We start from the raw sequence: 288,358 nt of genomic DNA on the forward strand, positions 1-288,358 counted from the left end.
AATCCGCTTCATTCAATGGAGATATATTGCACCACTCTGATTAGAATCCACTGCATTCAATCACGCTGCATGGAATCCACTGCATTCAATCGGGATCCATTGGGCCACACTGCATGGAATCCACTGCATTCACTCGGGATCCATTTCACAACGCTGCATGGAATCCACTGCATTGAATCTTGATGCATGGAATCCACTGCTCAATTGGTATCAATTACACAATTCTGCAGGGAATCCACTGCATTCAATCGGTATCCATTGCCACATGCTGCATGGATTCCACTGCATGCAACCTGGATACATTGCCCCACGCTGCATGCAATCCACTGCATTCACTCTGGATGTCTTTCACAACGCTGCATGGAATCCAGTGCATTCAATCATTCCGCATGTAATTCAGTGCATCAATCAAGACCAATTGGGCCACACTGCATGGAATCCACTGCATTCAATCTGGATCCATTGGGCCATGCTGCATGGAAGCAACTGCATTCAATCGGGATACATTGCACTACGCTGCATGGAATCCACTGCATTCAATCTGGATCCATTGGGCCAAGCTGCATGCAATCCACTGCATTCACTCCGGATGCATTTCACACTGCTGCATGGAATCCAGTGCATTCAATCACACTGCATGGAATCCATTGCATTCAATCGGTATCAATTACACCAAGCTGCATGGAATCCACCTCATTCAACTGAGATATACTACAGCACTCTGCATAGAATCCACTACAGTCAATCGTGCTTCATGGAATTCACTGCATTCAATCGGGATCCGTTGGGCCACACTGCATGGAATCCACGGCATTCACTCAGTATCCATTGCAGCATGCTGCATGGATTCCACTGCATCCAACCTGGATACATTGCCCCACGCTGCATGCAATCCACTGCGTTCACTCGGGATGCATTTCACAACGCTGCATGGAATCCAGTGCATTCAAGCATGCCACATGGAATCCACAGCATTAAAACAGGATCCATTGGGCCAAGCTGCATGCAATCCACTGTATTCACTCTGGATGCATTTCACACTGCTGCATGGAATCCAGTGCATTCAGTCACACTGCATGGAATCCATTGCATTGAATCGGTATCAATTACATCAAGCGGCATCGAATACATTTCAATAATCGAGATACATTGCACCACTCTGCATCGAATCCACTGCATTCAATAATGCTGCATGGGATCCCCTGCATTCAATCAGGTACCTTTGGGCCACATTGCGTGAATCCTCTGCATTCCATCGGGATCCATTGCACAATGCTGCATGGAATATACGGCATTCAATTGGGATACATTCGCCACACTGCATGGAATCAACTGCATTCAATCACGCTGCATGGATTCCACTTCATTCACTCGGGATGCATTTCACAACGCTGCATCGGATCCAGTGCATTCAATCATGCTGCATGGAATCCACTGCATTCAATCGGGATCCATTGGGCCACACTGCAAGGAATCCACTGCAGTCACTCTGGATGCATTTCACACTGCTTCATTGAATCCACTGCATTGAATCTTGATGCATGGAATCCACTGCATTCAATTGGTATCAATTACACCAAGCTGCATGGAATCCGCTTCATTCAATGGAGATACATTGCACCACTCTGATTAGAATCCACTGCATTCAATCACGCTGCATGGAATCCACTGCATTCAATCGGGATCCATTTCACAATGCTGCATTGAATCCACTGCATTGAATCTTGATGCATGGAATCCACTGCTCAATTGGTATCAATTACACAATTCTGCAGGGAATCCACTGCATTCAATCGGTATCTGTTGCAGCATGCTGCATGGATTCCACTGCATGCAACCTGGATACATTGCCCCACGCTGCATGCAATCCACTGCATTCACTCTGGATGTATTTCACAACGCTGCATGCAATCCACTGCATTCACTCTGGATGTATTTCACAACGCTGCATGGAATCCAGTGCATTCAATCATTCCGCATGTAATTCAGTGCATCAATCAAGACCAATTGGGCCATGCTGCATGGAATCCACTGCATTCAATCAGGATCCATTGGGCCATGCTGCATGGAAGCCACTGCAGTCAATCGGGATCCATTGGGCTACACTGCATGGAATCCACTGCATTCAATCAGGATCCATTGTGCCAAGCTGCATGCAATCCACTGCATTCACTCCGGATGCATTTCACACTGCTGCATGGAGTCCAGTGCATTCAATCACACTGCATGGAATCCACTGCATTCAATCGGTATCAATTACACCAAGCTGCATGGAATCCACTTCATTCAATCCAGATACATTGCACCACTCTGCATAGAATCCACTGCATTCAATCACACTGCATGGAATCCACTCCATTCAATCGGGATCCATTGGGCCACACTGCATGGACTCCACTGCATTCACTCGGGATCCATTTCACAACGCTGGATGGAAACCACTGCATTGAATCTTGATGCATGGAATCCACGGCCTTAAATTGTTATCAATTACACAATGCTGCATGGATTCCACTGCATGCAACCTGGTATCCATTGCAGCATGCTGCATGGATTCCACTGCATGCAACCTGGATACATTACCCCCTGCTGCATGCAAATCAGTGCATTCAATTTGGATCCGTTGTGCTACGCTGCAATGAATCCACTGCATTCCATCGGGATATATTTGGCCAAGCTGCATGTAATCCACTGCATTCACTCTGGATGAATTTCGCAATGCTGCATAGAATACAGTGCATTCAATCACACTGCATGGAATCCATGCATTCAATCGATATCAATTACACCAAGCTGCATGGAATCCACTTCATTCAATCGAGATACAATGCACCACTCTGCATTGAATCCACTACATTCAATCATGCTTCATGGAATCCACTCCATTCAATCGGGATCCATTGGGCCACACTGCATGGACTCCACTGCATTCACTCGGGATCCATTTCACAACGCTGCATTGAATCCACAGCATTGATTCTTGATGCATGGAATCCACTTCTTCCAATTGGTATCAATTACACAATGCTGCAGGGAATCCAATGCATTCAATCGGTATCCATTGCAGCATGCTGCATGGATTCCACTGCATCCAACCTGAATACACTGCCCCAGGCTGCATGCAATCCACTGCATTCACGCGTGATGCATTTCACAACGCAGCATGGAATCGACTGCATTCAATCATTCCGCATGGAATCCAGTGCATTCAATCAGGATCCATTGGGCCATGCTGCATGGAGGCCACTGCATTAAATCGAGATACAATGCACCACTCTGCATAGAATCCACTGCATTCAATCATGCTTCATGGAATCCCCTGCATTCAATCGGGATCCGTTGGGCCACACTGCATGGAATCCACGGCATTCACTCAGTATCCATTGCAGCATGCTGCATGGATTCCACTGCATCCAACCTGGATACATTGCCCCACGCTGCATGCAATCCACTGCGTTCACTCGTGGTGCATTGCACAACGCTGCATGGAATCCAGTGCATTCAATCATGCCACATGGAATCCACAGCATTAAAACAGGATCCATTGGGCCAAGCTGCATGCAATCCACTGTATTCACTCTGGATGCATTTCACACTGCTGCATGGAATCCAGTGCATTCAGTCACACTGCATGGAATCCATTGCATTGAATCGGTATCAATTACATCAAGCGGCATCGAATACATTTCAATAATCGAGATACATTGCACCACTCTGCATCGAATCCACTGCATTCAATAATGCTGCATGGGATCCCCTGCATTCAATCAGGTACCTTTGGGCCACATTGCGTGAATCCTCTGCATTCCATCGGGATCCATTGCACAATGCTGCATGGAATATACGGCATTCAATTGGGATACATTCGCCACACTGCATGGAATCAACTGCATTCAATCACGCTGCATGGATTCCACTTCATTCACTCGGGATGCATTTCACAACGCTGCATCGGATCCAGTGCATTCAATCATGCTGCATGGAATCCACTGCATTCAATCGGGATCCATTGGGCCACACTGCAAGGAATCCACTGCATTCACTCTGGATGCATTTCACACTGCTTCATTGAATCCACTGCATTGAATCTTGATGCATGGAATCCACTGCATTCAATTGGTATCAATTACACCAAGCTGCATGGAATCCGCTTCATTCAATGGAGATACATTGCACCACTCTGATTAGAATCCACTGCATTCAATCACGCTGCATGGAATCCACTGCATTCAATCGGGATCCATTTCACAATGCTGCATTGAATCCACTGCATTGAATCTTGATGCATGGAATCCACTGCTCAATTGGTATCAATTACACAATTCTGCAGGGAATCCACTGCATTCAATCGGTATCTGTTGCAGCATGCTGCATGGATTCCACTGCATGCAACCTGGATACATTGCCCCACGCTGCATGCAATCCACTGCATTCACTCTGGATGTATTTCACAACGCTGCATGCAATCCACTGCATTCACTCTGGATGTATTTCACAACGCTGCATGGAATCCAGTGCATTCAATCATTCCGCATGTAATTCAGTGCATCAATCAAGACCAATTGGGCCATGCTGCATGGAATCCACTGCATTCAATCAGGATCCATTGCGCCATGCTGCATGGAAGCCACTGCATTCAATCGGGATCCATTGGGCTACAATGCATGGAATCCACTGCATTCAATCAGGATCCATTGTGCCAAGCTGCATGCAATCCACTGCATTCACTCCGGATGCATTTCACACTGCTGCATGGAGTCCAGTGCATTCAATCACACTGCATGGAATCCACTGCATTCAATCGGTATCAATTACACCAAGCTGCATGGAATCCACTTCATTCAATCGAGATACATTGCACCACTCTGCATAGAATCCACTGCATTCAATCACACTGCATGGAATCCACTCCATTCAATCGGGATCCATTGGGCCACACTGCATGGACTCCACTGCATTCACTCGGGATCCATTTCACAACGCTGGATGGAAACCACTGCATTGAATCTTGATGCATGGAATCCACGGCCTTAAATTGTTATCAATTACACAATGCTGCATGGATTCCACTGCATGCCACCTGGTATCCATTGCAGCATGCTGCATGGATTCCACTGCATGCAACCTGGATACATTACCCCCTGCTGCATGCAAATCAGTGCATTCAATCTGGATCCGTTGTGCTACGCTGCAATAAATCCACTGCATTCCATCGGGATACATTTGGCCAAGCTGCATGTAATCCACTGCATTCACTCTGGATGAATTTCGCAATGCTGCATAGAATACAGTGCATTCAATCACACTGCATGGAATCCATGCATTCAATCGATATCAATTACACCAAGCTGCATGGAATCCACTTCATTCAATCTAGATACAATGCACCACTCTGCATTGAATCCACTACATTCAATCATGCTTCATGGAATCCACTCCATTCAATCGGGATCCATTGGGCCACACTGCATTGAATCCACTGCATTCACTCGGGATCCATTTCACAACGCTGCATTGAATCCACAGCATTGATTCTTGATGCATGGAATCCACTTCTTCCAATTGGTATCAATTACACAATGCTGCAGGGAATCCAATGGATTCAATCGGTATCCATTGTAGCATGCTGCATGGATTCCACTGCATCCAACCTGAATACACTGCCCCAGGCTGCATGCAATCCACTGCATTCACGCGTGATGCATTTCACAACGCAGCATGGAATCGACTGCATTCAATCATTCCGCATGGAATCCAGTGCATTCAATCAGGATCCATTGGGCCATGCTGCATGGAGGCCACTGCATTAAATCGAGATACAATGCACCACTCTGCATAGAATCCACTGCATTCAATCATGCTTCATAGAATCCCCTGCATTCAATCGGGATCCGTTGGGCCACACTGCATGGAATCCACGGCATTCACTCAGTATCCATTGCAGCATGCTGCATGGATTCCACTGCATGCAACCTGGATACATTGCCCCACGCTGCATGCAATCCACTGCGTTCACTCGTGGTGCATTGCACAACGCTGCATGGAATCCAGTGCATTCAATCATGCCACATGGAATCCACAGCATTAAAACAGGATCCATTGGGCCAAGCTGCATGCAATCCACTGTATTCACTCTGGATGCATTTCACACTGCTGCATGGAATCCAGTGCATTCAGTCACACTGCATGGAATCCATTGCATTGAATCAGTATCAATTACATCAAGCGGCATCGAATACATTTCAATAATCGAGATACATTGCACCACTCTGCATCGAATCCACTGCATTCAATAATGCTGCATGGGATCCCCTGCATTCAATCAGGTACCTTTGGGCCACATTGCGTGAATCCTCTGCATTCCATCGGGATCCATTGCACAATGCTGCATGGAATATACGGCATTCAATTGGGATACATTCGCCACACTGCATGGAATCAACTGCATTCAATCACGCTGCATGGATTCCACTTCATTCACTCGGGATGCATTTCACAACGCTGCATGGAATCCAGTGCATTCAATCATGCTGCATGGAATCCACTGCATTCAATCGGGATCCATTGGGCCACACTGCAAGGAATCCACTGCATTCACTCTGGATGCATTTCACACTGCTTCATTGAATCCACTGCATTGAATCTTGATGCATGGAATCCACTGCATTCAATTGGTATCAATTACACCAAGCTGCATGGAATCCGCTTCATTCAATGGAGATACATTGCACCACTCTGATTAGAATCCACTGCATTCAATCACGCTGCATGGAATCCACTGCATTCAATCGGGATCCATTTCACAATGCTGCATTGAATCCACTGCATTGAATCTTGATGCATGGAATCCACTGCTCAATTGGTATCAATTACACAATTCTGCAGGGAATCCACTGCATTCAATCGGTATCTGTTGCAGCATGCTGCATGGATTCCACTGCATGCAACCTGGATACATTGCCCCACGCTGCATGCAATCCACTGCATTCACTCTGGATGTATTTCACAACGCTGCATGCAATCCACTGCATTCACTCTGGATGTATTTCACAACGCTGCATGGAATCCAGTGCATTCAATCATTCCGCATGTAATTCAGTGCATCAATCAAGACCAATTGGGCCATGCTGCATGGAATCCACTGCATTCAATCAGGATCCATTGCGCCATGCTGCATGGAAGCCACTGCATTCAATCGGGATCCATTGGGCTACACTGCATGGAATCCACTGCATTCAATCAGGATCCATTGTGCCAAGCTGCATGCAATCCACTGCATTCACTCCGGATGCATTTCACACTGCTGCATGGAGTCCAGTGCATTCAATCACACTGCATGGAATCCACTGCATTCAATCGGTATCAATTACACCAAGCTGCATGGAATCCACTTCATTCAATCGAGATACATTGCACCACTCTGCATAGAATCCACTGCATTCAATCACACTGCATGGAATCCACTCCATTCAATCGGGATCCATTGGGCCACACTGCATGGACTCCACTGCATTCACTCGGGATCCATTTCACAACGCTGCATGGAAACCACTGCATTGAATCTTGATGCATGGAATCCACGGCCTTAAATTGTTATCAATTACACAATGCTGCATGGATTCCACTGCATGCCACCTGGTATCCATTGCAGCATGCTGCATGGATTCCACTGCATGCAACCTGGATACATTACCCCCTGCTGCATGCAATCCAGTGCATTCAATCTGGATCCATTGTGCTACGCTGCAATGAATCCACTGCATTCCATCGGGATCCATTTGGCCAAGCTGCATGTAATCCACTGCATTCACTCTGGATGAATATCGCAATGCTGCATAGAATACAGTGCATTCAATCACACTGCATGGAATCCATGCATTCAATCGATATCAATTACACCAAGCTGCATGGAATCCACTTCATTCAATCTAGATACAATGCACCACTCTGCATTGAATCCACTACATTCAATCATGCTTCATGGAATCCACTGCATTCAATCGGGATCCATTGGGCCACACTGCATGGACTCCACTGCATTCACTCGGGATCCATTTCACAACGCTGCATTGAATCCACAGCATTGATTCTTGATGCATGGAATCCACTTCTTCCAATTGGTATCAATTACACAATGCTGCAGGGAATCCAATGCATTCAATCGGTATCCATTGCAGCATGCTGCATGGATTCCACTGCATCCAACCTGGATACACTGCCCCAGGCTGCATGCAATCCACTGCATTCACGCGTGATGCATTTCACAACGCAGCATGGAATCGACTGCATTCAATCATTCCGCATGGAATCCAGTGCATTCAATCAGGATCCATTGGGCCATGCTGCATGGAGGCCACTGCATTAAATCGAGATACAATGCACCACTCTGCATAGAATCCACTGCATTAAATCATGCTTCATGGAATCCCCTGCATTCAATCGGGATCCGTTGGGCCACACTGCATGGAATCCACGGCATTCACTCAGTATCCATTGCAGCATGCTGCATGGAATCCACAGCATTAAAACAGGATCCATTGGGCCAAGCTGCATGCAATCCACTGCGTTCACTCGTGGTGCATTGCACAACGCTGCATGGAATCCAGTGCATTCAATCATGCCACATGGAATCCACAGCATTAAAACAGGATCCATTGGGCCAAGCTGCATGCAATCCACTGTATTCACTCTGGATGCATTTCACACTGCTGCATGGAATCCAGTGCATTCAGTCACACTGCATGGAATCCATTGCATTGAATCGGTATCAATTACATCAAGCGGCATCGAATACATTTCAATAATCGAGATACATTGCACCACTCTGCATAGAATCCACTGCATTCAATAATGCTGCATGGGATCCCCTGCATTCAATCAGGTACCTTTGGGCCACATTGCGTGAATCTTCTGCATTCCATCAGGATCCATTGCACAATGCTGCATGGAATATACGGCATTCAATTGGGATACATTCGCCACACTGCATGGAATCAACTGCATTCAATCACGCTGCATGGATTCCACTTCATTCACTCGGGATGCATTTCACAACGCTGCATCGGATCCAGTGCATTCACTCATGCTGCATGGAATCCACTGCATTCAATCGGGATCCATTGGGCCACACTGCAAGGAATCCACTGCATTCACTCTGGATGCATTTCACACTGCTTCATTGAATCCACTGCATTGAATCTTGATGCATGGAATCCACTGCATTCAATTGGTATCAATTACACCAAGCTGCATGGAATCCGCTTCATTCAATGGAGATACATTGCACCACTCTGATTAGAATCCACTGCATTCAATCACGCTGCATGGAATGCACTGCATTCAATCGGGATCCATTGGGCCACACTGCATGGAATCCACTGCATTCACTCGGGATCCATTTCACAACGCTGCATGGAATCCACTTCATTGAATCTTGATGCATGGAATCCACTGCTCAATTGGTATCAATTACACAATTCTGCAGGGAATCCACTGCATTCAATCGGTATCCATTGCCGCATGCTGCATGGATTCCACTGCATGCAACCTGGATACATTGCCCCACGCTGCATGCAATCCACTGCATTCACTCTGGATGTATTTCACAACGCTGCATGGAATCCAGTGCATTCAATCATTCCGCATGTAATTCAGTGCATCAATCAAGACCAATTGGGCCATGCTGCATGGAATCCACTGCATTCAATCAGGATCCATTGGGCCATGCTTCATGGAAACCACTGCACTCAATCGGGATACATTGCACTACGCTGCATGGAATCCACTTCATTCAATCTGGATCCATTGGGCCAAGCTGCATGCAATCCACTGCATTCACTCCGGATGCATTTCACACTGCTGCATGGAATCCAGTGCATTCAATCAAACTGGATGGAATCCATTGCATTCAATCGGTATCAATTACACCAAACTGCATGGAATCCACCTCATTCAATTGAGATATACTACAGCACTCTGCATAGAATCCACTGCATTCAATCGTGCTTCATGGAATCCACTCCATTCAATCGGGATCCATTGGGCCACACTGCATGGAATCCACTGCATTCACTCGGGATCCATTGCACAACGCTGCATTGAATCCACAGCATTGAATCTTGATGCATGGTATCCACTGCATTCAATTGGTATCAATTTCACAATGCTGCAGGGAATCCACTGCATTCAATTTGTGTCCATTGCAGCATGCTGCATGGATTCCACTGCATCCAACCTGGATACATTGCCCCACGCTGCATGCAATCCACTGCATTCCCTCTGGATGCATTTCACACTGCTCCATGGAATCCAGTGCATTCAATCACACTGCATGGAATCCACTGCATTCAATCGGTATCAGTTACACCAAGCTGCATAGAATCCACTTCATTCAATCGAGATACATTGCACCACTCTGCATAGAATCCACTGCATTCAATCACGCTGCTTGGAATCCACTGCATTCTATCGCGATCCATGGGCCACACTGCATGGAATCCACTGCATTCACTCTGGATCCATTTCACAACGCTGCATTGAATCCACTGCATTGATTCTTGATGCATGGAATCCACTGCATTCAATTGGTATCAATTACATAAGGCTGCAGGGAATCCACTGCATTCAATCGGTATCCGTTGCAGCATGCTGCATGGATTCCACTGCATCCAACCTGGATACATTGCCCCACGCTGCATGCAATCCACTGCATTCACTCGGGATGCATTTCACAACGCTGCATGGAATCGAGTGCATTCAATCATGCCACATGGAATCCAGTGCATTCAATCAGGATCCATTGGGCCATGCTGCATGGAATCCACTGCATTCAATCAGGATCTATTAGGCCATGCTGCATGGAAGCCACTGCATTCAATCGTGTCCATTGTGGTACGCTGCATGGATTCCACTGCATTCAATCGGGATCTATTGGGCCAAGCTGCATGCAATCCACTGCAGTCACTCTGGATGCATTTCACACTGCTGAATGGAATCCAGTGCATTCAATCATACTGCATGGATCCCACTGCATTCAATCGGTATCAATTACACCAAGCTGCATTAATCCACTTCATTCAATCGAGATACAATGCACCACTCTGCCTTGAATCCACTGCATTGAAACACGCAGCATGGAATCCACTGAATTCAATCTGGTTCCATTGGGCCACACTGCATGGGATCCACTGCATTCAATCAGGTACCATTGGGCCACGTTGCATGGAACCCACAGCATTCCATTGGGATCCATTGCACCATGCTGCATGGAATATACCCCATTCAAGACGGATACATTTGCCAAAATTCATGGAATCCACTACATTCACTCGAGATGCATTTCACATCACTGCATTGAATCCACTGCATTCAATCGGGATCTATTACCCCACGCCTCATGCAATCCACTGCATTCACTCGGGATGCATTTCACACTGCTGCATGGAATCCAGTGCATTCAATCACACTGCATGGAATCCACTGCATTCAATCGGTATCAATTACACCAAGCTGCATGGAATCCGCTTCATTCAATGGAGATACATTGCACCACTCTGCATAAAATCCACTGCATTCAATCTCGCTGCATGGAATCCACTGCATTCAATCGGGATCCGTTGGGCCACACTGCATGGAATCCACTGCATTCACTCAGGATCCATTTCAAAACGCTGCATTGACTCCACTGCACTGAATCTTGATGCATGGAATCCACTGCATTCAATTGGTATCAATTACACAATGCTGCAGGGAATCCAATGCATTCAATCGGTATCCATTGCCACATGCAGCATGGATTCCACTGCATCCAACCTGGATACATTGCCCCAGGCTGCATGCAATCCACTGCATTCACTCGGGATGCATTTCACAATGCTGCATGTAATCCAGTGCATTCAATCATGCCGCATGGAATCCACAGCATTAAAACAGGATCCATTTGGCCAAGCTGCATGCAATCCACTGCATTCACTCTGCATGAATTTCACACTGCTGCATGGAATCAAGTACATTCAATCACACTGCATGGAATCCACTGCATTCAATCGGTATCAATTACACCAAGCTGCATGGAAGCCACTTCAATAATCGAGATACATTGCACCACTCTGCACAGAATCCACTGCATTCAATCCTGCCTCATGGATTCCACTGAATTCAATCGGGATCCACTGGGCCAAGCTGCATGAAATCTACTGCATTTACTCTGGATCCATTTCACAACGCTGCATTGACTCCACTGCATGGAATCTTGATGCATGGAATCCACTGCATTCAATTTGTATCAATTACACAATGCTGCTGGGAATCCACTGCATTCAATCGGTATCCATTGCAGCATGCTGCATGGATTCCACTGCATCCAACCTGGATACATTGCCCCACGCTGCATGCAATCCACTGCATTCACTCGGGATGCATTTCACAACGCTGCATGGAATCCAGTGCATTCAATCATGCCGCATGATATCCAGTACATTCAATCAGGATCCATTGGGCCATGCTGCATGGAAACCACTGCATTCAATCGGGATCCATTTGGCTACGCTGCATGGAATCCACAGCATTCAATCAGGATCCATCGGGCCAAGCTGCATGCATTCCACTGCATTCATTCTGGATGCATTTCACACTGCTGCATGGAATCCAGTGAATTCAATCACACTGCATGGAATCCTCTGCATTCAATCGGTATCAATTACACCAAGCTGCATGTAGTCCCCTTCATTCAATCGAGAAACATGTCACCACTCTGCATAGAATCCACTGCATTCAAGCACGCTGCATGTGATCCCCTGCATTCAATCAGGTACCATTGGGCCACGTTGTATGCAATCCACTGCATTCACTCGGCATCCATTGCACCATGCTGCATGGAATATACTGCATTCAATCGGGATACATTTTCCCAAATGCCTGGAATCCACTGCATTCTCTCGAGATGCATTTCACGACGCTGCATGGAATGCAGGACATTCAATCCTGCCTCATGGATTCCACTGCATTCAATCGGGATCCATTGGGCCAAGCTGCATGCAATCCACTGCATTCACTCTGGATGCATTTCACACTGCTGCATGGAATCCAGTGCATTCAATCACACTGCATGGAATCCACTGCATTCAATCGGTATCAATTACACCAAGCTGCATGGAATCTGCTTCATTCAATTGAGATACATTGCACCGCTCTCCATAGAATCCACTGCATTCAATCATGCTTCATGGAATCCACTGCATTCAATCGGGATCCATTCGGCCACACAGCATTCAATCCACTGCATTCACTGAGGATCCATTTCACAACGCTGCATTGAATCCACTTCATGGAATCTTGATGCATGGAATCCACTGCATTCAATTTGTATCAATTACACAATGCTGCAGGGAATCCACTGCATTCAATCGGGATCCATTGTGCTACGTTTCATGGAATTCACTGCATTCAATCAGGATCCATTGGGCCAAGCTGCATGCAATCCACTGCACTCACTCGGGATGCATTTCACAATGCTGCATGGAATCCAGTGCATTCAATCACACTGCATGGAATCCACTGCATTCAATCGGTATCAATTACACCAAGCTGCATGGAAGCCACTTCATTCAATCGAGATACATTGCACCAATCTGCACCGAAATCACTGCATTCAATCATGCCGCCTGGAATCCACTCCATTCAATCGGGATCCATTGGGCCAAACTACATGGAATCCACTGCATTCAATCGGGATCCATTGGGCCACACTGCATGGAATCCACTGCATTCACTCAGGATCCATTTCACAACGCTGCATGGAATCCACTGCATTGAATCTTGATGCATGGAATCCACTTCTTCCAATTGGTATCAATTACATAAGGCTGCAGGGAATCCACTGCATTCAATCGGTATCCGTTGCAGCATGCTGCATGGATTCCACTGTATCCAACCTGGATACACTGCCCCAGGCTGCATGCAATCCACTGCATTCACGCGTGATGCATTTCACAACGCAGCATGGAATCCTGTGCATTCAATCATGCCGCATGTAATCCACTGCATTCAATCAGGATCCATTGGGCCATGCTGCATGTAGGCCACTGCATTAAATCCAGATACAATGCACCACTCTGCATAGAATCCACTGCATTAAATCATGCTTCATGGAATCCACTGCATTCAATCGGGATCCATTGGGCCACACTGCATGGAATCCACGGCATTCACTCAGTATCCATTGCAGCATGCTGCATGGATTCCACTGCATCCAACCTGGATACATTGCCCCACGCTGCATGCAATCCACTGTATTCACTCTGGATGCATTTCACACTGCTGCATGGAATCCAGTGCATTCAGTCACACTGCATGGAATCCATTGCATTGAATCTGTATCAATTACATCAAGCGGCATCGCATACATTTCAATAATCGACATACATTGCACCACTCTGCATAGAATCCACTGCATTCAATAATGCTGCATGGGATCCCCTGCATTCAATCAGGTACCTTTGGGCCACATTGCGTGAATCCTCTGCATTCCATCGGGATCCATTGCACAATGCTGCATGGAATATACGGCATTCAATTGGGATACATTCGCCACACTGCATGGAATCAACTGCATTCAATCATGCTGCATGGATTCCACTTCATTCACTCGGGATGCATTTCACAACGCTGCATCGGATCCAGTGCATTCAATCATGCTTCATGGAATCCACTGCATTCAATCGGGATCCATTGGGCCACACTGCGAGGAATCCACTGCATTCACTCTGGATGCATTTCACACTGCTTCATTGAATCCACTGCATTGAATCTTGATGCATGGAATCCACTGCATTCAATTGGTATCAATTACACCAAGCTGCATGTAGTCCCCTTCATTCAATCGAGATACATGTCACCACTCTGCATAGAATCCACTGCATTCAAGCACGCTGCATGTGATCCCCTGCATTCAATCAGGTACCATTGGGCCACGTTGTATGCAATCCACTGCATTCACTCGGCATCCATTGCACCATGCTGCATGGAATATACTGCATTCAATCGGGATACATTTTCCCAAATGCCTGGAATCCACTGCATTCTCTCGAGATGCATTTCACGACGCTGCATGGAATGCAGGACATTCAATCCTGCCTCATGGATTCCACTGCATTCAATCGGGATCCATTGGGCCAAGCTGCATGCAATCCACTGCATTCACTCTGGATGCATTTCACACTGCTGCATGGAATCCAGTGCATTCAATCACACTGCATGGAATCCACTGCATTCAATCGGTATCAATTACACCAAGCTGCATGGAATCTGCTTCATTCAATTGAGATACATTGCACCGCTCTCCATAGAATCCACTGCATTCAATCATGCTTCATGGAATCCACTGCATTCAATCGGGATCCATTCGGCCACACAGCATTCAATCCACTGCATTCACTGAGGATCCATTTCACAACGCTGCATTGAATCCACTTCATGGAATCTTGATGCATGGAATCCACTGCATTCAATTTGTATCAATTACACAATGCTGCAGGGAATCCACTGCATTCAATCGGGATCCATTGTGCTACGTATCATGGAATCCACTGCATTCAATCAGGATCCATTGGGCCAAGCTGCATGCAATCCACTGCACTCACTCGGGATGCATTTCACAATGCTGCATGGAATCCAGTGCATTCAATCACACTGCATGGAATCCACTGCATTCAATCGGTATCAATTACAGCAAGCTGCATGGAAGCCACTTCATTCAATCGAGATACATTGCACCAATCTGCACCGAAATCACTGCATTCAATCATGCCGCCTGGAATCCACTCCATTCAATCGGGATCCATTGGGCCAAACTACATGGAATCCACTGCATTCAATCGGGATCCATTGGGCCACACTGCATGGAATCCACTGCATTCACTCAGGATCCATTTCACAACGCTGCATGGAATCCACTGCATTGAATCTTGATGCATGGAATCCACTGCATTAAATTGATATCAATTACATAAGGCTGCAGGGAATCCACTGCATTCAATCGGTATCCGTTGCAGCATGCTGCATGGATTCCACTGCATCCAACCTGGATACACTGCCCCAGGCTGCATGCAATCCACTGCATTCACGCGTGATGCATTTCACAACGCTGCATGGAATCCAGTGCATTCAATCATTCCGCATGTAATTCAGTGCATCAATCAAGACCAATTGGGCCATGCTGCATGGAATCCACTGCATTCAATCAGGATGCATTGGGCCATGCTTCATGGAAACCACTGCACTCAATCGGGATACATTGCACTACGCTGCATGGAATCCACTGCATTCAATCTGGATCCATTGGGCCAAGCTGCATGCAATCCACTGCATTCACTCCGGATGCATTTCACACTGCTGCATGGAATCCAGTGCATTCAATCACACTGCATGGAATCCATTGCATTCAATCGGTATCAATTACACCAAACTGCATGGAATCCACCTCATTCAATTGAGATATACTACAGCACTCTGCATAGAATCCACTGCATTCAATCGTGCTTCATGGAATTCACTGCATTCAATCGGGATCCATTGGGCCACACTGCATGGAATCCACTGCATTCACTCGGGATCCATTGCACAACGCTGCATTGAATCCACAGCATTGAATCTTGATGCATGGTATCCACTGCATTCAATTGGTATCAATTTCACAATGCTGCAGGGAATCCACTGCATTCAATTGGTATCCATTGCAGCATGCTGCATGGATTCCACTGCATCCAACCTGGATACATTGCCCCACGCTGCATGCAATCCACTGCATTCCCTCTGGATGCATTTCCCACTGCTCCATGGAATCCAGTGCATTCAATCACACTGCATGGAATCCACTGCATTCAATCGGTATCAGTTACACCAAGCTGCATAGAATCCACTTCATTCCATCGAGATACATTGCACCACTCTGCATAGAATCCACTGCATTCAATCACGCTGCTTGGAATCCACTGCATTCTATCGCGATCCATGGGCCACACTGCATGGAATCCACTGCATTCACTCTGGATCCATTTCACAACGCTGCATTGAATCCACTGCATTGAATCTTGATGCATGGAATCCACTGCATTCAATTGGTATCAATTACATAAGGCTGCAGGGAATCCACTGCATTCAATCGGTATCCGTTGCAGCATGCTGCATGGATTCCACTGCATCCAACCTGGATACATTGCCCCACGCTGCATGCAATCCACTGCATTCACTCGGGATGCATTTCACAACGCTGCATGGAATCGAGTGCATTCAATCATGCCACATGGAATCCAGTGCATTCAATCAGGATCCATTGGGCCATGCTGCATGGAATCCACTGCATTCAATCAGGATCTATTAGGCCATGCTGCATGGAAGCCACTGCATTCAATCGTGTCCATTGTGGTACGCTGCATGGATTCCACTGCATTCAATCGGGATCTATTGGGCCAAGCTGCATGCAATCCACTGCAGTCACTCTGGATGCATTTCACACTGCTGAATGGAATCCAGTGCATTCAATCATACTGCATGGATCCCACTGCATTCAATCGGTATCAATTACACCAAGCTGCATTAATCCACTTCATTCAATCGAGATACAATGCACCACTCTGCATTGAATCCACTGCATTGAAACACGCAGCATGGAATCCACTGAATTCAATCTGGTTCCATTGGGCCACACTGCATGGGATCCACTGCATTCAATCAGGTACCATTGGGCCACGTTGCATGGAACCCACAGCATTCCATTGGGATCCATTGCACCATGCTGCATGGAATATACCCCATTCAAGACGGATACATTTGCCAAAATTCATGGAATCCACTACATTCACTCGAGATGCATTTCACATCACTGCATTGAATCCACTGCATTCAATCGGGATCTATTACCCCACGCCTCATGCAATCCACTGCATTCACTCGGGATGCATTTCACACTGCTGCATGGAATCCAGTGCATTCAATCACACTGCATGGAATCCACTGCATTCAATCGGTATCAATTACACCAAGCTGCATGGAATCCGCTTCATTCAATGGAGATATTGCACCACTCTGCATAAAATCCACTGCATTCAATCTCGCTGCATGGAATCCACTGCATTCAATCGGGATCCATTGGGCCACACTGCATGGAATCCACTGCATTCACTCAGGATCCATTTCAAAACGCTGCATTGACTCCACTGCACTGAATCTTGATGCATGGAATCCACTGCATTCAATTGGTATCAATTACACAATGCTGCAGGGAATCCAATGCATTCAATCGGTATCCATTGCCACATGCAGCATGGATTCCACTGCATCCAACCTGGATACATTGCCCCAGGCTGCATGCAATCCACTGCATTCACTCGGGATGCATTTCACAATGCTGCATGTAATCCAGTGCATTCAATCATGCCGCATGGAATCCACAGCATTAAAACAGGATCCATTTGGCCAAGCTGCATGCAATCCACTGCATTCACTCTGCATGAATTTCACACTGCTGCATGGAATCAAGTACATTCAATCACACTGCATGGAATCCACTGCATTCAATCGGTATCAATTACACCAAGCTGCATGGAAGCCACTTCAATAATCGAGATACATTGCACCACTCTGCACAGAATCCACTGCATTCAATCCTGCCTCATGGATTCCACTGAATTCAATCGGGATCCACTGGGCCAAGCTGCATGAAATCTACTGCATTTACTCTGGATCCATTTCACAACGCTGCATTGACTCCACTGCATGGAATCTTGATGCATGGAATCCACTGCATTCAATTTGTATCAATTACACAATGCTGCTGGGAATCCACTGCATTCAATCGGTATCCATTGCAGCATGCTGCATGGATTCCACTGCATCCAACCTGGATACATTGCCCCACGCTGCATGCAATCCACTGCATTCACTCGGGATGCATTTCACAACGCTGCATGGAATCCAGTGCATTCAATCATGCCGCATGATATCCAGTACATTCAATCAGGATCCATTGGGCCATGCTGCATGGAAACCACTGCATTCAATCGGGATCCATTTGGCTACGCTGCATGGAATCCACAGCATTCAATCAGGATCCATCGGGCCAAGCTGCATGCATTCCACTGCATTCATTCTGGATGCATTTCACACTGCTGCATGGAATCCAGTGAATTCAATCACACTGCATGGAATCCTCTGCATTCAATCGGTATCAATTACACCAAGCTGCATGTAGTCCCCTTCATTCAATCGAGAAACATGTCACCACTCTGCATAGAATCCACTGCATTCAAGCACGCTGCATGTGATCCCCTGCATTCAATCAGGTACCATTGGGCCACGTTGTATGCAATCCACTGCATTCACTCGGCATCCATTGCACCATGCTGCATGGAATATACTGCATTCAATCGGGATACATTTTCCCAAATGCCTGGAATCCACTGCATTCTCTCGAGATGCATTTCACGACGCTGCATGGAATGCAGGACATTCAATCCTGCCTCATGGATTCCACTGCATTCAATCGGGATCCATTGGGCCAAGCTGCATGCAATCCACTGCATTCACTCTGGATGCATTTCACACTGCTGCATGGAATCCAGTGCATTCAATCACACTGCATGGAATCCACTGCATTCAATCGGTATCAATTACACCAAGCTGCATGGAATCTGCTTCATTCAATTGAGATACATTGCACCGCTCTCCATAGAATCCACTGCATTCAATCATGCTTCATGGAATCCACTGCATTCAATCGGGATCCATTCGGCCACACAGCATTCAATCCACTGCATTCACTGAGGATCCATTTCACAACGCTGCATTGAATCCACTTCATGGAATCTTGATGCATGGAATCCACTGCATTCAATTTGTATCAATTACACAATGCTGCAGGGAATCCACTGCATTCAATCGGGATCCATTGTGCTACGTATCATGGAATCCACTGCATTCAATCAGGATCCATTGGGCCAAGCTGCATGCAATCCACTGCACTCACTCGGGATGCATTTCACAATGCTGCATGGAATCCAGTGCATTCAATCACACTGCATGGAATCCACTGCATTCAATCGGTATCAATTACAGCAAGCTGCATGGAAGCCACTTCATTCAATCGAGATACATTGCACCAATCTGCACCGAAATCACTGCATTCAATCATGCCGCCTGGAATCCACTCCATTCAATCGGGATCCATTGGGCCAAACTACATGGAATCCACTGCATTCAATCGGGATCCATTGGGCCACACTGCATGGAATCCATTGCATTCACTCAGGATCCATTTCACAACGCTGCATGGAATCCACTGCATTGAATCTTGATGCATGGAATCAACTGCATTAAATTGATATCAATTACATAAGGCTGCAGGGAATCCACTGCATTCAATCGGTATCCGTTGCAGCATGCTGCATGGATTCCACTGCATCCAACCTGGATACACTGCCCCAGGCTGCATGCAATCCACTGCATTCACGCGTGATGCATTTCACAACGCTGCATGGAATCCAGTGCATTCAATCATTCCGCATGTAATTCAGTGCATCAATCAAGACCAATTGGGCCATGCTGCATGGAATCCACTGCATTCAATCAGGATCCATTGGGCCATGCTTCATGGAAACCACTGCACTCAATCGGGATACATTGCACTACGCTGCATGGAATCCACTGCATTCAATCTGGATCCATTGGGCCAAGCTGCATGCAATCCACTGCATTCACTCCGGATGCATTTCACACTGCTGCATGGAATCCAGTGCATTCAATCACACTGCATGGAATCCATTGCATTCAATCGGTATCAATTACACCAAACTGCATGGAATCCACCTCATTCAATTGAGATATGCTACAGCACTCTGCATAGAATCCACTGCATTCAATCGTGCTTCATGGAATTCACTGCATTCAATCGGGATCCATTGGGCCACACTGCATGGAATCCACTGCATTCACTCGGGATCCATTGCACAACGCTGCATTGAATCCACAGCATTGAATCTTGATGCATGGTATCCACTGCATTCAATTGGTATCAATTTCACAATGCTGCAGGGAATCCACTGCATTCAATTGGTATCCATTGCAGCATGCTGCATGGATTCCACTGCATCCAACCTGGATACATTGCCCCACGCTGCATGCAATCCACTGCATTCCCTCTGGATGCATTTCCCACTGCTCCATGGAATCCAGTGCATTCAATCACACTGCATGGAATCCACTGCATTCAATCGGTATCAGTTACACCAAGCTGCATAGAATCCACTTCATTCCATCGAGATACATTGCACCACTCTGCATAGAATCCACTGCATTCAATCACGCTGCTTGGAATCCACTGCATTCTATCGCGATCCATGGGCCACACTGCATGGAATCCACTGCATTCACTCTGGATCCATTTCACAACGCTGCATTGAATCCACTGCATTGAATCTTGATGCATGGAATCCACTGCATTCAATTGGTATCAATTACATAAGGCTGCAGGGAATCCACTGCATTCAATCGGTATCCGTTGCAGCATGCTGCATGGATTCCACTGCATCCAACCTGGATACATTGCCCCACGCTGCATGCAATCCACTGCATTCACTCGGGATGCATTTCACAACGCTGCATGGAATCGAGTGCATTCAATCATGCCACATGGAATCCAGTGCATTCAATCAGGATCCATTGGGCCATGCTGCATGGAATCCACTGCATTCAATCAGGATCTATTAGGCCATGCTGCATGGAAGCCACTGCATTCAATCGTGTCCATTGTGGTACGCTGCATGGATTCCACTGCATTCAATCGGGATCTATTGGGCCAAGCTGCATGCAATCCACTGCAGTCACTCTGGATGCATTTCACACTGCTGAATGGAATCCAGTGCATTCAATCATACTGCATGGATCCCACTGCATTCAATCGGTATCAATTACACCAAGCTGCATTAATCCACTTCATTCAATCGAGATACAATGCACCACTCTGCATTGAATCCACTGCATTGAAACACGCAGCATGGAATCCACTGAATTCAATCTGGTTCCATTGGGCCACACTGCATGGGATCCACTGCATTCAATCAGGTACCATTGGGCCACGTTGCATGGAACCCACAGCATTCCATTGGGATCCATTGCACCATGCTGCATGGAATATACCCCATTCAAGACGGATACATTTGCCAAAATTCATGGAATCCACTACATTCACTCGAGATGCATTTCACATCACTGCATTGAATCCACTGCATTCAATCGGGATCTATTACCCCACGCCTCATGCAATCCACTGCATTCACTCGGGATGCATTTCACACTGCTGCATGGAATCCAGTGCATTCAATCACACTGCATGGAATCCACTGCATTCAATCGGTATCAATTACACCAAGCTGCATGGAATCCGCTTCATTCAATGGAGATATTGCACCACTCTGCATAAAATCCACTGCATTCAATCTCGCTGCATGGAATCCACTGCATTCAATCGGGATCCATTGGGCCACACTGCATGGAATCCACTGCATTCACTCAGGATCCATTTCAAAACGCTGCATTGACTCCACTGCACTGAATCTTGATGCATGGAATCCACTGCATTCAATTGGTATCAATTACACAATGCTGCAGGGAATCCAATGCATTCAATCGGTATCCATTGCCACATGCAGCATGGATTCCACTGCATCCAACCTGGATACATTGCCCCAGGCTGCATGCAATCCACTGCATTCACTCGGGATGCATTTCACAATGCTGCATGTAATCCAGTGCATTCAATCATGCCGCATGGAATCCACAGCATTAAAACAGGATCCATTTGGCCAAGCTGCATGCAATCCACTGCATTCACTCTGCATGAATTTCACACTGCTGCATGGAATCAAGTACATTCAATCACACTGCATGGAATCCACTGCATTCAATCGGTATCAATTACACCAAGCTGCATGGAAGCCACTTCAATAATCGAGATACATTGCACCACTCTGCACAGAATCCACTGCATTCAATCCTGCCTCATGGATTCCACTGAATTCAATCGGGATCCACTGGGCCAAGCTGCATGAAATCTACTGCATTTACTCTGGATCCATTTCACAACGCTGCATTGACTCCACTGCATGGAATCTTGATGCATGGAATCCACTGCATTCAATTTGTATCAATTACACAATGCTGCTGGGAATCCACTGCATTCAATCGGTATCCATTGCAGCATGCTGCATGGATTCCACTGCATCCAACCTGGATACATTGCCCCACGCTGCATGCAATCCACTGCATTCACTCGGGATGCATTTCACAACGCTGCATGGAATCCAGTGCATTCAATCATGCCGCATGATATCCAGTACATTCAATCAGGATCCATTGGGCCATGCTGCATGGAAACCACTGCATTCAATCGGGATCCATTTGGCTACGCTGCATGGAATCCACAGCATTCAATCAGGATCCATCGGGCCAAGCTGCATGCATTCCACTGCATTCATTCTGGATGCATTTCACACTGCTGCATGGAATCCAGTGAATTCAATCACACTGCATGGAATCCTCTGCATTCAATCGGTATCAATTACACCAAGCTGCATGTAGTCCCCTTCATTCAATCGAGAAACATGTCACCACTCTGCATAGAATCCACTGCATTCAAGCACGCTGCATGTGATCCCCTGCATTCAATCAGGTACCATTGGGCCACGTTGTATGCAATCCACTGCATTCACTCGGCATCCATTGCACCATGCTGCATGGAATATACTGCATTCAATCGGGATACATTTTCCCAAATGCCTGGAATCCACTGCATTCTCTCGAGATGCATTTCACGACGCTGCATGGAATGCAGGACATTCAATCCTGCCTCATGGATTCCACTGCATTCAATCGGGATCCATTGGGCCAAGCTGCATGCAATCCACTGCATTCACTCTGGATGCATTTCACACTGCTGCATGGAATCCAGTGCATTCAATCACACTGCATGGAATCCACTGCATTCAATCGGTATCAATTACACCAAGCTGCATGGAATCTGCTTCATTCAATTGAGATACATTGCACCGCTCTCCATAGAATCCACTGCATTCAATCATGCTTCATGGAATCCACTGCATTCAATCGGGATCCATTCGGCCACACAGCATTCAATCCACTGCATTCACTGAGGATCCATTTCACAACGCTGCATTGAATCCACTTCATGGAATCTTGATGCATGGAATCCACTGCATTCAATTTGTATCAATTACACAATGCTGCAGGGAATCCACTGCATTCAATCGGGATCCATTGTGCTACGTATCATGGAATCCACTGCATTCAATCAGGATCCATTGGGCCAAGCTGCATGCAATCCACTGCACTCACTCGGGATGCATTTCACAATGCTGCATGGAATCCAGTGCATTCAATCACACTGCATGGACTCCACTGCATTCAATCGGTATCAATTACACCAAGCTGCATGGAAGCCACTTCATTCAATCGAGATACATTGCACCAATCTGCACCGAAATCACTGCATTCAATCATGCCGCCTGGAATCCACTCCATTCAATCGGGATCCATTGGGCCAAACTACATGGAATCCACTGCATTCAATCGGGATCCATTGGGCCACACTGCATGGAATCCATTGCATTCACTCAGGATCCATTTCACAACGCTGCATGGAATCCACTGCATTGAATCTTGATGCATGGAATCCACTGCATTAAATTGATATCAATTACATAAGGCTGCAGGGAATCCACTGCATTCAATCGGTATCCGTTGCAGCATGCTGCATGGATTCCACTGCATCCAACCTGGATACACTGCCCCAGGCTGCATGCAATCCACTGCATTCACGCGTGATGCATTTCACAACGCTGCATGGAATCCAGTGCATTCAATCATTCCGCATGTAATCCAGTGCATTCAATCAGGATCCATTGGGCCATGCTGCATGTAGGCCACTGCATTAAATCGAGATACAATGCACCACTCTGCATAGAATCCACTGCATTAAATCATGCTTCATGGAATCCACTGCATTCAATCGGGATCCATTGGGCCACACTGCATGGAATCCACGGCATTCACTCAGTATCCATTGCAGCATGCTGCATGGATTCCACTGCATCCAACCTGGATACATTGCCCCACGCTGCATGCAATCCACTGCGTTCACTCGGGATGCATTTCACAACGCTGCATGGAATCCAGTGCATTCAATCATGCCACATGGAATCCAGTGCATTCAATCAGGATCCATTGGGCCAAGCTGCATGCAATCCACTGTATTCACTCTGGATGCATTTCACACTGCTGCATGGAATCCAGTGCATTCAGTCACACTGCATGGAATCCATTGCATTGAATCGTTATCAATTACATCACGCGGCATCGAATACATTTCAATAATCGAGATACATTGCACCACTCTGCATCGAATCCACTGCATTCAATAATGCTGCATGGGATCCCCTGCATTCAATCAGGTACCTTTGGGCCATATTGCGTGAATCCTCTGCATTCCATCGGGATCCATTGCACAATGCTGCATGGAATATACGGCATTCAATTGGGATACATTCGCCACACTGCATGGAATCAACTGCATTCAATCACGCTGCATGGATTCCACTTCATTCACTCGGGATGCATTTCACAACGCTGCATCGGATCCAGTGCATTCAATCATGCTTCATGGAATCCACTGCATTCAATCGGGATCCATTGGGCCACACTGCGAGGAATCCACTGCATTCACTCTGGATGCATTTCACACTGCTTCATTGAATCCACTGCATTGAATCTTGATGCATGGAATCCACTGCATTCAATTGGTATCAATTACACCAAGCTGCATGGAATCCGCTTCATTCAATGGAGATACATTGCACCACTCTGATTAGAATCCACTGCATTCAATCACGCTGCATGGAATCCTCTGCATTCAATCGGTATCAATTACACCAAGCTGCATGTAGTCCCCTTCATTCAATCGAGAAACATGTCACCACTCTGCATAGAATCCACTGCATTCAAGCACGCTGCATGTGATCCCCTGCATTCAATCAGGTACCATTGGGCCACGTTGTATGCAATCCACTGCATTCACTCGGCATCCATTGCACCATGCTGCATGGAATATACTGCATTCAATCGGGATACATTTTCCCAAATGCCTGGAATCCACTGCATTCTCTCGAGATGCATTTCACGACGCTGCATGGAATGCAGGACATTCAATCCTGCCTCATGGATTCCACTGCATTCAATCGGGATCCATTGGGCCAAGCTGCATGCAATCCACTGCATTCACTCTGGATGCATTTCACACTGCTGCATGGAATCCAGTGCATTCAATCACACTGCATGGAATCCACTGCATTCAATCGGTATCAATTACACCAAGCTGCATGGAATCTGCTTCATTCAATTGAGATACATTGCACCGCTCTCCATAGAATCCACTGCATTCAATCATGCTTCATGGAATCCACTGCATTCAATCGGGATCCATTCGGCCACACAGCATTCAATCCACTGCATTCACTGAGGATCCATTTCACAACGCTGCATTGAATCCACTTCATGGAATCTTGATGCATGGAATCCACTGCATTCAATTTGTATCAATTACACAATGCTGCAGGGAATCCACTGCATTCAATCGGGATCCATTGTGCTACGTATCATGGAATCCACTGCATTCAATCAGGATCCATTGGGCCAAGCTGCATGCAATCCACTGCACTCACTCGGGATGCATTTCACAATGCTGCATGGAATCCAGTGCATTCAATCACACTGCATGGAATCCACTGCATTCAATCGGTATCAATTACACCAAGCTGCATGGAAGCCACTTCATTCAATCGAGATACATTGCACCAATCTGCACCGAAATCACTGCATTCAATCATGCCGCCTGGAATCCACTCCATTCAATCGGGATCCATTGGGCCAAACTACATGGAATCCACTGCATTCAATCGGGATCCATTGGGCCACACTGCATGGAATCCACTGCATTCACTCAGGATCCATTTCACAACGCTGCATGGAATCCACTGCATTGAATCTTGATGCATGGAATCCACTGCATTAAATTGATATCAATTACATAAGGCTGCAGGGAATCCACTGCATTCAATCGGTATCCGTTGCAGCATGCTGCATGGATTCCACTGCATCCAACCTGGATACACTGCCCCAGGCTGCATGCAATCCACTGCATTCACGCGTGATGCATTTCACTACGCTGCATGGAATCCAGTGCATTCAATCATTCCGCATGTAATTCAGTGCATCAATCAAGACCAATTGGGCCATGCTGCATGGAATCCACTGCATTCAATCAGGATCCATTGGGCCATGCTTCATGGAAACCACTGCACTCAATCGGGATACATTGCACTACGCTGCATGGAATCCACTTCATTCAATCTGGATCCATTGGGCCAAGCTGCATGCAATACACTGCATTCACTCCGGATGCATTTCACACTGCTGCATGGAATCCAGTGCATTCAATCACACTGCATGGAATCCATTGCATTCAATCGGTATCAATTACACCAAACTGCATGGAATCCACCTCATTCAATTGAGATATACTACAGCACTCTGCATAGAATCCACTGCATTCAATCGTGCTTCATGGAATTCACTGCATTCACTCGGGATCCATTGGGCCACACTGCATGGAATCCACTGCATTCACTCGGGATCCATTGCACAACGCTGCATTGAATCCACAGCATTGAATCTTGATGCATGGTAACCACTGCATTCAATTGGTATCAATTTCACAATGCTGCAGGGAATCCACTGCATTCAATTTGTGTCCATTGCAGCATGCTGCATGGATTCCACTGCATCCAACCTGGATACATTGCCCCACGCTGCATGCAATCCACTGCATTCCCTCTGGATGCATTTCCCACTGCTCCATGGAATCCAGTGCATTCAATCACACTGCATGGAATCCACTGCATTCAATCGGTATCAGTTACACCAAGCTGCATAGAATCCACTTCATTCCATCGAGATACATTGCACCACTCTGCATAGAATCCACTGCATTCAATCACGCTGCTTGGAATCCACTGCATTCAATCGCGATCCATGGGCCACACTGCATGGAATCCACTGCATTCACTCGGGATGCATTTCACAACGCTGCATCGGATCCAGTGCATTCAATCATGCTGCATGGAATCCACTGCATTCAATCGGGATCCATTGGGCCACACTGCGAGGAATCCACTGCATTCACTCTGGATGCATTTCACACTGCTTCATTGAATCCACTGCATTGAATCTTGATGCATGGAATCCACTGCATTCAATTGGTATCAATTACACCAAGCTGCATGGAATCCGCTTCATTCAATGGAGATACATTGCACCACTCTGATTAGAATCCACTGCATTCAATCACGCTGCATGGAATCCTCTGCATTCAATCGGTATCAATTACACCAAGCTGCATGTAGTCCCCTTCATTCAATCGAGATACATGTCACCACTCTGCATAGAATCCACTGCATTCAAGCACGCTGCATGAGATCCCCTGCATTCAATCAGGTACCATTGGGCCACGTTGTATGCAATCCACTGCATTCACTCGGCATCCATTGCACCATGCTGCATGGAATATACTGCATTCAATCGGGATACATTTTCCCAAATGCCTGGAATCCACTGCATTCTCTCGAGATGCATTTCACAACGCTGCATGGAATGCAGGACATTCAATCCTGCCTCATGGATTCCACTGCATTCAATCGGGATCCATTGGGCCAAGCTGCATGCAATCCACTGCATTCACTCTGGATGCATTTCACACTGCTGCATGGAATCCAGTGCATTCAATCACACTGCATGGAATCCACTGCATTCAATCGGTATCAATTACACCAAGCTGCATGGAATCTGCTTCATTCAATTGAAATACATTGCACCGCTCTCCATAGAATCCACTGCATTCAATCATGCTTCATGGAATCCACTGCATTCAATCGGGATCCATTCGGCCACACAGCATTCAATCCACTGCATTCACTGAGGATCCATTTCACAACGCTGCATTGAATCCACTTCATGGAATCTTGATGCATGGAATCCACTGCATTCAATTTGTATCAATTACACAATGCTGCAGGGAATCCACTGCATTCAATCGGGATCCATTGTGCTACGTATCATGGAATCCACTGCATTCAATCAGGATCCATTGGGCCAAGCTTCATGGAAACCACTGCACTCAATCGGGATACATTGCACTACGCTGCATGGAATCCACTTCATTCAATCTGGATCCATTGGGCCAAGCTGCATGCAATCCACTGCATTCACTCCGGATGCATTTCACACTGCTGCATGGAATCCAGTGCATTCAATCACACTGCATGGAATCCATTGCATTCACTCAGGATCCATTTCAAAACGCTGCATTGACTCCACTGCACTGAATCTTGATGCATGGAATCCACTGCATTCAATTGGTATCAATTACACAATGCTGCAGGGAATCCAATGCATTCAATCGGTATCCATTGCCACATGCAGCATGGATTCCACTGCATCCAACCTGGATACATTGCCCCAGGCTGCATGCAATCCACTGCATTCACTCGGGATGTATTTCACAATGCTGCATGTAATCCAGTGCATTCAATCATGCCGCATGGAATCCACAGCATTAAAACAGGATCCATTTGGCCAAGCTGCATGCAATCCACTGCATTCACTCTGCATGAATTTCACACTGCTGCATGGAATCAAGTACATTCAATCACACTGCATGGAATCCACTGCATTCAATCGGTATCAATTACACCAAGCTGCATGGAAGCCACTTCAATAATCGAGATACATTGCACCACTCTGCACAGAATCCACTGCATTCAATCCTGCCTCATGGATTCCACTGAATTCAATCGGGATCCACTGGGCCAAGCTGCATGAAATCTACTGCATTTACTCTGGATCCATTTCACAACGCTGCATTGACTCCACTGCATGGAATCTTGATGCATGGAATCCACTGCATTCAATTTGTATCAATTACACAATGCTGCTGGGAATCCACTGCATTCAATCGGTATCCATTGCAGCATGCTGCATGGATTCCACTGCATCCAACCTGGATACATTGCCCCACGCTGCATGCAATCCACTGCATTCACTCGGGATGCATTTCACAACGCTGCATGGAATCCAGTGCATTCAATCATGCCGCATGATATCCAGTACATTCAATCAGGATCCATTGGGCCATGCTGCATGGAAACCACTGCATTCAATCGGGATCCATTTGGCTACGCTGCATGGAATCCACAGCATTCAATCAGGATCCATCGGGCCAAGCTGCATGCATTCCACTGCATTCATTCTGGATGCATTTCACACTGCTGCATGGAATCCAGTGAATTCAATCACACTGCATGGAATCCTCTGCATTCAATCGGTATCAATTACACCAAACTGCATGTAGTCTCCTTCATTCAATCGAGAAACATGTCACCACTCTGCATAGAATCCACTGCATTCAAGCACGCTGCATGTGATCCCCTGCATTCAATCAGGTACCATTGGGCCACGTTGTATGCAATCCACTGCATTCACTCGGCATCCATTGCACCATGCTGCATGGAATATACTGCATTCAATCGGGATACATTTTCCCAAATGCCTGGAATCCACTGCATTCTCTCGAGATGCATTTCACGACGCTGCATGGAATGCAGGACATTCAATCCTGCCTCATGGATTCCACTGCATTCAATCGGGATCCATTGGGCCAAGCTGCATGCAATCCACTGCATTCACTCTGGATGCATTTCACACTGCTGCATGGAATCCAGTGCATTCAATCACACTGCATGGAATCCACTGCATTCAATCGGTATCAATTACACCAAGCTGCATGGAATCTGCTTCATTCAATTGAGATACATTGCACCGCTCTCCATAGAATCCACTGCATTCAATCATGCTTCATGGAATCCACTGCATTCAATCGGGATCCATTCGGCCACACAGCATTCAATCCACTGCATTCACTGAGGATCCATTTCACAACGCTGCATTGAATCCACTTCATGGAATCTTGATGCATGGAATCCACTGCATTCAATTTGTATCAATTACACAATGCTGCAGGGAATCCACTGCATTCAATCGGGATCCATTGTGCTACGTATCATGGAATCCACTGCATTCAATCAGGATCCATTGGGCCAAGCTGCATGCAATCCACTGCACTCACTCGGGATGCATTTCACAATGCTGCATGGAATCCAGTGCATTCAATCACACTGCATGGAATCCACTGCATTCAATCGGTATCAATTACACCAAGCTGCATGGAAGCCACTTCATTCAATCGAGATACATTGCACCAATCTGCACCGAAATCACTGCATTCAATCATGCCGCCTGGAATCCACTCCATTCAATCGGGATCCATTGGGCCAAACTACATGGAATCCACTGCATTCAATCGGGATCCATTGGGCCACACTGCATGGAATCCACTGCATTCACTCAGGATCCATTTCACAACGCTGCATGGAATCCACTGCATTGAATCTTGATGCATGGAATCCACTGCATTAAATTGATATCAATTACATAAGGCTGCAGGGAATCCACTGCATTCAATCGGTATCCGTTGCAGCATGCTGCATGGATTCCACTGCATCCAACCTGGATACACTGCCCCAGGCTGCATGCAATCCACTGCATTCACGCGTGATGCATTTCACTACGCTGCATGGAATCCAGTGCATTCAATCATTCCGCATGTAATTCAGTGCATCAATCAAGACCAATTGGGCCATGCTGCATGGAATCCACTGCATTCAATCAGGATCCATTGGGCCATGCTTCATGGAAACCACTGCACTCAATCGGGATACATTGCACTACGCTGCATGGAATCCACTTCATTCAATCTGGATCCATTGGGCCAAGCTGCATGCAATCCACTGCATTCACTCCGGATGCATTTCACACTGCTGCATGGAATCCAGTGCATTCAATCACACTGCATGGAATCCATTGCATTCAATCGGTATCAATTACACCAAACTGCATGGAATCCACCTCATTCAATTGAGATATACTACAGCACTCTGCATAGAATCCACTGCATTCAATCGTGCTTCATGGAATTCACTGCATTCACTCGGGATCCATTGGGCCACACTGCATGGAATCCACTGCATTCACTCGGGATCCATTGCACAACGCTGCATTGAATCCACAGCATTGAATCTTGATGCATGGTAACCACTGCATTCAATTGGTATCAATTTCACAATGCTGCAGGGAATCCACTGCATTCAATTTGTGTCCATTGCAGCATGCTGCATGGATTCCACTGCATCCAACCTGGATACATTGCCCCACGCTGCATGCAATCCACTGCATTCCCTCTGGATGCATTTCCCACTGCTCCATGGAATCCAGTGCATTCAATCACACTGCATGGAATCCACTGCATTCAATCGGTATCAGTTACACCAAGCTGCATAGAATCCACTTCATTCCATCGAGATACATTGCACCACTCTGCATAGAATCCACTGCATTCAATCACGCTGCTTGGAATCCACTGCATTCAATCGCGATCCATGGGCCACACTGCATGGAATCCACTGCATTCACTCGGGATGCATTTCACAACGCTGCATCGGATCCAGTGCATTCAATCATGCTGCATGGAATCCACTGCATTCAATCGGGATCCATTGGGCCACACTGCGAGGAATCCACTGCATTCACTCTGGATGCATTTCACACTGCTTCATTGAATCCACTGCATTGAATCTTGATGCATGGAATCCACTGCATTCAATTGGTATCAATTACACCAAGCTGCATGGAATCCGCTTCATTCAATGGAGATACATTGCACCACTCTGATTAGAATCCACTGCATTCAATCACGCTGCATGGAATCCTCTGCATTCAATCGGTATCAATTACACCAAGCTGCATGTAGTCCCCTTCATTCAATCGAGATACATGTCACCACTCTGCATAGAATCCACTGCATTCAAGCACGCTGCATGAGATCCCCTGCATTCAATCAGGTACCATTGGGCCACGTTGTATGCAATCCACTGCATTCACTCGGCATCCATTGCACCATGCTGCATGGAATATACTGCATTCAATCGGGATACATTTTCCCAAATGCCTGGAATCCACTGCATTCTCTCGAGATGCATTTCACAACGCTGCATGGAATGCAGGACATTCAATCCTGCCTCATGGATTCCACTGCATTCAATCGGGATCCATTGGGCCAAGCTGCATGCAATCCACTGCATTCACTCTGGATGCATTTCACACTGCTGCATGGAATCCAGTGCATTCAATCACACTGCATGGAATCCACTGCATTCAATCGGTATCAATTACACCAAGCTGCATGGAATCTGCTTCATTCAATTGAGATACATTGCACCGCTCTCCATAGAATCCACTGCATTCAATCATGCTTCATGGAATCCACTGCATTCAATCGGGATCCATTCGGCCACACAGCATTCAATCCACTGCATTCACTGAGGATCCATTTCACAACGCTGCATTGAATCCACTTCATGGAATCTTGATGCATGGAATCCACTGCATTCAATTTGTATCAATTACACAATGCTGCAGGGAATCCACTGCATTCAATCGGGATCCATTGTGCTACGTATCATGGAATCCACTGCATTCAATCAGGATCCATTGGGCCAAGCTTCATGGAAACCACTGCACTCAATCGGGATACATTGCACTACGCTGCATGGAATCCACTTCATTCAATCTGGATCCATTGGGCCAAGCTGCATGCAATCCACTGCATTCACTCCGGATGCATTTCACACTGCTGCATGGAATCCAGTGCATTCAATCACACTGCATGGAATCCATTGCATTCACTCAGGATCCATTTCAAAACGCTGCATTGACTCCACTGCACTGAATCTTGATGCATGGAATCCACTGCATTCAATTGGTATCAATTACACAATGCTGCAGGGAATCCAATGCATTCAATCGGTATCCATTGCCACATGCAGCATGGATTCCACTGCATCCAACCTGGATACATTGCCCCAGGCTGCATGCAATCCACTGCATTCACTCGGGATGTATTTCACAATGCTGCATGTAATCCAGTGCATTCAATCATGCCGCATGGAATCCACAGCATTAAAACAGGATCCATTTGGCCAAGCTGCATGCAATCCACTGCATTCACTCTGCATGAATTTCACACTGCTGCATGGAATCAAGTACATTCAATCACACTGCATGGAATCCACTGCATTCAATCGGTATCAATTACACCAAGCTGCATGGAAGCCACTTCAATAATCGAGATACATTGCACCACTCTGCACAGAATCCACTGCATTCAATCCTGCCTCATGGATTCCACTGAATTCAATCGGGATCCACTGGGCCAAGCTGCATGAAATCTACTGCATTTACTCTGGATCCATTTCACAACGCTGCATTGACTCCACTGCATGGAATCTTGATGCATGGAATCCACTGCATTCAATTTGTATCAATTACACAATGCTGCTGGGAATCCACTGCATTCAATCGGTATCCATTGCAGCATGCTGCATGGATTCCACTGCATCCAACCTGGATACATTGCCCCACGCTGCATGCAATCCACTGCATTCACTCGGGATGCATTTCACAACGCTGCATGGAATCCAGTGCATTCAATCATGCCGCATGATATCCAGTACATTCAATCAGGATCCATTGGGCCATGCTGCATGGAAACCACTGCATTCAATCGGGATCCATTTGGCTACGCTGCATGGAATCCACAGCATTCAATCAGGATCCATCGGGCCAAGCTGCATGCATTCCACTGCATTCATTCTGGATGCATTTCACACTGCTGCATGGAATCCAGTGAATTCAATCACACTGCATGGAATCCTCTGCATTCAATCGGTATCAATTACACCAAACTGCATGTAGTCTCCTTCATTCAATCGAGAAACATGTCACCACTCTGCATAGAATCCACTGCATTCAAGCACGCTGCATGTGATCCCCTGCATTCAATCAGGTACCATTGGGCCACGTTGTATGCAATCCACTGCATTCACTCGGCATCCATTGCACCATGCTGCATGGAATATACTGCATTCAATCGGGATACATTTTCCCAAATGCCTGGAATCCACTGCATTCTCTCGAGATGCATTTCACGACGCTGCATGGAATGCAGGACATTCAATCCTGCCTCATGGATTCCACTGCATTCAATCGGGATCCATTGGGCCAAGCTGCATGCAATCCACTGCATTCACTCTGGATGCATTTCACACTGCTGCATGGAATCCAGTGCATTCAATCACACTGCATGGAATCCACTGCATTCAATCGGTATCAATTACACCAAGCTGCATGGAATCTGCTTCATTCAATTGAGATACATTGCACCGCTCTCCATAGAATCCACTGCATTCAATCATGCTTCATGGAATCCACTGCATTCAATCGGGATCCATTCGGCCACACAGCATTCAATCCACTGCATTCACTGAGGATCCATTTCACAACGCTGCATTGAATCCACTTCATGGAATCTTGATGCATGGAATCCACTGCATTCAATTTGTATCAATTACACAATGCTGCAGGGAATCCACTGCATTCAATCGGGATCCATTGTGCTACGTATCATGGAATCCACTGCATTCAATCAGGATCCATTGGGCCAAGCTGCATGCAATCCACTGCACTCACTCGGGATGCATTTCACAATGCTGCATGGAATCCAGTGCATTCAATCACACTGCATGGAATCCACTGCATTCAATCGGTATCAATTACACCAAGCTGCATGGAAGCCACTTCATTCAATCGAGATACATTGCACCAATCTGCACCGAAATCACTGCATTCAATCATGCCGCCTGGAATCCACTCCATTCAATCGGGATCCATTGGGCCAAACTACATGGAATCCACTGCATTCAATCGGGATCCATTGGGCCACACTGCATGGAATCCACTGCATTCACTCAGGATCCATTTCACAACGCTGCATGGAATCCACTGCATTGAATCTTGATGCATGGAATCCACTGCATTAAATTGGTATCAATTACATAAGGCTGCAGGGAATCCACTGCATTCAATCGGTATCCGTTGCAGCATGCTGCATGGATTCCACTGCATCCAACCTGGATACACTGCCCCAGGCTGCATGCAATCCACTGCATTCACGCGTGATGCATTTCACAACGCAGCATGGAATCATGTGCATTCAATCATGCCGCATGTAATCCAGTGCATTCAATCAGGATCCATTGGGCCATGCTGCATGTAGGCCACTGCATTAAATCGAGATACAATGCACCACTCTGCATAGAATCCACTGCATTAAATCATGCTTCATGGAATCCACTGCATTCAATCGGGATCCATTGGGCCACACTGCATGGAATCCACGGCATTCACTCAGTATCCATTGCAGCATGCTGCATGGATTCCACTGCATCCAACCTGGATACATTGCCCCACGCTGCATGCAATCCACTGCGTTCACTCGGGATGCATTTCACAACGCTGCATGGAATCCAGTGCATTCAATCATGCCACATGGAATCCAGTGCATTCAATCAGGATCCATTGGGCCAAGCTGCATGCAATCCACTGTATTCACTCTGGATGCATTTCACACTGCTGCATGGAATCCAGTGCATTCAGTCACACTGCATGGAATCCATTGCATTGAATCGGTATCAATTACATCAAGCGGCATCAAAGACATTTCAATAATCGAGATACATTGCACCACTCTGCATCGAATCCACTGCATTCAATAATGCTGCATGGGATCCCCTGCATTCAATCAGGTACCTTTGGACCACATTGCGTGAATCCTCTGCATTCCATCGGGATCCATTGCACAATGCTGCATGGAATATACGGCATTCAATTGGGATACATTCGCCACACTGCATGGAATCAACTGCATTCAATCACGCTGCATGGATTCCACTTCATTCACTCGGGATGCATTTCACAACGCTGCATCGGATCCAGTGCATTCAATCATGCTTCATGGAATCCACTGCATTCAATCGGGATCCATTGGGCCACACTGCGAGGAATCCACTGCATTCACTCTGGATGCATTTCACACTGCTTCATTGAATCCACTGCATTGAATCTTGATGCATGGAATCCACTGCATTCAATTGGTATCAATTACACCAAGCTGCATGGAATCCGCTTCATTCAATGGAGATACATTGCACCACTCTGATTAGAATCCACTGCATTCAATCACGCTGCATGGAATCCTCTGCATTCAATCGGTATCAATTACACCAAGCTGCATGTAGTCCCCTTCATTCAATCGAGAAACATGTCACCACTCTGCATAGAATCCACTGCATTCAAGCACGCTGCATGTGATCCCCTGCATTCAATCAGGTACCATTGGGCCACGTTGTATGCAATCCACTGCATTCACTCGGCATCCATTGCACCATGCTGCATGGAATATACTGCATTCAATCGGGATATATTTTCCCAAATGCTTGGAATCCACTGCATTCTCTCGAGATGCATTTCACGACGCTGCATGGAAGCAGGACATTCAATCCTGCCTCATGGATTCCACTGCATTCAATCGGGATCCATTGGGCCAAGCTGCATGCAATCCACTGCATTCACTCTGGATGCATTTCACACTGCTGCATGGAATCCAGTGCATTCAATCACACTGCATGGAATCCACTGCATTCAATCGGTATCAATTACACCAAGCTGCATGGAATCTGCTTCATTCAATTGAGATACATTGCACCGCTCTCCATAGAATCCACTGCATTCAATCATGCTTCATGGAATCCACTGCATTCAATCGGGATCCATTCGGCCACACAGCATTCAATCCACTGCATTCACTGAGGATCCATTTCACAACGCTGCATTGAATCCACTTCATGGAATCTTGATGCATGGAATCCACTGCATTCAATTTGTATCAATTACACAATGCTGCAGGGAATCCACTGCATTCAATCGGGATCCATTGTGCTACGTATCATGGAATCCACTGCATTCAATCAGGATCCATTGGGCCAAGCTGCATGCAATCCACTGCACTCACTCGGGATGCATTTCACAATGCTGCATGGAATCCAGTGCATTCAATCACACTGCATGGAATCCACTGCATTCAATCGGTATCAATTACACCAAGCTGCATGGAAGCCACTTCATTCAATCGAGATACATTGCACCAATCTGCACCGAAATCGCTGCATTCAATCATGCCGCCTGGAATCCACTCCATTCAATCGGGATCCATTGGGCCAAACTACATGGAATCCACTGCATTCAATCGGGATCCATTGGGCCACACTGCATGGAATCCACTGCATTCACTCAGGATCCATTTCGCAACGCTGCATGGAAACCACTGCATTGAATCTTGATGCATGGAATCCACTGCATTAAATTGGTATCACTTACATAAGGCTGCAGGGAATCCACTGCATTCAATCGGTATCCGTTGCAGCATGCTGCATGGATTCCACTGCATCCAACCTGGATACACTGCCCCAGGCTGCATGCAATCCACTGCATTCACGCGTGATGCATTTCACAACGCTGCATGGAATCCAGTGCATTCAATCATTCCGCATGTAATTCAGTGCATCAATCAAGACCAATTGGGCCATGCTGCATGGAATCCACTGCATTCAATCAGGATCCATTGGGCCATGCTTCATGGAAACCACTGCACTCAATCGGGATACATTGCACTACGCTTCATGGAATCCACTTCATTCAATCTGGATCCATTGGGCCAAGCTGCATGCAATCCACTGCATTCACTCCGGATGCATTTCACACTGCTGCATGGAATCCAGTGCATTCAATCACACTGCATGGAATCCATTGCATTCAATCGGTATCAATTACACCAAACTGCATGGAATCCACCTCATTCAATTGAGATATACTACAGCACTCTGCATAGAATCCACTGCATTCAATCGTGCTTCATGTAGTTCACTGCATTCAATCGGGATCCATTGGGCCACACTGCATGGAATCCACTGCATTCACTCGGGATCCATTGCACAACGCTGCATTGAATCCACAGCATTGAATCTTGATGCATGGTATCCACTGCATTCAATTGGTATCAATTTCACAATGCTGCAGGGAATCCACTGCATTCAATTTGTGTCCATTGCAGCATGCTGCATGGATTCCACTGCATCCAACCTGGATACATTGCCCCACGCTGCATGCAATCCACTGCATTCCCTCTGGATGCATTTCCCACTGCTCCATGGAATCCAGTGCATTCAATCACACTGCATGGAATCCACTGCATTCAATCGGTATCAGTTACACCAAGCTGCATAGAATCCACTTCATTCCATCGAGATACATTGCACCACTCTGCATAGAATCCACTGCATTCAATCACGCTGCTTGGAATCCACTGCATTCAATTGCGATCCATGGGCCACACTGCATGGAATCCACTGCATTCACTCTGGATCCATTCCACAACGCTGCATTGAATCCACTGCATTGAATCTTGATGCATGGAATCCACTGCATTCAATTGGTATCAATTACATAAGGCTGCAGGGAATCCACTGCATTCAATCGGTATCCGTTGCAGCATGCTGCATGGATTCCACTGCATCCAACCTGGATACATTGCCCCACGCTGCATGCAATCCACTGCGTTCACTCGGGATGCATTTCACAACGCTGCATGGAATCCAGTGCATTCAATCATGCCACATGGAATCCAGTGCATTCAATCAGGATCCATTGGGCCAAGCTGCATGCAATCCACTGTATTCACTCTGGATGCATTTCACACTGCTGCATGGAATCCAGTGCATTCAGTCACACTGCATGGAATCCATTGCATTGAATCGGTATCAATTACATCAAGCGGCATCGAATACATTTCAATAATCGAGATACATTGCACCACTCTGCATCGAATCCACTGCATTCAATAATGCTGCATGGGATCCCCTGCATTCAATCAGGTACCTTTGGGCCACATTGCGTGAATCCTCTGCATTCCATCGGGATCCATTGCACAATGCTGCATGGAATATACGGCATTCAATTGGGATACATTCGCCACACTGCATGGAATCAACTGCATTCAATCACGCTGCATGGATTCCACTTCATTCACTCGGGATGCATTTCACAACGCTGCATCGGATCCAGTGCATTCAATCATGCTTCATGGAATCCACTGCATTCAATCGGGATCCATTGGGCCACACTGCGAGGAATCCACTGCATTCACTCTGGATGCATTTCACACTGCTTCATTGAATCCACTGCATTGAATCTTGATGCATGGAATCCACTGCATTCAATTGGTATCAATTACACCAAGCTGCATGGAATCCGCTTCATTCAATGGAGATACATTGCACCACTCTGATTAGAATCCACTGCATTCAATCACGCTGCATGGAATCCTCTGCATTCAATCGGTATCAATTACACCAAGCTGCATGTAGTCCCCTTCATTCAATCGAGAAACATGTCACCACTCTGGATAGAATCCACTGCATTCAAGCACGCTGCATGTGATCCCCTGCATTCAATCAGGTACCATTGGGCCACGTTGTATGCAATCCACTGCATTCACTCGGCATCCATTGCACCATGCTGCATGGAATATACTGCATTCAATCGGGATACATTTTCCCAAATGCCTGGAATCCACTGCATTCTCTCGAGATGCATTTCACGACGCTGCATGGAATGCAGGACATTCAATCCTGCCTCATGGATTCCACTGCATTCAATCGGGATCCATTGGGCCAAGCTGCATGCAATCCACTGCATTCACTCTGGATGCATTTCACACTGCTGCATGGAATCCAGTGCATTCAATCACACTGCATGGAATCCACTGCATTCAATCGGTATCAATTACACCAAGCTGCATGGAATCCACTTCATTCAATCGAGATACATTGCACCGCTCTCCATAGAATCCACTGCATTCAATCATGCTTCATGGAATCCACTGCATTCAATCGGGTTCCATTGGGCCACACTGCATGGACTCCACTGCATTCACTCGGGATCCATTTCACAACGCTGGATGGAAACCACTGCATTGAATCTTGATGCATGGAATCCACGGCCTTAAATTGTTATCAATTACACAATGCTGCATGGATTCCACTGCATGCAACCTGGTATCCATTGCAGCATGCTGCATGGATTCCACTGCATGCAACCTGGATACATTACCCCCTGCTGCATGCAATCCAGTGCATTCAATCTGGATCCATTGTGCTACGCTGCAATGAATCCACTGCATTCCATCGGGATCCATTTGGCCAAGCTGCATGTAATCCACTGCATTCACTCTGGATGAATTTCGCAATGCTGCATAGAATACAGTGCATTCAATCACACTGCATGGAATCCATGCATTCAATCGATATCAATTACACCAAGCTGCATGGAATCCACTTCATTCAATCTAGATACAATGCACCACTCTGCATTGAATCCACTACATTCAATCATGCTTCATGGAATTCACTCCATTCAATCGGGATCCATTGGGCCACACTGCATTGAATCCACTGCATTCACTCGGGATCCATTTCACAACGCTGCATTGAATCCACAGCATTGATTCTTGATGCATGGAATCCACTTCTTCCAATTGGTATAAATTACACAATGCTGCAGGGAATCCAATGCATTCAATCGGTATCCATTGCCGCATGCTGCATGGATTCCACTGCATGCAACCTGGATACACTGCCCCAGGCTGCATGCAATCCACTGCATTCACGCGTGATGCATTTCACAACGCAGCATGGAATCGACTGCATTCAATCATTCCGCATGGAATCCAGTGCATTCAATCAGGATCCATTGGGCCATGCTGCATGGAGGCCACTGCATTAAATCGAGATACAATGCACCACTCTGCATAGAATCCACTGCATTAAATCATGCTTCATGGAATCCCCTGCATTCAATCGGGATCCGTTGGGCCACACTGCATGGAATCCACGGCATTCACTCAGTATCCATTGCAGCATGCTGCATGGATTCCACTGCATCCAACCTGGATACATTGCCCCACGCTGCATGCAATCCACTGCGTTCACTCGTGGTGCATTGCACAACGCTGCATGGAATCCAGTGCATTCAATCATGCCACATGGAATCCACAGCATTAAAACAGGATCCATTGGGCCAAGCTGCATGCAATCCACTGTATTCACTCTGGATGCATTTCACACTGCTGCATGGAATCCAGTGCATTCAGTCACACTGCATGGAATCCATTGCATTGAATCGGTATCAATTACATCAAGCGGCATCAAATACATTTCAATAATCGAGATACATTGCACCACTCTGCATAGAATCCACTGCATTCAATAATGCTGCATGGGATCCCCTGCATTCAATCAGGTACCTTTGGGCCACATTGCGTGAATCCTCTGCATTCCATCAGGATCCATTGCACAATGCTGCATGGAATATACGGCATTCAATTGGGATACATTCGCCACACTGCATGGAATCAACTGCATTCAATCACGCTGCATGGATTCCACTTCATTCACTCGGGATGCATTTCACAACGCTGCATCGGATCCAGTGCATTCAATCATGCTTCATGGAATCCACTGCATTCAATCGGGATCCATTGGGCCACACTGCAAGGAATCCACTGCATTCACTCTGGATGCATTTCACACTGCTTCATTGAATCCACTGCATTGAATCTTGATGCATGGAATCCACTGCATTCAATTGGTATCAATTACACCAAGCTGCATGGAATCCGCTTCATTCAATGGAGATACATTGCACCACTCTGATTAGAATCCACTGCATTCAATCACGCTGCATGGAATCCACTGCATTCAATCGGGATCCATTGGGCCACACTGCATGGAATCCACTGCATTCACTCGGGATCCATTTCACAACGCTGCATGGAATCCACTTCATTGAATCTTGATGCATGGAATCCACTGCTCAATTGGTATCAATTACACAATTCTGCAGGGAATCCACTGCATTCAATCGGTATCCATTGCCGCATGCTGCATGGATTCCACTGCATGCAACCTGGATACATTGCCCCAGGCTGCATGCAATCCACTGCATTCACTCTGGATGTATTTCACAACGCTGCATGGAATCCAGTGCATTCAATCATTCCGCATGTAATTCAGTGCATCAATCAAGACCAATTGGGCCATGCTGCATGGAATCCACTGCATTCAATCAGGATCCATTTTGCCATGCTTCATGGAAACCACTGCACTCAATCGGGATACATTGCACTACGCTGCATGGAATCCACTTCATTCAATCTGGATCCATTGGGCCAAGCTGCATGCAATCCACTGCATTCACTCCGGATGCATTTCACACTGCTGCATGGAATCCAGTGCATTCAATCACACTGCATGGAATCCATTGCATTCAATCGGTATCAATTACACCAAACTGCATGGAATCCACCTCATTCAATTGAGATATACTACAGCACTCTGCATAGAATCCACTGCATTCAATCGTGCTTCATGTAGTTCACTGCATTCAATCGGGATCCATTGGGCCACACTGCATGGAATCCACTGCATTCACTCGGGATCCATTGCACAACGCTGCATTGAATCCACAGCATTGAATCTTGATGCATGGTATCCACTGCATTCAATTGGTATCAATTTCACAATGCTGCAGGGAATCCACTGCATTCAATTTGTGTCCATTGCAGCATGCTGCATGGATTCCACTGCATCCAACCTGGATACATTGCCCCACGCTGCATGCAATCCACTGCATTCCCTCTGGATGCATTTCCCACTGCTCCATGGAATCCAGTGCATTCAATCACACTGCATGGAATCCACTGCATTCAATCGGTATCAGTTACACCAAGCTGCATAGAATCCTCTTCATTCCATCGAGATACATTGCACCACTCTGCATAGAATCCACTGCATTCAATCACGCTGCTTGGAATCCACTGCATTCTATCGCGATCCATGGGCCACACTGCATGGAATCCACTGCATTCACTCTGGATCCATTTCACAACGCTGCATTGAATCCACTGCATTGAATCTTGATGCATGGAATCCACTGCATTCAATTGGTATCAATTACATAAGGCTGCAGGGAATCCACTGCATTCAATCGGTATCCGTTGCAGCATGCTGCATGGATTCCCCTGCATCCAACCTGGATACACTGCCCCACGCTGCATGTAATCCACTGCATTCACTCGGGATGCATTTCACAACGCTGCATGGAATCCTGTGCATTCAATCATGCCGCATGTAATCCACTGCATTCAATCAGGATCCATTGGGCCATGCTGCATGGAATCCACTGCATTCAATCAGGTACCTTTGGGCCACATTGCGTGAATCCTCTGCATTCCATCAGGATCCATTGCACAATGCTGCATGGAATATACGGCATTTAATTGGGATACATTCGCCACACTGCATGGAATCAACTGCATTCAATCACGCTGCATGGATTCCACTTCATTCACTCGGGATGCATTTCACAACGCTGCATCGGATCCAGTGCATTCAATCATGCTGCATGGAATCCACTGCATTCAATCGGGATCCATTGGGCCACACTGCAAGGAATCCACTGCATTCACTCTGGATGCATTTCACACTGCTTCATTGAATCCACTGCATTGAATCTTGATGCATGGAATCCACTGCATTCAATTGGTATCAATTACACCAAGCTGCATGGAATCCGCTTCATTCAATGGAGATACATTGCACCACTCTGATTAGAATCCACTGCATTCAATCACGCTGCATGGAATCCACTGCATTCAATCGGGATCCATTGGGCCACACTGCATGGAATCCACTGCATTCACTCGGGATCCATTTCACAACGCTGCATGGAATCCACTTCATTGAATCTTGATGCATGGAATCCACTGCTCAATTGGTATCAATTACACAATTCTGCAGGGAATCCACTGCATTCAATCGGTATCCATTGCCGCATGCTGCATGGATTCCACTGCATGCAACCTGGATACATTGCCCCAGGCTGCATGCAATCCACTGCATTCACTCTGGATGTATTTCACAACTCTGCATGGAATCCAGTGCATTCAATCATTCCGCATGTAATTCAGTGCATCAATCAAGACCAATTGGGCCATGCTGCATGGAATCCACTGCATTCAATCAGGATCCATTTTGCCATGCTTCATGGAAACCACTGCACTCAATCGGGATACATTGCACTACGCTGCATGGAATCCACTTCATTCAATCTGGATCCATTGGGCCAAGCTGCATGCAATCCACTGCATTCACTCCGGATGCATTTCACACTGCTGCATGGAATCCAGTGCATTCAATCACACTGCATGGAATCCATTGCATTCAATCGGTATCAATTACACCAAACTGCATGGAATCCACCTCATTCAATTGAGATATACTACAGCACTCTGCATAGAATCCACTGCATTCAATCGTGCTTCATGTAGTTCACTGCATTCAATCGGGATCCATTGGGCCACACTGCATGGAATCCACTGCATTCACTCGGGATCCATTGCACAACGCTGCATTGAATCCACAGCATTGAATCTTGATGCATGGTATCCACTGCATTCAATTGGTATCAATTTCACAATGCTGCAGGGAATCCACTGCATTCAATTTGTGTCCATTGCAGCATGCTGCATGGATTCCACTGCATCCAACCTGGATACATTGCCCCACGCTGCATGCAATCCACTGCATTCCCTCTGGATGCATTTCACACTGCTCCATGGAATCCAGTGCATTCAATCACACTGCATGGAATCCACTGCATTCAATCGGTATCAGTTACACCAAGCTGCATAGAATCCTCTTCATTCCATCGAGATACATTGCACCACTCTGCATAGAATCCACTGCATTCAATCACGCTGCTTGGAATCCACTGCATTCTATCGCGATCCATGGGCCACACTGCATGGAATCCACTGCATTCACTCTGGATCCATTTCACAACGCTGCATTGAATCCACTGCATTGAATCTTGATGCATGGAATCCACTGCATTCAATTGGTATCAATTACATAAGGCTGCAGGGAATCCACTGCATTCAATCGGTATCCGTTGCAGCATGCTGCATGGATTCCCCTGCATCCAACCTGGATACACTGCCCCACGCTGCATGTAATCCACTGCATTCACTCGGGATGCATTTCACAACGCTGCATGGAATCGAGTGCATTCAATCATGCCACATGGAATCCAGTGCATTCAATCAGGATTCATTGGGCCATGCTGCATGGAATCCACTGCATTCAATCAGGATCTATTAGGCCATGCTGCATGGAAGCCACTGCATTCAATCGTGTCCATTGTGGTACGCTGCATGGATTCCACTGCATTCAATCGGGATCTATTGGGCCAAGCTGCAGGCAATCCACTGCAGTCACTCTGGATGCATTTCACACTGCTGAATGGAATCCAGTGCATTCAATCATACTGCATGGATCCCACTGCATTCAATCGGTATCAATTACACCAAGCTGCATTAATCCACTTCATTCAATCGAGATACAATGCACCACTCTGCATTGAATCCACTGCATTGAAACACGCAGCATGGAATCCACTGAATTCAATCTGGTTCCATTGGGCCACACTGCATGGGATCCACTGCATTCAATCAGGTACCATTGGGCCACGTTGCATGGAACCCACAGCATTCCATTGGGATCCATTGCACCATGCTGCATGGAATATACCCCATTCAAGACGGATACATTTGCCAAAATTCATGGAATCCACTACATTCACTCGAGATGCATTTCACACTGCTGCATGGAGTCCAGTGCATTCAATCGGGATCTATTACCCCACGCCTCATGCAATCCACTGCATTCACTCGGAATGCATTTCACACTGCTGCATGGAATCCAGTGCATTCAATCACACTGCATGGAATCCACTGCATTCAATCGGTATCAATTACACCAAGCTGCATGGAATCCGCTTCATTCAATGGAGATACATTGCACCACTCTGCATAAAATCCACTGCATTCAATCTCGCTGCATGGAATCCACTGCATTCAATCAGGATCCATTGTGCCAAGCTGCATGCAGTCCACTGCATTCACTCTGCATGAATTTCACACTGCTGCATGGAATCAAGTACATTCAATCACACTGCATGGAATCCACTGCATTCAATCGGTATCAATTACACCAAGCTGCATGGAAGCCACTTCAATAATCGAGATACATTGCACCACTCTGCACAGAATCCACTGCATTCAATCCTGCCTCATGGATTCCACTGAATTCAATCGGGATCCACTGGGCCAAGCTGCATGAAATCTACTGCATTTACTCTGGATCCATTTCACAACGCTGCATTGACTCCACTGCATGGAATCTTGATGCATGGAATCCACTGCATTCAATTTGTATCAATTACACAATGCTGCTGGGAATCCACTGCATTCAATCGGTATCCATTGCAGCATGCTGCATGGATTCCACTGCATCCAACCTGGATACATTGCCCCACGCTGCATGCAATCCACTGCATTCACTCGGGATGCATTTCACAACGCTGCATGGAATCCAGTGCATTCAATCATGCCGCATGATATCCAGTACATTCAATCAGGATCCATTGGGCCATGCTGCATGGAAACCACTGCATTCAATCGGGATCCATTTGGCTACGCTGCATGGAATCCACAGCATTCAATCAGGATCCATCGGGCCAAGCTGCATGCATTCCACTGCATTCATTCTGGATGCATTTCACACTGCTGCATGGAATCCAGTGAATTCAATCACACTGCATGGAATCCTCTGCATTCAATCGGTATCAATTACACCAAGCTGCATGTAGTCCCCTTCATTCAATCGAGAAACATGTCACCACTCTGCATAGAATCCACTGCACTCAAGCACGCTGCATGTGATCCCCTGCATTCAATCAGGTACCATTGGGCCACGTTGTATGCAATCCACTGCATTCACTCGGCATCCATTGCACCATGCTGCATGGAATATACTGCATTCAATCGGGATACATTTTCCCAAATGCCTGGAATCCACTGCATTCTCTCGAGATGCATTTCACGACGCTGCATGGAATGCAGGACATTCAATCCTGCCTCATGGATTCCACTGCATTCAATCGGGATCCATTGGGCCAAGCTGCATGCAATCCACTGCATTCACTCTGGATGCATTTCACACTGCTGCATGGAATCCAGTGCATTCAATCACACTGCATGGAATCCACTGCATTCAATCGGTATCAATTACACCAAGCTGCATGGAATCTGCTTCATTCAATTGAGATACATTGCACCGCTCTCCATAGAATCCACTGCATTCAATCATGCTTCATGGAATCCACTGCATTCAATCGGGATCCATTCGGCCACACAGCATTCAATCCACTGCATTCACTGAGGATCCATTTCACAACGCTGCATTGAATCCACTTCATGGAATCTTGATGCATGGAATCCACTGCATTCAATTTGTATCAATTACACAATGCTGCAGGGAATCCACTGCATTCAATCGGGATCCATTGTGCTACGTATCATGGAATCCACTGCATTCAATCAGGATCCATTGGGCCAAGCTGCATGCAATCCACTGCACTCACTCGGGATGCATTTCACAATGCTGCATGGAATCCAGTGCATTCAATCACACTGCATGGAATCCACTGCATTCAATCGGTATCAATTACACCAAGCTGCATGGAAGCCACTTCATTCAATTGAGATACATTGCACCAATCTGCACCGAAATCGCTGCATTCAATCATGCCGCCTGGAATCCACTCCATTCAATCGGGATCCATTGGGCCAAACTACAAGGAATCCACTGCATTCACTCAGGATCCATTTCACAACGCTGCATGGAATCCACTGCATTGAATATTGATGCATGGAATCCACTGCATTAAATTGGTATCAATTACATAAAGCTGCAGGGAATCCACTGCATTCAATCGGTATCCGTTGCAGCATGCTGCATGGATTCCACTGCATCCAACCTGGATACACTGCCCCAGGCTGCATGCAATCCACTGCATTCACGCGTGATGCATTTCACAACGCAGCATGGAATCCTGTGCATTCAATCATGCCGCATGTAATCCACTGCATTCAATCAGGATCCATTGGGCCATGCTGCATGTAGGCCACTGCATTAAATCGAGATACAATGCACCACTCTGCATAGAATCCACTGCATTAAATCATGCTTCATGGAATCCATTGCATTCAATCGGGATCCATTGGGCCACACTGCATGGAATCCACGGCATTCACTCAGTATCCATTGCAGCGTGCTGCATGGATTCCACTGCATCCAACCTGGATACATTGCCCCACGCTGCATGCAATCCACTGCGTTCACTCGGGATGCATTTCACAACGCTGCATGGAATCCAGTGCATTCAATCATGCCACATGGAATCCAGTGCATTCAATCAGGATCCATTGGGCCAAGCTGCATGCAATCCACTGTATTCACTCTGGATGCATTTCACACTGCTGCATGGAATCCAGTGCATTCAGTCACACTGCATGGAATCCATTGCATTGAATCGGTATCAATTACATCAAGCGGCATCGAATACATTTCAATAATCGAGATACATTGCACCACTCTGCATCGAATCCACTGCATTCAATAATGCTGCATGGGATCCCCTGCATTCAATCAGGTACCTTTGGGCCACATTGCGTGAATCCTCTGCATTCCATCGGGATCCATTGCACAATGCTGCATGGAATATACGGCATTCAATTGGGATACATTCGCCACACTGCATGGAATCAACTGCATTCAATCACGCTGCATGGATTCCACTTCATTCACTCGGGATGCATTTCACAACGCTGCATCGGATCCAGTGCATTCAATCATGCTTCATGGAATCCACTGCATTCAATCGGGATCCATTGGGCCACACTGCGAGGAATCCACTGCATTCACTCTGGATGCATTTCACACTGCTTCATTGAATCCACTGCATTGAATCTTGATGCATGGAATCCACTGCATTCAATTGGTATCAATTACACCAAGCTGCATGGAATCCGCTTCATTCAATGGAGATACATTGCACCACTCTGATTAGAATCCACTGCATTCAATCACGCTGCATGGAATCCTCTGCATTCAATCGGTATCAATTACACCAAGCTGCATGTAGTCCCCTTCATTCAATCGAGATACATGTCACCACTCTGCATAGAATCCACTGCATTCAAGCACGCTGCATGTGATCCCCTGCATTCAATCAGGTACCATTGGGCCACGTTGTATGCAATCCACTGCATTCACTCGGCATCCATTGCACCATGCTGCATGGAATATACTGCATTCAATCGGGATACATTTTCCCAAATGCCTGGAATCCACTGCATTCTCTCGAGATGCATTTCACGACTCTGCATGGAATGCAGGACATTCAATCCTGCCTCATGGATTCCACTGCATTCAATCGGGATCCATTGGGCCAAGCTGCATGCAATCCACTGTATTCACTCTGGATGCATTTCACACTGCTGCATGGAATCCAGTGCATTCAATCACACTGCATGGAATCCACTGCATTCAATCGGTATCAATTACACCAAGCTGCATGGAATCTGCTTCATTCAATTGAAATACATTGCACCGCTCTCCATAGAATCCACTGCATTCAATCATGCTTCATGGAATCCACTGCATTCAATCGGGATCCATTCGGCCACACAGCATTCAATCCACTGCATTCACTGAGGATCCATTTCACAACGCTGCATTGAATCCACTTCATGGAATCTTGATGCATGGAATCCACTGCATTCAATTTGTATCAATTACACAATGCTGCAGGGAATCCACTGCATTCAATCGGGATCCATTGTGCTACGTATCATGGAATCCACTGCATTCAATCAGGATCCATTGGGCCAAGCTGCATGCAATCCACTGCACTCACTCGGGATGCATTTCACAATGCTGCATGGAATCCAGTGCATTCAATCACACTGCATGGAATCCACTGCATTCAATCGGTATCAATTACAGCAAGCTGCATGGAAGCCACTTCATTCAATCGAGATACATTGCACCAATCTGCACCGAAATCACTGCATTCAATCATGCCGCCTGGAATCCACTCCATTCAATCGGGATCCATTGGGCCAAACTACATGGAATCCACTGCATTCAATCGGGATCCATTGGGCCACACTGCATGGAATCCACTGCATTCACTCAGGATCCATTTCACAACGCTGCATGGAATCCACTGCATTGAATCTTGATGCATGGAATCCACTGCATTAAATTGGTATCAATTACATAAGGCTGCAGGGAATCCACTGCATTCAATCGGTATCCGTTGCAGCATGCTGCATGGATTCCACTGCATCCAACCTGGATACACTGCCCCAGGCTGCATGCAATCCACTGCATTCACGCGTGATGCATTTTACAATGCTGCATGGAATCCAGTGCATTCAATCATTCCGCATGTAATTCAGTGCATCAATCAAGACCAATTGGGCCATGCTGCATGGAATCCACTGCATTCAATCAGGATCCATTGGGCCATGCTTCATGGAAACCACTGCACTCAATCGGGATACATTGCACTACGCTGCATGGAATCCACTTCATTCAATCTGGATCGATTGGGCCAAGCTGCATGCAATCCACTGCATTCACTCCGGATGCATTTCACACTGCTGCATGGAATCCAGTGCATTCAATCACACTGCATGGAATCCATTGCATTCAATCGGTATCAATTACACCAAACTGCATGGAATCCACCTCATTCAATTGAGATATACTACAGCACTCTGCATAGAATCCACTGCATTCAATCGTGCTTCATGGAATTCACTGCATTCAATCGGGATCCATTGGGCCACACTGCATGGAATCCACTGCATTCACTCGGGATCCATTGCACAACGCTGCATTGAATCCACAGCATTGAATCTTGATGCATGGTATCCACTGCATTCAATTGGTATCAATTTCACAATGCTGCAGGGAATCCACTGCATTCAATTTGTGTCCATTGCAGCATGCTGCATGGATTCCACTGCATCCAACCTGGATATATTGCCCCACGCTGCATGCAATCCACTGCATTCCCTCTGGATGCATTTCACACTGCTCCATGGAATCCAGTGCATTCAATCACACTGCATGGAATCCACTGCATTCAATCGGTATCAGTTACACCAAGCTGCATAGAATCCACTTCATTCCATCGAGATACATTGCACCACTCTGCACAGAATCCACTGCATTCAATCACGCTGCTTGGAATCCACTGCATTCTATCGCGATCCATGGGCCACACTGCATTGAATCCACTGCATTGAATCTTGATGCATGGAATCCACTGCATTCAAATGGTATCAATTACATAAGGCTGCAGGGAATCCACTGCATTCAATCGGTATCCGTTGCAGCATGCTGCATGGATTCCACTGCATCCAACCTGGATACATTGCCCCACGCTGCATGCAATCCACTGCGTTCACTCGGGATGCATTTCACAACGCTGCATGGAATCCAGTGCATTCAATCATGCCACAAGGAATCCAGTGCATTCAATCAGGATCCATTGGGCCAAGCTGCATGCAATCCACTGTATTCACTCTGGATGCATTTCACACTGCTGCATGGAATCCAGTGCATTCAGTCACACTGCATGGAATCCATTGCATTGAATCGGTATCAATTACATCAAGCGGCATCGCATACATTTCAATAATCGAGATACATTGCACCACTCTGCATCGAATCCACTGCATTCAATAATGCTGCATGGGATCCCCTGCATTCAATCAGGTACCTTTGAGCCACATTGCGTGAATCCTCTGCATTCCATCGGGATCCATTGCACAATGCTGCATGGAATATACGGCATTCAATTGGGATACATTCGCCACACTGCATGGAATCAACTGCATTCAATCACGCTGCATGGATTCCACTTCATTCACTCGGGATGCATTTCACAACGCTGCATCGGATCCAGTGCATTCAATCATGCTTCATGGAATCCACTGCATTCAATCGGGATCCATTGGGCCACACTGCGAGGAATCCACTGCATTCACTCTGGATGCATTTCACATTGCTTCTTTGAATCCACTGCATTGAATCTTGATGCATGGAATCCACTGCATTCAATTGGTATCAATTACACCAATCTGCATGGAATCCGCTTCATTCAATGGAGATACATTGCACCACTCTGATTAGAATCCACTGCATTCAATCACGCTGCATGGAATCCTCTGCATTCAATCGGTATCAATTACACCAAGCTGCATGTAGTCCCCTTCATTCAATCGAGATACATGTCACCACTCTGCATAGAATCCACTGCATTCAAGCACGCTGCATGTGATCCCCTGCATTCAATCAGGTACCATTGGGCCACGTTGTATGCAATCCACTGCATTCACTCGGCATCCATTGCACCATGCTGCATGGAATATACTGCATTCAATCGGGATACATTTTCCCAAATGCCTGGAATCCACTGCATTCTCTCGAGATGCATTTCACAACGCTGCATGGAATGCAGGACATTCAATCCTGCCTCATGGATTCCACTGCATTCAATCGGGATCCATTGGGCCAAGCTGCATGCAATCCACTGCATTCACTCTGGATGCATTTCACACTGCTGCATGGAATCCAGTGCATTCAATCACACTGCATGGAATCCACTGCATTCAATCGGTATCAATTACACCAAGCTGCATGGAATCTGCTTCATTCAATTGAGATACATTGCACCGCTCTCCATAGAATCCACTGCATTCAATCATGCTTCATGGAATCCACTGCATTCAATCGGGATCCATTCGGCCACACAGCATTCAATCCACTGCATTCACTGAGGATCCATTTCACAACGCTGCATTGAATCCACTTCATGGAATCTTGATGCATGGAATCCACTGCATTCAATTTGTATCAATTACACAATGCTGCAGGGAATCCACTGCATTCAATCGGGATCCATTGTGCTACGTATCATGGAATCCACTGCATTCAATCAGGATCCATTGGGCCAAGCTGCATGCAATCCACTGCACTCACTCGGGATGCATTTCACAATGCTGCATGGAATCCACTGCATTCAATCAGTGTCCGTTGCAGCATGCTCCATGGATTCCACTGCATCCAACCTGGATACATTGCTCCATGCTGCATGCAATCCACTGCATTCACTCGGGATGCATTTCACAACGCTGCATGGAATCCAGTGCATTCAATCATGCCGCATGGAATCCAGTCCATTCAATCAGGACCAATTGGACCATGCTACATGGAATCCACTGCATTCAATCAGGATCCATTGGGCAATGCTGCATGGAAGCCACTGCATTCAATCGGGATCCATTGTGCTACACTGCATGGACTCCACTGCATTCAATCAGGATCCATTGGGCCGAGCTGCATACAATCCACTTCATTCACTCTGAATGCATTACACAATGCTGCATGGAATGCAGTGCATTCAATCACACTACATGGAATCCACTGCATTCAATCCGTATCAATTCTACCAAGCTGCATGGAATCAGCTTCATTCAATGGATTTACACTGCACCACCTGCATAGAATCCACTGCATTCAATAACGGTGCATGGAATCCACTGAATTCAATCGGGATCCATTGGGCCACACTGCAAGGAATCGACTGCATTTACTCTGGATGCATTTCACACTGCTTCATTGAATCCACTGCATTGAATCTTGATGCATGGAATCCACTGCATTCAATTGGTATCAATTACACCAAGCTGCATGGAATCCGCTTCATTCAATGGAGATACATTGCACCACTCTGATTAGAATCCACTGCATTCAATCACGCTGCATGGAATCCACTGCATTCAATCGGGATCCATTGGGCCACACTGCATGGAATCCACTGCATTCACTCGGGATCCATTTCACAACGCTGCATGGAATCCACTGCATTGAATCTTGATGCATGGAATCCACTGCTCAATTGGTATCAATTACACAATTCTGCAGGGAATCCACTGCATTCAATCGGTATCCATTGCCACATGCTGCATGGATTCCACTGCATGCAACCTGGATACATTGCCCCACGCTGCATGCAATCCACTGCATTCACTCTGGATGTATTTCACAACGCTGCATGGAATCCAGTGCATTCAATCATTCCGCATGTAATTCAGTGCATCAATCAAGACCAATTGGGCCATGCTGCATGGAATCCACTGCATTCAATCTGGATCCATTGGGCCATGCTGCATGGAAGCAACTGCACTCAATCGGGATACATTGCACTACGCTGCATGGAATCCACTGCATTCAATCTGGATCCATTGGGCCAAGCTGCATGCAATCCACTGCATTCACTCCGGATGCATTTCACACTGCTGCATGGAATCCAGTGCATTCAATCACACTGCATGGAATCCATTGCATTCAATCGGTATCAATTACACCAAGCTGCATGGAATCCACCTCATTCAATTGAGATATACTACAGCACTCTGCATAGAATCCACTGCATTCAATCGTGCTTCATGGAATTCACTGCATTCAATCGGGATCCATTGGGCCACACTGCATGGAATCCACTATTCACACGGGATCCATTGCACAACGCTGCATTGAATCCACAGCATTGAATCTTGATGCATGGAATCCACTGCATTCAATTGGTATCAATATCAAAATGCTGCAGGGAATCCACTGCATTCAATTGGTATCCATTGCAGCATGCTGCATGGATTCCACTGCATCCAACCTGGATACATTGCCCCACGCTGCATGCAATCCACTGCATTCACGCGTGATGCATTTCACAACGCAGCATGGAATCGACTGCATTCAATCATTCCGCATGGAATCCAGTGCATTCAATCAGGATCCATTGGGCCATGCTGCATGGAGGCCACTGCATTAAATCGAGATACAATGCACCACTCTGCATAGAATCCACTGCATTAAATCATGCTTCATGGAATCCCCTGCATTCAATCGGGATCCGTTGGGCCAAACTGCATGGAATCCACGGCATTCAATCACGCTGCATGGATTTCACTTCATTCACTCGGGATGCATTTCACAACACTGCATCGGATCCAGTGCATTCAATCATGCTGCATGTAATCCACTGCATTCAATCGGGATCCATTGGGCCACACTGCAAGGAATCCACTGCATTTACTCTGGATGCATTTCACACTGCTTCATTGAATCCACTGCATTGAATCTTGATGCATGGAATCCACTGCATTCAATTGGTATCAATTACACCAAGCTGCATGGAATCCGCTTCATTCAATGGAGATACATTGCACCACTCTGATTAGAATCCACTGCATTCAATCACGCTGCATGGAATCCACTGCATTCAATCGGGATCCATTGGGCCACACTGCATGGAATCCACTGCATTCACTCGGGATCCATTTCACAACGCTGCATGGAATCCACTGCATTGAATCTTGATGCATGGAATCCACTGCTCAATTGGTATCAATTACACAATTCTGCAGGGAATCCACTGCATTCAATCGGTATCCATTGCCGCATGCTGCATGGATTCCACTGCATGCAACCTGGATACATTGCCCCAGGCTGCATGCAATCCACTGCATTCACTCTGGATGTCTTTCACAACGCTGCATGGAATCCAGTGCATTCAATCATTCCGCATGTAATTCAGTGCATCAATCAAGACCAATTGGGCCATGCTGCATGGAATCCACTGCATTCAATCTGGATCCATTGGGCCATGCTGCATGGAAGCAACTGCACTCAATCGGGATACATTGCACTACGCTGCATGGAATCCACTTCATTCAATCTGGATCCATTGGGCCAAGCTGCATGCAATCCACTGCATTCACTCCGGATGCATTTCACACTGCTGCATGGAATCCAGTGCATTCAATCACACTGCATGGAATCCATTGCATTCAATCGGTATCAATTACACCAAGCTGCATGGAATCCACCTCATTCAATTGAGATATACTACAGCACTCTGCATAGAATCCACTGCATTCAATCGTGCTTCATGGAATTCACTGCATTCAATCGGGATCCATTGGGCCACACTGCATGGAATCCACTATTCACACGGGATCCATTGCACAACGCTGCATTGAATCCACAGCATTGAATCTTGATGCATGGAATCCACTGCATTCAATTGGTATCAATATCACAATGCTGCAGGGAATCCACTGCATTCAATTGGTATCCATTGCAGCATGCTGCATGGATTCCACTGAATCCAACCTGGATACAGTGCCCCACGCTGCATGCAATCCACTGCATTCACGCGTGATGCATTTCACAACGCAGCATGGAATCGACTGCATTCAATCATTCCGCATGGAATCCAGTGCATTCAATCAGGATCCATTGGGCCATGCTGCATGGAGGCCACTGCATTAAATCGAGATACAATGCACCACTCTGCATAGAATCCACTGCATTAAATCATGCTTCATGGAATCCCCTGCATTCAATCGGGATCCGTTGGGCCACACTGCATGGAATCCACGGCATTCACTCAGTATCCATTGCAGCATGCTGCATGGATTCCACTGCATCCAACCTGGATACATTGCCCCACGCTGCATGCAATCCACTGCGTTCACTCGGGATGCATTTCACAACGCTGCATGGAATCCAGTGCATTCAATCATGCCACATGGAATCCACAGCATTAAAACAGGATCCATTGGGCCAAGCTGCATGCAATCCACTGCATTCACTCTGGATGCATTTCACACTGCTGCATGGAATCCAGTGCATTCAGTCACACTGCATGGAATCCATTCCATTGAATCGGTATCAATTACATCAAGCGGCATCGCATACATTTCAATAATCGAGATACATTGCACCACTCTGCATAGAATCCACTGCATTCAATAATGCTGCATGGGATCCCCTGCATTCAATCAGGTACCTTTGGGCCACATTGCGTGAATCCTCTGCATTCCATCGGGATCCATTGCACAATGCTGCATGGAATATACGGCATTCAATTGGGATACATTCGCCACACTGCATGGAATCAACTGCATTCAATCACGCTGCATGGATTCCACTTCATTCACTCGGGATGCATTTCACAATGCTGCGTCGGATCCAGTGAATTCAATCATGCTTCATGGAATCCACTGCATTCAATCGGAATCCATTGGGCCACACTGCAAGGAATCCACTGCATTCACTCTGGATGCATTTCACACTGCTTCATTGAATCCACTGCATTGAATCTTGATGCATGGAATCCACTGCATTCAATTGGTATCAATTACACCAAGCTGCATGGAATCCGCTTCATTCAATGGAGATACATTGCACCACTCTGATTAGAATCCACTGCATTCAATCACGCTGCATGGAATCCACTGCATTCAATCGGGATCCATTGGGCCACACTGCATGGAATCCACTGCATTCACTCGGGATCCATTTCACAACGCTGCATGGAATCCACTGCATTGAATCTTGATGCATGGAATCCACTGCTCAATTGGTATCAATTACACAATTCTGCAGGGAATCCACTGCATTCAATCGGTATCCATTGCCACATGCTGCATGGATTCCACTGCATGCAACCTGGATACATTGCCCCACGCTGCATGCAATCCACTGCATTCACTCTGGATGTATTTCACAACGCTGCATGGAATCCAGTGCATTCAATCATTCCGCATGTAATTCAGTGCATCAATCAAGACCAATTGGGCCATGCTGCATGGAATCCACTGCATTCAATCTGGATCCATTGGGCCATGCTGCATGGAAGCAACTGCACTCAATCGGGATACATTGCACTACGCTGCATGGAATCCACTGCATTCAATCTGGATCCATTGGGCCAAGCTGCATGCAATCCACTGCATTCACTCCGGATGCATTTCACACTGCTGCATGGAATCCAGTGCATTCAATCACACTGCATGGAATCCATTGCATTCAATCGGTATCAATTACACCAAGCTGCATGGAATCCACCTCATTCAATTGAGATATACTACAGCACTCTGCATAGAATCCACTGCATTCAATCGTGCTTCATGGAATTCACTGCATTCAATCGGGATCCATTGGGCCACACTGCATGGAATCCACTATTCACACGGGATCCATTGCACAACGCTGCATTGAATCCACAGCATTGAATCTTGATGCATGGAATCCACTGCATTCAATTGGTATCAATATCAAAATGCTGCAGGGAATCCACTGCATTCAATTGGTATCCATTGCAGCATGCTGCATGGATTCCACTGCATCCAACCTGGATACATTGCCCCACGCTGCATGCAATCCACTGCATTCACGCGTGATGCATTTCACAACGCAGCATGGAATCGACTGCATTCAATCATTCCGCATGGAATCCAGTGCATTCAATCAGGATCCATTGGGCCATGCTGCATGGAGGCCACTGCATTAAATCGAGATACAATGCACCACTCTGCATAGAATCCACTGCATTAAATCATGCTTCATGGAATCCCCTGCATTCAATCGGGATCCGTTGGGCCAAACTGCATGGAATCCACGGCATTCAATCACGCTGCATGGATTTCACTTCATTCACTCGGGATGCATTTCACAACACTGCATCGGATCCAGTGCATTCAATCATGCTGCATGTAATCCACTGCATTCAATCGGGATCCATTGGGCCACACTGCAAGGAATCCACTGCATTTACTCTGGATGCATTTCACACTGCTTCATTGAATCCACTGCATTGAATCTTGATGCATGGAATCCACTGCATTCAATTGGTATCAATTACACCAAGCTGCATGGAATCCGCTTCATTCAATGGAGATACATTGCACCACTCTGATTAGAATCCACTGCATTCAATCACGCTGCATGGAATCCACTGCATTCAATCGGGATCCATTGGGCCACACTGCATGGAATCCACTGCATTCACTCGGGATCCATTTCACAACGCTGCATGGAATCCACTGCATTGAATCTTGATGCATGGAATCCACTGCTCAATTGGTATCAATTACACAATTCTGCAGGGAATCCACTGCATTCAATCGGTATCCATTGCCACATGCTGCATGGATTCCACTGCATGCAACCTGGATATATTGCCCCACGCTGCATGCAATCCACTGCATTCACTCTGGATGTCTTTCACAACGCTGCATGGAATCCAGTGCATTCAATCATTCCGCATGTAATTCAGTGCATCAATCAAGACCAATTGGGCCATGCTGCATGGAATCCACTGCATTCAATCTGGATCCATTGGGCCATGCTGCATGGAAGCAACTGCACTCAATCGGGATACATTGCACTACGCTGCATGGAATCCACTGCATTCAATCTGGATCCATTGGGCCAAGCTGCATGCAATCCACTGCATTCACTCCGGATGCATTTCACACTGCTGCATGGAATCCAGTGCATTCAATCACACTGCATGGAATCCATTGCATTCAATCGGTATCAATTACACCAAGCTGCATGGAATCCACCTCATTCAATTGAGATATACTACAGCACTCTGCATAGAATCCACTGCATTCAATCGTGCTTCATGGAATTCACTGCATTCAATCGGGATCCGTTGGGCCACACTGCATGGAATCCACTGCATTCACACGGGATTAATTGCACAACGCTGCATTGAATCCACAGCATTGAATCTTGATGCATGGAATCCACTGCATTCAATTGGTATCAATATCACAATGCTGCAGGGAATCCACTGCATTCAATTGGTATCCATTGCAGCATGCTGCATGGATTCCACTGAATCCAACCTGGATACAGTGCCCCACGCTGCATGCAATCCACTGCATTCACGCGTGATGCATTTCACAACGCAGCATGGAATCGACTGCATTCAATCATTCCGCATGGAATCCAGTGCATTCAATCAGGATCCATTGGGCCATGCTGCATGGAGGCCACTGCATTAAATCGAGATACAATGCACCACTCTGCATAGAATCCACTGCATTAAATCATGCTTCATGGAATCCCCTGCATTCAATCGGGATCCGTTGGGCCACACTGCATGGAATCCACGGCATTCACTCAGTATCCATTGCAGCATGCTGCATGGATTCCACTGCATCCAACCTGGATACATTGCCCCACGCTGCATGCAATCCACTGCGTTCACTCGGGATGCATTTCACAACGCTGCATGGAATCCAGTGCATTCAATCATGCCACATGGAATCCACAGCATTAAAACAGGATCCATTGGGCCAAGCTGCATGCAATCCACTGCATTCACTCTGGATGCATTTCACACTGCTGCATGGAATCCAGTGCATTCAGTCACACTGCATGGAATCCATTCCATTGAATCGGTATCAATTACATCAAGCGGCATCGCATACATTTCAATAATCGAGATACATTGCACCACTCTGCATAGAATCCACTGCATTCAATAATGCTGCATGGGATCCCCTGCATTCAATCAGGTACCTTTGGGCCACATTGCGTGAATCCTCTGCATTCCATCGGGATCCATTGCACAATGCTGCATGGAATATACGGCATTCAATTGGGATACATTCGCCACACTGCATGGAATCAACTGCATTCAATCACGCTGCATGGATTCCACTTCATTCACTCGGGATGCATTTCACAATGCTGCGTCGGATCCAGTGAATTCAATCATGCTTCATGGAATCCACTGCATTCAATCGGAATCCATTGGGCCACACTGCAAGGAATCCACTGCATTCACTCTGGATGCATTTCACACTGCTTCATTGAATCCACTGCATTGAATCTTGATGCATGGAATCCACTGCATTCAATTGGTATCAATTACACCAAGCTGCATGGAATCCGCTTCATTCAATGGAGATACATTGCACCACTCTGATTAGAATCCACTGCATTCAATCACGCTGCATGGAATCCACTGCATTCAATCGGGATCCATTGGGCCACACTGCATGGAATCCACTGCATTCACTCGGGATCCATTTCACAACGCTGCATGGAATCCACTGCATTGAATCTTGATGCATGGAATCCACTGCTCAATTGGTATCAATTACACAATTCTGCAGGGAATCCACTGCATTCAATCGGTATCCATTGCCACATGCTGCATGGATTCCACTGCATGCAACCTCGATACATTGCCCCACGCTGCATGCAATCCACTGCATTCACTCTGGATGTATTTCACAACGCTGCATGGAATCCAGTGCATTCAATCATTCCGCATGTAATTCAGTGCATCAATCAAGACCAATTGGGCCATGCTGCATGGAATCCACTGCATTCAATCTGGATCCATTGGGCCATGCTGCATGGAAGCAACTGCACTCAATCGGGATACATTGCACTACGCTGCATGGAATCCACTGCATTCAATCTGGATCCATTGGGCCAAGCTGCATGCAATCCACTGCATTCACTCCGGATGCATTTCACACTGCTGCATGGAATCCAGTGCATTCAATCACACTGCATGGAATCCATTGCATTCAATCGGTATCAATTACACCAAGCTGCATGGAATCCACCTCATTCAATTGAGATATACTACAGCACTCTGCATAGAATCCACTGCATTCATTCGTGCTTCATGGAATTCACTGCATTCAATCGGGATCCATTGGGCCACACTGCATGGAATCCACTGCATTCACACGGGATCCATTGCACAACGCTGCATTGAATCCACAGCATTGAATCTTGATGCATGGAATCCACTGCATTCAATTGGTATCAATATCACAATGCTGCAGGGAATCCACTGCATTCAATTGGTATCCATTGCAGCATGCTGCATGGATTCCACTGCATCCAACCTGGATACATTGCCCCACGCTGCATGCAATCCACTGCATTCCCTCTGGATGCATTTCCCACTGCTCCATGGAATCCAGTGCATTCAATCACACTGCATGGAATCCACTGCATTCAATCGGTATCAGTTACACCAAGCTGCATAGAATCCACTTCATTCCATCGAGATACATTGCACCACTCTGCATAGAATCCACTGCATTCAATCACGCTGCTTGGAATCCACTGCATTCAATCGGGATCCATTGGGCCACACTGCATGGAATCCACTGCATTCACTCTGGATCCATTTCACAACGCTTCATTGAATCCACTGCATTGAATCTTGATGCATGGAATCCACTGCATTCAATTGGTATCAATTACATAAGGCTGCAGGGAATCCACTGCATTCAATCGGTATCCGTTGCAGCATGCTGCATGGATTCCCCTGCATCCAACCTGGATACACTGCCCCAGGCTGCATGCAATCCACTGCGTTCACTCGGGATGCATTTCACAACGCTGCATGGAATTGAGTGCATTCAATCATGCCACATGGAATCCAGTGCATTCAATCAGGATCCATTGGGCCATGCTGCATGGAATCCACTGCATTCAAACAGGATCTATTAGGCCATGCTGCATGGAAGCCACTGCATTCAATCGTGTCCATTGTGGTACGCTGCATGGATTCCACTGCATTCAATCGGGATCTATTGGGCCAAGCTGCATGCAATCCACTGCAGTCACTCTGGATGCATTTCACACTGCTGAATGGAATCCAGTGCATTCAATCATACTGCATGGATCCCACTGCATTCAATCGGTATCAATTACACCAAGCTGCATTAATCCACTTCATTCAATCGAGATACAATGCACCACTCTGCATTGAATCCACTGCATTGAAACACGCAGCATGGAATCCACTGAATTCAATCTGGTTCCATTGGGCCACACTGCATGGGATCCACTGCATTCAATCAGGTACCATTGGGCCACGTTGCATGGAACCCACAGCATTCCATTGGGATCCATTGCACCATGCTGCATGGAATATACCCCATTCAAGACGGATACATTTGCCAAAACTCATGGAATCCACTACATTCACTCGAGATGCATTTCACATCACTGCATTGAATCCACTGCATTCAATCGGGATCTATTACCCCACGCCTCATGCAATCCACTGCATTCACTCGGGATGCATTTCACACTGCTTCATTGAATCCACTGCATTGAATCTTGATGCATGGATTGGTATCAATTACACCAAGCTGCATGGAATCCGCTTCATTCAATGGAGATACATTGCACCACTCTGATTAGAATCCACTGCATTCAATCACGCTGCATGGAATCCACTGCATTCAATCGGGATCCATTGGGCCACACTGCATGGAATCCACTGCATTCACTCGGGATCCATTTCACAACGCTGCATGGAATCCACTGCATTGAATCTTGATGCATGGAATCCACTGCTCAATTGGTATCAATTACACAATTCTGCAGGGAATCCACTGCATTCAATCGGTATCCATTGCCACATGCTGCATGTATTCCACTGCATGCAACCTGGATACATTGCCCCACGCTGCATGCAATCCACTGCATTCACTCTGGATGTCTTTCACAACGCTGCATGGAATCCAGTGCATTCAATCATTCCGCATGTAATTCAGTGCATCAATCAAGACCAATTGGGCCATGCTGCATGGAATCCACTGCATTCAATCAGGATCCATTGCGCCATGCTGCATGGAAGCAACTGCATTCAATTGGGATACATTGCACTACGCTGCATGGAATCCACTGCATTCAATCTGGATCCATTGGGCCAAGCTGCATGCAATCCACTGCATTCACTCCGGATGCATTTCACACTGCTGCATGGAATCCAGTGCATTCAATCACACTGCATGGAATCCATTGCATTCAATCGGTATCAATTACACCAAGCTGCATGGAATCCACCTCATTCAACTGAGATATACTACAGCACTCTGCATAGAATCCACTACATTCAATCGTGCTTCATGGAATTCACTGCATTCAATCGGGATCCGTTGGGCCACACTGCATGGAATCCACGGCATTCACTCAGTATCCATTGCAGCATGCTGCATGGATTCCACTGCATCCAACCTTGATATATTGCCCCACGCTGCATGCAATCCACTGCGTTCACTCGGGATGCATTTCACAACGCTGCATGGAATCCAGTGCATTCAATCATTCCGCATGTAATTCAGTGCATCAATCAAGACCAATTGGGCCATGCTGCATGGAATCCACTGCATTCAATCTGGATCCATTGGGCCATGCTGCATGGAAGCAACTGCACTCAATCGGGATACATTGCACTACGCTGCATGGAATCCACTGCATTCAATCTGGATCCATTGGGCCAAGCTGCATGCAATCCACTGCATTCACTCCGGATGCATTTCACACTGCTGCATGGAATCCAGTGCATTCAATCACACTGCATGGAATCCATTGCATTCAATCGGTATCAATTACACCAAGCTGCATGGAATCCACCTCATTCAATTGAGATATACTACAGCACTCTGCATAGAATCCACTGCATTCATTCGTGCTTCATGGAATTCACTGCATTCAATCGGGATCCATTGGGCCACACTGCATGGAATCCACTGCATTCACACGGGATCCATTGCACAACGCTGCATTGAATCCACAGCATTGAATCTTGATGCATGGAATCCACTGCATTCAATTGGTATCAATATCACAATGCTGCAGGGAATCCACTGCATTCAATTGGTATCCATTGCAGCATGCTGCATGGATTCCACTGCATCCAACCTGGATACATTGCCCCACGCTGCATGCAATCCACTGCATTCCCTCTGGATGCATTTCCCACTGCTCCATGGAATCCAGTGCATTCAATCACACTGCATGGAATCCACTGCATTCAATCGGTATCAGTTACACCAAGCTGCATAGAATCCACTTCATTCCATCGAGATACATTGCACCACTCTGCATAGAATCCACTGCATTCAATCACGCTGCTTGGAATCCACTGCATTCAATCGGGATCCATTGGGCCACACTGCATGGAATCCACTGCATTCACTCTGGATCCATTTCACAACGCTTCATTGAATCCACTGCATTGAATCTTGATGCATGGAATCCACTGCATTCAATTGGTATCAATTACATAAGGCTGCAGGGAATCCACTGCATTCAATCGGTATCCGTTGCAGCATGCTGCATGGATTCCCCTGCATCCAACCTGGATACACTGCCCCAGGCTGCATGCAATCCACTGCGTTCACTCGGGATGCATTTCACAACGCTGCATGGAATTGAGTGCATTCAATCATGCCACATGGAATCCAGTGCATTCAATCAGGATCCATTGGGCCATGCTGCATGGAATCCACTGCATTCAAACAGGATCTATTAGGCCATGCTGCATGGAAGCCACTGCATTCAATCGTGTCCATTGTGGTACGCTGCATGGATTCCACTGCATTCAATCGGGATCTATTGGGCCAAGCTGCATGCAATCCACTGCAGTCACTCTGGATGCATTTCACACTGCTGAATGGAATCCAGTGCATTCAATCATACTGCATGGATCCCACTGCATTCAATCGGTATCAATTACACCAAGCTGCATTAATCCACTTCATTCAATCGAGATACAATGCACCACTCTGCATTGAATCCACTGCATTGAAACACGCAGCATGGAATCCACTGAATTCAATCTGGTTCCATTGGGCCACACTGCATGGGATCCACTGCATTCAATCAGGTACCATTGGGCCACGTTGCATGGAACCCACAGCATTCCATTGGGATCCATTGCACCATGCTGCATGGAATATACCCCATTCAAGACGGATACATTTGCCAAAACTCATGGAATCCACTACATTCACTCGAGATGCATTTCACATCACTGCATTGAATCCACTGCATTCAATCGGGATCTATTACCCCACGCCTCATGCAATCCACTGCATTCACTCGGGATGCATTTCACACTGCTTCATTGAATCCACTGCATTGAATCTTGATGCATGGATTGGTATCAATTACACCAAGCTGCATGGAATCCGCTTCATTCAATGGAGATACATTGCACCACTCTGATTAGAATCCACTGCATTCAATCACGCTGCATGGAATCCACTGCATTCAATCGGGATCCATTGGGCCACACTGCATGGAATCCACTGCATTCACTCGGGATCCATTTCACAACGCTGCATGGAATCCACTGCATTGAATCTTGATGCATGGAATCCACTGCTCAATTGGTATCAATTACACAATTCTGCAGGGAATCCACTGCATTCAATCGGTATCCATTGCCACATGCTGCATGTATTCCACTGCATGCAACCTGGATACATTGCCCCACGCTGCATGCAATCCACTGCATTCACTCTGGATGTCTTTCACAACGCTGCATGGAATCCAGTGCATTCAATCATTCCGCATGTAATTCAGTGCATCAATCAAGACCAATTGGGCCATGCTGCATGGAATCCACTGCATTCAATCAGGATCCATTGCGCCATGCTGCATGGAAGCAACTGCATTCAATTGGGATACATTGCACTACGCTGCATGGAATCCACTGCATTCAATCTGGATCCATTGGGCCAAGCTGCATGCAATCCACTGCATTCACTCCGGATGCATTTCACACTGCTGCATGGAATCCAGTGCATTCAATCACACTGCATGGAATCCATTGCATTCAATCGGTATCAATTACACCAAGCTGCATGGAATCCACCTCATTCAACTGAGATATACTACAGCACTCTGCATAGAATCCACTACATTCAATCGTGCTTCATGGAATTCACTGCATTCAATCGGGATCCGTTGGGCCACACTGCATGGAATCCACGGCATTCACTCAGTATCCATTGCAGCATGCTGCATGGATTCCACTGCATCCAACCTTGATATATTGCCCCACGCTGCATGCAATCCACTGCGTTCACTCGGGATGCATTTCACAACGCTGCATGGAATCCAGTGCATTCAATCATGCCACATGGAATCCACAGCATTAAAACAGGATCCATTGGGCCAAGCTGCATGCAATCCACTGTATTCACTCTGGATGCATTTCACACTGCTGCATGGAATCCAGTGCATTCAGTCACACTGCATGGAATCCATTGCATTTAATCGGTATCAATTACATCAAGCGGCATCAAATACATTTCAATAATCGAGATACATTGCACCACTCTGCATAGAATCCACTGCATTCAATAATGCTGCATGGGATCCCCTGCATTCAATCAGGTACCTTTGGGCCACATTGCGTGAATCCTCTGCATTCCATCAGGATCCATTGCACAATGCTGCATGGAATATACGGCATTCAATTGGGATACATTCGCCACACTGCATGGAATCAACTGCATTCAATCACGCTGCATGGATTCCACTTCATTCACTCGGGATGCATTTCACAACACTGCATCGGATCCAGTGCATTCAATCATGCTTCATGGAATCCACTGCATTCAATCGGGATCCATTGGGCCACACTGCAAGGAATCCACTGCATTCACTCTGGATGCATTTCACACTGCTTCATTGAATCCACTGCATTGAATCTTGATGCATGGAATCCACTGCATTCAATTGGTATCAATTACACCAAGCTGCATGGAATCCGCTTCATTCAATGGAGATACATTGCACCACTCTGATTAGAATCCACTGCATTCAATCACGCTGCATGGAATCCACTGCATTCAATCGGGATCCATTTCACAATGCTGCATTGAATCCACTGCATTGAATCTTGATGCATGGAATCCACTGCTCAATTGGTATCAATTACACAATTCTGCAGGGAATCCACTGCATTCAATCGGTATCTGTTGCAGCATGCTGCATGGATTCCACTGCATGCAACCTGGATACATTGCCCCACGCTGCATGCAATCCACTGCATTCACTCTGGATGTATTTCACAACGCTGCATGCAATCCACTGCATTCACTCTGGATGTATTTCACAACGCTGCATGGAATCCAGTGCATTCAATCATTCCGCATGTAATTCAGTGCATCAATCAAGACCAATTGGGCCATGCTGCATGGAATCCACTGCATTCAATCAGGATCCATTGCGCCATGCTGCATGGAAGCCACTGCATTCAATCGGGATCCATTGGGCTACACTGCATGGAATCCACTGCATTCAATCAGGATCCATTGCGCCAAGCTGCATGCAATCCACTGCATTCACTCCGGATGCATTTCACACTGCTGCATGGAGTCCAGTGCATTCAATCACACTGCATGGAATCCACTGCATTCAATCGGTATCAATTACACCAAGCTGCATGGAATCCACTTCATTCAATCGAGATACATTGCACCACTCTGCATAGAATCCACTGCATTCAATCACACTGCATGGAATCCACTCCATTCAATCGGGATCCATTGGGCCACACTGCATGGACTCCACTGCATTCACTCGGGATCCATTTCACAACGCTGGATGGAAACCACTGCATTGAATCTTGATGCATGGAATCCACGGCCTTAAATTGTTATCAATTACACAATGCTGCATGGATTCCACTGCATGCAACCTGGTATCCATTGCAGCATGCTGCATGGATTCCACTGCATGCAACCTGGATACATTACCCCCTGCTGCATGCAAATCAGTGCATTCAATCTGGATCCGTTGTGCTACGCTGCATTGAATCCACTGCATTCCATCGGGATCCATTTGGCCAAGCTGCATGTAATCCACTGCATTCACTCTGGATGAATTTCGCAATGCTGCATAGAATACAGTGCATTCAATCACACTGCATGGAATCCATGCATTCAATCGATATCAATTACACCAAGCTGCATGGAATCCACTTCATTCAATCTAGATACAATGCACCACTCTGCATTGAATCCACTACATTCAATCATGCTTCATGGAATCCACTCCATTCAATCGGGATCCATTGGGCCACACTGCATTGAATCCACTGCATTCACTCGGGATCCATTTCACAACGCTGCATTGAATCCACAGCATTGATTCTTGATGCATGGAATCCACTTCTTCCAATTGGTATCAATTACACAATGCTGCAGGGAATCCAATGCATTCAATCGGTATCCATTGCCGCATGCTGCATGGATTCCACTGCATGCAACCTGGATACACTGCCCCAGGCTGCATGCAATCCACTGCATTCACGCGTGATGCATTCCACAACGCAGCATGGAATCGACTGCATTCAATCATTCCGCATGGAATCCAGTGCATTCAATCAGGATCCATTGGGCCATGCTGCATGGAGGCCACTGCATTAAATCGAGATACAATGCACCACTCTGCATAGAATCCACTGCATTCAATCATGCTTCATGGAATCCCCTGCATTCAATCGGGATCCGTTGGGCCACACTGCATGGAATCCACGGCATTCACTCAGTATCCATTGCAGCATGCTGCATGGATTCCACTGCATCCAACCTGGATACATTGCCCCACGCTGCATGCAATCCACTGCGTTCACTCGGGATGCATTTCACAACGCTGCATGGAATCCAGTGCATTCAATCATGCCACATGGAATCCACAGCATTAAAACAGGATCCATTGGGCCAAGCTGCATGCAATCCACTGTATTCACTCTGGATGCATTTCACACTGCTGCATGGAATCCAGTGCATTCAGTCACACTGCATGGAATCCATTGCATTGAATTGGTATCAATTACATCAAGCGGCATCGAATACATTTCAATAATCGAGATACATTGCACCACTCTGCATAGAATCCACTGCATTCAATAATGCTGCATGGGATCCCCTGCATTCAATCAGGTACCTTTGGGCCACATTGCGTGAATCCTCTGCATTCCATCAGGATCCATTGCACAATGCTGCATGGAATATACGGCATTCAATTGGGATACATTCGCCACACTGCATGGAATCAACTGCATTCAATCACGCTGCATGGATTCCACTTCATTCACTCGGGATGCATTTCACAACGCTGCATCGGATCCAGTGCATTCAATCATGCTGCATGGAATCCACTGCATTCAATCGGGATCCATTGGGCCACACTGCAAGGAATCCACTGCATTCACTCTGGATGCATTTCACACTGCTTCATTGAATCCACTGCATTGAATCTTGATGCATGGAATCCACTGCATTCAATTGGTATCAATTACACCAAGCTGCATGGAATCCGCTTCATTCAATGGAGATACATTGCACCACTCTGATTAGAATCCACTGCATTCAATCACGCTGCATGGAATCCACTGCATTCAATCGGGATCCATTGGGCCACACTGCATGGAATCCACTGCATTCACTCGGGATCCATTTCACAACGCTGCATGGAATCCACTTCATTGAATCTTGATGCATGGAATCCACTGCTCAATTGGTATCAATTACACAATTCTGCATGCAATCCACTGCATTCACTCTGGATGTATTTCACAACGCTGCATGGAATCCAGTGCATTCAATCATTCCGCATGTAATTCAGTGCATCAATCAAGACCAATTGGGCCATGCTGCATGGAATCCACTGCATTCAATCAGGATCCATTGGGCCATGCTTCATGGAAACCACTGCACTCAATCGGGATACATTGAACTACGCTGCATGGAATACACTTCATTCAATCTGGATCCATTGGGCCAAGCTGCATGCAATCCACTGCATTCACTCCGGATGCATTTCACACTGCTGCATGGAATCCAGTGCATTCAATCACACTGCATGGAATCCATTGCATTCAATCGGTATCAATTACACCAAACTGCATGGAATCCACCTCATTCAATTGAGATATACTACAGCACTCTGCATAGAATCCACTGCATTCAATCGTGCTTCATGGAATTCACTGCATTCAATCAGGATCCATTGGGCCACACTGCATGGAATCCACTGCATTCACTCGGGATCCATTGCACAACGCTGCATTGAATCCACAGCATTGAATCTTGATGCATGGTATCCACTGCATTCAATTGGTATCAATTTCACAATGCTGCAGGGAATCCACTGCATTCAATTTGTGTCCATTGCAGCATGCTGCATGGATTCCACTGCATCCAACCTGGATACATTGCCCCACGCTGCATGCAATCCACTGCATTCCCTCTGGATGCATTTCCCACTGCTCCATGGAATCCAGTGCATTCAATCACACTGCATGGAATCCACTGCATTCAATCGGTATCAGTTACACCAAGCTGCATAGAATCCACTTCATTCCATCGAGATACATTGCACCACTCTGCATAGAATCCACTGCATTCAATCACGCTGCTTGGAATCCACTGCATTCTATCGCGATCCATGGGCCACACTGCATGGAATCCACTGCATTCACTCTGGATCCATTTCACAACGCTGCATTGAATCCACTGCATTGAATCTTGATGCATGGAATCCACTGCATTCAATTGGTATCAATTACATAAGGCTGCAGGGAATCCACTGCATTCAATCGGTATCCGTTGCAGCATACTGCATGGATTCCACTGCATCCAACCTGGATACATTGCCCCACGCTGCATGCAATCCACTGCATTCACTCGGGATGCATTTCACAACGCTGCATGGAATCGAGTGCATTCAATCATGCCACATGGAATCCAGTGCATTCAATCAGGATCCATTGGGCCATGCTGCATGGAATCCACTGCATTCAATCAGGATCTATTAGGCCATGCTGCATGGAAGCCACTGCATTCAATCGTGTCCATTGTGGTACGCTGCATGGATTCCACTGCATTCAATCGGGATCTATTGGGCCAAGCTGCATGCAATCCACTGCAGTCACTCTGGATGCATTTCACACTGCTGAATGGAATCCAGTGCATTCAATCATACTGCATGGATCCCACTGCATTCAATCGGTATCAATTACACCAAGCTGCATTAATCCACTTCATTCAATCGAGATACAATGCACCACTCTGCATTGAATCCACTGCATTGAAACACGCAGCATGGAATCCACTGAATTCAATCTGGTTCCATTGGGCCACACTGCATGGGATCCACTGCATTCAATCAGGTACCATTGGGCCACGTTGCATGGAACCCACAGCATTCCATTGGGATCCATTGCACCATGCTGCATGGAATATACCCCATTCAAGACGGATACATTTGCCAAAATTCATGGAATCCACTACATTCACTCGAGATGCATTTCACATCACTGCATTGAATCCACTGCATTCAATCGGGATCTATTACCCCACGCCTCATGCAATCCACTGCATTCACTCGGGATGCATTTCACACTGCTGCATGGAATCCAGTGCATTCAATCACACTGCATGGAATCCACTCCATTCAATCGGGATCCATTGGGCCACACTGCATGGACTCCACTGCATTCACTCGGGATCCATTTCACAACGCTGGATGGAAACCACTGCATTGAATCTTGATGCATGGAATCCACGGCCTTAAATTGTTATCAATTACACAATGCTGCATGGATTCCACTGCATGCAACCTGGTATCCATTGCAGCATGCTGCATGGATTCCACTGCATGCAACCTGGATACATTACCCCCTGCTGCATGCAATCCAGTGCATTCAATCTGGATCCATTGTGCTACGCTGCAATGAATCCACTGCATTCCATCGGGATCCATTTGGCCAAGCTGCATGTAATCCACTGCATTCACTCTGGATGAATTTCGCAATGCTGCATAGACTACAGTGCATTCAATCACACTGCATGGAATCCATGCATTCAATCGATATCAATTACACCAAGCTGCATGGAATCCACTTCATTCAATCTAGATACAATGCACCACTCTGCATTGAATCCACTACATTCAATCATGCTTCATGGAATCCACTGCATTCAATCGGGATCCATTGGGCCACACTGCATTGAATCCACTGCATTCACTCGGGATCCATTTCACAACGCTGCATTGAATCCACTTCATGGAATCCTGATGCATGGAATCCACTGCATTCAATTTGTATCAATTACACAATGCTGCAGGGAATCCACTGCATTCAATCGGGATCCATTGTGCTACGTTTCATGGAATCCACTGCATTCAATCAGGATCCATTGGGCCAAGCTGCATGCAATCAACTGCACTCACTCGGGATGCATTTCACAATGCTGCATGGAATCCAGTGCATTCAATCACACTGCATGGAATCCACTGCATTCAATCGGTATTAATTACACCAAGCTTCATGGAAGCCACTTCATTCAATCGAGATACATTGCTCCAATCTGCACCGAAATCACTGCATTCAATCCTGCCGCCTGGAATCCACTCCATTCAATCTGGATCCATTGGGCGAAACTACATGGAATCCACTGCATTCAATCGGGATCCATTGGGCCACACTGCATGGAATCCACTGCATTCACTCGGGATCCATTTCACAACGCTGCATGGAATCCACTGCATTGAATCTAGATGCATGTAATCCACTGCATTAAATTGGTATCAATTACATAAGGCTGCAGGTAATCGACTGCATTCAATCGGTATCCGTTGCAGCATGCTGCATGGATTCCACTGCATCCAACCTGGATACACTGCCCCAGGCTGCATGCAATCCACTGCATTCACCCGTGATGCATTTCACAACGCAGCATGGAATCCTGTGCATTCAATCATGCCGCATGTAATCCACTGCATTCAATCAGGATCCATTGGGCCATGCTGCATGGAGGCCACTGCATTAAATCGAGATACAATGCACCACTCTGCATAGAATCCACTGCATTAAATCATGCTTCATGGAATCCACTGCATTCAATCGGGATCCATTGGGCCACACTGCATGGAATCCACGGCATTCACTCAGTATCCATTGCAGCATGCTGCATGGATTCCACTGCATCCAACCTGGATACATTGCCCCACGCTGCATGCAATCCACTGCGTTCACTCGGGATGCATTTCACAACGCTGCATGGAATCCAGTGCATTCAATCATACCACATGGAATCCACAGCATTAAAACAGGATCCATTGGGCCAAGCTGCATGCAATCCACTGTATTCACTCTGGATGCATTTCACACTGCTGCATGGAATCCAGTGCATTCAGTCACACTGCATGGAATCCATTGCATTGAATCGGTATCAATTACATCAAGCGGCATCGAATACATTTCAATAATCGAGATACATTGCACCACTCTGCATAGAATCCACTGCATTCAATAATGCTGCATGGGATCCCCTGAATTCAATCAGGTACCTTTGGGCCACATTGCGTGAATCCTCTGCATTCCATCGGGATCCATTGCACAATGCTGCATGGAATATACGGCATTCAATTGGGATACATTCGCCACACTGCATGGAATCAACTGCATTCAATCACGCTGCATGGATTCCACTTCATTCACTCGGGATGCATTTCACAACGCTGCATCGGATCCAGTGCATTCAATCATGCTTCATGGAATCCACTGCATTCAATCGGGATCCATTGGGCAACACTGCGAGGAATCCACTGCATTCACTCTGGATGCATTTCACACTGCTTCATTGAATCCACTGCATTGAATCTTGATGCATGGAATCCACTGCATTCAATTGGTATCAATTACACCAAGCTGCATGGAATCCGCTTCATTCAATGGAGATACATTGCACCACTCTGATTAGAATCCACTGCATTCAATCACGCTGCATGGAATCCACTGCATTCCATCGGGATCCATTGGGCCACACTGCATGGAATCCACTGCATTCACTCGGGATCCATTGCACAACGCTGCATGGAATCCACTGCATTGAATCTTGATGCATGGAATCCACACCTCAATTGGTATCAATTACACAATTCTGCAGGGAATCCACTGCATTCAATCGGTATCCATTGCCGCATGCCGCATGGATTCCACTGCATGCAACCTGGATACATTGCCCCATGCTGCATGCAATCCACTGCATTCACTCTGGATGTATTTCACAACGCTGCATGGAGTCCAGTGCATTCAATCACACTGCATGGAATCCACTGCATTCAATCGGTATCAGTTACACCAAGCTGCATGGAATCCACTTCATTCAATCGAGATACATTGCACCACTCTGCATAGAATACACTGCATTCAGTCACGCTGCTTGGAATCCACTGCATTCACTCTGGATCCATTTCACAACGCTGCATTGAATCCACTGCATTGAATCTTGATGCATGGAATCCACTGCATTCAATTGGTATCAATTACATAAGGCTGCAGGGAATCCACTGCATTCAATCGGTATCCGTTGCAGCATGCTGCATGGATTCCACTGCATGCAACCTGGATACATTACCCCCTGCTGCATGCAATCCAGTGCATTCAATCTGGATCTATTGTGCTACGCTGCATTGAATCCCCTGCATTCCATCGGGATACATTTGGCCAAGCTGCATGTAATCCACTGCATTCACTCTGGATGAATTTCGCAATGCTGCATAGAATACAGTGCATTCAATCACACTGCATGGAATCCATGCATTCAATCAATATCAATTACACCAAGCTGCATGGAATCCACTTCATTCAATCGAGATACAATGCACCACTCTGCATTGAATCCACTACATTCAATCATGCTTCATGGAATCCACTCCATTCAATCGGGATCCATTGGGCCACACTGCATTGAATCCACTGCATTCACTCGGGATCCATTTCACAACGCTGCATTGAATCCACAGCATTGATTCTTGATGCATGGAATCCACTTCTTCCAATTGGTATCAATTACACAATGCTGCAGGGAATCCAATGCATTCAATCGGTATCCATTGCAGCATGCTGCATGGATTCCACTGCATCCAACCTGGATACACTGCCCCAGGCTGCATGCAATCCACTGCATTCACGCGTGATGCATTTCACAACGCAGCATGGAATCGACTGCATTCAATCATTCCGCATGGAATCCAGTGCATTCAATCAGGATCCATTGGGCCATGCTGCATGGAGGCCACTGCATTAAATCGAGATACAATGCACCACTCTGCATAGAATCCACTGCATTCAATCATGCCACATGGAATCCACAGCATTTAAACAGGATCCATTGGGCCAAGCTGCATGCAATCCACTGTATTCTCTCTGGATGCATTTCACACTGCTGCATGGAATCCAGTGCATTCAGTCACACTGCATGGAATCCATTGCATTGAATCGGTATCAATTACATCAAGCGGCATCAAATACATTTCAATAATCGAGATACATTGCACCACTCTGCATAGAATCCACTGCATTCAATAATGCTGCATGGGATCCCCTGCATTCAATCAGGTACCTTTGGGCCACATTGCGTGAATCCTCTGCATTCCATCGGGATCCATTGCACAATGCTGCATGGAATATACGGCATTCAATTGGGATACATTCGCCACACTGCATGGAATCAACTGCATTCAATCACGCTGCATGGATTCCACTTCATTCACTCGGGATGCATTTCACAATGCTGCGTCGGATCCAGTGCATTCAATCATGCTGCATGGAATCCACTGCATTCAATCGGAATCCATTGGGCCACACTGCGAGGAATCCACTGCATTCACTCTGGATGCATTTCACACTGCTTCATTGAATCCACTGCATTGAATCTTGATGCATGGAATCCACTGCATTCAATTGGTATCAATTACACCAAGCTGCATGGAATCCGCTTCATTCAATGGAGATACATTGCACCACTCTGATTAGAATCCACTGCATTCAATCACGCTGCATGGAATCCACTGCATTCAATCGGGATCCATTGGGCCACACTGCATGGAATCCACTGCATTCACTCGGGATCCATTTCACAACGCTGCATGGAATCCACTGCATTGAATCTTGATGCATGGAATCCACTGCTCAATTGGTATCAATTACACAATTCTGCAGGGTATCCACTGCATTCAATCGGTATCCATTGCCACATGCTGCATGGATTCCACTGCATGCAACGTGGATACATTGCCCCACGATGCATGCAATCCACTGCATTCACTCTGGATGTCTTTCACAACGCTGCATGGAATGCAGTGCATTCAATCATTCCGCATGTAATTCAGTGCATCAATCAAGACCAATTGAGCCATGCTGCATGGAATCCACTGCATTCAATCAGGATCCATTGGGCCATGCTTCATGGAAACCACTGCACTCAATCGGGATACATTGCACTACGCTGCATGGAATCCACTGCATTCAATCTGGATCCATTGGGCCAAGCTGCATGCAATCCACTGCATTCACTCCGGATGCATTTCACACTGCTGCATGGAATCCAGTGCATTCAATCACACTGCATGGAATCCACTGCATTCAATCGGTATCAATTACACCAAGCTGCATAGAATCCACTTCATTCCATCGAGATACATTGCACCACTCTGCATAGAATCCACTGCATTCAATCACGCTGTTTGGAATCCACTGCATTCAATCGTGATCCACGGGCCACACTGCATGGAATCCACTGCATTCACTCTGGATCTATTTCACAATGCTGCATTGAATCCACTGCATTGAATCTTGATGCATGTATCCCACTGCATTCAATTGGTATCAATTACACCAAGCTGCATTAATCCACTTCATTCAATCGAGATACAATGCACCACTCTGCATTGAATCCACTGTTTGAAACACGCAGCATGGAATCCACTGAATTCAATCTGGTTCCATTGGGCCACACTGCATGGGATCCACTGCATTCAATCAGGAACCATTGGGCCACGTTGCATGGAACCCACAGCATTCCATTGGGATCCATTGCACCATGCTGCATGGAGTATACCCCATTCAAGACGGATAAATTTGCCAAAATTCATGGAATCCACTACATTCACTCGACATGCATTTCACATCACTGCATTGAATCCACTGCATTCAATCGGGATCTATTACCCCACGCCTCATGCAATCCACTGCATTCACTCGGGATGCATTTCACACTGCTTCATTGAATCCACTGCATTGAATCTTGATGCATGGATTGGTATCAATTACACCAAGCTGCGTGGAATCCGCTTCATTCAATGGAGATACATTGCACCACTCTGATTAGAATCCACTGCATTCAATCACGCTGCATGGAATCCACTGCATTCAATCGGGATCCATTGGGCCACACTGCATGGAATCCACTGCATTCACTCGGGATCCATTTCACAACGCTGCATGGAATCCACTGCATTGAATCTTGATGCATGAAATCCACTGCTCAATTGGTATCAATTACACAATTCTGCAGGGAATCCACTGCATTCAATCGGTATCCATTGCCACATGCTGCATGGATTCCACTGCATGCAACCTGGATACATTGCCCCACGCTGCATGCAATCCACTGCATTCACTCTGGATGTATTTCACAACGCTGCATGGAATCCAGTGCATTCAATCATTCCGCATGTAATTCAGTGCATCAATCAAGACCAATTGGGCCATGCTGCATGGAATCCACTGCATTCAATCTGGATCCATTGGGCCATGCTGCATGGAAGCAACTGCATTCAATCGGGATACATTGCACTACGCTGCATGGAATCCACTGCATTCAATCTGGATCCATTGGGCCAAGCTGCATGCAATCCACTGCATTCACTCCGGATGCATTTCACACTGCTGCATGGAATCCAGTGCATTCAATCACACTGCATGGAATCCATTGCATTCAATCGGTATCAATTACACCAAGCTGCATGGAATCCACCTCATTCAACTGAGATATACTACAGCACTCTGCATAGAATCCACTGCATTCAATCTTGCTTCATGAAATTCACTGCATTCAATCGGGATCCGTTGGGCCACACTGCATGGAATCCACGGCATTCACTCAGTATCCATTGCAGCATGCTGCATGGATTCCACTGCATCCAACCTGGATACATTGCCCCACGCTGCATTCAATCCACTGCGTTCACTCGGGATGCATTTCACAACGCTGCATGGAATCCAGTGCATTCAATCATGCCACATGGAATCCACAGCATTAAAACAGGATCCATTGGGCCAAGCTGCATGCAATCCACTGTATTCACTCTGGATGCATTTCACACTGCTGCATGGAATCCAGTGCATTCAGTCACACTGCATGGAATCCATTGCATTGAATCGGTATCAATTACATCAAGCGGCATCGCATACATTTCAATAATCGAGATACATTGCACCACTCTGCATAGAATCCACTGCATTCAATAATGCTGCATGGGATCCCCTGCATTCAATCAGGTACCTTTGGGCCACATTGCGTGAATCCTCTGCATTCCATCGGGATCCATTGCACAATGCTGCATGGAATATACGGCATTCAATTGGGATACATTCGCCACACTGCATGGAATCAACTGCATTCAATCACGCTGCATGGATTCCACTTCATTCACTCGGGATGCATTTCACAACGCTGCATCGGATCCAGTGCATTCAATCATGCTGCATGGAATCCACTGCATTCAATCGGGATCCATTGGGCCACACTGCAAGGAATCCACTGCATTCACTCTGGATGCATTTCACACTGCTTCATTGAATCCACTGCATTGAATCTTGATGCATGGAATCCACTGCATTCAATTGGTATCAATTACACCAAGCTGCATGGAATCCGCTTCATTCAATGGAGATACATTGCACCACTCTGATTAGAATCCACTGCATTCAATCACGCTGCATGGAATCCACTGCATTCAATCGGGATCCATTTCACAATGCTGCATTGAATCCACTGCATTGAATCTTGATGCATGGAATCCACTGCTCAATTGGTATCAATTACACAATTCTGCAGGGAATCCACTGCATTCAATCGGTATCTGTTGCAGCATTCTGCATGGATTCCACTGCATGCAACCTGGATACATTGCCCCACGCTGCATGCAATCCACTGCATTCACTCTGGATGTATTTCACAACGCTGCATGCAATCCACTGCATTCACTCTGGATGTATTTCACAACGCTGCATGGAATCCAGTGCATTCAATCATTCCGCATGTAATTCAGTGCATCAATCAAGACCAATTGGGCCATGCTGCATGGAATCCACTGCATTCAATCAGGATCCATTGCGCCATGCTGCATGGAAGCCACTGCATTCAATCGGGATCCATTGGGCTACACTGCATGGAATCCACTGCATTCAATCAGGATCCATTGTGCCAAGCTGCATGCAATCCACTGCATTCACTCCGGATGCATTTCACACTGCTGCATGGAGTCCAGTGCATTCAATCACACTGCATGGAATCCACTGCATTCAATCGGTATCAATTACACCAAGCTGCATGGAATCCACTTCATTCAATCGAGATACATTGCACCACTCTGCATAGAATCCACTGCATTCAATCACACTGCATGGAATCCACTCCATTCAATCGGGATCCATTGGGCCACACTGCATGGACTCCACTGCATTCACTCGGGATCCATTTCACAACGCTGGATGGAAACCACTGCATTGAATCTTGATGCATGGAATCCACGGCCTTAAATTGTTATCAATTACACAATGCTGCATGGATTCCACTGCATGCAACCTGGTATCCATTGCAGCATGCTGCATGGATTCCACTGCATGCAACCTGGATACATTACCCCCTGCTGCATGCAATCCAGTGCATTCAATCTGGATCTATTGTGCTACGCTGCAATGAATCCACTGCATTCCATCGGGATACATTTGGCCAAGCTGCATGTAATCCACTGCATTCACTCTGGATGAATTTCGCAATGCTGCATAGAATACAGTGCATTCAATCACACTGCATGGAATCCATGCATTCAATCGATATCAATTACACCAAGCTGCATGGAATCCACTTCATTCAATCTAGATACAATGCACCACTCTGCATTGAATCCACTACATTCAATCATGCTTCATGGAATCCACTCCATTCAATCGGGATCCATTGGGCCACACTGCATTGAATCCACTGCATTCACTCGGGATCCATTTCACAACGCTGCATTGAATCCACAGCATTGATTCTTGATGCATGGAATCCACTTCTTCCAATTGGTATCAATTACACAATGCTGCAGGGAATCCAATGCATTCAATCGGTATCCATTGCAGCATGCTGCATGGATTCCACTGCATCCAACCTGGATACACTGCCCCAGGCTGCATGCAATCCACTGCATTCACGCGTGATGCATTTCACAACGCAGCATGGAATCGACTGCATTCAATCATGCCACATGGAATCCAGTGCATTCAATCAGGATCCATTGGGCCATGCTGCATTGAATCCACTGCATTCAATCAGGATCTATTAGGCCATGCTGCATGGAAGCCACTGCATTCAATCGTGTCCATTGTGGTACGCTGCATAGATTCCACTGCATTCAATCGGGATCTATTGGGCCAAGCTGCATGCAATCCACTGCAGTCACTCTGGATGCATTTCACACTGCTGAATGGAATCCAGTGCATTCAATCATACTGCATGGATCCCACTGCATTCAATCGGTATCAATTACACCAAGCTGCATTAATCCACTTCATTCAATCGAGATACAATGCACCACTCTGCATTGAATCCACTGCATTGAAACACGCAGCATGGAATCCACTGAATTCAATCTGGTTCCATTGGGCCACACTGCATGGGATCCACTGCATTCAATCAGGTACCATTGGGCCACGTTGCATGGAACCCACAGCATTCCATTGGGATCCATTGCACCATGCTGCATGGAATATACCCCATTCAAGACGGATACATTTGCCAAAATTCATGGAATCCACTACATTCACTCGAGATGCATTTCACATCACTGCATTGAATCCACTGCATTCAATCGGGATCTATTACCCCACGCCTCATGCAATCCACTGCATTCACTCTGGATGCATTTCACACTGCTTCATTGAATCCACTGCATTGAATCTTGATGCATGGATTGGTATCAATTACACCAAGCTGCATGGAATCCGCTTCATTCAATGGAGATACATTGCACCACTCTGATTAGAATCCACTGCATTCAATCACGCTGCATGGAATCCACTGCATTCAATCGGGATCCATTGGGCCACACTGCATGGAATCCACTGCATTCACTCGGGATCCATTTCACAACGCTGCATGGAATCCACTGCATTGAATCTTGATGCATGGAATCCACTGCTCAATTGGTATCAATTACACAATTCTGCAGGGAATCCACTGCATTCAATCGGTATCCACTGCCACATGCTGCATGGATTCCACTGCATGCAACCTGGATACATTGCCCCACGCTGCATGCAATCCACTGCATTCACTCTGGATGTATTTCACAACGCTGCATGGAATCCAGTGCATTCAATCATTCCGCATGTAATTCAGTGCATCAATCAAGACCAATTGGGCCATGCTGCATGGAATCCACTGCATTCAATCTGGATCCATTGGGCCATGCTGCATGGAAGCAACTGCATTCAATCGGGATACATTGCACTACGCTGCATGGAATCCACTGCATTCAATCTGGATCCATTGGGCCAAGCTGCATGCAATCCACTGCATTCACTCCGGATGCATTTCACACTGCTGCATGGAATCCAGTGCATTCAATCACACTGCATGGAATCCATTGCATTCAATCGGTATCAATTACACCAAGCTGCATGGAATCCACCTCATTCAACTGAGATATACTACAGCACTCTGCATAGAATCCACTGCATTCAATCGTGCTTCATGGAATTCACTGCATTCAATCGGGATCCGTTGGGCCACACTGCATGGAATCCACGGCATTCACTCAGTATCCATTGCAGCATGCTGCATGGATTCCACTGCATCCAACCTGGATACATTGCCCCACGCTGCATGCAATCCACTGCGTTCAATCGGGATGCATTTCACAACGCTGCATGGAATCCAGTGCATTCAATCATGCCACATGGAATCCACAGCATTAAAACAGGATCCATTGGGCCAAGCTGCATGCAATCCACTGTATTCACTCTGGATGCATTTCACACTGCTGCATGGAATCCAGTGCATTCAGTCACACTGCATGGAATCCATTGCATTGAATCGGTATCAATTACATCAAGCGGCATCAAATACATTTCAATAATCGAGATACATTGCACCACTCTGCATAGAATCCACTGCATTCAATAATGCTGCATGGGATCCCCTGCATTCAATCAGGTACCTTTGGGCCACATTGCGTGAATCCTCTGCATTCCATCGGGATCCATTGCACAATGCTGCATGGAATATACGGCATTCAATTGGGATACATTCGCCACACTGCATGGAATCAACTGCATTCAATCACGCTGCATGGATTCCACTTCATTCACTCGGGATGCATTTCACAACGCTGCATCGGATCCAGTGCATTCAATCATGCTTCATGGAATCCACTGCATTCAATCACACTGCATGGAATCCACTCCATTCAATCGGGATCCATTGGGCCACACTGCATGGACTCCACTGCATTCACTCGGGATCCATTTCACAACGCTGGATGGAAACCACTGCATTGAATCTTGATGCATGGAATCCACGGCCTTAAATTGTTATCAATTACACAATGCTGCATGGATTCCACTGCATGCAACCTGGTATCCATTGCAGCATGCTGCATGGATTCCACTGCATGCAACCTGGATACATTACCCCCTGCTGCATGCAATCCAGTGCATTCAATCTGGATCTATTGTGCTACGCTGCAATGAATCCACTGCATTCCATCGGGATACATTTGGCCAAGCTGCATGTAATCCACTGCATTCACTCTGGATGAATTTCGCAATGCTGCATAGAATACAGTGCATTCAATCACACTGCATGGAATCCATGCATTCAATCGATATCAATTACACCAAGCTGCATGGAATCCACTTCATTCAATCTAGATACAATGCACCACTCTGCATTGAATCCACTACATTCAATCATGCTTCATGGAATCCACTCCATTCAATCGGGATCCATTGGGCCACACTGCATTGAATCCACTGCATTCACTCGGGATCCATTTCACAACGCTGCATTGAATCCACAGCATTGATTCTTGATGCATGGAATCCACTTCTTCCAATTGGTATCAATTACACAATGCTGCAGGGAATCCAATGCATTCAATCGGTATCCATTGCAGCATGCTGCATGGATTCCACTGCATCCAACCTGGATACACTGCCCCAGGCTGCATGCAATCCACTGCATTCACGCGTGATGCATTTCACAACGCAGCATGGAATCGACTGCATTCAATCATGCCACATGGAATCCAGTGCATTCAATCAGGATCCATTGGGCCATGCTGCATTGAATCCACTGCATTCAATCAGGATCTATTAGGCCATGCTGCATGGAAGCCACTGCATTCAATCGTGTCCATTGTGGTACGCTGCATAGATTCCACTGCATTCAATCGGGATCTATTGGGCCAAGCTGCATGCAATCCACTGCAGTCACTCTGGATGCATTTCACACTGCTGAATGGAATCCAGTGCATTCAATCATACTGCATGGATCCCACTGCATTCAATCGGTATCAATTACACCAAGCTGCATTAATCCACTTCATTCAATCGAGATACAATGCACCACTCTGCATTGAATCCACTGCATTGAAACACGCAGCATGGAATCCACTGAATTCAATCTGGTTCCATTGGGCCACACTGCATGGGATCCACTGCATTCAATCAGGTACCATTGGGCCACGTTGCATGGAACCCACAGCATTCCATTGGGATCCATTGCACCATGCTGCATGGAATATACCCCATTCAAGACGGATACATTTGCCAAAATTCATGGAATCCACTACATTCACTCGAGATGCATTTCACATCACTGCATTGAATCCACTGCATTCAATCGGGATCTATTACCCCACGCCTCATGCAATCCACTGCATTCACTCTGGATGCATTTCACACTGCTTCATTGAATCCACTGCATTGAATCTTGATGCATGGATTGGTATCAATTACACCAAGCTGCATGGAATCCGCTTCATTCAATGGAGATACATTGCACCACTCTGATTAGAATCCACTGCATTCAATCACGCTGCATGGAATCCACTGCATTCAATCGGGATCCATTGGGCCACACTGCATGGAATCCACTGCATTCACTCGGGATCCATTTCACAACGCTGCATGGAATCCACTGCATTGAATCTTGATGCATGGAATCCACTGCTCAATTGGTATCAATTACACAATTCTGCAGGGAATCCACTGCATTCAATCGGTATCCACTGCCACATGCTGCATGGATTCCACTGCATGCAACCTGGATACATTGCCCCACGCTGCATGCAATCCACTGCATTCACTCTGGATGTATTTCACAACGCTGCATGGAATCCAGTGCATTCAATCATTCCGCATGTAATTCAGTGCATCAATCAAGACCAATTGGGCCATGCTGCATGGAATCCACTGCATTCAATCTGGATCCATTGGGCCATGCTGCATGGAAGCAACTGCATTCAATCGGGATACATTGCACTACGCTGCATGGAATCCACTGCATTCAATCTGGATCCATTGGGCCAAGCTGCATGCAATCCACTGCATTCACTCCGGATGCATTTCACACTGCTGCATGGAATCCAGTGCATTCAATCACACTGCATGGAATCCATTGCATTCAATCGGTATCAATTACACCAAGCTGCATGGAATCCACCTCATTCAACTGAGATATACTACAGCACTCTGCATAGAATCCACTGCATTCAATCGTGCTTCATGGAATTCACTGCATTCAATCGGGATCCGTTGGGCCACACTGCATGGAATCCACGGCATTCACTCAGTATCCATTGCAGCATGCTGCATGGATTCCACTGCATCCAACCTGGATACATTGCCCCACGCTGCATGCAATCCACTGCGTTCAATCGGGATGCATTTCACAACGCTGCATGGAATCCAGTGCATTCAATCATGCCACATGGAATCCACAGCATTAAAACAGGATCCATTGGGCCAAGCTGCATGCAATCCACTGTATTCACTCTGGATGCATTTCACACTGCTGCATGGAATCCAGTGCATTCAGTCACACTGCATGGAATCCATTGCATTGAATCGGTATCAATTACATCAAGCGGCATCAAATACATTTCAATAATCGAGATACATTGCACCACTCTGCATAGAATCCACTGCATTCAATAATGCTGCATGGGATCCCCTGCATTCAATCAGGTACCTTTGGGCCACATTGCGTGAATCCTCTGCATTCCATCGGGATCCATTGCACAATGCTGCATGGAATATACGGCATTCAATTGGGATACATTCGCCACACTGCATGGAATCAACTGCATTCAATCACGCTGCATGGATTCCACTTCATTCACTCGGGATGCATTTCACAACGCTGCATCGGATCCAGTGCATTCAATCATGCTTCATGGAATCCACTGCATTCAATCGGGATCCATTGGGCCACACTGCAAGGAATCCACTGCATTCACTCTGGATGCATTTCACACTGCTTCATTAAATCCCCTGCATTGAATCTTGATGCATGGAATCCACTGCATTCAATCAGGATCTATTAGGCCATGCTGCATGGAAGCCACTGCATTCAATCGTGTCCATTGTGGTACGCTGCATGGAATCCACTGCATTCAATCGGGATCCATTGGGCCAAGCTGCATGCAATCCACTGCAGTCACTCTGGATGCATTTCACACTGCTGAATGGAATCCAGTGCATTCAATCATACTGCATGGATCCCACTGCATTCAATCGGTATCAATTACACCAAGCTGCATTAATCCACTTCATTCAATCGAGATACAATGCACCACTCTGCATTGAATCCACTGCATTGAAACACGCAGCATGGAATCCACTGAATTCAATCTGGTTCCATTGGGCCACACTGCATGGGATCCACTGCATTCAATCAGGTACCATTGGGCCACGTTGCATGGAACCCACAGCATTCCATTGGGATCCATTGCACCATGCTGCATGGAATATACCCCATTCAAGACGGATACATTTGCCAAAATTCATGGAATCCACTACATTCACTCGAGATGCATTTCACATCACTGCATTGAATCCACTGCATTCAATCGGGATCTATTACCCCACGCCTCATGCAATCCACTGCATTCACTCTGGATGCATTTCACACTGCTTCATTGAATCCACTGCATTGAATCTTGATGCATGGAATCCACTGCATTCAATTGGTATCAATTACACCAAGCTGCATGGAATCCGCTTCATTCAATGGAGATACATTGCACCACTCTGATTAGAATCCACTGCATTCAATCACGCTGCATGGAATCCACTGCATTCAATCGGGATCCATTGGGCCACACTGCATGGAATCCACTGCATTCACTCGGGATCCATTTCACAACGCTGCATGGAATCCACTGCATTGAATCTTGATGCATGGAATCCACTGCTCAATTGGTATCAATTACACAATTCTGCAGGGAATCCACTGCATTCAATCGGTATCCACTGCCACATGCTGCATGGATTCCACTGCATGCAACCTGGATACATTGCCCCACGCTGCATGCAATCCACTGCATTCACTCTGGATGTATTTCACAACGCTGCATGGAATCCAGTGCATTCAATCATTCCGCATGTAATTCAGTGCATCAATCAAGACCAATTGGGCCATGCTGCATGGAATCCACTGCATTCAATCTGGATCCATTGGGCCATGCTGCATGGAAGCAACTGCATTCAATCGGGATACATTGCACTACGCTGCATGGAATCCACTGCATTCAATCTGGATCCATTGGGCCAAGCTGCATGCAATCCACTGCATTCACTCCGGATGCATTTCACACTGCTGCATGGAATCCAGTGCATTCAATCACACTGCATGGAATCCATTGCATTCAATCGGTATCAATTACACCAAGCTGCATGGAATCCACCTCATTCAACTGAGATATACTACAGCACTCTGCATAGAATCCACTGCATTCAATCGTGCTTCATGGAATTCACTGCATTCAATCGGGATCCGTTGGGCCACACTGCATGGAATCCACGGCATTCACTCAGTATCCATTGCAGCATGCTGCATGGATTCCACTGCATCCAACCTGGATACATTGCCCCACGCTGCATGCAATCCACTGCGTTCAATCGGGATGCATTTCACAACGCTGCATGGAATCCAGTGCATTCAATCATGCCACATGGAATCCACAGCATTAAAACAGGATCCATTGGGCCAAGCTGCATGCAATCCACTGTATTCACTCTGGATGCATTTCACACTGCTGCATGGAATCCAGTGCATTCAGTCACACTGCATGGAATCCATTGCATTGAATCGGTATCAATTACATCAAGCGGCATCAAATACATTTCAATAATCGAGATACATTGCACCACTCTGCATAGAATCCACTGCATTCAATAATGCTGCATGGGATCCCCTGCATTCAATCAGGTACCTTTGGGCCACATTGCGTGAATCCTCTGCATTCCATCGGGATCCATTGCACAATGCTGCATGGAATATACGGCATTCAATTGGGATACATTCGCCACACTGCATGGAATCAACTGCATTCAATCACGCTGCATGGATTCCACTTCATTCACTCGGGATGCATTTCACAACGCTGCATCGGATCCAGTGCATTCAATCATGCTTCATGGAATCCACTGCATTCAATCGGGATCCATTGGGCCACACTGCAAGGAATCCACTGCATTCACTCTGGATGCATTTCACACTGCTTCATTGAATCCCCTGCATTGAATCTTGATGCATGGAATCCACTGCATTCAATTGGTATCAATTACACCAAGCTGCATGGAATCCGCTTCATTCAATGGAGATACATTGCACCACTCTGATTAGAATCCACTGCATTCAATCACGCTGCATGGAATCCACTGCATTCAATCGGGATCCATTTCACAATGCTGCATTGAATCCACTGCATTGAATCTTGATGCATGGAATCCACTGCTCAATTGGTATCAATTACACAATTCTGCAGGGAATCCACTGCATTCAATCGGTATCTGTTGCAGCATGCTGCATGGATTCCACTGCATGCAACCTGGATACATTGCCCCACGCTGCATGCAATCCACTGCATTCACTCTGGATGTATTTCACAACGCTGCATGCAATCCACTGCATTCACTCTGGATGTATTTCACAACGCTGCATGGAATCCAGTGCATTCAATCATTCCGCATGTAATTCAGTGCATCAATCAAGACCAATTGGGCCATGCTGCATGGAATCCACTGCATTCAATCAGGATCCATTGCGCCATGCTGCATGGAAGCCACTGCATTCAATCGGGATCCATTGGGCTACACTGCATGGAATCCACTGCATTCAATCAGGATCCATTGTGCCAAGCTGCATGCAATCCACTGCATTCACTCCGGATGCATTTCACACTGCTGCATGGAGTCCAGTGCATTCAATCACACTGCATGGAATCCACTGCATTCAATCGGTATCAATTACACCAAGCTGCATGGAATCCACTTCATTCAATCGAGATACATTGCACCACTCTGCATAGAATCCACTGCATTCAATCACACTGCATGGAATCCACTCCATTCAATCGGGATCCATTGGGCCACACTGCATGGACTCCACTGCATTCACTCGGGATCCATTTCACAACGCTGGATGGAAACCACTGCATTGAATCTTGATGCATGGAATCCACGGCCTTAAATTGTTATCAATTACACAATGCTGCATGGATTCCACTGCATGCAACCTGGTATCCATTGCAGCATGCTGCATGGATTCCACTGCATGCAACCTGGATACATTACCCCCTGCTGCATGCAATCCAGTGCATTCAATCTGGATCCATTGTGCTACGCTGCAATGAATCCACTGCATTCCATCGGGATCCATTTGGCCAAGCTGCATGTAATCCACTGCATTCACTCTGGATGAATTTCGCAATGCGGCATAGAATACAGTGCATTCAATCACACTGCATGGAATCCATGCATTCAATCGATATCAATTACACCAAGCTGCATGGAATCCACTTCATTCAATCTAGATACAATGCACCACTCTGCATTGAATCCACTACATTCAATCATGCTTCATGGAATCCACTCCATTCAATCGGGATCCATTGGGCCACACTGCATGGACTCCACTGCATTCACTCGGGATCCATTTCACAACGCTGCATTGAATCCACAGCATTGATTCTTGATGCATGGAATCCACTTCTTCCAATTGGTATCAATTACACAATGCTGCAGGGAATCCAATGCATTCAATCGGTATCCATTGCCGCATGCTGCATGGATTCCACTGCATGCAACCTGGATACACTGCCCCAGGCTGCATGCAATCCACTGCATTCACGCGTGATGCATTTCACAACGCAGCATGGAATCGACTGCATTCAATCATTCCGCATGGAATCCAGTGCATTCAATCAGGATCCATTGGGCCATGCTGCATGGAGGCCACTGCATTAAATCGAGATACAATGCACCACTCTGCATAGAATCCACTGCATTAAATCATGCTTCATGGAATCCCCTGCATTCAATCGGGATCCGTTGGGCCACACTGCATGGAATCCACGGCATTCACTCAGTATCCATTGCAGCATGCTGCATGGATTCCACTGCATCCAACCTGGATACATTGCCCCACGCTGCATGCAATCCACTGCGTTCACTCGGGATGCATTTCACAACGCTGCATGGAATCCAGTGCATTCAATCATGCCACATGGAATCCACAGCATTAAAACAGGATCCATTGGGCCAAGCTGCATGCAATCCACTGTATTCACTCTGGATGCATTTCACACTGCTGCATGGAATCCAGTGCATTCAGTCACACTGCATGGAATCCATTCCAATGAATCGGTATCAATTACATCAAGCGGCATCGCATACATTTCAATAATCGAGATACATTGCACCACTCTGCATAGAATACACTGCATTCAATAATGCTGCATGGGATCCCCTGCATTCAATCAGGTACCTTTGGGCCACATTGCGTGACTCCTCTGCATTCTATCGGGATCCATTTCACAACGCTGCATTGAATCCACTGCATTGAATCTTGATGCATGGAATCCACTGCTCAATTGGTATCAATTACACAATTCTGCAGGGAATCCACTGCATTCAATCGGTATCTGTTGCAGCATGCTGCATGGATTCCACTGCATGCAACCTGGATACATTGCCCCACGCTGCATGCAATCCACTGCATTCACTCTGGATGTATTTCACAACGCTGCATGCAATCCACTGCATTCACTCTGGATGTATTTCACAACGCTGCATGGAATCCAGTGCATTCAATCATTCCGCATGTAATTCAGTGCATCAATCAAGACCAATTGGGCCATGCTGCATGGAATCCACTGCATTCAATCAGGATCCATTGCGCCATGCTGCATGGAAGCCACTGCATTCAATCGGGATCCATTGGGCTACACTGCATGGAATCCACTGCATTCAATCAGGATCCATTGAGCCAAGCTGCATGCAATCCACTGCATTCACTCCGGATGCATTTCACACTGCTGCATGGAGTCCAGTGCATTCAATCACACTGCATGGAATCCACTGCATTCAACCGGTATCAATTACACCAAGCTGCATGGAATCCACTTCATTCAATCGAGATACATTGCACCACTCTGCATAGAATCCACTGCATTCAATCACACTGCATGGAATCCACTCCATTCAATCGGGATCCATTGGGCCACACTGCATGGACTCCACTGCATTCACTCGGGATCCATTTCACAACGCTGGATGGAAACCACTGCATTGAATCTTGATGCATGGAATCCACGGCCTTAAATTGTTATCAATTACACAATGCTGCATGGATTCCACTGCATGCAACCTGGTATCCATTGCAGCATGCTGCATGGATTCCACTGCATGCAACCTGGATACATTACCCCCTGCTGCATGCAATCCAGTGCATTCAATCTGGATCCATTGTGCTACGCTGCAATGAATCCACTGCATTCCATCGGGATCCATTTGGCCAAGCTGCATGTAATCCACTGCATTCACTCTGGATGAATTTCGCAATGCTGCATAGAATACAGTGCATTCAATCACACTGCATGGAATCCATGCATTCAATCGATATCAATTACACCAAGCTGCATGGAATCCACTTCATTCAATCTAGATACAATGCACCACTCTGCATTGAATCCACTACATTCAATCATGCTTCATGGAATCCACTCCATTCAATCGGGATCCATTGGGCCACACTGCATTGAATCCACTGCATTCACTCGGGATCCATTTCACAACGCTGCATTGAATCCACAGCATTGATTCTTGATGCATGGAATCCACTTCTTCCAATTGGTATCAATTACACAATGCTGCAGGGAATCCAATGCATTCAATCGGTATCCATTGCAGCATGCTGCATGGATTCCACTGCATGCAACCTGGATACACTGCCCCAGGCTGCATGCAATCCACTGCATTCACGCGTGATGCATTTCACAAAGCAGCATGGAATCGACTGCATTCAATCATTCCGCATGGAATCCAGTGCATTCAATCAGGATCCATTGGGCCATGCTGCATGGAGGCCACTGCATTAAATCGAGATACAATGCACCACTCTGCATAGAATCCACTGCATTAAATCATGCTTCATGGAATCCCCTGCATTCAATCGGGATCCGTTGGGCCACACTGCATGGAATCCACGGCATTCACTCAGTATCCATTGCAGCATGCTGCATGGATTCCACTGCATCCAACCTGGATACATTGCCCCACGCTGCATGCAATCCACTGCGTTCACTCGGGATGCATTTCACAACGCTGCATGGAATCCAGTGCATTCAATCATGCCACATGGAATCCACAGCATTAAAACAGGATCCATTGGGCCAAGCTGCATGCAATCCACTGTATTCACTCTGGATGCATTTCACACTGCTGCATGGAATCCAGTGCATTCAGTCACACTGCATGGAATCCATTGCATTGAATCGGTATCAATTACATCAAGCGGCATCAAATACATTTCAATAATCGAGATACATTGCACCACTCTGCATAGAATCCACTGCATTCAATAATGCTGCATGGGATCCCCTGCATTCAATCAGGTACCTTTGGGCCACATTGCGTGAATCCTCTGCATTCCATCAGGATCCATTGCACAATGCTGCATGGAATATACGGCATTCAATTGGGATACATTCGCCACACTGCATGGAATCAACTGCATTCAATCACGCTGCATGGATTCCACTTCATTCACTCGGGATGCATTTCACAACGCTGCATCGGATCCAGTGCATTCAATCATGCTTCATGGAATCCACTGCATTCAATCGGGATCCATTGGGCCACACTGCGAGGAATCCACTGCATTCACTCTGGATGCATTTCACACTGCTTCATTGAATCCACTGCATTGAATCTTGATGCATGGAATCCCCTGCATTCAATTGGTATCAATTACACCAAGCTGCATGGAATCCGCTTCATTCAATGGAGATACATTGCACCACTCTGATTAGAATCCACTGCATTCAATCACGCTGAATGGAATCCACAACATTCAATCGGGATCCATTTCACAATGCTGCATTGAATCCACTGCATTGAATCTTGATGCATGGAATCCACTGCTCAATTGGTATCAATTACACAATTCTGCAGGGAATCCACTGCATTCCATCGGTATCTGTTGCAGCATGCTGCATGGATTCCACTGCATGCAACCTGGATACATTGCCCCACGCTGCATGCAATCCACTGCATTCACTCTGGATGTATTTCACAACGCTGCATGCAATCCACTGCATTCACTCTGGATGTATTTCACAACGCTGCATGGAATCCAGTGCATTCAATCATTCCGCATGTAATTCAGTGCATAAATCAAGACCAATTGGGCCATGCTGCATGGAATCCACTGCATTCAATCAGGATCCATTGCGCCATGCTGCATGGAAGCCACTGCATTCAATCGGGATCCATTGGGCTACACTGCATGGAATCCACTGCATTCAATCAGGATCCATTGTGCCAAGCTGCATGCAATCCACTGCATTCACTCCGGATGCATTTCACACTGCTGCATGGAGTCCAGTGCATTCAATCACACTGCATGGAATCCACTGCATTCAATCGGTATCAATTACACCAAGCTGCATGGAATCCACTTCATTCAATCCAGATACATTGCACCACTCTGCATAGAATCCACTGCATTCAATCACACTGCATGGAATCCACTCCATTCAATCGGGATCCATTGGGCCACACTGCATGGACTCCACTGCATTCACTCGGGATCCATTTCACAACGCTGGATGGAAACCACTGCATTGAATCTTGATGCATGGAATCCACGGCCTTAAATTGTTATCAATTACACAATGCTGCATGGATTCCACTGCATGCAACCTGGTATCCATTGCAGCATGCTGCATGGATTCCACTGCATGCAACCTGGATACATTACCCCCTGCTGCATGCAATCCAGTGCATTCAATCTGGATCCATTGTGCTACGCTGCAATGAATCCACTGCATTCCATCGGGATCCATTTGGCCAAGCTGCATGTAATCCACTGCATTCACTCTGGATGAATTTCGCAATGCTGCATAGAATACAGTGCATTCAATCACACTGCATGGAATCCATGCATTCAATCGGTATCACTTACACCAAGCTGCATGGAATCCACTTCATTCAATCGAGATACAATGCACCACTCTGCATTGAATCCACTACATTCAATCATGCTTCATGGAATCCACTCCATTCAATCGGGATCCATTGGGCCACACTGCATTGAATCCACTGCATTCACTCGGGATCCATTTCACAACGCTGCATTGAATCCACAGCATTGATTCTTGATGCATGGAATCCACTTCTTCCAATTGGTATCAATTACACAATGCTGCAGGGAATCCAATGCATTCAATCGGTATCCATTGCAGCATGCTGCATGGATTCCACTGCATCCAACCTGGATACACTGCCCCAGGCTGCATGCAATCCACTGCATTCACGCGTGATGCATTTCACAACGCAACATGGAATCGACTGCATTCAATCATTCCGCATGGAATCCAGTGCATTCAATCAGGATCCATTGGGCCATGCTGCATGGAGGCCACTGCATTAAATCGAGATACAATGCACCACTCTGCATAGAATCCACTGCATTAAATCATGCTTCATGGAATCCCCTGCATTCAATCGGGATCCGTTGGGCCACACTGCATGGAATCCACGGCATTCACTCAGTATCCATTGCAGCATGCTGCATGGATTCCACTGCATCCAACCTGGATACATTGCCCCACGCTGCATGCAATCCACTGCGTTCACTCGTGGTGCATTGCACAACGCTGCATGGAATCCAGTGCATTCAATCATGCCACATGGAATCCACAGCATTAAAACAGGATCCATTGGGCCAAGCTGCATGCAATCCACTGTATTCACTCTGGATGCATTTCACACTGCTGCATGGAATCCAGTGCATTCAGTCACACTGCATGGAATCCATTGCATTGAATCCGTATCAATTACATCAAGCGGCATCGCATACATTTCAATAATCGAGATACATTGCACCACTCTGCATAGAATCCACTGCATTCAATAATGCTGCATGGGATCCCCTGCATTCAATCAGGTACCTTTGGGCCACATTGCGTGAATCCTCTGCATTCCATCAGGATCCATTGCACAATGCTGCATGGAATATACGGCATTCAATTGGGATACATTCGCCACACTGCATGGAATCAACTGCATTCAATCACGCTGCATGGATTCCACTTCATTCACTCGGGATGCATTTCACAACGCTGCATCGGATCCAGTGCATTCAATCATGCTGCATGGAATCCACTGCATTCAATCGGGATCCATTGGGCCACACTGCAAGGAATCCACTGCATTCACTCTGGATGCATTTCACACTGCTTCATTGAATCCACTGCATTGAATCTTGATGCATGGAATCCACTGCATTCAATTGGTATCAATTACACCAAGCTGCATGGAATCCGCTTCATTCAATGGAGATACATTGCACCACTCTGATTAGAATCCACTGCATTCAATCACGCTGCATGGAATCCACTGCATTCAATCGGGATCCATTTCACAACGCTGCATGGAATCCACTGCATTGAATCTTGATGCATGGAATCCACTGCTCAATTGGTATCAATTACACAATTCTGCAGGGAATCCACTGCATTCAATCGGTATCTGTTGCAGCATGCTGCATGGATTCCACTGCATGCAACCTGGATACATTGCCCCATGCTGCATGCAATCCACTGCATTCACTCTGGATGTATTTCACAACGCTGCATGCAATCCACTGCATTCACTCTGGATGTATTTCACAACGCTGCATGGAATCCAGTGCATTCAATCTTTCCGCATGTAATTCAGTGCATCAATCAAGACCAATTGGGCCATGCTGCATGGAATCCACTGCATTCAATCAGGATCCATTGCGCCATGCTGCATGGAAGTCACTGCATTCAATCGGGATCCATTGGGCTACACTGCATGGAATCCACTGCATTCAATCAGGATCCATTGTGCCAAGCTGCATGCAATCCACTGCATTCACTCCGGATGCATTTCACACTGCTGCATGGAGTCCAGTGCATTCAATCACACTGCATGGAATCCACTGCATTCAATCGGTATCAATTACACCAAGCTGCATGGAATCCACTTCATTCAATCCAGATACATTGCACCACTCTGCATAGAATCCACTGCATTCAATCACACTGCATGGAATCCACTCCATTCAATCGGGATCCATTGGGCCACACTGCATGGACTCCACTGCATTCACTCGGGATCCATTTCACAACGCTGGATGGAAACCACTGCATTGAATCTTGATGCATGGAATCCACGGCCTTAAATTTTTATCAATTACACAATGCTGCATGGATTCCACTGCATGCAACCTGGTATCCATTGCAGCATGCTGCATGGATTCCACTGCATGCAACCTGGATACATTACCCCCTGCTGCATGCAATCCAGTGCATTCCATCTGGATCCATTGTGCTACGCTGCAATGAATCCACTGCATTCCATCGGGATCCATTTGGCCAAGCTGCATGTAATCCACTGCATTCACTCTGGATGAATTTCGCAATGCTGCATGGAATACAGTGCATTCAATCACACTGCATGGAATCCATGCATTCAATCGATATCAATTACACAAAGCTGCATGGAATCCACTCCATTCAATCGGGATCCATTGGGCCACACTGCATGGACTCCACTGCATTCACTCGGGATCCATTTCACAACGCTGCATTGAATCCACAGCATTGATTCTTGATGCATGGAATCCACTTCTTCCAATTGGTATCAATTACACAATGCTGCAGGGAATCCAATGCATTCAATCGGTATCCATTGCAGCATGCTGCATGGATTCCACTGCATCCAACCTGGATACACTGCCCCAGGCTGCATGCAATCCACTGCATTCACGCGTGATGCATTTCACAAAGCAGCATGGAATCGACTGCATTCAATCATTCCGCATGGAATCCAGTGTATTCAATCAGGATCCATTGGGCCATGCTGCATGGAGGCCACTGCATTAAATCGAGATACAATGCACCACTCTGCATAGAATCCACTGCATTAAATCATGCTTCATGGAATCCCCTGCATTCAATCGGGATCCGTTGGGCCACACTGAATGGAATCCACGGCATTCACTCAGTATCCATTGCAGCATGCTGCATGGATTCCACTGCATCCAACCTGGATACATTGCCCCACGCTGCATGCAATCCACTGCGTTCACTCGGGATGCATTTCACAACGCTGCATGGAATCCAGTGCATTCAATCATGCCACATGGAATCCACAGCATTAAAACAGGATCCATTGGGCCAAGCTGCATGCAATCCACTGCATTCACTCCGGATGCATTTCACACTGCTGCATGGAGTCCAGTGCATTCAATCACACTGCATGGAATCCACTGCATTCAATCGGTATCAATTACACCAAGCTGCATGGAATCCACTTCATTCAATCGAGATACATTGCACCACTCTGCATAGAATCCACTGCATTCAATCACACTGCATGGAATCCACTCCATTCAATCGGGATCCATTGGGCCACACTGCATGGACTCCACTGCATTCACTCGGGATCCATTTCACAACGCTGGATGGAAACCACTGCATTGAATCTTGATGCATGGAATCCACGGCCTTAAATTGTTATCAATTACACAATGCTGCATGGATTCCACTGCATGCAACCTGGTATCCATTGCAGCATGCTGCATGGATTCCACTGCATGCAACCTGGATACATTACCCCCTGCTGCATGCAATCCAGTGCATTCAATCTGGATCCATTGTGCTACGCTGCAATGAATCCACTGCATTCCATCGGGATCCATTTGGCCAAGCTGCATGTAATCCACTGCATTCACTCTGGATGAATTTCGCAATGCTGCATAGAATACAGTGCATTCAATCACACTGCATGGAATCCATGCATTCAATCGATATCAATTACACCAAGCTGCATGGAATCCACTTCATTCAATCTAGATACAATGCACCACTCTGCATTGAATCCACTACATTCAATCATGCTTCATGGAATCCACTCCATTCAATCGGGATCCATTGGGCCACACTGCATTGAATCCACTGCATTCACTCGGGATCCATTTCACAACGCTGCATTGAATCCACAGCATTGATTCTTGATGCATGGAATCCACTTCTTCCAATTGGTATCAATTACACAATGCTGCAGGGAATCCAATGCATTCAATCGGTATCCATTGCAGCATGCTGCATGGATTCCACTGCATGCAACCTGGATACACTGCCCCAGGCTGCATGCAATCCACTGCATTCACGCGTGATGCATTTCACAAAGCAGCATGGAATCGACTGCATTCAATCATTCCGCATGGAATCCAGTGCATTCAATCAGGATCCATTGGGCCATGCTGCATGGAGGCCACTGCATTAAATCGAGATACAATGCACCACTCTGCATAGAATCCACTGCATTAAATCATGCTTCATGGAATCCCCTGCATTCAATCGGGATCCGTTGGGCCACACTGCATGGAATCCACGGCATTCACTCAGTATCCATTGCAGCATGCTGCATGGATTCCACTGCATCCAACCTGGATACATTGCCCCACGCTGCATGCAATCCACTGCGTTCACTCGGGATGCATTTCACAACGCTGCATGGAATCCAGTGCATTCAATCATGCCACATGGAATCCACAGCATTAAAACAGGATCCATTGGGCCAAGCTGCATGCAATCCACTGTATTCACTCTGGATGCATTTCACACTGCTGCATGGAATCCAGTGCATTCAGTCACACTGCATGGAATCCATTGCATTGAATCGGTATCAATTACATCAAGCGGCATCAAATACATTTCAATAATCGAGATACATTGCACCACTCTGCATAGAATCCACTGCATTCAATAATGCTGCATGGGATCCCCTGCATTCAATCAGGTACCTTTGGGCCACATTGCGTGAATCCTCTGCATTCCATCAGGATCCATTGCACAATGCTGCATGGAATATACGGCATTCAATTGGGATACATTCGCCACACTGCATGGAATCAACTGCATTCAATCACGCTGCATGGATTCCACTTCATTCACTCGGGATGCATTTCACAACGCTGCATCGGATCCAGTGCATTCAATCATGCTTCATGGAATCCACTGCATTCAATCGGGATCCATTGGGCCACACTGCGAGGAATCCACTGCATTCACTCTGGATGCATTTCACACTGCTTCATTGAATCCACTGCATTGAATCTTGATGCATGGAATCCCCTGCATTCAATTGGTATCAATTACACCAAGCTGCATGGAATCCGCTTCATTCAATGGAGATACATTGCACCACTCTGATTAGAATCCACTGCATTCAATCACGCTGAATGGAATCCACAACATTCAATCGGGATCCATTTCACAATGCTGCATTGAATCCACTGCATTGAATCTTGATGCATGGAATCCACTGCTCAATTGGTATCAATTACACAATTCTGCAGGGAATCCACTGCATTCCATCGGTATCTGTTGCAGCATGCTGCATGGATTCCACTGCATGCAACCTGGATACATTGCCCCACGCTGCATGCAATCCACTGCATTCACTCTGGATGTATTTCACAACGCTGCATGCAATCCACTGCATTCACTCTGGATGTATTTCACAACGCTGCATGGAATCCAGTGCATTCAATCATTCCGCATGTAATTCAGTGCATAAATCAAGACCAATTGGGCCATGCTGCATGGAATCCACTGCATTCAATCAGGATCCATTGCGCCATGCTGCATGGAAGCCACTGCATTCAATCGGGATCCATTGGGCTACACTGCATGGAATCCACTGCATTCAATCAGGATCCATTGTGCCAAGCTGCATGCAATCCACTGCATTCACTCCGGATGCATTTCACACTGCTGCATGGAGTCCAGTGCATTCAATCACACTGCATGGAATCCACTGCATTCAATCGGTATCAATTACACCAAGCTGCATGGAATCCACTTCATTCAATCGAGATACATTGCACCACTCTGCATAGAATCCACTGCATTCAATCACACTGCATGGAATCCACTCCATTCAATCGGGATCCATTGGGCCACACTGCATGGACTCCACTGCATTCACTCGGGATCCATTTCACAACGCTGGATGGAAACCACTGCATTGAATCTTGATGCATGGAATCCACGGCCTTAAATTGTTATCAATTACACAATGCTGCATGGATTCCACTGCATGCAACCTGGTATCCATTGCAGCATGCTGCATGGATTCCACTGCATGCAACCTGGATACATTACCCCCTGCTGCATGCAATCCAGTGCATTCCATCTGGATCCATTGTGCTACGCTGCAATGAATCCACTGCATTCCATCGGGATCCATTTGGCCAAGCTGCATGTAATCCACTGCATTCACTCTGGATGAATTTCGCAATGCTGCATAGAATACAGTGCATTCAATCACACTGCATGGAATCCATGCATTCAATCGGTATCACTTACACCAAGCTGCATGGAATCCACTTCATTCAATCGAGATACAATGCACCACTCTGCATTGAATCCACTACATTCAATCATGCTTCATGGAATCCACTCCATTCAATCGGGATCCATTGGGCCACACTGCATTGAATCCACTGCATTCACTCGGGATCCATTTCACAACGCTGCATTGAATCCACAGCATTGATTCTTGATGCATGGAATCCACTTCTTCCAATTGGTATCAATTACACAATGCTGCAGGGAATCCAATGCATTCAATCGGTATCCATTGCAGCATGCTGCATGGATTCCACTGCATCCAACCTGGATACACTGCCCCAGGCTGCATGCAATCCACTGCATTCACGCGTGATGCATTTCACAACGCAACATGGAATCGACTGCATTCAATCATTCCGCATGGAATCCAGTGCATTCAATCAGGATCCATTGGGCCATGCTGCATGGAGGCCACTGCATTAAATCGAGATACAATGCACCACTCTGCATAGAATCCACTGCATTAAATCATGCTTCATGGAATCCCCTGCATTCAATCGGGATCCGTTGGGCCACACTGCATGGAATCCACGGCATTCACTCAGTATCCATTGCAGCATGCTGCATGGATTCCACTGCATCCAACCTGGATACATTGCCCCACGCTGCATGCAATCCACTGCGTTCACTCGTGGTGCATTGCACAACGCTGCATGGAATCCAGTGCATTCAATCATGCCACATGGAATCCACAGCATTAAAACAGGATCCATTGGGCCAAGCTGCATGCAATCCACTGTATTCACTCTGGATGCATTTCACACTGCTGCATGGAATCCAGTGCATTCAGTCACACTGCATGGAATCCATTGCATTGAATCCGTATCAATTACATCAAGCGGCATCGCATACATTTCAATAATCGAGATACATTGCACCACTCTGCATAGAATCCACTGCATTCAATAATGCTGCATGGGATCCCCTGCATTCAATCAGGTACCTTTGGGCCACATTGCGTGAATCCTCTGCATTCCATCAGGATCCATTGCACAATGCTGCATGGAATATACGGCATTCAATTGGGATACATTCGCCACACTGCATGGAATCAACTGCATTTAATCACGCTGCATGGATTCCACTTCATTCACTCGGGATGCATTTCACAACGCTGCATCGGATCCAGTGCATTCAATCATGCTGCATGGAATCCACTGCATTCAATCGGGATCCATTGGGCCACACTGCAAGGAATCCACTGCATTCACTCTGGATGCATTTCACACTGCTTCATTGAATCCACTGCATTGAATCTTGATGCATGGAATCCACTGCATTCAATTGGTATCAATTACACCAAGCTGCATGGAATCCGCTTCATTCAATGGAGATACATTGCACCACTCTGATTAGAATCCACTGCATTCAATCACGCTGCATGGAATCCACTGCATTCAATCGGGATCCATTTCACAACGCTGCATGGAATCCACTGCATTGAATCTTGATGCATGGAATCCACTGCTCAATTGGTATCAATTACACAATTCTGCAGGGAATCCACTGCATTCAATCGGTATCTGTTGCAGCATGCTGCATGGATTCCACTGCATGCAACCTGGATACATTGCCCCACGCTGCATGCAATCCACTGCATTCACTCTGGATGTATTTCACAACGCTGCATGCAATCCACTGCATTCACTCTGGATGTATTTCACAACGCTGCATGGAATCCAGTGCATTCAATCTTTCCGCATGTAATTCAGTGCATCAATCAAGACCAATTGGGCCATGCTGCATGGAATCCACTGCATTCAATCAGGATCCATTGCGCCATGCTGCATGGAAGTCACTGCATTCAATCGGGATCCATTGGGCTACACTGCATGGAATCCACTGCATTCAATCAGGATCCATTGTGCCAAGCTGCATGCAATCCACTGCATTCACTCCGGATGCATTTCACACTGCTGCATGGAGTCCAGTGCATTCAATCACACTGCATGGAATCCACTGCATTCAATCGGTATCAATTACACCAAGCTGCATGGAATCCACTTCATTCAATCCAGATACATTGCACCACTCTGCATAGAATCCACTGCATTCAATCACACTGCATGGAATCCACTCCATTCAATCGGGATCCATTGGGCCACACTGCATGGACTCCACTGCATTCACTCGGGATCCATTTCACAACGCTGGATGGAAACCACTGCATTGAATCTTGATGCATGGAATCCACGGCCTTAAATTTTTATCAATTACACAATGCTGCATGGATTCCACTGCATGCAACCTGGTATCCATTGCAGCATGCTGCATGGATTCCACTGCATGCAACCTGGATACATTACCCCCTGCTGCATGCAATCCAGTGCATTCCATCTGGATCCATTGTGCTACGCTGCAATGAATCCACTGCATTCCATCGGGATCCATTTGGCCAAGCTGCATGTAATCCACTGCATTCACTCTGGATGAATTTCGCAATGCTGCATGGAATACAGTGCATTCAATCACACTGCATGGAATCCATGCATTCAATCGATATCAATTACACAAAGCTGCATGGAATCCACTCCATTCAATCGGGATCCATTGGGCCACACTGCATGGACTCCACTGCATTCACTCGGGATCCATTTCACAACGCTGCATTGAATCCACAGCATTGATTCTTGATGCATGGAATCCACTTCTTCCAATTGGTATCAATTACACAATGCTGCAGGGAATCCAATGCATTCAATCGGTATCCATTGCAGCATGCTGCATGGATTCCACTGCATCCAACCTGGATACACTGCCCCAGGCTGCATGCAATCCACTGCATTCACGCGTGATGCATTTCACAACGCAGCATGGAATCGACTGCATTCAATCATTCCGCATGGAATCCAGTGTATTCAATCAGGATCCATTGGGCCATGCTGCATGGAGGCCACTGCATTAAATCGAGATACAATGCACCACTCTGCATAGAATCCACTGCATTAAATCATGCTTCATGGAATCCCCTGCATTCAATCGGGATCCGTTGGGCCACACTGAATGGAATCCACGGCATTCACTCAGTATCCATTGCAGCATGCTGCATGGATTCCACTGCATCCAACCTGGATACATTGCCCCACGCTGCATGCAATCCACTGCGTTCACTCGGGATGCATTTCACAACGCTGCATGGAATCCAGTGCATTCAATCATGCCACATGGAATCCAGTGCATTCAATCAGGATCCATTGGGCCAAGCTGCATGCAATCCACTGTATTCACTCTGGATGCATTTCACACTGCTGCATGGAATCCAGTGCATTCAGTCACACTGCATGGAATCCATTGCATTGAATCGGTATCAATTACATCAAGCGGCATCGAATACATTTCAATAATCGAGATACATTGCACCACTCTGCATAGAATCCACTGCATTCAATAATGCTGCATGGGATCCCCTGCATTCAATCAGGTACCTTTGGGCCACATTGCGTGAATCCTCTGCATTCCATCGGGATCCATTGCACAATGCTGCATGGAATATACGGCATTCAATTGGGATACATTCGCCACACTGCATGGAATCAACTGCATTCAATCACGCTGCATGGATTCCACTTCATTCACTCGGGATGCATTTCACAACGCTGCATCGGATCCAGTGCATTCAATCATGCTTCATGGAATCCACTGCATTCAATCGGGATCCATTGGGCCACACTGCGAGGAATCCACTGCATTCACTCTGGATGCATTTCACACTGCTTCATTGAATCCACTGCATTGAATCTTGATGCATGGAATCCACTGCATTCAATTGGTATCAATTACACCAAGCTGCATGGAATCCGCTTCATTCAATGGAGATACATTGCACCACTCTGATTAGAATCCACTGCATTCAATCACGCTGCATGGAATCCACTGCATTCAATCGGGATCCATTGGGCCACACTGCATGGACTCCACTGCATTCACTCGGGATCCATTTCACAACGCTGCATGAAATCCACTGCATTGAATCTTGATGCATGGAATCCACCGCTCAATTGGTATCAATTACACAATTCTGCAGGGAATCCACTGCATTCAATCGGTATCCATTGCCGCATGCTGCATGGATTCCACTGCATGCAACCTGGATACATTGCCCCACGCTGCATGCAATCCACTGCATTCACTCTGGATGTATTTCACAACGCTGCATGGAATCCAGTGCATTCAATCATTCCGCATGTAATTCAGTGCATCAATCAAGACCAATTGGGCCATGCTGCATGGAATCCACTGCATTCAATCAGGATCCATTGGGCCATGCTTCATGGAAACCACTGCACTCAATCGGGATACATTGCACTACGCTGCATGGAATCCACTTCATTCAATCTGGATCCATTGGGCCAAGCTGCATGCAATCCACTGCATTCACTCCGGATGCATTTCACACTGCTGCATGGAATCCAGTGCATTCAATCACACTGCATGGAATCCATTGCATTCAATCGGTATCAATTACACCAAACTGCATGGAATCCACCTCATTCAATTGAGATATACTACAGCACTCTGCATAGAATCCACTGCATTCAATCGTGCTTCATGGAATTCACTGCATTCAATCGGGATCCATTGGGCCACACTGCATGGAATCCACTGCATTCACTCGGGATCCATTGCACAACGCTGCATTGAATCCACAGCATTGAATCTTGATGCATGGAATCCACTGCATTCAATTGGTATCAATTTCACAATGCTGCAGGGAATCCACTGCATTCAATTGGTATCCATTGCAGCATGCTGCATGGATTCCACTGCATGCAACCTGGATACATTGCCCCACGCTGCATGCAATCCACTGCATTCCCTCTGGATGCATTTCACACTGCTCCATGGAATCCAGTGCATTCAATCACACTGCATGGAATCCACTGCATTCAATCGGTATCAGTTACACCAAGCTGCATAGAATCCACTTCATTCCATTGAGATACATTGCACCACTCTGCATAGAATCCACTGCATTCAATCACGCTGCTTGGAATCCACTGCATTCTATCGCGATCCATGGGCCACACTGCATGGAATCCACTGCATTCACTCTGGATCCATTTCACAACGCTGCATTGAATCCACTGCATTGAATCTTGATGCATGGAATCCACTGCATTCAATTGGTATCAATTACATAAGGCTGCAGGGAATCCACTGCATTCAATCGGTATCCGTTGCAGCATGCTGCATGGATTCCCCTGCATCCAACCTGGATACACTGCCCCACGCTGCATGTAATCCACTGCATTCACTCGGGATGCATTTCACAACGCTGCATGGAATCGAGTGCATTCAATCATGCCACATGGAATCCAGTGCATTCAATCAGGATCCATTGGGCCATGCTGCATGGAATCCACTGCATTCAATCAGGATCTATTAGGCCATGCTGCATGGAAGCCACTGCATTCAATCGTGTCCATTGTGGTACGCTGCATGGATTCCACTGCATTCAATCGGGATCTATTGGGCCAAGCTGCATGCAATCCACTGCAGTCACTCTGGATGCATTTCACACTGCTGAATGGAATCCAGTGCATTCAATCATACTGCATGGATCCCACTGCATTCAATCGGTATCAATTACACCAAGCTGCATTAATCCACTTCATTCAATCGAGATACAATGCACCACTCTGCATTGAATCCACTGCATTGAAACACGCAGCATGGAATCCACTGAATTCAATCTGGTTCCATTGGGCCACACTGCATGGGATCCACTGCATTCAATCAGGTACCATTGGGCCACGTTGCATGGAACCCACAGCATTCCATTGGGATCCATTGCACCATGCTGCATGGAATATACCCCATTCAAGACGGATACATTTGCCAAAATTCATGGAATCCACTACATTCACTCGAGATGCATTTCACATCACTGCATTGAATCTACTGCATTCAATCGGGATCTATTACCCCACGCCTCATGCAATCCACTGCATTCACTCGGGATGCATTTCACACTGCTGCATGGAATCCAGTGCATTCAATCACACTGCATGGAATCCACTGCATTCAATCGGTATCAATTACACCAAGCTGCATGGAATCCGCTTCATTCAATGGAGATACATTGCACCACTCTGCATAAAATCCACTGCATTCAATCTCGCTGCATGGAATCCACTGCATTCAATCGGGATCCATTGGGCCACACTGCATGGAATCCACTGCATTCACTCAGGATCCATTTCAAAACGCTGCATTGACTCCACTGCACTGAATCTTGATGCATGGAATCCACTGCATTCAATTGGTATCAATTACACAATGCTGCAGGGAATCCAATGCATTCAATTGGTATCCATTGCCACATGCAGCATGGATTCCACTGCATCCAACCTGGATACATTGCCCCAGGCTGCATGCAATCCACTGCATTCACTCGGGATGCATTTCACAATGCAGCATGTAATCCAGTGCATTAAATCATGCCGCATGGAATCCACAGCATTAAAACAGGATCCATTTGGCCAAGCTGCATGCAATCCACTGCATTCACTCTGCATGAATTTCACACTGCTGCATGGAATTGAGTACATTCAATCACACTGCATGGAATCCACTGCATTCAATCGGTATCAATTACACCAAGCTGCATGGAAGCCACTTCAATAATCGAGATACATTGCACCACTCTGCACAGAATCCACTGCATTCAATCCTGCCTCATGGATTCCACTGAATTCAATCGGGATCCACTGGGCCAAGCTGCATGAAATCTACTGCATTTACTCTGGATCCATTTCACAACGCTGCATTGACTCCACTGCATGGAATCTTGATGCATGGAATCCACTGCATTCAATTGGTATCAATTACACAATGCTGCAGGGAATCCACTGCATTCAATCGGTATCCATTGCAGCATGCTGCATGGATTCCACTGCATCCAACCTGGATACATTGCCCCACGCTGCATGCAATCCACTGCATTCACTCGGGATGCATTTCACAACGCTGCATGGAATCCAGTGCATTCAATCATGCCGCATGATATCCAGTGCATTCAATCAGGATCCATTGGGCCATGCTGCATGGAAACCACTGCATTCAATCGGGATCCATTTGGCTACGCTGCATGGAATCCACAGCATTCAATCAGGATCCATCGGGCCAAGCTGCATGCATTCCACTGCATTCATTCTGGATGCATTTCACACTGCTGCATGGAATCCAGTGAATTCAATCACACTGCATGGAATCCTCTGCATTCAATCGGTATCAATTACACCAAGCTGCATGTAGTCCCCTTCATTCAATCGAGAAACATGGCACCACTCTGCATAGAATCCACTGCATTCAAGCACGCTGCATGTGATCCCCTGCATTCAATCAGGTACCATTGGGCCACGTTGTATGCAATCCACTGCATTCACTCGGCATCCATTGCACCATGCTGCATGGAATATACTGCATTCAATCGGGATACATTTTCCCAAATGCCTGGAATCCACTGCATTCACTCGAGATGCATTTCACGACGCTGCATGGAATGCAGGACATTCAATCCTGCCTCATGGATTCCACTGCATTCAATCGGGATCCATTGGGCCAAGCTGCATGCAATCCACTGCATTCACTCTGGATGCATTTCACACTGCTGCATGGAATCCAGTGCATTCAATCACACTGCATAGAATCCACTGCATTCAATCGGTATCAATTACACCAAGCTGCATGGAATCTGCTTCATTCAATTGAGATACATTGCACCGCTCTCCATAGAATCCACTGCATTCAATCATGCTTCATGGAATCCACTGCATTCAATCGGGATCCATTCGGCCACACAGCATTCAATCCACTGCATTCACTGAGGATCCATTTCACAACGCTGCATTGAATCCACTTCATGGAATCTTGATGCATGGAATCCACTGCATTCAATTTGTATCAATTACACAATGCTGCAGGGAATCCACTGCATTCAATCGGGATCCATTCTGCTACGTATCATGGAATCCACTGCATTCAATCGGGATCCATTCTGCTACGTATCATGGAATCCACTGCATTCAATCAGGATCCATTGGGCCAAGCTGCATGCAATCCACTGCACTCACTCGGGATGCATTTCACAATGCTGCATGGAATCCAGTGCATTCAATCACACTGCATGGAATCCACTGCATTCAATCGGTATCAATTACACCAAGCTGCATGGAAGCCACTTCATTCAATCGAGATACATTGCACCAATCTGCACCGAAATAACTGCATTCAATCATGCCGCCTGGAATCCACTCCATTCAATCGGGATCCATTGGGCCAAACTACATGGAATCCACTGCATTCAATCGGTATCCGTTGCAGCATGCTGCATGGATTCCACTGCATCCAACCTGGATACACTGCCCCAGGCTGCATGCAATCCACTGCTTTCACGCGTGATGCATTTCACAACGCAGCATGGAATCCTGTGCATTCAATCATGCCGCATGGAATCCACTGCATTCAATCAGGATCCATTGGGCCATGCTGCATGGAGGCCACTGCATTAAATCGAGATACAATGCACCACTCTGCATAGAATCCACTGCATTAAATCATGCTTCATGGAATCCACTGCATTCAATCGGGATCCGTTGGGCCACACTGCATGGAATCCACGGCATTCACTCAGTATCCATTGCAGCATGCTGCATGGATTCCACTGCATCCAACCTGGATACCTTGCCCCACGCTGCATGCAATCCACTGCGTTCACTCTGGATGCATTGCACAACGCTGCATGGAATCCAGTGCATTCAATCATGCCACATGGAATCCACAGCATTAAAACAGGATCCATTGGGCCAAGCTGCATGCAATCCACTGCATTCACTCTGGATGCATTTCACACTGCTGCATGGAATCCAGTGCATTCAGTCACACTGCATGGAATCCATTGCATTGAATCGGTATCAATTACATCAAGCGGCATCACATACATTTCAATAATCGAGATACATTGCACCACTCTGCATAGAATCCACTGCATTCAATAATGCTGCATGGGATCCCCTGCATTCAATCAGGTACCTTTGGGCCACATTGCGTGAATCCTCTGCATTCCATCGGGATCCATTGCACAATGCTGCATGGAATATACGGCATTCAATTGGGATACATTCGCCACACTGCATGGAATCAACTGCATTCAATCACGCTGCATGGATTCCACTTCATTCACTCGGGATGCATTTCACAACGCTGCATCGGATCCAGTGCATTCAATCATGCTTCATGGAATCCACTGCATTCAATCGCGATCCATTGGGCCACACTGCGAGGAATCCACTGCATTCACTCTGGATGCATTTCACACTGCTTCATTGAATCCACTGCATTGAATCTTGATGCATGGAATCCACTGCATTCAATTGGTATCAATTACACCAAGCTGCATGGAATCCGCTTCATTCAATGGAGATACATTGCACCACTCTGATTAGAATCCACTGCATTCAATCACGCTGCATGGAATCCACTGCATTCAATCGGGATCCATTGGGCCACACTGCATGGAATCCACTGCATTCACTCGGGATCCATTTCACAACGCTGCATGGAATCCACTGCATTGAATCTTGATGCATGGAATCCACTCCTCAATTGGTATCAATTACACAATTCTGCAGGGAATCCACTGCATTCAATCGGTATCCATTGCAGCATGCTGCATGGATTCCACTGCATCCAACCTGGATACATTGCCCCACACTGCATGCAATCCACTGCATTCACTCTGGATGTATTTCACAACGCTGCATGGAGTCCAGTGCATTCAATCACACTGCATGGAATCCACTGCATTCAATCTGTATCAGTTACACCAAGCTGCATGGAATCCACTTCATTCAATCGAGATACATTGCACCACTCTGCATAGAATACACTGCATTCAGTCACGCTGCTTGGAATCCACTGCATTCAATCGGGATCCATTTCACAACGCTGCATTGAATCCACTGCATTGAATCTTGATGCATGGAATCCACTGCATTCAATTGGTATCAATTACATAAGGCTGCAGGGAATCCACTGCATTCAATCGGTATCCGTTGCAGCATGCTGCATGGATTCCACTGCATCCAACCTGGATACACTGCCCCACGCTGCATGTAATCCACTGCATTCACTCGGGATGTTTTTCACAACGATGAATGGAATCGAGTGCATTCAATCATGCCGCATGGAATCCAGTGCATTCAATCAGGATCCATTGGGCCATGCTGCATGGAATCCACTGCATTAAATCAGGATCTATTAGGCCATGCTGCATGGAAGCCACTGCATTCAATCGGGTACATTGTGGTACCCTGCATGGATTGCACTGCATTCAATCGGGATCTATTGGGCCAAGCTGCATGCACTCCACTGCAATCACTCTGGATGCATTTCACACTGCTGAATGGAATCCAGTGCATTCAATCATACTGCATGCATTCCACTGCATTCAATCGGTATCAATTACACCAAGCTGCATTAATCCACTTCATTCAATCGAGATACAATGCACCACTCTGCATGAATCCACTGCATTGAAACACGCCTCATGGAATCCACTGAATTCAATCGGGATCCATTGGACCACACTGCATGGAATCCACTGCATTCACTCAGGATCCATTTCACAACGCTTCATTGACTCCACTGCACTGAATCTTGATGCATGGAATCCACTGCATTCAATTGGTATCAATTACACAATGCTGCATGGATTCCACTGCATGCAACCTTGATACATTGCCCCACGCTGCATGCAATCCACTGCATTCACTCGGGATGCCTTTCACAACGCTGCATGTAATCCAGTGCATTCAATCATGCCTCATAGAATCCAGTGCATTTAATAAGGATCCATTGGGCCATGCTGCATGGAATCCACTGCATTCAATCAGGATCCATTGCGTCATGCTGAATGGAAGCCACTGCATTCAATCAGGATCCATTGTGCTATGCTGCATGGATTCCAGTGCATTCAATCAGGATTCATTGGGCCAAGCTGCATGCAATCCACTGCATTCACTCTGGATGCATTTCACACTGCTGCATGGAATCCAATGCATTCAATCACACTGCATGGAATCCACTTCATTCAATCGGTATCAATTACACCAAGCTGCATGGAAGCCACTTCAATAATCGAGATACATTGCACCACTCTGCACAGAATCCACTGCATTCAATCCTTCCTCATGGATTCCACTGAATTCAATCGGGATCCACTGGGCCAAGCTGCATAAAATCTACTGCATTTACTCTGGATCCATTTCACAACGCTGCATTGACTCCACTGCATGGAATCCTGATGCATGGAATCCACTGCATTCAATTGGTATCAATTACACAATGCTGCAGGAAATCCACTGCATTCAATCGGTATCCATTGCAGCATGCTGCATGGATTCCACTGCATCCAACCTGGATACATTGCCCCACGCTGCATGCAATCCACTGCATTCACTCGGGATGCATTTCACAACGCTGCATGGAATCCAGTGCATTCAATCATGCCGCATGATATCCACTGCATTCAATCAGGATCCATTCGGCCATGCTGCATGGAATCCACAGCATTCAATCAGGATCCATCGGGCCAAGCTGCATGCATTCCACTGCATTCACTCTGGATGCATTTCACACTGCTGCATGGAATCCAGTGAATTCAATCACACTGCATGGAATCCTCTGCATTCAATCGGTATCAATTACACCAAGCAGCATGTAGTCCACTTCATTCAATCGAGAAACATGGCACCACTCTGCATAGATTCCACTGCATTCAAGCACGCTGCATGTGATCCCCTGCATTCAATCAGGTACCATTGGGCCACGTTGTATGCAATCCGCTGCATTCACTCGGCATCCATTGCACCATGCTGCATGGAATATACTGCATTCAATCGGGATACATTTTCCCAAATGCCTGGAATCCACTGCATTCACTCGAGATGCATTTCACGACGCTGCATGGAATGCAGGACATTCAATCCTGCCTCATGGATTCCACTGCATTCAATCGGGATCCATTGGGCCAAGCTGCATGCAATCCACTGCATTCACTCTGGATGCATTTCACACTGCTGCATGGAATCCAGTGCATTCAATCACACTGCATGGAATCCACTGCATTCAATCGGTATCAATTACACCAAGCTGCATGGAATCTGCTTCATTCAATTGAGATACATTGCACCGCTCTCCATAGAATCCACTGCATTCAATCATGCTTCATGGAATCCACTGCATTCAATCGGGATCCATTCGGCCACACAGCATTCAATCCACTGCATTCACTGAGGATCCATTTCACAACGCTGCATTGAATCCACTTCATGGAATCTTGATGCATGGAATCCACTGCATTCAATTTGTATCAATTACACAATGCTGCAGGGAATCCACTGCATTCAATCGGGATCCATTCTGCTACGTTTCATGGAATCCACTGCATTCAATCAGGATCCATTGGGCCAAGCTGCATGCAATCCACTGCATTCACTCTGCATGAATTTCACACTGCTGCATGGAATCCACTGCATTCAATCAGTGTCCGTTGCAGCATGCTCCATGGATTCCACTGCATCCAACCTGGATACATTGCTCCATGCTGCATGCAATCCACTGCATTCACTCGGGATGCATTTCACAACGCTGCATGGAATCCAGTGCATTCAATCATGCCGCATGGAATCCAGTCCATTCAATCAGGACCAATTGGACCATGCTACATGGAATCCACTGCATTCAATCAGGATCCATTGGGCAATGCTGCATGGAAGCCACTGCATTCAATCGGGATCCATTGTGCTACACTGCATGGACTCCTCTGCATTCAATCAGGATCCATTGGGCCGAGCTGCATGCAATCCACTTCATTCACTCTGAATGCATTACACAATGCTGCATGGAATGCAGTGCATTCAATCACACTACATGGAATCCACTGCATTCAATCCGTATCAATTCTACCAAGCTGCATGGAATCAGCTTCATTCAATGGATTTACACTGCACCACCTGCATAGAATCCACTGCATTCAATAACGCTGCGTGGAATCCACTGAATTCAATCGTGATCCATTAGGCCACACTGCATGGAATCCACTGCATTCACTCGGGATCCATTTCACAACGCTGCATTGAATCCACTGCATTGAATTTTGATGCATGGAATCCACTGCATTCAATTGGTATCAATTTCACAATGCTGCAGGGAATCCACGGCATTCAATCGGTATCCATTGCAGCATGCTGCATGACTTCCACTGCATCCAACCTGGATACATTGCCCCACGCTGATTGCAATCCACTGCATTCACTCGGGATGCATTTCACACTGCTGCATGGAATCCAGTGCATTCAATTATGCCGCATGGAATCCACTGCATTCAATCAGGATCCATTGGGCCATGCTGCGTGGAATCCAGTGCATTCAATCAGGATCCATTGGGCCATGCTGCATGGACGCCACTGCATTCAATCGAGATACAATGCACCACTCTGCATAGAATCCACTGCATTAAATCATGCTTCATGGAATCCACTGCATTCAATCGGGATCCGTTGGGCCACACTGCATGGAATCCACGGCATTCACTCAGTATCCATTGCAGTATGCTGCATGGATTCCACTGCATCCAACCTGGATACATTGCCCAACGCTGCATGCAATCCACTGCATTCACTCGTGGTGCATTGCACAACGCTGCATGGAATCCAGTGCATTCAATCATGCCACATGGAATCCACAGCATTAAAAAAGGATCCATTGGGCCAAGCTGCATGCAATCCACTGTATTCACTCTGGATGCATTTCACACTGCTGCATGGAATCCAGTGCATTCAGTCACACTGCATGGAATCCATTCCATTGAATCGGTATCAATTACATCAAGCGGCATCGAATACATTTCAATAATCGAGATACATTGCACCACTCTGCATAGAATCCACTGCATTCAATAATGCTGCATGGGATCCCCTGCATTCAATCAGGTACCTTTGGGCCACATTGCGTGAATCCTCTGCATTCCATCGGGATCCATTGCACAATGCTGCATGGAATATACGGCATTCAATTGGGATACATTCGCCACACTGCATGGAATCAACTGCATTCAATCACGCTGCATGGATTCCACTTCATTCACTCGGGATGCATTTCACAACGCTGCATCGGATCCAGTGCATTCAATCATGCTTCATGGAATCCACTGCATTTAATCGGGATCCATTGGGCCACACTGCAAGGAATCCACTGCATTCACTCTGGATGCATTTCACACTGCTTCATTGAATCCACTGCATTGAATCGAGATGCATGGAATCCACAGCATTCAATTGGTATCAATTACACCAAGCTGCATGGAATCCGCTTCATTCAATGGAGATACATTGCACCACTATTAGAATCCACTGCATTCAATCACACTGCATGGAATCCACTGCATTCAATCGGGATCCATTTCACAATGCTGCATGGAATCCACTGCATTGAATCTTGATGCATGGAATCCACTGCTCAATTGGTATCAATTACACAATTCTGCAGGGAATCCACTGCATTCAATCGGTATCTGTTGCAGCATGCTGCATGGATTCCACTGCATGCAACCTGGATACATTGCCCCACGCTGCATGCAATCCACTGCATTCACTCTGGATGTATTTCACAACGCTGCATGCAATCCACTGCATTCACTCTGGATGTATTTCACAACGCTGCATGGAATCCAGTGCATTCAATCATTCCGCATGTAATTCAGTGCATCAATCAAGACCAATTGGGCCATGCTGCATGGAATCCACTGCATTCAATCAGGATCCATTGCGCCATGCTGCATGGAAGCCACTGCATTCAATCGGGATCCATTGGGCTACACTGCATGGAATCCACTGCATTCAATCAGGATCCATTGTGCCAAGCTGCATGCAATCCACTGCATTCACTCCGGATGCATTTCACACTGCTGCATGGAGTCCAGTGCATTCAATCACACTGCATGGAATCCACTGCATTCAATCGGTATCAATTACACCAAGCTGCATGGAATCCACTTCATTCAATCGAGATACATTGCACCACTCTGCATAGAATCCACTGCATTCAATCACACTGCATGGAATCCACTCCATTCAATCGGGATCCATTGGGCCACACTGCATGGACTCCACTGCATTCACTCGGGATCCATTTCACAACGCTGGATGGAAACCACTGCATTGAATCTTGATGCATGGAATCCACGGCCTTAAATTGTTATCAATTACACAATGCTGCATGGATTCCACTGCATGCAACGTGGTATCCATTGCAGCATGCTGCATGGATTCCACTGCATGCAACCTGGATACATTACCCCCTGCTGCATGCAATCCAGTGCATTCCATCTGGATCCATTGTGCTACGCTGCAATGAATCCACTGCATTCCATCGGGATCCATTTGGCCAAGCTGCATGTAATCCACTGCATTCACTCTGGATGAATTTCGCAATGCTGCATGGAATACAGTGCATTCAATCACACTGCATGGAATCCATGCATTCAAACGATATCAATTACACAAAGCTGCATGGAATCCACTTCATTCAATCGAGATACAATGCACCACTCTGCATTGAATCCACTACATTCAATCATGCTTCATGGAATCCACTCCATTCAATCGGGATCCATTGGGCCACACTGCATGGACTCCACTGCATTCACTCGGGATCCATTTCACAACGCTGCATTGAATCCACAGCATTGATTCTTGATGCATGGAATCCACTTCTTCCAATTGGTATCAATTACACAATGCTGCAGGGAATCCAATGCATTCAATCGGTATCCATTGCAGCATGCTGCATGGATTCCACTGCATCCAACCTGGATACACTGCCCCAGGCTGCATGCAATCCACTGCATTCACGCGTGATGCATTTCACAACACAGCATGGAATCGACTGCATTCAATCATTCCGCATGGAATCCAGTGCATTCAATCAGGATCCATTGGGCCATGCTGCATGGAGGCCACTGCAATAAATCGAGATACAATGCACCACTCTGCATAGAATCCACTGCATTAAATCATGCTTCATGGAATCCCCTGCATTCAATCGGGATCCGTTGGGCCACACTGCATGGAATCCACGGCATTCACTCAGTATCCATTGCAGCATGCTGCATGGATTCCACTGCATCCAACCTGGATACATTGCCCCACGCTGCATGCAATCCACTGCGTTCACTCGGGATGCATTTCACAACGCTGCATGGAATCCAGTGCATTCAATCAAACCACATGGAATCCACAGCATTAAAACAGGATCCATTGGGCCAAGCTGCATGCAATCCACTGCATTCACTCTGGATGCATTTCACACTGCTGCATGGAATCCAGTGCATTCAGTCACACTGCATGGAATCCATTGCATTGAATCGGTATCAATTACATCAAGCGGCATCGCATACATTTCAATAATCGAGATACATTGCACCACTCTGCATAGAATCCACTGCATTCAATAATGCTGCATGGGATCCACTGCATTCAATCAGGATCCATTGGGCCATGCTGCGTGAATCCTCTGCATTCCATCGGGATCCATTGCACAATGCTGCATGGAATATACGGCATTCAATTGGGATACATTCGCCACACTGCATGGAATCAACTGCATTCAATCACGCTGCATGGATTCCACTTCATTCACTCGGGATGCATTTCACAACGCTGCATCGGATCCAGTGCATTCAATCATGCTGCATGGAATCCACTGCATTCAATCGGGATCCATTGGGCCACACTGCAAGGAATCCACTGCATTCACTCTGGATGCATTTCACACTGCTTCATTGAATCCACTGCATTGAATCTTGATGCATGGAATCCACTGCATTCAATTGGTATCAATTACACCAAGCTGCATGGAATCCGCTTCATTCAATGGAGATACATTGCACCACTCTGATTAGAATCCACTGCATTCAATCACGCTGCATGGAATCCACTGCATTCAATCGGGATCCATTGGGCCACACTGCATGGAATCCACTGCATTCACTCGGGATCCATTTCACAACGCTGCATGGAATCCACTGCATTGAATCTTGATGCATGGAATCCACTCCTCAATTGGTATCAATTACACAATTCTGCAGGGTATCCACTGCATTCAATCGGTATCCATTGCCGCATGCTGCATGGATTCCACTGCATGCAACCTGGATACATTGCCCCACGCTGCATGCAATCAACTGCATTCACTCTGGATGTATTTCACAACGCTGCATGGAATCCAGTGCATTCAATCATTCCGCATGTAATTCAGTGCATCAATCAAGACCAATTGGGCCATGCTGCATGGAATCCACTGCATTCAATCAGGATCCATTGGGCCATGCTTCATGGAAACCACTGCACTCAATCGGGATACATTGCACTACGCTGCATGGAATCCACTTCATTCAATCTGGATCCATTGGGCCAAGCTGCATGCAATCCACTGCATTCACTCCGGATGCATTTCACACTGCTGCATGGAATCCAGTGCATTCAATCACACTGCATGGAATCCATTGCATTCAATCGGTATCAATTACACCAAACTGCATGGAATCCACCTCATTCAATTGAGATATACTACAGCACTCTGCATAGAATCCACTGCATTCAATCGTGCTTCATGGAATTCACTGCATTCAATCGGGATCCATTGGGCCACACTGCATGGAATCCACTGCATTCACTCGGGATCCATTTCACAACGCTGCATGGAATCCACTGCATTGAATCTTGATGCATGGAATCCACTGCATTCAATTGGTATCAATTTCTCAATGCTGCAGGGAATCCACTGCATTCAATTGGTATCCATTGCAGCATGCTGCATGGATTCCACTGCATGCAACCTGGATACATTGCCCCACGCTGCATGCAATCCACTGCATTCCCTCTGGATGCATTTCACACTGCTCCATGGAATCCAGTGCATTCAATCACACTGCATGGAATCCACTGCATTCAATCGGTATCAGTTACACCAAGCTGCATAGAATCCACTTCATTCCATCGAGATACATTGCACCACTCTGCATAGAATCCACTGCATTCAATCACGCTGCTTGGAATCCACTGCATTCTATCGGGATCCATTTCACAACGCTGCATTGAATCCACTGCATTGAATCTTGATGCATGGAATCCACTGCATTCAATTGGTATCAATTACATAAGGCTGCAGGGAATCCACTGCATTCAATCGGTATCCGTTGCAGCATGCTGCATGGATTCCCCTGCATCCAACCTGGATACACTGCCCCACGCTGCATGTAATCCACTGCATTCACTCGGGATGCATTTCACAACGCTGCATGGAATCGAGTGCATTCAATCATGCCACATGGAATCCAGTGCATTCAATCAGGATCCATTGGGCCATGCTGCATGGAATCCACTGCATTCAATCAGGATCTATTAGGCCATGCTGCATGGAAGCCACTGCATTCAATCGTGTCCATTGTGGTACGCTGCATGGATTCCACTGCATTCAATCGGGATCTATTGGGCCAAGCTGCATGCAATCCACTGCAGTCACTCTGGATGCATTTCACACTGCTGAATGGAATCCAGTGCATTCAATCATACTGCATGGATCCCACTGCATTCAATCGGTATCAATTACACCAAGCTGCATTAATCCACTTCATTCAATCGAGATACAATGCACCACTCTGCATTGAATCCACTGCATTGAAACACGCAGCATGGAATCCACTGCATTCAATCAGGTACCATTGGGCCACGTTGCATGGAACCCACAGCATTCCATTGGGATCCATTGCACCATGCTGCATGGAATATACCCCATTCAAGACGGATACATTTGCCAAAATTCATGGAATCCACTACATTCACTCGAGATGCATTTCACATCACTGCATTGAATCCACTGCATTCAATCGGGATCTATTACCCCACGCCTCATGCAATCCACTGCATTCACTCGGGATGCATTTCACACTGCTGCATGGAATCCAGTGCATTCAATCACACTGCATGGAATCCACTGCATTCAATCGGTATCAATTACACCAAGCTGCATGGAATCCGCTTCATTCAATGGAGATACATTGCACCACTCTGCATAAAATCCACTGCATTCAATCTCGCTGCATGGAATCCACTGCATTCAATCGGGATCCATTGGGCCACACTGCATGGAATCCACTGCATTCACTCAGGATCCATTTCAAAACGCTGCATTGACTCCACTGCACTGAATCTTGATGCATGGAATCCACTGCATTCAATTGGTATCAATTACACAATGCTGCAGGGAATCCAATGCATTCAATCGGTATCCATTGCGACATGCAGCATGGATTCCACTGCATCCAACCTGGATACATTGCCCCACGCTGCATGCAATCCACTGCATTCACTCGGGATGCATTTCACAATGCTGCATGTAATCCAGTGCATTCAATCATGCCGCATGGAATCCACAGCATTAAAACAGGATCCATTTGGCCAAGCTGCATGCAATCCACTGCATTCACTCTGCATGAATTTCACACTGCTGCATGGAATCAAGTACATTCAATCACACTGCATGGAATCCACTGCATTCAATCGGTATCAATTACACCAAGCTGCATGGAAGCCACTTCAATAATCGAGATACATTGCACCACTCTGCACAGAATCCACTGCATTCAATCCTGCCTCATGGATTCCACTGAATTCAATCGGGATCCACTGGGCCAAGCTGCATGAAATCTACTGCATTTACTCTGGATCCATTTCACAACGCTGCATTGACTCCACTGCATGGAATCTTAATGCATGGAATCCACTGCATTCAATTGGTATCAATTACACAATGCTGCAGGGAATCCACTGCATTCAATCGGTATCCATTGCAGCATGCTGCATGGATTCCACTGCATCCAACCTGGATACATTGCCCCACGCTGCATGCAATCCACTGCATTCACTCGGGATGCATTTCACAACGCTGCATGGAATCCAGTGCATTCAATCATGCCGCATGATATCCAGTGCATTCAATCAGGATCCATTGGGCCATGCTGCATGGAAACCACTGCATTCAATCGGGATCCATTTGGCTACGCTGCATGGAATCCACAGCATTCAATCAGGATCCATCGGGCCAAGCTGCATGCATTCCACTGCATTCATTCTGGATGCATTTCACACTGCTGCATGGAATCCAGTGAATTCAATCACACTGCATGGAATCCTCTGCATTCAATCGGTATCAATTACACCAAGCTGCATGTAGTCCCCTTCATTCAATCGAGAAACATGGCACCACTCTGCATAGAATCCACTGCATTCAAGCATGCTGCATGTGATCCCCTGCATTCAATCAGGTACCATTGGGCCACGTTGTATGCAATCCACTGCATTCACTCGGCATCCATTGCACCATGCTGCATGGAATATACTGCATTCAATCGGGATACATTTTCCCAAATGCCTGGAATCCACTGCATTCACTCGAGATGCATTTCACGACGCTGCATGGAATGCAGGACATTCAATCCTGCCTCATGGATTCCACTGCATTCAATCGGGATCCATTGGGCCAAGCTGCATGCAATCCACTGCATTCACTCTGGATGCATTTCACACTGCTGCATGGAATCCAGTGCATTCAATCACACTGCATGGAATCCACTGCATTCAATCGGTATCAATTACACCAAGCTGCATGGAATCTGCTTCATTCAATTGAGATACATTGCACCGCTCTCCATAGAATCCACTGCATTCAATCATGCTTCATGGAATCCACTGCATTCAATCGGGATCCATTCGGCCACACAGCATTCAATCCACTGCATTCACTGAGGATCCATTTCACAACGCTGCATTGAATCCACTTCATGGAATCTTGATGCATGGAATCCACTGCATTCAATTGGTATCAATTACACAATGCTGCAGGGAATCCACTGCATTCAATCGGGATCCATTGTGCTACGTATCATGGAATCCACTGCATTCAATCAGGATCCATTGGGCCAAGCTGCATGCAATCCACTGCACTCACTCGGGATGCATTTCACAATGCTGCATGGAATCCAGTGCATTCAATCACACTGCATGGAATCCACTGCATTCAATCGGTATCAATTACACCAAGCTGCATGGAAGCCACTTCATTCAATCGAGATACATTGCACCAATCTGCACCGAAATCACTGCATTCAATCATGCCGCCTGGAATCCACTCCATTCAATCGGGATCCATTGGGCCAAACTACATGGAATCCACTGCATTCAATCGGGATCCATTGGGCCACACTGCATGGAATCCACTGCATTCACTCGGGGTCAATTTCACAACGCTGCATGGACTCCACTGCATTGAATCTTGATGCATGGAATCCACTGCATTAAATTGGTATCAATTACATAAGGCTGCAGGGAATCCACTGCATTCAATCGGTATCCGTTGCAGCATGCTGCATGGATTCCACTGCATCCAACCTGGATACACTGCCCCAGGCTGCATGCAATCCACTGCATTCACGCGTGATGCATTTCACAACGCAGCATGGAATCCTGTGCATTCAATCATGCCGCATGTAATCCACTGCATTCAATCAGGATCCATTGGGCCATGCTGCATGGAGGCCACTGCATTAAATCGAGATACAATGCACCACTCTGCATAGAATCCACTGCATTAAATCATGCTTCATGGAATCCACTGCATTCAATCGGGATCCATTGGGCCACACTGCATGGAATCCACGGCATTCACTCAGTATCCATTGCAGCATGCTGCATGGATTCCACTGCATCCAACCTGGATACATTGCCCCACGCTGCATGCAATCCACTGCGTTCACTCGAGATGCATTGCACAACGCTGCATGGAATCCAGTGCATTCAATCATACCACATGGAATCCACAGCATTAAAACAGGATCCATTGGGCCAAGCTGCATGCAATCCACTGTATTCACTCTGGATGCATTTCACACTGCTGCATGGAATCCAGTGCATTCAGTCACACTGCATGGAATCCATTGCATTGAATCGGTATCAATTACATCAAGCGGCATCGAATACATTTCAATAATCGAGATACATTGCACCACTCTGCATAGAATCCACTGCATTCAATAATGCTGCATGGGATCCCCTGCATTCAATCAGGTACCTTTGGGCCACATTGCGTGAATCCTCTGCATTCCATCGGGATCCATTGCACAATGCTGCATGGAATATACGGCATTCAATTGGGATACATTCGCCACACTGCATGGAATCAACTGCATTCAATCACGCTGCATGGATTCCACTTCATTCACTCGGGATGCATTTCACAACGCTGCATCGGATCCAGTGCATTCAATCATGCTGCATGGAATCCACTGCATTCAATCGGGATCCATTGGGCCACACTGCGAGGAATCCACTGCATTCACTCTGGATGCATTTCACACTGCTTCATTGAATCCACTGCATTGAATCTTGATGCATGGAATCCACTGCATTCAATTGGTATCAATTACACCAAGCTGCATGGAATCCGCTTCATTCAATGGAGATACATTGCACCACTCTGATTAGAATCCACTGCATTAAATCACGCTGCATGGAATCTACTGCATTCAATCGGGATCCATTGGGCCACACTGCATGGAATCCACTGCATTCACTCGGGATCCATTTCACACTGCTTCATTGAATCCACTGCATTGAATCTTGATGCATGGAATCCACTCCTCAATTGGTATCAATTACACAATTTTGCAGGGAATCCACTGCATTCAATTGGTATCCATTGCAGCATGCTGCATGGATTCCACTGCATGCAACCTGGATACATTGCCCCACGCTGCATGCAATCCACTGCATTCACTCTGGATGTATTTCACAACGCTGCATGGAGTCCAGTGCATTCAATCACACTGCATGGAATCCACTGCATTCAATCTGTATCAGTTACACCAAGCTGCATGGAATCCACTTCATTCAATCGAGATACATTGCACCACTCTGCATAGAATACACTGCATTCAGTCACGCTGCTTGGAATCCACTGCATTCAATCGGGATCCATTTCACAACGCTGCATTGAATCCACTGCATTGAATCTTGATGCATGGAATCCACTGCATTCAATTGGTATCAATTACATAAGGCTGCAGGGAATCCACTGCATTCAATCGGTATCCGTTGCAGCATGCTGCATGGATTCCACTGCATCCAACCTGGATACACTGCCCCACGCTGCATGTAATCCACTGCATTCACTCGGGATGTTTTTCACAACGATGAATGGAATCGAGTGCATTCAATCATGCCGCATGGAATCCAGTGCATTCAATCAGGATCCATTGGGCCATGCTGCATGGAATCCACTGCATTCAATCAGGATCTATTAGGCCATGCTGCATGGAAGCCACTGCATTCAATCAGGTACATTGTGGTACCCTGCATGGATTCCACTGCATTCAATCTGGATCTATTGGGCCAAGCTGCATGCAATCCACTGCAGTCACTCTGGATGCATTTCACACTGCTGAATGGAATCCAGTGCATTCAATCATACTGCATGCATTCCACTGCATTCAATCGGTATCAATTACACCAAGCTGCATTAATCCACTTCATTCAATCGAGATACAATGCACCACTCTGCATGAATCCACTGCATTGAAACACGCCTCATGGAATCCACTGAATTCAATCGGGATCCATTGGACCACACTGCATGGAATCCACTGCATTCACTCAGGATCCATTTCACAACGCTTCATTGACTCCACTGCACTGAATCTTGATGCATGGAATCCACTGCATTCAATTGGTATCAATTACACAATGCTGCAGGGAATCCAATGCATTCAATCGGTATCTATTGCAGCATGCTGCATGGATTCCACTGCATGCAACCTGGATACATTGCCCCACGCTGCATGCAATCCACTGCATTCACTCGGGATGCCTTTCACAACGCTGCATGTAATCCAGTGCATTCAATCATGCCGCATAGAATCCAGTGCATTCAATAAGGATCCATTGGGCCATGCTGCATGGAATCCACTGCATTCAATCAGGATCCATTGCGCCATGCTGAATGGAAGCCACTGCATTCAATCAGGATCCATTGCGCTACGCTGCATGGATTCCAGTGCATTCAATCAGGATTCATTGGGCCAAGCTGCATGCAATCCACTGCATTCACTCTGGATGCATTTCACACTGCTGCATGGAATCCAATGCATTCAATCACACTGCATGGAATCCACTTCATTCAATCGGTATCAATTACACCAAGCTGCATGGAAGCCACTTCAATAATCGAGATACATTGCACCACTCTGCACAGAATCCACTGCATTCAATCCTGCCTCATGGATTCCACTGAATTCAATCGGGATCCACTGGGCCAAGCTGCATGAAATCTACTGCATTTACTCTGGATCCATTTCACAACGCTGCATTGACTCCACTGCATGGAATCTTGATGCATGGAATCCACTGCATTCAATTGGTATCAATTACACAATGCTGCAGGGAATCCACTGCATTCAATCGGTATCCATTGCAGCATGCTGCATGGATTCCACTGCATCCAACCTGGATACATTGCCCCACGCTGCATGCAATCCACTGCATTCACTCGGGATGCATTTCACAACGCTGCATGGAATCCAGTGCATTCAATCATGCCGCATGATATCCAGTGCATTCAATCAGGATCCATTGGGCCATGCTGCATGGAAACCACTGCATTCAATCGGGATCCATTTGGCTACGCTGCATGGAATCCACAGCATTCAATCAGGATCCATCGGGCCAAGCTGCATGCAATCCACTGCATTCATTCTGGATGCATTTCACACTGCTGCATGGAATCCAGTGAATTCAGTCACACTGCATGGAATCCTCTGCATTCAATCGGTATCAATTACACCAAGCTGCATGTAGTCCCCTTCATTCAATCGAGAAACATGGCACCACTCTGCATAGAATCCACTGCATTCAAGCACGCTGCATGTGATCCCCTGCATTCAATCAGGTACCATTGGGCCACGTTGTATGCAATCCACTGCATTCACTCGGCATCCATTGCACCATGCTGCATGGAATATACTGCATTCAATCGGGATACATTTTCCCAAATGCCTGGAATCCACTGCATTCACTCGAGATGCATTTCACGACGCTGCATGGAATGCAGGACATTCAATCCTGCCTCATGGATTCCACTGCATTCAATCGGGATCCATTGGGCCAAGCTGCATGCAATCCACTGCATTCACTCTGGATGCATTTCACACTGCTGCATGGAATCCAGTGCATTCAATCACACTGCATGGAATCCACTGCATTCAATCGGTATCAATTACACCAAGCTGCATGGAATCTGCTTCATTCAATTGAGATACATTGCACCGCTCTCCATAGAATCCACTGCATTCAATCATGCTTCATGGAATCCACTGCATTCAATCGGGATCCATTCGGCCACACAGCATTCAATCCACTGCATTCACTGAGGATCCATTTCACAACGCTGCATTGAATCCACTTCATAGAATCTTGATGCATGGAATCCACTGCATTCAATTTGTATCAATTACACAATGCTGCAGGGAATCCACTGCATTCAATCGGGATCCATTGTGCTACGTATCATGGAATCCACTGCATTCAATCAGGATCCATTGGGCCAAGCTGCATGCAATCCACTGCACTCACTCGGGATGCATTTCACAATGCTGCATGGAATCCAGTGCATTCAATCACACTGCATGGAATCCACTGCATTCAATCGGTATCAATTACACCAAGCTGCATGGAAGCCACTTCATTCAATCGAGATACATTGCACCAATCTGCACCGAAATCACTGCATTCAATCATGCCGCCTGGAATCCACTCCATTCAATCGGGATCCATTGGGCCAAACTACATGGAATCCACTGCATTCAATCGGGATCCATTGGGCCACACTGCATGGAATCCACTGCATTGAATCTTGATGCATGGAATCCACTGCATTCAATTGGTATCAATTACATAAGGCTGCAGGGAATCCACTGCATTCAATCGGTATCCGTTGCAGCATGCTGCATGGATTCCACTGCATCCAACCTGGATACACTGCCCCAGGCTGCATGCAATCCACTGCTTTCACGCGTGATGCATTTCACAACGCAGCATGGAATCCTGTGCATTCAATCATGCCGCATGGAATCCACTGCATTCAATCAGGATCCATTGGGCCATGCTGCATGGAGGCCACTGCATTAAATCGAGATACAATGCACCACTCTGCATAGAATCCACTGCATTAAATCATGCTTCATGGAATCCACTGCATTCAATCGGGATCCATTGGGCCACACTGCATGGAATCCACGGCATTCACTCAGTATCCATTGCAGCATGCTGCATGGATTCCACTGCATCCAACCTGGATACATTGCCCCACGCTGCATGCAATCCACTGTGTTCACTCGGGATGCATTTCACAACGCTGCATGGAATCCAGTGCATTCAATCATGCCACATGGAATCCAGTGCATTCAATCAGGATCCATTGGGCCAAGCTGCATGCAATCCACTGTATTCACTCTGGATGCATTTCACACTGCTGCATGGAATCCAGTGCATTCAGTCACACTGCATGGAATCCATTGCATTGAATCGGTATCAATTACATCAAGCGGCATCGAATACATTTCAATAATCGAGATACATTGCACCACTCTGCATAGAATCCACTGCATTCAATAATGCTGCATGGGATCCCCTGCATTCAATCAGGTACCTTTGGGCCACATTGCGTGAATCCTCTGCATTCCATCGGGATCCATTGCACAATGCTGCATGGAATATACGGCATTCAATTGGGATACATTCGCCACACTGCATGGAATCAACTGCATTCAATCACGCTGCATGGATTCCACTTCATTCACTCGGGATGCATTTCACAACGCTGCATCGGATCCAGTGCATTCAATCATGCTTCATGGAATCCACTGCATTCAATCGGAATCCATTGGGCCACACTGCAAGGAATCCACTGCATTCACTCTGGATGCATTTCACACTGCTTCATTGAATCCACTGCATTGAATCTTGATGCATGGAATCCACTGCATTCAATTGGTATCAATTACACCAAGCTGCATGGAATCCGCTTCATTCAATGGAGATACATTGCACCACTCTGATTAGAATCCACTGCATTCAATCACGCTGCATGGAATCCACTGCATTCAATCGGGATCCATTGGGCCACACTGCATGGAATCCACTGCATTCACTCGGGATCCATTTCACAACGCTGCATGGAATACACTGCATTGAATCTTGATGCATGGAATCCACTCCTCAATTGGTATCAATTACACAATTCTGCAGGGAATCCACTGCATTCAATCGGTATCCATTGCCGCATGCTGCATGGATTCCACTGCATCCAACCTGGATACATTGCCCCACACTGCATGCAATCCACTGCATTCACTCTGGATGTATTTCACAACGCTGCATGGGGTCCAGTGCATTCAATCACACTGCATGGAATCCACTGCATTCAATCTGTATCAGTTACACCAAGCTGCATGGAATCCACTTCTTTCAATCGAGATACATTGCACCACTCTGCATAGAATACACTGCATTCAGTCACGCTGCTTGGAATCCACTGCATTCAATTGGTATCAATTACATAAGGCTGCAGGGAATCCACTGCATTCAATCGGTATCCGTTGCAGCATGCTGCATGGATTCCACTGCATCCAACCTGGATACACTGCCCCACGCTGCATGTAATCCACTGCATTCACTCGGGATGTTTTTCACAACGATGAATGGAATCGAGTGCATTCAATCATGCCGCATGGAATCCAGTGCATTCAATCAGGATCCATTGGGCCATGCTGCATGGAATCCACTGCATTCAATCAGGATCTATTAGGCCATGCTGCATGGAAGCCACTGCATTCAATCAGGTACATTGTGGTACCCTGCATGGATTCCACTGCATTCAATCGGGATCTATTGGGCCAAGCTGCATGCAATCCACTGCAATCACTCTGGATGCATTTCACACTGCTGAATGGAATCCAGTGCATTCAATCATACTGCATGCATTCCACTGCATTCAATCGGTATCAATTACACCAAGCTGCATTAATCCACTTCATTCAATCGAGATACAATGCACCACTCTGCATGAATCCACTGCATTGAAACACGCCTCATGGAATCCACTGAATTCAATCGGGATCCATTGGACCACACTGCATGGAATCCACTGCATTCACTCAGGATCCATTTCACAACGCTGCATTGACTCCACTGCACTGAATCTTGATGCATGGAATCCACTGCATTCAATTGGTATCAATTACACAATGCTGCAGGGAATCCAATGCATTCAATCGGTATCCATTGCAGCATGCTGCATGGATTCCACTGCATGCAACCTGGATACATTGCCCCACGCTGCATGCAATCCACTGCATTCACTCGGGATGCCTTTCACAACGCTGCATGTAATCCAGTGCATTCAATCATGCCGCATAGAATCCAGTGCATTCAATAAGGATCCATTGGGCCATGCTGCATGGAATCCACTGCATTCAATCAGGATCCATTGCGCCATGCTGAATGGAAGCCACTGCATTCAATCAGGATCCATTGTGCTACGCTGCATGGATTCCAGTGCATTCAATCAGGATTCATTGGGCCAAGCTGCATGCAATCCACTGCATTCACTCTGGATGCATTTCACACTGCTGCATGGAATCCAATGCATTCAATCACACTGCATGGAATCCACTTCATTCAATCGGTATCAATTACACCAAGCTGCATGGAAGCCACTTCAATAATCGAGATACATTGCACCACTCTGCACAGAATCCACTGCATTCAATCCTGCCTCATGGATTCCACTGAATTCAATCGGGATCCACTGGGCCAAGCTGCATGAAATCTACTGCATTTACTCTGGATCCATTTCACAACGCTGCATTGACTCCACTGCATGGAATCTTGATGCATGGAATCCACTGCATTCAATTGGTATCAATTCCACAATGCTGCAGGGAATCCACTGCATTCAATCGGTATCCATTGCAGCATGCTGCATGGATTCCACTGCATCCAACCTGGATACATTGCCCCACGCTGCATGCAATCCACTGCATTCACTCGGGATGCATTTCACAACGCTGCATGGAATCCAGTGCATTCAATCATGCCGCATGATATCCAGTGCATTCAATCAGGATCCATTGGGCCATGCTGCATGGAAACCACTGCATTCAATCGGGATCCATTTGGCTACGCTGCATGGAATCCACAGCATTCAATCAGGATCCATCGGGCCAAGCTGCATGCAATCCACTGCATTCATTCTGGATGCATTTCACACTGCTGCATGGAATCCAGTGAATTCAATCACACTGCATGGAATCCTCTGCATTCAATCGGTATCAATTACACCAAGCTGCATGTAGTCCCCTTCATTCAATCGAGAAACATGGCACCACTCTGCATAGAATCCACTGCATTCAAGCACGCTGCATGTGATCCCCTGCATTCAATCAGGTACCATTGGGCCACGTTGTATGCAATCCACTGCATTCACTCGGCATCCATTGCACCATGCTGCATGGAATATACTGCATTCAATCGGGATACATTTTCCCAAATGCCTGGAATCCACTGCATTCTCTCGAGATGCATTTCACGACGCTGCATGGAATGCAGGACATTCAATCCTGCCTCATGGATTCCACTGCATTCAATCGGGATCCATTGGGCCAAGCTGCATGCAATCCACTGCATTCACTCTGGATGCATTTCACACTGCTGCATGGAATCCAGTGCATTCAATCACACTGCATGGAATCCACTGCATTCAATCGGTATCAATTACACCAAGCTGCATGGAATCTGCTTCATTCAATTGAGATACATTGCACCGCTCTCCATAGAATCCACTGCATTCAATCATGCTTCATGGAATCCACTGCATTCAATCGGGATCCATTCGGCCACACAGCATTCAATCCACTGCATTCACTGAGGATCCATTTCACAACGCTGCATTGAATCCACTTCATGGAATCTTGATGCATGGAATCCACTGCATTCAATTTGTATCAATTACACAATGCTGCAGGGAATCCACTGCATTCAATCGGGATCCATTGTGCTACGTATCATGGAATCCACTGCATTCAATCAGGATCCATTGGGCCAAGCTGCATGCAATCCACTGCACTCACTCGGGATGCATTTCACAATGCTGCATGGAATCCAGTGCATTCAATCACACTGCATGGAATCCACTGCATTCAATCGGTATCAATTACACCAAGCTGCATGGAAGCCACTTCATTCAATCGAGATACATTGCACCAATCTGCACCAAAATCACTGCATTCAATCATGCCGCCTGGAATCCACTCCATTCAATCGGGATCCATTGGGCCAATCTACATGGAATCCACTGCATTCAATCGGGATCCATTGGGCCACACTGCATGGAATCCACTGCATTCACTCAGGATCCATTTCACAACGCTGCATGGAATCCACTGCATTGAATCTTGATGCATGGAATCCACTGCATTCACGCGTGATGCATTTCACAACGCAGCATGGAATCCTGTGCATTCAATCATGCCGCATGGAATCCACTGCATTCAATCAGGATCCATTGGGCCATGCTGCATGGAGGCCACTGCATTAAATCGAGATACAATGCACCACTCTGCATAGAATCCACTGCATTAAATCATGCTTCATGGAATCCACTGCATTCAATCGGGATCCGTTGGGCCACACTGCATGGAATCCACGGCATTCACTCAGTATCCATTGCAGCATGCTGCATGGATTCCACTGCATCCAACCTGGATACATTGCCCCACGCTGCATGCAATCCACTGCGTTCACTCGGGATGCATTTCACAACGCTGCATGGAATCCAGTGCATTCAATCATGCCACATGGAATCCAGTGCATTCAATCAGGATCCATTGGGCCAAGCTGCATGCAATCCACTGTATTCACTCTGGATGCATTTCACACTGCTGCATGGAATCCAGTGCATTCAGTCACACTGCATGGAATCCATTGCATTGAATCGGTATCAATTACATCAAGCGGCATCGAATACATTTCAATAATCGAGATACATTGCACCACTCTGCATAGAATCCACTGCATTCAATAATGCTGCATGGGATCCCCTGCATTCAATCAGGTACCTTTGGGCCACATTGCGTGAATCCTCTGCATTCCATCGGGATCCATTGCACAATGCTGCATGGAATATACGGCATTCAATTGGGATACATTCGCCACACTGCATGGAATCAACTGCATTCAATCACGCTGCATGGATTCCACTTCATTCACTCGGGATGCATTTCACAACGCTGCATCGGATCCAGTGCATTCAATCATGCTTCATGGAATCCACTGCATTCAATCGGGATCCATTGGGCCACACTGCGAGGAATCCACTGCATTCACTCTGGATGCATTTCACACTGCTTCATTGAATCCACTGCATTGAATCTTGATGCATGGAATCCACTGCATTCAATTGGTATCAATTACACCAAGCTGCATGGAATCCGCTTCATTCAATGGAGATACATTGCACCACTCTGATTAGAATCCACTGCATTCAATCACGCTGCATGGAATCCACTGCATTCAATCGGGATCCATTGGGCCACACTGCATGGAATCCACTGCATTCACTCGGGATCCATTTCACAACGCTGCATGGAATCCACTGCATTGAATCTTGATGCATGGAATCCACTCCTCAATTGGTATCAATTACACAATTCTGCAGGGAATCCACTGCATTCAATCGGTATCCATTGCCGCATGCTGCATGGATTCCACTGCATCCAACCTGGATACATTGCCCCACACTGCATGCAATCCACTGCATTCACTCTGGATGTATTTCACAAGGCTGCATGGAGTCCAGAGCATTCAATCACACTGCATGGAATCCACTGCATTCAATCTGTATCAGTTACACCAAGCTGCATGGAATCCACTTCATTCAATCGAGATACATTGCACCACTCTGCATAGAATACACTGCATTCAGTCACGCTGCTTGGAATCCACTGCATTCAATCGGGATCCATTTCACAACGCTGCATTGAATCCACTGCATTGAATCTTGATGCATGGAATCCACTGCATTCAATTGGTATCAATTACATAAGGCTGCAGGGAATCCACTGCATTCAATCGGTATCCGTTGCAGCATGCTGCATGGATTCCACTGCATCCAACCTGGATACACTGCCCCACGCTGCATGTAATCCACTGCATTCACTCGGGATGTTTTTCACAACGATGAATGGAATCGAGTGCATTCAATCATGCCGCATGGAATCCAGTGCATTCAATCAGGATCCATTGGGCCTTGTTGCATGGAATACACTGCATTCAATCAGGATCTATTAGGCCATGCTGCATGGAAGCCACTGCATTCAATCGGGTACATTGTGGTACCCTGCATGGATTCCACTGCATTCAATCGGGATCTATTGGGCCAAGCTGCATGCAATCCACTGCAATCACTCTGGATGCATTTCACACTGCTGAATGGAATCCAGTGCATTCAATCATACTGCATGCATTCCACTGCATTCAATCGGTATCAATTACACCAAGCTGCATTAATCCACTTCATTCAATCGAGATACAATGCACCACTCTGCATGAATCCACTGCATTGAAACACGCCTCATGGAATCCACTGAATTCAATCGGGATCCATTGGACCACACTGCATGGAATCCACTGCATTCACTCAGGATCCATTTCACAACGCTTCATTGACTCCACTGCATTGAATCTTGATGCATGGAATCCACTGCATTCAATCGGTATCAATTACACCAAGCTGCATGGAAGCCACTTCAATAATCGAGATACATTGCACCACTCTGCACAGAATCCACTGCCTTCAATCCTTCCTCATGGATTCCACTGAATTCAATCGGGATCCACTGGGCCAAGCTGCATAAAATCTACTGCATTTACTCTGGATCCATTTCACAATGCTGCATTGACTCCACTGCATGGAATCCTGATGCATGGAATCCACTGCATTCAATTGGTATCAATTACACAATGCTGCAGGGAATCCACTGCATTCAATCGGTATCCATTGCAGCATGCTGCATGGATTCCACTGCATCCAACCTGGATACATTGCCCCACGCTGCATGCAATCCACTGCATTCACTCGGGATGCATTTCACAACGCTGCATGGAATCCAGTGCATTCAATCATGCCGCATGATATCCACTGCATTCAATCAGGATCCATTCGGCCATGCTGCATGGAATCCACAGCATTCAATCAGGATCCATCGGGCCAAGCTGCATGCATTCCACTGCATTGACTCTGGATGCATTTCACACTGCTGCATGGAATCCAGTGAATTCAATCACACTGCATGGAATCCTCTGCATTCAATCGGTATCAATTACACCAAGCAGCATGTAGTCCCCTTCATTCAATCGAGAAACATGGCACCACTCTGCATAGAATCCACTGCATTCAAGCACGCTGCATGTGATCCCCTGCATTCAATCAGGTACCATTGGGCCACGTTGTATGCAATCCACTGCATTCACTCGGCATCCATTGCACCATGCTGCATGGAATATACTGCATTCAATCGGGATACATTTTCCCAAATGCCTGGAATCCACTGCATTCACTCGAGATGCATTTCACGACGCTGCATGGAATGCAGGACATTCAATCCTGCCTCATGGATTCCACTGCATTTAATCGGGATCCATTGGGCCAAGCTGCATGCAATCCACTGCATTCACTCTGGATGCATTTCACACTGCTGCATGGAATCCAGTGCATTCAATCACACTGCATGGAATCCACTGCATTCAATCGGTATCAATTACACCAAGCTGCATGGAATCTGCTTCATTCAATTGAGATACATTGCACCGCTCTCCATAGAATCCACTGCATTCAATCATGCTTCATGGAATCCACTGCATTCAATCGGGATCCATTCGGCCACACAGCATTCAATCCACTGCATTCACTGAGGATCCATTTCACAACGCTGCATTGAATCCACTTCATGGAATCTTGATGCATGGAATCCACTGCATTCAATCGGTATCAATTACACCAAGCTGCATGGAAGCCACTTCATTCAATCGAGATACATTGCACCAATCTGCACCAAAATCACTGCATTCAATCATGCCGCCTGGAATCCACTCCATTCAATCGGGATCCATTGGGCCAATCTACATGGAATCCACTGCATTCAATCGGGATCCATTGGGCCACACTGCATGGAATCCACTGCATTCACTCAGGATCCATTTCACAACGCTGCATGGAATCCACTGCATTGAATCTTGATGCATGGAATCCACTGCATTCACGCGTGATGCATTTCACAACGCAGCATGGAATCCTGTGCATTCAATCATGCCGCATGGAATCCACTGCATTCAATCAGGATCCATTGGGCCATGCTGCATGGAGGCCACTGCATTAAATCGAGATACAATGCACCACTCTGCATAGAATCCACTGCATTAAATCATGCTTCATGGAATCCACTGCATTCAATCGGGATCCGTTGGGCCACACTGCATGGAATCCACGGCATTCACTCAGTATCCATTGCAGCATGCTGCATGGATTCCACTGCATCCAACCTGGATACATTGCCCCACGCTGCATGCAATCCACTGCGTTCACTCGGGATGCATTTCACAACGCTGCATGGAATCCAGTGCATTCAATCATGCCACATGGAATCCAGTGCATTCAATCAGGATCCATTGGGCCAAGCTGCATGCAATCCACTGTATTCACTCTGGATGCATTTCACACTGCTGCATGGAATCCAGTGCATTCAGTCACACTGCATGGAATCCATTGCATTGAATCGGTATCAATTACATCAAGCGGCATCGAATACATTTCAATAATCGAGATACATTGCACCACTCTGCATAGAATCCACTGCATTCAATAATGCTGCATGGGATCCCCTGCATTCAATCAGGTACCTTTGGGCCACATTGCGTGAATCCTCTGCATTCCATCGGGATCCATTGCACAATGCTGCATGGAATATACGGCATTCAATTGGGATACATTCGCCACACTGCATGGAATCAACTGCATTCAATCACGCTGCATGGATTCCACTTCATTCACTCGGGATGCATTTCACAACGCTGCATCGGATCCAGTGCATTCAATCATGCTTCATGGAATCCACTGCATTCAATCGGGATCCATTGGGCCACACTGCAAGGAATCCACTGCATTCACTCTGGATGCATTTCACACTGCTTCATTGAATCCACTGCATTGAATCTTGATGCATGGAATCCACTGCATTCAATTGGTATCAATTACACCAAGCTGCATGGAATCCGCTTCATTCAATGGAGATACATTGCACCACTCTGATTAGAATCCACTGCATTCAATCACGCTGCATGGAATCCACTGCATTCAATCGGGATCCATTGGGCCACACTGCATGGAATCCACTGCATTCACTCGGGATCCATTTCACAACGCTGCATGGAATCCACTGCATTGAATCTTGATGCATGGAATCCACTCCTCAATTGGTATCAATTACACAATTCTGCAGGGAATCCACTGCATTCAATCGGTATCCATTGCCGCATGCTGCATGGATTCCACTGCATCCAACCTGGATACATTGCCCCACACTGCATGCAATCCACTGCATTCACTCTGGATGTATTTCACAAGGCTGCATGGAGTCCAGAGCATTCAATCACACTGCATGGAATCCACTGCATTCAATCTGTATCAGTTACACCAAGCTGCATGGAATCCACTTCATTCAATCGAGATACATTGCACCACTCTGCATAGAATACACTGCATTCAGTCACGCTGCTTGGAATCCACTGCATTCAATCGGGATCCATTTCACAACGCTGCATTGAATCCACTGCATTGAATCTTGATGCATGGAATCCACTGCATTCAATTGGTATCAATTACATAAGGCTGCAGGGAATCCACTGCATTCAATCGGTATCCGTTGCAGCATGCTGCATGGATTCCACTGCATCCAACCTGGATACACTGCCCCACGCTGCATGTAATCCACTGCATTCACTCGGGATGTTTTTCACAACGATGAATGGAATCGAGTGCATTCAATCATGCCGCATGGAATCCAGTGCATTCAATCAGGATCCATTGGGCCATGTTGCATGGAATCCACTGCATTCAATCAGGATCTATTAGGCCATGCTGCATGGAAGCCACTGCATTCAATCAGGTACATTGTGGTACCCTGCATGGATTCCACTGCATTCAATCGGGATCTATTGGGCCAAGCTGCATGCACTCCACTGCAATCACTCTGGATGCATTTCACACTGCTGAATGGAATCCAGTGCATTCAATCATACTGCATGCATTCCACTGCATTCAATCGGTATCAATTACACCAAGCTGCATTAATCCACTTCATTCAATCGAGATACAATGCACCACTCTGCATGAATCCACTGCATTGAAACACGCCTCATGGAATCCACTGAATTCAATCGGGATCCATTGGACCACACTGCATGGAATCCACTGCATTCACTCAGGATCCATTTCACAACGCTTCATTGACTCCACTGCACTGAATCTTGATGCATGGAATCCACTGCATTCAATTGGTATCAATTACACAATGCTGCATGGATTCCACTGCATGCAACCTTGATACATTGCCCCACGCTGCATGCAATCCACTGCATTCACTCGGGATGCCTTTCACAACGCTGCATGTAATCCAGTGCATTCAATCATGCCTCATAGAATCCAGTGCATTTAATAAGGATCCATTGGGCCATGCTGCATGGAATCCACTGCATTCAATCAGGATCCATTGCGTCATGCTGAATGGAAGCCACTGCATTCAATCAGGATCCATTGTGCTATGCTGCATGGATTCCAGTGCATTCAATCAGGATTCATTGGGCCAAGCTGCATTCAATCCACTGCATTCACTCTGGATGCATTTCACACTGCTGCATGGAATCCAATGCATTCAATCACACTGCATGGAATCCACTTCATTCAATCGGTATCAATTACACCAAGCTGCATGGAAGCCACTTCAATAATCGAGATACATTGCACCACTCTGCACAGAATCCACTGCATTCAATCCTTCCTCATGGATTCCACTGAATTCAATCGGGATCCACTGGGCCAAGCTGCATAAAATCTACTGCATTTACTCTGGATCCATTTCACAACGCTGCATTGACTCCACTGCATGGAATCCTGATGCATGGAATCCACTGCATTCAATTGGTATCAATTACACAATGCTGCAGGAAATCCACTGCATTCAATCGGTATCCATTGCAGCATGCTGCATGGATTCCACTGCATCCAACCTGGATACATTGCCCCACGCTGCATGCAATCCACTGCATTCACTCGGGATGCATTTCACAACGCTGCATGGAATCCAGTGCATTCAATCATGCCGCATGATATCCACTGCATTCAATCAGGATCCATTCGGCCATGCTGCATGGAATCCACAGCATTCAATCAGGATCCATCGGGCCAAGCTGCATGCATTCCACTGCATTCACTCTGGATGCATTTCACACTGCTGCATGGAATCCAGTGAATTCAATCACACTGCATGGAATCCTCTGCATTCAATCGGTATCAATTACACCAAGCAGCATGTAGTCCACTTCATTCAATCGAGAAACATGGCACCACTCTGCATAGATTCCACTGCATTCAAGCACGCTGCATGTGATCCCCTGCATTCAATCAGGTACCATTGGGCCACGTTGTATGCAATCCGCTGCATTCACTCGGCATCCATTGCACCATGCTGCATGGAATATACTGCATTCAATCGGGATACATTTTCCCAAATGCCTGGAATCCACTGCATTCACTCGAGATGCATTTCACGACGCTGCATGGAATGCAGGACATTCAATCCTGCCTCATGGATTCCACTGCATTCAATCGGGATCCATTGGGCCAAGCTGCATGCAATCCACTGCATTCACTCTGGATGCATTTCACACTGCTGCATGGAATCCAGTGCATTCAATCACACTGCATGGAATCCACTGCATTCAATCGGTATCAATTACACCAAGCTGCATGGAATCTGCTTCATTCAATTGAGATACATTGCACCGCTCTCCATAGAATCCACTGCATTCAATCATGCTTCATGGAATCCACTGCATTCAATCGGGATCCATTCGGCCACACAGCATTCAATCCACTGCATTCACTGAGGATCCATTTCACAACGCTGCATTGAATCCACTTCATGGAATCTTGATGCATGGAATCCACTGCATTCAATTTGTATCAATTACACAATGCTGCAGGGAATCCACTGCATTCAATTGGGATCCATTCTGCTACGTTTCATGGAATCCACTGCATTCAATCAGGATCCATTGGGCCAAGCTGCATGCAATCCACTGCATTCACTCTGCATGAATTTCACACTGCTGCATGGAATCCACTGCATTCAATCAGTGTCCGTTGCAGCATGCTCCATGGATTCCACTGCATCCAACCTGGATACATTGCTCCATGCTGCATGCAATCCACTGCATTCACTCGGGATGCATTTCACAACGCTGCATGGAATCCAGTGCATTCAATCATGCCGCATGGAATCCAGTCCATTCAATCAGGACCAATTGGACCATGCTACATGGAATCCACTGCATTCAATCAGGATCCATTGGGCAATGCTGCATGGAAGCCACTGCATTCAATCGGGATCCATTGTGCTACACTGCATGGACTCCTCTGCATTCAATCAGGATCCATTGGGCCGAGCTGCATGCAATCCACTTCATTCACTCTGAATGCATTACACAATGCTGCATGGAATGCAGTGCATTCAATCACACTACATGGAATCCACTGCATTCAATCCGTATCAATTCTACCAAGCTGCATGGAATCAGCTTCATTCAATGGATTTACACTGCACCACCTGCATAGAATCCACTGCATTCAATAACGCTGCGTGGAATCCACTGAATTCAATCGTGATCCATTAGGCCACACTGCATGGAATCCACTGCATTCACTCGGGATCCATTTCACAACGCTGCATTGAATCCACTGCATTGAATTTTGATGCATGGAATCCACTGCATTCAATTGGTATCAATTTCACAATGCTGCAGGGAATCCACGGCATTCAATCGGTATCCATTGCAGCATGCTGCATGACTTCCACTGCATCCAACCTGGATACATTGCCCCACGCTGATTGCAATCCACTGCATTCACTCGGGATGCATTTCACACTGCTGCATGGAATCCAGTGCATTCAATTATGCCGCATGGAATCCACTGCATTCAATCAGGATCCATTGGGCCATGCTGCGTGGAATCCAGTGCATTCAATCAGGATCCATTGGGCCATGCTGCATGGACGCCACTGCATTCAATCGAGATACAATGCACCACTCTGCATAGAATCCACTGCATTAAATCATGCTTCATGGAATCCACTGCATTCAATCGGGATCCGTTGGGCCACACTGCATGGAATCCACGGCATTCACTCAGTATCCATTGCAGTATGCTGCATGGATTCCACTGCATCCAACCTGGATACATTGCCCAACGCTGCATGCAATCCACTGCATTCACTCGTGGTGCATTGCACAACGCTGCATGGAATCCAGTGCATTCAATCATGCCACATGGAATCCACAGCATTAAAAAAGGATCCATTGGGCCAAGCTGCATGCAATCCACTGTATTCACTCTGGATGCATTTCACACTGCTGCATGGAATCCAGTGCATTCAGTCACACTGCATGGAATCCATTCCATTGAATCGGTATCAATTACATCAAGCGGCATCGAATACATTTCAATAATCGAGATACATTGCACCACTCTGCATAGAATCCACTGCATTCAATAATGCTGCATGGGATCCCCTGCATTCAATCAGGTACCTTTGGGCCACATTGCGTGAATCCTCTGCATTCCATCGGGATCCATTGCACAATGCTGCATGGAATATACGGCATTCAATTGGGATACATTCGCCACACTGCATGGAATCAACTGCATTCAATCACGCTGCATGGATTCCACTTCATTCACTCGGGATGCATTTCACAACGCTGCATCGGATCCAGTGCATTCAATCATGCTTCATGGAATCCACTGCATTTAATCGGGATCCATTGGGCCACACTGCAAGGAATCCACTGCATTCACTCTGGATGCATTTCACACTGCTTCATTGAATCCACTGCATTGAATCGAGATGCATGGAATCCACAGCATTCAATTGGTATCAATTACACCAAGCTGCATGGAATCCGCTTCATTCAATGGAGATACATTGCACCACTATTAGAATCCACTGCATTCAATCACACTGCATGGAATCCACTGCATTCAATCGGGATCCATTTCACAATGCTGCATGGAATCCACTGCATTGAATCTTGATGCATGGAATCCACTGCTCAATTGGTATCAATTACACAATTCTGCAGGGAATCCACTGCATTCAATCGGTATCTGTTGCAGCATGCTGCATGGATTCCACTGCATGCAACCTGGATACATTGCCCCACGCTGCATGCAATCCACTGCATTCACTCTGGATGTATTTCACAACGCTGCATGCAATCCACTGCATTCACTCTGGATGTATTTCACAACGCTGCATGGAATCCAGTGCATTCAATCATTCCGCATGTAATTCAGTGCATCAATCAAGACCAATTGGGCCATGCTGCATGGAATCCACTGCATTCAATCAGGATCCATTGCGCCATGCTGCATGGAAGCCACTGCATTCAATCGGGATCCATTGGGCTACACTGCATGGAATCCACTGCATTCAATCAGGATCCATTGTGCCAAGCTGCATGCAATCCACTGCATTCACTCCGGATGCATTTCACACTGCTGCATGGAGTCCAGTGCATTCAATCACACTGCATGGAATCCACTGCATTCAATCGGTATCAATTACACCAAGCTGCATGGAATCCACTTCATTCAATCGAGATACATTGCACCACTCTGCATAGAATCCACTGCATTCAATCACACTGCATGGAATCCACTCCATTCAATCGGGATCCATTGGGCCACACTGCATGGACTCCACTGCATTCACTCGGGATCCATTTCACAACGCTGGATGGAAACCACTGCATTGAATCTTGATGCATGGAATCCACGGCCTTAAATTGTTATCAATTACACAATGCTGCATGGATTCCACTGCATGCAACGTGGTATCCATTGCAGCATGCTGCATGGATTCCACTGCATGCAACCTGGATACATTACCCCCTGCTGCATGCAATCCAGTGCATTCCATCTGGATCCATTGTGCTACGCTGCAATGAATCCACTGCATTCCATCGGGATCCATTTGGCCAAGCTGCATGTAATCCACTGCATTCACTCTGGATGAATTTCGCAATGCTGCATGGAATACAGTGCATTCAATCACACTGCATGGAATCCATGCATTCAAACGATATCAATTACACAAAGCTGCATGGAATCCACTTCATTCAATCGAGATACAATGCACCACTCTGCATTGAATCCACTACATTCAATCATGCTTCATGGAATCCACTCCATTCAATCGGGATCCATTGGGCCACACTGCATGGACTCCACTGCATTCACTCGGGATCCATTTCACAACGCTGCATTGAATCCACAGCATTGATTCTTGATGCATGGAATCCACTTCTTCCAATTGGTATCAATTACACAATGCTGCAGGGAATCCAATGCATTCAATCGGTATCCATTGCAGCATGCTGCATGGATTCCACTGCATCCAACCTGGATACACTGCCCCAGGCTGCATGCAATCCACTGCATTCACGCGTGATGCATTTCACAACACAGCATGGAATCGACTGCATTCAATCATTCCGCATGGAATCCAGTGCATTCAATCAGGATCCATTGGGCCATGCTGCATGGAGGCCACTGCAATAAATCGAGATACAATGCACCACTCTGCATAGAATCCACTGCATTAAATCATGCTTCATGGAATCCCCTGCATTCAATCGGGATCCGTTGGGCCACACTGCATGGAATCCACGGCATTCACTCAGTATCCATTGCAGCATGCTGCATGGATTCCACTGCATCCAACCTGGATACATTGCCCCACGCTGCATGCAATCCACTGCGTTCACTCGGGATGCATTTCACAACGCTGCATGGAATCCAGTGCATTCAATCAAACCACATGGAATCCACAGCATTAAAACAGGATCCATTGGGCCAAGCTGCATGCAATCCACTGCATTCACTCTGGATGCATTTCACACTGCTGCATGGAATCCAGTGCATTCAGTCACACTGCATGGAATCCATTGCATTGAATCGGTATCAATTACATCAAGCGGCATCGCATACATTTCAATAATCGAGATACATTGCACCACTCTGCATAGAATCCACTGCATTCAATAATGCTGCATGGGATCCACTGCATTCAATCAGGATCCATTGGGCCATGCTGCGTGAATCCTCTGCATTCCATCGGGATCCATTGCACAATGCTGCATGGAATATACGGCATTCAATTGGGATACATTCGCCACACTGCATGGAATCAACTGCATTCAATCACGCTGCATGGATTCCACTTCATTCACTCGGGATGCATTTCACAACGCTGCATCGGATCCAGTGCATTCAATCATGCTGCATGGAATCCACTGCATTCAATCGGGATCCATTGGGCCACACTGCAAGGAATCCACTGCATTCACTCTGGATGCATTTCACACTGCTTCATTGAATCCACTGCATTGAATCTTGATGCATGGAATCCACTGCATTCAATTGGTATCAATTACACCAAGCTGCATGGAATCCGCTTCATTCAATGGAGATACATTGCACCACTCTGATTAGAATCCACTGCATTCAATCACGCTGCATGGAATCCACTGCATTCAATCGGGATCCATTGGGCCACACTGCATGGAATCCACTGCATTCACTCGGGATCCATTTCACAACGCTGCATGGAATCCACTGCATTGAATCTTGATGCATGGAATCCACTCCTCAATTGGTATCAATTACACAATTCTGCAGGGTATCCACTGCATTCAATCGGTATCCATTGCCGCATGCTGCATGGATTCCACTGCATGCAACCTGGATACATTGCCCCACGCTGCATGCAATCAACTGCATTCACTCTGGATGTATTTCACAACGCTGCATGGAATCCAGTGCATTCAATCATTCCGCATGTAATTCAGTGCATCAATCAAGACCAATTGGGCCATGCTGCATGGAATCCACTGCATTCAATCAGGATCCATTGGGCCATGCTTCATGGAAACCACTGCACTCAATCGGGATACATTGCACTACGCTGCATGGAATCCACTTCATTCAATCTGGATCCATTGGGCCAAGCTGCATGCAATCCACTGCATTCACTCCGGATGCATTTCACACTGCTGCATGGAATCCAGTGCATTCAATCACACTGCATGGAATCCATTGCATTCAATCGGTATCAATTACACCAAACTGCATGGAATCCACCTCATTCAATTGAGATATACTACAGCACTCTGCATAGAATCCACTGCATTCAATCGTGCTTCATGGAATTCACTGCATTCAATCGGGATCCATTGGGCCACACTGCATGGAATCCACTGCATTCACTCGGGATCCATTTCACAACGCTGCATGGAATCCACTGCATTGAATCTTGATGCATGGAATCCACTGCATTCAATTGGTATCAATTTCTCAATGCTGCAGGGAATCCACTGCATTCAATTGGTATCCATTGCAGCATGCTGCATGGATTCCACTGCATGCAACCTGGATACATTGCCCCACGCTGCATGCAATCCACTGCATTCCCTCTGGATGCATTTCACACTGCTCCATGGAATCCAGTGCATTCAATCACACTGCATGGAATCCACTGCATTCAATCGGTATCAGTTACACCAAGCTGCATAGAATCCACTTCATTCCATCGAGATACATTGCACCACTCTGCATAGAATCCACTGCATTCAATCACGCTGCTTGGAATCCACTGCATTCTATCGGGATCCATTTCACAACGCTGCATTGAATCCACTGCATTGAATCTTGATGCATGGAATCCACTGCATTCAATTGGTATCAATTACATAAGGCTGCAGGGAATCCACTGCATTCAATCGGTATCCGTTGCAGCATGCTGCATGGATTCCCCTGCATCCAACCTGGATACACTGCCCCACGCTGCATGTAATCCACTGCATTCACTCGGGATGCATTTCACAACGCTGCATGGAATCGAGTGCATTCAATCATGCCACATGGAATCCAGTGCATTCAATCAGGATCCATTGGGCCATGCTGCATGGAATCCACTGCATTCAATCAGGATCTATTAGGCCATGCTGCATGGAAGCCACTGCATTCAATCGTGTCCATTGTGGTACGCTGCATGGATTCCACTGCATTCAATCGGGATCTATTGGGCCAAGCTGCATGCAATCCACTGCAGTCACTCTGGATGCATTTCACACTGCTGAATGGAATCCAGTGCATTCAATCATACTGCATGGATCCCACTGCATTCAATCGGTATCAATTACACCAAGCTGCATTAATCCACTTCATTCAATCGAGATACAATGCACCACTCTGCATTGAATCCACTGCATTGAAACACGCAGCATGGAATCCACTGCATTCAATCAGGTACCATTGGGCCACGTTGCATGGAACCCACAGCATTCCATTGGGATCCATTGCACCATGCTGCATGGAATATACCCCATTCAAGACGGATACATTTGCCAAAATTCATGGAATCCACTACATTCACTCGAGATGCATTTCACATCACTGCATTGAATCCACTGCATTCAATCGGGATCTATTACCCCACGCCTCATGCAATCCACTGCATTCACTCGGGATGCATTTCACACTGCTGCATGGAATCCAGTGCATTCAATCACACTGCATGGAATCCACTGCATTCAATCGGTATCAATTACACCAAGCTGCATGGAATCCGCTTCATTCAATGGAGATACATTGCACCACTCTGCATAAAATCCACTGCATTCAATCTCGCTGCATGGAATCCACTGCATTCAATCGGGATCCATTGGGCCACACTGCATGGAATCCACTGCATTCACTCAGGATCCATTTCAAAACGCTGCATTGACTCCACTGCACTGAATCTTGATGCATGGAATCCACTGCATTCAATTGGTATCAATTACACAATGCTGCAGGGAATCCAATGCATTCAATCGGTATCCATTGCGACATGCAGCATGGATTCCACTGCATCCAACCTGGATACATTGCCCCACGCTGCATGCAATCCACTGCATTCACTCGGGATGCATTTCACAATGCTGCATGTAATCCAGTGCATTCAATCATGCCGCATGGAATCCACAGCATTAAAACAGGATCCATTTGGCCAAGCTGCATGCAATCCACTGCATTCACTCTGCATGAATTTCACACTGCTGCATGGAATCAAGTACATTCAATCACACTGCATGGAATCCACTGCATTCAATCGGTATCAATTACACCAAGCTGCATGGAAGCCACTTCAATAATCGAGATACATTGCACCACTCTGCACAGAATCCACTGCATTCAATCCTGCCTCATGGATTCCACTGAATTCAATCGGGATCCACTGGGCCAAGCTGCATGAAATCTACTGCATTTACTCTGGATCCATTTCACAACGCTGCATTGACTCCACTGCATGGAATCTTAATGCATGGAATCCACTGCATTCAATTGGTATCAATTACACAATGCTGCAGGGAATCCACTGCATTCAATCGGTATCCATTGCAGCATGCTGCATGGATTCCACTGCATCCAACCTGGATACATTGCCCCACGCTGCATGCAATCCACTGCATTCACTCGGGATGCATTTCACAACGCTGCATGGAATCCAGTGCATTCAATCATGCCGCATGATATCCAGTGCATTCAATCAGGATCCATTGGGCCATGCTGCATGGAAACCACTGCATTCAATCGGGATCCATTTGGCTACGCTGCATGGAATCCACAGCATTCAATCAGGATCCATCGGGCCAAGCTGCATGCATTCCACTGCATTCATTCTGGATGCATTTCACACTGCTGCATGGAATCCAGTGAATTCAATCACACTGCATGGAATCCTCTGCATTCAATCGGTATCAATTACACCAAGCTGCATGTAGTCCCCTTCATTCAATCGAGAAACATGGCACCACTCTGCATAGAATCCACTGCATTCAAGCATGCTGCATGTGATCCCCTGCATTCAATCAGGTACCATTGGGCCACGTTGTATGCAATCCACTGCATTCACTCGGCATCCATTGCACCATGCTGCATGGAATATACTGCATTCAATCGGGATACATTTTCCCAAATGCCTGGAATCCACTGCATTCACTCGAGATGCATTTCACGACGCTGCATGGAATGCAGGACATTCAATCCTGCCTCATGGATTCCACTGCATTCAATCGGGATCCATTGGGCCAAGCTGCATGCAATCCACTGCATTCACTCTGGATGCATTTCACACTGCTGCATGGAATCCAGTGCATTCAATCACACTGCATGGAATCCACTGCATTCAATCGGTATCAATTACACCAAGCTGCATGGAATCTGCTTCATTCAATTGAGATACATTGCACCGCTCTCCATAGAATCCACTGCATTCAATCATGCTTCATGGAATCCACTGCATTCAATCGGGATCCATTCGGCCACACAGCATTCAATCCACTGCATTCACTGAGGATCCATTTCACAACGCTGCATTGAATCCACTTCATGGAATCTTGATGCATGGAATCCACTGCATTCAATTGGTATCAATTACACAATGCTGCAGGGAATCCACTGCATTCAATCGGGATCCATTGTGCTACGTATCATGGAATCCACTGCATTCAATCAGGATCCATTGGGCCAAGCTGCATGCAATCCACTGCACTCACTCGGGATGCATTTCACAATGCTGCATGGAATCCAGTGCATTCAATCACACTGCATGGAATCCACTGCATTCAATCGGTATCAATTACACCAAGCTGCATGGAAGCCACTTCATTCAATCGAGATACATTGCACCAATCTGCACCGAAATCACTGCATTCAATCATGCCGCCTGGAATCCACTCCATTCAATCGGGATCCATTGGGCCAAACTACATGGAATCCACTGCATTCAATCGGGATCCATTGGGCCACACTGCATGGAATCCACTGCATTCACTCGGGGTCAATTTCACAACGCTGCATGGACTCCACTGCATTGAATCTTGATGCATGGAATCCACTGCATTAAATTGGTATCAATTACATAAGGCTGCAGGGAATCCACTGCATTCAATCGGTATCCGTTGCAGCATGCTGCATGGATTCCACTGCATCCAACCTGGATACACTGCCCCAGGCTGCATGCAATCCACTGCATTCACGCGTGATGCATTTCACAACGCAGCATGGAATCCTGTGCATTCAATCATGCCGCATGTAATCCACTGCATTCAATCAGGATCCATTGGGCCATGCTGCATGGAGGCCACTGCATTAAATCGAGATACAATGCACCACTCTGCATAGAATCCACTGCATTAAATCATGCTTCATGGAATCCACTGCATTCAATCGGGATCCATTGGGCCACACTGCATGGAATCCACGGCATTCACTCAGTATCCATTGCAGCATGCTGCATGGATTCCACTGCATCCAACCTGGATACATTGCCCCACGCTGCATGCAATCCACTGCGTTCACTCGAGATGCATTGCACAACGCTGCATGGAATCCAGTGCATTCAATCATACCACATGGAATCCACAGCATTAAAACAGGATCCATTGGGCCAAGCTGCATGCAATCCACTGTATTCACTCTGGATGCATTTCACACTGCTGCATGGAATCCAGTGCATTCAGTCACACTGCATGGAATCCATTGCATTGAATCGGTATCAATTACATCAAGCGGCATCGAATACATTTCAATAATCGAGATACATTGCACCACTCTGCATAGAATCCACTGCATTCAATAATGCTGCATGGGATCCCCTGCATTCAATCAGGTACCTTTGGGCCACATTGCGTGAATCCTCTGCATTCCATCGGGATCCATTGCACAATGCTGCATGGAATATACGGCATTCAATTGGGATACATTCGCCACACTGCATGGAATCAACTGCATTCAATCACGCTGCATGGATTCCACTTCATTCACTCGGGATGCATTTCACAACGCTGCATCGGATCCAGTGCATTCAATCATGCTGCATGGAATCCACTGCATTCAATCGGGATCCATTGGGCCACACTGCGAGGAATCCACTGCATTCACTCTGGATGCATTTCACACTGCTTCATTGAATCCACTGCATTGAATCTTGATGCATGGAATCCACTGCATTCAATTGGTATCAATTACACCAAGCTGCATGGAATCCGCTTCATTCAATGGAGATACATTGCACCACTCTGATTAGAATCCACTGCATTAAATCACGCTGCATGGAATCTACTGCATTCAATCGGGATCCATTGGGCCACACTGCATGGAATCCACTGCATTCACTCGGGATCCATTTCACACTGCTTCATTGAATCCACTGCATTGAATCTTGATGCATGGAATCCACTCCTCAATTGGTATCAATTACACAATTTTGCAGGGAATCCACTGCATTCAATTGGTATCCATTGAAGCATGCTGCATGGATTCCACTGCATGCAACCTGGATACATTGCCCCACGCTGCATGCAATCCACTGCATTCACTCTGGATGTATTTCACAACGCTGCATGGAGTCCAGTGCATTCAATCACACTGCATGGAATCCACTGCATTCAATCTGTATCAGTTACACCAAGCTGCATGGAATCCACTTCATTCAATCGAGATACATTGCACCACTCTGCATAGAATACACTGCATTCAGTCACGCTGCTTGGAATCCACTGCATTCAATCGGGATCCATTTCACAACGCTGCATTGAATCCACTGCATTGAATCTTGATGCATGGAATCCACTGCATTCAATTGGTATCAATTACATAAGGCTGCAGGGAATCCACTGCATTCAATCGGTATCCGTTGCAGCATGCTGCATGGATTCCACTGCATCCAACCTGGATACACTGCCCCACGCTGCATGTAATCCACTGCATTCACTCGGGATGTTTTTCACAACGATGAATGGAATCGAGTGCATTCAATCATGCCGCATGGAATCCAGTGCATTCAATCAGGATCCATTGGGCCATGCTGCATGGAATCCACTGCATTCAATCAGGATCTATTAGGCCATGCTGCATGGAAGCCACTGCATTCAATCAGGTACATTGTGGTACCCTGCATGGATTCCACTGCATTCAATCTGGATCTATTGGGCCAAGCTGCATGCAATCCACTGCAGTCACTCTGGATGCATTTCACACTGCTGAATGGAATCCAGTGCATTCAATCATACTGCATGCATTCCACTGCATTCAATCGGTATCAATTACACCAAGCTGCATTAATCCACTTCATTCAATCGAGATACAATGCACCACTCTGCATGAATCCACTGCATTGAAACACGCCTCATGGAATCCACTGAATTCAATCGGGATCCATTGGACCACACTGCATGGAATCCACTGCATTCACTCAGGATCCATTTCACAACGCTTCATTGACTCCACTGCACTGAATCTTGATGCATGGAATCCACTGCATTCAATTGGTATCAATTACACAATGCTGCAGGGAATCCAATGCATTCAATCGGTATCTATTGCAGCATGCTGCATGGATTCCACTGCATGCAACCTGGATACATTGCCCCACGCTGCATGCAATCCACTGCATTCACTCGGGATGCCTTTCACAACGCTGCATGTAATCCAGTGCATTCAATCATGCCGCATAGAATCCAGTGCATTCAATAAGGATCCATTGGGCCATGCTGCATGGAATCCACTGCATTCAATCAGGATCCATTGCGCCATGCTGAATGGAAGCCACTGCATTCAATCAGGATCCATTGCGCTACGCTGCATGGATTCCAGTGCATTCAATCAGGATTCATTGGGCCAAGCTGCATGCAATCCACTGCATTCACTCTGGATGCATTTCACACTGCTGCATGGAATCCAATGCATTCAATCACACTGCATGGAATCCACTTCATTCAATCGGTATCAATTACACCAAGCTGCATGGAAGCCACTTCAATAATCGAGATACATTGCACCACTCTGCACAGAATCCACTGCATTCAATCCTGCCTCATGGATTCCACTGAATTCAATCGGGATCCACTGGGCCAAGCTGCATGAAATCTACTGCATTTACTCTGGATCCATTTCACAACGCTGCATTGACTCCACTGCATGGAATCTTGATGCATGGAATCCACTGCATTCAATTGGTATCAATTACACAATGCTGCAGGGAATCCACTGCATTCAATCGGTATCCATTGCAGCATGCTGCATGGATTCCACTGCATCCAACCTGGATACATTGCCCCACGCTGCATGCAATCCACTGCATTCACTCGGGATGCATTTCACAACGCTGCATGGAATCCAGTGCATTCAATCATGCCGCATGATATCCAGTGCATTCAATCAGGATCCATTGGGCCATGCTGCATGGAAACCACTGCATTCAATCGGGATCCATTTGGCTACGCTGCATGGAATCCACAGCATTCAATCAGGATCCATCGGGCCAAGCTGCATGCAATCCACTGCATTCATTCTGGATGCATTTCACACTGCTGCATGGAATCCAGTGAATTCAGTCACACTGCATGGAATCCTCTGCATTCAATCGGTATCAATTACACCAAGCTGCATGTAGTCCCCTTCATTCAATCGAGAAACATGGCACCACTCTGCATAGAATCCACTGCATTCAAGCACGCTGCATGTGATCCCCTGCATTCAATCAGGTACCATTGGGCCACGTTGTATGCAATCCACTGCATTCACTCGGCATCCATTGCACCATGCTGCATGGAATATACTGCATTCAATCGGGATACATTTTCCCAAATGCCTGGAATCCACTGCATTCACTCGAGATGCATTTCACGACGCTGCATGGAATGCAGGACATTCAATCCTGCCTCATGGATTCCACTGCATTCAATCGGGATCCATTGGGCCAAGCTGCATGCAATCCACTGCATTCACTCTGGATGCATTTCACACTGCTGCATGGAATCCAGTGCATTCAATCACACTGCATGGAATCCACTGCATTCAATCGGTATCAATTACACCAAGCTGCATGTAATCTGCTTCATTCAATTGAGATACATTGCACCGCTCTCCATAGAATCCACTGCATTCAATCATGCTTCATGGAATCCACTGCATTCAATCGGGATCCATTCGGCCACACAGCATTCAATCCACTGCATTCACTGAGGATCCATTTCACAACGCTGCATTGAATCCACTTCATAGAATCTTGATGCATGGAATCCACTGCATTCAATTTGTATCAATTACACAATGCTGCAGGGAATCCACTGCATTCAATCGGGATCCATTGTGCTACGTATCATGGAATCCACTGCATTCAATCAGGATCCATTGGGCCAAGCTGCATGCAATCCACTGCACTCACTCGGGATGCATTTCACAATGCTGCATGGAATCCAGTGCATTCAATCACACTGCATGGAATCCACTGCATTCAATCGGTATCAATTACACCAAGCTGCATGGAAGCCACTTCATTCAATCGAGATACATTGCACCAATCTGCACCGAAATCACTGCATTCAATCATGCCGCCTGGAATCCACTCCATTCAATCGGGATCCATTGGGCCAAACTACATGGAATCCACTGCATTCAATCGGGATCCATTGGGCCACACTGCATGGAATCCACTGCATTGAATCTTGATGCATGGAATCCACTGCATTCAATTGGTATCAATTACATAAGGCTGCAGGGAATCCACTGCATTCAATCGGTATCCGTTGCAGCATGCTGCATGGATTCCACTGCATCCAACCTGGATACACTGCCCCAGGCTGCATGCAATCCACTGCTTTCACGCGTGATGCATTTCACAACGCAGCATGGAATCCTGTGCATTCAATCATGCCGCATGGAATCCACTGCATTCAATCAGGATCCATTGGGCCATGCTGCATGGAGGCCACTGCATTAAATCGAGATACAATGCACCACTCTGCATAGAATCCACTGCATTAAATCATGCTTCATGGAATCCACTGCATTCAATCGGGATCCATTGGGCCACACTGCATGGAATCCACGGCATTCACTCAGTATCCATTGCAGCATGCTGCATGGATTCCACTGCATCCAACCTGGATACATTGCCCCACGCTGCATGCAATCCACTGTGTTCACTCGGGATGCATTTCACAACGCTGCATGGAATCCAGTGCATTCAATCATGCCACATGGAATCCAGTGCATTCAATCAGGATCCATTGGGCCAAGCTGCATGCAATCCACTGTATTCACTCTGGATGCATTTCACACTGCTGCATGGAATCCAGTGCATTCAGTCACACTGCATGGAATCCATTGCATTGAATCGGTATCAATTACATCAAGCGGCATCGAATACATTTCAATAATCGAGATACATTGCACCACTCTGCATAGAATCCACTGCATTCAATAATGCTGCATGGGATCCCCTGCATTCAATCAGGTACCTTTGGGCCACATTGCGTGAATCCTCTGCATTCCATCGGGATCCATTGCACAATGCTGCATGGAATATACGGCATTCAATTGGGATACATTCGCCACACTGCATGGAATCAACTGCATTCAATCACGCTGCATGGATTCCACTTCATTCACTCGGGATGCATTTCACAACGCTGCATCGGATCCAGTGCATTCAATCATGCTTCATGGAATCCACTGCATTCAATCGGAATCCATTGGGCCACACTGCAAGGAATCCACTGCATTCACTCTGGATGCATTTCACACTGCTTCATTGAATCCACTGCATTGAATCTTGATGCATGGAATCCACTGCATTCAATTGGTATCAATTACACCAAGCTGCATGGAATCCGCTTCATTCAATGGAGATACATTGCACCACTCTGATTAGAATCCACTGCATTCAATCACGCTGCATGGAATCCACTGCATTCAATCGGGATCCATTGGGCCACACTGCATGGAATCCACTGCATTCACTCGGGATCCATTTCACAACGCTGCATGGAATACACTGCATTGAATCTTGATGCATGGAATCCACTCCTCAATTGGTATCAATTACACAATTCTGCAGGGAATCCACTGCATTCAATCGGTATCCATTGCCGCATGCTGCATGGATTCCACTGCATCCAACCTGGATACATTGCCCCACACTGCATGCAATCCACTGCATTCACTCTGGATGTATTTCACAACGCTGCATGGGGTCCAGTGCATTCAATCACACTGCATGGAATCCACTGCATTCAATCTGTATCAGTTACACCAAGCTGCATGGAATCCACTTCTTTCAATCGAGATACATTGCACCACTCTGCATAGAATACACTGCATTCAGTCACGCTGCTTGGAATCCACTGCATTCAATTGGTATCAATTACATAAGGCTGCAGGGAATCCACTGCATTCAATCGGTATCCGTTGCAGCATGCTGCATGGATTCCACTGCATCCAACCTGGATACACTGCCCCACGCTGCATGTAATCCACTGCATTCACTCGGGATGTTTTTCACAACGATGAATGGAATCGAGTGCATTCAATCATGCCGCATGGAATCCAGTGCATTCAATCAGGATCCATTGGGCCATGCTGCATGGAATCCACTGCATTCAATCAGGATCTATTAGGCCATGCTGCATGGAAGCCACTGCATTCAATCAGGTACATTGTGGTACCCTGCATGGATTCCACTGCATTCAATCGGGATCTATTGGGCCAAGCTGCATGCAATCCACTGCAATCACTCTGGATGCATTTCACACTGCTGAATGGAATCCAGTGCATTCAATCATACTGCATGCATTCCACTGCATTCAATCGGTATCAATTACACCAAGCTGCATTAATCCACTTCATTCAATCGAGATACAATGCACCACTCTGCATGAATCCACTGCATTGAAACACGCCTCATGGAATCCACTGAATTCAATCGGGATCCATTGGACCACACTGCATGGAATCCACTGCATTCACTCAGGATCCATTTCACAACGCTGCATTGACTCCACTGCACTGAATCTTGATGCATGGAATCCACTGCATTCAATTGGTATCAATTACACAATGCTGCAGGGAATCCAATGCATTCAATCGGTATCCATTGCAGCATGCTGCATGGATTCCACTGCATGCAACCTGGATACATTGCCCCACGCTGCATGCAATCCACTGCATTCACTCGGGATGCCTTTCACAACGCTGCATGTAATCCAGTGCATTCAATCATGCCGCATAGAATCCAGTGCATTCAATAAGGATCCATTGGGCCATGCTGCATGGAATCCACTGCATTCAATCAGGATCCATTGCGCCATGCTGAATGGAAGCCACTGCATTCAATCAGGATCCATTGTGCTACGCTGCATGGATTCCAGTGCATTCAATCAGGATTCATTGGGCCAAGCTGCATGCAATCCACTGCATTCACTCTGGATGCATTTCACACTGCTGCATGGAATCCAATGCATTCAATCACACTGCATGGAATCCACTTCATTCAATCGGTATCAATTACACCAAGCTGCATGGAAGCCACTTCAATAATCGAGATACATTGCACCACTCTGCACAGAATCCACTGCATTCAATCCTGCCTCATGGATTCCACTGAATTCAATCGGGATCCACTGGGCCAAGCTGCATGAAATCTACTGCATTTACTCTGGATCCATTTCACAACGCTGCATTGACTCCACTGCATGGAATCTTGATGCATGGAATCCACTGCATTCAATTGGTATCAATTCCACAATGCTGCAGGGAATCCACTGCATTCAATCGGTATCCATTGCAGCATGCTGCATGGATTCCACTGCATCCAACCTGGATACATTGCCCCACGCTGCATGCAATCCACTGCATTCACTCGGGATGCATTTCACAACGCTGCATGGAATCCAGTGCATTCAATCATGCCGCATGATATCCAGTGCATTCAATCAGGATCCATTGGGCCATGCTGCATGGAAACCACTGCATTCAATCGGGATCCATTTGGCTACGCTGCATGGAATCCACAGCATTCAATCAGGATCCATCGGGCCAAGCTGCATGCAATCCACTGCATTCATTCTGGATGCATTTCACACTGCTGCATGGAATCCAGTGAATTCAATCACACTGCATGGAATCCTCTGCATTCAATCGGTATCAATTACACCAAGCTGCATGTAGTCCCCTTCATTCAATCGAGAAACATGGCACCACTCTGCATAGAATCCACTGCATTCAAGCACGCTGCATGTGATCCCCTGCATTCAATCAGGTACCATTGGGCCACGTTGTATGCAATCCACTGCATTCACTCGGCATCCATTGCACCATGCTGCATGGAATATACTGCATTCAATCGGGATACATTTTCCCAAATGCCTGGAATCCACTGCATTCTCTCGAGATGCATTTCACGACGCTGCATGGAATGCAGGACATTCAATCCTGCCTCATGGATTCCACTGCATTCAATCGGGATCCATTGGGCCAAGCTGCATGCAATCCACTGCATTCACTCTGGATGCATTTCACACTGCTGCATGGAATCCAGTGCATTCAATCACACTGCATGGAATCCACTGCATTCAATCGGTATCAATTACACCAAGCTGCATGGAATCTGCTTCATTCAATTGAGATACATTGCACCGCTCTCCATAGAATCCACTGCATTCAATCATGCTTCATGGAATCCACTGCATTCAATCGGGATCCATTCGGCCACACAGCATTCAATCCACTGCATTCACTGAGGATCCATTTCACAACGCTGCATTGAATCCACTTCATGGAATCTTGATGCATGGAATCCACTGCATTCAATTTGTATCAATTACACAATGCTGCAGGGAATCCACTGCATTCAATCGGGATCCATTGTGCTACGTATCATGGAATCCACTGCATTCAATCAGGATCCATTGGGCCAAGCTGCATGCAATCCACTGCACTCACTCGGGATGCATTTCACAATGCTGCATGGAATCCAGTGCATTCAATCACACTGCATGGAATCCACTGCATTCAATCGGTATCAATTACACCAAGCTGCATGGAAGCCACTTCATTCAATCGAGATACATTGCACCAATCTGCACCGAAATCACTGCATTCAATCATGCCGCCTGGAATCCACTCCATTCAATCGGGATCCATTGGGCCAAACTACATGGAATCCACTGCATTCAATCGGGATCCATTGGGCCACACTGCATGGAATCCACTGCATTCACTCAGGATCCATTTCACAACGCTGCATGGAATCCACTTCATGGAATCTTGATGCATGGAATCCACTGCATTCAATTTGTATCAATTACACAATGCTGCAGGGAATCCACTGCATTCAATCGGGATCCATACTGCTACGTTTCATGGAATCCACTGCATTCAATCAGGATCCATTGGGCCAAGCTGCATGCAATCCACTGCATTCACTCGGCATCCATTGCACCATGCTGCATGGAATATACTGCATTCAATCGGGATACATTTTCCCAAATGCCTGGAATCCACTGCATTCTCTCGAGATGCATTTCACGACGCTGCATGGAATGCAGGACATTCAATCCTGCCTCATGGATTCCACTGCATTCAATCGGGATCCATTGGGCCAAGCTGCATGCAATCCACTGCATTCACTCTGGATGCATTTCACACTGCTGCATGGAATCCAGTGCATTCAATCACACTGCATGGAATCCACTGCATTCAATCGGTATCAATTACACCAAGCTGCATGGAATCTGCTTCATTCAATTGAGATACATTGCACCGCTCTCCATAGAATCCACTGCATTCAATCATGCTTCATGGAATCCACTGCATTCAATCGGGATCCATTCGGCCACACAGCATTCAATCCACTGCATTCACTGAGGATCCATTTCACAACGCTGCATTGAATCCACTTCATGGAATCTTGATGCATGGAATCCACTGCATTCAATTTGTATCAATTACACAATGCTGCAGGGAATCCACTGCATTCAATCGGGATCCATTGTGCTACGTATCATGGAATCCACTGCATTCAATCAGGATCCATTGGGCCAAGCTGCATGCAATCCACTGCACTCACTCGGGATGCATTTCACAATGCTGCATGGAATCCAGTGCATTCAATCACACTGCATGGAATCCACTGCATTCAATCGGTATCAATTACACCAAGCTGCATGGAAGCCACTTCATTCAATCGAGATACATTGCACCAATCTGCACCAAAATCACTGCATTCAATCATGCCGCCTGGAATCCACTCCATTCAATCGGGATCCATTGGGCCAATCTACATGGAATCCACTGCATTCAATCGGGATCCATTGGGCCACACTGCATGGAATCCACTGCATTCACTCAGGATCCATTTCACAACGCTGCATGGAATCCACTGCATTGAATCTTGATGCATGGAATCCACTGCATTCACGCGTGATGCATTTCACAACGCAGCATGGAATCCTGTGCATTCAATCATGCCGCATGGAATCCACTGCATTCAATCAGGATCCATTGGGCCATGCTGCATGGAGGCCACTGCATTAAATCGAGATACAATGCACCACTCTGCATAGAATCCACTGCATTAAATCATGCTTCATGGAATCCACTGCATTCAATCGGGATCCGTTGGGCCACACTGCATGGAATCCACGGCATTCACTCAGTATCCATTGCAGCATGCTGCATGGATTCCACTGCATCCAACCTGGATACATTGCCCCACGCTGCATGCAATCCACTGCGTTCACTCGGGATGCATTTCACAACGCTGCATGGAATCCAGTGCATTCAATCATGCCACATGGAATCCAGTGCATTCAATCAGGATCCATTGGGCCAAGCTGCATGCAATCCACTGTATTCACTCTGGATGCATTTCACACTGCTGCATGGAATCCAGTGCATTCAGTCACACTGCATGGAATCCATTGCATTGAATCGGTATCAATTACATCAAGCGGCATCGAATACATTTCAATAATCGAGATACATTGCACCACTCTGCATAGAATCCACTGCATTCAATAATGCTGCATGGGATCCCCTGCATTCAATCAGGTACCTTTGGGCCACATTGCGTGAATCCTCTGCATTCCATCGGGATCCATTGCACAATGCTGCATGGAATATACGGCATTCAATTGGGATACATTCGCCACACTGCATGGAATCAACTGCATTCAATCACGCTGCATGGATTCCACTTCATTCACTCGGGATGCATTTCACAACGCTGCATCGGATCCAGTGCATTCAATCATGCTTCATGGAATCCACTGCATTCAATCGGGATCCATTGGACCACACTGCGAGGAATCCACTGCATTCACTCTGGATGCATTTCACACTGCTTCATTGAATCCACTGCATTGAATCTTGATGCATGGAATCCACTGCATTCAATTGGTATCAATTACACCAAGCTGCATGGAATCCGCTTCATTCAATGGAGATACATTGCACCACTCTGATTAGAATCCACTGCATTCAATCACGCTGCATGGAATCCACTGCATTCAATCGGGATCCATTGGGCCACACTGCATGGAATCCACTGCATTCACTCGGGATCCATTTCACAACGCTGCATGGAATCCACTGCATTGAATCTTGATGCATGGAATCCACTCCTCAATTGGTATCAATTACACAATTCTGCAGGGAATCCACTGCATTCAATCGGTATCCATTGCCGCATGCTGCATGGATTCCACTGCATCCAACCTGGATACATTGCCCCACACTGCATGCAATCCACTGCATTCACTCTGGATGTATTTCACAAGGCTGCATGGAGTCCAGAGCATTCAATCACACTGCATGGAATCCACTGCATTCAATCTGTATCAGTTACACCAAGCTGCATGGAATCCACTTCATTCAATCGAGATACATTGCACCACTCTGCATAGAATACACTGCATTCAGTCACGCTGCTTGGAATCCACTGCATTCAATCGGGATCCATTTCACAACGCTGCATTGAATCCACTGCATTGAATCTTGATGCATGGAATCCACTGCATTCAATTGGTATCAATTACATAAGGCTGCAGGGAATCCACTGCATTCAATCGGTATCCGTTGCAGCATGCTGCATGGATTCCACTGCATCCAACCTGGATACACTGCCCCACGCTGCATGTAATCCACTGCATTCACTCGGGATGTTTTTCACAACGATGAATGGAATCGAGTGCATTCAATCATGCCGCATGGAATCCAGTGCATTCAATCAGGATCCATTGGGCCTTGTTGCATGGAATACACTGCATTCAATCAGGATCTATTAGGCCATGCTGCATGGAAGCCACTGCATTCAATCGGGTACATTGTGGTACCCTGCATGGATTCCACTGCATTCAATCGGGATCTATTGGGCCAAGCTGCATGCAATCCACTGCAATCACTCTGGATGCATTTCACACTGCTGAATGGAATCCAGTGCATTCAATCATACTGCATGCATTCCACTGCATTCAATCGGTATCAATTACACCAAGCTGCATTAATCCACTTCATTCAATCGAGATACAATGCACCACTCTGCATGAATCCACTGCATTGAAACACGCCTCATGGAATCCACTGAATTCAATCGGGATCCATTGGACCACACTGCATGGAATCCACTGCATTCACTCAGGATCCATTTCACAACGCTTCATTGACTCCACTGCATTGAATCTTGATGCATGGAATCCACTGCATTCAATCGGTATCAATTACACCAAGCTGCATGGAAGCCACTTCAATAATCGAGATACATTGCACCACTCTGCACAGAATCCACTGCCTTCAATCCTTCCTCATGGATTCCACTGAATTCAATCGGGATCCACTGGGCCAAGCTGCATAAAATCTACTGCATTTACTCTGGATCCATTTCACAATGCTGCATTGACTCCACTGCATGGAATCCTGATGCATGGAATCCACTGCATTCAATTGGTATCAATTACACAATGCTGCAGGGAATCCACTGCATTCAATCGGTATCCATTGCAGCATGCTGCATGGATTCCACTGCATCCAACCTGGATACATTGCCCCACGCTGCATGCAATCCACTGCATTCACTCGGGATGCATTTCACAACGCTGCATGGAATCCAGTGCATTCAATCATGCCGCATGATATCCACTGCATTCAATCAGGATCCATTCGGCCATGCTGCATGGAATCCACAGCATTCAATCAGGATCCATCGGGCCAAGCTGCATGCATTCCACTGCATTGACTCTGGATGCATTTCACACTGCTGCATGGAATCCAGTGAATTCAATCACACTGCATGGAATCCTCTGCATTCAATCGGTATCAATTACACCAAGCAGCATGTAGTCCCCTTCATTCAATCGAGAAACATGGCACCACTCTGCATAGAATCCACTGCATTCAAGCACGCTGCATGTGATCCCCTGCATTCAATCAGGTACCATTGGGCCACGTTGTATGCAATCCACTGCATTCACTCGGCATCCATTGCACCATGCTGCATGGAATATACTGCATTCAATCGGGATACATTTTCCCAAATGCCTGGAATCCACTGCATTCACTCGAGATGCATTTCACGACGCTGCATGGAATGCAGGACATTCAATCCTGCCTCATGGATTCCACTGCATTTAATCGGGATCCATTGGGCCAAGCTGCATGCAATCCACTGCATTCACTCTGGATGCATTTCACACTGCTGCATGGAATCCAGTGCATTCAATCACACTGCATGGAATCCACTGCATTCAATCGGTATCAATTACACCAAGCTGCATGGAATCTGCTTCATTCAATTGAGATACATTGCACCGCTCTCCATAGAATCCACTGCATTCAATCATGCTTCATGGAATCCACTGCATTCAATCGGGATCCATTCGGCCACACAGCATTCAATCCACTGCATTCACTGAGGATCCATTTCACAACGCTGCATTGAATCCACTTCATGGAATCTTGATGCATGGAATCCACTGCATTCAATCGGTATCAATTACACCAAGCTGCATGGAAGCCACTTCATTCAATCGAGATACATTGCACCAATCTGCACCAAAATCACTGCATTCAATCATGCCGCCTGGAATCCACTCCATTCAATCGGGATCCATTGGGCCAATCTACATGGAATCCACTGCATTCAATCGGGATCCATTGGGCCACACTGCATGGAATCCACTGCATTCACTCAGGATCCATTTCACAACGCTGCATGGAATCCACTGCATTGAATCTTGATGCATGGAATCCACTGCATTCACGCGTGATGCATTTCACAACGCAGCATGGAATCCTGTGCATTCAATCATGCCGCATGGAATCCACTGCATTCAATCAGGATCCATTGGGCCATGCTGCATGGAGGCCACTGCATTAAATCGAGATACAATGCACCACTCTGCATAGAATCCACTGCATTAAATCATGCTTCATGGAATCCACTGCATTCAATCGGGATCCGTTGGGCCACACTGCATGGAATCCACGGCATTCACTCAGTATCCATTGCAGCATGCTGCATGGATTCCACTGCATCCAACCTGGATACATTGCCCCACGCTGCATGCAATCCACTGCGTTCACTCGGGATGCATTTCACAACGCTGCATGGAATCCAGTGCATTCAATCATGCCACATGGAATCCAGTGCATTCAATCAGGATCCATTGGGCCAAGCTGCATGCAATCCACTGTATTCACTCTGGATGCATTTCACACTGCTGCATGGAATCCAGTGCATTCAGTCACACTGCATGGAATCCATTGCATTGAATCGGTATCAATTACATCAAGCGGCATCGAATACATTTCAATAATCGAGATACATTGCACCACTCTGCATAGAATCCACTGCATTCAATAATGCTGCATGGGATCCCCTGCATTCAATCAGGTACCTTTGGGCCACATTGCGTGAATCCTCTGCATTCCATCGGGATCCATTGCACAATGCTGCATGGAATATACGGCATTCAATTGGGATACATTCGCCACACTGCATGGAATCAACTGCATTCAATCACGCTGCATGGATTCCACTTCATTCACTCGGGATGCATTTCACAACGCTGCATCGGATCCAGTGCATTCAATCATGCTTCATGGAATCCACTGCATTCAATCGGGATCCATTGGGCCACACTGCAAGGAATCCACTGCATTCACTCTGGATGCATTTCACACTGCTTCATTGAATCCACTGCATTGAATCTTGATGCATGGAATCCACTGCATTCAATTGGTATCAATTACACCAAGCTGCATGGAATCCGCTTCATTCAATGGAGATACATTGCACCACTCTGATTAGAATCCACTGCATTCAATCACGCTGCATGGAATCCACTGCATTCAATCGGGATCCATTGGGCCACACTGCATGGAATCCACTGCATTCACTCGGGATCCATTTCACAACGCTGCATGGAATCCACTGCATTGAATCTTGATGCATGGAATCCACTCCTCAATTGGTATCAATTACACAATTCTGCAGGGAATCCACTGCATTCAATCGGTATCCATTGCCGCATGCTGCATGGATTCCACTGCATCCAACCTGGATACATTGCCCCACACTGCATGCAATCCACTGCATTCACTCTGGATGTATTTCACAAGGCTGCATGGAGTCCAGAGCATTCAATCACACTGCATGGAATCCACTGCATTCAATCTGTATCAGTTACACCAAGCTGCATGGAATCCACTTCATTCAATCGAGATACATTGCACCACTCTGCATAGAATACACTGCATTCAGTCACGCTGCTTGGAATCCACTGCATTCAATCGGGATCCATTTCACAACGCTGCATTGAATCCACTGCATTGAATCTTGATGCATGGAATCCACTGCATTCAATTGGTATCAATTACATAAGGCTGCAGGGAATCCACTGCATTCAATCGGTATCCGTTGCAGCATGCTGCATGGATTCCACTGCATCCAACCTGGATACACTGCCCCACGCTGCATGTAATCCACTGCATTCACTCGGGATGTTTTTCACAACGATGAATGGAATCGAGTGCATTCAATCATGCCGCATGGAATCCAGTGCATTCAATCAGGATCCATTGGGCCATGTTGCATGGAATACACTGCATTCAATCAGGATCTATTAGGCCATGCTGCATGGAAGCCACTGCATTCAATCAGGTACATTGTGGTACCCTGCATGGATTCCACTGCATTCAATCGGGATCTATTGGGCCAAGCTGCATGCAATCCACTGCAATCACTCTGGATGCATTTCACACTGCTGAATGGAATCCAGTGCATTCAATCATACTGCATGCATTCCACTGCATTCAATCGGTATCAATTACACCAAGCTGCATTAATCCACTTCATTCAATCGAGATACAATGCACCACTCTGCATGAATCCACTGCATTGAAACACGCCTCATGGAATCCACTGAATTCAATCGGGATCCATTGGACCACACTGCATGGAATCCACTGCATTCACTCAGGATCCATTTCACAACGCTTCATTGACTCCACTGCACTGAATCTTGATGCATGGAATCCACTGCATTCAATTGGTATCAATTACACAATGCTGCAGGGAATCCAATGCATTCAATCGGTATCCATTGCAGCATGCTGCATGGATTCCACTGCATGCAACCTGGATACATTGCCCCACGCTGCATGCAATCCACTGCATTCACTCGGGATGCATTTCACAACGCTGCATGTAATCCAGTGCATTCAATCATGGCGCATAGAATCCAGTGCATTCAATAAGGATCCATTGGGCCATGCTGCATGGAATCCACTGCATTCAATCAGGATCCATTGCGCCATGCTGAATGGAAGCCACTGCATTCAATCAGGATCCATTGCACTACGCTGCATGGATTCCAGTGCATTCAATCAGGATTCATTGGGCCAAGCTGCATGCAATCCACTGCATTCACTCTGGATGCATTTCACACTGCTGCATGGAATCCAATGCATTCAATCACACTGCATGGAATCCACTTCATTCAATCGGTATCAATTACACCAAGCTGCATGGAAGCCACTTCAATAATCGAGATACATTGCACCACTCTGCACAGAATCCACTGCATTCAATCCTGCCTCATGGATTCCACTGAATTCAATCGGGATCCACTGGGCCAAGCTGCATGAAATCTACTGCATTTACTCTGGATCCATTTCACAACGCTGCATTGAATCCACAGCATTGATTCTTGATGCATGGAATCCACTTCTTCCAATTGGTATCAATTACACAATGCTGCAGGGAATCCAATGCATTCAATCGGTATCCATTGCAGCATGCTGCATGGATTCCACTGCATCCAACCTGGATACACTGCCCCAGGCTGCATGCAATCCACTGCATTCACGCGTGATGCATTTCACAACGCAGCATGGAATCGACTGCATTCAATCATTCCGCATGGAATCCAGTGCATTCAATCAGGATCCATTGGGCCATGCTGCATGGAAGCCACTGCATTCAATCGAGATACAATGCACCACTCTGCATAGAATCCACTGCATTAAATCATGCTTCATGGAATCCACTGCATTCAATCGGGATCCGTTGGGCCACACTGCATGGAATCCACGGCATTCACTCAGTATCCATTGCAGTATGCTGCATGGATTCCACTGCATCCAACCTGGATACATTGCCCAACGCTGCATGCAATCCACTGCATTCACTCGTGGTGCATTGCACAACGCTGCATGGAATCCAGTGCATTCAATCATGCCACATGGAATCCACAGCATTAAAACAGGATCCATTGGGCCAAGCTGCATGCAATCCACTGTATTCACTCTGGATGCATTTCACACTGCTGCATGGAATCCAGTGCATTCAGTCACACTGCATGGAATCCATTGCATTGAATCGGTATCAATTACATCAAGCGGCATCGAATACATTTCAATAATCGAGATACATTGCACCACTCTGCATAGAATCCACTGCATTCAATAATGCTGCATGGGATCCCCTGCATTCAATCAGGTACCTTTGGGCCACATTGCGTGAATCCTCTGCATTCCATCGGGATCCATTGCACAATGCTGCATGGAATATACGGCATTCAATTGGGATACATTCGCCACACTGCATGGAATCAACTGCATTCAATCACGCTGCATGGATTCCACTTCATTCACTCGGGATGCATTTCACAACGCTGCATCGGATCCAGTGCATTCAATCATGCTTCATGGAATCCACTGCATTTAATCGGGATCCATTGGGCCACACTGCAAGGAATCCACTGCATTCACTCTGGATGCATTTCACACTGCTTCATTGAATCCACTGCATTGAATCGAGATGCATGGAATCCACAGCATTCAATTGGTATCAATTACACCAAGCTGCATGGAATCCGCTTCATTCAATGGAGATACATTGCACCACTATTAGAATCCACTGCATTCAATCACACTGCATGGAATCCACTGCATTCAATCGGGATCCATTTCACAATGCTGCATGGAATCCACTGCATTGAATCTTGATGCATGGAATCCACTGCTCAATTGGTATCAATTACACAATTCTGCAGGGAATCCACTGCATTCAATCGGTATCTGTTGCAGCATGCTGCATGGATTCCACTGCATGCAACCTGGATACATTGCCCCACGCTGCATGCAATCCACTGCATTCACTCTGGATGTATTTCACAACGCTGCATGCAATCCACTGCATTCACTCTGGATGTATTTCACAACGCTGCATGGAATCCAGTGCATTCAATCATTCCGCATGTAATTCAGTGCATCAATCAAGACCAATTGGGCCATGCTGCATGGAATCCACTGCATTCAATCAGGATCCATTGCGCCATGCTGCATGGAAGCCACTGCATTCAATCGGGATCCATTGGGCTACACTGCATGGAATCCACTGCATTCAATCAGGATCCATTGTGCCAAGCTGCATGCAATCCACTGCATTCACTCCGGATGCATTTCACACTGCTGCATGGAGTCCAGTGCATTCAATCACACTGCATGGAATCCACTGCATTCAATCGGTATCAATTACACCAAGCTGCATGGAATCCACTTCATTCAATCGAGATACATTGCACCACTCTGCATAGAATCCACTGCATTCAATCACACTGCATGGAATCCACTCCATTCAATCGGGATCCATTGGGCCACACTGCATGGACTCCACTGCATTCACTCGGGATCCATTTCACAACGCTGGATGGAAACCACTGCATTGAATCTTGATGCATGGAATCCACGGCCTTAAATTGTTATCAATTACACAATGCTGCATGGATTCCACTGCATGCAACCTGGTATCCATTGCAGCATGCTGCATGGATTCCACTGCATGCAACCTGGATACATTACCCCCTGCTGCATGCAATCCAGTGCATTCCATCTGGATCCATTGTGCTATGCTGCAATGAATCCACTGCATTCCATCGGGATCCATTTGGCCAAGCTGCATGTAATCCACTGCATTCACTCTGGATGAATTTCGCAATGCTGCATAGAATACAGTGCATTCAATCACACTGCATGGAATCCATGCATTCAAACGATATCAATTACACAAAGCTGCATGGAATCCACTTCATTCAATCGAGATACAATGCACCACTCTGCATTGAATCCACTACATTCAATCATGCTTCATGGAATCCACTCCATTCAATCGGGATCCATTGGGCCACACTGCATGGACTCCACTGCATTCACTCGGGATCCATTTCACAACGCTGCATTGAATCCACAGCATTGATTCTTGATGCATGGAATCCACTGCATTCAATTGGTATCAATTACACAATGCTGCAGGGAATCCAATGCATTCAATTGGTATCCATTGCCACATGCAGCATGGATTCCACTGCATCCAACCTGGATACATTGCCCCAGGCTGCATGCAATCCACTGCATTCACTCGGGATGCATTTCACAATGCAGCATGTAATCCAGTGCATTAAATCATGCCGCATGGAATCCACAGCATTAAAACAGGATCCATTTGGCCAAGCTGCATGCAATCCACTGCATTCACTCTGCATGAATTTCACACTGCTGCATGGAATCGAGTACATTCAATCACACTGCATGGAATCCACTGCATTCAATCGGTATCAATTACACCAAGCTGCATGGAAGCCACTTCAATAATCGAGATACATTGCACCACTCTGCACAGAATCCACTGCATTCAATCCTGCCTCATGGATTCCACTGAATTCAATCGGGATCCACTGGGCCAAGCTGCATGAAATCTACTGCATTTACTCTGGATCCATTTCACAACGCTGCATTGACTCCACTGCATGGAATCTTGATGCATGGAATCCACTGCATTCAATTGGTATCAATTACACAATGCTGCAGGGAATCCACTGCATTCAATCGGTATCCATTGCAGCATGCTGCATGGATTCCACTGCATCCAACCTGGATACATTGCCCCACGCTGCATGCAATCCACTGCATTCACTCGGGATGCATTTCACAACGCTGCATGGAATCCAGTGCATTCAATCATGCCGCATGATATCCAGTGCATTCAATCAGGATCCATTGGGCCATGCTGCATGGAAACCACTGCATTCAATCGGGATCCATTTGGCTACGCTGCATGGAATCCACAGCATTCAATCAGGATCCATCGGGCCAAGCTGCATGCATTCCACTGCATTCATTCTGGATGCATTTCACACTGCTGCATGGAATCCAGTGAATTCAATCACACTGCATGGAATCCTCTGCATTCAATCGGTATCAATTACACCAAGCTGCATGTAGTCCCCTTCATTCAATCGAGAAACATGGCACCACTCTGCATAGAATCCACTGCATTCAAGCACGCTGCATGTGATCCCCTGCATTCAATCAGGTACCATTGGGCCACGTTGTATGCAATCCACTGCATTCACTCGGCATCCATTGCACCATGCTGCATGGAATATACTGCATTCAATCGGGATACATTTTCCCAAATGCCTGGAATCCACTGCATTCACTCGAGATGCATTTCACGACGCTGCATGGAATGCAGGACATTCAATCCTGCCTCATGGATTCCACTGCATTCAATCGGGATCCATTGGGCCAAGCTGCATGCAATCCACTGCATTCACTCTGGATGCATTTCACACTGCTGCATGGAATCCAGTGCATTCAATCACACTGCATAGAATCCACTGCATTCAATCGGTATCAATTACACCAAGCTGCATGGAATCTGCTTCATTCAATTGAGATACATTGCACCGCTCTCCATAGAATCCACTGCATTCAATCATGCTTCATGGAATCCACTGCATTCAATCGGGATCCATTCGGCCACACAGCATTCAATCCACTGCATTCACTGAGGATCCATTTCACAACGCTGCATTGAATCCACTTCATGGAATCTTGATGCATGGAATCCACTGCATTCAATTTGTATCAATTACACAATGCTGCAGGGAATCCACTGCATTCAATCGGGATCCATTCTGCTACGTATCATGGAATCCACTGCATTCAATCGGGATCCATTCTGCTACGTATCATGGAATCCACTGCATTCAATCAGGATCCATTGGGCCAAGCTGCATGCAATCCACTGCACTCACTCGGGATGCATTTCACAATGCTGCATGGAATCCAGTGCATTCAATCACACTGCATGGAATCCACTGCATTCAATCGGTATCAATTACACCAAGCTGCATGGAAGCCACTTCATTCAATCGAGATACATTGCACCAATCTGCACCGAAATAACTGCATTCAATCATGCCGCCTGGAATCCACTCCATTCAATCGGGATCCATTGGGCCAAACTACATGGAATCCACTGCATTCAATCGGTATCCGTTGCAGCATGCTGCATGGATTCCACTGCATCCAACCTGGATACACTGCCCCAGGCTGCATGCAATCCACTGCTTTCACGCGTGATGCATTTCACAACGCAGCATGGAATCCTGTGCATTCAATCATGCCGCATGGAATCCACTGCATTCAATCAGGATCCATTGGGCCATGCTGCATGGAGGCCACTGCATTAAATCGAGATACAATGCACCACTCTGCATAGAATCCACTGCATTAAATCATGCTTCATGGAATCCACTGCATTCAATCGGGATCCGTTGGGCCACACTGCATGGAATCCACGGCATTCACTCAGTATCCATTGCAGCATGCTGCATGGATTCCACTGCATCCAACCTGGATACCTTGCCCCACGCTGCATGCAATCCACTGCGTTCACTCTGGATGCATTGCACAACGCTGCATGGAATCCAGTGCATTCAATCATGCCACATGGAATCCACAGCATTAAAACAGGATCCATTGGGCCAAGCTGCATGCAATCCACTGCATTCACTCTGGATGCATTTCACACTGCTGCATGGAATCCAGTGCATTCAGTCACACTGCATGGAATCCATTGCATTGAATCGGTATCAATTACATCAAGCGGCATCGCATACATTTCAATAATCGAGATACATTGCACCACTCTGCATAGAATCCACTGCATTCAATAATGCTGCATGGGATCCCCTGCATTCAATCAGGTACCTTTGGGCCACATTGCGTGAATCCTCTGCATTCCATCGGGATCCATTGCACAATGCTGCATGGAATATACGGCATTCAATTGGGATACATTCGCCACACTGCATGGAATCAACTGCATTCAATCACGCTGCATGGATTCCACTTCATTCACTCGGGATGCATTTCACAACGCTGCATCGGATCCAGTGCATTCAATCATGCTTCATGGAATCCACTGCATTCAATCGGGATCCATTGGGCCACACTGCGAGGAATCCACTGCATTCACTCTGGATGCATTTCACACTGCTTCATTGAATCCACTGCATTGAATCTTGATGCATGGAATCCACTGCATTCAATTGGTATCAATTACACCAAGCTGCATGGAATCCGCTTCATTCAATGGAGATACATTGCACCACTCTGATTAGAATCCACTGCATTCAATCACGCTGCATGGAATCCACTGCATTCAATCGGGATCCATTGGGCCACACTGCATGGAATCCACTGCATTCACTCGGGATCCATTTCACAACGCTGCATGGAATCCACTGCATTGAATCTTGATGCATGGAATCCACTCCTCAATTGGTATCAATTACACAATTCTGCAGGGAATCCACTGCATTCAATCGGTATCCATTGCAGCATGCTGCATGGATTCCACTGCATCCAACCTGGATACATTGCCCCACACTGCATGCAATCCACTGCATTCACTCTGGATGTATTTCACAACGCTGCATGGAGTCCAGTGCATTCAATCACACTGCATGGAATCCACTGCATTCAATCTGTATCAGTTACACCAAGCTGCATGGAATCCACTTCATTCAATCGAGATACATTGCACCACTCTGCATAGAATACACTGCATTCAGTCACGCTGCTTGGAATCCACTGCATTCAATCGGGATCCATTTCACAACGCTGCATTGAATCCACTGCATTGAATCTTGATGCATGGAATCCACTGCATTCAATTGGTATCAATTACATAAGGCTGCAGGGAATCCACTGCATTCAATCGGTATCCGTTGCAGCATGCTGCATGGATTCCACTGCATCCAACCTGGATACACTGCCCCACGCTGCATGTAATCCACTGCATTCACTCGGGATGTTTTTCACAACGATGAATGGAATCGAGTGCATTCAATCATGCCGCATGGAATCCAGTGCATTCAATCAGGATCCATTGGGCCATGCTGCATGGAATCCACTGCATTCAATCAGGATCTATTAGGCCATGCTGCATGGAAGCCACTGCATTCAATCGGGTACATTGTGGTACCCTGCATGGATTGCACTGCATTCAATCGGGATCTATTGGGCCAAGCTGCATGCACTCCACTGCAATCACTCTGGATGCATTTCACACTGCTGAATGGAATCCAGTGCATTCAATCATACTGCATGCATTCCACTGCATTCAATCGGTATCAATTACACCAAGCTGCATTAATCCACTTCATTCAATCGAGATACAATGCACCACTCTGCATGAATCCACTGCATTGAAACACGCCTCATGGAATCCACTGAATTCAATCGGGATCCATTGGACCACACTGCATGGAATCCACTGCATTCACTCAGGATCCATTTCACAACGCTTCATTGACTCCACTGCACTGAATCTTGATGCATGGAATCCACTGCATTCAATTGGTATCAATTACACAATGCTGCATGGATTCCACTGCATGCAACCTTGATACATTGCCCCACGCTGCATGCAATCCACTGCATTCACTCGGGATGCCTTTCACAACGCTGCATGTAATCCAGTGCATTCAATCATGCCTCATAGAATCCAGTGCATTTAATAAGGATCCATTGGGCCATGCTGCATGGAATCCACTGCATTCAATCAGGATCCATTGCGTCATGCTGAATGGAAGCCACTGCATTCAATCAGGATCCATTGTGCTATGCTGCATGGATTCCAGTGCATTCAATCAGGATTCATTGGGCCAAGCTGCATGCAATCCACTGCATTCACTCTGGATGCATTTCACACTGCTGCATGGAATCCAATGCATTCAATCACACTGCATGGAATCCACTTCATTCAATCGGTATCAATTACACCAAGCTGCATGGAAGCCACTTCAATAATCGAGATACATTGCACCACTCTGCACAGAATCCACTGCATTCAATCCTTCCTCATGGATTCCACTGAATTCAATCGGGATCCATTGGGCCAAGCTGCATGCAATCCACTGCATTCACTCTGGATGCATTTCACACTGCTGCATGGAATCCAGTGCATTCAATCACACTGCATGGAATCCACTGCATTCAATCGGTATCAATTACACCAAGCTGCATGGAATCTGCTTCATTCAATTGAGATACATTGCACCGCTCTCCATAGAATCCACTGCATTCAATCATGCTTCATGGAATCCACTGCATTCAATCGGGATCCATTCGGCCACACAGCATTCAATCCACTGCATTCACTGAGGATCCATTTCACAACGCTGCATTGAATCCACTTCATGGAATCTTGATGCATGGAATCCACTGCATTCAATTTGTATCAATTACACAATGCTGCAGGGAATCCACTGCATTCAATCGGGATCCATTCTGCTACGTTTCATGGAATCCACTGCATTCAATCAGGATCCATTGGGCCAAGCTGCATGCAATCCACTGCATTCACTCTGCATGAATTTCACACTGCTGCATGGAATCCACTGCATTCAATCAGTGTCCGTTGCAGCATGCTCCATGGATTCCACTGCATCCAACCTGGATACATTGCTCCATGCTGCATGCAATCCACTGCATTCACTCGGGATGCATTTCACAACGCTGCATGGAATCCAGTGCATTCAATCATGCCGCATGGAATCCAGTCCATTCAATCAGGACCAATTGGACCATGCTACATGGAATCCACTGCATTCAATCAGGATCCATTGGGCAATGCTGCATGGAAGCCACTGCATTCAATCGGGATCCATTGTGCTACACTGCATGGACTCCTCTGCATTCAATCAGGATCCATTGGGCCGAGCTGCATGCAATCCACTTCATTCACTCTGAATGCATTACACAATGCTGCATGGAATGCAGTGCATTCAATCACACTACATGGAATCCACTGCATTCAATCCGTATCAATTCTACCAAGCTGCATGGAATCAGCTTCATTCAATGGATTTACACTGCACCACCTGCATAGAATCCACTGCATTCAATAACGCTGCGTGGAATCCACTGAATTCAATCGTGATCCATTAGGCCACACTGCATGGAATCCACTGCATTCACTCGGGATCCATTTCACAACGCTGCATTGAATCCACTGCATTGAATTTTGATGCATGGAATCCACTGCATTCAATTGGTATCAATTTCACAATGCTGCAGGGAATCCACGGCATTCAATCGGTATCCATTGCAGCATGCTGCATGACTTCCACTGCATCCAACCTGGATACATTGCCCCACGCTGATTGCAATCCACTGCATTCACTCGGGATGCATTTCACACTGCTGCATGGAATCCAGTGCATTCAATTATGCCGCATGGAATCCACTGCATTCAATCAGGATCCATTGGGCCATGCTGCGTGGAATCCAGTGCATTCAATCAGGATCCATTGGGCCATGCTGCATGGAAGCCACTGCATTCAATCGAGATACAATGCACCACTCTGCATAGAATCCACTGCATTAAATCATGCTTCATGGAATCCACTGCATTCAATCGGGATCCGTTGGGCCACACTGCATGGAATCCACGGCATTCACTCAGTATCCATTGCAGTATGCTGCATGGATTCCACTGCATCCAACCTGGATACATTGCCCAACGCTGCATGCAATCCACTGCATTCACTCGTGGTGCATTGCACAACGCTGCATGGAATCCAGTGCATTCAATCATGCCACATGGAATCCACAGCATTAAAACAGGATCCATTGGGCCAAGCTGCATGCAATCCACTGTATTCACTCTGGATGCATTTCACACTGCTGCATGGAATCCAGTGCATTCAGTCACACTGCATGGAATCCATTGCATTGAATCGGTATCAATTACATCAAGCGGCATCGAATACATTTCAATAATCGAGATACATTGCACCACTCTGCATAGAATCCACTGCATTCAATAATGCTGCATGGGATCCCCTGCATTCAATCAGGTACCTTTGGGCCACATTGCGTGAATCCTCTGCATTCCATCGGGATCCATTGCACAATGCTGCATGGAATATACGGCATTCAATTGGGATACATTCGCCACACTGCATGGAATCAACTGCATTCAATCACGCTGCATGGATTCCACTTCATTCACTCGGGATGCATTTCACAACGCTGCATCGGATCCAGTGCATTCAATCATGCTTCATGGAATCCACTGCATTTAATCGGGATCCATTGGGCCACACTGCAAGGAATCCACTGCATTCACTCTGGATGCATTTCACACTGCTTCATTGAATCCACTGCATTGAATCGAGATGCATGGAATCCACAGCATTCAATTGGTATCAATTACACCAAGCTGCATGGAATCCGCTTCATTCAATGGAGATACATTGCACCACTATTAGAATCCACTGCATTCAATCACACTGCATGGAATCCACTGCATTCAATCGGGATCCATTTCACAATGCTGCATGGAATCCACTGCATTGAATCTTGATGCATGGAATCCACTGCTCAATTGGTATCAATTACACAATTCTGCAGGGAATCCACTGCATTCAATCGGTATCTGTTGCAGCATGCTGCATGGATTCCACTGCATGCAACCTGGATACATTGCCCCACGCTGCATGCAATCCACTGCATTCACTCTGGATGTATTTCACAACGCTGCATGCAATCCACTGCATTCACTCTGGATGTATTTCACAACGCTGCATGGAATCCAGTGCATTCAATCATTCCGCATGTAATTCAGTGCATCAATCAAGACCAATTGGGCCATGCTGCATGGAATCCACTGCATTCAATCAGGATCCATTGCGCCATGCTGCATGGAAGCCACTGCATTCAATCGGGATCCATTGGGCTACACTGCATGGAATCCACTGCATTCAATCAGGATCCATTGTGCCAAGCTGCATGCAATCCACTGCATTCACTCCGGATGCATTTCACACTGCTGCATGGAGTCCAGTGCATTCAATCACACTGCATGGAATCCACTGCATTCAATCGGTATCAATTACACCAAGCTGCATGGAATCCACTTCATTCAATCGAGATACATTGCACCACTCTGCATAGAATCCACTGCATTCAATCACACTGCATGGAATCCACTCCATTCAATCGGGATCCATTGGGCCACACTGCATGGACTCCACTGCATTCACTCGGGATCCATTTCACAACGCTGGATGGAAACCACTGCATTGAATCTTGATGCATGGAATCCACGGCCTTAAATTGTTATCAATTACACAATGCTGCATGGATTCCACTGCATGCAACCTGGTATCCATTGCAGCATGCTGCATGGATTCCACTGCATGCAACCTGGATACATTACCCCCTGCTGCATGCAATCCAGTGCATTCCATCTGGATCCATTGTGCTACGCTGCAATGAATCCACTGCATTCCATCGGGATCCATTTGGCCAAGCTGCATGTAATCCACTGCATTCACTCTGGATGAATTTCGCAATGCTGCATGGAATACAGTGCATTCAATCACACTGCATGGAATCCATGCATTCAAACGATATCAATTACACAAAGCTGCATGGAATCCACTTCATTCAATCGAGATACAATGCACCACTCTGCATTGAATCCACTACATTCAATCATGCTTCATGGAATCCACTCCATTCAATCGGGATCCATTGGGCCACACTGCATGGACTCCACTGCATTCACTCGGGATCCATTTCACAACGCTGCATTGAATCCACAGCATTGATTCTTGATGCATGGAATCCACTTCTTCCAATTGGTATCAATTACACAATGCTGCAGGGAATCCAATGCATTCAATCGGTATCCATTGCAGCATGCTGCATGGATTCCACTGCATCCAACCTGGATACACTGCCCCAGGCTGCATGCAATCCACTGCATTCACGCGTGATGCATTTCACAACACAGCATGGAATCGACTGCATTCAATCATTCCGCATGGAATCCAGTGCATTCAATCAGGATCCATTGGGCCATGCTGCATGGAGGCCACTGCAATAAATCGAGATACAATGCACCACTCTGCATAGAATCCACTGCATTAAATCATGCTTCATGGAATCCCCTGCATTCAATCGGGATCCGTTGGGCCACACTGCATGGAATCCACGGCATTCACTCAGTATCCATTGCAGCATGCTGCATGGATTCCACTGCATCCAACCTGGATACATTGCCCCACGCTGCATGCAATCCACTGCGTTCACTCGGGATGCATTTCACAACGCTGCATGGAATCCAGTGCATTCAATCAAACCACATGGAATCCACAGCATTAAAACAGGATCCATTGGGCCAAGCTGCATGCAATCCACTGCATTCACTCTGGATGCATTTCACACTGCTGCATGGAATCCAGTGCATTCAGTCACACTGCATGGAATCCATTGCATTGAATCGGTATCAATTACATCAAGCGGCATCGCATACATTTCAATAATCGAGATACATTGCACCACTCTGCATAGAATCCACTGCATTCAATAATGCTGCATGGGATCCACTGCATTCAATCAGGATCCATTGGGCCATGCTGCGTGAATCCTCTGCATTCCATCGGGATCCATTGCACAATGCTGCATGGAATATACGGCATTCAATTGGGATACATTCGCCACACTGCATGGAATCAACTGCATTCAATCACGCTGCATGGATTCCACTTCATTCACTCGGGATGCATTTCACAACGCTGCATCGGATCCAGTGCATTCAATCATGCTGCATGGAATCCACTGCATTCAATCGGGATCCATTGGGCCACACTGCAAGGAATCCACTGCATTCACTCTGGATGCATTTCACACTGCTTCATTGAATCCACTGCATTGAATCTTGATGCATGGAATCCACTGCATTCAATTGGTATCAATTACACCAAGCTGCATGGAATCCGCTTCATTCAATGGAGATACATTGCACCACTCTGATTAGAATCCACTGCATTCAATCACGCTGCATGGAATCCACTGCATTCAATCGGGATCCATTGGGCCACACTGCATGGAATCCACTGCATTCACTCGGGATCCATTTCACAACGCTGCATGGAATCCACTGCATTGAATCTTGATGCATGGAATCCACTCCTCAATTGGTATCAATTACACAATTCTGCAGGGTATCCACTGCATTCAATCGGTATCCATTGCCGCATGCTGCATGGATTCCACTGCATGCAACCTGGATACATTGCCCCACGCTGCATGCAATCCACTGCATTCACTCTGGATGTATTTCACAACGCTGCATGGAATCCAGTGCATTCAATCATTCCGCATGTAATTCAGTGCATCAATCAAGACCAATTGGGCCATGCTGCATGGAATCCACTGCATTCAATCAGGATCCATTGGGCCATGCTTCATGGAAACCACTGCACTCAATCGGGATACATTGCACTACGCTGCATGGAATCCACTTCATTCAATCTGGATCCATTGGGCCAAGCTGCATGCAATCCACTGCATTCACTCCGGATGCATTTCACACTGCTGCATGGAATCCAGTGCATTCAATCACACTGCATGGAATCCATTGCATTCAATCGGTATCAATTACACCAAACTGCATGGAATCCACCTCATTCAATTGAGATATACTACAGCACTCTGCATAGAATCCACTGCATTCAATCGTGCTTCATGGAATTCACTGCATTCAATCGGGATCCATTGGGCCACACTGCATGGAATCCACTGCATTCACTCGGGATCCATTTCACAACGCTGCATGGAATCCACTGCATTGAATCTTGATGCATGGAATCCACTGCATTCAATTGGTATCAATTTCACAATGCTGCAGGGAATCCACTGCATTCAATTGGTATCCATTGCAGCATGCTGCATGGATTCCACTGCATGCAACCTGGATACATTGCCCCACGCTGCATGCAATCCACTGCATTCCTTCTGGATGCATTTCACACTGCTCCATGGAATCCAGTGCATTCAATCACACTGCATGGAATCCACTGCATTCAATCGGTATCAGTTACACCAAGCTGCATAGAATCCACTTCATTCCATCGAGATACATTGCACCACTCTGCATAGAATCCACTGCATTCAATCACGCTGCTTGGAATCCACTGCATTCTATCGGGATCCATTTCACAACGCTGCATTGAATCCACTGCATTGAATCTTGATGCATGGAATCCACTGCATTCAATTGGTATCAATTACATAAGGCTGCAGGGAATCCACTGCATTCAATCGGTATCCGTTGCAGCATGCTGCATGGATTCCCCTGCATCCAACCTGGATACACTGCCCCACGCTGCATGTAATCCACTGCATTCACTCGGGATGCATTTCACAACGCTGCATGGAATCGAGTGCATTCAATCATGCCACATGGAATCCAGTGCATTCAATCAGGATCCATTGGGCCATGCTGCATGGAATCCACTGCATTCAATCAGGATCTATTAGGCCATGCTGCATGGAAGCCACTGCATTCAATCGTGTCCATTGTGGTACGCTGCATGGATTCCACTGCATTCAATCGGGATCTATTGGGCCAAGCTGCATGCAATCCACTGCAGTCACTCTGGATGCATTTCACACTGCTGAATGGAATCCAGTGCATTCAATCATACTGCATGGATCCCACTGCATTCAATCGGTATCAATTACACCAAGCTGCATTAATCCACTTCATTCAATCGAGATACAATGCACCACTCTGCATTGAATCCACTGCATTGAAACACGCAGCATGGAATCCACTGCATTCAATCAGGTACCATTGGGCCACGTTGCATGGAACCCACAGCATTCCATTGGGATCCATTGCACCATGCTGCATGGAATATACCCCATTCAAGACGGATACATTTGCCAAAATTCATGGAATCCACTACATTCACTCGAGATGCATTTCACATCACTGCATTGAATCCACTGCATTCAATCGGGATCTATTACCCCACGCCTCATGCAATCCACTGCATTCACTCGGGATGCATTTCACACTGCTGCATGGAATCCAGTGCATTCAATCACACTGCATGGAATCCACTGCATTCAATCGGTATCAATTACACCAAGCTGCATGGAATCCGCTTCATTCAATGGAGATACATTGCACCACTCTGCATAAAATCCACTGCATTCAATCTCGCTGCATGGAATCCACTGCATTCAATCGGGATCCATTGGGCCACACTGCATGGAATCCACTGCATTCACTCAGGATCCATTTCAAAACGCTGCATTGACTCCACTGCACTGAATCTTGATGCATGGAATCCACTGCATTCAATTGGTATCAATTACACAATGCTGCAGGGAATCCAATGCATTCAATCGGTATCCATTGCGACATGCAGCATGGATTCCACTGCATCCAACCTGGATACATTGCCCCACGCTGCATGCAATCCACTGCATTCACTCGGGATGCATTTCACAATGCTGCATGTAATCCAGTGCATTCAATCATGCCGCATGGAATCCACAGCATTAAAACAGGATCCATTTGGCCAAGCTGCATGCAATCCACTGCATTCACTCTGCATGAATTTCACACTGCTGCATGGAATCAAGTACATTCAATCACGCTGCATGGAATCCACTGCATTCAATCGGTATCAATTACACCAAGCTGCATGGAAGCCACTTCAATAATCGAGATACATTGCACCACTCTGCACAGAATCCACTGCATTCAATCCTGCCTCATGGATTCCACTGAATTCAATCGGGATCCACTGGGCCAAGCTGCATAAAATCTACTGCATTTACTCTGGATCCATTTCACAACGCTGCATTGACTCCACTGCATGGAATCTTAATGCATGGAATCCACTGCATTCAATTGGTATCAATTACACAATGCTGCAGGGAATCCACTGCATTCAATCGGTATCCATTGCAGCATGCTGCATGGATTCCACTGCATCCAACCTGGATACATTGCCCCACGCTGCATGCAATCCACTGCATTCACTCGGGATGCATTTCACAACGCTGCATGGAATCCAGTGCATTCAATCATGCCGCATGATATCCAGTGCATTCAATCAGGATCCATTGGGCCATGCTGCATGGAAACCACTGCATTCAATCGGGATCCATTTGGCTACGCTGCATGGAATCCACAGCATTCAATCAGGATCCATCGGGCCAAGCTGCATGCATTCCACTGCATTCATTCTGGATGCATTTCACACTGCTGCATGGAATCCAGTGAATTCAATCACACTGCATGGAATCCTCTGCATTCAATCGGTATCAATTACACCAAGCTGCATGTAGTCCCCTTCATTCAATCGAGAAACATGGCACCACTCTGCATAGAATCCACTGCATTCAAGCATGCTGCATGTGATCCCCTGCATTCAATCAGGTACCATTGGGCCACGTTGTATGCAATCCACTGCATTCACTCGGCATCCATTGCACCATGCTGCATGGAATATACTGCATTCAATCGGGATACATTTTCCCAAATGCCTGGAATCCACTGCATTCACTCGAGATGCATTTCACGACGCTGCATGGAATGCAGGACATTCAATCCTGCCTCATGGATTCCACTGCATTCAATCGGGATCCATTGGGCCAAGCTGCATGCAATCCACTGCATTCACTCTGGATGCATTTCACACTGCTGCATGGAATCCAGTGCATTCAATCACACTGCATGGAATCCACTGCATTCAATCGGTATCAATTACACCAAGCTGCATGGAATCTGCTTCATTCAATTGAGATACATTGCACCGCTCTCCATAGAATCCACTGCATTCAATCATGCTTCATGGAATCCACTGCATTCAATCGGGATCCATTCGGCCACACAGCATTCAATCCACTGCATTCACTGAGGATCCATTTCACAACGCTGCATTGAATCCACTTCATGGAATCTTGATGCATGGAATCCACTGCATTCAATTGGTATCAATTACACAATGCTGCAGGGAATCCACTGCATTCAATCGGGATCCATTGTGCTACGTATCATGGAATCCACTGCATTCAATCAGGATCCATTGGGCCAAGCTGCATGCAATCCACTGCACTCACTCGGGATGCATTTCACAATGCTGCATGGAATCCAGTGCATTCAATCACACTGCATGGAATCCACTGCATTCAATCGGTATCAATTACACCAAGCTGCATGGAAGCCACTTCATTCAATCGAGATACATTGCACCAATCTGCACCGAAATCACTGCATTCAATCATGCCGCCTGGAATCCACTCCATTCAATCGGGATCCATTGGGCCAAACTACATGGAATCCACTGCATTCAATCGGGATCCATTGGGCCACACTGCATGGAATCCACTGCATTCACTCGGGGTCAATTTCACAACGCTGCATGGACTCCACTGCATTGAATCTTGATGCATGGAATCCACTGCATTAAATTGGTATCAATTACATAAGGCTGCAGGGAATCCACTGCATTCAATCGGTATCCGTTGCAGCATGCTGCATGGATTCCACTGCATCCAACCTGGATACACTGCCCCAGGCTGCATGCAATCCACTGCATTCACGCGTGATGCATTTCACAACGCAGCATGGAATCCTGTGCATTCAATCATGCCGCATGTAATCCACTGCATTCAATCAGGATCCATTGGGCCATGCTGCATGGAGGCCACTGCATTAAATCGAGATACAATGCACCACTCTGCATAGAATCCACTGCATTAAATCATGCTTCATGGAATCCACTGCATTCAATCGGGATCCATTGGGCCACACTGCATGGAATCCACGGCATTCACTCAGTATCCATTGCAGCATGCTGCATGGATTCCACTGCATCCAACCTGGATACATTGCCCCACGCTGCATGCAATCCACTGCGTTCACTCGAGATGCATTGCACAACGCTGCATGGAATCCAGTGCATTCAATCATACCACATGGAATCCACAGCATTAAAACAGGATCCATTGGGCCAAGCTGCATGCAATCCACTGTATTCACTCTGGATGCATTTCACACTGCTGCATGGAATCCAGTGCATTCAGTCACACTGCATGGAATCCATTGCATTGAATCGGTATCAATTACATCAAGCGGCATCGAATACATTTCAATAATCGAGATACATTGCACCACTCTGCATAGAATCCACTGCATTCAATAATGCTGCATGGGATCCCCTGCATTCAATCAGGTACCTTTGGGCCACATTGCGTGAATCCTCTGCATTCCATCGGGATCCATTGCACAATGCTGCATGGAATATACGGCATTCAATTGGGATACATTCGCCACACTGCATGGAATCAACTGCATTCAATCACGCTGCATGGATTCCACTTCATTCACTCGGGATGCATTTCACAACGCTGCATCGGATCCAGTGCATTCAATCATGCTGCATGGAATCCACTGCATTCAATCGGGATCCATTGGGCCACACTGCGAGGAATCCACTGCATTCACTCTGGATGCATTTCACACTGCTTCATTGAATCCACTGCATTGAATCTTGATGCATGGAATCCACTGCATTCAATTGGTATCAATTACACCAAGCTGCATGGAATCCGCTTCATTCAATGGAGATACATTGCACCACTCTGATTAGAATCCACTGCATTAAATCACGCTGCATGGAATCTACTGCATTCAATCGGGATCCATTGGGCCACACTGCATGGAATCCACTGCATTCACTCGGGATCCATTTCACACTGCTTCATTGAATCCACTGCATTGAATCTTGATGCATGGAATCCACTCCTCAATTGGTATCAATTACACAATTCTGCAGGGAATCCACTGCATTCAATTGGTATCCATTGCAGCATGCTGCATGGATTCCACTGCATGCAACCTGGATACATTGCCCCACGCTGCATGCAATCCACTGCATTCACTCTGGATGTATTTCACAACGCTGCATGGAGTCCAGTGCATTCAATCACACTGCATGGAATCCACTGCATTCAATCTGTATCAGTTACACCAAGCTGCATGGAATCCACTTCATTCAATCGAGATACATTGCACCACTCTGCATAGAATACACTGCATTCAGTCACGCTGCTTGGAATCCACTGCATTCAATCGGGATCCATTTCACAACGCTGCATTGAATCCACTGCATTGAATCTTGATGCATGGAATCCACTGCATTCAATTGGTATCAATTACATAAGGCTGCAGGGAATCCACTGCATTCAATCGGTATCCGTTGCAGCATGCTGCATGGATTCCACTGCATCCAACCTGGATACACTGCCCCACGCTGCATGTAATCCACTGCATTCACTCGGGATGTTTTTCACAACGATGAATGGAATCGAGTGCATTCAATCATGCCGCATGGAATCCAGTGCATTCAATCAGGATCCATTGGGCCATGCTGCATGGAATCCACTGCATTCAATCAGGATCTATTAGGCCATGCTGCATGGAAGCCACTGCATTCAATCAGGTACATTGTGGTACCCTGCATGGATTCCACTGCATTCAATCTGGATCTATTGGGCCAAGCTGCATGCAATCCACTGCAGTCACTCTGGATGCATTTCACACTGCTGAATGGAATCCAGTGCATTCAATCATACTGCATGCATTCCACTGCATTCAATCGGTATCAATTACACCAAGCTGCATTAATCCACTTCATTCAATCGAGATACAATGCACCACTCTGCATGAATCCACTGCATTGAAACACGCCTCATGGAATCCACTGAATTCAATCGGGATCCATTGGACCACACTGCATGGAATCCACTGCATTCACTCAGGATCCATTTCACAACGCTTCATTGACTCCACTGCACTGAATCTTGATGCATGGAATCCACTGCATTCAATTGGTATCAATTACACAATGCTGCAGGGAATCCAATGCATTCAATCGGTATCTATTGCAGCATGCTGCATGGATTCCACTGCATGCAACCTGGATACATTGCCCCACGCTGCATGCAATCCACTGCATTCACTCGGGATGCCTTTCACAACGCTGCATGTAATCCAGTGCATTCAATCATGCCGCATAGAATCCAGTGCATTCAATAAGGATCCATTGGGCCATGCTGCATGGAATCCACTGCATTCAATCAGGATCCATTGCGCCATGCTGAATGGAAGCCACTGCATTCAATCAGGATCCATTGCGCTACGCTGCATGGATTCCAGTGCATTCAATCAGGATTCATTGGGCCAAGCTGCATGCAATCCACTGCATTCACTCTGGATGCATTTCACACTGCTGCATGGAATCCAATGCATTCAATCACACTGCATGGAATCCACTTCATTCAATCGGTATCAATTACACCAAGCTGCATGGAAGCCACTTCAATAATCGAGATACATTGCACCACTCTGCACAGAATCCACTGCATTCAATCCTGCCTCATGGATTCCACTGAATTCAATCGGGATCCACTGGGCCAAGCTGCATGAAATCTACTGCATTTACTCTGGATCCATTTCACAACGCTGCATTGACTCCACTGCATTGAATCTTGATGCATGGAATCCACTGCATTCAATTGGTATCAATTACACAATGCTGCAGGGAATCCACTGCATTCAATCGGTATCCATTGCAGCATGCTGCATGGATTCCACTGCATCCAACCTGGATACATTGCCCCACGCTGCATGCAATCCACTGCATTCACTCGGGATGCATTTCACAACGCTGCATGGAATCCAGTGCATTCAATCATGCCGCATGATATCCAGTGCATTCAATCAGGATCCATTGGGCCATGCTGCATGGAAACCACTGCATTCAATCGGGATCCATTTGGCTACGCTGCATGGAATCCACAGCATTCAATCAGGATCCATCGGGCCAAGCTGCATGCAATCCACTGCATTCATTCTGGATGCATTTCACACTGCTGCATGGAATCCAGTGAATTCAGTCACACTGCATGGAATCCTCTGCATTCAATCGGTATCAATTACACCAAGCTGCATGTAGTCCCCTTCATTCAATCGAGAAACATGGCACCACTCTGCATAGAATCCACTGCATTCAAGCACGCTGCATGTGATCCCCTGCATTCAATCAGGTACCATTGGGCCACGTTGTATGCAATCCACTGCATTCACTCGGCATCCATTGCACCATGCTGCATGGAATATACTGCATTCAATCGGGATACATTTTCCCAAATGCCTGGAATCCACTGCATTCACTCGAGATGCATTTCACGACGCTGCATGGAATGCAGGACATTCAATCCTGCCTCATGGATTCCACTGCATTCAATCGGGATCCATTGGGCCAAGCTGCATGCAATCCACTGCATTCACTCTGGATGCATTTCACACTGCTGCATGGAATCCAGTGCATTCAATCACACTGCATGGAATCCACTGCATTCAATCGGTATCAATTACACCAAGCTGCATGGAATCTGCTTCATTCAATTGAGATACATTGCACCGCTCTCCATAGAATCCACTGCATTCAATCATGCTTCATGGAATCCACTGCATTCAATCGGGATCCATTCGGCCACACAGCATTCAATCCACTGCATTCACTGAGGATCCATTTCACAACGCTGCATTGAATCCACTTCATAGAATCTTGATGCATGGAATCCACTGCATTCAATTTGTATCAATTACACAATGCTGCAGGGAATCCACTGCATTCAATCGGGATCCATTGTGCTACGTATCATGGAATCCACTGCATTCAATCAGGATCCATTGGGCCAAGCTGCATGCAATCCACTGCACTCACTCGGGATGCATTTCACAATGCTGCATGGAATCCAGTGCATTCAATCACACTGCATGGAATCCACTGCATTCAATCGGTATCAATTACACCAAGCTGCATGGAAGCCACTTCATTCAATCGAGATACATTGCACCAATCTGCACCAAAATCACTGCATTCAATCATGCCGCCTGGAATCCACTCCATTCAATCGGAATCCATTGGGCCAAACTACATGGAATCCACTGCATTCAATCGGGATCCATTGGGCCACACTGCATGGAATCCACTGCATTGAATCTTGATGCATGGAATCCACTGCATTCAATTGGTATCAATTACATAAGGCTGCAGGGAATCCACTGCATTCAATCGGTATCCGTTGCAGCATGCTGCATGGATTCCACTGCATCCAACCTGGATACACTGCCCCAGGCTGCATGCAATCCACTGCTTTCACGCGTGATGCATTTCACAACGCAGCATGGAATCCTGTGCATTCAATCATGCCGCATGGAATCCACTGCATTCAATCAGGATCCATTGGGCCATGCTGCATGGAGGCCACTGCATTAAATCGAGATACAATGCACCACTCTGCATAGAATCCACTGCATTAAATCATGCTTCATGGAATCCACTGCATTCAATCGGGATCCATTGGGCCACACTGCATGGAATCCACGGCATTCACTCAGTATCCATTGCAGCATGCTGCATGGATTCCACTGCATCCAACCTGGATACATTGCCCCACGCTGCATGCAATCCACTGCGTTCACTCGGGATGCATTTCACAACGCTGCATGGAATCCAGTGCATTCAATCATGCCACATGGAATCCACTGCATTCAATCAGGATCCATTGGGCCAAGCTGCATGCAATCCACTGTATTCACTCTGGATGCATTTCACACTGCTGCATGGAATCCAGTGCATTCAGTCACACTGCATGGAATCCATTGCATTGAATCGGTATCAATTACATCAAGCGGCATCGAATACATTTCAATAATCGAGATACATTGCACCACTCTGCATAGAATCCACTGCATTCAATAATGCTGCATGGGATCCCCTGCATTCAATCAGGTACCTTTGGGCCACATTGCGTGAATCCTCTGCATTCCATCGGGATCCATTGCACAATGCTGCATGGAATATACGGCATTCAATTGGGATACATTCGCCACACTGCATGGAATCAACTGCATTCAATCACGCTGCATGGATTCCACTTCATTCACTCGGGATGCATTTCACAACGCTGCATCGGATCCAGTGCATTCAATCATGCTGCATGGAATCCACTGCATTCAATCGGAATCCATTGGGCCACACTGCGAGGAATCCACTGCATTCACTCTGGATGCATTTCACACTGCTTCATTGAATCCACTGCATTGAATCTTGATGCATGGAATCCACTGCATTCAATTGGTATCAATTACACCAAGCTGCATGGAATCCGCTTCATTCAATGGAGATACATTGCACCACTCTGATTAGAATCCACTGCATTAAATCACGCTGCATGGAATCCACTGCATTCAATCGGGATCCATTGGGCCACACTGCATGGAATCCACTGCATTCACTCGGGATCCATTTCACACCGCTGCATGGAATCCACTGCATTGAATCTTGATGCATGGAATCCACTCCTCAATTGGTATCAATTACACAATTCTGCAGGGAATCCACTGCATTCAATTGGTATCCATTGCCGCATGCTGCATGGATTCCACTGCATCCAACCTGGATACATTGCCCCACGCTGCATGCAATCCACTGCATTCACTCTGGATGTATTTCACAACGCTGCATGGAGTCCAGTGCATTCAATCACACTGCATGGAATCCACTGCATTCAATCTGTATCAGTTACACCAAGCTGCATGGAATCCACTTCATTCAATCGAGATACATTGCACCACTCTGCATAGAATACACTGCATTCAGTCACGCTGCTTGGAATCCACTGCATTCAATCGGGATCCATTTCACAACGCTGCATTGAATCCACTGCATTGAATCTTGATGCATGGAATCCACTGCATTCAATTGGTATCAATTACATAAGGCTGCAGGGAATCCACTGCATTCAATCGGTATCCGTTGCAGCATGCTGCATGGATTCCACTGCATCCAACCTGGATACACTGCCCCACGCTGCATGTAATCCACTGCATTCACTCGGGATGTTTTTCACAACGATGAATGGAATCGAGTGCATTCAATCATGCCGCATGGAATCCAGTGCATTCAATCAGGATCCATTGGGCCATGCTGCATGGAATCCACTGCATTCAATCAGGATCTATTAGGCCATGCTGCATGGAAGCCACTGCATTCAATCAGGTACATTGTGGTACCCTGCATGGATTCCACTGCATTCAATCTGGATCTATTGGGCCAAGCTGCATGCAATCCACTGCAGTCACTCTGGATGCATTTCACACTGCTGAATGGAATCCAGTGCATTCAATCATACTGCATGCATTCCACTGCATTCAATCGGTATCAATTACACCAAGCTGCATTAATCCACTTCATTCAATCGAGATACAATGCACCACTCTGCATGAATCCACTGCATTGAAACACGCCTCATGGAATCCACTGAATTCAATCGGGATCCATTGGACCACACTGCATGGAATCCACTGCATTCACTCAGGATCCATTTCACAACGCTTCATTGACTCCACTGCACTGAATCTTGATGCATGGAATCCACTGCATTCAATTGGTATCAATTACACAATGCTGCAGGGAATCCAATGCATTCAATCGGTATCTATTGCAGCATGCTGCATGGATTCCACTGCATGCAACCTGGATACATTGCCCCACGCTGCATGCAATCCACTGCATTCACTCGGGATGCCTTTCACAACGCTGCATGTAATCCAGTGCATTCAATCATGCCGCATAGAATCCAGTGCATTCAATAAGGATCCATTGGGCCATGCTGCATGGAATCCACTGCATTCAATCAGGATCCATTGCGCCATGCTGAATGGAAGCCACTGCATTCAATCAGGATCCATTGCGCTACGCTGCATGGATTCCAGTGCATTCAATCAGGATTCATTGGGCCAAGCTGCATGCAATCCACTGCATTCACTCTGGATGCATTTCACACTGCTGCATGGAATCCAATGCATTCAATCACACTGCATGGAATCCACTTCATTCAATCGGTATCAATTACACCAAGCTGCATGGAAGCCACTTCAATAATCGAGATACATTGCACCACTCTGCACAGAATCCACTGCATTCAATCCTGCCTCATGGATTCCACTGAATTCAATCGGGATCCACTGGGCCAAGCTGCATGAAATCTACTGCATTTACTCTGGATCCATTTCACAACGCTGCATTGACTCCACTGCATTGAATCTTGATGCATGGAATCCACTGCATTCAATTGGTATCAATTACACAATGCTGCAGGGAATCCACTGCATTCAATCGGTATCCATTGCAGCATGCTGCATGGATTCCACTGCATCCAACCTGGATACATTGCCCCACGCTGCATGCAATCCACTGCATTCACTCGGGATGCATTTCACAACGCTGCATGGAATCCAGTGCATTCAATCATGCCGCATGATATCCAGTGCATTCAATCAGGATCCATTGGGCCATGCTGCATGGAAACCACTGCATTCAATCGGGATCCATTTGGCTACGCTGCATGGAATCCACAGCATTCAATCAGGATCCATCGGGCCAAGCTGCATGCAATCCACTGCATTCATTCTGGATGCATTTCACACTGCTGCATGGAATCCAGTGAATTCAGTCACACTGCATGGAATCCTCTGCATTCAATCGGTATCAATTACACCAAGCTGCATGTAGTCCCCTTCATTCAATCGAGAAACATGGCACCACTCTGCATAGAATCCACTGCATTCAAGCACGCTGCATGTGATCCCCTGCATTCAATCAGGTACCATTGGGCCACGTTGTATGCAATCCACTGCATTCACTCGGCATCCATTGCACCATGCTGCATGGAATATACTGCATTCAATCGGGATACATTTTCCCAAATGCCTGGAATCCACTGCATTCACTCGAGATGCATTTCACGACGCTGCATGGAATGCAGGACATTCAATCCTGCCTCATGGATTCCACTGCATTCAATCGGGATCCATTGGGCCAAGCTGCATGCAATCCACTGCATTCACTCTGGATGCATTTCACACTGCTGCATGGAATCCAGTGCATTCAATCACACTGCATGGAATCCACTGCATTCAATCGGTATCAATTACACCAAGCTGCATGGAATCTGCTTCATTCAATTGAGATACATTGCACCGCTCTCCATAGAATCCACTGCATTCAATCATGCTTCATGGAATCCACTGCATTCAATCGGGATCCATTCGGCCACACAGCATTCAATCCACTGCATTCACTGAGGATCCATTTCACAACGCTGCATTGAATCCACTTCATGGAATCTTGATGCATGGAATCCACTGCATTCAATTGGTATCAATTACACAATGCTGCAGGGAATCCACTGCATTCAATCGGGATCCATTGTGCTACGTATCATGGAATCCACTGCATTCAATCAGGATCCATTGGGCCAAGCTGCATGCAATCCACTGCACTCACTCGGGATGCATTTCACAATGCTGCATGGAATCCAGTGCATTCAATCACACTGCATGGAATCCACTGCATTCAATCGGTATCAATTACACCAAGCTGCATGGAAGCCACTTCATTCAATCGAGATACATTGCACCAATCTGCACCAAAATCACTGCATTCAATCATGCCGCCTGGAATCCACTCCATTCAATCGGGATCCATTGGGCCAATCTACATGGAATCCACTGCATTCAATCGGGATCCATTGGGCCACACTGCATGGAATCCACTGCATTCACTCAGGATCCATTTCACAACGCTGCATGGAATCCACTGCATTGAATCTTGATGCATGGAATCCACTGCATTCACGCGTGATGCATTTCACAACGCAGCATGGAATCCTGTGCATTCAATCATGCCGCATGGAATCCACTGCATTCAATCAGGATCCATTGGGCCATGCTGCATGGAGGCCACTGCATTAAATCGAGATACAATGCACCACTCTGCATAGAATCCACTGCATTAAATCATGCTTCATGGAATCCACTGCATTCAATCGGGATCCATTGGGCCACACTGCATGGAATCCACGGCATTCACTCAGTATCCATTGCAGCATGCTGCATGGATTCCACTGCATCCAACCTGGATACATTGCCCCACGCTGCATGCAATCCACTGCGATCACTCGGGATGCATTTCACAACGCTGCATGGAATCCAGTGCATTCAATCATGCCACATGGAATCCAGTGCATTCAATCAGGATCCATTGGGCCAAGCTGCATGCAATCCACTGTATTCACTCTGGATGCATTTCACACTGCTGCATGGAATCCAGTGCATTCAGTCACACTGCATGGAATCCATTGCATTGAATCGGTATCAATTACATCAAGCGGCATCGAATACATTTCAATAATCGAGATACATTGCACCACTCTGCATAGAATCCACTGCATTCAATAATGCTGCATGGGATCCCCTGCATTCAATCAGGTACCTTTGGGCCACATTGCGTGAATCCTCTGCATTCCATCGGGATCCATTGCACAATGCTGCATGGAATATACGGCATTCAATTGGGATACATTCGCCACACTGCATGGAATCAACTGCATTCAATCACGCTGCATGGATTCCACTTCATTCACTCGGGATGCATTTCACAACGCTGCATCGGATCCAGTGCATTCAATCATGCTTCATGGAATCCACTGCATTCAATCGGAATCCATTGGGCCACACTGCAAGGAATCCACTGCATTCACTCTGGATGCATTTCACACTGCTTCATTGAATCCACTGCATTGAATCTTGATGCATGGAATCCACTGCATTCAATTGGTATCAATTACACCAAGCTGCATGGAATCCGCTTCATTCAATGGAGATACATTGCACCACTCTGATTAGAATCCACTGCATTCAATCACGCTGCATGGAATCCACTGCATTCAATCGGGATCCATTGGGCCACACTGCATGGAATCCACTGCATTCACTCGGGATCCATTTCACAACGCTGCATGGAATACACTGCATTGAATCTTGATGCATGGAATCCACTCCTCAATTGGTATCAATTACACAATTCTGCAGGGAATCCACTGCATTCAATCGGTATCCATTGCCGCATGCTGCATGGATTCCACTGCATCCAACCTGGATACATTGCCCCACACTGCATGCAATCCACTGCATTCACTCTGGATGTATTTCACAACGCTGCATGGGGTCCAGTGCATTCAATCACACTGCATGGAATCCACTGCATTCAATCTGTATCAGTTACACCAAGCTGCATGGAATCCACTTCATTCAATCGAGATACATTGCACCACTCTGCATAGAATACACTGCATTCAGTCACGCTGCTTGGAATCCACTGCATTCAATTGGTATCAATTACATAAGGCTGCAGGGAATCCACTGCATTCAATCGGTATCCGTTGCAGCATGCTGCATGGATTCCACTGCATCCAACCTGGATACACTGCCCCACGCTGCATGTAATCCACTGCATTCACTCGGGATGTATTTCACAACGATGAATGGAATCGAGTGCATTCAATCATGCCGCATGGAATCCAGTGCATTCAATCAGGATCCATTGGGCCATGCTGCATGGAATCCACTGCATTCAATCAGGATCTATTAGGCCATGCTGCATGGAAGCCACTGCATTCAATCAGGTACATTGTGGTACCCTGCATGGATTCCACTGCATTCAATCGGGATCTATTGGGCCAAGCTGCATGCAATCCACTGCAATCACTCTGGATGCATTTCACACTGCTGAATGGAATCCAGTGCATTCAATCATACTGCATGCATTCCACTGCATTCAATCGGTATCAATTACACCAAGCTGCATTAATCCACTTCATTCAATCGAGATACAATGCACCACTCTGCATGAATCCACTGCATTGAAACACGCCTCATGGAATCCACTGAATTCAATCGGGATCCATTGGACCACACTGCATGGAATCCACTGCATTCACTCAGGATCCATTTCACAACGCTGCATTGACTCCACTGCACTGAATCTTGATGCATGGAATCCACTGCATTCAATTGGTATCAATTACACAATGCTGCAGGGAATCCAATGCATTCAATCGGTATCCATTGCAGCATGCTGCATGGATTCCACTGCATGCAACCTGGATACATTGCCCCACGCTGCATGCAATCCACTGCATTCACTCGGGATGCCTTTCACAACGCTGCATGTAATCCAGTGCATTCAATCATGCCGCATAGAATCCAGTGCATTCAATAAGGATCCATTGGGCCATGCTGCATGGAATCCACTGCATTCAATCAGGATCCATTGCGCCATGCTGAATGGAAGCCACTGCATTCAATCAGGATCCATTGTGCTACGCTGCATGGATTCCAGTGCATTCAATCAGGATTCATTGGGCCAAGCTGCATGCAATCCACTGCATTCACTCTGGATGCATTTCACACTGCTGCATGGAATCCAATGCATTCAATCACACTGCATGGAATCCACTTCATTCAATCGGTATCAATTACACCAAGCTGCATGGAAGCCACTTCAATAATCGAGATACATTGCACCACTCTGCACAGAATCCACTGCATTCAATCCTGCCTCATGGATTCCACTGAATTCAATCGGGATCCACTGGGCCAAGCTGCATGAAATCTACTGCATTTACTCTGGATCCATTTCACAACGCTGCATTGACTCCACTGCATGGAATCTTGATGCATGGAATCCACTGCATTCAATTGGTATCAATTACACAATGCTGCAGGGAATCCACTGCATTCAATCGGTATCCATTGCAGCATGCTGCATGGATTCCACTGCATCCAACCTGGATACATTGCCCCACGCTGCATGCAATCCACTGCATTCACTCGGGATGCATTTCACAACGCTGCATGGAATCCAGTGCATTCAATCATGCCGCATGATATCCAGTGCATTCAATCAGGATCCATTGGGCCATGCTGCATGGAAACCACTGCATTCAATCGGGATCCATTTGGCTACGCTGCATGGAATCCACAGCATTCAATCAGGATCCATCGGGCCAAGCTGCATGCAATCCACTGCATTCATTCTGGATGCATTTCACACTGCTGCATGGAATCCAGTGAATTCAATCACACTGCATGGAATCCTCTGCATTCAATCGGTATCAATTACACCAAGCTGCATGTAGTCCCCTTCATTCAATCGAGAAACATGGCACCACTCTGCATAGAATCCACTGCATTCAAGCACGCTGCATGTGATCCCCTGCATTCAATCAGGTACCATTGGGCCACGTTGTATGCAATCCACTGCATTCACTCGGCATCCATTGCACCATGCTGCATGGAATATACTGCATTCAATCGGGATACATTTTCCCAAATGCCTGGAATCCACTGCATTCTCTCGAGATGCATTTCACGACGCTGCATGGAATGCAGGACATTCAATCCTGCCTCATGGATTCCACTGCATTCAATCGGGATCCATTGGGCCAAGCTGCATGCAATCCACTGCATTCACTCTGGATGCATTTCACACTGCTGCATGGAATCCAGTGCATTCAATCACACTGCATGGAATCCACTGCATTCAATCGGTATCAATTACACCAAGCTGCATGGAATCTGCTTCATTCAATTGAGATACATTGCACCGCTCTCCATAGAATCCACTGCATTCAATCATGCTTCATGGAATCCACTGCATTCAATCGGGATCCATTCGGCCACACAGCATTCAATCCACTGCATTCACTGAGGATCCATTTCACAACGCTGCATTGAATCCACTACATGGAATCTTGATGCATGGAATCCACTGCATTCAATTTGTATCAATTACACAATGCTGCAGGGAATCCACTGCATTCAATCGGGATCCATTGTGCTACGTATCATGGAATCCACTGCATTCAATCAGGATCCATTGGGCCAAGCTGCATGCAATCCACTGCACTCACTCGGGATGCATTTCACAATGCTGCATGGAATCCAGTGCATTCAATCACACTGCATGGAATCCACTGCATTCAATCGGTATCAATTACACCAAGCTGCATGGAAGCCACTTCATTCAATCGAGATACATTGCACCAATCTGCACCAAAATCACTGCATTCAATCATGCCGCCTGGAATCCACTCCATTCAATCGGGATCCATTGGGCCAATCTACATGGAATCCACTGCATTCAATCGGGATCCATTGGGCCACACTGCATGGAATCCACTGCATTCACTCAGGATCCATTTCACAACGCTGCATGGAATCCACTGCATTGAATCTTGATGCATGGAATCCACTGCATTCACGCGTGATGCATTTCACAACGCAGCATGGAATCCTGTGCATTCAATCATGCCGCATGGAATCCACTGCATTCAATCAGGATCCATTGGGCCATGCTGCATGGAGGCCACTGCATTAAATCGAGATACAATGCACCACTCTGCATAGAATCCACTGCATTAAATCATGCTTCATGGAATCCACTGCATTCAATCGGGATCCGTTGGGCCACACTGCATGGAATCCACGGCATTCACTCAGTATCCATTGCAGCATGCTGCATGGATTCCACTGCATCCAACCTGGATACATTGCCCCACGCTGCATGCAATCCACTGCGTTCACTCGGGATGCATTTCACAACGCTGCATGGAATCCAGTGCATTCAATCATGCCACATGGAATCCAGTGCATTCAATCAGGATCCATTGGGCCAAGCTGCATGCAATCCACTGTATTCACTCTGGATGCATTTCACACTGCTGCATGGAATCCAGTGCATTCAGTCACACTGAATGGAATCCATTGCATTGAATCGGTATCAATTACATCAAGCGGCATCGAATACATTTCAATAATCGAGATACATTGCACCACTCTGCATAGAATCCACTGCATTCAATAATGCTGCATGGGATCCCCTGCATTCAATCAGGTACCTTTGGGCCACATTGCGTGAATCCTCTGCATTCCATCGGGATCCATTGCACAATGCTGCATGGAATATACGGCATTCAATTGGGATACATTCGCCACACTGCATGGAATCAACTGCATTCAATCACGCTGCATGGATTCCACTTCATTCACTCGGGATGCATTTCACAACGCTGCATCGGATCCAGTGCATTCAATCATGCTTCATGGAATCCACTGCATTCAATCGGGATCCATTGGGCCACACTGCGAGGAATCCACTGCATTCACTCTGGATGCATTTCACACTGCTTCATTGAATCCACTGCATTGAATCTTGATGCATGGAATCCACTGCATTCAATTGGTATCAATTACACCAAGCTGCATGGAATCCGCTTCATTCAATGGAGATACATTGCACCACTCTGATTAGAATCCACTGCATTCAATCACGCTGCATGGAATCCACTGCATTCAATCGGGATCCATTGGGCCACACTGCATGGAATCCACTGCATTCACTCGGGATCCATTTCACAACGCTGCATGGAATCCACTGCATTGAATCTTGATGCATGGAATCCACTCCTCAATTGGTATCAATTACACAATTCTGCAGGGAATCCACTGCATTCAATCGGTATCCATTGCCGCATGCTGCATGGATTCCACTGCATCCAACCTGGATACATTGCCCCACACTGCATGCAATCCACTGCATTCACTCTGGATGTATTTCACAAGGCTGCATGGAGTCCAGAGCATTCAATCACACTGCATGGAATCCACTGCATTCAATCTGTATCAGTTACACCAAGCTGCATGGAATCCACTTCATTCAATCGAGATACATTGCACCACTCTGCATAGAATACACTGCATTCAGTCACGCTGCTTGGAATCCACTGCATTCAATCGGGATCCATTTCACAACGCTGCATTGAATCCACTGCATTGAATCTTGATGCATGGAATCCACTGCATTCAATTGGTATCAATTACATAAGGCTGCAGGGAATCCACTGCATTCAATCGGTATCCGTTGCAGCATGCTGCATGGATTCCACTGCATCCAACCTGGATACACTGCCCCACGCTGCATGTAATCCACTGCATTCACTCGGGATGTTTTTCACAACGATGAATGGAATCGAGTGCATTCAATCATGCCGCATGGAATCCAGTGCATTCAATCAGGATCCATTGGGCCATGTTGCATGGAATACACTGCATTCAATCAGGATCTATTAGGCCATGCTGCATGGAAGCCACTGCATTCAATCGGGTACATTGTGGTACCCTGCATGGATTCCACTGCATTCAATCGGGATCTATTGGGCCAAGCTGCATGCAATCCACTGCAATCACTCTGGATGCATTTCACACTGCTGAATGGAATCCAGTGCATTCAATCATACTGCATGCATTCCACTGCATTCAATCGGTATCAATTACACCAAGCTGCATTAATCCACTTCATTCAATCGAGATACAATGCACCACTCTGCATGAATCCACTGCATTGAAACACGCCTCATGGAATCCACTGAATTCAATCGGGATCCATTGGACCACACTGCATGGAATCCACTGCATTCACTCAGGATCCATTTCACAACGCTTCATTGACTCCACTGCATTGAATCTTGATGCATGGAATCCACTGCATTCAATCGGTATCAATTACACCAAGCTGCATGGAAGCCACTTCAATAATCGAGATACATTGCACCACTCTGCACAGAATCCACTGCCTTCAATCCTTCCTCATGGATTCCACTGAATTCAATCGGGATCCACTGGGCCAAGCTGCATAAAATCTACTGCATTTACTCTGGATCCATTTCACAATGCTGCATTGACTCCACTGCATGGAATCCTGATGCATGGAATCCACTGCATTCAATTGGTATCAATTACACAATGCTGCAGGGAATCCACTGCATTCAATCGGTATCCATTGCAGCATGCTGCATGGATTCCACTGCATCCAACCTGGATACATTGCCCCACGCTGCATGCAATCCACTGCATTCACTCGGGATGCATTTCACAACGCTGCATGGAATCCAGTGCATTCAATCATGCCGCATGATATCCACTGCATTCAATCAGGATCCATTCGGCCATGCTGCATGGAATCCACAGCATTCAATCAGGATCCATCGGGCCAAGCTGCATGCAATCCACTGCATTCACTCTGGATGCATTTCACACTGCTGCATGGAATCCAGTGAATTCAATCACACTGCATGGAATCCTCTGCATTCAATCGGTATCAATTACACCAAGCTGCATGTAGTCCCCTTCATTCAATCGAGAAACATGGCACCACTCTGCATAGAATCCACTGCATTCAAGCACGCTGCATGTGATCCCCTGCATTCAATCAGGTACCATTGGGCCACGTTGTATGCAATCCACTGCATTCACTCGGCATCCATTGCACCATGCTGCATGGAATATACTGCATTCAATCGGGATACATTTTCCCAAATGCCTGGAATCCACTGCATTCACTCGAGATGCATTTCACGACGCTGCATGGAATGCAGGACATTCAATCCTGCCTCATGGATTCCACTGCATTTAATCGGGATCCATTGGGCCAAGCTGCATGCAATCCACTGCATTCACTCTGGATGCATTTCACACTGCTGCATGGAATCCAGTGCATTCAATCACACTGCATGGAATCCACTGCATTCAATCGGTATCAATTACACCAAGCTGCATGGAATCTGCTTCATTCAATTGAGATACATTGCACCGCTCTCCATAGAATCCACTGCATTCAATCATGCTTCATGGAATCCACTGCATTCAATCGGGATCCATTCGGCCACACAGCATTCAATCCACTGCATTCACTGAGGATCCATTTCACAACGCTGCATTGAATCCACTTCATGGAATCTTGATGCATGGAATCCACTGCATTCAATCGGTATCAATTACACCAAGCTGCATGGAAGCCACTTCATTCAATCGAGATACATTGCACCAATCTGCACCAAAATCACTGCATTCAATCATGCCGCCTGGAATCCACTCCATTCAATCGGGATCCATTGGGCCAATCTACATGGAATCCACTGCATTCAATCGGGATCCATTGGGCCACACTGCATGGAATCCACTGCATTCACTCAGGATCCATTTCACAACGCTGCATGGAATCCACTGCATTGAATCTTGATGCATGGAATCCACTGCATTCACGCGTGATGCATTTCACAACGCAGCATGGAATCCTGTGCATTCAATCATGCCGCATGGAATCCACTGCATTCAATCAGGATCCATTGGGCCATGCTGCATGGAGGCCACTGCATTAAATCGAGATACAATGCACCACTCTGCATAGAATCCACTGCATTAAATCATGCTTCATGGAATCCACTGCATTCAATCGGGATCCGTTGGGCCACACTGCATGGAATCCACGGCATTCACTCAGTATCCATTGCAGCATGCTGCATGGATTCCACTGCATCCAACCTGGATACATTGCCCCACGCTGCATGCAATCCACTGCGTTCACTCGGGATGCATTTCACAACGCTGCATGGAATCCAGTGCATTCAATCATGCCACATGGAATCCAGTGCATTCAATCAGGATCCATTGGGCCAAGCTGCATGCAATCCACTGTATTCACTCTGGATGCATTTCACACTGCTGCATGGAATCCAGTGCATTCAGTCACACTGCATGGAATCCATTGCATTGAATCGGTATCAATTACATCAAGCGGCATCGAATACATTTCAATAATCGAGATACATTGCACCACTCTGCATAGAATCCACTGCATTCAATAATGCTGCATGGGATCCCCTGCATTCAATCAGGTACCTTTGGGCCACATTGCGTGAATCCTCTGCATTCCATCGGGATCCATTGCACAATGCTGCATGGAATATACGGCATTCAATTGGGATACATTCGCCACACTGCATGGAATCAACTGCATTCAATCACGCTGCATGGATTCCACTTCATTCACTCGGGATGCATTTCACAACGCTGCATCGGATCCAGTGCATTCAATCATGCTTCATGGAATCCACTGCATTCAATCGGGATCCATTGGGCCACACTGCAAGGAATCCACTGCATTCACTCTGGATGCATTTCACACTGCTTCATTGAATCCACTGCATTGAATCTTGATGCATGGAATCCACTGCATTCAATTGGTATCAATTACACCAAGCTGCATGGAATCCGCTTCATTCAATGGAGATACATTGCACCACTCTGATTAGAATCCACTGCATTCAATCACGCTGCATGGAATCCACTGCATTCAATCGGGATCCATTGGGCCACACTGCATGGTATCCACTGCATTCACTCGGGATCCATTTCACAACGCTGCATGGAATCCACTGCATTGAATCTTGATGCATGGAATCCACTCCTCAATTGGTATCAATTACACAATTCTGCAGGGAATCCACTGCATTCAATCGGTATCCATTGCCGCATGCTGCATGGATTCCACTGCATCCAACCTGGATACATTGCCCCACACTGCATGCAATCCACTGCATTCACTCTGGATGTATTTCACAAGGCTGCATGGAGTCCAGAGCATTCAATCACACTGCATGGAATCCACTGCATTCAATCTGTATCAGTTACACCAAGCTGCATGGAATCCACTTCATTCAATCGAGATACATTGCACCACTCTGCATAGAATACACTGCATTCAGTCACGCTGCTTGGAATCCACTGCATTCAATCGGGATCCATTTCACAACGCTGCATTGAATCCACTGCATTGAATCTTGATGCATGGAATCCACTGCATTCAATTGGTATCAATTACATAAGGCTGCAGGGAATCCACTGCATTCAATCGGTATCCGTTGCAGCATGCTGCATGGATTCCACTGCATCCAACCTGGATACACTGCCCCACGCTGCATGTAATCCACTGCATTCACTCGGGATGTTTTTCACAACGATGAATGGAATCGAGTGCATTCAATCATGCCGCATGGAATCCAGTGCATTCAATCAGGATCCATTGGGCCATGTTGCATGGAATACACTGCATTCAATCAGGATCTATTAGGCCATGCTGCATGGAAGCCACTGCATTCAATCGGGTACATTGTGGTACCCTGCATGGATTCCACTGCATTCAATCGGGATCTATTGGGCCAAGCTGCATGCAATCCACTGCAATCACTCTGGATGCATTTCACACTGCTGAATGGAATCCAGTGCATTCAATCATACTGCATGCATTCCACTGCATTCAATCGGTATCAATTACACCAAGCTGCATTAATCCACTTCATTCAATCGAGATACAATGCACCACTCTGCATGAATCCACTGCATTGAAACACGCCTCATGGAATCCACTGAATTCAATCGGGATCCATTGGACCACACTGCATGGAATCCACTGCATTCACTCAGGATCCATTTCACAACGCTTCATTGACTCCACTGCACTGAATCTTGATGCATGGAATCCACTGCATTCAATTGGTATCAATTACACAATGCTGCAGGGAATCCAATGCATTCAATCGGTATCCATTGCAGCATGCTGCATGGATTCCACTGCATGCAACCTGGATACATTGCCCCACGCTGCATGCAATCCACTGCATTCACTCGGGATGCATTTCACAACGCTGCATGTAATCCAGTGCATTCAATCATGGCGCATAGAATCCAGTGCATTCAATAAGGATCCATTGGGCCATGCTGCATGGAATCCACTGCATTCAATCAGGATCCATTGCGCCATGCTGAATGGAAGCCACTGCATTCAATCAGGATCCATTGCACTACGCTGCATGGATTCCAGTGCATTCAATCAGGATTCATTGGGCCAAGCTGCATGCAATCCACTGCATTCACTCTGGATGCATTTCACACTGCTGCATGGAATCCAATGCATTCAATCACACTGCATGGAATCCACTTCATTCAATCGGTATCAATTACACCAAGCTGCATGGAAGCCACTTCAATAATCGAGATACATTGCACCACTCTGCACAGAATCCACTGCATTCAATCCTGCCTCATGGATTCCACTGAATTCAATCGGGATCCACTGGGCCAAGCTGCATGAAATCTACTGCATTTACTCTGGATCCATTTCACAACGCTGCATTGACTCCACTGCATGGAATCTTGATGCATGGAATCCACTGCATTCAATTGGTATCAATTACACAATGCTGCAGGGAATCCACTGCATTCAATCGGTATCCATTGCAGCATGCTGCATGGATTCCACTGCATCCAACCTGGATACATTGCCCCACGCTGCATGCAATCCACTGCATTCACTCGGGATGCATTTCACAACGCTGCATGGAATCCAGTGCATTCAATCATGCCGCATGATATCCAGTGCATTCAATCAGGATCCATTGGGCCATGCTGCATGGAAACCACTGCATTCAATCGGGATCCATTTGGCTACACTGCATGGAATCCACAGCATTCAATCAGGATCCATCGGGCCAAGCTGCATGCAATCCACTGCATTCATTCTGGATGCATTTCACACTGCTGCATGGAATCCAGTGAATTCAGTCACACTGCATGGAATCCTCTGCATTCAATCGGTATCAATTACACCAAGCTGCATGTAGTCCCCTTCATTCAATCGAGAAACATGGCACCACTCTGCATAGAATCCACTGCATTCAAGCACGCTGCATGTGATCCCCTGCATTCAATCAGGTACCATTGGGCCACGTTGTATGCAATCCACTGCATTCACTCGGCATCCATTGCACCATGCTGCATGGAATATACTGCATTCAATCGGGATACATTTTCCCAAATGCCTGGAATCCACTGCATTCACTCGAGATGCATTTCACGACGCTGCATGGAATGCAGGACATTCAATCCTGCCTCATGGATTCCACTGCATTCAATCGGGATCCATTGGGCCAAGCTGCATGCAATCCACTGCATTCACTCTGGATGCATTTCACACTGCTGCATGGAATCCAGTGCATTCAATCACACTGCATGGAATCCACTGCATTCAATCGGTATCAATTACACCAAGCTGCATGGAATCTGCTTCATTCAATTGAGATACATTGCACCGCTCTCCATAGAATCCACTGCATTCAATCATGCTTCATGGAATCCACTGCATTCAATCGGGATCCATTCGGCCACACAGCATTCAATCCACTGCATTCACTGAGGATCCATTTCACAACGCTGCATTGAATCCACTTCATAGAATCTTGATGCATGGAATCCACTGCATTCAATTTGTATCAATTACACAATGCTGCAGGGAATCCACTGCATTCAATCGGGATCCATTGTGCTACGTATCATGGAATCCACTGCATTCAATCAGGATCCATTGGGCCAAGCTGCATGCAATCCACTGCACTCACTCGGGATGCATTTCACAATGCTGCATGGAATCCAGTGCATTCAATCACACTGCATGGAATCCACTGCATTCAATCGGTATCAATTACACCAAGCTGCATGGAAGCCACTTCATTCAATCGAGATACATTGCACCAATCTGCACCGAAATCACTGCATTCAATCATGCCGCCTGGAATCCACTCCATTCAATCGGGATCCATTGGGCCAAACTACATGGAATCCACTGCATTCAATCGGGATCCATTGGGCCACACTGCATGGAATCCACTGCATTGAATCTTGATGCATGGAATCCACTGCATTCAATTGGTATCAATTACATAAGGCTGCAGGGAATCCACTGCATTCAATCGGTATCCGTTGCAGCATGCTGCATGGATTCCACTGCATCCAACCTGGATACACTGCCCCAGGCTGCATGCAATCCACTGCTTTCACGCGTGATGCATTTCACAACGCAGCATGGAATCCTGTGCATTCAATCATGCCGCATGGAATCCACTGCATTCAATCAGGATCCATTGGGCCATGCTGCATGGAGGCCACTGCATTAAATCGAGATACAATGCACCACTCTGCATAGAATCCACTGCATTAAATCATGCTTCATGGAATCCACTGCATTCAATCGGGATCCATTGGGCCACACTGCATGGAATCCACGGCATTCACTCAGTATCCATTGCAGCATGCTGCATGGATTCCACTGCATCCAACCTGGATACATTGCCCCACGCTGCATGCAATCCACTGCGTTCACTCGGGATGCATTTCACAACGCTGCATGGAATCCAGTGCATTCAATCATGCCACATGGAATCCAGTGCATTCAATCAGGATCCATTGGGCCAAGCTGCATGCAATCCACTGTATTCACTCTGGATGCATTTCACACTGCTGCATGGAATCCAGTGCATTCAGTCACACTGCATGGAATCCATTGCATTGAATCGGTATCAATTACATCAAGCGGCATCGAATACATTTCAATAATCGAGATACATTGCACCACTCTGCATAGAATCCACTGCATTCAATAATGCTGCATGGGATCCCCTGCATTCAATCAGGTACCTTTGGGCCACATTGCGTGAATCCTCTGCATTCCATCGGGATCCATTGCACAATGCTGCATGGAATATACGGCATTCAATTGGGATACATTCGCCACACTGCATGGAATCAACTGCATTCAATCACGCTGCATGGATTCCACTTCATTCACTCGGGATGCATTTCACAACGCTGCATCGGATCCAGTGCATTCAATCATGCTTCATGGAATCCACTGCATTCAATCGGAATCCATTGGGCCACACTGCAAGGAATCCACTGCATTCACTCTGGATGCATTTCACACTGCTTCATTGAATCCACTGCATTGAATCTTGATGCATGGAATCCACTGCATTCAATTGGTATCAATTACACCAAGCTGCATGGAATCCGCTTCATTCAATGGAGATACATTGCACCACTCTGATTAGAATCCACTGCATTCAATCACGCTGCATGGAATCCACTGCATTCAATCGGGATCCATTGGGCCACACTGCATGGAATCCACTGCATTCACTCGGGATCCATTTCACAACGCTGCATGGAATACACTGCATTGAATCTTGATGCATGGAATCCACTCCTCAATTGGTATCAATTACACAATTCTGCAGGGAATCCACTGCATTCAATCGGTATCCATTGCCGCATGCTGCATGGATTCCACTGCATCCAACCTGGATACATTGCCCCACACTGCATGCAATCCACTGCATTCACTCTGGATGTATTTCACAACGCTGCATGGGGTCCAGTGCATTCAATCACACTGCATGGAATCCACTGCATTCAATCTGTATCAGTTACACCAAGCTGCATGGAATCCACTTCATTCAATCGAGATACATTGCACCACTCTGCATAGAATACACTGCATTCAGTCACGCTGCTTGGAATCCACTGCATTCAATCGGGATCCATTTCACAACGCTGCATTGAATCCACTGCATTGAATCTTGATGCATGGAATCCACTGCATTCAATTGGTATCAATTACATAAGGCTGCAGGGAATCCACTGCATTCAATCGGTATCCGTTGCAGCATGCTGCATGGATTCCACTGCATCCAACCTGGATACACTGCCCCACGCTGCATGTAATCCACTGCATTCACTCGGGATGTTTTTCACAACGATGAATGGAATCGAGTGCATTCAATCATGCCGCATGGAATCCAGTGCATTCAATCAGGATCCATTGGGCCATGCTGCATGGAATCCACTGCATTCAATCAGGATCTATTAGGCCATGCTGCATGGAAGCCACTGCATTCAATCGGGTACATTGTGGTACCCTGCATGGATTGCACTGCATTCAATCGGGATCTATTGGGCCAAGCTGCATGCACTCCACTGCAATCACTCTGGATGCATTTCACACTGCTGAATGGAATCCAGTGCATTCAATCATACTGCATGCATTCCACTGCATTCAATCGGTATCAATTACACCAAGCTGCATTAATCCACTTCATTCAATCGAGATACAATGCACCACTCTGCATGAATCCACTGCATTGAAACACGCCTCATGGAATCCACTGAATTCAATCGGGATCCATTGGACCACACTGCATGGAATCCACTGCATTCACTCAGGATCCATTTCACAACGCTTCATTGACTCCACTGCACTGAATCTTGATGCATGGAATCCACTGCATTCAATTGGTATCAATTACACAATGCTGCATGGATTCCACTGCATGCAACCTTGATACATTGCCCCACGCTGCATGCAATCCACTGCATTCACTCGGGATGCCTTTCACAACGCTGCATGTAATCCAGTGCATTCAATCATGCCTCATAGAATCCAGTGCATTTAATAAGGATCCATTGGGCCATGCTGCATGGAATCCACTGCATTCAATCAGGATCCATTGCGTCATGCTGAATGGAAGCCACTGCATTCAATCAGGATCCATTGTGCTATGCTGCATGGATTCCAGTGCATTCAATCAGGATTCATTGGGCCAAGCTGCATGCAATCCACTGCATTCACTCTGGATGCATTTCACACTGCTGCATGGAATCCAATGCATTCAATCACACTGCATGGAATCCACTTCATTCAATCGGTATCAATTACACCAAGCTGCATGGAAGCCACTTCAATAATCGAGATACATTGCACCACTCTGCACAGAATCCACTGCATTCAATCCTGCCTCATGGATTCCACTGAATTCAATCGGGATCCACTGGGCCAAGCTGCATGAAATCTACTGCATTTACTCTGGATCCATTTCACAACGCTGCATTGACTCCACTGCATGGAATCCTGATGCATGGAATCCACTGCATTCAATTGGTATCAATTACACAATGCTGCAGGAAATCCACTGCATTCAATCGGTATCCATTGCAGCATGCTGCATGGATTCCACTGCATCCAACCTGGATACATTGCCCCACGCTGCATGCAATCCACTGCATTCACTCGGGATGCATTTCACAACGCTGCATGGAATCCAGTGCATTCAATCATGCCGCATGATATCCACTGCATTCAATCAGGATCCATTCGGCCATGCTGCATGGAATCCACAGCATTCAATCAGGATCCATCGGGCCAAGCTGCATGCATTCCACTGCATTGACTCTGGATGCATTTCACACTGCTGCATGGAATCCAGTGAATTCAATCACACTGCATGGAATCCTCTGCATTCAATCGGTATCAATTACACCAAGCAGCATGTAGTCCACTTCATTCAATCGAGAAACATGGCACCACTCTGCATAGATTCCACTGCATTCAAGCACGCTGCATGTGATCCCCTGCATTCAATCAGGTACCATTGGGCCACGTTGTATGCAATCCACTGCATTCACTCGGCATCCATTGCACCATGCTGCATGGAATATACTGCATTCAATCGGGATACATTTTCCCAAATGCCTGGAATCCACTGCATTCACTCGAGATGCATTTCACGACGCTGCATGGAATGCAGGACATTCAATCCTGCCTCATGGATTCCACTGCATTCAATCGGGATCCATTGGGCCAAGCTGCATGCAATCCACTGCATTCACTCTGGATGCATTTCACACTGCTGCATGGAATCCAGTGCATTCAATCACACTGCATGGAATCCACTGCATTCAATCGGTATCAATTACACCAAGCTGCATGGAATCTGCTTCATTCAATTGAGATACATTGCACCGCTCTCCATAGAATCCACTGCATTCAATCATGCTTCATGGAATCCACTGCATTCAATCGGGATCCATTCGGCCACACAGCATTCAATCCACTGCATTCACTGAGGATCCATTTCACAACGCTGCATTGAATCCACTTCATGGAATCTTGATGCATGGAATCCACTGCATTCAATTTGTATCAATTACACAATGCTGCAGGGAATCCACTGCATTCAATCGGGATCCCTTCTGCTACGTTTCATGGAATCCACTGCATTCAATCAGGATCCATTGGGCCAAGCTGCATGCAATCCACTGCATTCACTCTGCATGAATTTCACACTGCTGCATGGAATCCACTGCATTCAATCAGTGTCCGTTGCAGCATGCTCCATGGATTCCACTGCATCCAACCTGGATACATTGCTCCATGCTGCATGCAATCCACTGCATTCACTCGGGATGCATTGCACAACGCTGCATGGAATCCAGTGCATTCAATCATGCCGCATGGAATCCAGTCCATTCAATCAGGACCAATTGGACCATGCTACATGGAATCCACTGCATTCAATCAGGATCCATTGGGCAATGCTGCATGGAAGCCACTGCATTCAATCGGGATCCATTGTGCTACACTGCATGGACTCCTCTGCATTCAATCAGGATCCATTGGGCCGAGCTGCATGCAATCCACTTCATTCACTCTAAATGCATTACACAATGCTGCATGGAATGCAGTGCATTCAATCACACTACATGGAATCCACTGCATTCAATCCGTATCAATTCTACCAAGCTGCATGGAATCAGCTTCATTCAATGGATTTACACTGCACCACCTGCATAGAATCCACTGCATTCAATAACGCTGCGTGGAATCCACTGAATTCAATCGGGATCCATTAGGCCACACTGCATGGAATCCACTGCATTCACTCGGGATCCATTTCACAACGCTGCATTGAATCCACTGCATTGAATTTTGATGCATGGAATCCACTGCATTCAATTGGTATCAATTTCACAATGCTGCAGGGAATCCACGGCATTCAATCGGTATCCATTGCAGCATGCTGCATGACTTCCACTGCATCCAACCTGGATACATTGCCCCACGCTGATTGCAATCCACTGCATTCACTCGGGATGCATTTCACACTGCTGCATGGAATCCAGTGCATTCAATTATGCCGCATGGAATCCACTGCATTCAATCAGGATCCATTGGGCCATGCTGCGTGGAATCCAGTGCATTCAATCAGGATCCATTGGGCCATGCTGCATGGAAGCCACTGCATTCAACCGAGATACAATGCACCACTCTGCATAGAATCCACTGCATTAAATCATGCTTCATGGAATCCACTGCATTCAATCGGGATCCGTTGGGCCACACTGCATGGAATCCACGGCATTCACTCAGTATCCATTGCAGTATGCTGCATGGATTCCACTGCATCCAACCTGGATACATTGCCCAACGCTGCATGCAATCCACTGCATTCACTCGTGGTGCATTGCACAACGCTGCATGGAATCCAGTGCATTCAATCATGCCACATGGAATCCACAGCATTAAAAAAGGATCCATTGGGCCAAGCTGCATGCAATCCACTGTATTCACTCTGGATGCATTTCACACTGCTGCATGAAATCCAGTGCATTCAGTCACACTGCATGGAATCCATTCCATTGAATCGGTATCAATTACATCAAGCGGCATCGAATACATTTCAATAATCGAGATACATTGCACCACTCTGCATAGAATCCACTGCATTCAATAATGCTGCATGGGATCCCCTGCATTCAATCAGGTACCTTTGGGCCACATTGCGTGAATCCTCTGCATTCCATCGGGATCCATTGCACAATGCTGCATGGAATATACGGCATTCAATTGGGATACATTCGCCACACTGCATGGAATCAACTGCATTCAATCACGCTGCATGGATTCCACTTCATTCACTCGGGATGCATTTCACAACGCTGCATCGGATCCAGTGCATTCAATCATGCTTCATGGAATCCACTGCATTCAATCGGGATCCATTGGGCCACACTGCAAGGAATCCACTGCATTCACTCTGGATGCATTTCACACTGCTTCATTGAATCCACTGCATTGAATCGAGATGCATGGAATCCACTGCATTCAATTGGTATCAATTACACCAAGCTGCATGGAATCCGCTTCATTCAATGGAGATACATTGCACCACTATTAGAATCCACTGCATTCAATCACACTGCATGGAATCCACTGCATTCAATCGGGATCCATTTCACAATGCTGCATGGAATCCACTGCATTGAATCTTGATGCATGGAATCCACTGCTCAATTGGTATCAATTACACAATTCTGCAGGGAATCCACTGCATTCAATCGGTATCTGTTGCAGCATGCTGCATGGATTCCACTGCATGCAACCTGGATACATTGCCCCACGCTGCATGCAATCCACTGCATTCACTCTGGATGTATTTCACAACGCTGCATGCAATCCACTGCATTCACTCTGGATGTATTTCACAACGCTGCATGGAATCCAGTGCATTCAATCATTCCGCATGTAATTCAGTGCATCAATCAAGACCAATTGGGCCATGCTGCATGGAATCCACTGCATTCAATCAGGATCCATTGCGCCATGCTGCATGGAAGCCACTGCATTCAATCGGGATCCATTGGGCTACACTGCATGGAATCCACTGCATTCAATCAGGATCCATTGTGCCAAGCTGCATGCAATCCACTGCATTCACTCCGGATGCATTTCACACTGCTGCATGGAGTCCAGTGCATTCAATCACACTGCATGGAATCCACTGCATTCAATCGGTATCAATTACACCAAGCTGCATGGAATCCACTTCATTCAATCGAGATACATTGCACCACTCTGCATAGAATCCACTGCATTCAATCACACTGCATGGAATCCACTCCATTCAATCGGGATCCATTGGGCCACACTGCATGGACTCCACTGCATTCACTCGGGATCCATTTCACAACGCTGGATGGAAACCACTGCATTGAATCTTGATGCATGGAATCCACGGCCTTAAATTGTTATCAATTACACAATGCTGCATGGATTCCACTGCATGCAACCTGGTATCCATTGCAGCATGCTGCATGGATTCCACTGCATGCAACCTGGATACATTACCCCCTGCTGCATGCAATCCAGTGCATTCCATCTGGATCCATTGTGCTACGCTGCAATGAATCCACTGCATTCCATCGGGATCCATTTGGCCAAGCTGCATGTAATCCACTGCATTCACTCTGGATGAATTTCGCAATGCTGCATGGAATACAGTGCATTCAATCACACTGCATGGAATCCATGCATTCAAACGATATCAATTACACAAAGCTGCATGGAATCCACTTCATTCAATCGAGATACAATGCACCACTCTGCATTGAATCCACTACATTCAATCATGCTTCATGGAATCCACTCCATTCAATCGGGATCCATTGGGCCACACTGCATGGACTCCACTGCATTCACTCGGGATCCATTTCACAACGCTGCATTGAATCCACAGCATTGATTCTTGATGCATGGAATCCACTTCTTCCAATTGGTATCAATTACACAATGCTGCAGGGAATCCAATGCATTCAATCGGTATCCATTGCAGCATGCTGCATGGATTCCACTGCATCCAACCTGGATACACTGCCCCAGGCTGCATGCAATCCACTGCATTCACGCGTGATGCATTTCACAACACAGCATGGAATCGACTGCATTCAATCATTCCGCATGGAATCCAGTGCATTCAATCAGGATCCATTGGGCCATGCTGCATGGAGGCCACTGCAATAAATCGAGATACAATGCACCACTCTGCATAGAATCCACTGCATTAAATCATGCTTCATGGAATCCCCTGCATTCAATCGGGATCCGTTGGGCCACACTGCATGGAATCCACGGCATTCACTCAGTATCCATTGCAGCATGCTGCATGGATTCCACTGCATCCAACCTGGATACATTGCCCCACGCTGCATGCAATCCACTGCGTTCACTCGGGATGCATTTCACAACGCTGCATGGAATCCAGTGCATTCAATCATGCCACATGGAATCCACAGCATTAAAATGGATCCATTGGGCCAAGCTGCATGCAATCCACTGTATTCACTCTGGATGCATTTCACACTGCTGCATGGAATCCAGTGCATTCAGTCACACTGCATGGAATCCATTGCATTGAATCTGTATCAATTACATCAAGCGGCATCGAATACATTTCAATAATCGAGATACATTGCACCACTCTGCATAGAATCCACTGCATTCAATAATGCTGCATGGGATCCCCTGCATTCAATCAGGTACCTTTGGGCCACATTGCGTGAATCCTCTGCATTCCATCGGGATCCATTGCACAATGCTGCATGGAATATACGGCATTCAATTGGGATACATTCGCCACACTGCATGGAATCAACTGCATTCAATCACGCTGCATGGATTCCACTTCATTCACTCGGGATGCATTTCACAACGCTGCATCGGATCCAGTGCATTCAATCATGCTGCATGGAATCCACTGCATTCAATCGGGATCCATTGGGCCACACTGCAAGGAATCCACTGCATTCACTCTGGATGCATTTCACACTGCTTCATTGAATCCACTGCATTGAATCTTGATGCATGGAATCCACTGCATTCAATTGGTATCAATTACACCAAGCTGCATGGAATCCGCTTCATTCAATGGAGATACATTGCACCACTCTGATTAGAATCCACTGCATTCAATCACGCTGCATGGAATCCACTGCATTCAATCGGGATCCATTGGGCCACACTGCATGGAATCCACTGCATTCACTCGGGATCCATTTCACAACGCTGCATGGAATCCACTGCATTGAATCTTGATGCATGGAATCCACTCCTCAATTGGTATCAATTACACAATTCTGCAGGGTATCCACTGCATTCAATCGGTATCCATTGCCGCATGCTGCATGGATTCCACTGCATGCAACCTGGATACATTGCCCCACGCTGCATGCAATCCACTGCATTCACTCTGGATGTATTTCACAACGCTGCATGGAATCCAGTGCATTCAATCATTCCGCATGTAATTCAGTGCATCAATCAAGACCAATTGGGCCATGCTGCATGGAATCCACTGCATTCAATCAGGATCCATTGGGCCATGCTTCATGGAAACCACTGCACTCAATCGGGATACATTGCACTACGCTGCATGGAATCCACTTCATTCAATCTGGATCCATTGGGCCAAGCTGCATGCAATCCACTGCATTCACTCCGGATGCATTTCACACTGCTGCATGGAATCCAGTGCATTCAATCACACTGCATGGAATCCATTGCATTCAATCGGTATCAATTACACCAAACTGCATGGAATCCACCTCATTCAATTGAGATATACTACAGCACTCTGCATAGAATCCACTGCATTCAATCGTGCTTCATGGAATTCACTGCATTCAATCGGCATCCATTGGGCCACACTGCATGGAATCCACTGCATTCACTCGGGATCCATTGCACAACGCTGCATTGAATCCACAGCATTGAATCTTGATGCATGGAATCCACTGCATTCAATTGGTATCCATTGCAGCATGCTGCATGGATTCCACTGCATGCAACCTGGATACATTGCCCCACGCTGCATGCAATCCACTGCATTCCCTCTGGATGCATTTCACACTGCTCCATGGAATCCAGTGCATTCAATCACACTGCATGGAATCCACTGCATTCAATCGGTATCAGTTACACCAAGCTGCATGGAATCCACTTCATTCAATCGAGATACATTGCACCACTCTGCATAGAATACACTGCATTCAGTCACGCTGCTTGGAATCCACTGCATTCAATCGGGATCCATTTCACAACGCTGCATTGAATCCACTGCATTGAATCTTGATGCATGGAATCCACTGCATTCAATTGGTATCAATTACATAAGGCTGCAGGGAATCCACTGCATTCAATCGGTATCCGTTGCAGCATGCTGCATGGATTCCACTGCATCCAACCTGGATACACTGCCCCACGCTGCATGTAATCCACTGCATTCACTCGGGATGCATTTCACAACGCTGCATGGAATCGAGTGCATTCAATCATGCCACATGGAATCCAGTGCATTCAATCAGGATCCATTGGGCCATGCTGCATGGAATCCACTGCATTCAATCAGGATCTATTAGGCCATGCTGCATGGAAGCCACTGCATTCAATCGTGTCCATTGTGGTACGCTGCATGGATTCCACTGCATTCAATCGGGATCTATTGGGCCAAGCTGCATGCAATCCACTGCAGTCACTCTGGATGCATTTCACACTGCTGAATGTAATCCAGTGCATTCAATCATACTGCATGGATCCCACTGCATTCAATCGGTATCAATTACACCAAGCTGCATTAATCCACTTCATTCAATCGAGATACAATGCACCACTCTGCATTGAATCCACTGCATTGAAACACGCAGCATGGAATCCACTGCATTCAATCAGGTACCATTGGGCCACGTTGCATGGAACCCACAGCATTCCATTGGGATCCATTGCACCATGCTGCATGGAATATACCCCATTCAAGACGGATACATTTGCCAAAATTCATGGAATCCACTACATTCACTCGAGATGCATTTCACATCACTGCATTGAATCCACTGCATTCAATCGGGATCTATTACCCCACGCCTCATGCAATCCACTGCATTCACTCGGGATGCATTTCACACTGCTGCATGGAATCCAGTGCATTCAATCACACTGCATGGAATCCACTGCATTCAATCGGTATCAATTACACCAAGCTGCATGGAATCCGCTTCATTCAATGGAGATACATTGCACCACTCTGCATAAAATCCACTGCATTCAATCTCGCTGCATGGAATCCACTGCATTCAATCGGGATCCATTGGGCCACACTGCATGGAATCCACTGCATTCACTCAGGATCCATTTCAAAACGCTGCATTGACTCCACTGCACTGAATCTTGATGCATGGAATCCACTGCATTCAATTGGTATCAATTACACAATGCTGCAGGGAATCCAATGCATTCAATCGGTATCCATTGCCACATGCAGCATGGATTCCACTGCATCCAACCTGGATACATTGCCCCACGCTGCATGCAATCCACTGCATTCACTCGGGATGCATTTCACAATGCTGCATGTAATCCAGTGCATTCAATCATGCCGCATGGAATCCACAGCATTAAAACAGGATCCATTTGGCCAAGCTGCATGCAATCCACTGCATTCACTCTGCATGAATTTCACACTGCTGCATGGAATCAAGTACATTCAATCACACTGCATGGAATCCACTGCATTCAATCGGTATCAATTACACCAAGCTGCATGGATGCCACTTCAATAATCGAGATACATTGCACCACTCTGCACAGAATCCACTGCATTCAATCCTGCCTCATGGATTCCACTGAATTCAATCGGGATCCACTGGGCCAAGCTGCATGAAATCTACTGCATTTACTCTGGATCCATTTCACAACGCTGCATTGACTCCACTGCATGGAATCTTGATGCATGGAATCCACTGCATTCAATTGGTATCAATTACACAATGCTGCAGGGAATCCACTGCATTCAATCGGTATCCATTGCAGCATGCTGCATGGATTCCACTGCATCCAACCTGGATACATTGCCCCACGCTGCATGCAATCCACTGCATTCACTCGGGATGCATTTCACAACGCTGCATGGAATCCAGTGCATTCAATCATGCCGCATGATATCCAGTGCATTCAATCAGGATCCATTGGGCCATGCTGCATGGAAACCACTGCATTCAATCGGGATCCATTTGGCTACGCTGCATGGAATCCACAGCATTCAATCAGGATCCATCGGGCCAAGCTGCATGCATTCCACTGCATTCATTCTGGATGCATTTCACACTGCTGCATGGAATCCAGTGAATTCAATCACACTGCATGGAATCCTCTGCATTCAATCGGTATCAATTACACCAAGCTGCATGTAGTCCCCTTCATTCAATCGAGAAACATGGCACCACTCTGCATAGAATCCACTGCATTCAAGCATGCTGCATGTGATCCCCTGCATTCAATCAGGTACCATTGGGCCACGTTGTATGCAATCCACTGCATTCACTCGGCATCCATTGCACCATGCTGCATGGAATATACTGCATTCAATCGGGATACATTTTCCCAAATGCCTGGAATCCACTGCATTCTCTCGAGATGCATTTCACGACGCTGCATGGAATGCAGGACATTCAATCCTGCCTCATGGATTCCACTGCATTCAATCGGGATCCATTGGGCCAAGCTGCATGCAATCCACTGCATTCACTCTGGATGCATTTCACACTGCTGCATGGAATCCAGTGCATTCAATCACACTGCATGGAATCCACTGCATTCAATCGGTATCAATTACACCAAGCTGCATGGAATCTGCTTCATTCAATTGAGATACATTGCACCGCTCTCCATAGAATCCACTGCATTCAATCATGCTTCATGGAATCCACTGCATTCAATCGGGATCCATTCGGCCACACAGCATTCAATCCACTGCATTCACTGAGGATCCATTTCACAACGCTGCATTGAATCCACTTCATGGAATCTTGATGCATGGAATCCACTGCATTCAATTGGTATCAATTACACAATGCTGCAGGGAATCCACTGCATTCAATCGGGATCCATTGTGCTACGTATCATGGAATCCACTGCATTCAATCAGGATCCATTGGGCCAAGCTGCATGCAATCCACTGCACTCACTCGGGATGCATTTCACAATGCTGCATGGAATCCAGTGCATTCAATCACACTGCATGGAATCCACTGCATTCAATCGGTATCAATTACACCAAGCTGCATGGAAGCCACTTCATTCAATCGAGATACATTGCACCAATCTGCACCGAAATCACTGCATTCAATCATGCCGCCTGGAATCCACTCCATTCAATCGGGATCCATTGGGCCAAACTACATGGAATCCACTGCATTCAATCGGGATCCATTGGGCCACACTGCATGGAATCCACTGCATTCACTCGGGGTCAATTTCACAACGCTGCATGGACTCCACTGCATTGAATCTTGATGCATGGAATCCACTGCATTAAATTGGTATCAATTACATAAGGCTGCAGGGAATCCACTGCATTCAATCGGTATCCGTTGCAGCATGCTGCATGGATTCCACTGCATCCAACCTGGATACACTGCCCCAGGCTGCATGCAATCCACTGCATTCACGCGTGATGCATTTCACAACGCAGCATGGAATCCTGTGCATTCAATCATGCCGCATGTAATCCACTGCATTCAATCAGGATCCATTGGGCCATGCTGCATGGAGGCCACTGCATTAAATCGAGATACAATGCACCACTCTGCATAGAATCCACTGCATTAAATCATGCTTCATGGAATCCACTGCATTCAATCGGGATCCATTGGGCCACACTGCATGGAATCCACGGCATTCACTCAGTATCCATTGCAGCATGCTGCATGGATTCCACTGCATCCAACCTGGATACATTGCCCCATGCTGCATGCAATCCACTGCGTTCACTCGGGATGCATTGCACAACGCTGCATGGAATCCAGTGCATTCAATCATACCACATGGAATCCACAGCATTAAAACAGGATCCATTGGGCCAAGCTGCATGCAATCCACTGTATTCACTCTGGATGCATTTCACACTGCTGCATGGAATCCAGTGCATTCAGTCACACTGCATGGAATCCATTGCATTGAATCGGTATCAATTACATCAAGCGGCATCGAATACATTTCAATAATCGAGATACATTGCACCACTCTGCATAGAATCCACTGCATTCAATAATGCTGCATGCGATCCCCTGCATTCAATCAGGTACCTTTGGGCCACATTGCGTGAATCCTCTGCATTCCATCGGGATCCATTGCACAATGCTGCATGGAATATACGGCATTCAATTGGGATACATTCGCCACACTGCATGGAATCAACTGCATTCAATCACGCTGCATGGATTCCACTTCATTCACTCGGGATGCATTTCACAACGCTGCATCGGATCCAGTGCATTCAATCATGCTTCATGGAATCCACTGCATTCAATCGGGATCCATTGGGCCACACTGCGAGGAATCCACTGCATTCACTCTGGATGCATTTCACACTGCTTCATTGAATCCACTGCATTGAATCTTGATGCATGGAATCCACTGCATTCAATTGGTATCAATTACACCAAGCTGCATGGAATCCGCTTCATTCAATGGAGATACATTGCACCACTCTGATTAGAATCCACTGCATTAAATCACGCTGCATGGAATCCACTGCATTCAATCGGGATCCATTGGGCCACACTGCATGGAATCCACTGCATTCACTCGGGATCCATTTCACAACGCTGCATTGAATCCACTGCATTGAATCTTGATGCATGGAATCCACTCCTCAATTGGTATCAATTACACAATTCTGCAGGGAATCCACTGCATTCAATAGGTATCCATTGCAGCATGCTGCATGGATTCCACTGCATGCAACCTGGATACATTGCCCCACGCTGCATGCAATCCACTGCATTCCCTCTGGATGCATTTCACAACGCTGCATGGAGTCCAGTGCATTCAATCACACTGCATGGAATCCACTGCATTCAATCTGTATCAGTTACACCAAGCTGCATGGAATCCACTTCATTCAATCGAGATACATTGCACCACTCTGCATAGAATACACTGCATTCAGTCACGCTGCTTGGAATCCACTGCATTCAATCGGGATCCATTTCACAACGCTGCATTGAATCCACTGCATTGAATCTTGATGCATGGAATCCACTGCATTCAATTGGTATCAATTACATAAGGCTGCAGGGAATCCACTGCATTCAATCGGTATCCGTTGCAGCATGCTGCATGGATTCCACTGCATCCAACCTGGATACACTGCCCCACGCTGCATGTAATCCACTGCATTCACTCGGGATGTTTTTCACAACGATGAATGGAATCGAGTGCATTCAATCATGCCGCATGGAATCCAGTGCATTCAATCAGGATCCATTGGGCCATGCTGCATGGAATCCACTGCATTCAATCAGGATCTATTAGGCCATGCTGCATGGAAGCCACTGCATTCAATCAGGTACATTGTGGTACCCTGCATGGATTCCACTGCATTCAATCGGGATCTATTGGGCCAAGCTGCATGCAATCCACTGCAGTCACTCTGGATGCATTTCACACTGCTGAATGGAATCCAGTGCATTCAATCATACTGCATGCATTCCACTGCATTCAATCGGTATCAATTACACCAAGCTGCATTAATCCACTTCATTCAATCGAGATACAATGCACCACTCTGCATGAATCCACTGCATTGAAACACGCCTCATGGAATCCACTGAATTCAATCGGGATCCATTGGACCACACTGCATGGAATCCACTGCATTCACTCAGGATCCATTTCACAACGCTTCATTGACTCCACTGCACTGAATCTTGATGCATGGAATCCACTGCATTCAATTGGTATCAATTACACAATGCTGCAGGGAATCCAATGCATTCAATCGGTATCCATTGCAGCATGCTGCATGGATTCCACTGCATGCAACCTGGATACATTGCCCCACGCTGCATGCAATCCACTGCATTCACTCGGGATGCCTTTCACAACGCTGCATGTAATCCAGTGCATTCAATCATGCCGCATAGAATCCAGTGCATTCAATAAGGATCCATTGGGCCATGCTGCATGGAATCCACTGCATTCAATCAGGATCCATTGCGCCATGCTGAATGGAAGCCACTGCATTCAATCAGGATCCATTGCGCTACGCTGCATGGATTCCAGTGCATTCAATCAGGATTCATTGGGCCAAGCTGCATGCAATCCACTGCATTCACTCTGGATGCATTTCACACTGCTGCATGGAATCCAATGCATTCAATCACACTGCATGGAATCCACTTCATTCAATCGGTATCAATTACACCAAGCTGCATGGAAGCCACTTCAATAATCGAGATACATTGCACCACTCTGCACAGAATCCACTGCATTCAATCCTGCCTCATGGATTCCACTGAATTCAATCGGGATCCACTGGGCCAAGCTGCATGAAATCTACTGCATTTACTCTGGATCCATTTCACAACGCTGCATTGACTCCACTGCATGGAATCTTGATGCATGGAATCCACTGCATTCAATTGGTATCAATTACACAATGCTGCAGGGAATCCACTGCATTCAATCGGTATCCATTGCAGCATGCTGCATGGATTCCACTGCATCCAACCTGGATACATTGCCCCACGCTGCATGCAATCCACTGCATTCACTCGGGATGCATTTCACAACGCTGCATGGAATCCAGTGCATTCAATCATGCCGCATGATATCCAGTGCATTCAATCAGGATCCATTGGGCCATGCTGCATGGAAACCACTGCATTCAATCGGGATCCATTTGGCTACGCTGCATGGAATCCACAGCATTCAATCAGGATCCATCGGGCCAAGCTGCATGCAATCCACTGCATTCATTCTGGATGCATTTCACACTGCTGCATGGAATCCAGTGAATTCAATCACACTGCATGGAATCCTCTGCATTCAATCGGTATCAATTACACCAAGCTGCATGTAGTCCCCTTCATTCAATCGAGAAACATGGCACCACTCTGCATAGAATCCACTGCATTCAAGCACGCTGCATGTGATCCCCTGCATTCAATCAGGTACCATTGGGCCACGTTGTATGCAATCCACTGCATTCACTCGGCATCCATTGCACCATGCTGCATGGAATATACTGCATTCAATCGGGATACATTTTCCCAAATGCCTGGAATCCACTGCATTCACTCGAGATGCATTTCACGACGCTGCATGGAATGCAGGACATTCAATCCTGCCTCATGGATTCCACTGCATTCAATCGGGATCCATTGGGCCAAGCTGCATGCAATCCACTGCATTCACTCTGGATGCATTTCACACTGCTGCATGGAATCCAGTGCATTCAATCACACTGCATGGAATCCACTGCATTCAATCGGTATCAATTACACCAAGCTGCATGGAATCTGCTTCATTCAATTGAGATACATTGCACCGCTCTCCATAGAATCCACTGCATTCAATCATGCTTCATGGAATCCACTGCATTCAATCGGGATCCATTCGGCCACACAGCATTCAATCCACTGCATTCACTGAGGATCCATTTCACAACGCTGCATTGAATCCACTTCATGGAATCTTGATGCATGGAATCCACTGCATTCAATTGGTATCAATTACACAATGCTGCAGGGAATCCACTGCATTCAATCGGGATCCATTGTGCTACGTATCATGGAATCCACTGCATTCAATCAGGATCCATTGGGCCAAGCTGCATGCAATCCACTGCACTCACTCGGGATGCATTTCACAATGCTGCATGGAATCCAGTGCATTCAATCACACTGCATGGAATCCACTGCATTCAATCGGTATCAATTACACCAAGCTGCATGGAAGCCACTTCATTCAATCGAGATACATTGCACCAATCTGCACCGAAATCACTGCATTCAATCATGCCGCCTGGAATCCACTCCATTCAATCGGGATCCATTGGGCCAAACTACATGGAATCCACTGCATTCAATCGGGATCCATTGGGCCACACTGCATGGAATCCACTGCATTCACTCGGGGTCAATTTCACAACGCTGCATGGACTCCACTGCATTGAATCTTGATGCATGGACTCCACTGCATTAAATTGGTATCAATTACATAAGGCTGCAGGGAATCCACTGCATTCAATCGGTATCCGTTGCAGCATGCTGCATGGATTCCACTGCATCCAACCTGGATACACTGCCCCAGGCTGCATGCAATCCACTGCATTCACGCGTGATGCATTTCACAACGCAGCATGGAATCCTGTGCATTCAATCATGCCGCATGTAATCCACTGCATTCAATCAGGATCCATTGGGCCATGCTGCATGGAGGCCACTGCATTAAATCGAGATACAATGCACCACTCTGCATAGAATCCACTGCATTAAATCATGCTTCATGGAATCCACTGCATTCAATCGGGATCCATTGGGCCACACTGCATGGAATCCACGGCATTCACTCAGTATCCATTGCAGCATGCTGCATGGATTCCACTGCATCCAACCTGGATACATTGCCCCACGCTGCATGCAATCCACTGCGTTCACTCGGGATGCATTGCACAACGCTGCATGGAATCCAGTGCATTCAATCATACCACATGGAATCCACAGCATTAAAACAGGATCCATTGGGCCAAGCTGCATGCAATCCACTGTATTCACTCTGGATGCATTTCACACTGCTGCATGGAATCCAGTGCATTCAGTCACACTGCATGGAATCCATTGCATTGAATCGGTATCAATTACATCAAGCGGCATCGAATACATTTCAATAATCGAGATACATTGCACCACTCTGCATAGAATCCACTGCATTCAATAATGCTGCATGCGATCCCCTGCATTCAATCAGGTACCTTTGGGCCACATTGCGTGAATCCTCTGCATTCCATCGGGATCCATTGCACAATGCTGCATGGAATATACGGCATTCAATTGGGATACATTCGCCACACTGCATGGAATCAACTGCATTCAATCACGCTGCATGGATTCCACTTCATTCACTCGGGATGCATTTCACAACGCTGCATCGGATCCAGTGCATTCAATCATGCTTCATGGAATCCACTGCATTCAATCGGGATCCATTGGGCCACACTGCGAGGAATCCACTGCATTCACTCTGGATGCATTTCACACTGCTTCATTGAATCCACTGCATTGAATCTTGATGCATGGAATCCACTGCATTCAATTGGTATCAATTACACCAAGCTGCATGGAATCCGCTTCATTCAATGGAGATACATTGCACCACTCTGATTAGAATCCACTGCATTAAATCACGCTGCATGGAATCTACTGCATTCAATCGGGATCCATTGGGCCACACTGCATGGAATCCACTGCATTCACTCGGGATCCATTTCACAACGCTGCATTGAATCCACTGCATTGAATCTTGATGCATGGAATCCACTCCTCAATTGGTATCAATTACACAATTCTGCAGGGAATCCACTGCATTCAATAGGTATCCATTGCAGCATGCTGCATGGATTCCACTGCATGCAACCTGGATACATTGCCCCACGCTGCATGCAATCCACTGCATTCCATCTGGATGCATTTCACAACGCTGCATGGAGTCCAGTGCATTCAATCACACTGCATGGAATCCACTGCATTCAATCTGTATCAGTTACACCAAGCTGCATGGAATCCACTTCATTCAATCGAGATACATTGCACCACTCTGCATAGAATACACTGCATTCAGTCACGCTGCTTGGAATCCACTGCATTCAATCGGGATCCATTTCACAACGCTGCATTGAATCCACTGCATTGAATCTTGATGCATGGAATCCACTGCATTCAATTGGTATCAATTACATAAGGCTGCAGGGAATCCACTGCATTCAATCGGTATCCGTTGCCGCATGCTGCATGGATTCCACTGCATCCAACCTGGATACACTGCCCCACGCTGCATGTAATCCACTGCATTCACTCGGGATGTTTTTCACAACGATGAATGGAATCGAGTGCATTCAATCATGCCGCATGGAATCCAGTGCATTCAATCAGGATCCATTGGGCCATGCTGCATGGAATCCACTGCATTCAATCAGGATCTATTAGGCCATGCTGCATGGAAGCCACTGCATTCAATCAGGTACATTGTGGTACCCTGCATGGATTCCACTGCATTCAATCTGGATCTATTGGGCCAAGCTGCATGCAATCCACTGCAGTCACTCTGGATGCATTTCACACTGCTGAATGGAATCCAGTGCATTCAATCATACTGCATGCATTCCACTGCATTCAATCGGTATCAATTACACCAAGCTGCATTAATCCACTTCATTCAATCGAGATACAATGCACCACTCTGCATGAATCCACTGCATTGAAACACGCCTCATGGAATCCACTGAATTCAATCGGGATCCATTGGACCACACTGCATGGAATCCACTGCATTCACTCAGGATCCATTTCACAACGCTTCATTGACTCCACTGCACTGAATCTTGATGCATGGAATCCACTGCATTCAATTGGTATCAATTACACAATGCTGCAGGGAATCCAATGCATTCAATCGGTATCCATTGCAGCATGCTGCATGGATTCCACTGCATGCAACCTGGATACATTGCCCCACGCTGCATGCAATCCACTGCATTCACTCGGGATGCCTTTCACAACGCTGCATGTAATCCAGTGCATTCAATCATGCCGCATAGAATCCAGTGCATTCAATAAGGATCCATTGGGCCATGCTGCATGGAATCCACTGCATTCAATCAGGATCCATTGCGCCATGCTGAATGGAAGCCACTGCATTCAATCAGGATCCATTGCGCTACGCTGCATGGATTCCAGTGCATTCAATCAGGATTCATTGGGCCAAGCTGCATGCAATCCACTGCATTCACTCTGGATGCATTTCACACTGCTGCATGGAATCCAATGCATTCAATCACACTGCATGGAATCCACTTCATTCAATCGGTATCAATTACACCAAGCTGCATGGAAGCCACTTCAATAATCGAGATACATTGCACCACTCTGCACAGAATCCACTGCATTCAATCCTGCCTCATGGATTCCACTGAATTCAATCGGGATCCACTGGGCCAAGCTGCATGAAATCTACTGCATTTACTCTGGATCCATTTCACAACGCTGCATTGACTCCACTGCATGGAATCTTGATGCATGGAATCCACTGCATTCAATTGGTATCAATTACACAATGCTGCAGGGAATCCACTGCATTCAATCGGTATCCATTGCAGCATGCTGCATGGATTCCACTGCATCCAACCTGGATACATTGCCCCACGCTGCATGCAATCCACTGCATTCACTCGGGATGCATTTCACAACGCTGCATGGAATCCAGTGCATTCAATCATGCCGCATGATATCCAGTGCATTCAATCAGGATCCATTGGGCCATGCTGCATGGAAACCACTGCATTCAATCGGGATCCATTTGGCTACGCTGCATGGAATCCACAGCATTCAATCAGGATCCATCGGGCCAAGCTGCATGCAATCCACTGCATTCATTCTGGATGCATTTCACACTGCTGCATGGAATCCAGTGAATTCAATCACACTGCATGGAATCCTCTGCATTCAATCGGTATCAATTACACCAAGCTGCATGTAGTCCCCTTCATTCAATCGAGAAACATGGCACCACTCTGCATAGAATCCACTGCATTCAAGCACGCTGCATGTGATCCCCTGCATTCAATCAGGTACCATTGGGCCACGTTGTATGCAATCCACTGCATTCACTCGGCATCCATTGCACCATGCTGCATGGAATATACTGCATTCAATCGGGATACATTTTCCCAAATGCCTGGAATCCACTGCATTCACTCGAGATGCATTTCACGACGCTGCATGGAATGCAGGACATTCAATCCTGCCTCATGGATTCCACTGCATTCAATCGGGATCCATTGGGCCAAGCTGCATGCAATCCACTGCATTCACTCTGGATGCATTTCACACTGCTGCATGGAATCCAGTGCATTCAATCACACTGCATGGAATCCACTGCATTCAATCGGTATCAATTACACCAAGCTGCATGGAATCTGCTTCATTCAATTGAGATACATTGCACCGCTCTCCATAGAATCCACTGCATTCAATCATGCTTCATGGAATCCACTGCATTCAATCGGGATCCATTCGGCCACACAGCATTCAATCCACTGCATTCACTGAGGATCCATTTCACAACGCTGCATTGAATCCACTTCATGGAATCTTGATGCATGGAATCCACTGCATTCAATTGGTATCAATTACACAATGCTGCAGGGAATCCACTGCATTCAATCGGGATCCATTGTGCTACGTATCATGGAATCCACTGCATTCAATCAGGATCCATTGGGCCAAGCTGCATGCAATCCACTGCACTCACTCGGGATGCATTTCACAATGCTGCATGGAATCCAGTGCATTCAATCACACTGCATGGAATCCACTGCATTCAATCGGTATCAATTACACCAAGCTGCATGGAAGCCACTTCATTCAATCGAGATACATTGCACCAATCTGCACCGAAATCACTGCATTCAATCATGCCGCCTGGAATCCACTCCATTCAATCGGGATCCATTGGGCCAAACTACATGGAATCCACTGCATTCAATCGGGATCCATTGGGCCACACTGCATGGAATCCACTGCATTGAATCTTGATGCATGGAATCCACTGCATTCAATTGGTATCAATTACATAAGGCTGCAGGGAATCCACTGCATTCAATCGGTATCCGTTGCAGCATGCTGCATGGATTCCACTGCATCCAACCTGGATACACTGCCCCAGGCTGCATGCAATCCACTGCATTCACGCGTGATGCATTTCACAACGCAGCATGGAATCCTGTGCATTCAATCATGCCGCATGTAATCCACTGCATTCAATCAGGATCCATTGGGCCATGCTGCATGGAGGCCACTGCATTAAATCGAGATACAATGCACCACTCTGCATAGAATCCACTGCATTAAATCATGCTTCATGGAATCCACTGCATTCAATCGGGATCCGTTGGGCCACACTGCATGGAATCCACGGCATTCACTCAGTATCCATTGCAGCATGCTGCATGGATTCCACTGCATCCAACCTGGATACATTGCCCCACGCTGCATGCAATCCACTGCGTTCACTCGGGATGCATTTCACAACGCTGCATGGAATCCAGTGCATTCAATCATGCCACATGGAATCCAGTGCATTCAATCAGGATCCATTGGGCCAAGCTGCATGCAATCCACTGTATTCACTCTGGATGCATTTCACACTGCTGCATGGAATCCAGTGCATTCAGTCACACTGCATGGAATCCATTGCATTGAATCGGTATCAATTACATCAAGCGGCATCGAATACATTTCAATAATCGAGATACATTGCACCACTCTGCATAGAATCCACTGCATTCAATAATGCTGCATGGGATCCCCTGCATTCAATCAGGTACCTTTGGGCCACATTGCGTGAATCCTCTGCATTCCATCGGGATCCATTGCACAATGCTGCATGGAATATACGGCATTCAATTGGGATACATTCGCCACACTGCATGGAATCAACTGCATTCAATCACGCTGCATGGATTCCACTTCATTCACTCGGGATGCATTTCACAACGCTGCATCGGATCCAGTGCATTCAATCATGCTTCATGGAATCCACTGCATTCAATCGGAATCCATTGGGCCACACTGCAAGGAATCCACTGCATTCACTCTGGATGCATTTCACACTGCTTCATTGAATCCACTGCATTGAATCTTGATGCATGGAATCCACTGCATTCAATTGGTATCAATTACACCAAGCTGCATGGAATCCGCGTCATTCAATGGAGATACATTGCACCACTCTGATTAGAATCCACTGCATTCAATCACGCTGCATGGAATCCACTGCATTCAATCGGGATCCATTGGGCCACACTGCATGGAATCCACTGCATTCACTCGGGATCCATTTCACAACGCTGCATGGAATACACTGCATTGAATCTTGATGCATGGAATCCACTCCTCAATTGGTATCAATTACACAATTCTGCAGGGAATCCACTGCATTCAATCGGTATCCATTGCCGCATGCTGCATGGATTCCACTGCATCCAACCTGGATACATTGCCCCACACTGCATGCAATCCACTGCATTCACTCGGGATGTATTTCACAACGCTGCATGGGGTCCAGTGCATTCAATCACACTGCATGGAATCCACTGCATTCAATCTGTATCAGTTACACCAAGCTGCATGGAATCCACTTCATTCAATCGAGATACATTGCACCACTCTGCATAGAATACACTGCATTCAGTCACGCTGCTTGGAATCCACTGCATTCAATCGGGATCCATTTCACAACGCTGCATTGAATCCACTGCATTGAATCTTGATGCATGGAATCCACTGCATTCAATTGGTATCAATTACATAAGGCTGCAGGGAATCCACTGCATTCAATCGGTATCCGTTGCCGCATGCTGCATGGATTCCACTGCATCCAACCTGGATACACTGCCCCACGCTGCATGTAATCCACTGCATTCACTCGGGATGTTTTTCACAACGATGAATGGAATCGAGTGCATTCAATCATGCCGCATGGAATCCAGTGCATTCAATCAGGATCCATTGGGCCATGCTGCATGGAATCCACTGCATTCAATCAGGATCTATTAGGCCATGCTGCATGGAAGCCACTGCATTCAATCAGGTACATTGTGGTACCCTGCATGGATTCCACTGCATTCAATCGGGATCTATTGGGCCAAGCTGCATGCAATCCACTGCAATCACTCTGGATGCATTTCACACTGCTGAATGGAATCCAGTGCATTCAATCATACTGCATGCATTCCACTGCATTCAATCGGTATCAATTACACCAAGCTGCATTAATCCACTTCATTCAATCGAGATACAATGCACCACTCTGCATGAATCCACTGCATTGAAACACGCCTCATGGAATCCACTGAATTCAATCGGGATCCATTGGACCACACTGCATGGAATCCACTGCATTCACTCAGGATCCATTTCACAACGCTGCATTGACTCCACTGCACTGAATCTTGATGCATGGAATCCACTGCATTCAATTGGTATCAATTACACAATGCTGCAGGGAATCCAATGCATTCAATCGGTATCCATTGCAGCATGCTGCATGGATTCCACTGCATGCAACCTGGATACATTGCCCCACGCTGCATGCAATCCACTGCATTCACTCGGGATGCCTTTCACAACGCTGCATGTAATCCAGTGCATTCAATCATGCCGCATAGAATCCAGTGCATTCAATAAGGATCCATTGGGCCATGCTGCATGGAATCCACTGCATTCAATCAGGATCCATTGCGCCATGCTGAATGGAAGCCACTGCATTCAATCAGGATCCATTGTGCTACGCTGCATGGATTCCAGTGCATTCAATCAGGATTCATTGGGCCAAGCTGCATGCAATCCACTGCATTCACTCTGGATGCATTTCACACTGCTGCATGGAATCCAATGCATTCAATCACACTGCATGGAATCCACTTCATTCAATCGGTATCAATTACACCAAGCTGCATGGAAGCCACTTCAATAATCGAGATACATTGCACCACTCTGCACAGAATCCACTGCATTCAATCCTTCCTCATGGATTCCACTGAATTCAATCGGGATCCACTGGGCCAAGCTGCATGAAATCTACTGCATTTACTCTGGATCCATTTCACAACGCTGCATTGACTCCACTGCATGGAATCTTGATGCATGGAATCCACTGCATTCAATTGGTATCAATTACACAATGCTGCAGGGAATCCACTGCATTCAATCGGTATCCATTGCAGCATGCTGCATGGATTCCACTGCATCCAACCTGGATACATTGCCCCACGCTGCATGCAATCCACTGCATTCACTCGGGATGCATTACACAACGCTGCATGGAATCCAGTGCATTCAATCATGCCGCATGATATCCAGTGCATTCAATCAGGATCCATTGGGCCATGCTGCATGGAAACCACTGCATTCAATCGGGATCCATTTGGCTACGCTGCATGGAATCCACAGCATTCAATCAGGATCCATCGGGCCAAGCTGCATGCAATCCACTGCATTCATTCTGGATGCATTTCACACTGCTGCATGGAATCCAGTGAATTCAATCACACTGCATGGAATCCTCTGCATTCAATCGGTATCAATTACACCAAGCTGCATGTAGTCCCCTTCATTCAATCGAGAAACATGGCACCACTCTGCATAGAATCCACTGCATTCAAGCACGCTGCATGTGATCCCCTGCATTCAATCAGGTACCATTGGGCCACGTTGTATGCAATCCACTGCATTCACTCGGCATCCATTGCACCATGCTGCATGGAATATACTGCATTCAATCGGGATACATTTTCCCAAATGCCTGGAATCCACTGCATTCTCTCGAGATGCATTTCACGACGCTGCATGGAATGCAGGACATTCAATCCTGCCTCATGGATTCCACTGCATTCAATCGGGATCCATTGGGCCAAGCTGCATGCAATCCACTGCATTCACTCTGGATGCATTTCACACTGCTGCATGGAATCCAGTGCATTCAATCACACTGCATGGAATCCACTGCATTCAATCGGTATCAATTACACCAAGCTGCATGGAATCTGCTTCATTCAATTGAGATACATTGCACCGCTCTCCATAGAATCCACTGCATTCAATCATGCTTCATGGAATCCACTGCATTCAATCGGGATCCATTCGGCCACACAGCATTCAATCCACTGCATTCACTGAGGATCCATTTCACAACGCTGCATTGAATCCACTTCATGGAATCTTGATGCATGGAATCCACTGCATTCAATTTGTATCAATTACACAATGCTGCAGGGAATCCACTGCATTCAATCGGGATCCATTGTGCTACGTATCATGGAATCCACTGCATTCAATCAGGATCCATTGGGCCAAGCTGCATGCAATCCACTGCACTCACTCGGGATGCATTTCACAATGCTGCATGGAATCCAGTGCATTCAATCACACTGCATGGAATCCACTGCATTCAATCGGTATCAATTACACCAAGCTGCATGGAAGCCACTTCATTCAATCGAGATACATTGCACCAATCTGCACCGAAATCACTGCATTCAATCATGCCGCCTGGAATCCACTCCATTCAATCGGGATCCATTGGGCCAATCTACATGGAATCCACTGCATTCAATCGGGATCCATTGGGCCACACTGCATGGAATCCACTGCATTCACTCAGGATCCATTTCACAACGCTGCATGGAATCCACTGCATTGAATCTTGATGCATGGAATCCACTGCATTCACGCGTGATGCATTTCACAACGCAGCATGGAATCCTGTGCATTCAATCATGCCGCATGGAATCCACTGCATTCAATCAGGATCCATTGGGCCATGCTGCATGGAGGCCACTGCATTAAATCGAGATACAATGCACCACTCTGCATAGAATCCACTGCATTAAATCATGCTTCATGGAATCCACTGCATTCAATCGGGATCCGTTGGGCCACACTGCATGGAATCCACGGCATTCACTCAGTATCCATTGCAGCATGCTGCATGGATTCCACTGCATCCAACCTGGATACATTGCCCCACGCTGCATGCAATCCACTGCGTTCACTCGGGATGCATTTCACAACGCTGCATGGAATCCAGTGCATTCAATCATGCCACATGGAATCCAGTGCATTCAATCAGGATCCATTGGGCCAAGCTGCATGCAATCCACTGTATTCACTCTGGATGCATTTCACACTGCTGCATGGAATCCAGTGCATTCAGTCACACTGCATGGAATCCATTGCATTGAATCGGTATCAATTACATCAAGCGGCATCGAATACATTTCAATAATCGAGATACATTGCACCACTCTGCATAGAATCCACTGCATTCAATAATGCTGCATGGGATCCCCTGCATTCAATCAGGTACCTTTGGGCCACATTGCGTGAATCCTCTGCATTCCATCGGGATCCATTGCACAATGCTGCATGGAATATACGGCATTCAATTGGGATACATTCGCCACACTGCATGGAATCAACTGCATTCAATCACGCTGCATGGATTCCACTTCATTCACTCGGGATGCATTTCACAACGCTGCATCGGATCCAGTGCATTCAATCATGCTGCATGGAATCCACTGCATTCAATCGGGATCCATTGGGCCACACTGCGAGGAATCCACTGCATTCACTCTGGATGCATTTCACACTGCTTCATTGAATCCACTGCATTGAATCTTGATGCATGGAATCCACTGCATTCAATTGGTATCAATTACACCAAGCTGCATGGAATCCGCTTCATTCAATGGAGATACATTGCACCACTCTGATTAGAATCCACTGCATTCAATCACGCTGCATGGAATCCACTGCATTCAATCGGGATCCATTGGGCCACACTGCATGGAATCCACTGCATTCACTCGGGATCCATTTCACAACGCTGCATGGAATCCACTGCATTGAATCTTGATGCATGGAATCCACTCCTCAATTGGTATCAATTACACAATTCTGCAGGGAATCCACTGCATTCAATCGGTATCCATTGCCGCATGCTGCATGGATTCCACTGCATCCAACCTGGATACATTGCCCCACACTGCATGCAATCCACTGCATTCACTCTTAATGTATTTCACAAGGCTGCATGGAGTCCAGAGCATTCAATCACACTGCATGGAATCCACTGCATTCAATCTGTATCAGTTACACCAAGCTGCATGGAATCCACTTCATTCAATCGAGATACATTGCACCACTCTGCATAGAATACACTGCATTCAGTCACGCTGCTTGGAATCCACTGCATTCAATCGGGATCCATTTCACAACGCTGCATTGAATCCACTGCATTGAATCTTGATGCATGGAATCCACTGCATTCAATTGGTATCAATTACATAAGGCTGCAGGGAATCCACTGCATTCAATCGGTATCCGTTGCAGCATGCTGCATGGATTCCACTGCATCCAACCTGGATACACTGCCCCACGCTGCATGTAATCCACTGCATTCACTCGGGATGTTTTTCACAACGATGAATGGAATCGAGTGCATTCAATCATGCCGCATGGAATCCAGTGCATTCAATCAGGATCCATTGGGCCATGTTGCATGGAATACACTGCATTCAATCAGGATCTATTAGGCCATGCTGCATGGAAGCCACTGCATTCAATCGGGTACATTGTGGTACCCTGCATGGATTCCACTGCATTCAATCGGGATCTATTGGGCCAAGCTGCATGCAATCCACTGCAATCACTCTGGATGCATTTCACACTGCTGAATGGAATCCAGTGCATTCAATCATACTGCATGCATTCCACTGCATTCAATCGGTATCAATTACACCAAGCTGCATTAATCCACTTCATTCAATCGAGATACAATGCACCACTCTGCATGAATCCACTGCATTGAAACACGCCTCATGGAATCCACTGAATTCAATCGGGATCCATTGGACCACACTGCATGGAATCCACTGCATTCACTCAGGATCCATTTCACAACGCTTCATTGACTCCACTGCACTGAATCTTGATGCATGGAATCCACTGCATTCAATTGGTATCAATTACACAATGCTGCAGGGAATCCAATGCATTCAATCGGTATCCATTGCAGCATGCTGCATGGATTCCACTGCATGCAACCTGGATACATTGCCCCACGCTGCATGCAATCCACTGCATTCACTCGGGATGCATTTCACAACGCTGCATGTAATCCAGTGCATTCAATCATGGCGCATAGAATCCAGTGCATTCAATAAGGATCCATTGGGCCATGCTGCATGGAATCCACTGCATTCAATCAGGATCCATTGCGCCATGCTGAATGGAAGCCACTGCATTCAATCAGGATCCATTGTGCTACGCTGAATGGATTCCAGTGCATTCAATCAGGATTCATTGGGCCAAGCTGCATGCAATCGACTGCATTCATTCTGGATGCATTTCACACTGCTGCATGGAATCCAATGCATTCAATCACACTGCATGGAATCCACTTCATTCAATCGGTATCAATTACACCAAGCTGCATGGAAGCCACTTCAATAATCGAGATACATTGCACCACTCTGCACAGAATCCACTGCCTTCAATCCTTCCTCATGGATTCCACTGAATTCAATCGGGATCCACTGGGCCAAGCTGCATAAAATCTACTGCATTTACTCTGGATCCATTTCACAATGCTGCATTGACTCCACTGCATGGAATCCTGATGCATGGAATCCACTGCATTCAATTGGTATCAATTACACAATGCTGCAGGGAATCCACTGCATTCAATCGGTATCCATTGCAGCATGCTGCATGGATTCCACTGCATCCAACCTGGATACATTGCCCCACGCTGCATGCAATCCACTGCATTCACTCGGGATGCATTTCACAACGCTGCATGGAATCCAGTGCATTCAATCATGCCCCATGATATCCACTGCATTCAATCAGGATCCATTCGGCCATGCTGCATGGAATCCACAGCATTCAATCAGGATCCATCGGGCCAAGCTGCATGCATTCCACTGCATTGACTCTGGATGCATTTCACACTGCTGCATGGAATCCAGTGAATTCAATCACACTGCATGGAATCCTCTGCATTCAATCGGTATCAATTACACCAAGCTGCATGTAGTCCCCTTCATTCAATCGAGAAACATGGCACCACTCTGCATAGAATCCACTGCATTCAAGCACGCTGCATGTGATCCCCTGCATTCAATCAGGTACCATTGGGCCACGTTGTATGCAATCCACTGCATTCACTCGGCATCCATTGCACCATGCTGCATGGAATATACTGCATTCAATCGGGATACATTTTCCCAAATGCCTGGAATCCACTGCATTCACTCGAGATGCATTTCACGACGCTGCATGGAATGCAGGACATTCAATCCTGCCTCATGGATTCCACTGCATTCAATCGGGATCCATTGGGCCAAGCTGCATGCAATCCACTGCATTCACTCTGGATGCATTTCACACTGCTGCATGGAATCCAGTGCATTCAATCACACTGCATGGAATCCACTGCATTCAATCGGTATCAATTACACCAAGCTGCATGGAATCTGCTTCATTCAATTGAGATACATTGCACCGCTCTCCATAGAATCCACTGCATTCAATCATGCTTCATGGAATCCACTGCATTCAATCGGGATCCATTCGGCCACACAGCATTCAATCCACTGCATTCACTGAGGATCCATTTCACAACGCTGCATTGAATCCACTTCATGGAATCTTGATGCATGGAATCCACTGCATTCAATTTGTATCAATTACACAATGCTGCAGGGAATCCACTGCATTCAATCGGGATCCATTCTGCTACGTTTCATGGAATCCACTGCATTCAATCAGGATCCATTGGGCCAAGCTGCATGCAATCCACTGCATTCACTCTGCATGAATTTCACACTGCTGCATGGAATCCACTGCATTCAATCAGTGTCCGTTGCAGCATGCTCCATGGATTCCACTGCATCCAACCTGGATACATTGCTCCATGCTGCATGCAATCCACTGCATTCACTCGGGATGCATTTCACAACGCTGCATGGAATCCAGTGCATTCAATCATGCCGCATGGAATCCAGTCCATTCAATCAGGACCAATTGGACCATGCTACATGGAATCCACTGCATTCAATCAGGATCCATTGGGCAATGCTGCATGGAAGCCACTGCATTCAATCGGGATCCATTGTGCTACACTGCATGGACTCCTCTGCATTCAATCAGGATCCATTGGGCCGAGCTGCATGCAATCCACTTCATTCACTCTGAATGCATTACACAATGCTGCATGGAATGCAGTGCATTCAATCACACTACATGGAATCCACTGCATTCAATCCGTATCAATTCTACCAAGCTGCATGGAATCAGCTTCATTCAATGGATTTACACTGCACCAACTGCATAGAATCCACTGCATTCAATAACGCTGCATGGAATCCACTGAATTCAATCGGGATCCATTAGGCCACACTGCATGGAATCCACTGCATTCACTCGGGATCCATTTCACAACGCTGCATTGAATCCACTGCATTGAATTTTGATGCATGGAATCCACTGCATTCAATTGGTATCAATTTCACAATGCTGCAGGGAATCCACTGCATTCAATCGGTATCCATTGCAGCATGCTGCATGACTTCCACTGCATCCAACCTGGATACATTGCCCCACGCTGATTGCAATCCACTGCATTCACTCGGGATGCATTTCACACTGCTGCATGGAATCCAGTGCATTCAATTATGCCGCATGGAACCCACTGCATTCAATCAGGATCCATTGGGCCATGCTGCATGGAATCCAGTGCATTCAATCAGGATCCATTGGGCCATGCTGCATGGAAGCCACTGCATTCAATCGAGATACAATGCACCACTCTGCATAGAATCCACTGCATTAAATCATGCTTCATGGAATCCACTGCATTCAATCGGGATCCGTTGGGCCACACTGCATGGAATCCACGGCATTCACTCAGTATCCATTGCAGTATGCTGCATGGATTCCACTGCATCCAACCTGGATACATTGCCCAACGCTGCATGCAATCCACTGCATTCACTCGTGGTGCATTGCACAACGCTGCATGGAATCCAGTGCATTCAATCATGCCACATGGAATCCACAGCATTAAAACAGGATCCATTGGGCCAAGCTGCATGCAATCCACTGTATTCACTCTGGATGCATTTCACACTGCTGCATGGAATCCAGTGCATTCAGTCACACTGCATGGAATCCATTGCATTGAATCGGTATCAATTACATCAAGCGGCATCGAATACATTTCAATAATCGAGATACATTGCACCACTCTGCATAGAATCCACTGCATTCAATAATGCTGCATGGGATCCCCTGCATTCAATCAGGTACCTTTGGGCCACATTGCGTGAATCCTCTGCATTCCATCGGGATCCATTGCACAATGCTGCATGGAATATACGGCATTCAATTGGGATACATTCGCCACACTGCATGGAATCAACTGCATTCAATCACGCTGCATGGATTCCACTTCATTCACTCGGGATGCATTTCACAACACTGCATCGGATCCAGTGCATTCAATCATGCTTCATGGAATCCACTGCATTCAATCGGGATCCATTGGGCCACACTGCAAGGAATCCACTGCATTCACTCTGGATGCATTTCACACTGCTTCATTGAATCCACTGCATTGAATCTTGATGCATGGAATCCACTGCATTCAATTGGTATCAATTACACCAAGCTGCATGGAATCCGCTTCATTCAATGGAGATACATTGCACCACTATTAGAATCCACTGCATTCAATCACACTGCATGGAATCCACTGCATTCAATCGGGATCCATTTCACAATGCTGCATTGAATCCACTGCATTGAATCTTGATGCATGGAATCCACTGCTCAATTGGTATCAATTACACAATTCTGCAGGGAATCCACTGCATTCAATCGGTATCTGTTGCAGCATGCTGCATGGATTCCACTGCATGCAACCTGGATACATTGCCCCACGCTGCATGCAATCCACTGCATTCACTCGGGATGTATTTCACAACGCTGCATGCAATCCACTGCATTCACTCTGGATGTATTTCACAACGCTGCATGGAATCCAGTGCATTCAATCATTCCGCATGTAATTCAGTGCATCAATCAAGACCAATTGGGCCATGCTGCATGGAATCCACTGCATTCAATCAGGATCCATTGCGCCATGCTGCATGGAAGCCACTGCATTCAATCGGGATCCATTGGGCTACACTGCATGGAATCCACTGCATTCAATCAGGATCCATTGTGCCAAGCTGCATGCAATCCACTGCATTCACTCCGGATGCATTTCACACTGCTGCATGGAGTCCAGTGCATTCAATCACACTGCATGGAATCCACTGCATTCAATCGGTATCAATTACACCAAGCTGCATGGAATCCACTTCATTCAATCGAGATACATTGCACCACTCTGCATAGAATCCACTGCATTCAATCACACTGCATGGAATCCACTCCATTCAATCGGGATCCATTGGGCCACACTGCATGGACTCCACTGCATTCACTCGGGATCCATTTCACAACGCTGGATGGAAACCACTGCATTGAATCTTGATGCATGGAATCCACGGCCTTAAATTGTTATCAATTACACAATGCTGCATGGATTCCACTGCATGCAACCTGGTATCCATTGCAGCATGCTGCATGGATTCCACTGCATGCAACCTGGATACATTACCCCCTGCTGCATGCAATCCAGTGCATTCCATCTGGATTCATTGTGCTACGCTGCAATGAATCCACTGCATTCCATCGGGATCCATTTGGCCAAGCTGCATGTAATCCACTGCATTCACTCTGGATGAATTTCGCAATGCTGCATAGAATACAGTGCATTCAATCACACTGCATGGAATCCACTGCATTCAATCGGTATCAATTACACCAAGCTGCATGGAAGCCACTTCATTCAATCTAGATACAATGCACCACTCTGCATTGAATCCACTACATTCAATCATGCTTCATGGAATCCACTCCATTCAATCGGGATCCATTGGGCCACACTGCATGGACTCCACTGCATTCACTCGGGATCCATTTCACAACGCTGCATTGAATCCACAGCATTGATTCTTGATGCATGGAATCCACTTCTTCCAATTGGTATCAATTACACAATGCTGCAGGGAATCCAATGCATTCAATCGGTATCCATTGCAGCATGCTGCATGGATTCCACTGCATCCAACCTGGATACACTGCCCCAGGCTGCATGCAATCCACTGCATTCACGCGTGATGCATTTCACAACGCAGCATGGAATCGACTGCATTCAATCATTCCGCATGGAATCCAGTGCATTCAATCAGGATCCATTGGGCCATGCTGCATGGAGGCCACTGCATTAAATCGAGATACAATGCACCACTCTGCATAGAATCCACTGCATTAAATCATGCTTCATGGAATCCACTGCATTCAATCGGGATCCGTTGGGCCACACTGCATGGAATCCACGGCATTCACTCAGTATCCATTGCAGCATGCTGCATGGATTCCACTGCATCCAACCTGGATACATTGCCCCACGCTGCATGCAATCCACTGCGTTCACTCGGGATGCATTTCACAACGCTGCATGGAATCCAGTGCATTCAATCATGCCACATGGAATCCACAGCATTAAAACAGGATCCATTGGGCCAAGCTGCATGCAATCCACTGTATTCACTCTGGATGCATTTCACACTGCTGCATGGAATCCAGTGCATTCAGTCACACTGCATGGAATCCATTGCATTGAATCGGTATCAATTACATCAAGCGGCATCGAATACATTTCAATAATCGAGATACATTGCACCACTCTGCATAGAATCCACTGCATTCAATAATGCTGCATGGGATCCCCTGCATTCAATCAGGTACCTTTGGGCCACATTGCGTGAATCCTCTGCATTCCATCAAGATCCATTGCACAATGCTGCATGGAATATACGGCATTCAATTGGGATACATTCGCCACACTGCATGGAATCAACTGCATTCAATCACGCTGCATGTATTCCACTTCATTCACTCGGGATGCATTTCACAACGCTGCATCAGATCCAGTGCATTCAATCATGCTTCATGGAATCCACTGCATTCAATCGGGATCCATTGGGCCACACTGCAAGGAATCCACTGCATTCACTCTGGATGCATTTCACACTGCTTCATTGAATCCACTGCATTGAATCTTGATGCATGGAATCCACTGCATTCAATTGGTATCAATTACACCAAGCTGCATGGAATCCGCTTCATTCAATGGAGATACATTGCACCACTCTGATTAGAATCCACTGCATTCAATCACGCTGCATGGAATCCACTGCATTCAATCGGGATCCATTGGGCCACACTGCATGGAATCCACTGCATTCACTCGGGATCCATTTCACAACACTGCATGGAATCCACTGCATTGAATCTTGATGCATGGAATCCACTGCTCAATTGGTATCAATTACACAATTCTGCAGGGAATCCACTGCATTCAATCGGTATCCATTGCCGCATGCTGCATGGATTCCACTGCATGCAACCTGGATACATTGCCCCATGCTGCATGCAATCCACTGCATTCACTCTGGATGTATTTCACAACGCTGCATGGAATCCAGTGCATTCAATCATTCCGCATGTAATTCAGTGCATCAATCAAGACCAATTGGGCCATGCTGCATGGAATCCACTGCATTCAATCAGGATCCATTGGGCCATGCTTCATGGAAACCACTGCACTCAATCGGGATACATTGCACTACGCTGCATGGAATCCACTTCATTCAATCTGGATCCATTGGGCCAAGCTGCATGCAATCCACTGCATTCACTCCGGATGCATTTCACACTGCTGCATGGAATCCAGTGCATTCAATCACACTGCATGGAATCCATTGCATTCAATCGGTATCAATTACACCAAGCTGCATGGAATCCACCTCATTCAATTGAGATATACTACAGCACTCTGCATAGAATCCACTGCATTCATTCGTGCTTCATGGAATTCACTGCATTCAATCGGGATCCATTGGGCCACACTGCATGGAATCCACTGCATTCACTCGGGATCCATTGCACAACGCTGCATTGAATCCACAGCATTGAATCTTGATGCATGGAATCCACTGCATTCAATTGGTATCAATTTCACAATGCTGCAGGGAATCCACTGCATTCAATTGGTATCCATTGCAGCATGCTGCATGGATTCCACTGCATGCAACCTGGATACATTGCCCCACGCTGCATGCAATCCACTGCATTCCCTCTGGATGCATTTCACACTGCTCCATGGAATCCAGTGCATTCAATCACACTGCATGGAATCCACTGCATTCAATCGGTATCAGTTACACCAAGCTGCATAGAATCCACTTCATTCCATCGAGATACATTGCACCACTCTGCATAGAATCCACTGCATTCAATCACGCTGCTTGGAATCCACTGCATTCTATCGCGATCCATGGGCCACACTGCATGGAATCCACTGCATTCACTCTGGATCCATTTCACAACGCTGCATTGAATCCACTGCATTGAATCTTGATGCATGGAATCCACTGCATTCAATTGGTATCAATTACATAAGGCTGCAGGGAATCCACTGCATTCAATCGGTATCCGTTGCCGCATGCTGCATGGATTCCCCTGCATCCAACCTGGATACACTGCCCCACGCTGCATGTAATCCACTTCATTCACTCGGGATGCATTTCACAACGCTGCATGGAATCGAGTGCATTCAATCATGCCACATGGAATCCAGTGCATTCAATCAGGATCCATTGGGCCATGCTGCATGGAATCCACTGCATTCAATCAGGATCTATTAGGCCATGCTGCATGGAAGCCACTGCATTCAATCGTGTCCATTGTGGTACGCTGCATGGATTCCACTGCATTCAATCGGGATCTATTGGGCCAAGCTGCATGCAATCCACTGCAGTCACTCTGGATGCATTTCACACTGCTGAATGGAATCCAGTGCATTCAATCATACTGCATGGATCCCACTGCATTCAATCGGTATCAATTACACCAAGCTGCATTAATCCACTTCTTTCAATCGAGATACAATGCACCACTCTGCATTGAATCCACTGCATTGAAACACGCAGCATGGAATCCACTGAATTCAATCTGGTTCCATTGGGCCACACTGCATGGGATCCACTGCATTCAATCAGGTACCATTGGGCCACGTTGCATGGAACCCACAGCATTCCATTGGGATCCATTGCACCATGCTGCATGGAATATACCCCATTCAAGACGGATACATTTGCCAAAATTCATGGAATCCACTACATTCACTCGAGATGCATTTCACATCACTGCATTGAATCTACTGCATTCAATCGGGATCTATTACCCCACGCCTCATGCAATCCACTGCATTCACTCGGGATGCATTTCACACTGCTGCATGGAATCCAGTGCATTCAATCACACTGCATGGAATCCACTGCATTCAATCGGTATCAATTACACCAAGCTGCATGGAATCCGCTTCATTCAATGGAGATACATTGCACCACTCTGCATAAAATCCACTGCATTCAATCTCGCTGCATGGAATCCACTGCATTCAATCGGGATCCATTGGGCCACACTGCATGGAATCCACTGCATTCACTCAGGATCCATTTCAAAACGCTGCATTGACTCCACTGCACTGAATCTTGATGCTTGGAATCCACTGCATTCAATTGGTATCAATTACACAATGCTGCAGGGAATCCAATGCATTCAATCGGTATCCATTGCCACATGCAGCATGGATTCCACTGCATCCAACCTGGATACATTGCCCCAGGCTGCATGCAATCCACTGCATTCACTCGGGATGCATTTCACAATGCTGCATGTAATCCAGTGCATTCAATCATGCCGCATGGAATCCACAGCATTAAAACAGGATCCATTTGGCCAAGCTGCATGCAATCCACTGCATTCACTCTGCATGAATTTCACACTGCTGCATGGAATCAAGTACATTCAATCACACTGCATGGAATCCACTTCATTCAATCGGTATCAATTACACCAAGCTGCATGGAAGCCACTTCAATAATCGAGATACATTGCACCACTCTGCACAGAATCCACTGCATTCAATCCTGCCTCATGGATTCCACTGAATTCAATCGGGATCCACTGGGCCAAGCTGCATGAAATCTACTGCATTTACTCTGGATCCATTTCACAATGCTGCATTGACTCCACTGCATGGAATCTTAATGCATGGAATCCACTGCATTCAATTGGTATCAATTACACAATGCTGCATGGAATCCACTGCATTCAATCGGTATCCATTGCAGCATGCTGCATGGATTCCACTGCATCCAACCTGGATACATTGCCCCACGCTGCATGCAATCCACTGCATTCACTCGGGATGCATTTCACAACGCTGCATGGAATCCAGTGCATTCAATCATGCCGCATGATATCCAGTGCATTCAATCAGGATCCATTGGGCCATGCTGCATGGAAACCACTGCATTCAATCGGGATCCATTTGGCTACGCTGCATGGAATCCACAGCATTCAATCAGGATCCATCGGGCCAAGCTGCATGCATTCCACTGCATTCATTCTGGATGCATTTCACACTGCTGCATGGAATCCAGTGAATTCAATCACACTGCATGGAATCCTCTGCATTCAATCGGTATCAATTACACCAAGCTGCATGTAGTCCCCTTCATTCAATCGAGAAACATGGCACCACTCTGCATAGAATCCACTGCATTCAAGCACGCTGCATGTGATCCCCTGCATTCAATCAGGTACCATTGGGCCACGTTGTATGCAATCCACTGCATTCACTCGGCATCCATTGCACCATGCTGCATGGAATATACTGCATTCAATCGGGATACATTTTCCCAAATGCCTGGAATCCACTGCATTCACTCGTGATGCATTTCACGACGCTGCATGGAATGCAGGACATTCAATCCTGCCTCATGGATTCCACTGCATTCAATCGGGATCCATTGGGCCAAGCTGCATGCAATCCACTGCATTCACTCTGGATGCATTTCACACTGCTGCATGGAATCCAGTGCATTCAATCACACTGCATGGAATCCACTGCATTCAATCGGTATCAATTACACCAAGCTGCATGGAATCTGCTTCATTCAATTGAGATACATTGCACCGCTCTCCATAGAATCCACTGCATTCAATCATGCTTCATGGAATCCACTGCATTCAATCGGGATCCATTCGGCCACACAGCATTCAATCCACTGCATTCACTGAGGATCCATTTCACAACGCTGCATTGAATCCACTTCATGGAATCTTGATGCATGGAATCCACTGCATTCAATTTGTATCAATTACACAATGCTGCAGGGAATCCACTGCATTCAATCGGGATCCATTCTGCTACGTATCATGGAATCCACTGCATTCAATCAGGATCCATTGGGCCAAGCTGCATGCAATCCACTGCACTCACTCGGGATGCATTTCACAATGCTGCATGGAATCCAGTGCATTCAATCACACTGCATGGAATCCACTGCATTCAATCGGTATCAATTACACCAAGCTGCATGGAAGCCACTTCATTCAATCGAGATACATTGCACCAATCTGCACCGAAATCACTGCATTCAATCATGCCGCCTGGAATCCACTCCATTCAATCGGGATCCATTGGGCCAAACTACATGGAATCCACTGCATTCAATCGGGATCCATTGGGCCACACTGCATGGAATCCACTGCATTCACTCGGGATCAATTTCACAACGCTGCATGGAATCCACTGCATTGAATCTTGATGCATGGAATCCACTGCATTAAATTGGTATCAATTACATAAGGCTGCAGGGAATCCACTGCATTCAATCGGTATCCGTTGCAGCATGCTGCATGGATTCCACTGCATCCAACCTGGATACACTGCCCCAGGCTGCATGCAATCCACTGCATTCACGCGTGATGCATTTCACAACGCAGCATGGAATCCTGTGCATTCAATCATGCCGCATGTAATCCACTGCATTCAATCAGGATCCATTGGGCCATGCTGCATGGAGGCCACTGCATTAAATCGAGATACAATGCACCACTCTGCATAGAATCCACTGCATTAAATCATGCTTCATGGAATCCCCTGCATTCAATCGGGATCCGTTGGGCCACACTGCATGGAATCCACGGCATTCACTCAGTATCCATTGCAGCATGCTGCATGGATTCCACTGCATCCAACCTGGATACATTGCCCCACGCTGCATGCAATCCACTGCGTTCACTCGGGATGCATTTCACAACGCTGCATGGAATCCAGTGCATTCAATCATGCCACATGGAATCCAGTGCATTCAATCAGGATCCATTGGGCCAAGCTGCATGCAATCCACTGTATTCACTCTGGATGCATTTCACACTGCTGCATGGAATCCAGTGCATTCAGTCACACTGCATGGAATCCATTGCATTGAATCGGTATCAATTACATCAAGCGGCATCGAATACATTTCAATAATCGAGATACATTGCACCACTCTGCATAGAATCCACTGCATTCAATAATGCTGCATGGGATCCCCTGCATTCAATCAGGTACCTTTGGGCCACATTGCGTGAATCCTCTGCATTCCATCGGGATCCATTGCACAATGCTGCATGGAATATACGGCATTCAATTGGGATACATTCGCCACACTGCATGGAATCAACTGCATTCAATCACGCTGCATGGATTCCACTTCATTCACTCGGGATGCATTTCACAACGCTGCATCGGATCCAGTGCATTCAATCATGCTTCATGGAATCCACTGCATTCAATCGGGATCCATTGGGCCACACTGCGAGGAATCCACTGCATTCACTCTGGATGCATTTCACACTGCTTCATTGAATCCACTGCATTGAATCTTGATGCATGGAATCCACTGCATTCAATTGGTATCAATTACACCAAGCTGCATGGAATCCGCTTCATTCAATGGAGATACATTGCACCACTCTGATTAGAATCCACTGCATTCAATCACGCTGCATGGAATCCACTGCATTCAATCGGGATCCATTGGGCCACACTGCATGGAATCCACTGCATTCACTCGGGATCCATTTCACAACGCTGCATGGAATCCACTGCATTGAATCTTGATGCATGGAATCCACTCCTCAATTGGTATCAATTACACAATTCTGCAGGGAATCCACTGCATTCAATCGGTATCCATTGCCGCATGCTGCATGGATTCCACTGCATCCAACCTGGATACATTGCCCCACACTGCATGCAATCCACTGCATTCACTCTGGATGTATTTCACAAGGCTGCATGGAGTCCAGAGCATTCAATCACACTGCATGGAATCCACTGCATTCAATCTGTATCAGTTACACCAAGCTGCATGGAATCCACTTCATTCAATCGAGATACATTGCACCACTCTGCATAGAATACACTGCATTCAGTCACGCTGCTTGGAATCCACTGCATTCAATCGGGATCCATTTCACAACGCTGCATTGAATCCACTGCATTGAATCTTGATGCATGGAATCCACTGCATTCAATTGGTATCAATTACATAAGGCTGCAGGGAATCCACTGCATTCAATCGGTATCCGTTGCAGCATGCTGCATGGATTCCACTGCATCCAACCTGGATACACTGCCCCACGCTGCATGTAATCCACTGCATTCACTCGGGATGTTTTTCACAACGATGAATGGAATCGAGTGCATTCAATCATGCCGCATGGAATCCAGTGCATTCAATCAGGATCCATTGGGCCATGCTGCATGGAATACACTGCATTCAATCAGGATCTATTAGGCCATGCTGCATGGAAGCCACTGCATTCAATCGGGTACATTGTGGTACCCTGCATGGATTCCACTGCATTCAATCGGGATCTATTGGGCCAAGCTGCATGCAATCCACTTCAATCACTCTGGATGCATTTCACACTGCTGAATGGAATCCAGTGCATTCAATCATACTGCATACTTTCCACTGCATTCAATCGGTATCAATTACACCAAGCTGCATTAATCCACTTCATTCAATCGAGATACAATGCACCACTCTGCATGAATCCACTGCATTGAAACACGCCTCATGGAATCCACTGAATTCAATCGGGATCCATTGGACCACACTGCATGGAATCCACTGCATTCACTCAGGATCCATTTCACAACGCTTCATTGACTCCACTGCACTGAATCTTGATGCATGGAATCCACTGCATTCAATTGGTATCAATTACACAATGCTGCAGGGAATCCAATGCATTCAATCGGTATCCATTGCAGCATGCTGCATGGATTCCACTGCATGCAACCTGGATACATTGCCCCACGCTGCATGCAATCCACTGCATTCACTCGGGATGCATTTCACAACGCTGCATGTAATCCAGTGCATTCAATCATGCCGCATAGAATCCAGTGCATTCAATAAGGATCCATTGGGCCATGCTGCATGGAATCCACTGCATTCAATCAGGATCCATTGCGCCATGCTGAATGGAAGCCACTGCATTCAATCAGGATCCATTGTGCTACGCTGAATGGATTCCAGTGCATTCAATCAGGATTCATTGGGCCAAGCTGCATGCAATCGACTGCATTCATTCTGGATGCATTTCACACTGCTGCATGGAATCCAATGCATTCAATCACACTGCATGGAATCCACTTCATTCAATCGGTATCAATTACACCAAGCTGCATGGAAGCCACTTCAATAATCGAGATACATTGCACCACTCTGCACAGAATCCACTGCCTTCAATCCTGCCTCATGGATTCCACTGAATTCAATCGGGATCCACTGGGCCAAGCTGCATAAAATCTACTGCATTTACTCTGGATCCATTTCACAATGCTGCATTGACTCCACTGCATGGAATCCTGATGCATGGAATCCACTGCATTCAATTGGTATCAATTACACAATGCTGCAGGGAATCCACTGCATTCAATCGGTATCCATTGCAGCATGCTGCATGGATTCCACTGCATCCAAACTGGATACATTGCCCCACGCTGCATGCAATCCACTGCATTCACTCGGGATGCATTTCACAACGCTGCATGGAATCCAGTGCATTCAATCATGCCGCATGATATCCACTGCATTCAATCAGGATCCATTCGGCCATGCTGCATGGAATCCACAGCATTCAATCAGGATCCATCGGGCCAAGCTGCATGCATTCCACTGCATTGACTCTGGATGCATTTCACACTGCTGCATGGAATCCAGTGAATTCAATCACACTGCATGGAATCCTCTGCATTCAATCGGTATCAATTACACCAAGCAGCATGTAGTCCCCTTCATTCAATCGAGAAACATGGCACCACTCTGCATAGAATCCACTGCATTCAAGCACGCTGCATGTGATCCCCTGCATTCAATCAGGTACCATTGGGCCACGTTGTATGCAATCCACTGCATTCACTCGGCATCCATTGCACCATGCTGCATGGAATATACTGCATTCAATCGGGATACATTTTCCCAAATGCCTGGAATCCACTGCATTCTCTCGAGATGCATTTCACGACGCTGCATGGAATGCAGGACATTCAATCCTGCCTCATGGATTCCACTGCATTCAATCGGGATCCATTGGGCCAAGCTGCATGCAATCCACTGCATTCACTCTGGATGCATTTCACACTGCTGCATGGAATCCAGTGCATTCAATCACACTGCATGGAATCCACTGCATTCAATCGGTATCAATTACACCAAGCTGCATGGAATCTGCTTCATTCAATTGAGATACATTGCACCGCTCTCCATAGAATCCACTGCATTCAATCATGCTTCATGGAATCCACTGCATTCAATCGGGATCCATTCGGCCACACAGCATTCAATCCACTGCATTCACTGAGGATCCATTTCACAACGCTGCATTGAATCCACTTCATGGAATCTTGATGCATGGAATCCACTGCATTCAATTTGTATCAATTACACAATGCTGCAGGGAATCCACTGCATTCAATCGGGATCCATTCTGCTACGTTTCATGGAATCCACTGCATTCAATCAGGATCCATTGGGCCAAGCTGCATGCAATCCACTGCATTCACTCTGCATGAATTTCACACTGCTGCATGGAATCCACTGCATTCAATCAGTGTCCGTTGCAGCATGCTCCATGGATTCCACTGCATCCAACCTGGATACATTGCTCCATGCTGCATGCAATCCACTGCATTCACTCGGGATGCATTTCACAATGCTGCATGGAATCCAGTGCATTCAATCATGCCGCATGGAATCCAGTCCATTCAATCAGGACCAATTGGACCATGCTACATGGAATCCACTGCATTCAATCAGGATCCATTGGGCAATGCTGCATGGAAGCCACTGCATTCAATCGGGATCCATTGTGCTACACTGCATGGACTCCTCTGCATTCAATCAGGATCCATTGGGCCGAGCTGCATGCAATCCACTTCATTCACTCTGAATGCATTACACAAAGCTGCATGGAATGCAGTGCATTCAATCACACTACATGGAATCCACTGCATTCAATCCGTATCAATTCTACCAAGCTGCATGGAATCAGCTTCATTCAATGGATTTACACTGCACCAACTGCATAGAATCCACTGCATTCAATAACGCTGCATGGAATCCACTGAATTCAATCGGGATCCATTAGGCCACACTGCATGGAATCCACTGCATTCACTCGGGATCCATTTCACAACGCTGCATTGAATCCACTGCATTGAATTTTGATGCATGGAATCCACTGCATTCAATTGGTATCAATTTCACAATGCTGCAGGGAATCCACTGCATTCAATCGGTATCCATTGCAGCATGCTGCATGGATTCCACTGCATCCAACCTGGATACATTGCCCCACGCTGATTGCAATCCACTGCATTCACTCGGGATGCATTTCACACTGCTGCATGGAATCCAGTGCATTCAATTATGCCGCATGGAACCCACTGCATTCAATCAGGATCCATTGGGCCATGCTGCATGGAATCCAGTGCATTCAATCAGGATCCATTGGGCCATGCTGCATGGAAGCCACTGCATTCAATCGAGATACAATGCACCACTCTGCATAGAATCCACTGCATTAAATCATGCTTCATGGAATCCACTGCATTCAATCGGGATCCATTGCACCATGCTGCATGGAATATACTGCATTCAATCGGGATACATTTTCCCAAATGCCTGGAATCCACTGCATTCTCTCGAGATGCATTTCACGACGCTGCATGGAATGCAGGACATTCAATCCTGCCTCATGGATTCCACTGCATTCAATCGGGATCCATTGGGCCAAGCTGCATGCAATCCACTGCATTCACTCTGGATGCATTTCACACTGCTGCATGGAATCCAGTGCATTCAATCACACTGCATGGAATCCACTGCATTCAATCGGTATCAATTACACCAAGCTGCATGGAATCTGCTTCATTCAATTGAGATACATTGCACCGCTCTCCATAGAATCCACTGCATTCAATCATGCTTCATGGAATCCACTGCATTCAATCGGGATCCATTCGGCCACACAGCATTCAATCCACTGCATTCACTGAGGAACCATTTCACAACGCTGCATTGAATCCACTTCATGGAATCTTGATGCATGGAATCCACTGCATTCAATTTGTATCAATTACACAATGCTGCAGGGAATCCACTGCATTCAATCGGGATCCATTCTGCTACGTTTCATGGAATCCACTGCATTCAATCAGGATCCATTGGGCCAAGCTGCATGCAATCCACTGCATTCACTCTGCATGAATTTCACACTGCTGCATGGAATCCACTGCATTCAATCAGTGTCCGTTGCAGCATGCTCCATGGATTCCACTGCATCCAACCTGGATACATTGCTCCATGCTGCATGCAATCCACTGCATTCACTCGGGATGCATTTCACAATGCTGCATGGAATCCAGTGCATTCAATCATGCCGCATGGAATCCAGTCCATTCAATCAGGACCAATTGGACCATGCTACATGGAATCCACTGCATTCAATCAGGATCCATTGGGCAATGCTGCATGGAAGCCACTGCATTCAATCGGGATCCATTGTGCTACACTGCATGGACTCCTCTGCATTCAATCAGGATCCATTGGGCCGAGCTGCATGCAATCCCCTTCATTCACTCTGAATGCATTACACAAAGCTGCATGGAATGCAGTGCATTCAATCACACTACATGGAATCCACTGCATTCAATCCGTATCAATTCTACCAAGCTGCATGGAATCAGCTTCATTCAATGGATTTACACTGCACCAACTGCATAGAATCCACTGCATTCAATAACGCTGCATGGAATCAACTGAATTCAATCGGGATCCATTAGGCCACACTGCATGGAATCCACTGCATTCACTCGGGATCCATTTCACAACGCTGCATTGAATCCACTGCATTGAATTTTGATGCATGGAATCCACTGCATTCAATTGGTATCAATTTCACAATGCTGCAGGGAATCCACTGCATTCAATCGGTATCCATTGCAGCATGCTGCATGACTTCCACTGCATCCAACCTGGATACATTGCCCCACGCTGATTGCAATCCACTGCATTCACTCGGGATGCATTTCACACTGCTGCATGGAATCCAGTGCATTCAATTATGCCGCATGGAACCCACTGCATTCAATCAGGATCCATTGGGCCATGCTGCATGGAATCCAGTGCATTCAATCAGGATCCATTGGGCCATGCTGCATGGAAGCCACTGCATTCAATCGAGATACAATGCACCACTCTGCATAGAATCCACTGCATTAAATCATGCTTCATGGAATCCACTGCATTCAATCGGGATCCATTGCACCATGCTGCATGGAATATACTGCATTCAATCGGGATACATTTTCCCAAATGCCTGGAATCCACTGCATTCTCTCGAGATGCATTTCACGACGCTGCATGGAATGCAGGACATTCAATCCTGCCTCATGGATTCCACTGCATTCAATCGGGATCCATTGGGCCAAGCTGCATGCAATCCACTGCATTCACTCTGGATGCATTTCACACTGCTGCATGGAATCCAGTGCATTCAATCACACTGCATGGAATCCACTGCATTCAATCGGTATCAATTACACCAAGCTGCATGGAATCTGCTTCATTCAATTGAGATACATTGCACCGCTCTCCATAGAATCCACTGCATTCAATCATGCTTCATGGAATCCACTGCATTCAATCGGGATCCATTCGGCCACACAGCATTCAATCCACTGCATTCACTGAGGATCCATTTCACAACGCTGCATTGAATCCACTTCATGGAATCTTGATGCATGGAATCCACTGCATTCAATTTGTATCAATTACACAATGCTGCAGGGAATCCACTGCATTCAATCGGGATCCATTCTGCTACGTTTCATGGAATCCACTGCATTCAATCAGGATCCATTGGGCCAAGCTGCATGCAATCCACTGCATTCACTCTGCATGAATTTCACACTGCTGCATGGAATCCACTGCATTCAATCAGTGTCCGTTGCAGCATGCTCCATGGATTCCACTGCATCCAACCTGGATACATTGCTCCATGCTGCATGCAATCCACTGCATTCACTCGGGATGCATTTCACAATGCTGCATGGAATCCAGTGCATTCAATCATGCCGCATGGAATCCAGTCCATTCAATCAGGACCAATTGGACCATGCTACATGGAATCCACTGCATTCAATCAGGATCCATTGGGCAATGCTGCATGGAAGCCACTGCATTCAATCGGGATCCATTGTGCTACACTGCATGGACTCCTCTGCATTCAATCAGGATCCATTGGGCCGAGCTGCATGCAATCCACTTCATTCACTCTGAATGCATTACACAAAGCTGCATGGAATGCAGTGCATTCAATCACACTACATGGAATCCACTGCATTCAATCCGTATCAATTCTACCAAGCTGCATGGAATCAGCTTCATTCAATGGATTTACACTGCACCAACTGCATAGAATCCACTGCATTCAATAACGCTGCATGGAATCAACTGAATTCAATCGGGATCCATTAGGCCACACTGCATGGAATCCACTGCATTCACTCGGGATCCATTTCACAACGCTGCATTGAATCCACTGCATTGAATTTTGATGCATGGAATCCACTGCATTCAATTGGTATCAATTTCACAATGCTGCAGGGAATCCACTGCATTCAATCGGTATCCATTGCAGCATGCTGCATGACTTCCACTGCATCCAACCTGGATACATTGCCCCACGCTGATTGCAATCCACTGCATTCACTCGGGATGCATTTCACACTGCTGCATGGAATCCAGTGCATTCAATTATGCCGCATGGAACCCACTGCATTCAATCAGGATCCATTGGGCCATGCTGCATGGAATCCAGTGCATTCAATCAGGATCCATTGGGCCATGCTGCATGGAAGCCACTGCATTCAATCGAGATACAATGCACCACTCTGCATAGAATCCACTGCATTAAATCATGCTTCATGGAATCCACTGCATTCAATCGGGATCCGTTGGGCCACACTGCATGGAATCCACGGCATTCACTCAGTATCCATTGCAGTATGCTGCATGGATTCCACTGCATCCAACCTGGATACATTGCCCAACGCTGCATGCAATCCACTGCATTCACTCGTGGTGCATTGCACAACGCTGCATGGAATCCAGTGCATTCAATCATGCCACATGGAATCCACAGCATTAAAACAGGATCCATTGGGCCAAGCTGCATGCAATCCACTGTATTCACTCTGGATGCATTTCACACTGCTGCATGGAATCCAGTGCATTCAGTCACACTGCATGGAATCCATTGCATTGAATCGGTATCAATTACATCAAGCGGCATCGAATACATTTCAATAATCGAGATACATTGCACCACTCTGCATAGAATCCACTGCATTCAATAATGCTGCATGGGATCCCCTGCATTCAATCAGGTACCTTTGGGCCACATTGCGTGAATCCTCTGCATTCCATCGGGATCCATTGCACAATGCTGCATGGAATATACGGCATTCAATTGGGATACATTCGCCACACTGCATGGAATCAACTGCATTCAATCACGCTGCATGGATTCCACTTCATTCACTCGGGATGCATTTCACAACGCTGCATCGGATCCAGTGCATTCAATCATGCTGCATGGAATCCACTGCATTCAATCGGGATCCATTGGGCCACACTGCAAGGAATCCACTGCATTCACTCTGGATGCATTTCACACTGCTTCATTGAATCCACTGCATTGAATCTTGATGCATGGAATCCACTGCATTCAATTGGTATCAATTACACCAAGCTGCATGGAATCCGCTTCATTCAATGGAGATACATTGCACCACTATTAGAATCCACTGCATTCAATCACACTGCATGGAATCCACTGCATTCAATCGGGATCCATTTCACAATGCTGCATTGAATCCACTGCATTGAATCTTGATGCATGGAATCCACTGCTCAATTGGTATCAATTACACAATTCTGCAGGGAATCCACTGCATTCAATCGGTATCTGTTGCAGCATGCTGCATGGATTCCACTGCATGCAACCTGGATACATTGCCCCACGCTGCATGCAATCCACTGCATTCACTCGGGATGTATTTCACAACGCTGCATGCAATCCACTGCATTCACTCTGGATGTATTTCACAACGCTGCATGGAATCCAGTGCATTCAATCATTCCGCATGTAATTCAGTGCATCAATCAAGACCAATTGGGCCATGCTGCATGGAATCCACTGCATTCAATCAGGATCCATTGCGCCATGCTGCATGGAAGCCACTGCATTCAATCGGGATCCATTGGGCTACACTGCATGGAATCCACTGCATTCAATCAGGATCCATTGTGCCAAGCTGCATGCAATCCACTGCATTCACTCCGGATGCATTTCACACTGCTGCATGGAGTCCAGTGCATTCAATCACACTGCATGGAATCCACTGCATTCAATCGGTATCAATTACACCAAGCTGCATGGAATCCACTTCATTCAATCGAGATACATTGCACCACTCTGCATAGAATCCACTGCATTCAATCACACTGCATGGAATCCACTCCATTCAATCGGGATCCATTGGGCCACACTGCATGGACTCCACTGCATTCACTCGGGATCCATTTCACAACGCTGGATGGAAACCACTGCATTGAATCTTGATGCATGGAATCCACGGCCTTAAATTGTTATCAATTACACAATGCTGCATGGATTCCACTGCATGCAACCTGGTATCCATTGCAGCATGCTGCATGGATTCCACTGCATGCAACCTGGATACATTACCCCCTGCTGCATGCAATCCAGTGCATTCCATCTGGATTCATTGTGCTACGCTGCAATGAATCCACTGCATTCCATCGGGATCCATTTGGCCAAGCTGCATGTAATCCACTGCATTCACTCTGGATGAATTTCGCAATGCTGCATAGAATACAGTGCATTCAATCACACTGCATGGAATCCACTGCATTCAATCGGTATCAATTACACCAAGCTGCATGGAAGCCACTTCATTCAATCTAGATACAATGCACCACTCTGCATTGAATCCACTACATTCAATCATGCTTCATGGAATCCACTCCATTCAATCGGGATCCATTGGGCCACACTGCATGGAATCCACTGCATTCACTCGGGATCCATTTCACAACGCTGCATTGAATCCACAGCATTGATTCTTGATGCATGGAATCCACTTCTTCCAATTGGTATCAATTACACAATGCTGCAGGGAATCCAATGCATTCAATCGGTATCCATTGCAGCATGCTGCATGGATTCCACTGCATCCAACCTGGATACACTGCCCCAGGCTGCATGCAATCCACTGCATTCACGCGTGATGCATTTCACAACGCAGCATGGAATCGACTGCATTCAATCATTCCGCATGGAATCCAGTGCATTCAATCAGGATCCATTGGGCCATGCTGCATGGAGGCCACTGCATTAAATCGAGATACAATGCACCACTCTGCATAGAATCCACTGCATTAAATCATGCTTCATGGAATCCACTGCATTCAATCGGGATCCGTTGGGCCACACTGCATGGAATCCACGGCATTCACTCAGTATCCATTGCAGCATGCTGCATGGATTCCACTGCATCCAACCTGGATACATTGCCCCACGCTGCATGCAATCCACTGCGTTCACTCGGGATGCATTTCACAACGCTGCATGGAATCCAGTGCATTCAATCATGCCACATGGAATCCACAGCATTAAAACAGGATCCATTGGGCCAAGCTGCATGCAATCCACTGTATTCACTCTGGATGCATTTCACACTGCTGCATGGAATCCAGTGCATTCAGTCACACTGCATGGAATCCATTGCATTGAATCGGTATCAATTACATCAAGCGGCATCGAATACATTTCAATAATCGAGATACATTGCACCACTCTGCATAGAATCCACTGCATTCAATAATGCTGCATGGGATCCCCTGCATTCAATCAGGTACCTTTGGGCCACATTGCGTGAATCCTCTGCATTCCATCAGGATCCATTGCACAATGCTGCATGGAATATACGGCATTCAATTGGGATACATTCGCCACACTGCATGGAATCAACTGCATTCAATCACGCTGCATGGATTCCACTTCATTCACTCGGGATGCATTTCACAACGCTGCATCAGATCCAGTGCATTCAATCATGCTTCATGGAATCCACTGCATTCAATCGGGATCCATTGGGCCACACTGCAAGGAATCCACTGCATTCACTCTGGATGCATTTCACACTGCTTCATTGAATCCACTGCATTGAATCTTGATGCATGGAATCCACTGCATTCAATTGGTATCAATTACACCAAGCTGCATGGAATCCGCTTCATTCAATGGAGATACATTGCACCACTCTGATTAGAATCCACTGCATTCAATCACGCTGCATGGAATCCACTGCATTCAATCGGGATCCATTGGGCCACACTGCATGGAATCCACTGCATTCACTCGGGATCCATTTCACAACGCTGCATGGAATCCACTGCATTGAATCTTGATGCATGGAATCCACTGCTCAATTGGTATCAATTACACAATTCTGCAGGGAATCCACTGCATTCAATCGGTATCCATTGCCGCATGCTGCATGGATTCCACTGCATGCAACCTGGATACATTGCCCCATGCTGCATGCAATCCACTGCATTCACTCTGGATGTATTTCACAACGCTGCATGGAATCCAGTGCATTCAATCATTCCGCATGTAATTCAGTGCATCAATCAAGACCAATTGGGCCATGCTGCATGGAATCCACTGCATTCAATCAGGATCCATTGGGCCATGCTTCATGGAAACCACTGCACTCAATCGGGATACATTGCACTACGCTGCATGGAATCCACTTCATTCAATCTGGATCCATTGGGCCAAGCTGCATGCAATCCACTGCATTCACTCCGGATGCATTTCACACTGCTGCATGGAATCCAGTGCATTCAATCACACTGCATGGAATCCATTGCATTCAATCGGTATCAATTACACCAAGCTGCATGGAATCCACCTCATTCAATTGAGATATACTACAGCACTCTGCATAGAATCCACTGCATTCATTCGTGCTTCATGGAATTCACTGCATTCAATCGGGATCCATTGGGCCACACTGCATGGAATCCACTGCATTCACTCGGGATCCATTGCACAACGCTGCATTGAATCCACAGCATTGAATCTTGATGCATGGAATCCACTGCATTCAATTGGTATCAATTTCACAATGCTGCAGGGAATCCACTGCATTCAATTGGTATCCATTGCAGCATGCTGCATGGATTCCACTGCATGCAACCTGGATACATTGCCCCACGCTGCATGCAATCCACTGCATTCCCTCTGGATGCATTTCACACTGCTCCATGGAATCCAGTGCATTCAATCACACTGCATGGAATCCACTGCATTCAATCGGTATCAGTTACACCAAGCTGCATAGAATCCACTTCATTCCATCGAGATACATTGCACCACTCTGCATAGAATCCACTGCATTCAATCACGCTGCTTGGAATCCACTGCATTCTATCGCGATCCATGGGCCACACTGCATGGAATCCACTGCATTCACTCTGGATCCATTTCACAACGCTGCATTGAATCCACTGCATTGAATCTTGATGCATGGAATCCACTGCATTCAATTGGTATCAATTACATAAGGCTGCAGGGAATCCACTGCATTCAATCGGTATCCGTTGCCGCATGCTGCATGGATTCCCCTGCATCCAACCTGGATACACTGCCCCACGCTGCATGTAATCCACTGCATTCACTCGGGATGCATTTCACAACGCTGCATGGAATCGAGTGCATTCAATCATGCCACATGGAATCCAGTGCATTCAATCAGGATCCATTGGGCCATGCTGCATGGAATCCACTGCATTCAATCAGGATCTATTAGGCCATGCTGCATGGAAGCCACTGCATTCAATCGTGTCCATTGTGGTACGCTGCATGGATTCCACTGCATTCAATCGGGATCTATTGGGCCAAGCTGCATGCAATCCACTGCAGTCACTCTGGATGCATTTCACACTGCTGAATGGAATCCAGTGCATTCAATCATACTGCATGGATCCCACTGCATTCAATCGGTATCAATTACACCAAGCTGCATTAATCCACTTCATTCAATCGAGATACAATGCACCACTCTGCATTGAATCCACTGCATTGAAACACGCAGCATGGAATCCACTGAATTCAATCTGGTTCCATTGGGCCACACTGCATGGGATCCACTGCATTCAATCAGGTACCATTGGGCCACGTTGCATGGAACCCACAGCATTCCATTGGGATCCATTGCACCATGCTGCATGGAATATACCCCATTCAAGACGGATACATTTGCCAAAATTCATGGAATCCACTACATTCACTCGAGATGCATTTCACATCACTGCATTGAATCTACTGCATTCAATCGGGATCTATTACCCCACGCCTCATGCAATCCACTGCATTCACTCGGGATGCATTTCACACTGCTGCATGGAATCCAGTGCATTCAATCACACTGCATGGAATCCACTGCATTCAATCGGTATCAATTACACCAAGCTGCATGGAATCCGCTTCATTCAATGGAGATACATTGCACCACTCTGCATAAAATCCACTGCATTCAATCTCGCTGCATGGAATCCACTGCATTCAATCGGGATCCATTGGGCCACACTGCATGGAATCCACTGCATTCACTCAGGATCCATTTCAAAACGCTGCATTGACTCCACTGCACTGAATCTTGATGCTTGGAATCCACTGCATTCAATTGGTATCAATTACACAATGCTGCAGGGAATCCAATGCATTCAATCGGTATCCATTGCCACATGCAGCATGGATTCCACTGCATCCAACCTGGATACATTGCCCCAGGCTGCATGCAATCCACTGCATTCACTCGGGATGCATTTCACAATGCTGCATGTAATCCAGTGCATTCAATCATGCCGCATGGAATCCACAGCATTAAAACAGGATCCATTTGGCCAAGCTGCATGCAATCCACTGCATTCACTCTGCATGAATTTCACACTGCTGCATGGAATCAAGTACATTCAATCACACTGCATGGAATCCACTTCATTCAATCGGTATCAATTACACCAAGCTGCATGGAAGCCACTTCAATAATCGAGATACATTGCACCACTCTGCACAGAATCCACTGCATTCAATCCTGCCTCATGGATTCCACTGAATTCAATCGGGATCCACTGGGCCAAGCTGCATGAAATCTACTGCATTTACTCTGGATCCATTTCACAATGCTGCATTGACTCCACTGCATGGAATCTTAATGCATGGAATCCACTGCATTCAATTGGTATCAATTACACAATGCTGCAGGGAATCCACTGCATTCAATCGGTATCCATTGCAGCATGCTGCATGGATTCCACTGCATCCAACCTGGATACATTGCCCCACGCTGCATGCAATCCACTGCATTCACTCGGGATGCATTTCACAACGCTGCATGGAATCCAGTGCATTCAATCATGCCGCATGATATCCAGTGCATTCAATCAGGATCCATTGGGCCATGCTGCATGGAAACCACTGCATTCAATCGGGATCCATTTGGCTACGCTGCATGGAATCCACAGCATTCAATCAGGATCCATCGGGCCAAGCTGCATGCATTCCACTGCATTCATTCTGGATGCATTTCACACTGCTGCATGGAATCCAGTGAATTCAATCACACTGCATGGAATCCTCTGCATTCAATCGGTATCAATTACACCAAGCTGCATGTAGTCCCCTTCATTCAATCGAGAAACATGGCACCACTCTGCATAGAATCCACTGCATTCAAGCACGCTGCATGTGATCCCCTGCATTCAATCAGGTACCATTGGGCCACGTTGTATGCAATCCACTGCATTCACTCGGCATCCATTGCACCATGCTGCATGGAATATACTGCATTCAATCGGGATACATTTTCCCAAATGCCTGGAATCCACTGCATTCATTCGAGATGCATTTCACGACGCTGCATGGAATGCAGGACATTCAATCCTGCCTCATGGATTCCACTGCATTTAATCGGGATCCATTGGGCCAAGCTGCATGCAATCCACTGCATTCACTCTGGATGCATTTCACACTGCTGCATGGAATCCAGTGCATTCAATCACACTGCATGGAATCCACTGCATTCAATCGGTATCAATTACACCAAGCTGCATGGAATCTGCTTCATTCAATTGAGATACATTGCACCGCTCTCCATAGAATCCACTGCATTCAATCATGCTTCATGGAATCCACTGCATTCAATCGGGATCCATTCGGCCACACAGCATTCAATCCACTGCATTCACTGAGGATCCATTTCACAACGCTGCATTGAATCCACTTCATGGAATCTTGATGCATGGAATCCACTGCATTCAATTTGTATCAATTACACAATGCTGCAGGGAATCCACTGCATTCAATCGGGATACATTGTGCTACGTATCATGGAATCCACTGCATTCAATCAGGATCCATTGGGCCAAGCTGCATGCAATCCACTGCACTCACTCGGGATGCATTTCACAATGCTGCATGGAATCCAGTGCATTCAATCACACTGCATGGAATCCACTGCATTCAATCGGTATCAATTACACCAAGCTGCATGGAAGCCACTTCATTCAATCGAGATACATTGCACCAATCTGCACCGAAATCACTGCATTCAATCATGCCGCCTGGAATCCACTCCATTCAATCGGGATCCATTGGGCCAAACTACATGGAATCCACTGCATTCAATCGGGATCCATTGGGCCACACTGCATGGAATCCACTGCATTCACTCGGGATCAATTTCACAACGCTGCATGGAATCCACTGCATTGAATCTTGATGCATGGAATCCACTGCATTAAATTGGTATCAATTACATAAGGCTGCAGGGAATCCACTGCATTCAATCGGTATCCGTTGCAGCATGCTGCATGGATTCCACTGCATCCAACCTGGATACACTGCCCCAGGCTGCATGCAATCCACTGCATTCACGCGTGATGCATTTCACAACGCAGCATGGAATCCTGTGCATTCAATCATGCCGCATGTAATCCACTGCATTCAATCAGGATCCATTGGGCCATGCTGCATGGAGGCCACTGCATTAAATCGAGATACAATGCACCACTCTGCATAGAATCCACTGCATTAAATCATGCTTCATGGAATCCACTGCATTCAATCGGGATCCATTGGGCCACACTGCATGGAATCCACGGCATTCACTCAGTATCCATTGCAGCATGCTGCAAGGATTCCACTGCATCCAACCTGGATACATTGCCCCACGCTGCATGCAATCCACTGCGTTCACTCGGGATGCATTTCACAACGCTGCATGGAATCCAGTGCATTCAATCATGCCACATGGAATCCAGTGCATTCAATCAGGATCCATTGGGCCAAGCTGCATGCAATCCACTGTATTCACTCTGGATGCATTTCACACTGCTGCATGGAATCCAGTGCATTCAGTCACACTGCATGGAATCCATTGCATTGAATCGGTATCAATTACATCAAGCGGCATCGAATACATTTCAATAATCGAGATACATTGCACCACTCTGCATAGAATCCACTGCATTCAATAATGCTGCATGGGATCCCCTGCATTCAATCAGGTACCTTTGGGCCACATTGCGTGAATCCTCTGCATTCCATCGGGATCCATTGCACAATGCTGCATGGAATATACGGCATTCAATTGGGATACATTCGCCACACTGCATGGAATCAACTGCATTCAATCACGCTGCATGGATTCCACTTCATTCACTCGGGATGCATTTCACAACGCTGCATCGGATCCAGTGCATTCAATCATGCTTCATGGAATCCACTGCATTCAATCGGGATCCATTGGGCCACACTGCGAGGAATCCACTGCATTCACTCTGGATGCATTTCACACTGCTTCATTGAATCCACTGCATTGAATCTTGATGCATGGAATCCACTGCATTCAATTGGTATCAATTACACCAAGCTGCATGGAATCCGCTTCATTCAATGGAGATACATTGCACCACTCTGATTAGAATCCACTGCATTCAATCACGCTGCATGGAATCCACTGCATTCAATCGGGATCCATTGGGCCACACTGCATGGAATCCACTGCATTCACTCGGGATCCATTTCACAACGCTGCATGGAATCCACTGCATTGAATCTTGATGCATGGAATCCACTCCTCAATTGGTATCAATTACACAATTCTGCAGGGAATCCACTGCATTCAATCGGTATCCATTGCCGCATGCTGCATGGATTCCACTGCATGCAACCTGGATACATTGCCCCACGCTGCATGCAATCCACTGCATTCACTCTGGATGTATTTCACAACGCTGCATGGAGTCCAGTGCATTCAATCACACTGCATGGAATCCACTGCATTCAATCGGTATCAGTTACACCAAGCTGCATGGAATCCACTTCATTCAATCGAGATACATTGCACCACTCTGCATAGAATACACTGCATTCAGTCACGCTGCTTGGAATCCACTGCATTCAATCGGGATCCATTTCACAACGCTGCATTGAATCCACTGCATTGAATCTTGATGCATGGAATCCACTGCATTCAATTGGTATCAATTACATAAGGCTGCAGGGAATCCACTGCATTCAATCGGTATCCGTTGCAGCATGCTGCATGGATTCCACTGCATCCAACCTGGATACACTGCCCCACGCTGCATGTAATCCACTGCATTCACTCGGGATGTTTTTCACAACGATGAATGGAATCGAGTGCATTCAATCATGCCGCATGGAATCCAGTGCATTCAATCAGGATCCATTGGGCCATGCTGCATGGAATCCACTGCATTCAATCAGGATCTATTAGGCCATGCTGCATGGAAGCCACTGCATTCAATCAGGTACATTGTGGTACCCTGCATGGATTCCACTGCATTCAATCGGGATCTATTGGGCCAAGCTGCATGCAATCCACTGCAATCACTCTGGATGCATTTCACACTGCTGAATGGAATCCAGTGCATTCAATCATACTGCATGCATTCCACTGCATTCAATCGGTATCAATTACACCAAGCTGCATTAATCCACTTCATTCAATCGAGATACAATGCACCACTCTGCATGAATCCACTGCATTGAAACACGCCTCATGGAATCCACTGAATTCAATCGGGATCCATTGGACCACACTGCATGGAATCCACTGCATTCACTCAGGATCCATTTCACAACGCTTCATTGACTCCACTGCACTGAATCTTGATGCATGGAATCCACTGCATTCAATTGGTATCAATTACACAATGCTGCAGGGAATCCAATGCATTCAATCGGTATCCATTGCAGCATGCTGCATGGATTCCACTGCATGCAACCTGGATACATTGCCCCACGCTGCATGCAATCCACTGCATTCACTCGGGATGCCTTTCACAACGCTGCATGTAATCCAGTGCATTCAATCATGCCGCATAGAATCCAGTGCATTCAATAAGGATCCATTGGGCCATGCTGCATGGAATCCACTGCATTCAATCAGGATCCATTGTGCTACGCTGCATGGATTCCAGTGCATTCAATCAGGATTCATTGGGCCAAGCTGCATGCAATCCACTGCATTCACTCTGGATGCATTTCACACTGCTGCATGGAATCCAATGCATTCAATCACACTGCATGGAATCCACTTCATTCAATCGGTATCAATTACACCAAGCTGCATGGAAGCCACTTCAATAATCGAGATACATTGCACCACTCTGCACAGAATCCACTGCATTCAATCCTGCCTCATGGATTCCACTGAATTCAATCGGGATCCACTGGGCCAAGCTGCATGAAATCTACTGCATTTACTCTGGATCCATTTCACAACGCTGCATTGACTCCACTGCATGGAATCTTGATGCATGGAATCCACTGCATTCAATTGGTATCAATTACACAATGCTGCAGGGAATCCACTGCATTCAATCGGTATCCATTGCAGCATGCTGCATGGATTCCACTGCATCCAACCTGGATACATTGCCCCACGCTGCATGCAATCCACTGCATTCACTCGGGATGCATTTCACAACGCTGCATGGAATCCAGTGCATTCAATCATGCCGCATGATATCCAGTGCATTCAATCAGGATCCATTGGGCCATGCTGCATGGAAACCACTGCATTCAATCGGGATCCATTTGGCTACGCTGCATGGAATCCACAGCATTCAATCAGGATCCATCGGGCCAAGCTGCATGCATTCCACTGCATTCATTCTGGATGCATTTCACACTGCTGCATGGAATCCAGTGAATTCAATCACACTGCATGGAATCCTCTGCATTCAATCGGTATCAATTACACCAAGCTGGATGTAGTCCCCTTCATTCAATCGAGAAACATGGCACCACTCTGCATAGAATCCACTGCATTCAAGCACGCTGCATGTGATCCCCTGCATTCAATCAGGTACCATTGGGCCACGTTGTATGCAATCCACTGCATTCACTCGGCATCCATTGCACCATGCTGCATGGAATATACTGCATTCAATCGGGATACATTTTCCCAAATGCCTGGAATCCACTGCATTCACTCGAGATGCATTTCACGACGCTGCATGGAATGCAGGACATTCAATCCTGCCTCATGGATTCCACTGCATTCAATCGGGATCCATTGGGCCAAGCTGCATGCAATCCACTGCATTCACTCTGGATGCATTTCACACTGCTGCATGGAATCCAGTGCATTCAATCACACTGCATGGAATCCATTGCATTCAATCGGTATCAATTACACCAAGCTGCATGGAATCTGCTTCATTCAATTGAGATACATTGCACCGCTCTCCATAGAATCCACTGCATTCAATCATGCTTCATGGAATCCACTGCATTCAATCGGGATCCATTCGGCCACACAGCATTCAATCCACTGCATTCACTGAGGATCCATTTCACAACGCTGCATTGAATCCACTTCATGGAATCTTGATGCATGGAATCCACTGCATTCAATTTGTATCAATTACACAATGCTGCAGGGAATCCACTGCATTCAATTGGGATCCATTCTGCTACGTTTCATGGAATCCACTGCATTCAATCAGGATCCATTGGGCCAAGCTGCATGCAATCCACTGCACTCACTCGGGATGCATTTCACAATGCTGCATGGAATCCAGTGCATTCAATCACACTGCATGGAATCCACTGCATTCAATCGGTATCAATTACACCAAGCTGCATGGAAGCCACTTCATTCAATCGAGATACATTGCACCAATCTGCACCGAAATCACTGCATTCAATCATGCCGCCTGGAATCCACTCCATTCAATCGGGATCCATTGGGCCAATCTACATGGAATACACTGCATTCAATCGGGATCCATTGGGCCACACTGCATGGAATCCACTGCATTCACTCGGGATCCATTTCACAACGCTGCATGGAATCCACTGCATTGAATCTTGATGCATGGAATCCACTGCATTCAATTGGTATCAATTACATAAGGCTGCAGGGAATCCACTGCATTCAATCGGTATCCGTTGCAGCATGCTGCATGGATTCCACTGCATCCAACCTGGATACACTGCCCCAGGCTGCATGCAATCCACTGCATTCACGCGTGATGCATTTCACAACGCAGCATGGAATCCTGTGCATTCAATCATGCCGCATGTAATCCAGTGCATTCAATCAGGATCCATTAGGCCATGCTGCATGGAGGCCACTGCATTAAATCGAGATACAATGCACCACTCTGCATAGAATCCACTGCATTAAATCATGCTTCATGGAATCCACTGCATTCAATCGGGATCCATTGGGCCACACTGCATGGAATACACGGCATTCACTCAGTATCCATTGCAGCATGCTGCATGGATTCCACTGCATCCAACCTGGATACATTGCCCCACGCTGCATGCAATCCACTGCGTTCACTCGGGATGCATTTCACAACGCTGCATGGAATCCAGTGCATTCAATCATGCCACATGGAATCCAGTGCATTCAATCAGGATCCATTGGGCCAAGCTGCATGCAATCCACTCTATTCACTCTGGATGCATTTCACACTGCTGCATGGAATCCAGTGCATTCAGTCACACTGCATGGAATCCATTGCATTGAATCGGTATCAATTACATCAAGCGGCATCGCATACATTTCAATAATCGAGATACATTGCACCACTCTGCATAGAATCCACTGCATTCAATAATGCTGCATGGGATCCCCTGCATTCAATCAGGTACCTTTGGGCCACATTGCGTGAATCCTCTGCATTCCATCGGGATCCATTGCACAATGCTGCATGGAATATACGGCATTCAATTGGGATACATTCGCCACACTGCATGGAATCAATTGCATTCAATCACGCTGCATGGATTCCACTTCATTCACTCGGGATGCATTTCACAACGCTGCATCGGATCCAGTGCATTCAATCATGCTTCATGGAATCCACTGCATTCAATCGGGATCCATTGGGCCACACTGCGAGGAATCCACTGCATTCACTCTGGATGCATTTCACACTGCTTCATTGAATCCACTGCATTGAATCTTGATGCATGGAATCCACTGCATTCAATTGGTATCAATTACACCAAGCTGCATGGAATCCGCTTCATTCAATGGAGATACATTGCACCACTCTGATTAGAATCCACTGCATTCAATCACGCTGCATGGAATCCACTGCATTCAATCGGGATCCATTGGGCCACACTGCATGGAATCCACTGCATTCACTCGGGATCCATTTCACAACGCTGCATGGAATCCACTGCATTGAATCTTGATGCATGGAATCCACTCCTCAATTGGTATGAATTACACAATTCTGCAGGGAATCCACTGCATTCAATCGGTATCCATTGCCGCATGCTGCATGGATTCCACTGCATGCAACCTGGATACATTGCCCCACGCTGCATGCAATCCACTGCATTCACTCTGGATGTATTTCACAACGCTGCATGGAGTCCAGTGCATTCAATCACACTGCATGGAATCCACTGCATTCAATCTGTATCAGTTACACCAAGCTGCATGGAATCCACTTCATTCAATCGAGATACATTGCACCACTCTGCATAGAATACACTGCATTCAGTCACGCTGCTTGGAATCCACTGCATTCAATCGGGATCCATTTCACAACGCTGCATTGAATCCACTGCATTGAATCTTGATGCATGGAATCCACTGCATTCAATTGGTATCAATTACGTAAGGCTGCAGGGAATCCACTGCATTCAATCGGTATCCGTTGCAGCATGCTGCATGGATTCCACTGCATCCATCCTGGATACACTGCCCCACGCTGCATGTAATCCACTGCATTCACTCGGGATGTTTTTCACAACGATGAATGGAATCGAGTGCATTCAATCATGCCGCATGGAATCCAGTGCATTCAATCAGGATCCATTGGGCCATGCTGCATGGAATCCACTGCATTCAATCAGGATCTATTAGGCCATGCTGCATGGAAGCCACTGCATTCAATCAGGTACATTGTGGTACCCTGCATGGATTCCACTGCATTCAATCGGGATCTATTGGGCCAAGCTGCATGCAATCCACTGCAATCACTCTGGATGCATTTCACACTGCTGAATGGAATCCAGTGCATTCAATCATACTGCATGCATTCCACTGCATTCAATCGGTATCAATTACACCAAGCTGCATTAATCCACTTCATTCAATCGAGATACAATGCACCACTCTGCATGAATCCACTGCATTGAAACACGCCTCATGGAATCCACTGAATTCAATCGGGATCCATTGGACCACACTGCATGGAATCCACTGCATTCACTCAGGATCCATTTCACAACGCTTCATTGACTCCACTGCACTGAATCTTGATGCATGGAATCCACTGCATTCAATTGGTATCAATTACACAATGCTGCAGGGAATCCAATGCATTCAATCGGTATCCATTGCAGCATGCTGCATGGATTCCACTGCATGCAACCTGGATACATTGCCCCACGCTGCATGCAATCCACTGCATTCACTCGGGATGCCTTTCACAACGCTGCATGTAATCCAGTGCATTCAATCATGCCGCATAGAATCCAGTGCATTCAATAAGGATCCATTGGGCCATGCTGCATGGAATCCACTGCATTCAATCAGGATCCATTGCGCCATGCTGAATGGAAGCCACTGCATTCAATCAGGATCCATTGTGCTACGCTGCATGGATTCCAGTGCATTCAATCAGGATTCATTGGGCCAAGCTGCATGCAATCCACTGCATTCACTCTGGATGCATTTCACACTGCTGCATGGAATCCAATGCATTCAATCACACTGCATGGAATCCACTTCATTCAATCGGTATCAATTACACCAAGCTGCATGGAAGCCACTTCAATAATCGAGATACATTGCACCACTCTGCACAGAATCCACTGCATTCAATCCTGCCTCATGGATTCCACTGAATTCAATCGGGATCCACTGGGCCAAGCTGCATGAAATCTACTGCATTTACTCTGGATCCATTTCACAACGCTGCATTGACTCCACTGCATGGAATCTTGATGCATGGAATCCACTGCATTCAATTGGTATCAATTACACAATGCTGCAGGGAATCCACTGCATTCAATCGGTATCCATTGCAGCATGCTGCATGGATTCCACTGCATCCAACCTGGATACATTGCCCCACGCTGCATGCAATCCACTGCATTCACTCGGGATGCATTTCACAACGCTGCATGGAATCCAGTGCATTCAATCATGCCGCATGATATCCAGTGCATTCAATCAGGATCCATTGGGCCATGCTGCATGGAAACCACTGCATTCAATCGGGATCCATTTGGCTACGCTGCATGGAATCCACAGCATTCAATCAGGATCCATCGGGCCAAGCTGCATGCATTCCACTGCATTCATTCTGGATGCATTTCACACTGCTGCATGGAATCCAGTGAATTCAATCACACTGCATGGAATCCTCTGCATTCAATCGGTATCAATTACACCAAGCTGCATGTAGTCCACTTCATTCAATCGAGAATCATGGCACCACTCTGCATAGAATCCACTGCATTCAAGCACGCTGCATGTGATCCCCTGCATTCAATCAGGTACCATTGGGCCACGTTGTATGCAATCCACTGCATTCACTCGGCATCCATTGCACCATGCTGCATGGAATATACTGCATTCAATCGGGATACATTTTCCCAAATGCCTGGAATCCACTGCATTCTCTCGAGATGCATTTCACGACGCTGCATGGAATGCAGGACATTCAATCCTGCCTCATGGATTCCACTGCATTCAATCGGGATCCATTGGGCCAAGCTGCATGCAATCCACTGCATTCACTCTGGATGCATTTCACACTGCTGCATGGAATCCAGTGCATTCAATCACACTGCATGGAATCCACTGCATTCAATCGGTATCAATTACACCAAGCTGCATGGAATCTGCTTCATTCAATTGAGATACATTGCACCGCTCTCCATAGAATCCACTGCATTCAATCATGCTTCATGGAATCCACTGCATTCAATCGGGATCCATTCGGCCACACAGCATTCAATCCACTGCATTCACTGAGGATCCATTTCACAACGCTGCATTGAATCCACTTCATGGAATCTTGATGCATGGAATCCACTGCATTCAATTTGTATCAATTACACAATGCTGCAGGGAATCCACTGCATTCAATCGGGATCCATTCTGCTACGTTTCATGGAATCCACTGCATTCAATCAGGATCCATTGGGCCAAGCTGCATGCAATCCACTGCATTCACTCTGCATGAATTTCACAATGCTGCATGGAATCCAGTGCATTCAATCACACTGCATGGAATCCACTGCATTCAATCGGTATCAATTACACCAAGCTGCATGGAAGCCACTTCATTCAATCGAGATACATTGCACCAATCTGCACCGAAATCACTGCATTCAATCATGCCGCCTGGAATCCACTCCATTCAATCGGGATCCATTGGGCCAATCTACATGGAATACACTGCATTCAATCGGGATCCATTGGGCCACACTGCATGGAATCCACTGCATTCACTCAGGATCCATTTCACAACGCTGCATGGAATCCACTGCATTGAATCTTGATGCATGGAATCCACTGCATTCAATTGGTATCAATTACATAAGGCTGCAGGGAATCCACTGCATTCAATCGGTATCCGTTGCAGCATGCTGCATGGATTCCACTGCATCCAACCTGGATACACTGCCCCAGGCTGCATGCAATCCACTGCATTCACGCGTGATGCATTTCACAACGCAGCATGGAATCCTGTGCATTCAATCATGCCGCATGTAATCCACTGCATTCAATCAGGATCCATTGGGCCCTGCTGCATGGAGGCCACTGCATTAAATCGAGATACAATGCACCACTCTGCATAGAATCCACTGCATTAAATCATGCTTCATGGAATCCACTGCATTCAATCGGGATCCATTGGGCCACACTGCATGGAATCCACGGCATTCACTCAGTATCCATTGCAGCATGCTGCATGGATTCCACTGCATCCAACCTGGATACATTGCCCCACGCTGCATGCAATCCACTGCGTTCACTCGGGATGCATTTCACAACGCTGCATGGAATCCAGTGCATTCAATCATGCCACATGGAATCCAGTGCATTCAATCAGGATCCATTGGGCCAAGCTGCATGCAATCCACTGCATTCACTCTGGATGCATTTCACACTGCTGCATGGAATCCAGTGCATTCAGTCACACTGCATGGAATCCATTGCATTGAATCGGTATCAATTACATCAAGCGGCATCGAATAAATTTCAATAAACGAGATACATTGCACCACTCTGCATAGAATCCACTGCATTCAATAATGCTGCATGGGATCCCCTGCATTCAATCAGGTACCTTTGGGCCACATTGCGTGAATCCTCTGCATTCCATCGGGATCCATTGCACAATGCTGCATGGAATATACGGCATTCAATTGGGATACATTCGCCACACTGCATGGAATCAACTGCATTCAATCACGCTGCATGGATTCCACTTCATTCACTCGGGATGCATTTCACAACGCTGCATCGGATCCAGTGCATTCAATCATGCTTCATGGAATCCACTGCATTCAATCGGGATCCATTGGGCCACACTGCAAGGAATCCACTGCATTCACTCTGGATGCATTTCACACTGCTTCATTGAATCCACTGCATTGAATCTTGATGCATGGAATCCACTGCATTCAATTGGTATCAATTACACCAAGCTGCATGGAATCCGCTTCATTCAATGGAGATACATTGCACCACTCTGATTAGAATCCACTGCATTCAATCACGCTGCATGGAATCCACTGCATTCAATCGGGATCCATTGGGCCACACTGCATGGAATCCACTGCATTCACTCGGGATCCATTTCACAACGCTGCATGGAATCCACTGCATTGAATCTTGATGCATGGAATCCACTCCTCAATTGGTATCAATTACACAATTCTGCAGGGAATCCACTGCATTCAATCGGTATCCATTGCCGCATGCTGCATGGATTCCACTGCATCCAACCTGGATACATTGCCCCACACTGCATGCAATCCACTGCATTCACTCTGGATGTGTTTCACAACGCTGCATGGAGTCCAGTGCATTCAATCACACTGCATGGAATCCACTGCATTCAATCTGTATCAGTTACACCAAGCTGCATGGAATCCACTTCATTCAATCGAGATACATTGCACCACTCTGCATAGAATACACTGCATTCAGTCACGCTGCTTGGAATCCACTGCATTCAATCGGGATCCATTTCACAACGCTGCATTGAATCCACTGCATTGAATCTTGATGCATGGAATCCACTGCATTCAATTGGTATCAATTACATAAGGCTGCAGGGAATCCACTGCATTCAATCGGTATCCGTTGCAGCATGCTGCATGGATTCCACTGCATCCAACCTGGATACACTGCCCCACGCTGCATGTAATCCACTGCATTCACTCGGGATGTTTTTCACAATGATGAATGGAATCGAGTGCATTCAATCATGCCGCATGGAATCCAGTGCATTCAATCAGGATCCATTGGGCCATGCTGCATGGAATCCACTGCATTCAATCAGGATCTATTAGGCCATGCTGCATGGAAGCCACTGCATTCAATCGGGTACATTGTGGTACCCTGCATGGATTCCACTGCATTCAATCGGGATCTATTGGGCCAAGCTGCATGCAATCCACTGCAATCACCCTGGATGCATTTCACACTGCTGAATGGAATCCAGTGCATTCAATCATACTGCATGCATTCCACTGCATTCAATCGGTATCAATTACACCAAGCTGCATTAATCCACTTCATTCAATCGAGATACAATGCACCACTCTGCATGAATCCACTGCATTGAAACACGCCTCATGGAATCCACTGAATTCAATCGGGATCCATTGGACCACACTGCATGGAATCCACTGCATTCACTCAGGATCCATTTCACAACGCTTCATTGACTCCACTGCACTGAATCTTGATGCATGGAATCCACTGCATTCAATTGGTATCAATTACACAATGCTGCAGGGAATCCAATGCATTCAATCGGTATCCATTGCAGCATGCTGCATGGATTCCACTGCATGCAACCTGGATACATTGCCCCACGCTGCATGCAATCCACTGCATTCACTCGGGATGCCTTTCACAACGCTGCATGTAATCCAGTGCATTCAATCATGCCTCATGGAATCCAGTGCATTTAATAAGGATCCATTGGGCCATGCTGCATGGAATCCACTGCATTCAATCAGGATCCATTGCGCCATGCTGAATGGAAGCCACTGCATTCAATCAGGATTCATTGGGCCAAGCTGCATGCAATCCACTGCATTCACTCTGGATGCATTTCACACTGCTGCATGGAATCCAATGCATTCAATCACACTGCATGGAATCCACTGCATTCAATAGGTATCAATTACACCAAGCTGCATGGAAGCCACTTCAATAATCGAGATACATTGCACCACTCTGCACAGAATCCACTGCATTCAATCCTTCCTCATGGATTCCACTGAATTCAATCGGGATCCACTGGGCCAAGCTGCATAAAATCTACTGCATTTACTCTGGATCCATTTCACAACGCTGCATTGACTCCACTGCATTGAATCTTGATGCATGGAATCCACTGCATTCAATTGGTATCAATTACACAATGCTGCAGGAAATCCACTGCATTCAATCGGTATCCATTGCAGCATGCTGCATGGATTCCACTGCATCCAACCTGGATACATTGCCCCACGCTGCATGCAATCCACTGCATTCACTCGGGATGCATTTCACAACGCTGCATGGAATCCAGTGCATTCAATCATGCCGCATGATATCCACTGCATTCAATCAGGATCCATTCGGCCATGCTGCATGGAATCCACAGCATTCAATCAGGATCCATCGGGCCAAGCTGCATGCATTCCACTGCATTCACTCTGGATGCATTTCACACTGCTGCATGGAATCCAGTGAATTCAATCACACTGCATGGAATCCTCTGCATTCAATCGGTATCAATTACACCAAGCAGCATGTAGTCCACTTCATTCAATCGAGAAACATGGCACCACTCTGCATAGATTCCACTGCATTCAAGCACGCTGCATGTGATCCCCTGCATTCAATCAGGTACCATTGGGCCACGTTGTATGCAATCCACTGCATTCACTCGGCATCCATTGCACCATGCTGCATGGAATATACTGCATTCAATCGGGATACATTTTCCCAAATGCCTGGAATCCACTGCATTCTCTCGAGATGCATTTCACAACGCTGCATGGAATGCAGGACATTCAATCCTGCCTCATGGATTCCACTGCATTCAATCGGGATCCATTGGGCCAAGCTGCATGCAATCCACTGCATTCACTCTGGATGCATTTCACACTGCTGCATGGAATCCAGTGCATTCAATCACACTGCATGGAATCCACTGCATTCAATCGGTATCAATTACACCAAGCTGCATGGAATCTGCATCATTCAATTGAGATATATTGCACCGCTCTCCATAGAATCCACTGCATTCAATCATGCTTCATGGAATCCACTGCATTCAATCGGGATCCATTCGGCCACACAGCATTCAATCCACTGCATTCACTGAGGATCCATTTCACAACGCTGCATTGAATCCACTTCATGGAATCTTGATGCATGGAATCCACTGCATTCAATTTGTATCAATTACACAATGCTGCAGGGAATCCACTGCATTCAATCGGGATCCATTCTGCTACGTTTCATGGAATCCACTGCATTCAATCAGGATCAATTGGGCCAAGCTGCATGCAATCCACTGCATTCACTCTGCATGAATTTCACACTGCTGCATGCAATCCACTGCATTCAATCAGTGTCCGTTGCAGCATGCTCCATGGATTCCACTGCATCCAACCTGGATACATTGCTCCATGCTGCATGCAATCCACTGCATTCACTCGGGATGCATTTCACAACGCTGCATGGAATCCAGTGCATTCAATCATGCCGCATGGAATCCAGTCCATTCAATCAGGACCAATTGGACCATGCTACATGGAATCCACTGCATTCAATCAGGATCCATTGGGCAATGCTGCATGGAAGCCACTGCATTCAATCGGGATCCATTGTGCTACACTGCATGGACTCCTCTGCATTCAATCAGGATCCATTGGGCCGAGCTGCATGCAATCCACTTCATTCACTCTGAATGCATTACACAATGCTGCATGGAATCCAATGCATTCAATCACACTACATGGAATCCACTGCATTCAATCCGTATCAATTCTACCAAGCTGCATGGAATCAGCTTCATTCAATGGATTTACACTGCACCACCTGCATAGAATCCACTGCATTCAATAACGCTGCATGGAATCCACTGAATTCAATCGGGATCCATTAGGCCACACTGCATGGAATCCACTGCATTCACTCGGGATCCATTTCACAACGCTGCATTGAATCCACTGCATTGAATCTTGATGCATGGAATCCACTGCATTCAATTGGTATCAATTTCACAATGCTGCAGGGAATCCACTGCATTCAATCGGTATCCATTGCAGCATGCTGCATGAATTCCACTGCATCCAACCTGGATACATTGCCCCACGCTGATTGCAATCCACTGCATTCACTCGGGATGCATTTCACACTGCTGCATGGAATCCAGTGCATTCAATTATGCCGCATGGAATCCACTGCATTCAATCAGGATCCATTGGGCCATGCTGCGTGGAATCCAGTGCATTCAATCAGGATCCATTGGGCCATGCTGCATGGAAGCCACTGCATTCAATCGAGATACAATGCACCACTCTGCATAGAATCCACTGCATTAAATCATGCTTCATGGAATCCACTGCATTCAATCGGGATCCGTTGGGCCACACTGCATGGAATCCACGGCATTCACTCAGTATCCATTGCAGTATGCTGCATGGATTCCACTGCATCCAACCTGGATACATTGCCCCACGCTGCATGCAATCCACTGCGTTCACTCGTGGTGCATTGCACAACGCTGCATGGAATCCAGTGCATTCAATCATGCCACATGGAATCCACAGCATTAAAACAGGATCCATTGGGCCAAGCTGCATGCAATCCACTGTATTCACTCTGGATGCATTTCACACTGCTGCATGGAATCCAGTGCATTCAGTCACACTGCATGGAATCCATTGCATTGAATCGGTATCAATTACATCAAGCGGCATCGAATACATTTCAATAATCGAGATACATTGCACCACTCTGCATAGAATCCACTGCATTCAATAATGCTGCATGGGATCCCCTGCATTCAATCAGGTACCTTTGGGCCACATTGCGTGAATCCTCTGCATTCCATCGGGATCCATTGCACAATGCTGCATGGAATATACGGCATTCAATTGGGATACATTCGCCACACTGCATGGAATCAACTGCATTCAATCACGCTGCATGGATTCCACTTCATTCACTCGGGATGCATTTCACAACACTGCATCGGATCCAGTGCATTCAATCATGCTTCATGGAATCCACTGCATTCAATCGGGATCCATTGGGCCACACTGCAAGGAATCCACTGCATTCACTCTGGATGCATTTTACACTGCTTCATTGAATCCACTGCATTGAATCTTGATGCATGGAATCCACTGCATTCAATTGGTATCAATTACACCAAGCTGCATGGAATCCGCTTCATTCAATGGAGATACATTGCACCACTATTAGAATCCACTGCATTCAATCACGCTGCATGGAATCCACTGCATTCAATCGGGATCCATTTCACAATGCTGCATTGAATCCACTGCATTGAATCTTGATGCATGGAATCCACTGCTCAATTGGTATCAATTACACAATTCTGCAGGGAATCCACTGCATTCAATCGGTATCTGTTGCAGCATGCTGCATGGATTCCACTGCATGCAACCTGGATACATTGCCCCACGCTGCATGCAATCCACTGCATTCACTCGGGATGTATTTCACAACGCTGCATGCAATCCACTGCATTCACTCTGGATGTATTTCACAACGCTGCATGGAATCCAGTGCATTCAATCATTCCGCATGTAATTCAGTGCATCAATCAAGACCAATTGGGCCATGCTGCATGGAATCCACTGCATTCAATCAGGATCCATTGCGCCATGCTGCATGGAAGCCACTGCATTCAATCGGGATCCATTGGGCTACACTGCATGGAATCCACTGCATTCAATCAGGATCCATTGTGCCAAGCTGCATGCAATCCACTGCATTCACTCCGGATGCATTTCACACTGCTGCATGGAGTCCAGTGCATTCAATCACAGTGCATGGAATCCACTGCATTCAATCGGTATCAATTACACCAAGCTGCATGGAATCCACTTCATTCAATCGAGATACATTGCACCACTCTGCATAGAATCCACTGCATTCAATCACACTGCATGGAATCCACTCCATTCAATCGGGATCCATTGGGCCACACTGCATGGACTCCACTGCATTCACTCGGGATCCATTTCACAACGCTGGATGGAAACCACTGCATTGAATCTTGATGCATGGAATCCACGGCCTTAAATTGTTATCAATTACACAATGCTGCATGGATTCCACTGCATGCAACCTGGTATCCATTGCAGCATGCTGCATGGATTCCACTGCATGCAACCTGGATACATTACCCCCTGCTGCATGCAATCCAGTGCATTCCATCTGGATCTATTGTGCTACGCTGCAATGAATCCACTGCATTCCATCGGGATCCATTTGGCCAAGCTGCATGTAATCCACTGCATTCACTCTGGATGAATTTCGCAATGCTGCATAGAATACAGTGCATTCAATCACACTGCATGGAATCCATGCATTCAATCGATATCAATTACACCAAGCTGCATGGAATCCACTTCATTCAATCTAGATACAATGCACCACTCTGCATTGAATCCACTACATTCAATCATGCTTCATGGAATCCACTCCATTCAATCGGGATCCATTGGGCCACACTGCATGGACTCCACTGCATTCACTCGGGATCCATTTCACAACGCTGCATTGAATCCACAGCATTGATTCTTGATGCATGGAATCCACTTCTTCCAATTGGTATCAACTACACAATGCTGCAGGGAATCCAATGCATTCAATCGGTATCCATTGCAGCATGCTGCATGGATTCCACTGCATCCAACCTGGATACACTGCCCCAGGCTGCATGCAATCCACTGCATTCACGCGTGATGCATTTCACAACGCAGCATGGAATCGACTGCATTCAATCATTCCGCATGGAATCCAGTGCATTCAATCAGGATCCATTGGGCCATGCTGCATGGAGGCCACTGCATTAAATCGAGATACAATGCACCACTCTGCATAGAATCCACTGCATTAAATCATGCTTCATGGAATCCCCTGCATTCAATCGGGATCCGTTGGGCCACACTGCATGGAATCCACGGCATTCACTCAGTATCCATTGCAGCATGCTGCATGGATTCCACTGCATCCAACCTGGATACATTGCCCCACGCTGCATGCAATCCACTGCGTTCACTCGGGATGCATTTCACAACGCTGCATGGAATCCAGTGCATTCAATCATGCCACATGGAATCCAGTGCATTCAATCAGGATCCATTGGGCCAAGCTGCATGCAATCCACTGTATTCACTCTGGATGCATTTCACACTGCTGCATGGAATCCAGTGCATTCAGTCACACTGCATGGAATCCATTGCATTGAATCGGTATCAATTACATCAAGCGGCATCGAATACATTTCAATAATCGAGATACATTGCACCACTCTGCATAGAATCCACTGCATTCAATAATGCTGCATGGGATCCCCTGCATTCAATCAGGTACCTTTGGGCCACATTGCGTGAATCCTCTGCATTCCATCGGGATCCATTGCACAATGCTGCATGGAATATACGGCATTCAATTGGGATACATTCGCCACACTGCATGGAATCAACTGCATTCAATCACGCTGCATGGATTCCACTTCATTCACTCGGGATGCATTTCACAACGCTGCATCGGATCCAGTGCATTCAATCATGCTTCATGGAATCCACTGCATTCAATCGGGATCCATTGGGCCACACTGCAAGGAATCCACTGCATTCACTCTGGATGCATTTCACACTGCTTCATTGAATCCACTGCATTGAATCTTGATGCATGGAATCCACTGCATTCAATTGGTATCAATTACACCAAGCTGCATGGAATCCGCTTCATTCAATGGAGATACATTGCACCACTCTGATTAGAATCCACTGCATTCAATCACGCTGCATGGAATCCACTGCATTCAATCGGGATCCATTGGGCCACACTGCATGGAATCCACTGCATTCACTCGGGATCCATTTCACAACGCTGCATGGAATCCACTGCATTGAATCTTGATGCATGGAATCCACTGCTCAATTGGTATCAATTACACAATTCTGCAGGGAATCCACTGCATTCAATCGGTATCCATTGCCGCATGCTGCATGGATTCCACTGCATGCAACCTGGATACATTGCCCCATGCTGCATGCAATCCACTGCATTCACTCTGGATGTATTTCACAACGCTGCATGGAATCCAGTGCATTCAATCATTCCGCATGTAATTCAGTGCATCAATCAAGACCAATTGGGCCATGCTGCATGGAATCCACTGCATTCAATCAGGATCCATTGGGCCATGCTTCATGGAAACCACTGCACTCAATCGGGATACATTGCACTACGCTGCATGGAATCCACTTCATTCAATCTGGATCCATTGGGCCAAGCTGCATGCAATCCACTGCATTCACTCCGGATGCATTTCACACTGCTGCATGGAATCCAGTGCATTCAATCACACTGCATGGAATCCATTGCATTCAATCGGTATCAATTACACCAAACTGCATGGAATCCACCTCATTCAATTGAGATATACTACAGCACTCTGCATAGAATCCACTGCATTCAATCGTGCTTCATGGAATTCACTGCATTCAATCGGGATCCATTGGGCCACACTGCATGGAATCCACTGCATTCACTCGGGATCCATTGCACAACGCTGCATTGAATCCACAGCATTGAATCTTGATGCATGGAATCCACTGCATTCAATTGGTATCAATTTCACAATGCTGCAGGGACTCCACTGCATTCAATTGGTATCCATTGCAGCATGCTGCATGGATTCCACTGCATCCAACCTGGATACATTGCCCCACGCTGCATGCAATCCACTGCATTCCCTCTGGATGCATTTCACACTGCTCCATGGAATCCAGTGCATTCAATCACACTGCATGGAATCCACTGCATTCAATCGGTATCAGTTACACCAAGCTGCATAGAATCCACTTCATTCCATCGAGATACATTGCACCACTCTGCATAGAATCCACTGCATTCAATCACGCTGCTTGGAATCCACTGCATTCTATCGCGATCCATGGGCCACACTGCATGGAATCCACTGCATTCACTCTGCATCCATTTCACAACGCTGCATTGAATCCACTGCATTGAATCTTGATGCATGGAATCCACTGCATTCAATTGGTATCAATTACATAAGGCTGCAGGGAATCCACTGCATTCAATCGGTATCCGTTGCCGCATGCTGCATGGATTCCCCTGCATCCAACCTGGATACACTGCCCCACGCTGCATGTAATCCACTGCATTCACTCGGGATGCATTTCACAACGCTGCATGGAATCGAGTGCATTCAATCATGCCACATGGAATCCAGTGCATTCAATCAGGATCCATTGGGCCATGCTGCATGGAATCCACTGCATTCAATCAGGATCTATTAGGCCATGCTGCATGGAAGCCACTGCATTCAATCGTGTCCATTGTGGTACGCTGCATGGATTCCACTGCATTCAATCGGGATCTATTGGGCCAAGCTGCATGCAATCCACTGCAGTCACTCTGGATGCATTTCACACTGCTGAATGGAATCCAGTGCATTCAATCATACTGCATGGATCCCACTGCATTCAATCGGTATCAATTACACCAAGCTGCATTAATCCACTTCATTCAATCGAGATACAATGCACCACTCTGCATTGAATCCACTGCATTGAAACACGCAGCATGGAATCCATTGAATTCAATCTGGTTCCATTGGGCCACACTGCATGGGATCCACTGCATTCAATCAGGTACCATTGGGCCACGTTGCATGGAACCCACAGCATTCCATTGGGATCCATTGCACCATGCTGCATGGAATATACCCCATTCAAGACGGATACATTTGCCAAAATTCATGGAATCCACTACATTCACTCGAGATGCATTTCACATCACTGCATTGAATCCACTGCATTCAATCGGGATCTATTACCCCACGCCTCATGCAATCCACTGCATTCACTCGGGATGCATTTCACACTGCTGCATGGAATCCAGTGCATTCAATCACACTGCATGGAATCCACTGCATTCAATCGGTATCAATTACACCAAGCTGCATGGAATCCGCTTCATTCAATGGAGATACATTGCACCACTCTGCATAAAATCCACTGCATTCAATCTCGCTGCATGGAATCCACTGCATTCAATCGGGATCCATTGGGCCACACTGCATGGAATCCACTGCATTCACTCAGGATCCATTTCAAAACGCTGCATTGACTCCACTGCACTGAATCTTGATGCATGGAATCCACTGCATTCAATTGGTATCAATTCCACAATGCTGCAGGGAATCCAATGCATTCAATCGGTATCCATTGCCACATGCAGCATGGATTCCACTGCATCCAACCTGGATACATTGCCCCACGCTGCATGCAATCCACTGCATTCACTCGGGATGCATTTCACAATGCTGCATGTAATCCAGTGCATTCAATCATGCCGCATGGAATCCACAGCATTAAAACAGGATCCATTTGGCCAAGCTGCATGCAATCCACTGCATTCACTCTGCATGAATTTCACACTGCTGCATGGAATCAAGTACATTCAATCACACTGCATGGAATCCACTGCATTCAATAGGTATCAATTACACCAAGCTGCATGGAAGCCACTTCAATAATCGAGATACATTGCACCACTCTGCACAGAATCCACTGCATTCAATCCTGCCTCATGGATTCCACTGAATTCAATCGGGATCCACTGGGCCAAGCTGCATGAAATCTACTGCATTTACTCTGGATCCATTTCACAATGCTGCATTGACTCCACTGCATGGAATCTTGATGCATGGAATCCACTGCATTCAATTGGTATCAATTACACAATGCTGCAGGGAATCCACTGCATTCAATCGGTATCCATTGCAGCATGCTGCATGGATTCCACTGCATCCAACCTGGATACATTGCCCCACGCTGCATGCAATCCACTGCATTCACTCGGGATGCATTTCACAACGCTGCATGGAATCCAGTGCATTCAATCATGCCGCATGATATCCAGTGCATTCAATCAGGATCCATTGGGCCATGCTGCATGGAAACCACTGCATTCAATCGGGATCCATTTGGCTACGCTGCATGGAATCCACAGCATTCAATCAGGATCCATCGGGCCAAGCTGCATGCATTCCACTGCATTCATTCTGGATGCATTTCACACTGCTGCATGGAATCCAGTGCATTCAATCACACTGCATGGAATCCTCTGCATTCAATCGGTACGAATTACACCAAGCTGCATGTAGTCCCCTTCGTTCAATTGAGAAACATGGCACCACTCTGCATAGAATCCACTGCATTCAAGCACGCTGCATGTGATCCCCTGCATTCAATCAGGTACCATTGGGCCACGTTGTATTCAATCCACTGCATTCACTCGGCATCCATTGCACCATGCTGCATGGAATATACTGCATTCAATCGGGATACATTTTCCCAAATGCCTGGAATCCACTGCATTCACTCGAGATGCATTTCACGACGCTGCATGGAATGCAGGACATTCAATCCTGCCTCATGGATTCCACTGCATTCAATCGGGATCCATTGGGCCAAGCTGCATGCAATCCACTGCATTCACTCTGGATGCATTTCACACTGCTGCATGGAATCCAGTGCATTCAATCACACTGCATGGAATCCACTGCATTCAATCGGTATCAATTACACCAAGCTGCATGGAATCTGCATCATTCAATTGAGATACATTGCACCGCTCTCCATAGAATCCACTGCATTCAATCATGCTTCATGGAATCCACTGCATTCAATCGGGATCCATTCGGCCACACAGCATTCAATCCACTGCATTCACTGAGGATCCATTTCACAACGCTGCATTGAATCCACTTCATGGAATCTTGATGCATGGAATCCACTGCATTCAATTTGTATCAATTACACAATGCTGCAGGGAATCCACTGCATTCAATCGGGATCCATTGTGCTACGTATCATGGAATCCACTGCATTCAATCAGGATCCATTGGGCCAAGCTGCATGCAATCCACTGCACTCACTCGGGATGCATTTCACAACGCTGCATGGAATCCAGTGCATTCAATCATGCCGCATGGAATCCAGTCCATTCAATCAGGACCAATTGGACCATGCTACATGGAATCCACTGCATTCAATCAGGATCCATTGGGCAATGCTGCATGGAAGCCACTGCATTCAATCGGGATCCATTGTGCTACACTGCATGGACTCCTCTGCATTCAATCAGGATCCATTGGGCCGAGCTGCATGCAATCCACTTCATTCACTCTGAATGCATTACACAATGCTGCATGGAATGCAGTGCATTCAATCACACTACATGGAATCCATTGCATTCAATCCGTATCAATTCTACCAAGCTGCATGGAATCAGCTTCATTCAATGGATTTACACTGCACCACCTGCATAGAATCCACTGCATTCAATAACGCTGCATGGAATCCACTGAATTCAATCGGGATCCATTAGGCCACACTGCATGGAATCCACTGCATTCACTCGGGATCCATTTCACAACGCTGCATTGAATCCACTGCATTGAATTTTGATGCATGGAATCCACTGCATTCAATTGGTATCAATTTCACAATGCTGCAGGGAATCCACTGCATTCAATCGGTATCCATTGCAGCATGCTGCATGAATTCCACTGCATCCAACCTGGATACATTGCCCCACGCTGATTGCAATCCACTGCATTCACTCGGGATGCATTTCACACTGCTGCATGGAATCCAGTGCATTCAATTATGCCGCATGGAATCCACTGCATTCAATCAGGATCCATTGGGCCATGCTGCGTGGAATCCAGTGCATTCAATCAGGATCCATTGGGCCATGCTGCATGGAAGCCACTGCATTCAATCGAGATACAATGCACCACTCTGCATAGAATCCACTGCATTAAATCATGCTTCATGGAATCCACTGCATTCAATCGGGATCCGTTGGGCCACACTGCATGGAATCCACGGCATTCACTCGGGATCCATTGGGCAATGCTGCATGGAAGCCACTGCATTCAATCGGGATCCATTGTGCTACACTGCATGGACTCCTCTGCATTCAATCAGGATCCATTGGGCCGAGCTGCATGCAATCCACTTCATTCACTCTGAATGCATTACACAATGCTGCATGGAATGCAGTGCATTCAATCACACTACATGGAATCCACTGCATTCAATCCGTATCAATTCTACCAAGCTGCATGGAATCAGCTTCATTCAATGGATTTACACTGCACCAACTGCATAGAATCCACTGCATTCAATAACGCTGCATGGAATCAACTGAATTCAATCGGGATCCATTAGGCCACACTGCATGGAATCCACTGCATTCACTCGGGATCCATTTCACAACGCTGCATTGAATCCACTGCATTGAATTTTGATGCATGGAATCCACTGCATTCAATTGGTATCAATTTCACAATGCTGCAGGGAATCCACTGCATTCAATCGGTATCCATTGCAGCATGCTGCATGACTTCCACTGCATCCAACCTGGATACATTGCCCCACGCTGATTGCAATCCACTGCATTCACTCGGGATGCATTTCACACTGCTGCATGGAATCCAGTGCATTCAATTATGCCGCATGGAACCCACTGCATTCAATCAGGATCCATTGGGCCATGCTGCATGGAATCCAGTGCATTCAATCAGGATCCATTGGGCCATGCTGCATGGAAGCCACTGCATTCAATCGAGATACAATGCACCACTCTGCATAGAATCCACTGCATTAAATCATGCTTCATGGAATCCACTGCATTCAATCGGGATCCATTGCACCATGCTGCATGGAATATACTGCATTCAATCGGGATACATTTTCCCAAATGCCTGGAATCCACTGCATTCTCTCGAGATGCATTTCACGACGCTGCATGGAATGCAGGACATTCAATCCTGCCTCATGGATTCCACTGCATTCAATCGGGATCCATTGGGCCAAGCTGCATGCAATCCACTGCATTCACTCTGGATGCATTTCACACTGCTGCATGGAATCCAGTGCATTCAATCACACTGCATGGAATCCACTGCATTCAATCGGTATCAATTACACCAAGCTGCATGGAATCTGCTTCATTCAATTGAGATACATTGCACCGCTCTCCATAGAATCCACTGCATTCAATCATGCTTCATGGAATCCACTGCATTCAATCGGGATCCATTCGGCCACACAGCATTCAATCCACTGCATTCACTGAGGATCCATTTCACAACGCTGCATTGAATCCACTTCATGGAATCTTGATGCATGGAATCCACTGCATTCAATTTGTATCAATTACACAATGCTGCAGGGAATCCACTGCATTCAATCGGGATCCATTCTGCTACGTTTCATGGAATCCACTGCATTCAATCAGGATCCATTGGGCCAAGCTGCATGCAATCCACTGCATTCACTCTGCATGAATTTCACACTGCTGCATGGAATCCACTGCATTCAATCAGTGTCCGTTGCAGCATGCTCCATGGATTCCACTGCATCCAACCTGGATACATTGCTCCATGCTGCATGCAATCCACTGCATTCACTCGGGATGCATTTCACAATGCTGCATGGAATCCAGTGCATTCAATCATGCCGCATGGAATCCAGTCCATTCAATCAGGACCAATTGGACCATGCTACATGGAATCCACTGCATTCAATCAGGATCCATTGGGCAATGCTGCATGGAAGCCACTGCATTCAATCGGGATCCATTGTGCTACACTGCATGGACTCCTCTGCATTCAATCAGGATCCATTGGGCCGAGCTGCATGCAATCCACTTCATTCACTCTGAATGCATTACACAATGCTGCATGGAATGCAGTGCATTCAATCACACTACATGGAATCCACTGCATTCAATCCGTATCAATTCTACCAAGCTGCATGGAATCAGCTTCATTCAATGGATTTACACTGCACCAACTGCATAGAATCCACTGCATTCAATAACGCTGCATGGAATCCACTGAATTCAATCGGGATCCATTAGGCCACACTGCATGGAATCCACTGCATTCACTCGGGATCCATTTCACAACGCTGCATTGAATCCACTGCATTGAATTTTGATGCATGGAATCCACTGCATTCAATTGGTATCAATTTCACAATGCTGCAGGGAATCCACTGCATTCAATCGGTATCCATTGCAGCATGCTGCATGACTTCCACTGCATCCAACCTGGATACATTGCCCCACGCTGATTGCAATCCACTGCATTCACTCGGGATGCATTTCACACTGCTGCATGGAATCCAGTGCATTCAATTATGCCGCATGGAACCCACTGCATTCAATCAGGATCCATTGGGCCATGCT

This window comes from Sus scrofa, chromosome 13 (genome assembly GCF_054392235.1).
Source record: "Sus scrofa isolate SSC_HxYL_T2T_F1_AM1 chromosome 13, Sscrofa_HxYL_maternal_Yorkshire_Landrace_v2.0, whole genome shotgun sequence".
Taxonomy (NCBI): domain Eukaryota; kingdom Metazoa; phylum Chordata; class Mammalia; order Artiodactyla; family Suidae; genus Sus; species Sus scrofa.